The 246,912-nt window shown below is 33.3% G+C and overlaps 3 protein-coding genes across 7 annotated transcripts; 1 reads left to right on the forward strand and 2 right to left on the reverse strand.

Moving 5' to 3' along the window:
- Positions 1-41,493: 41,493 nt before the first annotated feature.
- Positions 41,494-124,310, reverse strand: LOC134693706 (solute carrier family 2, facilitated glucose transporter member 5-like). 3 transcript variants are annotated; one of them, XM_063554604.1, is made up of 12 exons: positions 124,253-124,310; positions 75,093-75,141; positions 68,419-68,526; positions 67,164-67,459; positions 64,422-64,546; positions 63,111-63,251; positions 60,386-60,523; positions 58,565-58,752; positions 51,032-51,262; positions 48,611-48,686; positions 46,862-46,989; positions 41,494-41,740 (listed from the first exon to the last, which is right to left on the reverse strand). In XM_063554604.1, exons 2-12 carry the CDS (start codon positions 75,105-75,107, stop codon positions 41,534-41,536), a joined length of 1,653 nt encoding a protein of 550 aa, XP_063410674.1. In that variant the 5' UTR covers positions 75,108-75,141; positions 124,253-124,310; the 3' UTR covers positions 41,494-41,533. The 3 variants fall into 3 exon arrangements, with proteins under 3 accessions (XP_063410674.1, XP_063410672.1, XP_063410673.1); XM_063554602.1 differs by lacking the exon at positions 124,253-124,310 and adding an exon at positions 79,666-79,870; XM_063554603.1 differs by lacking the exon at positions 124,253-124,310 and adding an exon at positions 78,870-79,020.
- A 2,408-nt stretch (positions 124,311-126,718) lies between these two features.
- LOC134693704 (kyphoscoliosis peptidase-like) lies at positions 126,719-181,303 on the reverse strand. 2 transcript variants are annotated; one of them, XM_063554596.1, is made up of 8 exons: positions 181,084-181,303; positions 167,905-168,105; positions 165,425-165,699; positions 163,360-164,488; positions 162,534-162,702; positions 161,807-162,078; positions 136,957-137,106; positions 126,719-129,877 (listed from the first exon to the last, which is right to left on the reverse strand). In XM_063554596.1, the coding sequence occupies exons 1-8, from the start codon at positions 181,201-181,203 to the stop codon at positions 129,824-129,826; spliced, it is 2,370 nt and encodes a 789-aa protein (XP_063410666.1). In that variant the 5' UTR covers positions 181,204-181,303; the 3' UTR covers positions 126,719-129,823. The 2 variants fall into 2 exon arrangements, with proteins under 2 accessions (XP_063410666.1, XP_063410667.1); XM_063554597.1 differs by lacking the exon at positions 167,905-168,105.
- A 5,168-nt stretch (positions 181,304-186,471) lies between these two features.
- LOC134693684 (alpha-1,3-mannosyl-glycoprotein 2-beta-N-acetylglucosaminyltransferase-like) lies at positions 186,472-204,994 on the forward strand. Of its 2 annotated transcripts, none has more exons than XM_063554580.1 (8): positions 186,472-186,575; positions 187,249-187,387; positions 196,534-196,668; positions 197,751-197,841; positions 198,324-198,428; positions 199,077-199,167; positions 199,944-200,114; positions 200,559-204,994. In XM_063554580.1, the coding sequence occupies exons 1-8, from the start codon at positions 186,537-186,539 to the stop codon at positions 200,670-200,672; spliced, it is 885 nt and encodes a 294-aa protein (XP_063410650.1). In that variant the 5' UTR covers positions 186,472-186,536; the 3' UTR covers positions 200,673-204,994. The 2 variants fall into 2 exon arrangements, with proteins under 2 accessions (XP_063410650.1, XP_063410651.1); XM_063554581.1 differs by having other exon boundaries at positions 186,499-186,545.
- The last annotated feature ends 41,918 nt before the right edge of the window (positions 204,995-246,912 follow it).

Below are 246,912 nucleotides of genomic sequence, written 5' to 3' on the forward strand. Positions count from 1 at the left end.
TACTACACATTTTCCTAATGAAACTTTAAGGCGTATCCGTTATTTCACTGATCTCCAAACTAATTTTAAATGGAATATAAATACTCAATAGCAAACACTGATATTTAATTACTTTTTTAACATTAACAGTATGATATTTTTCATATATGTTTTGAGATACATCGCAATATGTGACCCCCCTCATTTTTACCAAAAAAACCCACTAAATAACGCTTAATAAACAAAATTTAATACATCACCAAAAAGTATGCAGAAGATTTATATTACTAAGAAGTGTGTAAAGTTTGATGCAATAATGATAAATCGTTTTGAGATATGGCGCGACATGTTAAAAAAAACACAGTCCTGTTTTACTTACAAAGTTCTGTAACTCAAAAAGATTAAATTTGATTTTCACTAAAAAGGTTTACAGATCGTTTGACCATTTCAAGAAATAACTTTGTTAAGTTTCATGAAAACTAGATAAGCTGTTCTCAAGTTACGGTGCGACATGTTTACGCTGGACAGAAGGATTATTCGGATAGACAGACGGACCGATTGACTGATAGATTGAGGAACGGACGGATGGAAGGAAGGAAAGACGGACGGATGTATACAGTAATACGTCTTGTCAAAATTGTGACGGGCGTGTACAAACGCATTGAAATGAAAAAAAAAACTCTAATTAAAGGTCAATAAGTTTTATTAGGATATCGGCCAAATCGATTTATTTGTATATCTTCTATTTTTGCTATATGACTTTTATATATATGTTTGAAAATAATAGACAGAAATTGATAAAAAGAACTTCAAATTCGTCATTTAAGGGCAATGCAATAACTCCTTTAAGAACTAATGTGAGAACTTTATAGTAAATGAACAAATGGTAGAGCTCAACATATTGAAAATAATAATCTGGCCCTTTCGAATTGTCTATGTCTACGGCTGTTTTTAATTAATTACATCATGCACTTGCATGCCCCCCCCCCCCCTTTTTTGCTTATTTCTTGGTTGACAAGCGGGGTCACAGTAAACTTTTTAAAACTAGATACCCTAATTATAATTAAAAGAGACATGATTTTAAATAAAATTTGTTAAATGCAGCCTAGTAATTTTAGATTTTAGAACATTTATAAATATGAAAAAATGTTTTGGAAGATAATGAACGACGGTCGACCGGCGCCAAGTGATGAAAAAACAAACTTTTCCTGTTAGGTCAAGTGAGCTTAAAACAATCAAGAATTCCTAACAAAATAACACCGTTCTTGGATTTAAAAAAAAAAGTAACAACTGAAAATTTCAAATTTCACGAACCGGATCGGACATAGCAAACAACTTCACTGACGTTTTTTTTTTCAATAAAAAAAAAGAGACATATATTATTTATATTTAAGTGTACGCACTGACATGTCAAAAATGCTTAAACGGTCGCAATTCAATTTCTGATGAAGGTCTGTTGCCGAAGGAACAATAATATAGAAATGAGGTCAAGGGCAAGGGCAATGGACATATGGCAAATAGGGGGGGGGGGGAATCGTTATATCTGTGTTCCATACTTGTATATGTTACAGTCAAACCTTCTAACGTTTGACATATGCAGCTTTATACAAATAGTTCTAAACGCTATGAATTCGAATCACTTAGTGTCGCTTGTGTAAAAATATCAATGAGAATGTTTATAATAAACATAATCAAACTCACATAATCCGATTTCGCGGGTGTCCCTGATTTCTTATTTCTTACAATATTCTAATTCGGTATACACTTTATAAGATAAGTGGCGAATCTAGATGACGTAAAGATCCCCCCCCCCCCCCCCCCCCGGACCCCACCTTTGATGCATGGTAGTTGTTATCCTTTTCTTCCTATAAACATTCAATTTCCTTGTCGATTATGCATGCATATATACATTTGTATTATCATCAACGGTTTATCCTTAAGAAGATTTATTTTTAACGATCATAGAAAAGATTACATACATAGAATGATTAGATTACTTATAAAGGTGCCTATCCTATTGTATGAGAAAATCACATATAAATTGTGTGTTTCGATTTTTTAAGACCGTAAAGTTTAACTCTAATTTTAAGTTTAAACATATTTTCCGTAATTCATATAGAAAGCGCATATTTGAGAGCTTTAATCTCAATTTTCTTTATAACCTTCATTTCTATCTATTCTGGTGTTAAAAAATTTTGAATGCAAAGTAAAATTTATTTGTGTTCCGTATAAGAGTAGGAATTCTAGTGTTTGCTTATTATTTATTTAAATCTGAGACTAATCATATAAATAATAAGCCGTTGTCCTGTAAAAGAACTTGTTTTCCAACGACCTGGTCACAAAACTTCTTTTTAACACTGAAGTTAAATTATCAATTATAATGCAATGCGATTATGATTTTTTTTTATTTGACCAAACCGGGTTATGCATTGTGAAATATATGACCAAACCGGGTGGTAAACATTGACGAAACCGGCCAGTTCCATTTTGACATGACCCATTTCTTTCGTTCCATACTCAGAAATACAAGTATTGAGATGTTCATAAAAACAAGTTTTGCTATCTCATGTGTCAGTATCTATTTTCCCGTACCTTTCATTCCGTACAATGTGAACAATATAACGAGAAATTAAACAATTTCGAGGCAAGGTTCACTCAATTTGTCATTTTGACATGCATTTTTGCTTATTTCTTCGTTAATATAGAACGGTTGTAGAAAATATTGCATATCACAATAGAAAATAGTTGTATATGTATATATATTCTTCGATATCATAAAAAAAAAAGAATATAAGGAGAAACCTAGGTTTCTTCACTGTGTCTAAACCACACCGGCAAAATTTGCTCGGACTCGATGGTATCTAACATCCGGCACAATGACGGGACACCAATAGACAAAAGAAAGGTAGATGCCACTGCTAGTGGACGTTTCGTCCCCGAGGGTATCACCAACCCAGTAGTCAGCATTTCGGTGTTGACATGAATATCAATTATATGGTCATTTTTATAAATTTTCTGTTTACAAAACTTTGAATTTTTCGAAAAACTAAGGATTTTCTTACCCCAGGAGTAGATTACCTTAGCCGTATTTGGCACAACTTTTTGGAATTTTGGGTCCTCAATGCTCCTAAACTTTGTATTTGTTTTGGCTTTTTAACCATTTTGATCTGAGCGTCACTGATGAGTCTTATGTAGACGAAACGCGCGTCTGGCGTATAAAATTATAATCCTGGTACTTTTGATAACTATTTACACCACTGGGTCGATGCCACTGCTGGTGGACGTTTCGTCCCCGAGGGTATCACCAACCCAGTAGTCAGCATTTCGGTGTTGACATGAATATCAATTATATGGTCATTTTTATAAATTTTCTGTTTACAAAACTTTGAATTTTTCGAAAAACTAAGGATTTTCTTACCCCAGGAGTAGATTACCTTAGCCGTATTTGGCACAACTTTTTGGAATTTTGGGTCCTCAATGCTCCTAACCTTTGTATTTGTTTTGGCTTTTTAACCATTTTGATCTGAGCGTCACTGATGAGTCTTATGTAGACGAAACGCGCGTCTGGCGTATAAAATTATAATCCTGGTACTTTTGATAACTATTTACACCACTGGGTCGATGCCACTGCTGGTGGACGTTTCGTCCCCGAGGGTATCACCAACCCAGTAGTCAGCATTTCGGTGTTGACATGAATATCAATTATATGGTCATTTTTATAAATTTTCTGTTTACAAAACTTTGAATTTTTCGAAAAACTAAGGATTTTCTTACCCCATGAGTAGATTACCTTAGCCGTATTTGGCACAACTTTTTGGAATTTTGGGTCCTCAATGCTCCTAAACTTTGTATTTGTTTTGGCTTTTTAACCATTTTGATCTGAGCGTCACTGATGAGTCTTATGTAGACGAAACGCGCGTCTGGCGTATAAAATTATAATCCTGGTACTTTTGATAACTATTTACACCACTGGGTCGATGCCACTGCTGGTGGACGTTTCGTCCCCGAGGGTATCACCAACCCAGTAGTCAGCATTTCGGTGTTGACATGAATATCAATTATATGGTCATTTTTATAAATTTTCTGTTTACAAAACTTTGAATTTTTCGAAAAACTAAGGATTTTCTTACCCCAGGAGTAGATTACCTTAGCCGTATTTGGCACAGCTTTTTTGAATTTTGGGTCCTCAATGCTCCTAAACTTTGTATTTGTTTTGGCTTTTTAACCATTTTGATCTGAGCGTCACTGATGAGTCTTATCTAGACGAAACGCGCGTCTGGCGTATAAAATTATAATCCTGGTTCTTTTGATAACTATTTCTCCTTATTTTTCATGATATACATATACAACTATTTTCTATTGTGAGATGCAATATTTTCTACAACCGTTCTGTATTAACGGAGAAATAAGTCAAAATGCATGTCAAAATCACGAATTGAGTGAACCTTGCCTCGAAATTGTTTAATTTCTCGTTAAATTGTTCACATTGTACGGAAAGAAAGGTACGGGAAGATAGATATTGACACGGAGATTGCAAATTTAGTTATTATGAGCATCTCAATAATTGTAACTCTGTGTATGGAACGAAAGATATGGGTCATGTCAAATTAAAATAAACCAGCTTCGTCAATGTTGTTACTACACAATCACCCGGTTTCGTCTATATATATCACCCGTTTTTTTTTTGTTTTTTTTTAAACAAATAATTTATGAAAAGCAACTTTGGCACGGATCTGAACATTGTCTTTCGAGAATTTAAATATATATTTATTGTAAAGTAAACTTGTCGTGTTAAAATCTTATTTAAACGGGCACTTTTGGACATACTTAATTATGATAATACATATTTTCCTAATGAAAGGCGTATCCCTTATTTCACTTAACTTCAAACTAATTTTAAATGGAATATAAATACTCAATAGCAAACACTGGTATCTAATTATTTTGTAACATTCTTATATTTTCTTTGTTTATAATAGTAGTAAAGATGAAAAATAAAAGTATGTGTTTTGATTGTGCCATAATTTTAATTTACTATACTATATTATATACACTATGCATTCAATCATTGACGAACAGTCCAAAACCGACTATAGTATATACTGTTCTGCACAAATTAATCATGCATGCAGTCCTGCCAGATTTTCTGGTACTATATATATATACTGTGTTACTTCCGCACTAAAGCGAGTTTTCACACTTAAGCATCCATAACATAGCAGTGAGATTTGTAACTTTCTCCCCGTTTCTGGTAATCACATTTATTTTCCTAGGCATGTTTTTCACATTATTTTTACAGTTCAAATTCATTTTTTTACAGTTCGAATTCAATTGAAACTTCAAGATAACTTTCGAAAACAATATCTGACAGTTTTGTATTTTCAATGTGAATAAAAGTTGGTTTGCAAAACATGACCGTCATTTATATCTAGGTCTTATTTAGAAGAAGTGACGCTAACCACTTATCCCATACACATTGACAATGAGACAACTTTCTTTTAGACACAAAAATGATGTTGAATTAATCAAGTTTAGGTCAGCGAATGCCTTAAACAATGAGAAAAACACACAAACTGCATGAAAGCAAGCTATAACAGGAAAAACAAGAAAACTACCTTCCTATTTTATGTTCAAAACGCATATGGTATAAAGCAACCAAAGACAACCATGGAATTACAAGCGTGTGACTCGGGAATGGACTGAGTCAAAGTGTTGTCGCTGACACAAACAGTACAACAAAAGTACAAATAATAAAAAAAAATGATGAATAAACCTTAACTCGTCCTATGACAGAGCCTGTATAGTAAATTCGCGATTTGTGCCAAAAATTGTATCATAGTTAAAATTATCCCTTAAATATAATAAATATACATGTATTCGCAGTTTATTATGAAGTCCACTATCACTAAACTAGTATACATATTTATTAAGGGGCCAGCTAATGGACGCCATCGGATGCAAGAGTTTCTCGCTTCATTGAAGACCCATTGTGGCCTTCGGCTGTTTTCTGCTCTGTGGTCGGGTTGTTGTCGCTTGGAATTTGTATGAACTTTTCATGTTAATAGACATTTTAAATAATCTGTTGCTTTTTTATTATTTCAGATGACAGAAAACGTTACAGTTGATGCATTAGATGAGTCATTTTATGAACTTATCAATGAAAACTCATCAGCTGTTTCAACCGCAGTCAACAAGACCGATGATCAAAACGTGTTTGTTTGCTGTTTCTGTGGGGAATAATTAAAAACAAAAAGTGGCCACAGACGTTATGAAATAAGTCACTCTGACACTGAGAAAAGGAGACATGAATGCAAGATATGTAACAAAACGTTTGCAGACAACGCCCACTATCTTGGCCACATGAACACGCATATTGGACATAAACCTTTCAAGTGGGAAAAATATAATAAACAGTGCACATACCAAGGTTCATACAAGAGGCACTTATAAGTGTGTAACACTCTTAATGCTAAACGTTTCCAGTGTTCAATGTGCCCTAAGAGATTTGACAGGAAAGATCTACTAACTGACTATGTGACAGGAAAGCACAAGAAAGGTGTAGCCCAATATCATTACCAATTATGCAACAAAGGCTTTCGATACAGATCTAGCAGGTCTAACCATACTAGAAAAAACATCATTGAGGATGAACGATCTGTTATTGTTATTTTTTATGCCTCAGTTATATTTATAGATAACTCTTAGGAAGCTACTAATTTATTTTAAGAATGAAAAAGGGGGATAGGGGGGAAAAAAATTGTCCTGCATTTATTTTCAGTTTAAATCTCTGTCCTGTTTTTTTTATGTTTTCACTTTATTCGGTCCTTTTAAAGTACTAGCTTATTCCCTTTTTACATAACTTGTTACCCTGCCATTTTTAATCTAAACTTTTGGCTTGCCTTTTAAGCAAATTGTACCCCCTAAAATCAAATGGTAGCTCCATTATACTGTTAACCATGTACTTTATTTTTTCTACAAATGTTTTTTCTACATATGTTACTACGAGAAACACTTTTTTTTCTATAATTGTTATTTTTTACATTTCTTACAATATTTTAATTCGGTATACACTTTATAAGATAAGTGGCGAATCTAGATGACGTATAGGTTGCACCCCACCTTTGGTTGCCAAACCTATATTTATTCCTGTATTTAACGATTTTGTAAAGCAAGAAATAATCAAAATATTGTTCGACTCGCAACGCTCGGCGATATGTAAAAGTTGTTCGAAATACGCCCACTTTGAAATAAACTGAATCCGTCTGTCCGTATATATTGTCAAAATATATTGACCAATGTCAGTCTGCGATCATCATAACACAATGGCGACAGTACAGACTCGTTTTTTTTTAATAATGTTAACAAAATAGTTATTATCGAATTTTATCGATGACCTGAGACTATTATACTAATTTGTACATCGCAGTATAGTTACAATTAGGGATAAATAAATTTTATTTTAATGCATGGTAGTTGTAATTCTACATTCATTTTCTATGTCGATTATGCATGCGTATACATTTGTCTTATTATCAACGTTTATCCTTAAGAAGATTTATTTTTAACGATGGTAGAAAAGATTACATACATGGAATGACTAGATTACTTATAAAGGTGTCCATTCTTTTGTGCGAGAAAATCACATATCAATTGTGTGTTTCGATTTTTAAAACCGTAAATTTTGATTTCAAGTTTAAACATGTTCAACATATTTTCCCATAACTCATATAGAAAACGCATATTAAGAGATCTTTAATCTCAATATGCTGTTAAAAAATTTCGGAAGGCAAAGTAAAATTAAAATATTTGTGTTCTATAAGAGTAGGAATTTGCTTATTATTTATTTGAATCTGAGACTCATATAAATAATAAGCCGCTGTCCGGCGAACGAACTTGTCTTCGAACGACCCACAAAACTCCTTTTGAACGCTGAAGTTAAATAATCAATTATAATGTAATGCGATTATGATTTTTTTAATTTGACCAAACCGGGTTGTGCATTTTGAAATCTATGACGAAACCGGGTTGTATACATTGACGAAACCGGCCAGTTCCATTTTGACATGACCCATTTCTTTCGTTCCATACACAGAGTTACAATTATTGAGATGCTCATAATAACTAAATTTGCAATCTCCGTGTCAATATCTATCTTCCCGTACCTCTCTTTCCATACAATGTGAACAATTTAACGAGAAATTAAACAATTTCGAGGCAAGGTTCACTCAATTCGTCATTTTGACATGTATTTTGACTTATTTCTCCGTTAATACAGAACGGTTGTAGAAAATATTGCATCTCACAATAGAAAATAGTTGTATATGTATATATATTCTTCGATATCATAAAAAAAAAAGAAAAAATAAGGAGAAACCTACCTTTCTTTTGTCTATTGGTGTCCCGTCATTGTGCCGGATGTTAGATACCATCGAGTCCGAGCAAATTTCGCCGGTGTGGTTTAGACACAGTGTTCTTCTGTCTATCAATGTTTCGTCATTGTGCCGGATGTTTTTTTTATAAATTTTCTGTTTACAAAACTTTGAATTATTCGAAAAACTAAGAATTTTCTTACCCCAGGAGTAGATTACCTTAGCCGTATTTGGCACAACTTTTTGGAATTTTGGGTCCTCAATGCTCTTCAACTTTGTATTTGTTTGGCTTTTTAACTATTTTGATCTGAGCTTCACTGATGAGTCTTATGTAGACGAAACGCGCGTCTGGCGTATAAAATTATAATCCTGGTACATTTGATAACTATTTACACCACTGGGTCGATGCCACTGCTGGTGGACGTTTCGTCCCCGAGGGTATCACCAGCCCAGTAGTCAACACTTCGGTGTTGACATGAATATCAATTATATGGTCATTTTTATAAATTTTCTGTTTACAAAACTTTGAATTATTCGAAAAACTAAGGATTTTCTTACCCCAGGAGTAGATTACCTTAGCCGTATTTGGCACAACTTTTTGGAATTTTGGGTCCTCAATGCTCTTCAACTTTGTATTTGTTTGGCTTTTTAACTATTTTGATCTGAGCGTCACTGATGAGTCTTATGTAGACGAAACGCGCGTCTGGCGTATAAAATTATAATCCTGGTACATTTGATAACTAATTAGATACCATCGAGTCCGAACAAATTTTGCCGGTGTGGTTTAGACACAGTGAATGTGTATACCTAACTTTGATCAACGGTTCACTGGTATAATCACTTTGTTGTCAATTTTGATTTCTCCTTGGATACGATGAACCACATTAGATGGTAATTCAAGAAAACCAATAAGATATTTAGGGAGTTATAAGTCCGTTTTTCAAATAACACACGCACCACACTGTGTTCACTCAGCATGTTGTATTTTATTTTTATCTGTAGTCTTCTATGATTAAATGTTAATATGCGGTATTTTTTCACGTACGAATTATACAGTGATAAGAATTGCCTATTTTAAAGATCCTAGATATGTTTTGAAATACGTCTAATGCAAGGAAAAGTTTATATGCAACTGGACATATACCTAAAATTGAGAATGGAAATGGGGAATGTGTCAAAGAGACAACAACCCGACCAAATAAAAAAAACAACAGCAGAAGGTCACCAACAGGTCTTCAATGTAGCGAGAAATTCCCTCACCCGGAGGCGTCCTTCAGCTGGCCCCTAAACAAATAGATACTAGTCTATTCAATGTTGTTTTCTTTGGAATCAATATGCTAATCACAATTGCGTTTATATATCGATGACACGTCAACTTCATCTGTATGTTTGCATTTTGAGTTTGTGTTGTACAGTACAAAAGTTATGAGACACAAATCAGACAAATGTTTACTACTACATGGATCAATGGTGAGGTCTGACAGTTTTAACCGTCGGATAATCTGTCTGTTTGGGTTGCTCAGCAAGTACCAAGTAAGAGTAAGAATTTGTGTTATACTCGTTTGATTTTGTTTTGATGAACTCCCCCTTTTTAAATTTACAGTGTAGTTATACTTTTCGTTGTTATCAATGTCAGAAGTTATTTGTAATCTTGTATTACCGTACTTTGTAAGAATTCAGTTAAAAAGATTTCATTCCAAAATACTAAGTTAAAGCTTATTACACCCTAAAAATGTTAAGTGAATATGGATATTTTTGATATCTAAATACACTGTTGCTTTTGTTTTCAATAAAGTAGTGTTCGGGGCTTTATTACTATCGCAAACCTTAAAATAAATAATCCGCTGTAAACTTACCCAAGAGAGATGTATGCAATTCATGTGATAGTGCTAAGCTTGGTTCTCATATAAAGATTTCCACAATGGTTTCTGCTTAATTAGAATCACTCACATTTTCCCTCGATTTTTAATCACCAAATGCAAATTATTGTTGAATATTTAATTACCTTCAGCAATACCGTACCCACTAGCATTTGATATTACCTCACCTTTCCGGAGCATTTGAGATCGACTCAGCGTTTATAAGAGAGGTCAAGGTTCTTTTAAATATGTCTTTTGTATTGTGTACTTGAATGCTATATTCTTTCGATTTTAGAAATACCCGTTTTACCCACTGGACCTTTAAATGCTGTGTTTTGGTTCCTCACACGTTTGAGTTTTAGCGAAACTAATAGATCGATAAATACTATATAAGTATAATGTTACTTCTTCAATATTGCTATCATGGTTTGGCTTCTAATTAGACTATTAAAATAAGGTATTACCCTAAAGAAGCCAGTGCTTCAGGATTTATATAATACAATTAAACATAAACACAACTTTGCGTAAAATGAATATTCAAATGTTTGAATTATTAAATTATTATACAAAATTGATTGCAACTGTCATAGACGAAATCAATTTTGAATGAGTGTTATCACTTGGATATAACGAATCAATAGAATTAATTTTAGTCACAACACGCGTGTCACATATGTATGTGCCATTCGGAGCTTCTGTTGTCATCCATGATTTCACGACGGGTTCGTATTGCTCACTTTTAGATTTCTATGTTGCGTGTTGTTTTATGAGTTCAAATGTCTCTTTAGTATATTTCGCCTCTCTTTTTGGGCCTTATAATGCTTTTAAACTGATCTAATTTAAATCTTTTTAATTTGCAGAAGAAATGAAAACGTAACTAATTTATTTTGTTTTGCCAAACTCTAAAAGACTTACCTGAATATACAGTTGATTTCCACTCAATAGATGTGTTTGAGCTCGATTTTGCCATGGGCTTAGGTAGTTATCAAAGGTACCAGGATTATAATTTAGTACGCTATACGCGCGTTTCGTCTACATAAGACTCATCGGTGACCCTCATATAAAATAAGTTGAGGATCCAAAACTTTAGGTAATCTATGACTGGGATGACTGGAAATCTTAGTTTTTCGAAAATATCAAAGTTTTGTAAACAGGAAATTTATAAAAATGACCACACAATTGATATTCACGTCAACACCGAAGTGCTGACTACTGGGCTCGTGATACCCTCGGAAACAAAACAATCTCTTATAAATCTTCATCTTTTATACTAGTATAAGCTTTGGATTTTACATATTTTGGCCACGAGCATCACTGAAGAGAAATGTATTGTCGAAATGCGCATCTGGTGTAGAAAAATTGGTACCGTTAATGTTATTATAAACGCTGTGTCGGTCTCACAAGCAGTGGCATCAACCCAGTGGTGTATTTAGTTATAAAGTAAGTTTAAAATTAAAGAGCACTGAGGATCCAAAATTTCAAAAAGTTGTGCCAAATACGGCTAGAGTAATATATGCCTGGGATAAGAAAAACCTTAGTTTTTCTAAAATATAAAAGCTTTGTAAACAAGGAATTTATAAAAATGACCACATCATTGATATTCATGTCAACACCAAAGTGATGACTACTGGGCTGGTGATACCCTCGGGGACGAAACAATATTATAAATGCTAGGTCGATCTCACCAGCAGTGGCATCGACCCAATGGTGTAAACAGTTATAAAGCCAAACAAGTACAAAATTGAAGAGCATTGAGGATCCAAAAATTTCAAAAAGTTGTGCCAAATACGGCTAAGGTAATTTATGCATTTGATTAGAGAAACCATAGCTTTATGAAAATAACAAAGTTTTGTAAACAGCAAATTTAAAAAAAAAAGGCCACATAATTAATATTTATGTCAACATCGAAGTGCTGACTACTAGGCAGGTCATACCCTCGGGGACGAAATGTTTATCAGCAGTGGCATCGACCCAGTGGTGTAAATAGTTATCAAAGGTGCCAGGATTATAATTTAGTACGCTAGACGCGCGTTTCGTCTACACAAGACTCTCTAATATATTATAAACTGTGCATTTTATTCAGATATCGCAGATCAAATTTATTCATTGTGTTTTATTTACGTTTTTTGATTAAGTTAAGTCTGCCAATTGATATTTTATCGTTTGTTTATGTAATATATACGTGTTTCTCGTTTCTCGTTTTTTTATAGTTATGTCGTCTTATCTTTTAATTACCAAACGTGACTTATTCCCGATTGTGACTGTTTTGCTGAATGTGAATTCGTATTACTATAAGACGTGTTTCTGTACTTGTTTATCCCAAATTCATGTATTTAGTTTATATGTTTAATGTTATATTTGTAATTCTCATCTTCTCATTTTGTCAAATGTGTTGACGTCTTTTTATTATATTTAGGTGTTACGGATAGAAAAATTAATCACCGCCTTTATTAATTATATTTAATTTTGTACGATTAATTACGTTTGAAGTTGGATTCATAACAAACTGGACATATATAAATATATTACAGTTAATTGCTATTAATAAGTATTGCAATATGCATTTTGTTTTAATGAATTATCAGTATTTAGTTCTAATATAATCTTAAAGCAATCCTAAATCTAGCTCACTTTTAAATTATAGTTTTTCGTAGTTATCAAAAGTACCAGGATTCATGTGTGACGTCATGCTGTTTCTAAATTTCATAAATTCAAATGTAGCATAACGTTTGCCTTTTCGCCATCGTATGTGACGTCATTTTTTTAATTGCGTCGACGCCTGGACTGATTCTGGTGTTTCTATGCTGTATTGAACTTGGCATCATGTATTCGGGTTTAGTTTTCTGTAATAAGTTAATACTTCAGTTTCATTATGAATATATCTTTCACATTCATTTGTTAAAATTTACTGTTTGCAATAGCATGAATCGTTCTATATAATAGTGTTCTTATCCCGGGCATAAAAACAATGCCGTATTTAGCAAAACCTTTTCAACTTTTGATCTTCAGTGCTGTACAACTTTGTATTTTTTTCACTTTCGATCTTGTATATCTGGGCGTTATGTATTCGGGTTTAGTTTTCTGTAATTTAGTTTTCTGTAATTAGTTTTTACTTCAGTTTCATTATGTATATCTCTTTCATATTCATTTGTTAAAATTTACTGTTTGCAATAGCGTGAATTGTTTTATATAATATGAATGTTCTTATCCTGGGCATACAAACAATGCCGTATTTGGCAAAACCTTTTCAACTTTTGATCTTCAGTGCTGTACAATTTTGTATTAAATTTCACTTTCGATCTTTTATATCTGGGCGTCACTGGTGAGTCTCGTGTGGACTAGACGCGTTTTTGGCGTATTGAATTTTAAACCTGATGCTTTTTGTTATCTATTAATCATGCTTTTCTTTGTCTAATATGTTCTGCTTTTTATTTGTATTGTAGTCCTGTACTATTTTGTTTTCATTTCAATGTTATATTTAACTGTGCCATTAAAGTGCGAGGTTTGGCATGCCATAAAACCAGGTTCAACCCACCACTTTTATTCCCCTTTAAAAGTGTTCTGTACCAAGTCAGGAAGATGGCCATTGTTATAATATTGTTCGTTTCTGTGTGTGTGTTGCATATTAACGTTGAGTCGTTTGTGTTTTCTCTTATTTTTGAGATAAGACGTGGCACGGTACTTGTCTATCCCAAATTCATATATTTGGTTTTGATGTTATATTTGTTATTCTCGTGGTGTTTTGTCTGTTGCTTGGTCCGTTTCTGTGTTGTGTCGTTGTTCTCCTCTTATATTTAATGCGTTTCCCTCGGTTTTAGTTTGTTACCCCGATTTTGTTTTTTGTCCATGGATTTATGAGTTTTGAACAGCGCTATACTACTGTTGCCTTTATTTATATAGATAAGACCATTGGTTTTCCCGTTTGAATGGTTTTACACTAGTGATTTTGGGCCCTTTATAGCTTGTTGTTCGGTGTGAGACAAGGCTGCGTGTTGAAGGCCGTACATTGACCTATAATGATTTACTTTTTTTAAATTGATATTTGGATGGAGAGTTGTCTCATTGGCACTCACACCACATCTTCCTATATCTATCATCCGTGACGCTCGTATCAAAATAGTTATAAAGTCAAACAAGTACATAATTGAAGAGCATTGAGGATATAAAATTTCACAAAGTTGTGCCAAATACGGCTAAGGTAATCTATGCCTGGGATCAGAAAAAAACTTAGTTTTTCGAAAATATCAAAGTTTTGTAAACAGCAAATTCATAAAAATTGATACTCATGTCAACACCGAAGTGCTGACTACTGGGCTGGTGATAACTTCGGGGATAAAACGTCCGCCAGCAGTGGCATCGACACAGTGGTGTAAATAGTTATCAAAGGTACCAGGATTATAAATTAATTTAGTACGCCAGACGTATTTTCCGTTTAGAATTTTCCTTGGAATTCAGTATTTTTGCAGATGTTTTAATTGAAATATGCTAGATATCTTTTTGTCAATACACTTTCATCATCATTATTGATTTACATCAGATTCAAATGATGTAATAATCTTGAATGTCATTTGAAAGTCACCCTGACAAATACATCTGCCGCAGATAATAGTTCAATCGATTGGAAAATCTTTTTAGTTCACTGTTACCTTTACGTAATAAAACTAGTACACCCCTACCGAATTGATAAACACCTACAATTTGACATTTTGTTTGCTTGATATATATGATCTAAGGTGTAATATAATAAACTTAAAATAAAATATCAGTTATCATTGAAACTATTTATAAAAAAGATGTGGTATGATTGTCAATGAGACAATTGTCCGCAAGAGACCAAAATGACACAGACATTAACAACTATAGGTCACCATACGGCCTTCAACAATGAGCAAAGCCCATACCGCTTAATCAGCTATAAAAGGCCCCGATAAGACAGTGTAAAATAATTAAAACGAGAAAACTAACGGCCTTATTTATATTAAAAAAATGAACAACTTTCAATTGAATTTTTCGAAATACTAAGGATATTCTACCAAAAGAATTGAATACCTTAACTTGTTCGACAACACCATTGGAATTGTGGATCCTGAATTTGTCTTCAACTTTGTACTTTGGCCTTTTTAACTCTTTTGCTGCGATCGTCACTGCTGAGTCTTTTATAGACTAAACGCCCGTCTGTCACTCAAAACTTTAATCTTAGTATTTATGATGAGTTCATCTATAAGTAATGCTGAGTTTGACGCATAATGATGAAAGTGTATAAAAATTGAATATTTCAGATAGGATTTACAAATAGTCAAACTTTATTTAATACCTATATTTTCACTGAATTAGTACACATTTTTTTGTTTAAGGGCCAGCTGAATACCGACTACGTGTACGGTATTTTTTTCGCCGTGATTAAGACCATTTGGTGGCCTTGGTCTGTTTTCTACTCATGTTCGGGCTGTTTTCACTGATAAATAATAGTACACAAGACACATCAAAGAAAACTAAAGACTAAGCAACACCAAAAACTCTTTGTGATATAAAGAGTGGTCAGCAGATCCTACTTCAAAAGTTGCACCTGTCGTGTTGCTAATATTTTTACAAACTGGTAATTTTTTTTTATTCGGTAGGTTAAGTTTAAACATATTTTATTTGATTGGAACAAATTGGATAAGACACAAGTCAAACAGACTTCTGAAGTCTTCTGCATTTAACATTTTTATATAGTACAAAGTATATGCATGAGCATGCATTTATAGAATGGGATATCTATAAATCCATTATATATTGATCTATGTTAAAAGTCAGAAAAGTGAAGAAAGAAAGGAAAAAGTAAATAATGATACAGAGAAAAAAAATTATATAAAAATAAAAACATTTTTGAGAACAAAAACACAAAAATTTAAAAACCAATTGTATAGATAACAATTGAAAGTCTTTCCACTAAAAACAATGTATTGTAATATGAAAGTTGTTAAATTAAGTTTAATATGTCATTTAAATCGTCAAATGATAGCTTATTGTACGCTGATTCCAAAAATATATGGTTTCTATACAATATTTATTTAGATAAGGGAGATAATTTGTAACTTCCGGTTTGAAAAATGTTTCTTCCGATAATATTTTAATATTTACTTGACACTGATTCCCAAAATGTCTGGTTTTATATACTTTTATATTAATATAGTACAAAAAATAGCTACTTCCGGTTTACACAAGGTCACTTTCGTTTTTTTTTTCAAGGTTAAATGGTTTGATAACTTTTGCCAAAAGTCTCATGGCTTTATCATGTATACATATGAGGTAAAATCAAAGGTCAAAATGTAGATCGTCAAATTAAACTATGACCTTGAGATCAATTTCAAGGTCATAAACCAAGGACATCAAATCAAAAGGCATTGGTCTTAATTATATTTTGTTAATGAGAGTTATATCACCATACGCGTATTTTTAAATACAAGAGGCAGTTTTTATAATTTCAACAATTTCACTAGTACTATTGTAATCACTACATCATTCAATAAATTGTTAGTTTTTTTGGTGTCGAAATCATGTCATTGAGCATCAACTTCTGCTAGCGATTCGGTAGGTCAAATTCGTGAAAAGGAAATGGGATTGTAGTTACGACATAAGGAACATATCCGATGTCATCTGTGAAACGGATATTTTGTAACAGGCAACCAACTCGTGATGGCGTCCGCCAAATTTTCAATCGCATGAGTTCAAATTTTACCATTTGGAAATCTTGGTTTTATAGCCTCTACAAAAGAATAATGATAGGAAACACAAGCCCAGGAAAATCTTTGGAGAAAGGACTTTAAAAGTAGACGAAAATAAGTAAGGGAACTCTCGACCAGGTTGGTATTCATCAACTACAGATACAATTTTTAGTTATTCAAATTCAAAATCTTTATTTTCATAATCACAGGGTCCTTTCGGACATCGCATTTTACATGATCATTTACACTTTCATACCGACTTTCCCACTCCGCTCACTCTGATATTGTTAGTTACTAATGATTTCCTCTTAGTTTTTTTCCATTTAAAGACGAAATCTGCTATATCATACGTACATAAATCCTACATATATAACCTTTACACAAATCATGCACCATCGCTACTGGCGAACGAAAAAACCCATCTAACTCTATATATGAAGCTACAGAATATTCATGAGAAACCTAAACATTATAGACAAGTGAATTGATGCAGCTCGATTATAAACATATATAATATAATAATTCTTTTTACATCTTGCTATTTATATCTTTTATATTGCTTCGCAGGTTGTACTTTACGTCATTGCGTGTTTGTTTATATATCATATGTTTTTTATTAACTCACACGTTACAGACAAAATTGTTCTGGAAGTTATAATTTTTAGAATAAATGTTGTACAGATAACACCAACTAAATTGCACGTCTAAAGGTTAATCACCTTACATGCAATGCATGTGTTCTCATTTCTTTAAAAAAAAAGTTGTAGGTTATATTCTTATATGATTATAATAATTGTTTTCTTTTTTTCTGTATACTATGAACATACATATACTATAAATAAAATGTATTTGCTAGTTACTATTCATTCCAAGTCTACTTTCCTACATACCTGCCAAGTTTTCAAAAATGCCCATTGGTTTTGCATGCAAGATGGCTGCCATACTATTAAAAAACCTTCAAGGGGGTCTTCAAATACAGTCTTATGTTGTTGTTTGGCTTCTTCATACTTTTATATTACTTCCTCAATTTATTGTGAAACTAATTGTTTTGTTAAAATTGAAGACATAATTGCTCTTTACAAATTTCAATGTTGGAGCCTCCATGAGAGAAGTCCCCCACAAATAGTGACAGTTGGCAGGAATGATCCTAGGCATTATAGTCATCATCATAGAGACTCCTTATATAATAAATATCAGTGACAGCTGCGGATAGTAAACTTGGAATTTGTATAAATAAATAGCAAATACATTTTCTTTATAGTATATGTATGATCGTAGGATACAGAAAAAACACGAAGTAATTGTGAAAATCCTGTCCCTAAGAAATTGTGAAAATTGTTTGTGATCAGTCCAAAAGGAAAAACGGTAGTTTTACATTTTCCCAGCATTAGGTTTGCTTTTTGTGTAGGCACTGGCTACGGTTACATGGAAATGTAACAATAATAAAAATATTATTGTTACATTGGAGACTAATTGCCGGAATGCAAAGTTGGGCAAGGAACTGACTAATTACGAATGTAACAATAATTATTGAGGCTACGGTTACATTGCGTTATTGTTACATGAAAAACAGCAATGTACGTTAGATTTATTAAACTTAAATCTTCTACAGTTTTGTTGGTTAATTCTTTCATATGTACAAAATAATACTTGTTATAATGATAAATAATAGATATCATTGTTAAACAAATGATGTTTATAAATAGTTTTACGTATTAATGGTTTTGATGTTCTTAAAGATATACATGTACTACTTCAGATAAGTAGTGCCAAAGGCGAAAAATATATGTATAATATGATGGTTTGTTGTTGAGAACCTCGGGCTGAGAAAAGTGTGCCCTTCTTAGTATTTAACTGCAGAGCTACTTTTATAACTGTCATTATACTTTGAACAATGGACGAAGAGATTCCTATTACCAATTTTGTATTGGGCTTGGGATGCGTTTGAAACGAAACTGAAACAATATCAACACACAAACCTACAACTTCATATATACATCAAAAGCAAAGTTTGCTAACTGTGAACTAAAATACTATGAACATCTGTATACATGTTACGATGATGTATCCATCCTCACATGATCTCGTCCATGGAGGACGTAATTTCGTTTCAAAATCAGATGGAGCACACCCAATCCAAAGGTTTTTTTTTTCCTTTTTAAACCAATATACGAATATTGCTTGGAGTTGTTTCATCAAAAATTTGTCCGACTTGAACATGCTCCAAAAACCACTTCAATGACTGGATATGTAGAAACTGTCATTGTAAATAAAAAAAATCAAGAAATTGTAGGTTATTATAGTATATATTGTATATAAAATAAATCTCTTTAACTTTTATTATCATTAGTACATATTACTAGCCACATCGTACATTGCTGTTTTTCATGTAACAATAACGCCATGTAACCGTAGCCTCAATAGATCTCGATAATTATTGTTACATTCGTAATTAATCGGTTCCTTACCCAACAATTCATTCCGGCAATTAGTCTCCAATGTAACAATAATATTTTTATTATTGTTACATTTCCATGTAACCGTAGCCAGTGCCTTTTATGCCTTTTGTGTACTCAAGGCAGTTGAAGGAAGTCAAATCAGAAGAGCTGTGATTAGATGTAAGGGTACAATATAGTTTTTTAATTTATCTATGAATAACTGCAGTGTGTATATTTACAATATAAGTTTTGAAACCTATTGAAATATTTTCTAGAGAATTATTCGAAATGACTTCCAAAATTTCATAAATTTGGTGCAAAATGACGGTGGGCATGGATAACATAAACCAGCTCCGTTGGAAATTGGTCATGATACTATTTGGCTTCAATTTTTAGAATACAGTAATAAAGTTCTAACACCACACATAACTGTTTTATCCAGGTTTTTATTACAAAAACTGGTAAATTTAGAAAATGTTAGTATTGTCGCCTATGGCAGAATAAATAGTACCGTTTTCCCTATACTCAAGATACCAAGGGAAATCAAAATCAATCAGACTTCAGTCATATTATACTATTTTGAAGCATTTGATAAGAACATTTGATTTTTATCACAAAGAATAGATATTTTTATCTGAGAACAGTACTGTGTTGAGAAAAGTGCTGAGTCATCATAATAAGTCAAATTGATGGGTACTGATATAAAACTTTATTCTAGGGTGCCAATATTAACTATATTGTATAAACTGCACCAAACTATTGTTCTTTTGTATTTGTTTTCACCTTTCGCAAAGATTAATTTAATTCGAAAACCCAGAATTCAAGTCGCGACAAATATTTTTAACTGTAATATTTTCCTTTTTTGCTGTGTAATTCCCTAAATGTTTCAATTGGGTATTTCCCTTGAAGCAATCTATTACAATTGGATATTGTCTGGTTAAGTTAGTACTGTTTATATAGTAAGGCAGTATTTGGTCATACTAGAAGCATTTTCACTGTAAAAATTGTTCATCTAAGAAAAAAAGAGGCCCACTTGAGACTAAATTTAGATAGAATTTATACTCTCCTGTGTAAAGAATTGCTCACATTGTTGGCAATTCATGCAGCAAATATTTCAATAGTGCTTCACTTTGTAGTTTCTATCTTTTATTATATCAGGCACATATAATTTGTCATTTTGTACTGTTTGAAAGGACTTTTGTTGGAATTTAATACTCCCAAGGGACATAATTCAGCTTTTTCATAGATTAATACAAGCAACAAAGGCAACTTTACAGCTAAGTGTTTTGCACATTTAATGTTTTAAGTGTCTAATATCCTTGTTTTTATCATCTCAGGACAGAATAATGGATTTTATAACCAGCTCAGAAATTTTGAACCACAATATGGCATATACTAAAGCATGGACTGGAGAATAGTATGACAAATCTTGAATTTGTGCTTATGTTGTAAATTTTGGATAAAATGTATACAAATTGAATGGAACAGTCATTTTTATCTGTTTAAATGGAAATGTATATTATTCTTTTTAGATAAGATAAGATATAGATGGATACAGGTTGTTTGTTAAGCCTTATCTGAAAGAAGTAGAGAAAAAGGTAAATCAGCATTTAGGGGTGGGGACATACAATTATCCATGTTTCTTTAAGCAATGGGGACATACAAGTATTAGTTATAGTCAAGGTTTCCACAATAACCCAGTATTGCATTGATGGTGTCATAAGAATTCTTTATGGCTTTGTGTCACAGTATACTCAAGATACCAAGGGAAATCAAAATCAATCAGACTTCAGTCATATTATACTATTTTGAAGCATTTGATAAGAACATTTGATTTTTATCACAAAGAATAGATATTTTTATCTGAGAACAGTACTGTGTTGAGAAAAGTGCTGAGTCATCATAATAAGTCAAATTGATGGGTACTGATATAAAACTTTATTCTAGGGTGCCAATATTAACTATATTGTATAAACTGCACCAAACTATTGTTCTTTTGTATTTGTTTTCACCTTTCGCAAAGATTAATTTAATTCGAAAACCCAGAATTCAAGTCGCGACAAATATTTTTAACTGTAATATTTGCCTTTTTTGCTGTGTAATTCCCTAAATGTTTCAATTGGGTATTTCCCTTGAAGCAATCTATTACAATTGGATATTGTCTGGTTAAGTTAGTACTGTTTATATAGTAAGGCAGTATTTGGTCATACTAGAAGCATTTTCACTGTAAAAATTGTTCATCTAAGAAAAAAAGAGGCCCACTTGAGACTAAATTTAGATAGAATTTATACTCTCCTGTGTAAAGAATTGCTCACATTGTTGGCAATTCATGCAGCAAATATTTCAATAGTGCTTCACTTTGTAGTTTCTATCTTTTATTATATCAGGCACATATAATTTGTCATTTTGTACTGTTTGAAAGGACTTTTGTTGGAATTTAATACTCCCAAGGGACATAATTCAGCTTTTTCATAGATAAATACAAGCAACAAAGGCAACTTTACAGCTAAGTATTTTGCACATTTAATGTTTTAAGTGTCTAATATCCTTGTTTTTATCATCTCAAGACAGAATAATGGATTTTATAACCAGCTCAGAAATTTTGAACCACAATATGGCATATACTAAAGCATGGACTGGAGAATAGTATGACAAATCTTGAATTTGTGCTTATGTTGTAAATTTTGGATAAAATGTATACAAATTGAATGGAACAGTCATTTTTATCTGTTTAAATGGAAATGTATATTATTCTTTTTAGATAAGATAAGATATAGATGGATACAGGTTGTTTGTTAAGCCTTATCTGAAAGAAGTAGAGAAAAAGGTAAATCAGCATTTAGGGGTGGGGACATACAATTATCCATGTTTCTTTAAGCAATGGGGACATACAAGTATTAGTTATAGTCAAGGTTTCCACAATAACCCAGTATTGCATTGATGGTGTCATAAGAATTCTTTATGGCTTTGTGTCACAGTATACTCAAGATACCAAGGGAAATCAAAATCAATCAGACTTCAGTCATATTATACTATTTTGAAGCATTTGATAAGAACATTTGATTTTTATCACAAAGAATAGATATTTTTATCTGAGAACAGTACTGTGTTGAGAAAAGTGCTGAGTCATCATAATAAGTCAAATTGATGGGTACTGATATAAAACTTTATTCTAGGGTGCCAATATTAACTATATTGTATAAACTGCACCAAACTATTGTTCTTTTGTATTTGTTTTCACCTTTCGCAAAGATTAATTTAATTCGAAAACCCAGAATTCAAGTCGCAACAAATATTTTTAACTGTAATATTTGCCTTTTTTGCTGTGTAATTCCCTAAATGTTTCAATTGGGTATTTCCCTTGAAGCAATCTATTACAATTGGATATTGTCTGGTTAAGTTAGTACTGTTTATATAGTAAGGCAGTATTTGGTCATACTAGAAGCATTTTCACTGTAAAAATTGTTCATCTAAGAAAAAAAGAGGCCCACTTGAGACTAAATTTAGATAGAATTTATACTCTCCTGTGTAAAGAATTGCTCACATTGTTGGCAATTCATGCAGCAAATATTTCAATAGTGCTTCACTTTGTAGTTTCTATCTTTTATTATATCAGGTACATATAATTTGTCATTTTGTACTGTTTGAAAGGACTTTTGTTGGAATTTAATACTCCCAAGGGACATAATTCAGCTTTTTCATAGATTAATACAAGCAACAAAGGCAACTTTACAGCTAAGTATTTTGCACATTTAATGTTTTAAGTGTCTAATATCCTTGTTTTTATCATCTCAAGATAGAATAATGGATTTTATAACCAGCTCAGAAATTTTGAACCACAATATGGCATATACTAAAGCATGGACTGGAGAATAGTATGACAAATCTTGAATTTGTGCTTATGTTGTAAATTTTGGATAAAATGTATACAAATTGAATGGAACAGTCATTTTTATCTGTTTAAATGGAAATGTATATTATTCTTTTTAGATAAGATAAGATATAGATGGATACAGGTTGTTTGTTAAGCCTTATCTGAAAGAAGTAGAGAAAAAGGTAAATCAGCATTTAGGGGTGGGGACATACAATTATCCATGTTTCTTTAAGCAATGGGGACATACAAGTATTAGTTATAGTCAAGGTTTCCACAATAACCCAGTATTGCATTGATGGTGTCATAAGAATTCTTTATGGCTTTGTGTCACAGTATACTCAAGATACCAAGGGAAATCAAAATCAATCAGACTTCAGTCATATTATACTATTTTGAAGCATTTGATTAGAACATTTGATTTTTATCACAAAGAATAGATATTTTTATCTGAGAACAGTACTGTGTTGAGAAAAGGGCTGAGTCATCATAATAAGTCAAATTAATGGGTACTGATATAAAACTTTATTCTAGGGTGCCAATATTAACTATATTGTATAAACTGCACCAAACTATTGTTCTTTTGTATTTGTTTTCACCTTTCGCAAAGATTAATTTAATTCGAAAACCCAGAATTCAAGTCGCGACAAATATTTTTAACTGTAATATTTGCCTTTTTTGCTGTGTAATTCCCTAAATGTTTCAATTGGGTATTTCCCTTGAAGCAATCTATTACAATTGGATATTGTCTGGTTAAGTTAGTACTGTTTATATAGTAAGGCAGTATTTGGTCATACTAGAAGCATTTTCACTGTAAAAATTGTTCATCTAAGAAAAAAAGAGGCCCACTTGAGACTAAATTTAGATAGAATTTATACTCTCCTGTGTAAAGAATTGCTCACATTGTTGGCAATTCATGCAGCAAATATTTCAATAGTGCTTCACTTTGTAGTTTCTATCTTTTATTATATCAGGTACATATAATTTGTCATTTTGTACTGTTTGAAAGGACTTTTGTTGGAATTTAATACTCCCAAGGGACATAATTCAGCTTTTTCATAGATTAATACAAGCAACAAAGGCAACTTTACAGCTAAGTATTTTGCACATTTAATGTTTTAAGTGTCTAATATCCTTGTTTTTATCATGTCAAGACAGAATAATGGATTTTATAACCAGCTCAGAAATTTTGAACCACAATATGGCATATACTAAAGCATGGACTGGAGAATAGTATGACAAATCTTGAATTTGTGCTTATGTTGTAAATTTTGGATAAAATGTATACAAATTGAATGGAACAGTCATTTTTATCTGTTTAAATGGAAATGTATATTATTCTTTTTAGATAAGATAAGATATAGATGGATACAGGTTGTTTGTTAAGCCTTATCTGAAAGAAGTAGAGAAAAAGGTAAATCAGCATTTAGGGGTGGGGACATACAATTATCCATGTTTCTTTAAGCAATGGGGACATACAAGTATTAGTTATAGTCAAGGTTTCCACAATAACCCAGTATTGCATTGATGGTGTCATAAGAATTCTTTATGGCTTTGTGTCACAGAATACTCAAGATACCAAGGGAAATCAAAATCAATCAGACTTCAGTCATATTATACTATTTTGAAGCATTTGATAAGAACATTTGATTTTTATCACAAAGAATAGATATTTTTATCTGAGAACAGTACTGTGTTGAGAAAAGTGCTGAATCATCATAATAAGTCAAATTGATGGGTACTGATATAAAACTTTATTCTAGGGTGCCAATATTAACTATATTGTATAAACTGCACCAAACTATTGTTCTTTTGTATTTGTTTTCACCTTTCGCAAAGATTAATTTAATTCGAAAACCCAGAATTCAAGTCGCGACAAATATTTTTAACTGTAATATTTGCCTTTTTTGCTGTGTAATTCCCTAAATGTTTCAATTGGGTATTTCCCTTGAAGCAATCTATTACAATTGGATATTGTCTGGTTAAGTTAGTACTGTTTATATAGTAAGGCAGTATTTGGTCATACTAGAAGCATTTTCACTGTAAAAATTGTTCATCTAAGAAAAAAAAGGCCCACTTGAGACTAATTTAGATAGAATTTATACTCTCCTGTGTAAAGAATTGCTCACATTGTTGGCAATTCATGCAGCAAATATTTCAATAGTGCTTCACTTTGTAGTTTCTATCTTTTATTATATCAGGCACATATAATTTGTCATTTTGTACTGTTTGAAAGGACTTTTGTTGGAATTTAATACTCCCAAGGGACATAATTCAGCTTTTTCATAGATTAATACAAGCAACAAAGGCAACTTTACAGCTAAGAATTTTGCACATTTAATGTTTTAAGTGTCTAATATCCTTGTTTTTATCATCTCAAGACAGAATAATGGATTTTATAACCAGCTCAGAAATTTTGAACCACAATATGGCATATACTAAAGCATGGACTGGAGAATAGTATGACAAATCTTGAATTTGTGCTTATGTTGTAAATTTTGGATAAAATGTATACAAATTGAATGGAACAGTCATTTTTATCTGTTTAAATGGAAATGTATATTATTCTTTTTAGATAAGATAAGATATAGATGGATACAGGTTGTTTGTTAAGCCTTATCTGAAAGAAGTAGAGAAAAAGGTAAATCAGCATTTAGGGGTGGGGACATACAATTATCCATGTTTCTTTAAGCAATGGGGACATACAAGTATTAGTTATAGTCAAGGTTTCCACAATAACCCAGTATTGCATTGATGGTGTCATAAGAATTCTTTATGGCTTTGTGTCACAGTATACTCAAGATACCAAGGGAAATCAAAATCAATCAGACTTCAGTCATATTATACTATTTTGAAGCATTTGATAAGAACATTTGATTTTTATCACAAAGAATAGATATTTTTATCTGAGAACAGTACTGTGTTGAGAAAAGTGCTGAATCATCATAATAAGTCAAATTGATGGGTACTGATATAAAACTTTATTCTAGGGTGCCAATATTAACTATATTGTATAAACTGCACCAAACTATTGTTCTTTTGTATTTGTTTTCACCTTTCGCAAAGATTAATTTAATTCGAAAACCCAGAATTCAAGTCGCGACAAATATTTTTAACTGTAATATTTGCCTTTTTTGCTGTGTAATTCCCTAAATGTTTCAATTGGGTATTTCCCTTGAAGCAATCTATTACAATTGGATATTGTCTGGTTAAGTTAGTACTGTTTATATAGTAAGGCAGTATTTGGTCATACTAGAAGCATTTTCACTGTAAAAATTGTTCATCTAAGAAAAAAAAAGGCCCACTTGAGACTAATTTAGATAGAATTTATACTCTCCTGTGTAAAGAATTGCTCACATTGTTGGCAATTCATGCAGCAAATATTTCAATAGTGCTTCACTTTGTAGTTTCTATCTTTTATTATATCAGGCACATATAATTTGTCATTTTGTACTGTTTGAAAGGACTTTTGTTGGAATTTAATACTCCCAAGGGACATAATTCAGCTTTTTCATAGATTAATACAAGCAACAAAGGCAACTTTACAGCTAAGTATTTTGCACATTTAATGTTTTAAGTGTCTAATATCCTTGTTTTTATCATCTCAAGACAGAATAATGGATTTTATAACCAGCTCAGAAATTTTGAACCACAATATGGCATATACTAAAGCATGGACTGGAGAATAGTATGACAAATCTTGAATTTGTGCTTATGTTGTAAATTTTGGATAAAATGTATACAAATTGAATGGAACAGTCATTTTTATCTGTTTAAATGGAAATGTATATTATTCTTTTTAGATAAGATAAGATATAGATGGATACAGGTTGTTTGTTAAGCCTTATCTGAAAGAAGTAGAGAAAAAGGTAAATCAGCATTTAGGGGTGGGGACATACAATTATCCATGTTTCTTTAAGCAATGGGGACATACAAGTATTAGTTATAGTCAAGGTTTCCACAATAACCCAGTATTGCATTGATGGTGTCATAAGAATTCTTTATGGCTTTGTGTCACAGTATACTCAAGATACCAAGGGAAATCAAAATCAATCAGACTTCAGTCATATTATACTATTTTGAAGCATTTGATAAGAACATTTGATTTTTATCACAAAGAATAGATATTTTTATCTGAGAACAGTACTGTGTTGAGAAAAGTGCTGAGTCATCATAATAAGTCAAATTAATGGGTACTGATATAAAACTTTATTCTAGGGTGCCAATATTAACGATATTGTATAAACTGCACCAAACTATTGTTCTTTTGTATTTGTTTTCACCTTTCGCAAAGATTAATTTAATTCGAAAACCCAGAATTCAAATCGCGACAAATATTTTTAACTGTAATATTTGCCTTTTTTGCTGTGTAATTCCCTAAATGTTTCAATTGGGTATTTCCCTTGAAGCAATCTATTACAATTGGATATTGTCTGGTTAAGTTAGTACTGTTTATATAGTAAGGCAGTATTTGGTCATACTAGAAGCATTTTCACTGTAAAAATTGTTCATCTAAGAAAAAAAAGGCCCACTTGAGACTAATTTAAATAGAATTTATACTCTCCTGTGTAAAGAATTGCTCACATTGTTGGCAATTCATGCAGCAAATATTTCAATAGTGCTTCACTTTGTAGTTTCTATCTTTTATTATATCAGGCACATATAATTTGTCATTTTGTACTGTTTGAAAGGACTTTTGTTGGAATTTAATACTCCCAAGGGACATAATTCAGCTTTTTCATAGATTAATACAAGCAACAAAGGCAACTTTACAGCTAAGAATTTTGCACATTTAATGTTTTAAGTGTCTAATATCCTTGTTTTTATCATGTCAAGACAGAATAATGGATTTTATAACCAGCTCAGAAATTTTGAACCACAATATGGCATATACTAAAGCATGGACTGGAGAATAGTATGACAAATCTTGAATTTGTGCTTATGTTGTAAATTTTGGATAAAATGTATACAAATTGAATGGAACAGTCATTTTTATCTGTTTAAATGGAAATGTATATTATTCTTTTTAGATAAGATAAGATATAGATGGATACAGGTTGTTTGTTAAGCCTTATCTGAAAGAAGTAGAGAAAAAGGTAAATCAGCATTTAGGGGTGGGGACATACAATTATCCATGTTTCTTTAAGCAATGGGGACATACAAGTATTAGTTATAGTCAAGGTTTCCACAATAACCCAGTATTGCATTGATGGTGTCATAAGAATTCTTTATGGCTTTGTGTCACAGTATACTCAAGATACCAAGGGAAATCAAAATCAATCAGACTTCAGTCATATTATACTATTTTGAAGCATTTGATAAGAACATTTGATTTTTATCACAAAGAATAGATATTTTTATCTGAGAACAGTACTGTGTTGAGAAAAGTGCTGAGTCATCATAATAAGTCAAATTGATGGGTACTGATATAAAACTTTATTCTAGGGTGCCAATATTAACTATATTGTATAAACTGCACCAAACTATTGTTCTTTTGTATTTGTTTTCACCTTTCGCAAAGATTAATTTAATTCGAAAACCCAGAATTCAAGTCGCGACAAATATTTTTAACTGTAATATTTGCTTTTTTGGTGTGTAATTCCCTAAATGTTTCAATTGGGTATTTCCCTTGAAGCAATCTATTACAATTGGATATTGTCTGGTTAAGTTAGTACTGTTTATATAGTAAGGCAGTATTTGGTCATACTAGAAGCATTTTCACTGTAAACATTGTTCATCTAAGAAAAAAAGAGGCCCACTTGAGACTAAATTTAGATAGAATTTATACTCTCCTGTGTAAAGAATTGCTCACATTGTTGGCAATTCATGCAGCAAATATTTCAATAGTGCTTCACTTTGTAGTTTCTATCTTTTATTATATCAGGCACATATAATTTGTCATTTTGTACTGTTTGAAAGGACTTTTGTTGGAATTTAATACTCCCAAGGGACATAATTCAGCTTTTTCATAGATTAATACAAGCAACAAAGGCAACTTTACAGCTAAGTATTTTGCACATTTAATGTTTTAAGTGTCTAATATCCTTGTTTTTATCATCTCAAGACAGAATAATGGATTTTATAACCAGCTCAGAAATTTTGAACCACAATATGGCATATACTAAAGCATGGACTGGAGAATAGTATGACAAATCTTGAATTTGTGCTTATGTTGTAAATTTTGGATAAAATGTATACAAATTGAATGGAACAGTCATTTTTATCTGTTTAAATGGAAATGTATATTATTCTTTTTAGATAAGATAAGATATAGATGGATACAGGTTGTTTGTTAAGCCTTATCTGAAAGAAGTAGAGAAAAAGGTAAATCAGCATTTAGGGGTGGGGACATACAATTATCCATGTTTCTTTAAGCAATGGGGACATACAAGTATTAGTTATAGTCAAGGTTTCCACAATAACCCAGTATTGCATTGATGGTGTCATAAGAATTCTTTATGGCTTTGTGTCACAGAATACTCAAGATACCAAGGGAAATCAAAATCAATCAGACTTCAGTCATATTATACTATTTTGAAGCATTTGATAAGAACATTTGATTTTTATCACAAAGAATAGATATTTTTATCTGAGAACAGTACTGTGTTGAGAAAAGTGCTGAATCATCATAATAAGTCAAATTGATGGGTACTGATATAAAACTTTATTCTAGGGTGCCAATATTAACTATATTGTATAAACTGCACCAAACTATTGTTCTTTTGTATTTGTTTTCACCTTTCGCAAAGATTAATTTAATTCGAAAACCCAGAATTCAAGTCGCGACAAATATTTTTAACTGTAATATTTGCCTTTTTTGCTGTGTAATTCCCTAAATGTTTCAATTGGGTATTTCCCTTGAAGCAATCTATTACAATTGGATATTGTCTGGTTAAGTTAGTACTGTTTATATAGTAAGGCAGTAGTTGGTCATACTAGAAGCATTTTCACTGTAAAAATTGTTCATCTAAGAAAAAAAAAGGCCCACTTGAGACTAATTTAGATAGAATTTATACTCTCCTGTGTAAAGAATTGCTCACATTGTTGGCAATTCATGCAGCAAATATTTCAATAGTGCTTCACTTTGTAGTTTCTATCTTTTATTATATCAGGCACATATAATTTGTCATTTTGTACTGTTTGAAAGGACTTTTGTTGGAATTTAATACTCCCAAGGGACATAATTCAGCTTTTTCATAGATTAATACAAGCAACAAAGGCAACTTTACAGCTAAGTATTTTGCACATTTAATGTTTTAAGTGTCTAATATCCTTGTTTTTATCATCTCAAGACAGAATAATGGATTTTATAACCAGCTCAGAAATTTTGAACCACAATATGGCATATACTAAAGCATGGACTGGAGAATAGTATGACAAATCTTGAATTTGTGCTTATGTTGTAAATTTTGGATAAAATGTATACAAATTGAATGGAACAGTCATTTTTATCTGTTTAAATGGAAATGTATATTATTCTTTTTAGATAAGATAAGATATAGATGGATACAGGTTGTTTGTTAAGCCTTATCTGAAAGAAGTAGAGAAAAAGGTAAATCAGCATTTAGGGGTGGGGACATACAATTATCCATGTTTCTTTAAGCAATGGGGACATACAAGTATTAGTTATAGTCAAGGTTTCCACAATAACCCAGTATTGCATTGATGGTGTCATAAGAATTCTTTATGGCTTTGTGTCACAGTATACTCAAGATACCAAGGGAAATCAAAATCAATCAGACTTCAGTCATATTATACTATTTTGAAGCATTTGATAAGAACATTTGATTTTTATCACAAAGAATAGATATTTTTATCTGAGAACAGTACTGTGTTGAGAAAAGTGCTGAGTCATCATAATAAGTCAAATTAATGGGTACTGATATAAAACTTTATTCTAGGGTGCCAATATTAACGATATTGTATAAACTGCACCAAACTATTGTTCTTTTGTATTTGTTTTCACCTTTCGCAAAGATTAATTTAATTCGAAAACCCAGAATTCAAATCGCGACAAATATTTTTAACTGTAATATTTGCCTTTTTTGCTGTGTAATTCCCTAAATGTTTCAATTGGGTATTTCCCTTGAAGCAATCTATTACAATTGGATATTGTCTGGTTAAGTTAGTACTGTTTATATAGTAAGGCAGTATTTGGTCATACTAGAAGCATTTTCACTGTAAAAATTGTTCATCTAAGAAAAAAAAGGCCCACTTGAGACTAATTTAAATAGAATTTATACTCTCCTGTGTAAAGAATTGCTCACATTGTTGGCAATTCATGCAGCAAATATTTCAATAGTGCTTCACTTTGTAGTTTCTATCTTTTATTATATCAGGCACATATAATTTGTCATTTTGTACTGTTTGAAAGGACTTTTGTTGGAATTTAATACTCCCAAGGGACATAATTCAGCTTTTTCATAGATTAATACAAGCAACAAAGGCAACTTTACAGCTAAGAATTTTGCACATTTAATGTTTTAAGTGTCTAATATCCTTGTTTTTATCATGTCAAGACAGAATAATGGATTTTATAACCAGCTCAGAAATTTTGAACCACAATATGGCATATACTAAAGCATGGACTGGAGAATAGTATGACAAATCTTGAATTTGTGCTTATGTTGTAAATTTTGGATAAAATGTATACAAATTGAATGGAACAGTCATTTTTATCTGTTTAAATGGAAATGTATATTATTCTTTTTAGATAAGATAAGATATAGATGGATACAGGTTGTTTGTTAAGCCTTATCTGAAAGAAGTAGAGAAAAAGGTAAATCAGCATTTAGGGGTGGGGACATACAATTATCCATGTTTCTTTAAGCAATGGGGACATACAAGTATTAGTTATAGTCAAGGTTTCCACAATAACCCAGTATTGCATTGATGGTGTCATAAGAATTCTTTATGGCTTTGTGTCACAGAATACTCAAGATACCAAGGGAAATCAAAATCAATCAGACTTCAGTCATATTATACTATTTTGAAGCATTTGATAAGAACATTTGATTTTTATCACAAAGAATAGATATTTTTTTCTGAGAACAGTACTGTGTTGAGAAAAGTGCTGAGTCATCATAATAAGTCAAATTAATGGGTACTGATATAAAACTTTATTCTAGGGTGCCAATATTAACGATATTGTATAAACTGCACCAAACTATTGTTCTTTTGTATTTGTTTTCACCTTTCGCAAAGATTAATTTAATTCGAAAACCCAGAATTCAAATCGCGACAAATATTTTTAACTGTAATATTTGCCTTTTTTGCTGTGTAATTCCCTAAATGTTTCAATTGGGTATTTCCCTTGAAGCAATCTATTACAATTGGATATTGTCTGGTTAAGTTAGTACTGTTTATATAGTAAGGCAGTATTTGGTCATACTAGAAGCATTTTCACTGTAAAAATTGTTCATCTAAGAAAAAAAGAGGCCCACTTGAGACTAAATTTAGATAGAATTTATACTCTCCTGTGTAAAGAATTGCTCACATTGTTGGCAATTCATGCAGCAAATATTTCAATAGTGCTTCACTTTGTAGTTTCTATCTTTTATTATATCAGGCACATATAATTTGTCATTTTGTACTGTTTGAAAGGACTTTTGTTGGAATTTAATACTCCCAAGGGACATAATTCAGCTTTTTCATAGATTAATACAAGCAACAAAGGCAACTTTACAGCTAAGTATTTTGCACATTTAATGTTTTAAGTGTCTAATATCCTTGTTTTTATCATCTCAAGACAGAATAATGGATTTTATAACCAGCTCAGAAATTTTGAACCACAATATGGCATATACTGAAGCATGGACTGGAGAATAGTATGACAAATCTTGAATTTGTGCTTATGTTGTAAATTTTGGATAAAATGTATACAAATTGAATGGAATAGTCATTTTTATCTGTTTAAATGGAAATGTATATTATTCTTTTTAGATAAGATAAGATATAGATGGATACAGGTTGTTTGTTAAGCCTTATCTGAAAGAAGTAGAGAAAAAGGTAAATCAGCATTTAGGGGTGGGGACATACAATTATCCATGTTTCTTTAAGCAATGGGGACATACAAGTATTAGTTATAGTCAAGGTTTCCACAATAACCCAGTATTGCATTGATGGTGTCATAAGAATTCTTTATGGCTTTGTGTCACAGTATACTCAAGATACCAAGGGAAATCAAAATCAATCAGACTTCAGTCAAATTATACTATTTTGAAGCATTTGATAAGAACATTTGATTTTTATCACAAAGAATAGATATTTTTTTCTGAGAACAGTACTGTGTTGAGAAAAGTGCTGAGTCATCATAATAAGTCAAATTGATGGGTACTGATATAAAACTTTATTCTAGGGTGCCAATATTAACTATATTGTATAAACTGCACCAAACTATTGTTCTTTTGTATTTGTTTTCACCTTTCGCAAAGATTAATTTAATTCGAAAACCCAGAATTCAAGTCGCGACAAATATTTTTAACTGTAATATTTGCCTTTTTTGCTGTGTAATTCCCTAAATGTTTCAATTGGGTATTTCCCTTGAAGCAATCTATTACAATTGGATATTGTCTGGTTAAGTTAGTACTGTTTATATAGTAAGGCAGTATTTGGTCATACTAGAAGCATTTTCACTGTAAAAATTGTTCATCTAAGAAAAAAAGAGGCCCACTTGAGACTAAATTTAGATAGAATTTATACTCTCCTGTGTAAAGAATTGCTCACATTGTTGGCAATTCATGCAGCAAATATTTCAATAGTGCTTCACTTTGTAGTTTCTATCTTTTATTATATCAGGCACATATAATTTGTCATTTTGTACTGTTTGAAAGGACTTTTGTTGGAATTTAATACTCCCAAGGGACATAATTCAGCTTTTTCATAGATTAATACAAGCAACAAAGGCAACTTTACAGCTAAGTATTTTGCACATTTAATGTTTTAAGTGTCTAATATCCTTGTTTTTATCATCTCAAGACAGAATAATGGATTTTATAACCAGCTCAGAAATTTTGAACCACAATATGGCATATACTAAAGCATGGACTGGAGAATAGTATGACAAATCTTGAATTTGTGCTTATGTTGTAAATTTTGGATAAAATGTATACAAATTGAATGGAACAGTCATTTTTATCTGTTTAAATGGAAATGTATATTATTCTTTTTAGATAAGATAAGATATAGATGGATACAGGTTGTTTGTTAAGCCTTATCTGAAAGAAGTAGAGAAAAAGGTAAATCAGCATTTAGGGGTGGGGACATACAATTATCCATGTTTCTTTAAGCAATGGGGACATACAAGTATTAGTTATAGTCAAGGTTTCCGCAATAACCCAGTATTGCATTGATGGTGTCATAAGAATTCTTTATGGCTTTGTGTCACAGTATACTCAAGATACCAAGGGAAATCAAAATCAATCAGACTTCAGTCATATTATACTATTTTGAAGCATTTGATAAGAACATTTGATTTTTATCACAAAGAATAGATATTTTTTTCTGAGAACAGTACTGTGTTGAGAAAAGTGCTGAGTCATCATAATAAGTCAAATTGATGGGTACTGATATAAAACTTTATTCTAGGGTGCCAATATTAACTATATTGTATAAACTGCACCAAACTATTGTTCTTTTGTATTTGTTTTCACCTTTCGCAAAGATTAATTTAATTCAAAAACCCAGAATTCAAGTCGCGACAAATATTTTTAACTGTAATATTTGCCTTTTTTGCTGTGTAATTCCCTAAATGTTTCAATTGGGTATTTCCCTTGAAGCAATCTATTACAATTGGATATTGTCTGGTTAAGTTAGTACTGTTTATATAGTAAGGCAGTATTTGGTCATACTAGAAGCATTTTCACTGTAAAAATTGTTCATCTAAGAAAAAAAGAGGCCCACTTGAGACTAAATTTAGATAGAATTTATACTCTCCTGTGTAAAGAATTGCTCACATTGTTGGCAATTCATGCAGCAAATATTTCAATAGTGCTTCACTTTGTAGTTTCTATCTTTTATTATATCAGGCACATATAATTTGTCATTTTGTACTGTTTGAAAGGACTTTTGTTGGAATTTAATACTCCCAAGGGACATAATTCAGCTTTTTCATAGATTAATACAAGCAACAAAGGCAACTTTACAGCTAAGTATTTTGCACATTTAATGTTTTAAGTGTCTAATATCCTTGTTTTTATCATCTCAAGACAGAATAATGGATTTTATAACCAGCTCAGAAATTTTGAACCACAATATGGCATATACTAAAGCATGGACTGGAGAATAGTATGACAAATCTTGAATTTGTGCTTATGTTGTAAATTTTGGATAAAATGTATACAAATTGAATGGAACAGTCATTTTTATCTGTTTAAATGGAAATGTATATTATTCTTTTTAGATAAGATAAGATATAGATGGATACAGGTTGTTTGTTAAGCCTTATCTGAAAGAAGTAGAGAAAAAGGTAAATCAGCATTTAGGGGTGGGGACATACAATTATCCATGTTTCTTTAAGCAATGGGGACATACAAGTATTAGTTATAGTCAAGGTTTCCACAATAACCCAGTATTGCATTGATGGTGTCATAAGAATTCTTTATGGCTTTGTGTCACAGTATACTCAAGATACCAAGGGAAATCAAAATCAATCAGACTTCAGTCATATTATACTATTTTGAAGCATTTGATAAGAACATTTGATTTTTATCACAAAGAATAGATATTTTTATCTGAGAACAGTACTGTGTTGAGAAAAGTGCTGAGTCATCATAATAAGTCAAATTGATGGGTACTGATATAAAACTTTATTCTAGGGTGCCAATATTAACTATATTGTATAAACTGCACCAAACTATTGTTCTTTTGTATTTGTTTTCACCTTTCGCAAAGATTAATTTAATTCGAAAACCCAGAATTCAAGTCGCGACAAATATTTTTAACTGTAATATTTGCTTTTTTGGTGTGTAATTCCCTAAATGTTTCAATTGGGTATTTCCCTTGAAGCAATCTATTACAATTGGATATTGTCTGGTTAAGTTAGTACTGTTTATATAGTAAGGCAGTATTTGGTCATACTAGAAGCATTTTCACTGTAAACATTGTTCATCTAAGAAAAAAAGAGGCCCACTTGAGACTAAATTTAGATAGAATTTATACTCTCCTGTGTAAAGAATTGCTCACATTGTTGGCAATTCATGCAGCAAATATTTCAATAGTGCTTCACTTTGTAGTTTCTATCTTTTATTATATCAGGCACATATAATTTGTCATTTTGTACTGTTTGAAAGGACTTTTGTTGGAATTTTATACTCCCAAGGGACATAATTCAGCTTTTTCATAGATTAATACAAGCAACAAAGGCAACTTTACAGCTAAGTATTTTGCACATTTAATGTTTTAAGTGTCTAATATCCTTGTTTTTATCATCTCAAGACAGAATAATGGATTTTATAACCAGCTCAGAAATTTTGAACCACAATTTGGCATATACTAAAGCATGGACTGGAGAATAGTATGACAAATCTTGAATTTGTGCTTATGTTGTAAATTTTGGATAAAATGTATACAAATTGAATGGAACAGTCATTTTTATCTGTTTAAATGGAAATGTATATTATTCTTTTTAGATAAGATAAGATATAGATGGATACAGGTTGTTTGTTAAGCCTTATCTGAAAGAAGTAGAGAAAAAGGTAAATCAGCATTTAGGGGTGGGGACATACAATTATCCATGTTTCTTTAAGCAATGGGGACATACAAGTATTAGTTATAGTCAAGGTTTCCACAACAACCCAGTATTGCATTGATGGTGTCATAAGAATTCTTTATGGCTTTGTGTCACAGTATACTCAAGATACCAAGGGAAATCAAAATCAATCAGACTTCAGTCATATTATACTATTTTGAAGCATTTGATAAGAACATTTGATTTTTATCACAAAGAATAGATATTTTTATCTGAGAACAGTACTGTGTTGAGAAAAGTGCTGAGTCATCATAATAAGTCAAATTGATGGGTACTGATATAAAACTTTATTCTAGGGTGCCAATATTAACTATATTGTATAAACTGCACCAAACTATTGTTCTTTTGTATTTGTTTTCACCTTTCGCAAAGATTAATTTAATTCGAAAACCCAGAATTCAAGTCGCGACAAATATTTTTAACTGTAATATTTGCCTTTTTTGCTGTGTAATTCCCTAAATGTTTCAATTGGGTATTTCCCTTGAAGCAATCTATTACAATTGGATATTGTCTGGTTAAGTTAGTACTGTTTATATAGTAAGGCAGTAGTTGGTCATACTAGAAGCATTTTCACTGTAAAAATTGTTCATCTAAGAAAAAAAGAGGCCCACTTGAGACTAAATTTAGATAGAATTTATACTCTCCTGTGTAAAGAATTGCTCACATTGTTGGCAATTCATGCAGCAAATATTTCAATAGTGCTTCACTTTGTAGTTTCTATCTTTTATTATATCAGGCACATATAATTTGTCATTTTGTACTGTTTGAAAGGACTTTTGTTGGAATTTAATACTCCCAAGGGACATAGTTCAGCTTTTTCATAGATTAATACAAGCAACAAAGGCAACTTTACAGCTAAGTATTTTGCACATTTAATGTTTTAAGTGTCTAATATCCTTGTTTTTATCATCTCAAGACAGAATAATGGATTTTATAACCAGCTCAGAAATTTTGAACCACAATATGGCATATACTAAAGCATGGACTGGAGAATAGTATGACAAATCTTGAATTTGTGCTTATGTTGTAAATTTTGGATAAAATGTATACAAATTGAATGGAACAGTCATTTTTATCTGTTTAAATGGAAATGTATATTATTCTTTTTAGATAAGATAAGATATAGATGGATACAGGTTGTTTGTTAAGCCTTATCTGAAAGAAGTAGAGAAAAAGGTAAATCAGCATTTAGGGGTGGGGACATACAATTATCCATGTTTCTTTAAGCAATGGGGACATACAAGTATTAGTTACAGTCAAGGTTTCCACAATAACCCAGTATTGCATTGATGGTGTCATAAGAATTCTTTATGGCTTTGTGTCACAGTATAGGGAAAGCGGTAGTATTTAATTTTCCCAGCATTAGGTTGGCCTTTTGTGTACCCAAGACAGGTGAAGGAAGTCAAATTAGGAGCGCTGTGACTGGATGTAAGGGTACAATATATTTTTCTATTTATCTATGAGTAACTGCAGTGTGTAAATTTATAATATAAATTTTAAAACCTATTGATATATTTTCTAGAGAATTATTCGAAAAGGCTTCAAAAATTTCATAAATTTGGTGCAAAATGACGGTGGGCATGGATAACATAAACCAGCTCCGTTGGAAATTGGTCATGATACTATTTGGCTTCAATTTTTAGAATACAGTAATAAAGTTCTAACACCACACATAACTGTTTTATCCAGGTTTTTATTACAAAAACTGGTAAATTTAGAAAATGTTAGTATTGTCGCCTATGGCAGAATAAATAGTACCGTTTTCCCTACTACCGTTTTGATTTAAATGCGTGTTTGTTTACATTATCAACAAATGTGCGTAACATTTAGGTCGAGTTGTCGTTCATAGTGTATAGTTTGTTCCAAACCATTAATTGTTTCCGGTACAGGTTGGCAGTTCCGTATCCAAAATAAAGTTGTTGCAACTAGAACAATGTTATCTTCAGTGTGTGAATGTGTATTTTTCCTTTTCTAATTAGTAATTGTTGATAAAAACAAAATGTTTAAAATACATTTGGAAGACAGGATTGTCATGTAAATATTGTTTCCCTTGTTTTATAATAGACATTACGTGTTTCTTTATTTAGCGATTTAAATGCCATTTTTCAGTACATTTGATAAATCGAATAGATATTGCTGTTTTAAATTCATTATTAAAGACACTAATTTATGTTCTAAATTTCAATATTTGCAGCATTGCTTATCATTTATAACCTTTGTTAAAAGACTTAATCATTTTATATAAGTCGTTAGGATGAATATTGTTGAATGAATGCACTCTATAGCCCTCTACAGGACTGTCTTTGATAAAGCTGTATAATTTATTGTTGTTAACATCTAATTGAGATGTTTGTGGACTGACGTTTAGTCCCACCATAGGTAGCTGTGTTAATACAGTCATTCAAAGCTAATTTTAGTCTACATAATTAAAAATGAATTACTGATTGAATTATATACTGTTTTAATTTTTTTAAATTTAGATAGTATAAAAAAGAAGATGTGGTATGATTGCCAATGAGACAACTATCTACAAAAGATCAAAATGACACAGACATTAACAACTATAGATAACCGTACGGCCTTCAACATAGCGCTATTACATTCGTCTTCTTATTTATTAGTTGACAAATTAGACCAATCTTTCATCATGAAGTTGGTCTGCATTCCCTGCATAATTGATCCTTTTACGTATACATACATGTCAGACCCCCGCTCCCTTATTTCTTTAATGGCTTTCAATTATTTGGTGAACAGAGGGAATTGATTCCAAGTTCCCTCCTCAAACTCCTACTTCACTCCATGTTCTGTTCCTCCTATTTTTTTCATCAACATGCATTATCCCTGTTTTTACAACAATTTTCTCATGTATTGATAAAAACACCCTGTCTCATGCCTTCATCCATCAAATTCTTATTTCTAATGCTCTCTTTCCATAGTTCCCATAATTCTGTCTACCCTCTTATCAGTGTCACAATGACTCGCATCCATTAACAACCCATCATTTGGCGACAAATTATATTATACTTCCTGATTTCTTTCCTATATGCAAAAATTAGGAGTCAGATTTGTTTGCTTTAAAATAATGGCCATTTTTCTCACATCTCGTTTTTATTTCCCATGCGTATTTTATTACTATCAACAATATGGCCACATCGCACACAATACAAACTATCTTTTCACAAAACCACAAGATTACATATGAAGCATATACATTTGCAGGGTTTCTTCTAAAGTTTACTTTGCGAGCCCAAAGTGAGGAATTAATTATAAAATATGGTTAAGCAAAATAAATATCAAGAAGATGTTTTAAAAATAGACTATAGTTGATGAGCTTTCCCCTCGTTTTACAAGAATTATCTCTCCTGGGATTTAAACACATTGAGATTGAGATTGAATTGTCTCCCTTTGATAACGGCCAGTACCAAAGCACGATTATTTGTTTGGGAATTTTATATTGAATAACAATAGTTTTATAAAGGAAAAGAATATTACCTTCAATTTCGAGGACTAACAAAGGCTTATTCACCTATTATTCTAATTTTACATTATAAACCATGAAAAGGCTATATAATGGGCGTTTTGTCTTGTTTGGACTGAGAGTCAACCAGCAGAGGTAACGCCCTAAATATGCAAATCCTGGAATGTTTGTCCCTTAAGGTATCATTAGCTCAGTAGCCATGGCTTCGGTACTAACATGTTTTATAATGTTTTCTTTTTTTTTGTGCGCTGATAATTTCAGAAATTATGCAGAAATTGAGGTCCCACCTCTCTATAAAGCTGATCAAATTTTGGAATGTTTTTATGTCGCTTTTGATTATATAATTACTATAGCGGAATTAGGTATTCAAGTAAAATCACAAAAATAATGCACTGCGTGGAAAATTCAAAACGGAAAGGCCCTAATCAAATGGCAAAATCAATAGATAAAACACATCAATCGAATGAACAACAACTGTCATTTAATTCAGTTCTTAATTTCCCTACGCAAGCAGCCTAAGAGATTGAGAAAGTTATTGATCAGTAACATAATGATGGGATTAAAATTGTATAAATAAAGGCAACAGTATACCGATGTTCAAAACTCATAAATCGATAGAAAAAAAACCAAATCCGGATCACAAACCAAAATTAACTAGGGAAACGCATTTAATATAAGAGGAGAATGACGACATAACATTCAAATGTAACACACACAGAAACGAACTATGTATTAGACAAAATACGATGATAACAAATATAACATCAAAACTAAATACATGAATTTGGGATAGAAAGGTACCGGTGACACGTCTTATAATACTGTGAATTCACACTCAAATATAAGAGGAAACAAACGACACAAATAAAACACCACCGTTACGTTAAAATGTAACACACACAGTAACGAACTATAATATAACAATGACCTGGTACAGGAAATTTTTTAAAGAAAATAATGGTGTGTTGAACCTGGGTAGTGGTATGCCAAACCTCCCACTTTAACGGCCATGTAAAATATATCATTAAACCAATATTTAAACAAATCAGTTTGAAAAATTGTATTTATTTCGATTTTCCAGATTATCAGCTTGTCATTGGTTTAAGTTCACTGTTCTCTTCCTTTTCTGGTAAGCCTCCTTTTCGGTTTAGTAGTCTAAATCCATGTGACAGCTCTGCTGCTACGTCATCAAACGTGCGATTTTTTGTTTCGGGAACAACTAATACTATGAAAGTTATTGTTATCATAAGAACAGCACAAAACGGCAAATAAACATATCCCGATAATCCTTTCTGAAAATAGAAACAAAACGTATAAAAAACTTGAAAAGAATAAGTAGGAAGGAGAAATTCCGAATTATACGTTTCGACAAAAGATAAGAACTAAACTCATCATAAATATCAGGATTAAAATTTTATATTTACGCCAGACGCACGTTTCGTTTACACAAGACTCATCATTGACGCGCAAACGAAGATACCTTCTTCTCTAAAAAACTAAATTCAAGTTTACAGAGAAAGTTCAACTACAATATAAATGTTCCAGACCATATGAGTATTTGGACCGTAAGCGTACTTTTTCAAAATGCGGTCGTTTTTTTTTATATAGATTAGACTGAGGGTTTTCCCGTTTGAATGGTTTTACACTAGTAAATTTGGGGCCCTTTATAGCTTGTTGTTGTGCTCCGTGTAGAAGGCCGTACATTGGCCTATAATGGTTTACTTTAAAAAAAATTGTTATTTGAATGGAGAGTTTTCTCATTGGCACTCACACCACATCTTTCTATATCCACATGCAATACTGGAATTTAAGGATTATCAGATGCAGTAAGATACAGTAATAAATTTCAATATTGCACTAGTGCAATAAATCTTCAAAATGCATGACTGCATCAACGACAAAATCTTAGTTCAAACCTATTTTTACATTCAAATATTATATTGCTATACCATAAAAGGGTTATTGAATTAATATTGGGGAGTATTGTCTCTCGTAGAACCTATATTGCACTTGCAAGCTCGTGTAATATAAGATATTACCTATTATTCATGCAATAACCCTATAGTACAACTTAATGATGACATACACGTATAATAAATGGTTAAACTAAATGTGAAGAAATCGGCCTTTTGCTTTGTGACATGGAGGGACTAACCTTTTTATTACTACAATTATTTAATTCAATTCAATTCAAATCTTTATTCCAATAAAACAGTACATATTTATAGTATGTGGCACAATATAACAAAATGAAAACAAGTTAAACTGCGAGCTACTGCTCACTGATGATACCCCCGCCGCAAGTGGATAATGTTAATAGTGTAAAAATATGCAAGTGTTCGGTAAACAGGAAGTTGTCGAGTGATGAATCTGAAAGCGCATCACACGGTATAGCTGACTTATATAAATCCTGAAACCAAATTTCAGAAATCCTTGTATTGTAGTTCCTGAGAAAAATGTGACGAAAATTTTCAACTTGGCTATCATGTGTAAAATCATACAAGTGTTCGGTAAACAGGAAGTCGATGAATGATGAATCTGAAAACGCATCACACGGTATAGCTGACTTATATAAATCCTGAAACCAAATTTCAGAATTCCTTGTATTGTAGTTCCTGAGAAAAATGTGACGAACATTTTCAACTTGGCTATCATGTGTAAAATCATACAAGTGTTCGGTAAACAGGAAGTCGATGAATGATGAATCTGAAAACGCATTACACGGTATGGCTGACATATATAAATGTTGATACTAAATTACAGAAAGGGTGGATGTGTAGTTCCTGAGAAAAATGCGAAGAAAGTTTCATGGGACGGACGGACGGACGGACGGACAGACAGAGGTAAAACAGTATACCCCCCTTTTTTAAAGCGGGGGTATAATAAAAAAATAACAAGAAGATCATTAATATACACAATAAAAGTATATACTTTTAAGAGTCCTCTGTCCTCAGTTCAACAGACTGTTTTAAAAAGGATCCTAGCTTATTTACCTTAATGTGTGAAATTGGGTTGATGATAAGTTATTTTATGTCAATTAAATTTATAAAGTTGATATTCTCATTTAAAACCAAATTAACTTTTCTATTATTATGGTTTCTATTACAATATAAAAAGAAAAGAATTTCCTTTTCAATTTGTTTTTGCATAATCTTTCTTCTCTTGGTATTTTAAGGTATCTTCCCTTTTCTATTAATAAATTATGGTCACTGAATCTAAATTTTGTTAAAATTTTGAGCAAGTTAAATGTTTTTCCTTTGTATTATTTATTTTTATATGTTTATAGATAGTGTGTTTGCTGTTAATCTTTATATCTGATAGTTTATCATTTACTAGTTTTTCATTTAAATGCTACAATTTTAATTTTATTTGTTCTCTTTTATTTTTAGTTATCTTTTGTGAGGAATATGTTTTCAACGTGTCCAAATCCATACCAGTTTCTTCTACTATATGTTTTACATATGAGAACCATCAATAAATTCCTGCCGAGTCTAAGTTTTAAGACAAAATAAGAGATTCTTTTAAGAGAGGATTAATTTCATCAGAATATAATCTAATAAGATACATTATAGATTGAAATTTAATATTTCCCCCGGTAAGTTCCATAGGAAGTATCCCCAGATCCGCTCTTCCACTTAAATGATGAAGTTTTTCTTATACCAAGTTTAAATTTACAAAACTGTAGGTGTAACTTTTCTAAAGGTGTTATATCAATGAAATAAAAAGGGTCAAATCGTTTTTCAGAGTTATTTGCTCTTTTTTTGGCTCTAAATATGTTACATAGGAGTCTAAAAATTTAACTTCTGAATTATATAAAGCTTTAGGTTTAACTTATAAATCAAAGGGGTTATTTGCAACTTAAACTGGTATAGTATTCAATGGAATAGTATTTGACTTCATCGCAAAGAGAACTTTTTTCTAGCTTATGTTGTTAGATCTATAGTACTGTGCGAAAGATTTCAATTATTTTTTATCCACATTCCTAAAAAAAATATACTCATTTGTGTCTGCTATTGGAATATCTTTGTTTGTTGCAAATGAGTTAGCTGTTTTGGAACAGTCTTGCTTTAAATCATAGTTTTAGTTTTATTTACATTTACACTTAATTGCCAATTATCACAAAAAGCACATACATTTTTTAAACTTTTTTGTAATCCCTCTTTAGTTTAAAAAGATCATCTGCAAATAAAAGAGAGTTAATATATTGAAAGAAACTAATGAAACTGGATCTGAATTTCTTTTATCTAACTCTTTGATAACATCATTAATAAAAAGCTTAAATAATATTGGACTCAGTGAATCCCCTTGTTTTACCCCTCTTGAAATATTTATAAAATTGACTTTTATATTTTATTGAAGATTCTGTTTTAATATATTGCTCTTTTATAACACCGAAAAATTGTTTTCCAACACCTGTTTTCACTAATTTATATAAAAGACATATTCACCACACAGAATCAAAAGATTTACGGAAGTCAACTGAACAAATATATAACCTTTTTTTCGTTTTATGAATGAATCAAGGGGATTCATTTGGGTATTTAATAATTAAAGATTTTAATACAAAAATTCAGTCAGAAGTCCGATGGTTTCCTCGAAAACCAAACTGTTTTCACTGAGTTGCCCATCTATAACTTTATTCAATTTGTTATTTAAAATTGCATTAAAAAAATTTGGAAGACAATTAATTAAAGAAATACGTCTGTAATTATTTAGATCATTAAGGTCTCCTGATTTGTGAAGAGCTTTTCATGTATTTGGATATTTACCTGATTTTAAAATAAGATTAAAAGAGTAAGAAATAAATTTCCTATCACTATATTTATATTTGATTATTTCATTTAAAATGCTGTCTGGTCCTGCTGATTTTCCAGTTTTTAATTGGGACTCGGAAATTACTTGTTTAATTTCTGAAAAGGTAATAGGTTGATCAGTTTCTTTTTTTAATTTTCAGTTGTGTTTCCAGGTTACTTAATATAGTTTCAATGTTCTTTTGGAACTTAATTTCTACTGTCTGAGGATTTTTTATATGTTTTATTATATATTCTTCTTCCTGATAAATTTCATGTATTTCTTCTCATCATCTTTTAATATTAATGATTTTAATATTTTCCAATATTCTTTTGGGTCATATCTATTTTACTTATTAATAAGTTATATATCTCTTGTTTATAATCCCTCTTCTTCTTTTTAATTGTTTTTTAGTTGTTTACAAAGTAGAAAATATCTTTGTTCTAATACATTTTGGTTTAATGAATGCAATTTTCTTAAAAGTGATTGGTTTCTTTAAAGAAATAATTTTCGTTCGTTCTGCAATTGAGAACAACAAAACAAATAATGAAATTCATCACAAATATCACCAGAATGACATAAATTAAATTTCATTTCACTACGGTCAATAGTTTGCCATCTACCTTTTGCTATAGGCAAACGCATGGTTACCTACCCTCATTTACATTTTTTTTATTCTATAATGTTTTGATAACTTTCAAATTATAACGTATTCTTGAACGGTCTATAGTTTACATATTTTGTAAATAAAAAAGTAAATGCAAAATAAAGGCAACAGTAGTATACCGCTGTTTAAAACAAAATTGGGGTAACAAACTAAAACTGAGGGAAACACATTAAATATAAGAGGAGAACAACGACACAACATTAAAATATAACACACACAGAAACGGACTAAGCATTAGAAAAAATCCAATGAGAATAACAAATATAACATCAAAACCAAATACATGAATTTGGGATAGAAAAGTACCGTGACACGTCTTATAGTAATGCGCATTCACACTCAAATATAAGAGAAAAAAACGACACAACGCAAACACAACATTAAAATGTTACACACACAGTAACGAACTATGATATAACAAAAGCGTATTAACAAACATAACGAACTTCCAAATGCAAATAAAAAAAGCAGAACTCTGTAATTGTTGACAAAACCAAACAATAGACTACTTGGTACAGACATTTTTCGAAGAACATGGTGGGTTTAACCTTGTTTTACAGCTAGCTACACCTACCACTTAATTGGCAGTTGTTTATAGTTTCTTTATATTGATAAAAAAGAGTAGATAATCTCTTATAATACTAAGAAATGGTTGACTCAATCATACCACGCATTTCCTATGCGTGCATATTTAGTTTAACAAATCATCGCACATTGCACAGTCACTGTGGTACGTGCATGCCAATTAAGATAAGCAGCATGCTCAAACAAATCTAGATTTATATTTTTGGAAATACGTGATCTATATCTGTGTTAATTTAATCTGCACCTTATGGTAGCAACCATAAAACCCTTGAGGGTATAATCATCCTGCTCGTTTTATGAACGGCAATAGACTATACTGCGCGTGAAAAAATGTAAAACAAGAGTGTGCATGTATCTAAAATTCACTTACCTGCATAAAACGAAACACAAGCATCAATATAAAGTTACACACCCAGTTGAAACATAGAGAAACGCTCATAGCAGCAGATCGGGGTTCTTGTCGGAAAATTTCCCCGACAACAAAAAATGGAATAGGACCTGCAACAATGCAATACAAAACCATTATAACATGACAAGTTTTCAAATTAATAAATATATAGATATATACTTTAAAAGGTATTATGACTCGGAAATGACGACAAAAATAGTTTGCTCGTAAGATGGTTTAATATTTTTAAACACATTACAACTGGTAAACGAGAGACCCAGCATTGATTATGTGGAAATAAGATTATTTTCTATATTCCATTAACGGCTTGGAACTTGTTTTCAGTAACAACGATTACCACAATCGATACGTCATGTTGAGGGTTTACGTATGTAATTCAGTGGCTGTGGCTGCTTTTTGGTGCATCTTATATCTGACTATAGGTCATGGGTTTTGTTTACTTCGTTGGTCGAACGGTAACCTAGTTGCTCGAATGCTCTTTATTTCGACTCTGTTAGATAGTTGTGTAATTGAATATTCACATCTTCACATTTTATATTTATTGGAACTAAACCACAGCTCCGTATTTTACACTTATATTTAGGTAAATATTGTCAAATCATGTTTGATCAAGTATGACCAAAGGGAGATAACCGTTTTTGTTTCAGTGATAGTCAAATACCTTATCAGTACATGACGTGGTTTTAAAAAATCCAATCTGTAACATCACTTTTCGAAAATTTACTTATACATAAATAAGACCGTTAGTTTTCTCGTTTGATTTGTTTCACATTGTCACTTCGGGGCCTTTTAAAGCTGACTACACGGTTTGCATTTTGCTCATTGTTGAAGGCCGTACGGTAACCTATAGTTGTTCATTTATGTGTCATTTTGTTGGTCTTTTGTCGAGAGTTGTATCATAGGCAATCATACCACATTTTTTTTTATATTATTAATTTAACAATAAAATGACAAATCATCCTAAATACTCATCTATGTATCTTTTCTATGTAAAGAGCAGACACTTTTCTTGCAAGATTTAAAAAGATGTTTACACTTAATTACTAGGACGAAAACCTTCATATACGTCTCAGAATTTAATGTAAAGGGGACTAATAACAGGAGAAAAGAAAATATATAAAAGGAAAATGTGTTCAAATATCTCCCAACTACTATGGTTATAATTGTACACCGAAACATCACTTTAATTGAATACTAATGCTCATTTGTATTCTTGTCTTTAAGTTTTTTTATGTGCTTTATTTATATGCTTTTTGTGTATCTTTGTTACATATTTGTTTGTTTCTATAGTGATTCAGGTTATAACACAATGTTGACTGCTGTACCTCTATTTTTGACATTTTTACTTATTGTGTCAGTTTGATTTGTTCACACATGGTTGTCAATATATTAATGGAATTTTATGCGACTGTCATATAAGTGGGATGTTTAGCAAGCTATAAAACCAGGTTAAATCCACAATTTTCTACATATGTAATGTCTGTACCAATTCAAGAATATCATAGTTGTTATCCATTCGTATGATGTGTTTGATTAGCTTTTGGTTCTGCTAATTGACTACGGACTTTCCGTTTTAAATATTCCTCAGAGCTCGGTATTTCTGCTATTCTACTATTTACCACGGATATAGATATCTGTTATCGGTATGTAATCAATAGATCTATTCTTAGTTATATCAATTGTGTGATAAAAGAACATATAAATACATACCTAGTCCTAATGCAAATCCCATTACATATGTATGCATAGCTATGATGCCTATGATGGCAAATATATTATGATGCGACTGAAATAAAGAACATAGATATTAAAAAAATGTGCTAATGAGAAAACTCTCCATCCAAGTCACAAGTTTTAAAAGTAAACCATTATATGTCATAGTTTGGTCTTCGACACGGAGCGTTTTCTTACACCGAACAGTTAAGGTAGCTCAATACAAAGATTTTATAACTCCAGCGCCCAAGTTTTAAAATGCTGTAACTTTCTTAATATTGCTTGAAAATTCATTAAAGTGGTAGTTTTGGAAAGACTACTCTTTCAAATTAGTGAATGTTAATATTATGCAACAATTATGTAACCAATTATAATGTTAAGTGTTTTAAATTATTTTTCACCAAATTTCCACTTTCAAAGAAATTAGATTATGCATAGGTATCCCTAGAGGGTTGATTTTTATTATATGTTGTTCCTTTGGTCATTATTTACAAAAGTTTGTCTCAGATTTCAAATAAAGTGTATAGAACAAATTTTACAACTTATCAAACATTATCCTCTTTTATGTGGTTAGGATGTTCATACTAATTTGAGATTTATGAGACGATGGAATAACATAAGGACAATTTGAGACACCCTTTTGAAGACCATGATGTGTTTTGCTTAAATTGTCTGTACAGTTAAAGAGATGATAGCGCTTAATTCATTCAAGTGAACGGACTAAGATTTTGCCACTAATTACATACTAATTGATTACATAATGATTGCATAATAAAATATTGCAACCATTTAAAAGATTAATCTTTAATCTATCTATATATACCTCTTTTATTATTTTCTATGCATTCATAAGAAATTAACAGTATTTTAAAAGTAAGTGATTGGATTTAACAAAAAATTTGTATTGTGCTACCGTAAACGGGAAAACGATCTAATAATATATAAATAACGAAAAACGTGAAACTCTTATGAACGTCACCAACAAACGACAACTACTGAGCATCAGATTCCTGGCTAAAGATAGAAGCAAACAAATGCAGCGGATTTAAACGTTTTAATAGATACAAACCTTCACTTTTACCTGAAACAATAGTGTAACATCACAACATAGAAAGACACATAGGATTAAAAATATGAAGTACAGAGAAGCAGGTCTTCAACTTTACATGAAAGTGCATTTTTATAAAGATGAACTAACTTCAAGTTAACATTTACAGAAATATAAAGTACTTTCCATGCTAGTGTGAATTTTTACAGAGATTAACTAATTTAAAGTTAACATTTACAGAAATATAAAGTCATATGTATAACAGAACGAGTTGTTTCTTAATTATCAGACTGGTTGTGGCCTTAGATGTTGTAGAGGAACTCAATAAGTAACCCATATGATGTGTTTAGTTGAAATACTCTAGCATAAAAGAATTAAACGAGTATGTAGCAATTTAGAACATAAATTGAAGCTGTTATCATTCATGTTATAAGTACTGATGCAATATAATTACATTTTGATAACATCTCGATTTAACAAAGTGAAGACTTAAGAAAAGAGACGAAGCTGAAATTTCAGATCTTACAAGTGGACAAAATAGATTATAATTCCTCACACATCCTGATGCATAGAAATATACAGATAGTCACTTAAAGGATTTATAGTTAAGCATCAGTTTTGATCCATGCAGTGGTATAATGTTACTTGCTGTGTCCTTTACAACCACTGGGTCGATGCCACTGCTGGTAGATATTTATTTCCCCTAGGGTATCAAAAGCCTAGTAGTCAGCACTTTTTGTGCTGACATGAATTGTCATTGATATGGTTATATTTATAAATTAACTTTTTACAATTTTTTTAATTTTTTTAAATACTAAGGCTTTTCTTCCTCAGGAATAGATTACCTTAGCTGTATTTGACAACACTTTTAGGAATTTTGGTTCTCAATGCTCTTCAACTTCGTTCTTTATTTGGCTTTTTAAACTTGTTTGGATTCGAGCGTCAATGATGAGTCTTTTGTAGACGAAACGCGCGTCTGGCGTATATAATAAATTTGGTCCTGGTATCTATGATGAAGAGCACAGCGAATCTGACGAAATAAATTACACATTTTTTTGTTTTGTTTATAATTTTTTATAAGTTTCTAGATATGAAATTTTCAAATATTTCGGAACACTAAGTTTTTGAATCCCAATGCATAAATGAACTGTTTGGTGTACATTGCTTTGAACTTTTGTTGTTGTTTTATTCGACTATTTTTTCGAGTTATGTCTTACTCGTCTTATGTAGATGGAATGTAATACATTCTTTCTTCTTTTGGCCTTTTTTCTATGTTCTTTAATTCTTTTTTACACTTTATTTTGTACTTTTTAACCAATCTATTCTGTAAACCCTAACAAGACCCTCAATTATAGGTAAAAACAACTCACCTCCATATGATCTACGTATTGTAAATTATGGAATATTGTAAGAACTATGAACGACACCAACATGCATGACATAGGATATATCAACAGAGGCCGCCGGCCTAGCCGTTCCATCAACGGTACGGCTGGGATTGTTGTTAGCATGTTTATAAGACTGGTACCACAGACAACCCATTCTACGGTGTGAGGTGGTACACCAGCGTTTTTATACATGAAACTTGAATAAGACATCACCTGAAAAAAGAAGTATACTTCATATAAAATATCATAACATAGTAAAAAAGAATATGTTCATAGTAAATAAATGCCCAATCCGCAATATCGTTTTCTATTTTCAGTGGACCGTGAAATCAGGGGTGAAATCTATAATTTGGCATTAGAATTAAAACGATCATATCATGTGTACTATGTTTCAAGTTGATTGGACTTCATAAAAAAACACTTTGAGCAAAAACTTTCACTTGAAGCGGGAAGAACGGACGAACCAACGAACGCACAATGCCTCTAAGTGGGGGCATAAAACCTGTACAAAATGGTCATCCTTGAAATAATAGAATTTCTACATTAAAAAGAGGTGCTAGCATTTACATTATCGGTACCAATTACTTCATCGGAAAAAGAAGATGGCGACTAAACAAGACATGTATACATTTAATAGAAATGATATATAAAGAAGGTTTGACTGCATCACCACCTCCTTGATACTTTAGGTAATACCAACCATAGTCTCCTACCGTTTAAAAAGTCAATGATAAATGCTTATTTTATCTTTAAGTTGTCATGTTGCAAGTAAAGAAAACAGAAGTATACCGCAGTTCAACAGTTATAAATCGATTAAGGAAGCTGGCTTATCATGTTTTCGAGTTTTTGTCAGATTTTCGGAATCCTCTGGTTTTATTCATCTAAATGCCTTGAAAAATTTGCCCGGTGACCCACATTTTTCTATTTGAAATTCTTTAACATGTATAATGATAAGCCATCTGTAAAAGTCTTATTAAATTTTAATTACTTTTTAACAGTTTTTCAGAACTGTAACTTGTCAATGATAAAGCTATGAAAAGTCAAGAGAGAATATTTTCCCGCCAAAATTTCAATGGCTCATATCTCGAAAACAAGCACGGGGACCGATATTTGTTTGGCTTTTTGGATTCCTTTATTAATTCCTTATCAATATAAACTAGTGTTTTGAAAAGTTAATTACTTTGAAACTGAGAAGCGAGCTCCCTTAAGCTGGGGTCACACATTCACGATTTTTACTACCGTTCTTGATAGGACCATTCCCGATTAAAATTTATTAAAAGTCTGATCAAGATCCTGTGAATCGTGGATGGAAATTCAAACTTAAATTAAAATTTGTAAAAAAAATAATTTGATCACGACAACAATCAGATAGTATTCAGGAAGCACCGATATTCAACCGTTTCTAAGCGAATTAGTCCCGATAATACCGTTCTGAATCCGCTTCTAATCCGATTTGTATTTTTCGCCAGGTAAAAATTCGACCGAGTCTGTCACGACTGCGTCCCGACTCTACCGAATGTTATCCGACTGAGATCAGACAGTGACCGGACAGTGAACCGACGCTGACGGAAGTTATCCGTTCGAAAACTGTCGGCATATTCGGGATGATCAAGTACTGTCGTAACGTAATCCTATCATAGTCCGCTCTATCGCATTGCAAACGGCTTTGTCTGGTCTCAGTCGTATTGTATTCTGTAATTGTCGGGACTCTGACGTGGGTATCATTGACGAATTTCGTATTAATAACGGGACTGTTTCGGAACGGTTTCGGCAAAAAACGGTTCGCAATCGACAAGATCTGGATGCAATCTGGACTCAATCGGCAGAAAAACAACTATGAAAAATTACTCCGGATCATTCCCGTTCCACAGGACACCGTCCAGAATACACAAGACATTGTTCGGAATTCGATCCGATACAGCAGAATCTGTCACGACATAGCCACGATTGTAATCCGACTAGACAAAATCGGCTGAGTTACCCCGAATGTTACGGGACGCACCTAACTGCCGGGATGCTTTGCCGAACTATTCGGACCCTTCCCGATCCGTAGGAATCTGTTACGAACTAAAACGAATGCGTTCAGACAATGATAGGACATTCCAGATAATTGAGGATACTAATCCGACTTTTTCACTTTTCGTGTCGTATTGCTGTCTGATCTCAATCGGGAGCAATAATCGGCAATGTGTGAACCCCGCATTAAGCAAAAATAAATTCCCTTGGTTCATGGTTCTGTAAAATACTGCTTCCGAACGGCAACGATACAGCGTAGTTGGAGTGCAAACGTATAGTCCCGTAAGGCAACGATACTGCGAACATTGGTTGAGAGCAAACATATAGTCCCCAACGGCAACGAGACTGCGAACCTTGATGGAGTGTCAACATGTAGTCTCAAACAGCAACAATACTGCAAACCTTGATGGAGTGTAAACATGTAGTCCAAAACGGCAACGATACTGCGAACCTTGATAGAGAGCAAACATAAAGTCCCCAACGGCAACGATACTGTGAACCTTGATGGAGTGCAAACATTTAGTCCCAAACGGCAACGATACTACGAACTTCGAGTGAGGGCAAGAATATACTACCCAACGGCATCGATACTGCTAGCCTAGATGGAGTGTAAACATATAGTCCCGAACGGAAAAGATACTGCGAACCTTGATAAAGGGTAAATAAATAGTCCCCATCGGCAACGATACTGCGAACCTTGATGGAGTGTAAACATATAGTCCCCAACGGCAACAATACTGCGAACCTTGATGGAGTGTAAACATAAAGTCCCCAACGGCAACAATACTGCGAACCTTGATGGAGTGTAAACATATAGTCCCCAACGGCAACGATACTGCGAACCTTGATGAAGTGAAAACATATAGCCCAAACGGCAACAAATTATACTGCTAACCTTGATGGAGTGTAAACATATAGTCCCTAACAGCAACAATACTGCGAACCTTGATGGAGAGTAAACATACAGTCCCGAAAGGCAAAGATACTGCGAACCTTGATGAAGGGTAAACATATAGTCCCCAATGGCAACGATACTGCGAACCTTGATGGAGTGTAAACATATAGTCCCCAACGGCAATGATACTGCAAACCTTGATGGAATGTAAACATATAGTCCAAAACGGCAACGAAACTGCGAACCTTGATGGAGTGTAAACATGTAGTCCCAAACGGCAACAATTCTGCGAACCTTGATTGAGTGTAAACATGAAGTCCCCAACGGCAACAATACTGCAAACCTTGATGGAGGGCAAACATATAATCCCTTTCGATACTGCGAACCTTGATGGAGTGCAAACATATAGTCCCCTTTTTCTGAACGGCAACGATACTACGAACCTTGATGGAGGGCAAACATATAGTCCCCTTCATCCGAACGGCAACGAATTTGCTAACCTTGATGGAGTGCTAACATATAGTCCCCTTCGATACTTGATAAAAAAAACTTGACAAGTCTAAAGCAACCGGTTTAGATGATGTCGGACCAAATATTTTGAGTATGTGCAGCGATGTCATTGCACCAGTTTTGACACATATTTTTAATCTAAGCATCAAATGTGGCAAATTTTCAAGTATTTTCAAAACTGCAAGAGTATTCCCATTTTTTTAAAAGTGGCGATGCCTGTAATCCTGATAATTACAGACCAATAGCAGTTTTGCCTTGTCTAAAATCATAGAACGACATATAGCTAATAGTTTGTATATATTTTTAAATAGTAATGACCTTCTTAATACTACACAGTCAGGTTTCAGACCTAAATATTCGTGTACTGCTGCACTTTCTAAATTAGTAAATAAATGGTTAGCAAATATAGATAATGGAGAGTTATTTTTTTAGATTTAAAGAAAGCTTTTGATCTGGTTAATCATATAATTTTATTGAAAAAAACTTGAATATTATAATGTTTCAAATTACTAGACTGGTTTAAGTCATACTTGTTTAAACAAAGCCAACAAGGTCAATAACGTCATGTCTAATACTAAATGCATAAAAACTGGTGTACCACAAGGTTCTATCCGGGCCCTTCGTTATTTATTTTATATATCAATGATTTACCACTTAATATAGAACATTCATTTATAGATTTATATGCAGATGATTCTACATAACATTGAAAATGTAATGATGAAATTCAGTTAGCTTCTAACCTTCAAAAGGATATTCATGTAATTGAAAACTGGTTTTCGCAAAATTGTATGAAATTAAATGCAAAAAAGTGAAAATCAATGATTATTGGTTCAAAACAAAGGTTTTGTTCAACTGGAAACAGTTTAGATAACAATATTTCAATTGAAAAAATAGAAAATGTAGATTGTGAAAAACTTCTTGGTTTATATATTGACAAAAACTTAAATTGGAATCAGCAAATAGATAAAATGTCAATTACTATATCAACTAGAATCAATTTACTACAAAAGATATTAAAGAAAATATTTACCTATGCATATACGTATTATCTATTTTAATGCTTATAGTCTGCCATTATTTGATTATTGTTGCAATATATGGGGAAGTTGTTGTGAAAGTGGAATAAATAAACTTAATAAGTTATTAAAGAAATCTGCTAGGGTTATAGTAGAAGCTGACATAACGACATCGTCCAGTTTATTGTTTAATAGTTTACACTGGTTAAATGTGGAAAAACGAATTCAATACCAAAAGGCAATACTTGTATTTAAATCTTTAAAAGAGGGACGAAAGACACCAAAGGGACAGTCAAACTCGTAAATCTAAAACAAACTGACAACGCCATGGCTAAAAATGAAAAAGACAAACAGAAAAACAATAGTACACATGACACAACATAGAAAACTAAAGAATAAACAACACGAACCCCACCAAAAACTAGGGGTGATCTCAGGTGCTCCGGAAGGGTAAGCAGATCCTGCTCCACATGCGGCACCCGTCGTGTTGCTTATGTGATTACAAATCCGGTAAATAGTCTAATTCGGTAGGTCAAATTCATGAAAGGGAAGGGGATTGTAGTTACGACGTAAGGAACATATCCGATATCATTTGTGAAACGGTTATTCCATAACGGTCAACCAACTCGTGATGGCGTCCGTAAAATTTACGAAGGGATGATTTCAACTTCACCATTTGGAACTCTTGGTTTAATAGCTTCTTTGTGAGCAGTAACCCTCTATCAAGAAAATCATGATAGGAAATGCAAGCACGGGAATATCGTATCAATTGGGAGATATATACCCCGTATGCAGGTGCTGCTGGAATGTTGCTACTTAGAAATGGAAAGTTCACAATTGGAAAGCTGAAATCATCTCTTTTGTCGTAAAGTTTTGTCTTCAACCGACCCTCATTGTCAATTTCTAGATGTAAGTCAAGATATGAAGCCGACTTAACTGTATCTGTAGTATCCTTTATCTCCAATTCCATGGGATAGATGCGATCCACATAGTCACCAAATTTTGAATTGTTTAGTGAAAGAACGTCATCTATATAGCGGAAAGTAGAGTTAAAGGATATTGCTAACTTCTTATCTTTCTTCCTAAGAAGTTCCTGAATGAAGTCAGCCTCATAATAATAAAGAAACAAGTCAGCAAGTAGAGGGGCACAGTTTGTTCCCATTGGGATGCCGACAGTCTGTTGAAAAACACGTCCTCCGAACGTAACAAATATGTTGTCAATCAAGAAATCAAGCATCTTGATAATATCGGTTTCAGAGAACTTTTTGTTAGAATCAGAATGGTTCTTTACAAAGTATGATTTATCCCTCCCTAAGACAAGATACTTGTATCTACGTTGGCCATTCTTTTTTATGAAGCAAAGTAATACCAACTCTTTTAATTTGTCTTTTAATTTGGAATGTGGAATACTTGTGTAAAGAGTAGAAAAGTCAAATGTTTTAATACTGTTACAAGATGAAAGAGAGTTAGATTGTATGTACTCTAAAAGATCTTTGGAATTTTTAAGTATCCACATCTGATTCACGCCACCTCTAGAATAGGCAGTTTCACAATAATTTTGAAGCCCGTCTTTGATTGCTGATAAAATGGATGTTAATAATTTAGAAAGGGGTTTCGTGGAGCACTTGGAAGACCCAGCAATATACCGTTGTTTGTAAGGACACTTATGTAGTTTAGGTATCCAATACAGTGATGGAAGATCCAGTTCTTCATCTTTGGTTGAAATACCAAAGGAACAAAGAACAGACCTATGATTATCCAGGATTTCCTCTTTGGTAAGTGTCGTGAGGGTATATGTTGGGTTTCCAAGTGAATTGTCTATACCTAATTCGTTTATCAAGCAATTAATGTAATGACTTTTACAGATAAAAACGATGTTATTTGGGGCTTTGTCTGCGGGGACAACAACATATTCATCATGGAGGTCAGATAGGTGTTTAGCAACATTTTGATCTTTGAAGATTGACGTAGCATGGGCATTGATGGATCCATTCAGTTTCTTAATTCTGATTTGTATTAACGACCTCACTGCCTTAATCCATTCGGATAGAGTGTCTACGTCTTCCTTCTCGCGCTTAGCCCATTGCCTGGCATAATCCTCGACTGAATCCATCAAAATTTTAAAGTTGTGTTTCCAATTAAAGGGTATGGTTCCTAACTATTTACAAGAAAATTTTCATTTTACTGATAATCAAAACTATAACTAACGTTCAGCTGATGAAAAACTATCAAATTTTCCAAAACAAAACAATTTTTTTTTAAAGAAAACATTTACATATTCAGGTTCTCAAATATGGAACAGTTTATCAAATGAAATCAAAATGTAACAAATTTTTCATCAATTGTGCAATATCAATTAATATGCCTTTTCATTATTATTTGAATACAATTGTATATTGTGTATAATATAACTTTATAATACTCTATGTACTTATAAATATGTTATTATTATTTTGATGACTCTCAGTAAGATTAATAGTTTAAATAATGGGATCATCCTCTTGAAATAAAGATTATTTTTTATTTTTTTATACTGCGAATCTTGATGGTGTGTACACACTTTATTTCTGAGTCATATAGTCCCCTTCGTCCCAACGACAACGATACTGCGAACCTTGATGGAGTGCTAACATATAGTCCCCTTCGTCCCAACGACAACGATACTGCGAACTTTGACTGAGTGCAAACATATAGTCCCTGACGGCAACGATACTACGAACCTTGATGGAGTTCAAACATATAGTCCCCTTCTTCCCAACGACAACGCTACTACGAACCTTGATGGAGTGCAAACATATAGTCCCTTCGTCCCAATGACAACGATACTGCGAACCTTGATGGAGTGCAAACATATAGTCCCCTTCGTCCCAACGACAACGATACTACGAACTTTGACTGAGTGCAAACATATAGTCCCTGACGGCAACGATACTACGAACCTTGATGGAGTGCAAACATATAGTCCCTTCGTCCCAACGACAACGATACTGCGAACCTTGATGGAGTGCAAACATATAGTCCCCTTCGAATCAGACTTCGTCGGTAGGGAACAAATAAATAAAATCTGCAACTTACAGCATTGATACCGGAGGCTTGTTGTCCAGCTTGTAGCGCACATGCTATGATGAGAGGCAGCCGTAACTCTGGGGCTACCAGCAGTTGTTTTAAGGTAAATGATTTGACACTTTTTTGTTTGCTTGCTTCTGCTTTCATCTCATCTAGCTCATCTTCCACATCGCTGTACCCTGTCAATCTTTTCATTGCTGTAAAATAATTATTAATATGCATCTAAAATACAGAAATGTATGATCCACTCAATTGATGTATGTATTATTTGAACTTTTTAAGAGAGTCATATAGATTCATTGGTACCAGTGAATTATCCATCAGTAACTATCTAGGAATCTGTTTTATAAACGAAAATCCACATGAGTGCCTTCCATATTCCACAAGGTTGTCAAGTTAATTAACTCCATTTAGAACATTTCAATACAATCAGTGAGCTGATAAAGGTTTTTATCCATAAACTAATCCAATTATCTTCTGAGATCATCGGCAATTACACGTTGTACAATGGGTCCGGAAAAGGTAAAATTGCCATAGAATAAGACAAATTTGTGCATACATTTCTCATCATTTGAAAAAGGATGTCAAAAATTTGTTTTTCTTATATTTGAAGAGAGCAATATGGATTCAAAATTATTTGATGTTTACAATTATTATACGAAAACTAGTATGTCATCCCCATCAAACCATACAATAATTATGGATTTTCTTTTGTTTCCCGATTAAATGCATCTAAGACAGAGAAAGATTTTGGCATACATATGTCGCTATATTTAGGAAACCCAGCCTCGTTTCATAATTCTGTAAACTATTGATATCAATACATCAATACAGGATAAGAAGAGAAAACAAGTTGACAAACCATGGTATTGACCCGGATAAAGGATGCACATAAAAAAACAACAATAATAAAAAAAAAAGTAAATAAAGACAATAGAAGTACTAGTATAGTATATATTTTGTTTATATAGATTAGACCGTTGGTTTTCCCGTTTGAATGGTTTTACACTAGTAATTTTGGGGCCCTTTATAGCTTGTTGTTCGGTGTGAGCCAAGGCTCCGTGTTGAAGGCCGTACTTTAACCTATAATGGTTTAATTTTTAAATTGTTATTTGGATGGAGAGTTGTCTCATTGGCACTCACCCCATATCTTCCTATATCTATATAATGTCTTCAACTGATTTAACTGAAACAAATCCGGGTCACAAACCAAAACTTAGGGGAAACAACGGAACAACAGAAACATTACTGTTACAAAAACAAACACCAATATACAAAGAAACAGACTACTTAATAACAACTGCCAAATTCATGACTCGGTACAGGTCATTTTGAGAAAAAAAATGGTGGGTTGAACCTGTTTTTATTGCTAGTCAATCATCCCACTCACATGGCAATGTTAAACATATTGCTTAAATGGAAAAAAAACACGTGACAGGAATCCGGTACAAATAAATAAACAAAATAATAGTACATTTCAACATATCAACCGCAGAATAATAACGAACAGCAAAAACTAATATACAACAATACGCAAGTACAGCACTATAGAATTAGGAATAGTTATTCGATGGTTTTCTAATCTTTTTGAGGTTACCTGATCAAGGTTATTAACTTGAAAAAACTACAAACATGTGATTGGACATCGGTAACATTTAATGTTTATCTTGCAGTATTCCCTTATTAGCACTCACACATAACAATGACACCAAACAATCGAGAGATGATTAATAAAACCCATTCGGCATGTCTAATGAAACAACTACTAAAACATTCTACTGATAATGTTATAAACCGAAGGAAGAATGAAGGATTAAAGCACATACCTACCTGTTCGTGCCTCCTCTACTTTCCCCTTTGTTATCAACAGATACCTCGGACTCTCAGGACAGAATGGAAGTCCAATTAGACAAACGATAGCAGGAAAAGCATTAAATATAAATACACCAGGCCAGAGTGTATCTGTACCTGCAAAAAAGGAGTCCATGCATATAATGTGATTAAGTAAGTGATAAGTAGATAGTGTGATATGGTTATGTTAGAGTGTTGATTAAACAAATTTAGCTAGAGTCTTGTGTCATTGCAATTGCTAAAGTCTTGTGTCATTGAAATTCGGCTCTTACTTTCCATGGATTATTAGGGCATTTCCGGTAGAGTTTGTACCGCTCAATCTGATTTAATCGCATGAATCTGTAACATTTCTCTGTTCGCTTTTGCTACTGCATACATGTCTTTGTCCAACTCCACCATTTACATGTTTGAGTTTAACTATTACGTTAGATTTAACTCGTAGTTTGCTTTGTGCGATCAACACTTTACTTCAAGCATGAACTACTTTCAAGTTTATTCACCTTTGTGTTGGGTTTTTTTAATTAATAATATGCTAATGCTATTATCAGACTGATAATGGCGTCTTAAAATTAATAAATAAAATTGAAAATAGAAATGGGAAATGTGTCGAAAGGACATCAACCCGACCAAAGCAGAAAACAGCCCAAGGCAACTAATGCGAGAAAAAAACATTTCATGAACTGATTGATATATTAGTTTTAGATGCATCCGTTTTTTATAAGTAGTTATTAGCTATGAACTAGCTGCAAGTAACTATGAGACTCTCCGGTCTGTACTAGATGTCCTTTTGTTGTGGGGATTTATAATTAACCAGCACGGTTCACTTTGTGTTTTTGCTAGATGTATTTCTATTTGCATCTATCTGACGAGAGAAGCCCTTTTCAACTGATTTTTATAGTTTGTTTTATAGTTTTTGTTTTTATAGTATGTAATACTGTTACAGCACTGTCCCAGGTTAGGGAAGATTTTGGCGCTTTCGATCTAGTTTAACCAATACATGTGTTATGAAGTTATGAAGATTTTTTCACCCAAGAAAATTTGTAACGGCGCACGAGGAAATCCAAACATTGGAAAGTGAATATGATACTGAGAAGGAAACATGAAGAATAAGATGATATACTTACAAAAAACTTTACTAACACCTAAGAAGTTGGAGGTTAAGATGATATACTTACCAAATACTTTACTAACACCTAAGATGTTGGAGGTTAAGATGATATACTTACCAAATACTTCACTAACACTTAAGATATCGGAAGTTAAGATGATATACTTACCAAATACTTTACTAATACCTAAGATGTTGGAGGTTAAGATGATATACTTACAAAAAACTTTACTAACACCTAAGATGTTGGAAATTAAGATGATATACTTACAAAAAACTTTACTAACACCTAAGATGTTGGAAGTTAAGATGATATACTTACAAAAAACTTTACTAACACCTAAGATGTTGGAAATTAAGATGATATACTTACAAAAAACTTTACTAACACCTATGATGTTGGAGGTTAAGATGATATACTTACAAAAAACTTTACTAACACCTAAGATGTTGGAAATTAAGATGATATACTTACAAAAAACTTTACTAACACCTAAGATGTTGGAGGTTAAGATGATATACTTACCAAATACTTCACTAACACCTAAGATGTTGGAGGTTAAGATGATATACTTACCAAATACTTCACTAACACCTAAGATGTTGGAAATTAAGATGATATACTTACCAAATACTTTACTAATACCTAAGATGCTGGAAGTTAAGATGATATATTTACTAAATACTTTAGTAACACCTAAGATGTTGGAAATTACGATTATATACTTACCAAATACTTTACTAACACCTAAGATGTTGAAAATCAAGATGATATACTTACCAAATACTTTACTAACACCTAAGATGATGGACGTTAAGATGATATTCTTACCAAATATTTTACTAACACCTAAGATGTTGGAAATTAAGATGATATACTTACCAAATACTTTACTAACACCTAAGATGTTGGAAATTAAGATGATATACTTACCAAATACTTTACTAACACCTAAGAAATTGGAGGTTAAGATGCTATACTTACTAAATACTTTTCTAACACCTAAGATGTTGGAGGTTAAGATGATATACTTACCAAATACTTTACTAACACCTAAGATGTTGGAGGTTAAGATGATATACTTACTAAATACTTTTCTAACACCTAAGATGTTGGAGGTTAAGATGATATACTTACCAAATACTTTACTAACACCTAAGAAATTGGAGGTTAAGATGATATACTTACTAAATACTTTTCTAACACCTAAGATGTTGGAGGTTAAGATGATATACTTACCAAATACTTTACTAACACCTAAGATGTTGAAAATTTAGATGATATACTTACCAACTTCTTTATTAACACCTAAGATGTTGGACGATAAGATGATATACTTACCAAATACTTTACTAACACCTAAGATGTTGGAAGTTAAGATGATGTACTTACCAAATACTTTACTAACACCTAAGATGTTGGAGGTTAAGATGATATACATACCAACAACTTACTAACACCTAATATTTTGGAGGTTAAGATGATATACTTACCAAATAATTGACTAACACCTAAGATGTTGGAAATTAAGATGATATACTTACCAAATACTTTACTAACACCTAAGATATTGGAGGTTAAGATGATATACTTACCAAATACTTTACTAACACCTAAGATGTTGGAAGTTAAGATTCCCACTGTGATGAACAACTGTTGACAGGTACCAACAGCTCCCCGTATTTTCTTCGGTGAAATTTCAGCTAAGTATAATGCATTTAGACTCAAACTCAAACCTGAAAATATCATAAAAAATCCATAAAAAATCATATCAAATTCATAAAAATTCCATAAAAATCATAAAAATTCCATAAAATAAAATCATAAAAAAATATAAAATTCACTTTTACATCTATGAAATTTAAACGACAAACAAATATTGCATTTAAACAAAATAAAAAACACAATTTACAATTTACAAATAGAGACTGTGTACAGTTAGTTTATTGAATGCTCTCTGACATAGTAGAACGATCTTATTTTATTCATTCTTTTTTTTCTTTCTATATAGTCAAATATATGTTTTTATTATACAATCTATCAATTAATTGCTAATACTTTTTTTTGTTATCGGATGATATTTCGACGTCATTTGGCAAATTTCGGAAAATATACCTCACTGGTACGTTTCTTTGTGTAAAACATAACAAAGATTTTGTGTATCCAACAAAAGAAGTATTAGGAATCAGCAAAATATATTATTAAAAAATACAAAACAAATATAACAACAAACGCATGTCTTCAAAGTTTTAAAAATAGTTTTTGTCTGTATGTCTTCTGTTGAAGTATATGATAAAAAGAACATAACATGTAATTTTTCATATCAGACCCCTTATCAGCCCATAGTCAAAATCATGACCTAGGGCTGAAATTAGGGGTCTGATATGAAAAATGCCATGTTATAATCTATATCTATCACATTGCTGAGTGGGTGACAATTTTTTTGAATGTTAGTACCCTCTCGTCCACCCCAATCAAAAATCGATAATTTAAAGGACAATTCATAGAATTGCGATAAGTAATTAAATACAATGCTTAAGTTCTACGTTGTTGTTCAGATTTTATTATTTGACTGTCAAAATAAAACATCTTTTGTTATTTGTTTCTATTTAAATAATAACCGTAACATTGTTATGTACGTGACGTCATAGAAATTACTTTTTTGTTTATATATAAATTTAATATAAAGACCATAATGATAATGATTCAGTATAATAAATATAAACTTCGCCGCTGTTGACAATCTTTTCTCGGGGTAACAATCTGCTCTATCACCCTCTCAGCTTTGTGTTATTTATATAATGAATCAATCATTATCACAAAAAGTAGTATTTTTCATATCAAAAAGACAATATTTTTGGAAAAATTCGGAAAGGCAAAAATTCAGAAAGGAATTTATTGAATACCATTATGAAGTCCTACAAGTGCCCTGTGAACTATGATAACTTCAAATGATTGAGCCGCGATAGGTATTCCACCAATCACTGCAGCTATCATCATGATGAAAGTGATTGCCATCATGCCACCTCGCCTGGAAATATAGAAATATAAAGGTACGTCAAACAAACTCAAACCATATAAATAACATATGCCACTGGACGATGAGCAGCCAACGATCAATTAATCTATTCGATTGGCGTTTATGTTCTGATGTTTTCCTATTACATATTTTATCGCTGTTTGAAGGGTCTGATATTATTCATCTTCAGACGTTCCCTTCAAACTAAGAAGTCATAAATGTCTGACACAACAATGCAAAAGTTCATGTTCAGTTTCAAAGATTCCGAAACTGCAATTAGGTCTATTGATTGCTAAACTTCTTGGAGGGTGTGAATGAGTGTTTACAAAATAGAGAATAATGGACAAAAATGAAAAAGAATAGAGCAAAATGACATCAAAAATAAGGAATACAAAAATCTAGACCTTCTACTAGGACATATTTGAAGTCGTAACTTTTCCGGAAGCTTAATCACAAAACTTGTCTTGATGAGTTGATTGACTAATTTGAATATATTAGCTATTTCAGCAAATTTTAAATAAATACATGATTTGACACTAAATAGATATCAATCGCATGTGAAATTAATTAAAGTTTTTAAATGTCAAAATTCTTTTCAAAAAATCTGCAAGTATCTTTAAATTTCGATGCTATGTTGTATATTTTGCTAAAAGGACATCGTGTCACTTGTTTTAGAAGTCAACAGGAACATATTCTGGTTGCTTATCTTCTTTCTCTATATGCTTTTTTGCATATTTATTTGTTTTTATTATGATTAAGATTATTTCACAATGTAAACAGTTGTATGTTGACATTTTACCTATTATATCTGTTTGCTTTGTTCACACGTCCTTGTCAATATAATAAATTTAAAGCGACTGGCATGTACAAGTAAAAGGTTTAGCTAGCTATAAAACAAGGTTTAATACACCATTTAAAAAAAATGTCTGTACAAAGTCAGAAATATAACAGTTGCTGTCCATGCATTTGATGTATTTGAGCTTTTAAGTTTTCCATTTGATTAGGGACTTTCCGTTTTGAATTTTTTTCCGATCTGAGTATTTTTATGATTTTATTATTTTGAACAAGTGTGCGCTTTAATAAATACGGATGGTTGTTATACAAGTACAAGACGTCGTGCAGTTTATTTCATTGAACTTGAAATATAACAGACCATTCAGAATTATAAATTAAGTAACGCTTATCTGAGAGTGTGATATATCAATTTGTTACCCCTCGAAAAAAACATTGTCGACCTCGGCTTCGCTTCAGTTGAATGTGTAGTTTTTTTTCTCGGGGTATCAATGTGCTCTGTCACCCTCTTAGTTATGTGTTATTTATATATTGTTTCTCAGATGTACTGAGTAGATGTTCATTTAATATACTGAGTAAGAAGACAAATTCAAACAATTTGATTGGACGAAAAGTTGTAAGTATGTGCTAAGTGGTTTTAGCTTTTTCTGGTTTGGTTCTTATCCACTTGCTTTTCTTTTACAAACTGAAATTACAAAAGCTTTTCATTTTCAAATAAATGGGAATTTGTCCGTGGTTCACAGATGATGCCCCCGCTTGCATATGATGTTAAAGAGGAATGTAACTCAAGAATGTTAAAAGTGACGCTACCCACATATGTATCTGATCTGAGTTTTGTGGTAATAAGCATTGTATATTAGTTTCATAACATTTGGTTGCAGAACACTTATGTAAAAGAACGGGAACGTTAAAAAAAAATTTACATGTGAAAAGCTCTAGAACTGTAAAAGTGTAAAATTCAGACTTGAACGGTGTTTTGTGGTATTAATATGCATTGTGTATAAAATTCATAATATTTAGTTGAGGCAAACTAAACTGAGAGGACAGAAACGAAAATTAAGCATTTTTTCCATTTGAAAAGTGCTTAGCTCCATCATAATAAACTTGACGCCACGTATATTCAAAGTTAATCTGTGTTTTGTAGTCATATATAATGTATAAGTTTCATAACAATTTGTTGCGGCAAACGAAAGTCAGAGAAGGAAAACTAATTTTGGGATGTAAGTACAAGGGTAAAACTGTTTGCACCCCCGCTTCGGCGTAATGTTGAAAGTCATATAGTGACATAGTGTTTCTCATCTGAACAACATTGCATCGCAAACGGTTAGTTATATCATTGTCATATAATTCGACTACTTAGTATATCTTTTTTGGATTTAAATCTTAGTCTATAACTTTATAAAATTTGGTACTCTTGATATTTAATAAAAAAAAAAAAAAATACATCATCGGTCTATGATAATTCTAAGTCAACTTTATATTGTTGAAATAATTATTGATCAAAATACCAATTATCAAATAAACATGGTGAAGTAGGGGGCTGTGTCGTTAAACAGTCAAACAAGACTATTTCAACAATTGTTTCACTAGCCTATTAACTCCAAGACTCTGGTATTTCAAATCGTGCGTGGCAGGTGCATTCGACTCCAATATGAACTGGCTAGTATTGTGAGCATTCCTTTGGAAGTTCTGTGGTTTTCTCCGAGCACCCCAGCTTCCTACGACAAAAAAAACTGACCGCCACGAACCAGCCAATAGTTTCGATAGTGGAAGAAAAAAAAACAATCAATAAATAAATTAAAACCAAGCTTCTTATCAAATCAATGAATAACGTTACCTTCCAAGTCTTTCAGCAAGTTTTCCTGACATAAACGACCCGATCATTCCAAATAATACAAAAATTGAAACAGTTATTGACCATAAAAGCTCTACAAAATCGTCTTCTTCAGAATATTTTTTCATTTGTTCTAATAAGCTCATGGACGTATTTGTTGAATTAGATACTGGACCTAGTGCAGTAGTAGAGGCGGTTCCATTTTGTGCAACTACCAGTGATATGTCGCTTCCATCCCAGTCTTTTGGTATTTTGCCAGCCCTTTCCCACAGAACTTTAACGTAGAAAAATCTCATTACCTGTAAAAGTAAAAGTCATATTTAAGAATTGAATGCTTTGTTTTGTAAATTTATTGGGGTGTAAAAGCGTTGACCAAATATTTTCTAAAAATGTACGCACGGTCAACGCTTTGACAACCCTATAAAGTTACAAAAAGAAGCATTCAATACTTATAATTACATTTTTTAGCTAGGATCATGAAAACACAATTTTTATCCCGTTTTATATATTTCACCTGTGCACTTTATTGTGGGACCTCGTGTCATCATGCATGATATTTTTATTGTCTAATGCAATTGTTTACGGAATAACATGTGATGTGTAGTTTGCCAATCAGAATAACGTATTATAATGAAACTTACATCTAATGTAATTATGTATGAATAAAAGAAGGTTTGTGTGGATTCCATGGGTCGAAGCCCTCTTTTCTGTTTCTTTTGTTAAAATGAGAACCAATACAACCTATTCATGTTGATAAGTTACATGTACAAGTTTCGAATTCAGTGTTTTGTTGTCGCTTTTCGTTATTTGCAATGACGTTGTCAGATTTCTTTTCGACTTGTAAGTTTTAATAATATAAATGTCTGTCCCCTTGGTTTTTCTGACCTCTTTTTAACACAGGTTTGATATGCTTTATAAGTAATATGACAGTAAAAAGCCGCTGTTTTTAATCTATGCAACTTAGAAATTTCACTACTTCTTGAATGTCTACTTTTGGTTTATTTGGGCAATTTATTCATGCCAGAAAAGAGTGGCTATATTTTTCTCAATTGTATTTTCAACTACATTGTTGTATATTCAACTACATTGTTGTATATTCAACTACATTGTTGTATATTCAACTACATTGTTGTATATCCAACCAAGTATTAGTCAATCTTGCTTTTTATTTCTTATCTTAACAAACACTGCCACCAGTGGCTTATTCAACAAATTATTTAAAAACAAATAGAAATTGACTTATATAAAGTACACTCACCCCCGCAGGATTGTTGACATCTCCGATGCTGTATCCATAGAGGAAAGAATTTCCAAATACGGCGATAAATATACTAAATAAAAGGGTTCTTGTATATTTCACCTTTCTCTGAAAAGAATAACAAACACAACTAAAATTTCGTGTTTTTTTGTAGTCGTGAGAATAATGGTCTAAAACGATTGTATAATTCACAATTCACAATAACTTTTCTAGACTCTAAGCGACTTATTAAAAAAATACATATTTTATAAAAACACTATAATGTATTGAACTCAAAATTAAAATTGACTCTTTTGTTGTTGTTTTGTTGTGTCACTATCATCTACATTTACATTTGGGTTTGTGAAGGATGTAGTCTTGTCAGGATTAGGATTTTTGTCAGATGTTCGTACATTTACTTCTTTGTTCTTTTGCTAGGATATAGGGTACAATAGCTTGCCCTATATCACCAACTTTTTTTTCATAGAAAATAGCTTATAAAAGGTCATAATTTTTTTAATTTTTTTATATAATTTTTATATCGAAAAACAATTTTATCGGATGAATCTTTTTAAAAGTATAAATACAATACAAATATGTACAAATATTGTATGATAACATAATTGTATTTAGAGATAAAGTAAGAACCGTGTATTGAAATAGTTATGAGGGTCTAGATTGAGTTTACAGAATAGATAATCTACTCGACATTCAGCATTTGAATGCTGAATGGGCACTGATAATGCGATATATGCTTTTTCACCGAAGCAGCGTTAAGTAAACATCAACACTTAATTTCCCCTCCTCTACGGTGGAGACATTTAGATACAGAAAGAATAGAAAAAATGGCCTAAAGATTTCAATATTAAAGATATAAAGGATCCCCCTCCAGAGACTCGCATATCAAACATCTGATCAAACATTTAATTACTAGCAACATTTTAACATAAAAAAACGTAACCTGATCAAATTTAACTTTACAGGAATAACTGTTATTAAATGTCATACTAAGTTTTATCTTTTCCTTTAAATTGCTGAATTGTAAATGTATTGTAACCGGAACCAAAATCTAACCTTCATATTCAAAAAGGTATTTTGTAGATTCTGATACGGGGATGTGATGTTTTAGACGCATTGACAATTAAGACAGTTTTTTGGTGATGGTGATGTGTTTGTAGATCTTTATTTACTGAAATTCTTGCTACTTACAATTTTCTATATCTATAATAAACTTGGCCCTTTCGTTACAGAGGAAAATGTTTTGTAAACATTTACAAAAATTTACCAAATTAATGAAAATTGTTAAAAATTGACAATAAAGTGCAATAACTCCTTAAGGGGTAAACTGACCATTTTGGTCATGTTGACTTATTTGTAGATCTTACTTTGCTAAACATTATTGCTGTTTTCAGCTTATCTCTATCATAATAGTATTCAAGACCCTTTGGGCCAGGTGAGCTTAAAATGAATCTTTCGGTGGCTGGGTGTTACCTTTCCACGGCAGTTTTAATATAGCGTCGTACTATAGTACATGATATATAAGGCATGCAGATGTTATTTTTACAGATCAGCTAAATGAATATATAAATATAAGGACCAAGTGAGCTTTTCTCATCACTTTGCGTGATTTACAAAAATCTTCTCCTGCGAAACTACAAAGCCAAATTTAACCAAACTTGGCCACAGTCATCATTTGGGTATCTTGTTTAGAAAATGTGTGCGGTGACCCAGCCAACCAACCAAGATGGCCGCCATGGCTAAAAATAGAATATAGGGGTAAAATGTAGATTGTGGCCTTTAACTCTGAAACCAATGCATTTAAAGCAAACCTGACAGGGGTTAAATTGTTATCAAACCACTATCTATCTGCCCTGAAATTTTCAGATGAATTGGACAACTGGTTGTTAGGTTGCTGCCCCAAATTTGTAATTTCAAGAGATTTTGCCGTTTTTGGTTATTATCTTGAATACTATTATATAGAGATAAACTATAAACAGCAATAATGTTCAGCAAAATAAGATTTACAAATAAGTCCACATGACCAAAATGGTCAATTTGACCTCTTCAGGAGTTATTGCCCTTTATAGTAATTTTTTAACAATATTCATTAATAAGTGATAATTTTGTATTTTTTTAACACAATAATTTCCTCTGTTACTAATCATGCTAATGGGCAAGGTTCATTATAGATAGAGATAATTGTAAGTAGCAAGAACGTACAGTAAAGTAAGAAGTTCAAACTCATCATCATCAATAAAACACAATTTATGTCAATGAGAAATAAACAGCTGCGCCATGAGCGCTGATACGCCCGACATCTTATGTGGAAGTTATATGCAATAATCATAAATATTTACTGAGAAAGTTTTAAGCAATAACCATATATAGTTTTTGAGACACGGCGGGACACCCCCCACCCTGTTTTTTTTTTTTTTTTACAAAAAACTAATTATCACTAAAATAAAATTTTGAATCAAAACCAAAAAGTATACAGATCTTTAGATTAATATAACAAAGAAGTGTGTGTAAAGTTTTAAGCTATAATCATAAATTATTTTTGAGATACGGCGCAACATGTAAAAAAAACCCTCCCCTGTTTAACAAAATACTCAATAATTCAAAAATAAAATTTTAAATCAATACCAAAAAGTATACAGATCTTTAGATCGATAAAACAAAGAAGTGTGTAAAATTTTAAGCAATAATCATAAATTGTTATGATACGGCACAACATGTAAAAAAAAACCTCCCCCTTTTTTACAAAATACTCAATCACTCAAAAATGAAATTTTGAATCATCATCAAAAAGTATACAGATCTTAAGATTAATATAACAAAGACATGTGTAAAGTTTGTAGCAATAATCATAAATCCATTTTGAGATATGGCGCGACATGTAAAAAAAAAACTCCCCCTTTTTTACAAAATACTCAATAACTCAAAAATTAAATTTTGAATCATCACCAAAAAGTATACAGATATTAAAATTAATATAACTAAGAAGTGTTTAAAGTTTTAAGCCATAATCAAGAATCGTTTTTGAGATACAGTGCGACATGTGAAAATAAACAGCTGCGCCATGAGCGCATGATACGCCCGACGTGTGTGGAAGTTTTATGCAACAATCATAAATAGTTTCTGAGAAAGTTTTTAAGCAATAACCATATATTGTTTTTGAGACACGGCGGGACATGTGAAACCCCCAACCCCGTTTTTTTTACAAGAACTAAATATCACTTAAATAAAATTTTGAAAAACAAAAAGTATACAGATCTTTAGATTAATATAACAAAGAAGTGTTTAAAGTTTTAAGCAATAATCATAAATTATTTTTGAGGTACGGCACGACATGTAAAAAAAACCTCCCCTGTTTAACAAAATACTCAATAACTCCAAAATAAAGTTTTAAAACATCACCAAAAAAGTATACAGATCTTTAAATCAATATAACAAAGAAGTGTGTAAAGTTTTAAGCAATAATCATAAATTGTTTTTGAGATAAGGCACAACATGTAATAAAAACCTTCCCCTTTTTTACAAAATACTCAATAACTCAAAAATGAAATTTTGAATCATCACCAAAAAGTAGACAGATCTTAAGATTAATATAACAAAGACATGTGTAAAGTTTTAAGCAATAATCATAAATTGTTTTTGAGATATGGTGCGACATGTAAAAAAAAAACTCCCCCTTTTTTACAAAATACTCAATAACTCAAAAATAAAATTTTGAATCATCACCAAAAAGTATACAGATATTAAGATTAATATAACTTAGAAGTGTTTAAAGTTTTAAGCCATAATCATAAATTGTTTTTGAGATATGGTGCGACATGTAAAAAACCCTCCCCCTTTTTAAAAAAATACTCAATAACTCAAAAATAAAATTTTGAATCATCACCAAAAAGTATACAGATATTAAGATTAATATAACTAAGAAGTGTTTAAAGTTTTTAGCCATAATCAAGAATCGTTTTTGAGATACGGTGCGACATGTAAAAAAAACACACCCCTGTTTTAGTTACAAAGTGCCGTAACTCAAAAAGTTTTAATTTTATTTTCACCAAAAAGTATACAGATCATTTGACCATCATAAGAAACAATTATATTAAGTTTCATTAAATTTGGATAAGTCGTTCTCAAGTTACGGTGCGACATGTTTACGCGACAAAATTTTGACGGGCGTATAAAAACCAAACCGCATAGTCAGGTATAATAGGCCTCGAACTGACAAATGTAAAACAAATCAAACGAAAAGACAATGCCCTAATTGTTGAACAAAATTGAACGAAAAACAAATATGTAACACAGCAAAAATCGACAACCACGGAATAAGAGGCCCCTCATAAAGAACAGTACGCACGCATGAAAATTTCATACAACAAAATCTCATAATTTTGCACAATTATGTTATCACCATATAAACATGCATTTCAAGTAAATGGACGACCTATTTTACTCGAATGAATGGTTTGATGATAGAAGGCGGAATATAACGATTTGCTTTTTTTTTTTTTTTTTTGCATTGTTTAAAAAAACTGACATGGAAGGGAGTTTCTCGAAAAACTTTAATTATGTTTCCTCCTTAATGGGTGCACCATGATTCACATTAACACACTAGGATGCTCATCCGTAAAACAGTTGACGAGTGTTTTTTCTTCTCTAAATGCTGGACTGTAGTTATATTATATAAAATACATTATATAGTGTATAGACACAATGGTGGACCAATTGATAAGTCTGAACGACCAGTTCCCAATTCTTCAACATTGCTGTAACGCCAACCCATTTCATATTATCGAGGATCTGGCTAGGATTTTAGACTAAAGAATAATCCAGACACGAAATGCACGATAAAGATGGGGAAATAGGAAATGTGTCCATGGGACACAGACAATGCACCTGCTTGCATATAACATTAAGGGACATTACTAAGAACTGTAAAAGTGACACTTATCAAATGTACTTGATCTGAGCTTTGTGGCAATAAGCCTGTAATTCAGTGGTTGTCGTTTGTTTTATGTGTTACATATTTGTTTTTCGTTCTTTTTTTTACATAAATAAGGCCGTTAGTTTTCTCACTTGAATTGTTTTACATTGTCTTATCGGGGCCTTTGACTATATGCGGTATGGGCCTCGCTCATTGTTGAAGGTCGTACGGTGACCTATAATTGTTAATGTTTGTGTCATTTTGGTCTTTTGTGGATAGTTGTCTCATTGGCAATCATACCACATCTTCTTTTTTATATTGTGTAAAAGTTTAATATCATTTGATTGAGTCAAACTTAAGTAAGAGAACGTAAACGATAATTGCGTTTCATTTTCCATTTCTAAAGGGCAATACTAGTAACTCAAGAACTTTAAAAGTGACGCAACAAAAACTCACACTTGATCTGTATTTTGTGGTAATAAGCATTGTGTATAAGTTTCATTACATTTCGTTGTGGCAAAGACAGAAAACGGCAACGGCAACGGCGTAGGCATAACACTATCAATTGTTGTAAATAATTTTAGTTGCCTACTTTTAAAACGACTATTATATTTTAAACATTAATATAACAGGGTGCTAATCAAATTTGTTGACTTATGTTGCCTTTCGTAAGTTAGGTTGCAGTGGATCATACATTACTCATAAGAGGGAACTCAGAAAATCTTTTTCTCGACTAGCATGTTTCTCTATAGCTTAAACGCACTTGTAACGACTAACGTTTAAAACGACATTCATTTAAACCTTTTAACGCAATACAAAATAAAAGATTTGACTCCTGACCTCTGGCTTTTTAGACGTATGAATTATAACTATTGTCTAGATTGCAGACACTTAATTAATTGCACAAGTTAAACAATGGTGTATAAAGGAGACATTCACCTAAACACGAGGACAAAGTAGATGTGATCTACCATTCAGGACGACTACTTTAGGCCTGAGAGGAAATTAGTATACACTAGTGTTATACGATAGCAGACCTATATAATGTGAATATTAATGTTCGAACACATTCAATCATTTAATATTTATTATGATAGTTGAATATATTGTTAAAGTAGAACATGTCTGATTTTAAGTAGCCTAGGGGTTAGATGATTGTAAGAACTTTTGATATTATGGCATGCAGCAAAACTATCGTGGAGAGGAGGGGAATCTTTTCTCGCAAAACAAATAATCTGATTAAAGGAAAGGTTTTTCTTTTTTTTTAACTCAATATTATATTTATTTTTATCCTAATTTCATGTTTTCTCAATCTGAAAGCGACTGTTGATATACGATGCAAATTAAATATGTACACATCAAAGTATGCAATTATATTCAAAAACTATTCAAGTTGTAATATAAAGCAACGTATGTGTTCGTTTTATCCAAACCGGAAATGCTAAATGTAAGTGTAGGACAAAGTCGAAAGTGCTGACATGATGATGATGCTCATCAATGTCGAACTCAATATAAAGTCATGTGCTGAGAAAGGTGTAGTAAATAGAATATTATGTGATGAGTGAATCCTGAAAAAAATACGGAAATTTATTAATTGGACGAACGGACGGATAATGTGAGTGCAATAAAGTCCCACTCTAGGAGTTATGGTTGGTATAATATTTTCCAAAAAAAAACCCACCACCACATATATTATTTATGTTCATCTTCTTGAGCTACTGATCTAAGATTTTACGTTTTCAATAATAAACTATATTAAACATACCTCTGTCACAACCATGGCTGCCTTTGTTTAATGCCCTGAGATCGCTAGCCTATAAAATGTAATAAAAATATTCAGTACATTTGTACGGTGTATTAATATGTTCTAAATAAAAGACAACTAGTTTCTGGTATCATCTTTTAATATACATGTTAAGGAACAGTCTGCAATAATTTTCTAAGATGTATTATTTTCCAAAGATCTCGTGTTTCTTAAAATTAGTTCAAGGTCAAATAAGACTTCTTACAGATATATAACGGTTAAGTTGACGTATTCTTTCGACTCAAGTGTTGCTTGCATCAAATGCACTTGGCTCAGAATTTGTTTCCTGTACAGGTTTATACTAAGGTATATAAGAACTTTTTTTATGACAAGTACCTAAATATAAGAGAATATAGGAGAGTTATTTTCTATGATAAGTGTCTTAATATGAAGGTATATAAGAATTTTTTTCTGAGACAAGTGCCTGTGGCTGTCATTTTAAAGTTGTATTTAAGTGCTATAGTTCACAAAGGCAAACATTATGATAATAAGATGTTGGTTTTGGCTACATAACATGATCGTCAAAAACACATTTTGATAAATTCTAAAAAAAAAATACAAATATAATTAGTTTGGAGGAAAGGGGCTGGGTTAGGCAAATTGGAACCTTTTTCAGAGGAAAATCACAGAATTCAGAAATTGTTATGTAAATAATGTAAAGAAATCCGACTATATACTTATTGATTTCTGCAATTACTTTATTATCATATGTTTCTCAAGTGATTTCATGTGGTATCTTTTTATCAGTGGCATGTAAGTATCGTGAACACACGCGGATTTTGAAAAAGGGGGTTAACAAGACAACATAAGACATTAAGTATATATGTAGTACATCAAGTGGCTTCCCTTTAAACCGGCCTATGGTCTATACTTCATATTGTTCTCGAAGCTTTCTTAGGATTAGGACGTTTCCTAAGTCTATCTTATGACAAGTCTTTGTCCTAATTCGTGTTCTCGAAGCTCTCTTAACTTATGATATATCTCATTTTTCGTCCTAACTTTAGGACACCCAACAAGGTGTCTTAAGAGCATCCTATCTTCATCCTAGTGTAATACAGTTTGGATTTTGCTTTTTGCTCATTATTTTAAGTGAAAATGAACATGAAATGAAACATACAATCGGTTATTAGTTCGTATATAAAGAAATCGTGCATGATTTTAAACTTTGAACTTCGTGTTTCACGATACGATTACACTACAAATGTAATTCTCATTTCAAAACAAATTGTTTTCCATTTTAAATAACAATCCTTTTTGATATAATTACATTGGTAATTATGCATTTAATTTTGTACATGTTATTATAAAATTCGTAAACAATTCTATTAAATTATTTCGTCAATAATAAATGTTTTATCAAAAAATTACTTTAACGATTTGAAATTTCGACTTAGGATATGTTTAGGACGTCCTAACACAAGATTCGTCTGAGATAGCTTCGAGACACAACTTAAGAGTGTCATAAGTTGATCCTAAGTCCATCCTAAAATAGGTCTAAGATGTGTCTTAGGACGAATCTTAGGATACTTTCGAGAACACCACCCCAGATTTGTGACATATTGTTGACAAAAAAAGAATTTGGTTTGATTTCAAATTCAAAAATAGATTTGAAAATAAAATTGAAACAATGTGACTTGTACACTAACAGTATGTGTTCATGAACTGTAAAAGTACATCCAAAGTATATGTCGTGTTTAGTAAATCTCTTAATATGTAAAAAGAGACAAGGATTATAGTTAAAAGTGTATGCATTGTTTATTTTCCATGTTTTCATAGTCTACATTGTATACAAATGTTGAATAATTGAATAAAAATTAAAAAAAGGTTTATATATAAACTGTATATCATGTATAATGAGCCATTCCAGTTAATATCTGCTAAAGGGGGTTGGGTGGTCCTTTCAGAGGGATGTACAATTTATACATCGTAGGGGTGAACATTTGTTTTTTTTCATCTGACACATACACTTATACGCAAAAAACTTCGGAGGGTCTTGCAGCAGTAAATAATTTAAAATAATTGCATCTTAGGGGGTACAAAAATGCCTATGACAGATCTTAGGTGCTTTGGAATGTAGACAGTTACGTATTATGCATTATCTGGTATTGTATTTAAAATTTTAATGGGATACAATCCTTGCAGTAAAACATTCTGATAGGTCATTTTTCCCATGAAAGTCCATCAACCCAATATGAACAGAAACTCTTACATCTGATAGTCTTAATTTTTAGATCTGCATGGATAGGTAGTTTTTTATGATGTTTTTTTTTATACGTATACACAAAATTCTCCCCATCCATCCCACCTGTCAGAAATTAACTGGAATGGCCAAATGTTTTAAGCCATCGCGGCCCATATGGGCGTAAAGTGCTTTTCAATAAGGTATACTAATATACTTTGATGCAAGTGACATCCCTCTTAAGAGAGAAAGAGATAGAGGGATAATTGCACTGGCTTGATGTACTGCGCGGCAACGGGAAGTATTGAAAATTTTGTTTCGCTTCTATTTTACATTGTTTGCAACAACATATGGTAGTAAACGATTGTTTCTCTTGTGGACCGTAATAACAAACATTAAATCGTAACTTTTATTCATAGAGCAGAAACATAAACACCTTTTTTAATTGAAAAAAAAATTCATGCTAATCTCGCTGATATAATTTACAATTATGGATACAAACGCACCCTTTCCTCGAAACTTGGATCTTCCTGAATATGTATAAAATATTCGCCACTGGACATAGATCAAACAAAATATAATCAGTCGAAACTTCGATCCGCGCAACCTATTTTCAGATATATAATTATATTTTTCTTTCTTTCTGACTATATGCATTAAAACGTGTACCAAACAACAGTTAATATTACGAATAACTCCATAGAACACTCTAACAACGTGTCAGTGTGAATACACATTTATACACACAGATGTTTGACCTCATTATGTGTACGAATTGTTTGAATAAGATATTTTTCACTATCTTAGTTTACATGGAGTCTTAGTGTCAGTTGAAGGTACACGTTAATTTACATAATCTGTTTATACTATTGAACTTCAATAAATTACAGATAACTCAGCCGAAATAAGAAAGGATATAAAAATTATGATTTAAGTACACTTCACCGACAAGTTGACTTGAGCAAATTGAGCTAGGAGATTCTAAACATGGAAGACTATTATTTTATAGACAGTTGAGTGTCAAGTGTAAGATGTAGTTTATTTCTCCTTTTACGACTCGGGTGCATTTTTGGTTTCGATGTATAAATTCGCACATAGATCCTGTCTGTCAGGATGGAACTGCGTAGATTTGATGCAACGCTCCTTGCATGTTAAGAACACTTGAGACAATTCTTACCATAAGGGGTCGACGATAGCTTGTTGTAAGGGTTTCAATATATACCCTCATTATTAAAGGACGTTTTACACTCCTACCTAGGAGTTCACTCCCTTATTCGGAAGAAGAACAGCAATCCTACCTATCAACCCCAATATTGCTCCCGCCCCTAATATGCCTGAAAACCCAGATTTAAGATTTATTTTAATAAAATGTTTTATTTGTCTTTGCAATATTTTCCACTGGAAATAAAGTAAGCAATAGTCAAAATAAATAGTTGATAGGAAAAACTACCCTGTGTTAGCCACTCTCGAAAAGGGGGTTAAACTATACCAAAATAATCAGACACAGGGATACGTTATTGTTGCATTTAATACGAAACAAAAGAAAATGAAAAACTCACTGATTTATGTCCTCTACGGTATCAAGCGTTTAACCGATAATAAATGTGACATACACTGGTACATTGTATCCTTTAATATATTCTTTTTAAAGGACATATCTATAGACCATGCTTTTTATTTTTTTTGAATGGAGACACAACGCTGATAATGTGTTCAAATTCCAGTATTGCTATGTTGTTGAATGCATGATAGGTAACACATTTGCTCTTATCTAACCTTGAATCCCCCCAAAAGGTAAAATTAGTCCTTGCCATTCTTTCATCTCACAGATAGAAGTACTGATGGACATTAGATTAAAAAAAAAATCTCTTTCTCACATTCTTTACATTTTCAGTTATTATAATACCTGTCATGTTTTATGAATGATGAGAATAATGAATCCATTTACTTAAACCATTTCTAAACAATAATGTTAAAACGGACATTTAAAATTAGTGCAATTTTATATAGCCATTTTAATGTGGATTTATAAAAAAAACCACATGTACATTAATAACTTGCCTTAAACTTTAAAATGTTTTCTTCCTCACTTAGGGGATGGTATGAACATTTTTTAGAATTTGGGACGTAAATAAAAGATTTTATATGTGTTCTATTAACACAGTTGTCTCATAATAACATACACAACTAGCGTGTCATTGAACTTTTGAAATCTACAACATTTGATAAGAGTAATTCTACACATTATTCTGCATTTTAGAAGAAATGAATTTTAGTCCGTTACAGTTATTTGCAGTAACTCTTGGAGGAATTGTACTTAATAAGAATAAATCACTGTAAAAAATCTGTTCTTACCTTTGAATGGACACGCCCCTTTCACCTGTGTCTAAAGATAACAGTTAACTTATCACATTTCTAAGGATAGCTACAAAATCAGAACTGCTCGTCTTTACTGAAGACTAAAACATATATAGATCTGCACAATGCAACGCAAGCATTTGCCAAATCGGTCGGCTGACTTAGTTTGTTAGTAGAGGAAACCTTGACCTGTGTCCCAAATAACATACTAAAGTACATAAAGGCAGAAGTTTGTGATATAAAAAGTGGCATGTATAATTTTTAAACTTAAAAAAATATTAGAAGTGATATTTAGTAACTTGAGAGAAAACACAAACATGTACGTCTGTATTTATTCTTTAGTAACAATACATTACACACATAAATGATTTAATTGTCGTAGGATCTCCTTTCTATTGTCAATCATATACTGAGTGATAAAAGAAACGCAACCCTTGCATGTATTTTACTGTTTTATATTAAAGTGGATCCCTACAGAATGAGATATAGCAAATATTTTTTTAACCATTAATTTTTTGCTTAAAATTTGCATACGTATTATGTTATGGCCTCTATAAACATTTTAGTTAAAAATAGTATGTCACCAGACTCGTGTCCATGGTAACGGTCACCAAATATACCTGATTTAGAACTGGATTTTTTTTAAGCCTTTGAAAGTATTTTGCAAGGTTAACATTGTCATATTGTTGAAGGCGGTACGGCGACATAAAGTTGTTAATGTCTGTGTCATTTTGGTCATTTTAAAGAGGGGGGTCCCAACACAGAGTAAAGGGGGGTCCAACTATATGCTCCCATTCAAATGCATTGATCGTCCAAAAAAAGGGGGGTTTCAACCCCCGGACCCCCCCCCCCCCCCCCCCCTTTTTGGATCCGCCAATGGAAAGCGTATTACCTGTCAACTCAGTATCCCGTGTTTTGATGTATACACAGCCATATAATATAAAAAAGAAGATGTGGTACGATTGCCAATGAGACAACTATCCACAAAAGACCAAAATGTCACAAACATTAACAACTATAGGTCTTCAACAATGAGCAAAGCCCATACCGCATAGTCAGCTATAAAAGGCCCCGATAAGACAATGTAAAACAATTCAAACGAGAAAACTAACGGCCTTATTTATGTAAAAAAATGAATCATTAATGGTGATCCGATGGATACATCTGTTGTAGAGTTGTCACTGACTCAGACGTACTTGTGACTGTATCTTGCATTAATTTGTAGGATCCTTTACTATAGATAATTGTGCTGATCTGTAACAATTACATCTCCATGCCTTATATATCATGTACTGTAGTACGCCGCTTGATTAAAACTGACGAGGAAAGGTAACACACGGCCACCGAGAGTTTTATTTTTGTGAAGTTCAGGTGGTCGTGGGTCGTGTGATCTAGCGGGACGGCTGCAGTGCAGGCGATTTGGTGTCACGATATCTCAGTAGCATGAGTTCGAATCCCAGCGAGGGAAGAACAAAAAATTTGCGAAAGTAAATTTACAGATCTAACATTGTTGGGTTGATGTTTAGACGAGTTGTACATATATATATATAATGAGGTTACTTCTAAAAATGAGGGTACTTTTTATATGGCCTTCCAAATACCGTTTCGATCCCTAACATCACTGAAGAGACATTTATTGTCGAAATCCGGATCTGGTGTACTAAAAACATATTGACACCGAATGTTTGTGGCATAACATCGTGGCCACAAGTTAAAATTTCTTTTTCTGTTTAGTATTAAATTTATATTAAGACCCATTTTGTTACATCTTGTGATCAATTTTATTTGGCAATCGCCAATGGCAGTCAACAGGGTTAAAGAACATCAGTTGTTCGACCTGTTAGTCAAATGCGTTTTGTTTAAATATACTTTTTCACTTTTTTGGTCTTTTGGAAAATGTTGTTTGTGCTGTTTTTAGACCCTTCTACAACGTAATTTGTTTTACATGCACACGTATAAAAATTGCGGTTTTTATCCAACGGAATCATAGGTTTGAACGTAGTTTTGAATTTAGACGCGTTTATATTTTTTCGTTTGGGCTTGTATCATATTTTCCCTCCGGTTTATATTATCCATTCATCCTATATTGACTCTTAAAATTCAAGAGTTTATCTAAAAATGAGGGTCCTTCTAAAAATGAGGGGCCTTCAAAATACCGTTTCGATTCCTAACATCACTGAAGAGACATTTATTGTCGAAATCCGGATCTGGTGTACTAAAAACATATTGACACCGTCTGTTTGTGGCATAACATCGTGGCCACAAGTTAAAATTTCTTTTTCTGTTTAGTATTAAATTTATACTTAGATCTATTTTGTTACATCTTGTGATCAATTTTATTTGGCAATCGCCAATGGCAGTCAGCAGGGTTTAAGAACATCAGTTGTTCGACCTGTTAGTCAAATGCGTTTTGTTTAAATATACTTTTTCACTTTTTTGGTCTTTTGGAAAATGTTGTTTGTGCTGTTTTTAGACCCTTCTACAACGAAATTTGTTGTACATGCACACGTATAAAAATTGCGGTTTTTATCCAACGGAATCATAGGTTTGAACGTAGTTTTGAATTTAGACTCGTTTATATTTTTTCGTTTGGGCTTGTATCATATTTTCCCTCCGGTTTATATGATCCGTTCATCCTATATTGACTCTTAAAATTCAAGAGTTTATCTAAAAATGAGGGCCCTTCTAAAATGAGGGTACTTTTTATATGGCCTTCCAAATACCGTTTCGATCCCTAACATCACTGAAGAGACATTTATTGTCGAAATCCGGATCTGGTGTACACAAAACATATTGACACCGTCTGTTTGTGGCATAACATCGTGGCCACAAGTTAAAATTTCTTTTTCTGTTTAGTATTAAATTTATACTCAGATCTATTTTGTTACATCTTGTGATCAATTTTATTTGGCAATCGCCAATGGCAGTCAGCAGGGTTAAAAACATCAGTTGTTCGACCTGTTAGTAAAATGCGTTTTGTTTAAATGTACTTTTTCACTTTTTTGGTCTTTTGGAGAACATGTTGTTTGTGCTGTTTTTAGACCCTTCTACAACGAAATTTGTTTTACATGCACACGTATAAAAATTGCGGTTTTTATCCAACGGAATCATAGGTTTGAACGTAGTTTTCAATTTAGACTCGTTTATATATATATACGTGTGCATGTCAAACAAATTTCGTATATATATATATACATCGCAATTTTTTTTCCCTCACCGGGATTCGAACCCATGCTACTGTGATAATATATAAGTACGTCTGAGTATATAAATATAATTATTTTCTGTGACATAACTGTCAACTCAGTATCCCTTGTTTTGATTTATACACAGCCATGTATCAACAGCATTGATGGTGATCCGATGGATACATCTGTTGTAGAGTTGTCACTGACTCAGACGTACTTGTGACTGTATCTTGCGTTAATTTGTAGGATCCTTTACTATAGATAGTTGAGCTGATCTGTAAAAATGGCATCTCCATGCCAGCAGCCTTATATATCATGTACTGTAGTACTAGTACGCCGCTAGATTACACCTGACGAGGAAAGGTAACACACGGCCACCGAAAGCTTTTTTTTTAGTGAAGCCCAGGTGGGCGTGTGGTCTAGCGGGACAGCTGCAGCGCAGGCGAGTTGGTGTCACGATATCTCAGTAGCATGGGTTCGAATACCGGCGAGGGAAGAACAAAAAGATCTAACATTGAACATTAGATATGTGAATTTGCTTTCGCAAATTTATGGTTCTTCCCTCGCCTCGATTTGGTGTCACGATGTCACAGTAGCATGGGTTCGAATCCCGATGAGGGAAGAACAATAAATTTGGGAAAGCAAATTTACAGATCTAACATTGTTGGGTTGATGTTTAGACGAGTTGTATATACATTATGTACACAGCCATGTATCACCATCATTGATGGCTTAGATTTTTTTTAAATTCAGTCCAAAGTTGGGGTCGGACACCCTACCCCACCCTTACGGAAATGTTAATAAAAATTTCTCTACAGCAATACTTTTGCTCATGCACAATAGGTGCACACGGAAGCTTTGGACCTATGGTCTAATTGACCAGAATTCCAAGTTTGAGTATAGCATATAGTTTTGTTTTGAATAGAGAATAAATAATTTCCTTGCCCCCATACATTGTGTACAAAAAAATAAAGCTTTCGGCTAATCAAAAGAAAGTGGTACCCTCTGCTATAGAAAATGAAATTTCGTTGAAACAGATTTGTTTGAGTAAATAAATATTAAAGCACGAGCGCAACTTTCTATTCTTGTAATGCAGAACCATTGTTACTTTATAGGAACTATTTGATGCCGAGAATATGGAAAGCTATTTGGCACAATATCACAAAAAAATACATATGATGACAGAGTCTGACAAGCAATTGTACAAGCATTTCAATAAGTTATATCTATTTTCAATTCGATATACACTCACTCAAAACTGTTGCTATTAAAAGTAAAAGCGTGCAGCATCCTGTTTGGTATATATTGACAGCGATTATTATTGTCTTTAAATTATTGAAAAGGACAAGAAATGTTTAAATTCTTGGAATAGTGACTTCGATTGCTTAATTATGTATTCCAAAATATAATATAGTGTTTATATATTAATAAAAACATTTTGAGTACATTTGATTCTTATACAACTTTTGGGTTTATAGACATATTCGAAAACTGACTGCTAGCGAGTGGCTGCTAGCTCGAGCCTGGTGGTCTCGGAACCAAGCTCAAGCTAGCAGCCACTCGCTAGCAGCCACATCGCTAGTAGCCAGTTTTCAGATATGTCTATAAACCCAAAAGTTGCATAAGAATCAAATGTACTCAAAATGTTTTTATTAATATATAAACACTTTATGGATTTTTTGGCACATTGGACCCTAGCCCATTACCTAACATTTCCATCTAGTGGATAAAAAAGTATTGCCGTAGGGATTTTTTTACACTCTTTTAAAAATTGGGATAAGTCATTTTTTTTCAACTTCAATCAAACTTAGGACCCATGGTGAGGACAAACCATGAGTTGTCCCAAATGGACCATTTGGAACATTGTACCTTAGACCCTTAGCTATCATTTGCACCAAGTGGGTAAAAAAGCATTGCCAAAGGGAATTTTTGACAGACTTTTAAAAAATTAGGGTAGTTATGTTAGAGCCTTTAGACCTAAGGTCGGACCTATGGTGAAGACAAACTATGAGTTGTCCTACTTGGACCTTTTGGCCAATTGAATCCTAGCCCATTACCTACCATTTCCAATTAGTGGCTAAACAAGTTTTGCCGTAGGGAAATTTTGACCGACTTTTGAAAATTTGGGGTAAGCATGTTTGAGCCGTCAGACCCAAGTTCGGATCTATGGAAAAGACAAACTATTTTTTGGGGGTTCTTCATACCAGGACCGACACCGGGAAAGAAACTGTAGATGGTGGATTGCTGCTTTCCATTCACATATCTCCTATAGATAATATCGCTATTTGCCAGGATGCTGATGATGTTGATGTTACTAACAATGTGTAGCCCTATCGAAGGTGTACATTTGCCGCTCTAATCCAAGGACGACGTAGCGGCTATTTGTAATGTTGAAATCTACTTCGTAGTGCCGGGCAAGAGTTAGTGTTGCTCTTAGGGTTTCCCGATAATGCATCGATAATGATATTGGCTTTGTGTTTGTTGAGCCGCAGCTGTCGCTGCTTTTCATCCTTGATGTCTTCAATGCCATAGGAACCTGTGTGAATGTTGGGGATGGAGTATACGCAGTAGGTCTCCAGATTTACCAATGACATCTCATAAACCTTTTCAATTTTAGTGGATTGAAGCGGATATGAATTTGGCCATGGTTCCCGGATACTATGAACGAGAACCCCTGCTGTGGATCAATGTTACTTACGAATTGCTGCAAAATAACATTGTTCGTTTATTTTCAGGCTTCAAACACGACGTTCATCTTCTGTCCGTCATATTCGATGTAAAGAACTCTGTGGGAGATTACAAGTGCAAATGCTTCGGTGTTGGCGGGATCATTGTGTTCGAATTCGGCTGGTATCCGTGGATTCTTTCAGCCGCTCGGACTGATGACTTCCATAGATGACAAACAGCGGCTATAAGCCTGTGAAATCAGTGGTACCGGTGTTGACGCCGCCGTTACTGAGGAGGGTGACCATGTTGTAAAATTTCTTTCTGAAGTCTGCAGCCTCCTTGAACACTCTGGCAACCCTATTTTTGTTGAAACCGGCATTAAGTTGAGAGTGATCGCACACGGCGTTGTCATGAGTCTTATCCACACTTTTGTCGGTTTGGATGGCAACGATGGTATATCTAGGCTTTTAAGTACCACTTGTGGCAGATAGGCGCCAGTTGAATTGTGTGTTTTGGGGAACGGTGATAGAATCACACTACCTCATGCGAATCCGCAGTCGATTTTACTTTTACTTTGTATAGTTTTGTACAGCCGCATCTTGTTTTCGTCTGAAGGGGTGACGTGAAGAACGAACCAAGAGATCTGACTCAGAATATGTTTACCACATCGTTGACAGCGGTGGCTCAGTGCATGGTATCGGCGTCTGAATCACGCACACTAGTGACAATGCATGCTTCATTACGTATGCGATCTTGTCGTAGTCGTCTAAAAAGCCGAAAATGTGTCTCAGGGGTATGGTGAATGAAAAAGCTCCTTTGTTGGCAGGTTTTGGGGATAATTTTACCATGACGTGCTGCACACCCTGTGTTTTCGGTCTCGGCTTCGGTAGATGAATCCTTGCACCACAGCTGGTTGAGACCTTGGGATTTGGAGAAATCGTCGTGATAGATCAAAATTCCCAACATGGCAGTGGCAACGCCTGGATTATTGATATGTTCGATTAGCGCGCCTGAACGAAGAGATACATGATTCCATTGTGAATGAGAGACACTAGATATGCATCAGCATATGCACTACCGTCGTTCTTTTGCAGTCGCCCCTCTACCAAAAGATAACTTTCAGCGGGATGGAGGAATAAATCTTATGTTTCGATATTGATTAGGATTTCACCTGGATTATTCAGGTTGGCACCAGTTTGAGGTTCGTATTCGTGAACCTGTTGAATAACTGGAGACTTTCATCGGAAGTCAATCCTTCGGTGATTGTAAGGATGTCAGACATAATGTATGTATTTTTAGCGTAGACGAAGTCGTAGATGGTTTATACCACTTTACCAAACACATGGTCGACGGTTTTGGAGGCCCCTTTTTCAACACCTTTCAAGGCTACTGTGCCAAACAGTCCTCTACCACCGTAGTCGTACTTTCGGGCGTAACCTTTTTTGATTAGCAACATTTATAGGATGCTACGATGAAGCGCCTTATATTCCTCAATGCTGTTATGTCTACCCTTTTTCATAGAATCAATAATCGACACAATTTCGTTGCGCACACCATTATTTCCTGCTCGGTAAGCTGAATCACACAGTTCCAACCGATTGATTAGCTGCTTGAAGTTGGCAGTAAGAAACACGGCTGGCAGTCCACTGCCAATCTTGTACCTCTGGTGGATGTGGGATACGATTTCCTTCCACTTATAACTCATGGTCGCCTTGGCGGTTTTCAAGAGGGTTGATTTGCCTTGATACATGGCACCGGAACTTTTTAGGATCTCTGCAAAGTCGAACGAAACTGGTTCCTATTTCACCATGAGTTCCCAGAGGCCAAGGGTTCCTTTGTACCTTACACCATCCACGAAAACCATCGTTTTCAGATCGCAATCCAAGGTTGTGGTCGGCGGAAGGAGTCATACTGAGCTGCAAATACTGCTGTGCTCGAGGTCCGATGACGGTGTCTGTAGGTGGTGCAATGGGTACAGGGTCGGCAAACTCGGGCGTTGGATGAGGGAAGGCTGGCACTACTGGAGATAAATCTTCGATTGTTTTGGTGATTTTTTAAACTGATTTCCGCTGAGCCTCAACCACAGGCTTAAACACTTAGGAAAGGTCCAATCCTGTCAAGGCGGTGCTGCATGTTACATGATTGAATGCTCCGTTTAGTTACATGCAACTCCTTTGAGAGTGCACCCCGCTGCTTTCGGACGGGGATTTTGATGAACATCATTTATTTATAGCGTTGGAACATACGCCCCTAGGCGTTGATGTTAACGGCTTCGAACGCACCTAAGCGTTGGTGTGAACGCTTTCGATTGCCTCGAACGCCCCCGTATTGTTGGTGTGAATTCCATGTCGACATTGATCGATCGATTATATGCGATGGTTCAAGCGTGGGTCGAATGCCCATCTTCTGAAGATCCCAGTGTCTGAGACATACGACTTTGCGCGGTTTCAATCGGTGATTGCACTGATGACCGAAAGTAGTATTTGCGGGCATTTGGGTTGTTGTGGGCGTTGGGATCTTCCATTATGTTTATAGCCATTTCAACAGAATTTTATTCATATCGGGACATAAATAATGAAACACAATCTGTAACACAGTCTTTTTACCTTGCCCGGGGCCGACTAAAATTTACATTTGCAGGGCCATTCGTATTTCTTAGGCTGGGGATCAAATTCTAGCTCCAGTTCCTTTTCAATCTCTGACAATGAATACACTAGGAACACTGAATCCTTGTACTTCGAGTGGTTATCTTTGTAACAATTAATTATTGATACTATACCTATAAAACTCATCAAATTGCATCGATATTTACCATTTGCCTTGGTGCTTTTAATATTAATGGTTACAAATCCATAGGTTTTTGACTAGCAATGCTTAAACTGAATGTCAAACTATTCCTTGGAGATATTGTTGCAGTCGGATTTGTTCGAAATTTTTAGCATCCTGCTTGAAGAAGCACAGGACGTTGGCATTCTCCCGGATAGACTGGCGGGGTAGTTTGAAGTAGTTCTGTCACAACTAGAATCAATCAATGTTGTGGCGACTACTCACGTAGTAGTCTTCACACGTGTTTTTTTTGCTAAGCATCAAGTCGTCGCATACAATGAAGTTTGATCGAGTTTCCGGGGCTTAATTCATCGCTCTCTTGCTCTTAAGAAATTGTTTCGATACCCGGGTGTCGTGGTGGTGGTGAGGCGTTAACCACATCGATCAACGAGTGAGGTGACTTGCCTTTGCACTGTTCGAGGTCTAGAATATATTCCTTAGGTAACAATAAACAGTTAAGGAAAAATTCTAAAATTTGCCATTATGAATTTTAACATTCCCTTTTCATTGCTTTCTTGCAATATCAAGCTTACTGTTTGTGTCATATATGGGCATATGTATGTAATCAGAATCTTCCATAGATTTTATTTCCAGTATATAAAATGGTAAAATATAATTTCTTTTTGGTGTATCCATGGCAACAATCTGCATTTATTTGTTATAAAATATTGCAAAAAGGGGGGGGGGGGGGGGGGGGGGGTAGAGATGTCACTTATTTCCCCAAAATTTGGCTAAAAGTAGAATTTCAATCGCTTGAAGTAATACCTTTTCTGAAACTGTGTTCATATATCATTCAGCAAATCCAATGAAAATCATATGTCTTTCGTCTCATTTTTTTTGTAAAATTGCGTCAAAAACTTTGTGTAGAAAAAGAGTGTTTGTAAACAGTACACTAATTTCTGGACCGATGGCCGGTCTAGCTATGAAAATACGGACTGTTAAACAGAAAACAGCCCATAAAACATGTGAAAAATAATTTTGATGCTCTTATAAACCATCTTTGAAGGCTAAATTAGCACTCATCTGTCTAAAAATGAATTTTATTACACAATAACTTTCCTATTTGAAAAATCCACAGGGGCCATTATGCGAAACTAAACTCCTAACTGTGTATTGCTACCTTAATAGTAAATATTTTTTTCAAATTCTCCCTTTTAACTTATTTTCTGAGTTCAGCTAGCTAAAACGAGTAAAATGGCCTTTTATTTTTGAAAATTGGTTGAGTAATGAATATTTTATGAAGGTTAGCAGTTGACACTGAAACGCGACAAAAACTGATTTTAAGGTAACACGATACCGAATGACGTTACTCCACGAGTTATCGTTCCTTACGTTATCGAATAACGTTCAAACATACAAGCCAATGCAGCAGGTTCTGCAATCCCAAAGTGATTAAATAATAAAACTACATGTATGTGACATTTTTAACGGTAACATAATGTCATTTGCCGAGAGTTTTAATGCAATACGTAACGGTTAACTTTTCGACATAGATGATCATAGATTGCTTTATCGTTTTCCGGCAATTCTTCTGCTCATTGTTAATCTTTAAAAATGTATTACTTTACTTTTAATTTATATTCTGGTTCTTTAATATTTAAGCATCTGCACGCTTTATCTATATAATTATGTTCTTATGCAAAATAGACTGAGTTTGATCACTTTTATTTTATTCTTAGTTTATTTATGCCATAAATACTTTTGCATGATGCACGTATCCCAATGAAATTCTGTTTTGAAAATATAAATCTTATCTATAGAAACTTAGGATGATGTGTGAAAAAAAACGGGGAATTGCCCAACTATTAATTCGTGTGAAAATGCTCGGGAAAAATGAAAAAAAAGGAATTTTATCTGGATGAGAATACGGATAGAATACGGCGGAAAAGCACAATACAAGCGACTTTGAAACTCAGACAGAAAATAGTTTGTTAGTATAGAATGTAAAAAGCTCAATCGCATGCATGAAAACAACTATTATGTCGTGTACAAGTTGCGTTTTTGTACAGGTTTTAACATGTACAAAAATATTGTACGTGTTATAACTTGTATAATGCAAAAATACAAGTTATAACAAGTACAAAAGTACCTCATACATGTTATAACCTGTACAAAATATTGCTTAAAAATTTTTCCAACTTGTACAAAATTTAAGATAAATCTTAATGAAGTAAAACAAACATTTAAATTCACCAATGCATAAAGAACAACAATAAATAGGTCATAACGTGTCTCTTTCTGTAGAGGACAATGATCACATAGTTACAGAAATATATGTTTCATCACTTATGTTGGCAAAATGTGTTTTCATGTGATTGAATGTTTTATGTAGTTCACCATGGCTTAAATAAGTGTGACACTTGTATTTCCTCAATGACAATTACATTAGATACTAGTACATGTAACTAAATTCTTCCCAAAATTTTATGAACGATGCCTAATAATTTTGGGTAATACTCCTCCCTCTCGTTTTATAGCAACATTTTTGACCTTCAGCATGTCTTATGTAAATCTATAACTCGATTTTTTTTTATAAACTATAAGATTATTTCATTAGGCGAATGTCATTTTTATGTTTTAAATATATATCCTCTACTTTGAAAGCATGTATTTTTGTCCTTTGGATGTTGTCTGCTCCATAGGCGGGTTGTTATCTTTTAGACACATACCCCATTTCAATTTCCAATTGTATTTGTAGACACATCTTCCCTGGCTATCCTCTTATGTCTTTTAGTGTCAACTAGAATGGAAGTATTTTACTATTGCCTTCAAAGTGGACACTCACATTTATAATTCATCAAAAAAAAAATATGTCTATAGATAGTCATAACGTGATAAGAGAATCATAAGACACGTCCTAAGATATACATGTATCTTATGACAAGTCTTAGGAATGCTTCGTAATACCGACCCCTGGACATTAACTGTATCAAAAAAGGACAAAACACACTAACATGAAGGAATAATAAAATAGTTATGAAATATTATTGATGTCAATAACATCTGTTGCGATAATAGAAACATATCCTTATTTTTCGATTTTGTACAAGTTAAAACCATTTTTAAGCAATATTTTGTACAGGTTATAACATGTATGAGGTACTTTTGTACATGTTATAACTTGTATTTTTGCATCATACAAGTTATAACATGTACAATATTTTTGTACATGTTATAACCTGTACAAAAACGCAACTTGTACACGACATATATACTGCATATTCAAAAATATTTTGTGTCACCAAAATCATAATAGAGCTCGTATGTCATCATATTGTTTCACCCGTGTCCGTTCTACCGCCATTCCCGCACTTGGTGTATATAGGGTTTATACGGCTTATTATTTAGGGCTACAGTCTTTTTGCGTCAGCTTTAAATTATGTACCTGTTGTTACTTCTCATATTAAAGGTGCGCATATTGTCTGGATATCTTTTTTTTTTTGTTCATGACAGATTGGTGGATAAGGCGTTTTGATAAAATATAAAAGGCACACAGAGTCCAAATTACATCTCCTACATGTGGAATTTCAAGCTGGAACTTTTATATTTCGTATTTGCAGTTTGTTTTACGTATAAAGAATGCATATATGATCTTAAGATTTGTTGAACTTTATGAAATTTTGCCTTCAGTTTGCAAGGTTTGTCCGACTTGCTGAGCAACCAACTCATACATTTACAACACTTAACTAATGTATGTAGCAAGTCAAGAAAATGACGGTTCTTTATCATTTTTCTTTATTTATTTCAGCTTTATACGATTTCGTCATTTGATAAGTGACTTTTAAGTTTTGAAATATTTTTTTTTTTGAGTTTTGTTATTTTATTTTTGAGAATGTGCATTTTATCCGGAACATTATTTTCCCTCATTATATTCACAACTAACAAAATGTTAAATCTTTGTTGACTGGTACATCAAATGTGTCCTATATTTTAACAACTATTTCCAAACTTGTATTGTATCGTTCCGAACATGCATGAACTATATGCCACTGAACGTTAAACAACCATCAAAAACTGAGCTATTCTTAACTTATTACTGAATCAAATGTTTAAAGTACTCTATTTCTGCATGGATGAAGCAACGACACCACCATTGTCTTAAATAATGGAGTTTAAAATTCAGTAGTTCAAAGGAATCACACGTGAAATTTTTCATGTTATTTTCACATGAACTTTACAAAAATATGAAGGTATTTTTCATGATTTTAATTAAATTTTAGAATAAAGATATTATTTGAATAATCTTATTCTAAAACTTTACGTGAACTTAACGTGTACTAAATTCCGGTGATTTATGCATGAACTATTATCGTATAAGATTCACGTGGAACCAACCAGTTCAAGCTCGTTTGGTGTAAAAATCAGACGAGATAAATAATGTTAATTCATGTGAGTGAAATTTCCAGGTGCAGGACGAAATAAATTATATCAGCAGAATTAAATATTGCATTACTAGGAAATTAAAAAAAACCCGACAGCGGAAATGAAAATAAAAAATAAACACCATTCAGATCCCGACACAAACTTTTGTTTTCCATATCTCTGAATAATAAAAACTTAACGTTACATTCTGCATTCAACAACGTCACACGTTTTCGGTCCATTTCTAAGAGTATGAATCAACTTTGAAGCCAATTATCTCAAAAACAAGGATGGTGACCTATGAGTTTCTATACGTGTATGGATTCAGTATGCAATTCTGGATATTATGTTAGTTTTTTGTTTTTCTCCGTATATTAGAACATAACCATCCATTGGAAAATATAAAAAGGAAAGCCGAAAAAAGGGCATTTTCCCTATATAACTAGGTAAAATTGTCGCCAAAATTGACGTTTTCCTATGAAAATACCAAGAAAACAAAAATGGTGACCCCCAATTTTTATTACATATTCCGATGTAACTTCATTCAAAGAACTCGTGTGCCAAAAAGTTTGGAAATCGGGAGATTTGCCATTCGGTATCGTGTTAATCTTAAAAACTGTACCTCTTTTGTCAGTTTTTTTAATGTTGAATATCATAATAAGATCTCTGATGATGCAACAGTGTACAAAATTTAGCAATTTTAAGCATACAAATGTTTATCTTTATGCTTATTGCATACCAAAGACTTGATTAAAAAAAATGGTGAAAGGGTATCAATTTCTTACATCTGATTTAACTATACATTTAATATATGCCAAAACGTAACATGAAATCTTGATAAAAACAATAATTTGATATATTCGCAAGAAAAAAAAACCAACACGTTCAATACGTGGGCTACTACATGCAGCCCAATCCATCAGAAGCAAGCGTTAAGCCGATAGAGTACAAATAAAAGCCTAGTGTCAAAATGTGTAATTTTGGTTGCTAAGGACTGTAAACAATAAAATTGACACATATTGTCATTGTTAAACACTTAATTTACTCAGAAGTTGATTTTGAATATAAATATCGATAGATTTGTGGCATAAAAAGTGTTAAATTATACAATTCTGAGCTTGGTAAGTATGCCATAAGGAAGCAATAAACAGTTAGGAAAAAATACTAAAATTTGCCCTTATGATTTTACCATTCCCTTTTCATAGCTTTCTTGCAATATCAAGCTTACTGTTTGTGTCATATATGGGCATATGTATGTAATCAGAATCTTCCATAGATTTTATTTCCAGTATATAAAATAGTAAAATATAATTTCTCTTTTGTGTATCCATGGCAACAATTTTATTACACAATAACTTTCCTATTTGAAAAATCCACAGGGGCCATTATGCGAAACTAAACTCCTAACTGTGTATTGCTACCTTTATAGTAAATATTTTTTTCAAATTCTCCCTTTTAACTTATTTTTTTTAGTTCAGCTAGCTAAAACGAGTAAAATGGCCTTTTATTTTTGAAAATTGGTTGAGTAATGAATATTTTAAGAAGGTTAGCAGTTGACACTGAAACGCGACAAAAACTGATTTTAAGAAAGGTGCCAAGTCAAAGTGTAAAATCTTGTCTCTACCTCAATTTTTAGCCAAATCTTAAAAACTGTACCTCTTTTGTCAGTTTTTTAATGTTGAATATCATAATAAGATCTCTGATGATGCAACATTGTACAAAATTTAGCAATTTTAAGCATAAAAATGTTTATCTTTATGCTTATTGCATACCAAAGACTTGATTAAAAAAAAATTGTGATAGGGTATCAATTTCTTACATCTGATTTAACTATACATTTAATATATGCCAAAACGTAACATGAATTCTTGATAAAAACAGTAATTTGATATATTCGCAAGAAAAAAACCAACACGTTCGATACGTGGGCTACTACATGCAGCCCAATCCATCAGAAGCAAGCATTAAGCCGATAGAGTACAAATAAAAGCCTAGTGTCAAAATGTGTAGTTTTGGTTGCCGAGGACTGTAAACAATAAAATTGACACATATTGTCATTGTTAAACACTTAATTTACTCAGAAATTGATTTTGAATCTAAATATCAATAGATTTGTGGCATAAAAAGTGTTAAATTATACAATTCTGAGCTTGGTAAGTATGCCATAAGGTAGCAATAAACAGTTAGGAAAAAATACTAAAATTTGCCCTTATGATTTTACCATTCCCTATTCATTGCTTTCTTGCAATATCAAGCTTACTGTTTGTGTCATATATGGGCATATGTATGTAATCAGAATCTTCCATAGATTTTATTTCCAGTATATAGAATGGTAAAATATAATTTCTTTTTGGTGTATACATGGCAACAATCTGCATTTATTTGTTATAAAATATTGCAAAAAGGGGGGGAAAGATGTCACATATTTCCCCAAAATTTGGCTAAAAGTAGAATTTCAATCGCTTGAAGTAATACCTTTTCTGAAACTGTTTACATATATCATTCAGCAAATCCAATGAAAATCATATGTCTATCGTCTCATTTTTTTGTAAAATTGCGTCAAAAACTTCGTGTAGAAAAAGAGTGTTTGTAAACAGTACATTAATTTCTGGACCATTGCCGGTCTAGCTATGAAAATACGGACTGTTAAACAGAAAACAGCCCATAAAACATGCAAAAAATAATTTTGATGCTCTTATAAACCATCTTTGAAGGCTAAATTAGCACTCATCTGTCTAAAAATGAATTTTATTACACAATAACTTTCCTATTTGAAAAATCCACAGGGGCCATTATGCGAAACTAAACTCCTAACTGTGTATTGCTACCTTAATAGTAAATATTTTTTTCAAATTCTCCCTTTTATCTTATTTTCTGAGTTCAGCTAGCTAAAACGAGTAAAATGGCCTTTTATTTTTAAAAATTGGTTGTTGAGTAATGAATATTTTATGAAGGTTAGCAGTTGACACTGAAACGCGACAAAAACTGATTTTAAGAAAGGTGCCAAGTCAAAGTATAAAATCTTGTCTCTACCTCAATTTTTAGCCAAATCTTAAAAACTGTACCTCTTTTGTCAGTTTTTTAATGTTGAATATCATAAAAAGATCTCTGATGATGCAACATTGTACAAAATTTAGCAATTTTAAGCATAAAAATGTTTATCTTTATGCTTATTGCATACCAAAGACTTGATTAAAAAAAATGGTGAAAGGGTATCAATTTCTTACATCTGATTTAACTATACATTTAATATATGCCAAAACGTAACATGAAATCTTGATAAAAACAATAATTTGGTATATTCGCAAGAAAAAAACCAACACGTTCAATACGTGGACTACTACATGCAGCCCAATCCATCAGAAGCAAGCGTTAAGCCGATAGAGTACAAATAAAAGCCTAGTGTCAAAATGTGTAATTTTGGTTGCCGAGGACTGTAAACAATTAAATTGACACATATTGTCATTGTTAAACACTTAATTTACTCAGAAGGTGATTTTGAATCTAAATATCAATAGATTTGTGGCATAAAAAGTGTTAAATTATACAATTCTGAGCTTGGTAAGTATGCCATAATAGTAAATATTTTTTTTCAAATTCTCCCTTTTAACTTATTTTCTGAGTTCAGCTAGCTAAAACGAGTAAAATGGCCTTTTATTTTTGAAAATTGGTTGAGTAATGAATATTTTAAGAAGGTTAGCAGTTGACACTGAAACGCGACAAAACTGATTTTAAGAAAGGTGCCAAGTCAAAGTGTAAAATCTTGTCTCTACCTCAATTTTTAGCCAAATCTTAAAAACTGTACCTCTTTTGTCAGTTTTTTAATGTTGAATATCATAATAAGATCTCTGATGATGCAACATTGTACAAAATTTAGCAATTTTAAGCATAAAAATGTTTATCTTTATGCTTATTGCATACCAAAGACTTGATTAAAAAAAATTTGTGATAGGGTATCAATTTCTTACATCTGATTTAACTATACATTTAATATATGCCAAAATGTAACATGAAATCTTGATAAAAACAATAATTTGATATATTCGCAAGAAAAAAAAAAACCAACGCGTTTAATACTTGGGCTACTACATGCAGCCCAATCCATCAGAAGTAAGCGTTAAGCCGATAGAGTACAAATATAAGCCTAGTGTCAAAATGTGTAATTTTGGTTGCTAAGGACTGTAAACAATAAAATTGACACATATTGTCATTGTTAAACACTTAATTTACTCAGAAGTTGATTTTGAATCTAAATATCAATAGATTTGTGGCCTAGAAAGTGTTAAATTATACAATTCTGAGCTTGGTAAGAATGCCATATGGTAGCAATAAACAGTTAGGAAAAAAACTAAAATTTGCCCTTATGATTTTACCATTCCCTATTCATAGCTTTCTTGCAATATCAAGCTTACTGTTTGTGTCATATATGGGCATATGTATGTAATCAGAATCTTCCATAGATTTTATTTCCAGTATATAAAATGGTAAAATATAATTTCTTTTTGGTGTATCCATGGCAACAATCTGCATTTATTTGTTATAAAATATTGCAAAAAGGGGGGGGGGAAAGATGTCACATATTTCCCCAAAATTTGGCTAAAAGTAGAATTTCAATCGCTTGAAGTAATACATTTTCTGAAACTGTGTACATATATCATTCAGCAAATCCAATGAAAATCATATGTCTATCGTCTCATTTTTTTGTAAAATTGCGTCAAAAACGTGTAGAAAAAGAGTGTTTGTAAACAGTACATTAATTTCTGGACCCATGGCCGGTCTAGCTATGGAAATACGGACTGTTAAACAGAAAACAGCCCATAAAACATGTAAAAAATAATTTTGATGCTCTTATAAACCATCTTTGAAGGCTAAATTAGCACTCATCTGTCTAAAAATGAATTTTATTACACAATAACTTTCCTATTTGAAAAATCCACAGGGGCCATTATGCGAAACTAAACTCCTAACTGTGTATTGCTACCTTAATAGTAAATATTTTTTTCAAATTCTCCCTTTTATCTTATTTTCTGAGTTCAGCTAGCTAAAACGAGTAAAATGGCCTTTTATTTTTAAAAATTGGTTGTTGAGTAATGAATATTTTATGAAGGTTAGCAGTTGACACTGAAACGCGACAAAAACTGATTTTAAGAAAGGTGCCAAGTCAAAGTATAAAATCTTGTCTCTACCTCAATTTTTAGCCAAATCTTAAAAACTGTACCTCTTTTGTCAGTTTTTTAATGTTGAATATCATAAAAAGATCTCTGATGATGCAACATTGTACAAAATTTAGCAATTTTAAGCATAAAAATGTTTATCTTTATGCTTATTGCATACCAAAGACTTGATTAAAAAAAATGGTGAAAGGGTATCAATTTCTTACATCTGATTTAACTATACATTTAATATATGCCAAAACGTAACATGAAATCTTGATAAAAACAATAATTTGGTATATTCGCAAGAAAAAAACCAACACGTTCAATACGTGGACTACTACATGCAGCCCAATCCATCAGAAGCAAGCGTTAAGCCGATAGAGTACAAATAAAAGCCTAGTGTCAAAATATGTAATTTTGGTTGCCGAGGACTGTAAACAATTAAATTGACACATATTGTCATTGTTAAACACTTAATTTACTCAGAAGGTGATTTTGAATCTAAATATCAATAGATTTGTGGCATAAAAAGTGTTAAATTATACAATTCTGAGCTTGGTAAGTATGCCATAATAGTAAATATTTTTTTTCAAATTCTCCCTTTTAACTTATTTTCTGAGTTCAGCTAGCTAAAACGAGTAAAATGGCCTTTTATTTTTGAAAATTGGTTGAGTAATGAATATTTTAAGAAGGTTAGCAGTTGACACTGAAACGCGACAAAACTGATTTTAAGAAAGGTGCCAAGTCAAAGTGTAAAATCTTGTCTCTACCTCAATTTTTAGCCAAATCTTAAAAACTGTACCTCTTTTGTCAGTTTTTTAATGTTGAATATCATAATAAGATCTCTGATGATGCAACATTGTACAAAATTTAGCAATTTTAAGCATAAAAATGTTTATCTTTATGCTTATTGCATACCAAAGACTTGATTAAAAAAAATTTGTGATAGGGTATCAATTTCTTACATCTGATTTAACTATACATTTAATATATGCCAAAATGTAACATGAAATCTTGATAAAAACAATAATTTGATATATTCGCAAGAAAAAAAAACCAACGCGTTTAATACTTGGGCTACTACATGCAGCCCAATCCATCAGAAGTAAGCGTTAAGCCGATAGAGTACAAATATAAGCCTAGTGTCAAAATGTGTAATTTTGGTTGCTAAGGACTGTAAACAATAAAATTGACACATATTGTCATTGTTAAACACTTAATTTACTCAGAAGTTGATTTTGAATCTAAATATCAATAGATTTGTGGCCTAGAAAGTGTTAAATTATACAATTCTGAGCTTGGTAAGAATGCCATATGGTAGCAATAAACAGTTAGGAAAAAAACTAAAATTTGCCCTTATGATTTTACCATTCCCTATTCATAGCTTTCTTGCAATATCAAGCTTACTGTTTGTGTCATATATGGGCATATGTATGTAATCAGAATCTTCCATAGATTTTATTTCCAGTATATAAAATGGTAAAATATAATTTCTTTTTGGTGTATCCATGGCAACAATCTGCATTTATTTGTTATAAAATATTGCAAAAAGGGGGGGGGGGGAAAGATGTCACATATTTCCCCAAAATTTGGCTAAAAGTAGAATTTCAATCGCTTGAAGTAATACATTTTCTGAAACTGTGTACATATATCATTCAGCAAATCCAATGAAAATCATATGTCTATCGTCTCATTTTTTTGTAAAATTGCGTCAAAAACGTGTAGAAAAAGAGTGTTTGTAAACAGTACATTAATTTCTGGACCCATGGCCGGTCTAGCTATGGAAATACGGACTGTTAAACAGAAAACAGCCCATAAAACATGTAAAAAATAATTTTGATGCTCTTATAAACCATCTTTGAAGGCTAAATTAGCACTCATCTGTCTAAAAATGAATTTTATTACACAATAACTTTCCTATTTGAAAAATCCACAGGGGCCATTATGCGAAACTAAACTCCTAACTGTGTATTGCTACCTTAATAGTAAATATTTTTTTCAAATTCTCCCTTTTAACTTATTTTCTGAGTTCAGCTAGCTAAAACGAGTAAAATGGCCTTTTATTTTTAAAAATTGGTTGTTGAGTAATGAATATTTTATGAAGGTTAGCAGTTGACACTGAAACGCGACAAAAACTGATTTTAAGAAAGGTGCCAAGTCAAAGTATAAAATCTTGTCTCTACCTCAATTTTTAGCCAAATCTTAAAAACTGTACCTCTTTTGTCAGTTTTTTAATGTTGAATATCATAATAAGATCTCTGATGATGCAACATTGTACAAAATTTAGCAATTTTAAGCATAAAAATGTTTATCTTTATGCTTATTGCATACCAAAGACTTGATTAAAAAAAATGGTGAAAGGGTATCAATTTCTTACATCTGATTTAACTATACATTTAATATATGCCAAAACGTAACATGAAATCTTGATAAAAACAATAATTTGGTATATTCGCAAGAAAAAAACCAACACGTTCAATACGTGGACTACTACATGCAGCCCAATCCATCAGAAGCAAGCGTTAAGCCGATAGAGTACAAATAAAAGCCTAGTGTCAAAATGTGTAATTTTGGTTGCCGAGGACTGTAAACAATTAAATTGACACATATTGTCATTGTTAAACACTTAATTTACTCAGAAGGTGATTTTGAATCTAAATATCAATAGATTTGTGGCATAAAAAGTGTTAAATTATACAATTCTGAGCTTGGTAAGTATGCCATAATAGAAAATATTTTTTTTCAAATTCTCCCTTTTAACTTATTTTCTGAGTTCAGCTAGCTAAAACGAGTAAAATGGCCTTTTATTTTTGAAAATTGGTTGAGTAATGAATATTTTAAGAAGGTTAGCAGTTGACACTGAAACGCGACAAAACTGATTTTAAGAAAGGTGCCAAGTCAAAGTGTAAAATCTTGTCTCTACCTCAATTTTTAGCCAAATCTTAAAAACTGTACCTCTTTTGTCAGTTTTTTAATGTTGAATATCATAATAAGATCTCTGATGATGCAACATTGTACAAAATTTAGCAATTTTAAGCATAACAATGTTTATCTTTATGCTTATTGCATACCAAAGACTTGATTAAAAAAAATTTGTGATAGGGTATCAATTTCTTACATCTGATTTAACTATACATTTAATATATGCCAAAATGTAACATGAAATCTTGATAAAAACAATAATTTGATATATTCGCAAGAAAAAAAAACCAACGCGTTTAATACTTGGGCTACTACATGCAGCCCAATCCATCAGAAGTAAGCGTTAAGCCGATAGAGTACAAATATAAGCCTAGTGTCAAAATGTGTAATTTTGGTTGCTAAGGACTGTAAACAATAAAATTGACACATATTGTCATTGTTAAACACTTAATTTACTCAGAAGTTGATTTTGAATCTAAATATCAATAGATTTGTGGCCTAGAAAGTGTTAAATTATACAATTCTGAGCTTGGTAAGTATGCCATATGGTAGCAATAAACAGTTAGGAAAAAAACTAAAATTTGCCCTTATGATTTTACCATTCCCTTTTCATAGCTTTCTTGCAATATCAAGCTTACTGTTTGTGTCATATATGGGCATATGTATGTAATCAGAATCTTCCATAGATTTTATTTCCAGTATATAAAATGGTAAAATATAATTTCTTTTTGGTGTATCCATGGCAACAATCTGCATTTATTTGTTATAAAATATTGCAAAAAGGGGGGGGGGGGGGGGGGAAGATGTCACATATTTCCCCAAAATTTGGCTAAAAGTAGAATTTCAATCGCTTGAAGTAATACATTTTCTGAAACTGTGTACATATATCATTCAGCAAATCCAATGAAAATCATATGTCTATCGTTTCATTTTTTTGTAAAATTGCGTCAAAAACGTGTAGAAAAAGAGTGTTTGTAAACAGTACATTAATTTCTGGACCCATGGCCGGTCTAGCTATGGAAATACGGACTGTTAAACAGAAAACAGCCCATAAAACATGTAAAAAATAATTTTGATGCTCTTATAAACCATCTTTGAAGGCTAAATTAGCACTCATCTGTCTAAAAATGAATTTTATTACACAATAACTTTCCTATTTGAAAAATCCACAGGGGCCATTATGCGAAACTAAACTCCTAACTGTGTATTGCTACCTTAATAGTAAATATTTTTTTCAAATTCTCCCTTTTAACTTATTTTCTGAGTTCAGCTAGCTAAAACGAGTAAAATGGCCTTTTATTTTTAAAAATTGGTTGTTGAGTAATGAATATTTTATGAAGGTTAGCAGTTGACACTGAAACGCGACAAAAACTGATTTTAAGAAAGGTGCCAGGTCAAAGTGTAAAATCTTGTCTCTACCTCAATTTTTAGCCAAATCTTAAAAACTGTACCTCTTTTGTCAGTTTTTTAATGTTGAATATCATAATAAGATCTCTGATGATGCAACATTGTACAAAATTTAGTAATTTTAAGCATAAAAATGTTTATCTTTATGCTTATTGCATACCAAAGACTTGATTAAAAAAAAATGGTGAAAGGGTATCAATTTCTTACATCTGATTTAACTATACATTTAATATATGCCAAAACGTAACATGACATCTTGATAAAAACAATAATTTGATATACTCGCAAGAAAAAAAACATGCAGCCCAATCCATCAGAAGCAAGCGTTAAGCCGATAGAGTACAAATAAAAGCCTAGTGTCAAAATGTGTAGTTTTGGTTTCCGAGGACTGTAAACAATAAAATTGACACATATTGTCATTGTTAAACACTTAATTTACTCAGAAATCGATTTTGAATCTGAATATCGATAGATTTGTGGCATAAAAAGTGTTAAATTATACAGTTCTGAGCTTGGTAAGTATGCCATAAGGAAGCAATAAACAGTTAGGAAAAAATACTAAAATTTGCCCTTATGATTTTACCATTCCCTTTTCATTGCTTTCTTGCAATATCAAGCTTACTGTTTGTGTCATATATGGGCATATGTATGTAATCAGAATCTTCCATAGATTTTATTTCCAGTATATAAAATGGTAAAATATAATTTCTTTTTGGTGTATCCATGGCAACAATCTGCATTTATTTGTTATAAAATATTGCAAAAAGGGGGGGGGGGGAAAGATGTCACATATTTCCCCAAAATTTGGCTAAAAGTAGAATTTCAATCGCTTGAAGTAATACCTTTTCTGAAACTGTGTACATCATATCATTCAGCAAATCCAATGAAAATCATATGTCTATCGTCTCATTTTTTTGTAAAATTGCGTCAAAAACGTGTAGAAAAAGAGTGTTTGTAAGGCCACACCAATTTAATTTCTTGTTCTACGGATTTTTGGACTCCAAAAATTGGGGCGAGCGAGCGATTTGAAAATTTTAATAAAAAAATATTTAATTTGCAAATTTTTGAGGCGAAGTTTAAAAAGTAAAGGCGAGCGATTATAATTTTTTTTTGTAAACATAAAATAGTGGGTTTTGACTATATTAAAACTTGATTTATCACTTGTACCTGGACATTTCTTTAATTTATGAAGTATTTTTTCCCTGTTCAACAAGAAATAATTGAATAATTAAATCTGGTCTATGTATGTGTGACTGACAATGAGACAATTCTCCATCCAAGTCATAATCAGGTTCAGAACAACCCCTTAATGTTATGAATATCCCTTTTATGAGGGGTCAAAATTAGTTATAATATATTTTTTTTGTAAATACACTTCAAGTACAAAAGGGCTTATATTTTCCCAAAGAACTATAATATTTGGTATTAAATGGTCAAAACATGTGCAAGAATTTTGTAATATTCCTGGACTTTAACCATGTTAACACATTTACTTTAACAGTTTAATATTATTCAAAATAAATGGACCCATCCCTCCTTTAGAAAAGTTGTTTAAAATATAATATATTTCTCCTCTTTTTGAGTAAAAAAATTCTAAGTTGTCAAAGGTTTTGTATAGTAGCACTGTACAAATCCTTAGTATTTCTATTTTCTTTTCTACAACAGTAAACATGGTAAAATGACCCCTTCAAGGCCCTTGTCTGAGGGAGGGTTGGTCCCAACCTGATAATAATAAACATAGGTCAAAGTACGGCCTTTTACACAGAGCTTTGATCAAGACCAACCAGCAAGCTATAAGGGACCACAACTTAGGATTGTACACAATTCGAACAGGAAAACCAACGATCTAAATTATATTTCCAAACGGGAAAATACCAATGAACCACAACAACAAACGATAACTGCTGATCGACAGGTCCATGAATCAACAATGACAGGTGCACAAACCTGCAGCGGGTATGACCGTAACCATACATTATAATTGCAGTTGAAGGCAAATCCTTCAGAAGTTCTTTGTACTTTATTTTAACAACGAACATTTATTTAAAGGGAATATAAGTAAGGGGGAAAGAAACCAACGTTTTGTTCTGTACTGGTATTTCTATTTATATCGGAGCACTCCCGCTTGGAATAAATTGGTTTCATGCTGAAACAAATATTCTCGCAGATATTTACAGTGTTGTGGGGTGCTGATAGGTTTAAAATCGTTATATAAAGGCTAGACTGTGATTTAAAAAAAACATATGTTGAGATCTTTATATAATATTTACAAAAAAACGGTGCAGGAAATGGACATGATTTCCGCTGGTGAAGCGATTTCCCGAAAACGTACAATTGATCGTACTCGAGTCATCCATCGCACAGGAGTATGTTGTTCAACAGCGCTGTCTTACCACAGTCCTACTTCCCAATGATAAACTTTCTGATTGCAGTAGGAGGTAGTGATTGCTCCTGTTGGGGGCGTTGGCACTGTAAGAAATATCTTCGACATTCATTTATTTGAATAAAATAGCGATGAACTTTTGCTTGAAATGTCGTAGGAAGACGGACATAGTAAACCCCAGCAAGGTAATGACCAGGAACGGGCGACGAAGAAAGGTTGGACATTGTAAGGTATGCGGTGCCATGAAGTCTCAGTTTGTTGCTGCAACTTGTGCAGGGTTCATGGACAAACTAATCAACCGATCACCCATGGAAGTTCACCTACCCGGACACAACTTTACCGGGCAAGTGATTAAACTTAGCAAGCGCCTACTCCCTGCAGCACTCATAAAAGCTTGGTAAAAACCCATTTATCGAGTTTACCAGGCTGCATACCACCACGATCTCTATTATGTCCAGCACAAGGATAAAACCGCCCGTTACTCTATCTGTGGCAATTTTATGCTAGCCTCTCTTAACACCATTCCAAAACCTTCCACACACGACAGCATGGACAACAGCATCTTTCGACCAATCATCGATACTAAAACTCGATTTGGTCTGAGTATTTAGAAAATAAAAGTTCGTTGGACCGATGATTTAGCGGAGGAGTTGCACAAACCAGTTCGACGCACGTTTCAAAAACGCGGTGTAGTAGTGTGGTGTGGATGAGACCTGGGCGGCCGACCTTGTTGATATGAGTGTTTTTGCAGGAACAACAAGGAAAATAAATTCAACCGAAGCATTATCGATGACTTCTCCAAAAATGGCTGACTGATACCACTCAAGAAAAAGAAGGAATTGACGGTACGGAATGCCTTCCAAATGGTATTCAAATTGCGTGTGCCAAAGAAACTATGGACAGACAATGGTACTGAGTTTGACAAGGATGTAAAGCAGCTGCTTCAAAAGCATGGTATCGAGCCTAACTCCACCGAGAATGAAGAGATGTCGATTGTCGTCTGACGTTGGAACTGCAACATGTTCAAATACTTTTCAACCAAATCCATGCGCACCTATATCGATGTTCTGGACGATCGTTTTCGCCAGTACAATACCACCAAGCACTTCTCAATCAAGATGACCCCTGTCGCCTCAAGTCACAAGGAGCATGAAAACAAGGTGTATTGGAACCTTTACGGCAGCATACCTCCAATAAAACCACCGCGATTTCGTACTGGCGACAAAAAAAAATGTATATTCGAGAAGGGATACACGCTCCGCTGGACAAAGAAAGTATTCACCATTTCCCTAGTGTTGATCGCACAGCAGCCTGCCTATCGCCTCGAGAATTTTAGCGGTAAGGACATTCAGGTATCTATCTATGAGCCCGAACTTCAAAAGACTGATCAAAACATCTACCGCATCAAAAATGTCTTGCGTAGAAGAACCTTGGGAGGGATGAAAGAGCTTAAAGTCAAGTGGAGGGGTATCCCAAGGAATTCAACTCTTGGGCAAAGCTGCGGATGTGCAATAGACTAGTTCATAAGACTGGAAAAAAGACTGCTGTGTTATCATATAGTTGCACAGGTCCTCCTCATATATGGGATTCGATTCGCGCCGGCTCCTGTCCGTCGAGTGATAAGACTTCACTTTCAATTCGATGGTATTGATTTTCTCTAGAACCGCCATGTTAAGATCCACATAGTTCTTTGCATATACCATCATTTGGTCACTAGTTCATGTGCCGCAAGGTAGACACTTTGCCACTTTTTTCTCGATACCGACAAGGTGTTTTTTCATGTCCTCGAGAGGTATTTCACGATCGCTTCTAGCGCAGCCTCTAGCTCATTATTGTCTTTTATGCCATCTTTCAACTGCCTGGTCACCCACCGTTTGTCACATCATCCTAGCTGTCCTTGGGATATCATAGGCTAGTGATGCGATTGTCGTTAATATCGAAATCTGCACGATCTGCCAGACGGAAATGCGCTATCTTGCATGTGATCCAAATTTATCAATTTATTTAAAGAGCGAAAAGATTGCATTTTCCACGATTTTCCCATTGTCACCATCTTCAACACGAACAGACAAAAGTGACCACACACCACATCCCCTCGCGTCTTCATCAGTTTTGAAAAGGATCTCAGGCTACAAATAGTCTACCATCTCGTCGGGCGTTGGCAATCCATAAGAGTCAAAGTAATACTTTGTCGGTCTGCGCTTTTACCAACACGCCAAGTGCGTTCGTGATCCTTCCAGCTGTCGTGGTTAAGGTTCCACATTTGGTGTGTCACACCTTGGGTAGCAGTGTATCAGGCATGACCGCACCCGACAGTGTTGAGTCATCGTGGTGGTTACAGCCTGCTCGAGTGTTTGAAAGGGTGTTGTAGAGGAGAACTAAATTATGCACCAATATGCCGCTCTTTATTTTTGGTTGACGATTTTGTAGTGGCCACAGGCAAGGGTGCAAATTCCATCGTACATGATATGACGCTTGTCATCGTTGGCTGATAGGACTTTCTTGTGACACTCAAGTGTATATATTTGATGCCTATGACTTTTGATTGTGTATTCATAGTCCAGTAGCTCACTGTGCTTATCAAGGAATCTCTTGTTGTCTTCGAAGGTCATTTTTGACGATGCACTTCTTCAACCCTTTAGCCCTCTTCGCTTCGCGCATGCCAACCTTGGACGCGTATATCTTTGACCGCAATCCAAGACTCAGTCATGGGGACTTTGGCTCATTCATCTTTGAACATTCAAAGAATGTTCCTGCTCAGACCTGCTTCGAATTCGATACCGAGAGTGTGGTCACTTGGATAGTTGGATGTGCCGAAATTCTGCCGCCTGTGTTCGTTAATGCCTTTGTAGACATCTGGAGTTTCGACATTGTAAACGATGCTGTCGGTGTAACAGATGGTTGTCTTGTCACGTAGGTTGGCTTTAAGTACTTGTAAACGTAGTCCGCCATTAAGGTCTTCGATATGTCTAGGTAAATTGGCTTGTCAAATTCTATTTGGTCTGGAAGTTAACCCGGCGATCAAAGTTGGGTTTGGTGACGAGCTTCATCACTTTTTTTCTCGTTGCTAACCATTTTCTATTGTCTTTCCGACATCGCATTGTTCATGAGCTTGAAAAAGAGGTGGCAGCGGTTCTGAGCGCGGTGGTTAGATCAATATAAATCTTCAGGCTCTGGTTAAAACTTATAACTGTGTGGTTTTCTGAAGTTGAGTCTGAGCGCAATGTACTGTTTTAGGCTGACGTAGTGTACTACATAACCTCAGTTTATCTCCGAGGTTTGGCACCAGTTTTTTTACTTTGTTCAGCTGTACAGTTTCCGGGGCCAGCGGGTAGTCATTGTGGTAGTCATGAAGTTCCTTGAGATATTCTAAGTCTAACTCCAATACCAATGCTTGGTCGTCTTCATTGCAAGGGCCTCCAAGGTTGACATTTCTTCGGTGTTAATCCATTCAAAGCCACCGGTCGGTGGAAAGTTGTTCATATCCCATCCATACAGGTTATCGGCATCCGCATACATCAAGTAGTTGTTGGGCTTGTCGGCATAGAATCCTTCGATATAAGGGTTGTTGATTTGTCATACCGCTGCGTCCCACCTCTGATCCATTTTTCAAGCATCAGAATAATGCCAGGGTACGTGAAAAGTTTAGGTTTCACAACTGTTACGGTAGTATGTCGCATCATAGGCAAGTATTGATGCTGTTAGGTACCACGCGGGATCAAGTTCCTAATGCTCCGAGCAAACATCTCTAAAGTTCTTAAACACATCGCACAGAAAGAGAACATCCGTTTTCAGATACAAGTCATGATACTCTCACATGCTGGTGATATCCATCTCTTTTCACACTTGCTATGCGTATTAGTTCATATTCTGCATGGCTTACTCCCTCACCGCTGAGGGTATTGTAGAATGCTTCACTGGGTGGCAACTCGGTCTCCTGGAGTTTTTCAAACCTATCCACATAATTATAAGGGTACACACCTTTTCGCAAGAGTAAACATTCATCAAGAGGGTTCCCGGCTCGTCCACAAGTTTATCATTACCTTCATATATGACTTCCGTGACTCTCTGTGAGCACCCGGCGAGCAAATTGTCATTGTTGACCTCCAGCGATCCAAATTCAATACCATGTCTTGTCAGGGAATAGAACGCTGCCATCAATGATTTTTCTTCTCTCGGTTTCCTCGAGTTGTTTAAATCCATCCATATAATAAACAGGGTACACACTCTGTCGCAAGAGTAAACTTTCGTCCATGGCCGGCACTTCAACTGGTATATCACAGCCTTCGTCCATGTCTGGTGAAGGGGATTTAACATCACTTGACCTCCTTGACTCTCTGTGAACAAACGGCGAGCACCCGGGAAAATCGTTCTGGTGGCACATTGTCCTTGTAAATCACGATACCGCCAATTACAAGTGATTCAACTTCAATGTCCTGTTTTTTTCAAGTAATCAAACGCCATCATAGTGCCTTGTTCTTGAAACTGCAAATTACATAGTTCACCGTACTTCCATCGATGTTGTAGTCGGTGCCCTACATTCCTTTGAATTTTTCGGCTGTTCATAAAGGTCTGGCTGCAATTTAACAATAGAGTCTGTGATATGTCTCATTCTCATGTAAAACTCCTGATACCATTTCGGATCCTTCAGTGAAAGCTTGGCATGCCTCCCATTAATGATGGCCAAAATATGTGCCTTTGCTTCGTCCCAGACATTTCCCGTGCATACGATCTTATCTGCCAGGTATTCTTCGCAATGCAGGCGTCGAGCCCGGCGCAGTTGATACCATTGTCGTGACAGTATCCGGATAGCTATGTAGGTTGGGCACTCCTCGTCTCTTAACCTGCGCAAGGTAGCCCTGTATGAGTGTAAGATGTGCGTTCTTGTCCAGCTTCTTCCCTTTGATAAGCCTGCTTCCCAGCTCAAAATATTCGCGGTGAGACACAATGTATTCTAGCTTACGCCTGTCTATGACCTCGTGCCGTGTGATTTTCCGACCGTTTTCGGACTTCGCGGGTACTAGTATCACCCGGTACAATTCGAGATCCAACGCTCCTCTACCAAATACCTTCTGAGTATTCTTGAAGGCTGCTGATGGACTTGAGTTCACCAAGCTATTCAGGCTCGCACTCATAAAAACGAGATGTACTTTTCCTCCGAATTGAAATGCATGTGAGCTGCCCCGGTGTCGATACCAGGTTCTTAATGAACAGATGACTATCCTACTAAAATGACTAAAAACACAGGTATAAACTTTGGCACTTTGTACTTCAGGTAACACTGGTTATGTGCTGCGCCCCTGTTTTTTCTGGTAAAGTGGCAGTAATCCCTAACCTTGTCCTCACCAAGCGAACAATCAGACAACCAGCGCTGCGTGGTCTCCTGGGTTTCTTGTCCTCTTTCGTCAAGACCATATGCTTCATAAGATAGTTTTAGGTGTAAATGGCCTTGATTTCTTTCTCAAGGCATTCAACAAAGACATGTGCAACATCTTCTCCCGGCTTTTGCATGATATACAGAACCGGTGCTTTGATATATACGCTGTTGTCAAAGCACTTAATGTGGTAGCAGAATCACGAAGGCATGTGCTTTTGGTAGGCTTTCTTATGTGGTTTATCTTTCCTAGTTTCAACCTTCTCGGTTAAACACTAAAGTTCGGTTAAACACTAAAATTCCGCGAACACCACGAAAGGGACTCCTATCGAGTGGGTGTTGTCAAAGGTCTGGTAGGTCCCTTCCATAACAAGCTTGGGCAGCTCGATCTTAACCGCCTTGCGGTTGACGCAACACTCTTTGTGGGTCTCAAGGACTTCTTTAATGTGAACTGGTTCAAGCACCTGTAGCATAGCTGGGTCTCACCATTGTGGTCCGAAGTCTGGCTCGACACTAGCCAATACTTTTTTTTATCAGCAGCAAGTAGATGTCTCTCTCCCACTGTTCGGTAACGTCTGATATGCGCAGCGGGTATACTTCATTGTCGTTAATTTATAATACATTGACTGTCAGGGTTGAATTGACCTTCTTACCAATACCCTTAAGGCTGACCGAAAACTACACCTTTTTTCCAGATTGAGCTCTTCCTGTCACGGTGGTACTGTGTTACCATGTCTGTATGTTTTGGGTCTACCTCGTCATGGCGCAAGGCCGAAAGTATGGCCCACTTAAAACATTCCTCATCGGGGTTTTTTCATATTGTTTACAGCCTTCTTGGCTCCGGCAAGTCAATGTACTGTGACTGTCCCAGCGGCCGGTGTTTGTTGATATTGACTTGAAGTTTTACAATTGCTTTCAATGTTCAGTCACTTTTTTCCGAGGTTCACTGGGCAATCTTTACTCCGATCTTTTCGTCCATCTAATCAAGGGTTTCAGCCAAGATCGTGGCCTCGGTGAAAATCTCGAGTGAAAGTATCCCTTGTTCTCATCATCTGCATTACCTGTTGGATTAATCAGGTACAGTGTAGCACCGTATTGATTTTTGCTCCTTTCAATGTCCAATCTGTTTTAAGTTCCTCCAGTGACATCTGAGAGACGTCAATGAAGGTCTACACATCCATATCAATAATGGGGATCATCTTCCAGGTAGTAAATACCTCTTTCAAGGCTTTCGTTGGCGGGTGCACTATCGGCAGCCTGCTAACACCTTTCAACCCAATTTTTTTTGCCTGGGTATGAATCGTCTTCCTCCTGGGTTTCGGACGACGCTGACATTTAGGATTGGTTTCTTGTTTCAATCAACTCAACCAACTGATCATTTCGCAAACCGGGAGTACCATCAAATGTGGTTCAATTTGGCAATACCTCTCACGGCTTTGACATTTTCAACATCTTTCTCAATGTCCGCTACTGGATCCATGTCTTCATCCCAACAGTAAAAAAGATCAATTTAGGTTACCCCAACAACCACCCCAATCCAATTTTTTAGACACATTTTTTTCGGTCCTAAAAATCATATCTTAACACTGTCAATCCTACCGTCCGTGAAAGTAGTGGTAATCATACCCAGTGCGCCTGGATTTTTTCATACCATAGCTTTCAATTTGCACAGTTCCATTGGACTATACCCCAAATCTTTTAAAAGCTGTCAAAAATTCCCTACGGCAATACTTTTTTTACTCACTAGAAGCAAATGATAGGTAATGATCTAAGGTCCAATGGGCCAAAAGGCCCAGGTGGGACACCTAATGATGTTTTTTCCCCTAGGGACAAAAGTTAGATTAAAAAAAAATGCCGTACCCCAATTTTTAAAAGAGTGAAAAAAATCACTACGACAATCCTTTTATAGCCACTAGGGGGAAATGGTAGGTAATGGACTAGGGTCCAATGGGCCAAAAGGTCCAGGTGGGACAATTCATAGTTTTTTTTCACCATCAGTCTAAAGTTAGATTTTTTTTTAAAATGCCTTACCCAAATTTTTAAAAGAGTAAAAACAATTCCCTACGGCAATACTTTGTTAGACACTAAGTGGAAATGATTGGTAATAGGCTAGGGTAAAATTGGCCAAAAGGTCCAGGTGGGGCAACTCATAGTTTGTCTTCACCATAAGTCCGAACTTAGGTCTTAATGGTCAAACATGCCTACCCCAAATTTTCAAAAGTCTGTCAAAAATTTCCTACGGCAATATGTGTTTACCCACTAGGTGCAAATGATAGGAAACGGTCTAAGGTCCAATGGGCCAAAAGGCTTAGGTGGGACAACTAATGGTTTGTCCTCACCATGAGTCCAAGGTAAGATTTAAAAAAAAAATACCTTACCCAAATTTTTAAAAGAGTAAAAACAATTCCCTACGGCAATACCTAGTTAGCCACTAGGTGGAAATGGTTGGTAGTTGGCTAGGGTATAATTTGCCAAAAGGTCCAGGTTGGGCAACTCATAGTTTGTCTTCACCATAGGTCCGAACTTAGGTCTTAATGGTCAAAGATGCCTACCCCAAATTTTCAAAAGTCTGTCAAAAATTTCCTACGGCTTTACTTTTTTACCCACTAGGTGCAAATGATAGGTAATGGTCTAAGGTCCAATGGGCCAAAAGGCTTAGGTGGGACAACTCATGGTTTGTCCTCACCATGGGTCCAAAGTAAGATTTAAAAAAAAATGCCTTACCCAAATTTTTAAAAGAGTGAAAAAAAATTCCTACGGCAATACTTTTTTAGCCACTAGATGGAAATGGTTGGTTATGGGCTAGGGTCCAATTGGCCAAAGGGCCCAGGTGGGAAAAGTTTACCATAGGTCCAAAGGTAGGTTTCTTTTATAAATTGCTAATTTATATTTTCCGTGCACACCATACATTAAGTACAACAAATAAACCTTTCGTATAATAAATGTAAGCGCGTTCCGCTTGTTCAGAAGTAGAATCTTTTGTCAAAACAAATTTGTCTGACAAAAAAATTGCAAAGCACGAGTGCAATTATCTATTCTTGAACTGCAAAACTATTGATAGTTTTAAGAACTACTTGACAGGATGCCGAAACTATGGAAAGCTATTTCTTACAAAATCACAAAATTAATTTCTTATGGAAAAGTCGACGCCACGTAACAACAATTTTGCCAGCATTTTAATACTTGTATAGCTATTTACTATTCTTCACACACTATTAAAAATTGCGCGCAGCACGCTGTTTGGTATATGAAAAGCGAATTAAGTAATGAACAGGAAATTCCATGTTAATTAAAAAAAAACATTCATCAATTTAAATAGTGGTTTCGGCTGCTCACTAATATATAAAAACAGATTATTTTGTGATTATATGATTGATAAAAACATTTAAAGTACGTTTGAATCTTATGCAACCTTTTTGGTTTATAAACATATCTGAAAACTGGCTGCTAGCAAAGTGGCTGCTAACGATTGGCTGCTAGCTTGAAACAAATTCTTATTACAGAGTAATAATTCTTCAACAAATCTATTTACAAAATACTTTTTCCGATCACCTGACACCCATTGATTACATTGTCAATATTTTTTTATTTTTCTCACAAAAATTTCACTATCAATTTATTCACATAGTATTACTGTTAAACGAAATTAAAATTAAACACATTGTTCTTTTAAAGAGTAAGTCCCTGAATCTGAAATAGTTCTTGTCAAAACTTAACATCTGTGTTATACGGTAAACAAATTAATATAATTGTAAAATGCCATAAAACACAATTTATTAATGCTCATAAAAAATACACAATTGGTCTGCACGTGGTGGTGGTTTAGACTGTACCACCTTCTTTGTGTGTTCATCTAAGTGTTCAAATGGAATCCTCAACGCATTGTGTGCCGGTTCACCTTTAAATTGCACACGGTATTCAGTTTTTCCATTTATTTTACGTTGAGACAAAATTCTCTTAACTTTATAATAAGTGTCTGATTGGGTCGTAAATTCATCGGACGAGTTTGTATCTAAAGTTGAAAGTTGAAAACGAATAGGACGTTTTCGAGTTCGTGTTGAACGTCTGACAACCGGTTGAGTCTGTGGTAACGGTGGGATAGCTTCTGTATGTTCATATGTTAGAATTTTGCCAGAAGATGGTTCTTTAAGATTCACAATGTGAGGTGATTTTATAGCGTTTACGATAAAGGGTCCACTGTATTTTGGTTGAAACTTTCGTCCTGGGCCACTTGGATCTTTAAGCATATATACATGGTCTCCAACAGATAAAAACAACGGATTAGTCTTTTTGTTATATCGACCCGTCATAAGTTCTCCTGATCGTTGTGCATTTGTTCGAATTTCTTCTGTAAGGCAGCAACCAAAGCATTTGTGAATTTCAACCATTCACGCTCGTGCAAATGTAATGCGGAATTGCAATCTATTTCGTCGTTTAATTGTTCATCTTGTGTCTTAACTTTCAAATGGTCAAATTCATGTAAAACATTGTCTTTAGTATCGCAATTATGAGCATTTTCATTCATCACATAAGGACTATCTATGGCTTCCAACGGTTTTAACAGTCATGCTTATAGTGTCTATGTTGTTTAGTTCAAAACGTTGATCTTCAGTAATACATTCAATTTCCACCTTTGCTACGCCCTGAGCATCGGCGGAATGTTTACATTTTTGTTGCAACGTCGGTTTCAAAAGCGCAGTTGTATCTTCACACGGAGAATCGAAACATTCTAATTCAATATGATTCGCTTCATCCTCGGTGTGCTCAATCGGGCTTTATGTAGGCAATGTTAATACTGTACTAATGCACTGTTTTTCGCTAAATTTTGGAGAAATATATTCATCTTCGGAATCGGCTGTATATCTTGCGTCAAGATCGGTTTCTTCTGTTTCAAAGTCGATAAAGTTTAAAGTTTGTGTAATTGTTCTCAACGGGATTCGAAATACTGATTTGTCCAGTCGTTTCCTGAACATACTGGAAAAAGAGGTCATCTTCCGCCGGACTTGAGTTCTCACCGGACACATCACTTCCAATGCATCCTGTACTTGCATTTGCGCGACGTAACGAATTGGTTTGTAACGAATTTCGAAATTGTACTGTTAAAATATTGCTAGCCAACGATCATATATCTCACACACAACGATGAATTTATTGCCTCTTAGGTAACTTGAATAATCAGTAACGCTTGTAACCACTCCTAATAGCTCGAGTTTAGTTGGACCGTATGACCTTTGTCAATGATTTAAAGCTTTCGAACGAAAACGGACTACTTTAACTTTTTCAATGCTTTTATTTTCATCAGGATGTTTTTGGTACAACATATATCCTATCCCGTTTGAAGATGAATCAACGGCAAAATAAAACGGAAAGCTAAATTGAGGAAGGTCTAAGATTTCCGAGTTGAGACGTGTTTTAAGTTCATTTAAAGTCGTTTCTTGTTCTTCGTTCCATTGAAATAAGGCGCCTTTTTGCAATAATTTTGTCAATGATTGAGTTATTTCACTATTGCTCGGTATAAACTTTCGGAACCATCCAAATTAATTTAAAGCTCTGAGGAGTTCTTTTAAATTGCGAGGTGACGGATATGTTTGTAAAGCTTGGACACGATCTGGGGCGGTTTTATTTCTCCTGACGAAATGTAGTGTCCAAGAAATATACATGACTGTTCTGCAAATTGACACTTTTTTGGGTTCAGTTTAAGACCAGCACTCCTAAAGCGATTGAATACATCGGTCAAATTATTAAAATGTTCTTGAAATGTCTCGGAACAAATTAACACATCGTCCAAATAGCAAAGACATGACCTGAAAGTTAGTCCAGACACAACTTTGTCCATTAAAAGTTGAAACGAGTTCGGTGCTGAGCTACGTCCCATAGGTAATCGATTAAATTTGTATGTCCCAAAACATGTATTGAAAGCCGTATATTTCTAACTTGAAGGGTCTATTTTCATTTGGAAAATCCGGAACTCATGTCAATGGATGTTATGAAATTTGGTTTTCTTTGTGAAAAAGATTCTGTTCAGTCTTGTAAATCCGGTATATTATATGAGAAGATTTTACACTGAGAATTTAGATATCTGAAGTCGCAGCAAAAACGAAATTGCGAAAGACTGGAGTCTTTGTCATATGGAGGTCATTACTTTGTTCCATGTACACGCTTAGTTACTAGCACAATCGAACTTGTTATCGGTATGTCTTCATCTTGAAATACAGGAGACATAATTCCTTGCTCAAGCAAATTGTCCAAATGATGCCTTAAAACGTCTTTTTTATCGGGCGACAAACGATAAGGTTTCTGATACTTCGGTTTGGCATCAGGTTTCAACAGTATTTTTATGTTTAACTAAATCCGTGAATCCTAAAGCAGGATCTGACTTTGTCACAAAAATGTCTTTATTGCAGTACAAAGCTTGTGTAAATCGTTACGCTGAATTTTCAAACAGAACAGAAAAATCACAATAAAATCCGTGATTTCACTGTTAAACGTGTTGTTATTGTCAGATTGTACAGTAGAATCAAGCTTACCCGGGTCACTTTTACTATTTACACCATTTGTATCGTTTATCAAATTCACGTTTTGAACGCAATGATCTGTAGTATCGTTAAACGGAAGAAGCAAGTGTTCAGATGTAATTTCGTCAAACATAGCTAATGTTTTTCCTTTATACAAGTCAATACTACAACTGTTTGAATTTAATATTTTAATTGAAATAAGTCTACCTTTTGACACTGAAACGACTTCTTTAGAAATAACCAATCCTCTAGATACAATATATTTACTGGACGTACAAATTCCTTTTTTTCAATAATAAATATTTGACGGAACTTTCCCCCGTATAATTGTCTCTGTATGTAGTAAAATCGTTGTCCTTTTTGTACAATATACATTTGATGCTTCTGGAATAGCGGTCATTTCACTAAAATCAATCACCATCTTTTTCGCAATTAAATAGTTTGTTCCAAAAAAATAGGATGTGATGACATTTTCGAAAAAATAAGTAAAAACCAGGATGATTGGCTCTTGAAATATTCATTTGTACGTAAGCCGTACCAACAACTTCAATCTTTTGACTGTTAGCTAAAACAATAGACTCACGAACATCTGCATTAAAATCTGATTTCTTACTATACGGCAACGAATTATAAAGTTGTTCTGAAAAAACGTTCACTGAACTTCCTGTATCAACCAATGCAGAAACTTTCAAAGAATCAAAACGAACAGTTAAATATAAAAATTTAGAGTCCGAAGAATTAAAGGAATCAGTACCAGAATCATTTTCGGATGACGTATTACATCATTTTCATCAGTATACAATGTCATATTCTCAACACAAAAATCTTTATTTACATTCATACATTAATTTACACCAGATCTAGATATACTCCGAATTCTTAAAGCACTTATGGACGGTCTCCTAGGGGAGCGTGCTGTGTGGCCTTCTGAAATTGACCGCATTCGTTTGCCGAATGTCCCATCTGTCTACATATTTGGCATTGCATGTTTGTGTCATTGTGTTGAACTGTTTGCAAAGCAACGTGTCTATTTTGAGAGCATAACTGGCATATGTTTTGAGGAGGGAGATTTTCCCGTACCGTTCAAATTACAATTTCTTTTGAAATGTCCTGTTGCATTACATTTATAGCAGGGCAAATTTCGGCGTGGTGCGCTTGGATATGTGTTGTGAGAAAACTTATTGTTACACATCGGTCGTTTAACATTGTAGTCTGTTTGTTTTTGTGTTTTCATGTCACTCACAAGATTGGTCAGCTAATTCATTTGAGATCTTAAACTCGAAATTTCGGATTGGCTTGCTGAAATATTTCGTTCGGCGGCAACTGTATTTTCACATTCCCTGTATTTATACGCCTTTTTTAAGCTAGTGTTAATGCTTCTGATGCATCTTTTGGTTTACCTGTGCGGACATAAAATTAATGCAAGTTTGTCAGGCAACCCATCAACAAAATTTGACATGACTTCGTGTTCAGGTTTGGAAAGCAAGTCCGCTTTTTCTACGCGCTGACAATAAAAATCTTCAATCTCTTGTCCGGGGTTTAATTTCAAACTATTGAATAACTGATTTTCAATAATTTCCCAGTTGAATTTAACATATTTAGCGTTAAAAAGTTCTTTAATAGTTTGCCAGTCTAAATCAGAAGTTAGTCCGTTGTTGCATGTTAGCGCGGGGCCCTGAAGATGGAGGTGGAATGCTGCTAGAATTTTGGCATCATCAAACTCATGGAGAGTGGCAAAGGATTCAAATTATTTCATAAATTTTGGGCCATTGTCTATGGGGTATCCGGAAAACTTTTTACAGGAGGCTAATTTGTCCATAATGTTTTTCTTTGGTGGTTTGCTTTTATTAGGTTTATCGGTCAAAGAATAAGGTAAATCATTGAAGGCAGGTATATTTGCGGAATCATGGTTTATCGATGTTGTAAGGTATTTGTTTACAAAAGTGTTGTCTAGAATTGTTATATCTCGATACGAAGGGTTTTTGTACAAGTCTTCCTCACTGTCACTGTTCCTTACTTCATTATCATCCCAATCGTAATACATCGACATTATAATAATCAGTTTAAAGTCTACCAATGATTTTCCATAAGCTATTTACGCAAGAAATATCAATACTTGCACGTGTCCGACCACATGGCCGCCTTCCCACTGGTGTTAATTTCACGGGATCGTGCTTATATAGATGTTGGTTTGTTATAAGTAATGTGTATAAATGTTCTTACTTAAAACCGGGTTCCTCCACCATTTTATGCTTTTCTCTGGCATAAGTAATTAAACTAAAGTATGATAATCATGTTCTATTCTTCAAAAACACATCCACATGCAATGGTTACAATAAATCAAGAGAAAAAATAAGAGAATAAGCTAACATATAATATAATTACGGAATGCAATCCGCATATGAATATTCCAAATACTGGTTAAGGAGGGATAACTCTCATAAAATTATGTTAACTTTTCCAAACGTCTTGGTCATACCAAACTGACATATAACAGTCATTTGACAGTTGTTCCATTCCCTGAAAAGTGCTGTTCGGAGCTTGACTAGAGTTTCCGATGGATATTGACTATTTCTGATACGTCGTCTAAGTTTGTTCCAAAGATGTTCAATTGGTGATAAATCTGGAGACATTGCTGGCCAAGGCAACACACGAATATGGTTATTCTCCAAAAAGGTCATCGAAATGTGTGCCACGTGACAAAGGGCGTTGTCCTGCTGAAAAACGTGGTTAAAACGATGTATTCGGAGAAACTGGAGAACAACTGGAGCCAGTATTTTGTCCCTATACCTCGTTGCATTTAGGTTACAAACGATGAATTTGAGCTCGGTGCGTTCCTGGTAGGTAATTCTGACCCATACCATGATTCCGCCACCACCAAACCGAACTGTTTCCTGCACGCACGAATCAGAAAATCGTTCACTGTGTCTCCGGTAGACCCTGGCTCTGCCGTCGCTAAATTTCAAGTTGAATTTAGATTCATCGGTAAAAAGAACCTGTCTCCATTTTTGCCTATCCCATTGAATCCGTACCCGTGTCCATTGAAGTTGCGCCATCCTGTGACGCTGCGTAAGAATAGATCCATTCAATGGACGACGAGTTCTTAGACCAACTTGACGCAACTTGTTTGAGTAGATATTCTGTTGAAATGTCTTCCGTGAGTTTGTCGTGCAGTTTGTGACGCGTTTATAAATCGATTCCGGAGAGGAATGATGTGGATGTGTCTGTCTTGATGTAACGTCGTTTCACGTGGCCTGTCACTACGGGGGCGATCATTTGTTGTGCCAGTATCTCTAAGACGAGTCTTAAGCCTTGCAATAGTCATTCTAGAGGCATTAAAATGATTTGCAACCTGCACTTGAGTCATTCCTGCTGCAAACATCCAATTTAGCTCGTTCTCTCTCATTTTGGCGTAGCCGGGTCATTGTTTTACGTGTAACTTTTTTAACTTTTAAATGCGACCTTTTGTTAACAATCGTGTTCGACACAATAAATGACAAAAAGGACAACTCGATTCCAACTCTATACATGTAAATTTTTGAAAAAATAGTTATTTGTTTGAAATAAGAAAATGACGTCACGTCATTTCCGATATTTCTATAAATGAGAAGATTTGGATAGATAAACCATTCAGGTTACTAGTTTTAATCATGAAAATATTTGAAATCAATTTATGTGATATTTTCAAATTAAAAACCAATGTAACGTCTCTTATGAGAGACCCATTGAGCAGGACAAAACGGTAAAAACTCGGCTAATCAAACGGACTTTGACTGGAAAAACGGCAGAAACTAACTGTCATTGTGGGAAGGTTTGCAAGAACTTAAAAGGTTTGAAGATACACCAGTCAAGAACTAAGTGCGGATCTGGGAAGCAGCAAAGGGAACGCACAGTTGATGAGACGAGGGAGGACCACAGCCAGGAAGCACACCACAGTGCTGAGGATTCTTACCTAATGATGCTACTCAGAACAATGAGGAGGAGCAATGGAATCAAATCCAGCAGAGAACAGCGACACCTTCAGCAGACAGCAGGAAAGAGAAGATACAATGGCCACCAACAGATGATTGGAGATGGGAGATCTTTGATGAAGACCTAGACAAGATCTTGGATATTAGTTTACACACTTGATTGAATGAGTTAAGATCAATACTGAGGGAAAGAAAAAACAATCTACAAAGAGCAGACAGAATCAGAAAAGCAAGGAGAGAAAGAGGGAAGAAGAGAGCATTTTGTTGCCAACCCCTAAAAGTTTACCAAAGCAACACTGGACGGAACAAAGGCGGGTTCAGTAAAAAGCACGAAAGAGGAAGTGGAAAAACATCTATCAGAGACTCACAGCGACGAAAGGCAGTGGGAACATCTAGGTAACTGCGATAGGATAGAAAATGTACCACAACCAGAAATACCAATGAACACAAAGGAACCAACATGGAAAGAAGTGTCAGATGTAGTGAAGAAAGCCAGGTCTGCATCATCACCAGGAGCAAATGGCATCCCGTACAAGGTATATAAGAAGTGCACAAAAATTTTGAAACACCTGTGGAGGCTACTGAAAGTAGTTTGAAGGAAAGGGAAGATACCATCATGCTGGCAGAAAGCAGAGGGGTGTTTTATTCCAAAAGAAGAAAAATCGGAGGACATCACCCAATTTCGGACAATTTCCCTTCTAAATGTAGACGAAAAGATCTTTTTCTCTATTATGGCTAGAAGGATGACATCATATATGACAGATAACAACCATGTAGACACTGCAGTACAGAAGGGCGGAAGACCAGGATTCTCAGGATGCATTGACCATACGAGCATCATTTCACAACTTATTCAAGAGGCCAAGGTAAACAAGAAAGGTCTAACAGTAGTATGGCTAGATTTGGCCAATGCCTATGGTACTGTTCCTCGCATGCTGATACAACAATCACTAGATCATTACCATATTCCCGACCACTTTAAGAAAGTGATAAGAAGTTATCTCAGTGGGATTGAGCTGCGATTTACAACAAGCACATTTACAACAACATGACAGAAACTTCAAAAAGGAATAGTTACTGGATGTACAATCTCAGTTATCTTGTTTGTCATGGGAATGAATATTGATAATACTAAAATAACGAGATCCAATTTGTCAGCCGTCATCGGGTAAAAACGACAAATCAAAGAATTCAACTTTATATATAGCTAATATAGGACAATGGTATAGATTGAAAATTACACCACTCCAGACCCTTTTGTTTTCCATATAAATAATACTGCCAATAATTATCAAGTTCCGGGTCGAATCCGATACCGATACCAATAGAATATTCATCTGTTACCTATTACCTTATATGTACGTTCCGCATCTGACAGGCGCACCACCAAACGGTCTATTTAGGATTTTGCTATATACACGGGTCATAATCACAGGGTTGACACTACTAAATTCAATCATTGTCAAATTGGTCCCTATTGTAGTATTTTAATCAGTAAGACTTTCTAAGATAGCAATACGAATTTTAAAAATCTGGACTTAAAATAAAACATATAGGTACAGTTTTCAATTTATAAGCGGACATGACGTAAAATAGCAAATAAAAGAATTCAACTTTATTTATAACTAATATAGGACAATGGTTTAAAAAATACTCCATTCCAGGACCTTTTGTTTTCCAAATAATTAATATTACCAATAATTGATAAGTTCCAGGTCGACGGGTTCAAAGCTTACGCATAGTTATATACTTTAATTCAGTCACGGACCCGCGATATCACGGGTGTGTTCTAGTGATTATTAAATTTGGAGAGAGAGAAACTAGAGGCCCGAAAACATCAACTGAGATCAGGCAACCACCAAATAGAGGGTTCATGGACGATTTAACCTTCACTACAGATACCCATGTCCAGGCTAGATGGGTATTAAAGGCTTTGGAAGAGACAGTAACATGGGCAAGGATATCTTTCAAGTCAAAGAAGTCTACAGCTCTAATTATAAGGAAAGGGAAGAGAGCACATCAAGTTGAACTGAAGGTGCAAGGAGAAGTCATTCCATCAAGAATTGACAATCCCATCATGTGCTTAGGAAAATGGTATGATGACTCTTTAAGTGACAAAAACAATATCAAGAGAATTGAACAACATGTTTCAGAGGGAATGAGGAACATCGACAAGACAGGTCTACCAGGGAAATGAAAGGCACAATTATACCAACATGGACTCCTGCCAAGGATATCATGGCAACTTATGCTGTACGAAATTACATTGACAACAGTTGAAAAGCTTGAAAGAACTATCAACAGACATCTAAGGAAATGGTTAAGTGTCCCTCCAAGTTTAACAACTGTAGGACTGTACAGCAGGACCGCAAAGTTGCAGCTACCATTTAAATCTGTAGTGGAAGAATTCAAAGTTGGCAAAAGTCGCCTTGTGATTACACTGAAAGAATCTAGAGATGACAAAGTAAGAACAGCAGGTATCCAAGTAAGAACAGGACGAAAATGGTCAGCATCAAAAGCAGTTTCAGAGACAGAGAGTAGATTGAGGCATAAAGATGTCGTAGGAACAGTGGCAGTAGGACGACAGGGCCTTGGTACATCAAAAAGTTGCTACTGGAAGAATGCTAACACCCCAAAAAGACGAAGTTTGATCCAAAGAGAGCTAAAATCTAGAGAAGAAGAAAACAAACAAGCAAAGAAATTAAAAATAGGGAGCCAAGGCGCTTGGTCGAGATGGGAATTGGAACTACGATCGATCCCTTACATGGTCAGATATATGGCGATATCCGCAATACCAACTGCATTTCCTTCTGAGATCAGTGTATGATGTGTTACCGACACCTTCAAATCTGCACAGGTGGAAACTTTCAGAAACATCATACTTTCCCTTGAGCGGAAACAGAGGAACTCTACAACATGTTCAAAATGATATAAAGATGAATAGCCATGGATTGTATTACAATCTGGACAAAATTTCATTCAAAGAAATATATAATATTTTAATTATATCTAATAAAGAGCTCCCAGTAGGATTCTATGTATGGAAAAATCATTTCACTTTTGATAACGTTACTTATTTTATAAAGAAGAACCTTATTTTTACGTTCCATTTTTTAAAAGATAACAGAATGAAAATGTTTAGATGGAAATTACTGCATAATATTACAGCAATTAATTCTAATTTGCACCGCTGGAAAATATCTGATAATCCAAATTGTGTGATTTGTTCCAAATGTGATAACTATAATCATTTTTTCTTTGAATGTAAATGGGTAAAAAATTATTGGTCAATAATTTATGACATATTTATGTATTTCAGTATAGACCAACATGTCTTTTGTCTTAAAAATCTTGTGCTTGGATATAAAATTAAAGATATGGAATATAATTCACTTAATCATGTCATAACAATGATTTGTTTTGTGATTTATAAATGTTTTTATTTATCAGAAAAGAGAACTAAATTTGTGAACATGTTGTCAGTTCTAAAAAATGAGATTGAAACACAAATGTTATATTATCCAGAAAGTCTATTTTTGATAAAAATTTCAGAGGAAAATGTCCAAACTTTGATTATATCTATTTTTGGGAGAATTAGATCTAATATAAATACTTCAGTCAGTATTTTTAAAAATAACAAAGAATCAATCAATCAATAATTTACAAATCAATCAAGATCAGGGGTCAATAGCTCCTTCTTTGATCTCTTCAATATTTATATTTCATTAATACTTACCAGAAATAATCGATTATTATAAGTTTCGAAATTTACACATTTGATAAGTCACTTGATGACTGCAATAAATTACTCACCACTTTATGAAATTATTCGTCTAGCCATGAGGTCGACCATGCTTGATCATTCTTGATCATTCTACTTTCGGTTAAACTAGTTTTATATAATCAAAACAAATGACGGACAAAAATCCGTCTTTTGGTTTTTTATTATTATAATTTATTTCTTATATGATTGTTTATATATATAAGATCACTGAATAATATGTATGTATTGTGTGCTCGTATGAATACTTTGTAAAATGCAACTAACAAAAGATATAAATATAAAGTACATATTTTGCTAATCAAATCCCCTGGTTTTATTAGCAATTAACAACACAGGGAGGAACCTTAGCGTCATCGTTGTAGCGCTAAGGGACATTGTTCACAACCAGGAATGAAATAAAATATTTAAAGTTGAAAAAAAAACAAAAAAAACCAACATGTTCTTTCAGGGTGCAATATCGCTCTTACATAGGGGAGATATACATGGCGACACAACCAAGTACTCCAGGAACTCGCTGAAGTCATAGAGGAACAGAGGGAAGATGCAAAACACATTAGAGACAAACCTATCAATATCCAGTTTGTGAAGGAGGGTTAAGTATGCCAAAAAAGTAAAAAGAACATATCAGGAATGCTAAATCAGGCGAAGCATTGGCAGTTAGAAGTAGATCTAGGAAAGAAGATGCAATTTCCTGATATTGTACCAACTAACCTAAGACCAGACATGGTCTACAAGCAGTAAAAAGGTAGTAATCGTAGAGTTGACAGTTCAAATGAAAGAAAGAGGGCAAAATATGATGGACTGCTGGCAGAGTGCAGAGATAGAGGATGGCAGACATGGAACTTTCCTGTTGAGGTTGGCTGCAGAGTCAGTGTGGAGAATGTTTTCTGCAGTTGGAGTGACTGGCCAGAATAGAAGAGCAGCAATCAAGAAACAAACTGGGCCAAGCAGCAGAGAAAACATCTTGCTGGATATGGATGAAGAGAGACAGTAGTAGCTGGAAACCCACCACCAATGCGCAGTTACTGATCACCACTGTGGACCTCATCCTGAGAGTGTACCGAGCTAGGGGTCGAAACACATGATAACGGATGGCCTCGGCTGAGGACATTGATGGTGTTTGCAGTAATTCCACCAGTACTGTATGTAAGTAGCCTGGTAAATGTTATTCCAACACTTAAATTTTTCTAATTCTTTTAATTGCGTGGCTATTTAATGACCATTTTTGTTTAAAGCCCGGATTTGCATCCTTCATTCTAAAAGAGGGACGAAAGATACCAAAGGGACAGTCAAACTCATAAATCTAAAACAAACTGACAACGCCATGGCTAAAAATGAAAAGACAAACAGAAAAACTATAGTACAAATGACACAACATAGAAAACTAACGAATAAACCCCACAAACCCCACCAAAAACTGGGAGTGATCTTGGGCGCACCGGAAGGGTAAGCAGATCCTGCTCCAAATGTGATACCCGTCGTGTTGCTTGTGTGATTACAAATCCGGTAAATAGTCTAATTCGGTAGGTCACATTCATGAAAGGGAAGGGGATTGTAGTTACGACGTAAGGAACATATCCGATATCATTTGTGAAACGGTTATTTCATAACGGTCAACCAACTCTAAAGTACGTTTTAATTCCTGCATAGATCACAGTACTTATCAAATGTTTTGTGTTACACGTCAAAGCAATTAACAAAGCAAACAATCCACACACGCACAAAAAGGCATCTAGAGGATACATATATATCTTTCGTCCGGCAACACGTATAAACCACAGTTACCGTAAATTATATAAAAGTACAAAATAAATTGAAAAAAACCCATTATTTTTTTTAAAGACAAAACAGAGAAAAGAACTAATAGGTCGGTGTTATGGATCCTTGACTTTGTTACCTGTTGATCCGGTTGATTATATACTATCACATGCCATTTAACTCAAACATTTTAACTAAAACGGAAAATTTTAAATTCAGGCCAAATACTATGTACTACATACATATTATATGGGTTAGATAATAAATATAAGGATATATTGTTTGAATGAAAATCTTTATACGATGGTACTTTTATTTATAGTTTTAACAAACTTCTCGACACAGACTGAATGCAGTATCTTGATCAGCTTCATGTACTATGGCGATCCTGGTGGTGTTTATCGTACCACTGTGTAAAATAAGACACTGAACAAAACAAAGCTATGGTAATATGAATGAGAAGTTTTGACATTTAGGACAAAGGTTAGACAAGAGTGTGACCAGTTAAAACAACAATATCATCGATATATTCAAGATCACAAAGTATTACACCAAAAACAAAAACAAGAGCAACGCAAAAAACTTAACACAAAGCTATCGGGGATCGCAGATGCATCGGAAGTGTAAGCAGGTTCTACTCCACAAATGCATGTAACAGCCGTCAAGATTGTTGATAAGTCTCGTGCGATGTCATCAGTATTAAAGAACAGGATGGGATTGCAGTAATGTTAATTGCAAATCACTAATTGTTGTGACGGCGTCCGTATTAATTTGAGGATTTATTTCTTTGAAAAAGTTTTTTTTTATAGCGCATTATATAAAACTACAATTACTCTAACCGCTTTACATGTTAAAGCAAAAGTACACAAGTTCGTACATACACGAAATTTCAAAGTTAAAAATATAACAAAATATGTATACAACATCAAATCAACTATAAAAAGTTAAGACTCCAGCAACTTGGTTAAAAGTGACTTAATAGAATTAGTAATGAATAAGTAAAAATTTGAAAACTTGATAATATATTTTCTTAATATATTTGTTATATTAACTAAATATTTCTAAAATTGCTGAATTCTGTATTTAAAAATAAGTTACTAAAATACTCCAGCTTCTAAAAAAATTTAAAATAAAAATGTTGTATGAAAATATATAGAAACACATAAAATCAGACTAAAATTTACAAAATATTAAAAATCAACATTAGTCAATACAACCAATCACAGTTCTAGGTCTTAAATATTAGCGATCAACAAATGCAACTTTGAATAGATGCGTCTTTAGCCCTTTATGAAATAGTTCTAGCGATTGTTCATTTCGAAGTTTTGTTTGAAGGCTATTCCACAGAGTCCCGGCCGCAACATCGAACCTCCGTTCACCATACATTTTGGTTCGTGCGTTTTGTGGCATCTCAATTAAAGAAGCATTTTCAGATCGCAACGATCGTGCTGGTTTGTAAAAATGTTTTAGTTATCTTAGATACGAAGGTGCAAGTCCATGCATGGATTTGAATGCGTAAAGCAACAGTTTGAAATGACATCGGAATTTAAAAGATAGCCTAAAAGATAGCCAAAGGGTCATAAGTGCTGGAGTTATATGTTTTAAACTTCTTTTTGCATGTCACTAGTCTGCCAGCTGTATTCTGCAAACGTTGAATTTTGGATAGACTCGAGGCATTCACACCATACATCAAAGCATTACCGTAATCAAGTCGCGACGTAACAAGAGAGTTTACAAGTTTTGCAAGCGTCCTCCGTTATATATGATCGAATCTGTCCTATGTTACGAATCTGATGGAAACAGGATTTGGTAATTGCATTTGTCTGTTGCTGCATACTGTGAAAAACTAAAAGATTTCGAACACAGGTAGATTCACTTAGTATAATTCCATCAAAATTCAGTAGTAACTTACTAAGACCTTTGACTTTGTGATTTGGAGCAAAAACAATCAATTCGGTCTTGTCCTGATTTAGCCTCAACATATTTGTACACATCCAAGTTTTGATATCTTCCAAACAGGCTTCTTGGCGCTAGGTAATTTCATCCCAATAATCTTACAGTTTGGTGACTTGGTAAATTTGCGTATCATCCGCATAACAGTGGTATGCCATGCTATGCTTCTTACATATTTCACTAACTGGGTACGAAAACATGGAGTGAAGTCTCGGTCCAAGCACGGAACCCTGTGGGACGCCATATTTCAGGAGCATATTGTCGGAGTGAACAGATCCAATGGAGACATATTGCAACCTATTAGTCAAATATGAACGAAGCCATGACAAGGCTGTTCCAGATATACCAAAAGTTCTAGCATCAGAAGATCATTGACTTAATGCGTTTGTAATGTTCTGTAGACGTTCGAATAGAATGTCGTGATCGATCACGTCGAACGCTGCTGAAAGATCCAACATCAGCAATATTACACAAGAGTTGTTGTCGAGTGCGTTTGTAATGTCATGATAAACACGGATCAATGCTGTTCCAGTTGAATGTCCGGTGCGATATGCTGACTGCATATCGTCATGTAAAGAATTCAACATTATATGAGATCAAAATCTCGTGTCAACAACTCTTTCGACAACTTTGGATACAAATGGCCAGTTTCACACTGGGCGGTAATTTTTTAGAACTTTTTTGTCTAGGTTTGCTTTCTAAATTGATAGCCGCTCAACTGCCTGTTCTATCGATTTAGCCAACGAAATGTTCACTATGTTTGTAATAACAGGCGCTAAAGTGTCTATGCACTATTTAAGAAGGTGTGTTGGCAAAGGGTCCAGTTCACAAGGTTTTGATGGCTCTTTCAGAATAATTTTCTTGACTTCTTCGAGTGTTGCAGGAGGTAGGACATGTAAATGCACGCCCTTGAATTTTTGATCAGCTGATAGATAATTTCGACTTCCCGACATTTCGCCGATCGATTCACATAATCCATTTTGAATGGTATCAATGTTTCCAAGAGAAAAAAAAACACAAAACCTATTGCTAAATCCTTTTCATCATGAGACAAGAGGAGAACCACTTCACGCTTGTTCCCCATTAAATCTCCAATTATTTTATGAAACTGTTTCTGATCGTTACTAATCTCTGCAATTTTGTTCGAATAATAGTTTCTTATTATCTTTGATTTAATTGGAGCATGTTTGTCGATCATTGACTTAATTTGAGAATTGTAGCTTTCCACGAGTTTTTCAGAACGCTTGGTTGGTCTCGGGATTTGAAATGTTTCGTAAGTCGTCCTTTAAATCAGACATATCGATGTCACGGTACTTGTGGTATGTAATTGTTTTTCGTTGTTTGGGAGGTTTGGTCACATTTATTTTGGTCAGGAGCGCAAAGTGGTCGCCAGATGGATTTCCCTTATTATCACAAAGATTTGGATTTTGAACTGACGGCGTTTCGAGCAAAATCGGACTATCCTCTCTAGTAATTACCACATCAAGAATATGCCCACAAATATGTGTCACACAACGAACGTGTTGTACTAGTTCATGCTCTATCAATATTTCTAGAAATGTTCTAGCCTCAGAATTACTCGGATTGTCCAGATGGAAGTTCAAAACACCTGTTATCACAATATCATCGTTCCTGACTATAATTTGATCAAGAAATGCCGACCATTCCGCGAAAAAATTTGACGTTTTAATAATGTTAATCTTGGATGGTGGTGGACGGTAAATGACGTAGAGTTGAAAACTTACACCACATTGGATAAGTTCGAAAGTAGTTACATGTATTAATCTATTAACTTTCACAATTAGTAAAATAATATGTAGACATTAAGCTACATATTAGAAATGAAACTTCTTTGCCGTTCAGTCATGGTGTTGCCTTTTTGAATATGATTATCTTTCTAACGCATTCCATTCACTTATCAGCAATGTTACTATCTCGTTAACCTGTAATAAACAAAACATATTATCACACATACTCTAAAATGATTTGATTAGTCCTGCGGTTGTTAATATAAAAAAAAAATGATATGATTGTCAAAGAGACAAATCCCCACAAGAGACCAACTTACACATTAATTAACAACTACAGGTCTTTGTACAGCCTTCATCAACTAGCAGAGCTAAACCGTATAGTGAGCTTAAAAATCCTCGAAACGACAAATATAAAACAATGCATACGAATAACTAGCGGCCTTTTTATGTACAAAAAAAGAACAACAACTTCTAGTAGTCTGGTGTTATTTGTGTATTATTGTCATTTTGTTTATTTCCTTTTGTTACATCTTCTGACATCAGAAAAAAGTAAAATCACAAAAATACTGAACTCAGAGGGAAATCAATACGGAAAGTCCATAATCACATGGCAAATCAAATAACAAAACGCATCAAAAACGAATAGACAAGAACTGTCATATTCCTGACTTGGTACAGGCATTTTCAAATGTAGAAAATGGTGGATTAAACCTGGTAATAACAGTCTCATCAAATTCCGTTATATTTACATGATGCGTTAAATAAACAGTCACAGAGTCGGACTTCTCTTCAACTTAATTTTAATGTGCATATTCTTATTCGTCTTTTTTCACATTTGCTAGAGGTATTGGGAGGGGGGTTGAGGTCTCATAAACATGTTTAACTTCGCCGCATTTTTGCGCCGGTCTTAAGTCAGGAGCCTCTGGCATTTGTTAGTCTTGTATAATTTTAGTTTCTTGTGTATAATTTAAGTTTAGTATGACGTCAATTACCACTAATATATATGTTTGTTTAGGGGCCCGCCAAAGGACGCCTTCGGGTGCGGGAATTTTTCGCTTCATTGAAGACCTTTTGGTGACCTTCTGCTGTTGTCTGTTCTATGGTCAGGTTGTTACATCTCTTTGATACATTCCACATTTCTATTCTCAATTGTATTATGCAGTTCGAATGTCCCTCTGGTACAATGTATGTTTCGCCCATCCTTAACACTATAGAGCAAAAACGTTCTCAATGAAGATAATTGCAAATTTTATACATAGAACTCTTTACATCCAATTTTGAAATTGCTAGAGTAAAAAAAGAATGACTTAAATGATTATTATGCAGTTCGAATGTTTCTTTGGTATATTTTGCCCATCCTTTTTGAAAACCCGGATGTACTGCTAAGGAACGAAGGCCACGAAATTTGAGCTCCCGAAAAATTAGAAATTTACGTTGGATTTGGTAGTGATTCTGAATGAATTAGTTGAGAAGTATTTAATATTATGATTGTTCGTGTAAAGGCATTTCAAATTTATCCAAAAAATTAAGGTAAACGTGAAGAATTTGAAAATTCTATACCAAGCGAGATTTTCAATTCGACGACGCTAACGTTCAAACGTCTAAATTGTTCTAAAGATTGTTTTCAATATGGCGCCTTACAAACGGTACCTCAATATAGATTTAAATATATATATATACTTGCTGTTTAGTTGAATTTGAAAAAATATGCCTGAATACTGTTTTGACACCAAAACTGCTACGGTTCTTGATAGTTTATTACAAGTTGTGCAAGATCTTCAGCATCGATTTGTCAAATTTGAACAGCAAATGGAAAAGATAACTGCAATCCACGGTGAATTTGCTCACCGAAAAAGTTAACTATGTTGAAAAGCATCTCGAATGTGCACTGAATAGAAGCAATGAAATTGAGGGGAGCATTGAAAATATTGATCATGTGATGCACAAAATAGTAGATCGATGCAAAAAGAACATTTTAAACATAACAAGCTTGGTAACTGTAGTAGTACAACATAAAGGTCATAGTGAAAAAATAGATTCTAAATTGCGCAATATGGAAGATGATGCGATAGAGCTCAAGTGGCGCTCAATGAAAACCAACCTCATCTTCACTGGCATCCAATTTCACCCAGAAGAAAACACTGACGATAAACTTAATTATTTTATCAAACAAAAGTTGAAAATTGACAAAAAGAGTAAACTTCGTATGCGTCCATTGATTCGGAAAAACAGGTCACAGAAGAAATCGTCCGATATTAGCAAAATTTGTATCAATTAAGGACAAAGAAATTGTGCTAGAAAACGGATAAATACAAATTAAAAGAGACACAATTCGGAGTTAAAGAACAGTTTCCAAAAGAAATCGAACAACAACGAAAATCTTTATACCCAGTTGCAAAACAGGCAAGAAAAGAAACTAGAAAAGTTCGTATGGTAAGAGACAAATTGTACATTGATGGTGATTTGTACAAACCAAACACTGAAGGAGATGGAAACGAAAATGTACATTAGGTTTTGAGTTTTATACAGCGGAGAAATATAACACAACAATATGAAAGATCAACGAATGAACCTCAATTATCGCAGCTTTAAAGATTTCCACGTGTTCAAACAAGATTTGACTTCCAAACAGTAAAGAACGCTGACGATTCTAGAAGAAGTATCTAACAATTAACAGTGTTTTAAACATGAAACCAAGATATTCTACTTGAAAGAGAGAAGGGAACATTACTTCGTTAAATTATTGCTTTGCTATTAATAATTTTTAAAGACAATCCGGTACATGTATAAATGTTTCTATGAAAACCTTTTTTTTTCACCATCGCTTTAACAGAGGGTTACTTTGTTGTTATTGTTTTTTGTTATACCATTGTATCCACAATTTGGCACAAAGGTTTTTCGGAATAAACTTGAACTTGACTTGACTTAAGGGCACATGATACAGTTTTGATCCTGTATTTACAAGTTCGTGAAAATTTGCATATAGGCTATTTTTTACCTGATAAAATCAAATATGTAATAAAAAATATACCTTCATGTGCTACTTTTTTAGTAAAATGAGGTCGAAATTTTGTATATTTGTTCAAAATTCAGATTTGTGGCCGTAATTTCTTTTTCGAAAGAAAGTTTCGAAAGAAAGACATAACTTTTTTGTTATAAAAGATAAACACAATTTTTTTATTGTTAAATAATCGGTAATTTCTGTATTTTATAAGTATCATAAAAATTATGCATTTTTTTAATCAGAAATAACTCATATTTATCAAATGTTCATGAATTGAGGAAAATACGTAATTTTTTGCTGCATGTTTATCAAAATTTAAAAAAATCCTCTATTTACAGTTTCATCAAATTTGGGTCACATAATCTCCCTGCAAAATGAAACAAATTGCTGTTTTGAAAAATGGGGGTCTATTTTTTAAACTAATTGAACTCGTTTTCAAATTAAATCAGTTTGAATGATAAAATTCAGTCAAAATATGCATCTTTTCCCGATATGACATAGTTTGACGTCGCGAAAATAACATTTTACGTTATCAACGTCATTACCTCCCCTGTAACTACAACTCTTATGCCCTTCCTAAACAACGATAAAACAAAAACGTTCTCAATGAAGACAATTGCAAATTTTATACATAGAATTTTTTACATCCAATTTTAAAATTGCTAGAGTAAAAAAAAGAATGACTTAATATGAACAAATCAAAATATATATCAACATTGATATATGTTGTTTACCAATGTACAGCATAAATGCAACTAAAATTAATACTAGTACTAATACGTTATAAAGTTAAAATACATCAGTATTGTGATTGGTTGAAGTGATATATATGAATAAAGAAAAAACTGCTGATCGATAGCGCGCATATACTCTGTCCTAATTATAGGGTGATGCCTTCCAACAGTTTTGGTTCGTGCATCCTCAGTCTATGGAAGAATCGAATCGAAAAACTTTTCTTATATCACATAGCGATATTGTCAAATATCAATTGTAAATATGCAGACATTCCATGCGGAAAATATTGTTTTCGGCAACGAAAATTTAAGAAAATACTAAATTTAAAACTCATTGTTCAAATATAAACAACAATTGAGTCTAAACATACATTCAGAAGTTAGTTAGAAGCAAACGTTTATGTCTGTGTAAAATTTGAAGTGCTGTGTTTTCTTATATATATATAAATATACAAATGCTATTATTTCTAATATCAATGCGATACTTTTAAAATATCATAGCGGTGTTTTTGTTATATCAATATTAGTACTTATTACTATTAATATTTGACTGCTGTCCCATTATTTTGACAAATTTACCTTTTATGTCTGTGTTGTTCACGCATTGTTGTAAATATGGCAGAATTTGATGAGACTGTTATACACGTGAGAGGTTTTGCGCTATAAAACCAGGTTCAATCTACCATTTTCAAAATTTGAAAATGCCAGTACCGATGGGGTTTAATAAACAATGTCGTAATCAAATAGCTAAGTATCAAAATTATTGTTCACATGTATAACATTAAGCAAATTTTATAATGAAGGCACCAAAATAATATATACCTGATATGCTTGAAACGCACGCATAGAAGACTTTCTTTATTGATAACAATGAAACTAACTTGTGACAAAGATGAGTCATACTGTCCTCGTTCAGATTGATTCGACAAAATCTAACCTGTACTTTTGAATCTCCCTTTTTTATACAAATTAGACCGTTGGTTTTCCTGTTTGAATGGTTTAACACTAGTATTTTTTTGTTCCTATATAGCGTGGTGTTCGCTGTGAGCCAAGGCTCCGTGTGTAAGGCCATACGTTGATCTATAATGGTTTACTTGAAACAAATTATTACTTTGATGTAAAGTTGTCTCATTCGAGCTCATGCATCATCTTTTTATATCTATAAATCTTTAAAATTTCCCCTTATAAATAACTGCTTTCCAGTCCTCCGAAAACGTCATTTGGGTGCTGATTCTTTTGTAAAGTGCAGTATGAACTAGCACACTTCTAAAGCTTTAACGGTAACGACAGTTATGATGGTACAAGAACGATTACGTCAATAAAATTACCAAATAAACACCACTGAACGATCTAAATTTATAATTATAGAAAAGACACGGATAGTTATTTTGCACTTAGAAATGTTCGCGTATTTATATGATCGGTTACTAGTCAAAAACGAAAGTCAAATCTCTGTGGCTACAATACATCGGAATGCTCTCACGGTCATCGCGATGTAAAAGAGCGGGCATGCGGCGAGCTGATTATGTTCATAGAGATGTCAATTTACCAACGGAAAAAGTCCAAAAAGAACTGTTTTCCTTGTCAATTTTTTTCTATGTTAATAATAAACACATTTTCTGTTTGACATATTTTTGATTTTCGTTATATCTGGTGTTGCTCAATTTATAGTCTGAGGCTACTCAGTTGGAATCTTCAAAGTTCGTGACATCAGCATTTGCAGATTTCAATTTGTTTGGAATATGTATTTTACCATTTGAATATTCCTTGTTATTTGGAGCTGTATCGGATTGGATTGTTTGAATGAATGTTCTTTTTCTTTTAAGTAATTTTATTTTTTTGTCTTTTTCGATATTACCCATGTGGATAGGCTATAACAGTGTGACCTCAATGGCGGATCCAGCCGTTTTCAAAAGGGGGGTTCCAAACCCAGAATAAAAAAAGGGGGTCCAACCATATGTCCCGATTCAAATGCATTAATCGGTTCCCCTCTTTCCCTGGATCCACTGGACCTATATTAGAATGTAATAAGTAGGTAGACTATTTACAACCGCATTTCAATTCCGCCATTGCATCATCACTTCAAATAGAATTAATCGGTTAAACCATGTGATCGAAAACAATAGACTGAACAAGTTGTTAACACTTTCAACTATCAATAGGGTCAAGAAACATTTTCGAAATGATAAGTTCATGTCAGCGTTAACTTTGTTACAGATACAATATTTTAGTGATATTGATCCTCAATTATTAAGCCGGTCGTGAACAAAGTTTGTAAATTATGTTTGCGGTTTTCTTGACATGCATTGTGACGTGTCATCGTATTCATTTTATATTAGAAAACTAATGCAGCTTTATTAGAAAAGTATCGCATTCATAATTTTTTTTATATTAGAAAAACATCGCTATGCTATAAGACAAACATCGCATTAATATAATAAAATGTAGCAGTATCTTTGACTTTATAGGTGATTTTGGCTTAGCAAACAATTGAATTCATCTCAATTACATTCCACTGAATTTGCTACATGATATTTATTGAATGTGTACGTCTACATATGATTTATGTTTCATTTATTCAACAATTCAATTTTCTCGTTTAAATACACCTGAATTGTTATAACATAAAATAATTCATGGAAATTATACAGCAGACGTATGTCGGGTTAAATGTCACCCTGTTTTAAGAAAAGAGCCATTACTTTATACCGAGAAATCTGCCTTTCTTCGTACAAATGCTAACATTCGTCTGAAATTTCCCACAATGCAACTTGTTGATATAAGACAATTTCGCTCGTTGATATAAGAAAAGTTTTTATCGATTCGCTTCTTCCATAGACTAATCATTTATTTGTTTTATGTAGACGTTTTGCTTGTCTTGCTTACAAACGATAAAAGCATTGAATCGTTGAAGGGTTATCTAACAACTGGACCGATGTCTTTTCGTGTGTTCGATTAGTCTCCGAGCTGAGAGGTATATCCAACGCCTCAGTCTGTATTGAATTGAAATATAAATCATTTGTTTATTCTCTTATCGTTGATATTTTATTCGTGGATTTGTTTACAATCTTGTAGAAAATTTGCAATTCGTTGAACATTTAAATTCGTGGTTAAAAGGTATCTACGAAATCCACGAATTTATTCGTATCCCGAAAATAAAAGTAAATCCACCGTAGTGAATTGTCCGACAACAAAGGTCATTTATACCTAAAATATATATTGCGAATTTTTGGAGGGATTTAAACAAAAAACACTCTATAACTTCGTTTTTAAGTGGTGTTCCATCTATTTTTATTCAAACGCCAGTGATGATAAACTAAAAGCATTTTGATCGTACACAATTCTCCACATGCGATCAACATAAGCACCAAACTTTGAATGAGATGACAACGGAACGCGATGTAAAAGGATGAAGCTAGCGTCTTTTCGTAACAGATAAATCTTTTTAAGTCGAAATCGCATAAAAATTTCTAAATTAAATCTATGTACAGCATAAATGTTAACCTCTTCCAATATAATTACTTTCGACTTACACAATTGAATATGTCTGATGCAATCTTTATTCGATGGTTAAATGTAAAATCTTCCATCAAATCCATCGTCCATCTAATGTCTTCTGGTAAAAGAATAAATCCATGCTGCTTCAGCTCTTTCGAGAGTTCTTCAAGCAAACACACAGTATCCTGGAATATTTTTTGAAATATGTGCAATGTGTATTTGACAAACTAAAACACAATAATACAGGGATTTGAATTACAAGCATTCTCTCTATGTGTCAACTGAAATTAGTTCTAATGATAAAATTTTCAGAGCTAACGTTTTCTAGTTAATATATCATAGTATATAAGTGCATAAGTTTCCTTTTTTCTGTAACGGAATTGTTCACAAGTAAGCTTTGGGCATATGATAATTTTCTTTTTGTTTTAAATCCTGTCGATATAACATAGGTATGGACCAGAGAACAACACTCGTCAGTGTATCTTTCTGTGGTATAAAATGATTTCCCGTTTGACATATTTTAGGACAGCCAAGGGTTACACCCCACTCCTCTCCTCTACCCTTGGCTAGCAAAGATGATTTTAGGAAGAATATTTGCATAGATTGAAATATAAAACATCACGAGGACCTCATGATGATCTATATTTCAATTAAATTTCTCAGAGGTTGATGCCAACATACAGTTTACTTTAACCACTATCATCTGGTTTATCTATTATACTGTTGTCAGGTCATTAAAGATTGCATATTTTGGCGTTAATATTGATTCACTTATAGGGTCGTTTGCATCGGAACTAAACACATTTATTTAAAAACCAGTTGTTGGCATGACACGGGTTATGTTCTTCTCATATATGTTATGATGGTATGATACTAAACCCCTAACGGGAAGGATTGTGCCTGATATTCTTATGATGAAATCAAAATCTTTCAATCAGTTTATATATATAATTGACGTCTGGAGCTGGCATATCAGTTAACTGCTAGTAATCTGTTGTTATTTATGTATAATTGTCATTTTGTTTATTTTATTTGGTTACATCTTCTGACATCAGACTCGGACTTCTGCGTATTGTTATGCGTTTACTTTTGTCTACATTGGCTACAGGTATAGGGGAGGGTTGAGATCTCATCAACATGTTTAACCCCGCCGCATTTTTGTGCCTGTCCCAAGTCAGGAGCCTCTGGCCTTTGTTAGTCTTGTATTATTTCAATTTTAGTTTCTTGCGTACAAATTGGAAATTAGTATGGCGTTCATTATCACTGAACTAGTATATATTTGTTTCGGGGTCAGCCGAAGGACGGGTGCGGGAATTTCTCGCTACATTGAAGACCTGTTGATGAGATTCTGCTGTTGTTTTTTCTATGACCGGGTTGTTGTCTCTTTGACACATTCCCCATTCCCATTCTCAATTTTATCTTGATTATGTTTGATACATTGTTAGCCAGTATTGATTATTTGCCGCTGTAGGTTGCATTTCTGTAAATATTGACGATGCAATTTTCCATAGGAACTCCTTTTACGGCTAAAACTGTACCACTTTCACTATGAAGTTTTAAAAAAAAATCTTGTCCTAGCATTGAAAGTTCACATGCAACATAATTTTTTTCAAAGATTAAAATATAGGGCTGTGCGGAATATTTTCAACGTTTATATGCCCTGAACTTGTCAGAGATTAAACTAACACTAATTTAACTACCCATGCCTCGTATGAAAGGTTACCACAGATTTTAATGTAAACAATATGCACATGTTTATTTACTGGTAACATTCCCAAGTTATGTCTCTGTGAGATGGAACACATAATGATGGAGAGTATAACTGGGAACCAGTATGTAAACAAAATAAATTTTCTATGAATATTCAAGATGTCCCCAAAAGAGGCGTGTTTTGAGAAACAGCTGTATTTACAAAGTGCAACCTGTAGTATCAAGCGGTTTTTCTTTTAATTAATTTATAATTGTATCCTTTTTCGTATCTTTTGCTGTTATAATGACGAAGATTAAAAAGGGAGAAATAGAGTATTGAATTCCACAATTTAGTTCGAACGTGATAGTATGAAATAAGTAACATCGCCGGCAGGACTTATTAAAAAAGAGAAGCTTTGTTTTCATTTATCTAGGCTTTACATGATTATTTTTTTTCGGGATTTCCGTGTTGCGTTTCTGTCGCATGGGCTAAATTGCAAGATCTTCTTTAATTCATGCCCTATATGACTGTTAAATGTAATTAATGGATATAAGCCGATAACAGTCCATTCTGTAATTTATTTTCATCAAGTATAAAAAATGATTTGTGAATAAACTTTTTTTACATTAAAATATATCCTACATGTCGGCCCCTTTAAACAGTAGCTAAACTAAACTAGAGGCTCTCAAGAGCCTGTGTCGCTCACCTTGGGTCTATGTTCATATCAAACAATGAACACAGATACATTCATGACAAAATTGTGTTTTGGTGATGGTGATGTGTTTGTAGATCTTACTTTATTGAACATTCTAGTTGCTACAATTATCTGTATCTATGATGAACTTGGCGCAGTAATTACAGTGGAAAATATTTTCTAAAAATTTACAAAAATTTACAAAAATTTATGACTATTGGTCTATGTGAATATTAAACAACAAAGGGCACATATGGTAACATGACAAAATTGTGTTTTGGTGATGGTGATGTGTTTGTATTAAACATCATTGCTTCCTACAATTATCTCTATCTATAATGAACTTGGCCTAGTAGTTTCAGTAGAAAATGTTAGTAAAAATTTACAGTTTATAAAAATGGTTAAAAATTGACTATAAAGGGCAATAACTTCTAAAGGGGTCAACTGACCATTTCGGTCATGTTGACTTATTTGTAAATCTTACTTTGCTGAACATTATTGCTGTTTACAGTTTATCTCTATCTATAATAATATTCAAGATAATAACCCAAACAGCAAAATTTCCTTAAAATTACCAATTCCGCGGCAGCAACCCAACAACGGGTTGTCCAATTCATTTGCAAATTTCAGGGCAGATAGATCTTAACCTGATAAACAATTTATCCCATTGTCAGATTTGCTCTAAATGCTTCGGTTTTTGAGTTATAAGCCAAAAACTGCATTGTAACCCTATGTTCTATTTTTAGCCGTGGCGGCCATCTTGGTTGGTTGGCTGGGTCACCGGACACATTTTTTAAACTAGATACCCCAATGATGATTGTGGCCAAGTTTGGTTTAATTTGGCCCAGTAGTTTCAGAGGAGAAGATTTTTGTAAAAATTAACGACGACGGACGACGACGGACGACGGACGACGACGACGGACGACGGACGACGACGACGGACGACGGACGCCAAGTGATGGGAAAAGCTCACTTGACCCTTTGGGCCAGGTGAGATAAAAATAATAGATAAAAAGAGAGTACAGCTGAAAATAAACAAAATGTATTGCTAAATGATGAATAAAACACAGGGTATGCGTTTCATGATTTTTGCGTGCGCAAGAACGGTGACACCCCATTAGTCCGACAACCATTATTCCGGCAGCCAATTACCCCGACAGCACACTATTCAGACAGCACATTACTCCCGACAACCCGCTATTCCGACAGCCCACTATTCCGACAACCCGGGCCATTACACCGACATCCCATTATTCCGACAATGCATATGTCTTGTGTGTATATGGGTATATTTTCTTTAAAAAGACCAACTTTGTTCTCTTGAATATTTGGGGTTGTTCGTTTTGATTCCTAGTATTCTTTCCACGTGGGATATTTGTCTCATTATATTGGAGTTTTGTGTGTCTTGATCTAGATACCGTTCACTAGATCTTCGATTTCCCCCTTTCACGTATCAGAGGAGTGAAGCTTCACCATAATTGATTACATTAATAAAGATATCGTAGTTGGGTTACACTATCCGCCCTCTTTGGACGCAACACTTGCTACCCCTTGTGTCACTCTTCTGAGTTTTATTTAAATTGATTTTGTCGCAGAAATAAGGGACTAAGGTGGCATCAGCCAAAATGAGAAAAACAGAAACAAATACATACCCAGATCCTGACAAATAGGACGAATTTTGTGCTCAGAAAGGATGAGCAATTCCAATTATGAATACGGTATCATGTTCGAGAAAGTAAATCCACGAAATACGGAGACAACTACAAGTCACTTCCAATAGCGATAGATCAGACATAGTCTGAGAGATGACACTCAATATATTTGTAGGGATACTAATTTTATATCCCGAGCTTATTTTAAAATCTAGAAAAATATGCCTCATTTAAAATGGTTGGGGAGGTGCCGGCCTTATGATTTACAACACAACTTATTACGAAAAACAAATATGACGGACATGAACATTTCAGCAACTTCTATTTAAATATTCATGAGGAAAAGTGATATCAGGTCAGTGACTGTATATGACATAGAAACATACAGTCAACGCAATTTGAATGCTTAAATAGAACGAGTGCAGTATAAAAGCCAATAACAACTAGTGAAAATTCTAAGACAATGTGTGACATTCTTGTCACGCTTGTGTCTTTGTCAAATTATCTAAATGTAAAAACTTAGTTCATTGTGTATTTTGTGGCATACTTGACACTTATTTTTCATTTAAAGATTGTTTCAAGGAGAAACATATTTAGATATCATTGTTTTTAAGAAAGGTAGTTCATATGTTAATTTAGAACCCATTACAGTAGGCATTGAAAATGCCAGGTACTAAAAAAACGTTTTGTACAGCTGATAAAATTGAGGATTAGCGTCATTTTTCAATCGAATGCTCCCCTCATAATAATTTGAGGGATGAACTCTTTCAGCATATTAATTTCTAGCACTTGTCAGAACTTTAAAAAGTAAGATAAACATGATTCATTGATCTTCCATGTTAACACAAGAAAACTTCACTATTATGGGGAAAATGATGATGTTATTGTTAGTTCATTTGAATTATGTAGTACAGGTCTTGATACTGACTGTTGTTTGATATCAATGTGTTAGGCAGCAACCATTTGATTTTCTGGGGGGGGGGGGGGGGGGGGGGGGGGTATGGGGTTTTTTTCTGGGCAAACTTTTTTTTTCGCCTTCGGCGACAAACCGAAAACATTTTTTTTCTTTCAACTTTAGAATAACATATAGTGGCAGCTGAGGGTGAAACAAACATTTTTTTTTCTCAGGGTCCAATTATTTTTTTCACCAAAAATTGGAAACAAACTTTTTTTTTTTTCCAAAAAAAAAAACATAGACCCCCCCCCTCCCCCCCCCCCCCCCCCCCCAGAAAATCAAATGGTTGCTGCCTTAGTTCTTTTTTGACTATTTTGTTTTGGCTCCGATTATGACCGAGGTTATGGTGAAATAAAGATAACTAGTATATATTATTATTATGGTGTCTTGAAGTTGACCGAAGCATTATACCTCTGTCTGACCGTCCGTCCATCCGTCAGTTCGTCCGTCCGTCCCGTGAATATTTTCGTTGCATCTTTTTCATAAACAACATTATAAGGATTTCTGAAATTTGGTTTCAGAGTTTATTGAAGTCGGCTTTATCCTGTGATGCAATTTCAGACTCAACAAATTTATGTTTACCGGCGTGGGTATCATCAGTAGCTCGCACCATCACTGGTTGGTCTTGATTCATATGCTCTTTATATACCCTGTTATTTGGAAAATGAAATATTCTTTTCTGTTCTATTCTATATACAGATTTTAAATTGAGTATATAGCAAGTATTCGAACTACCTTAGTCTTATGTAATATATACGGAGTTATTTCTTAAAATATGTATGTGTTGGACTTATGGGTTGTCTTTCGGAGCAATGGGTTTTCGGACTATTGGGTTGTCGGACTAATGGGTTGTCGGACCAATGGGTTGTCGGACTAATGGGATGTCGGACTAATGGGATGTCGGACTAATGGGATGTCGGACTAATGGGATGTCGGACTTATGGGTTGTCTTTCGGAGCAATGGGTTTTCGGACTATTGGGTTGTCGGACTAATGGGTTGTCGGACCAATGGGCTGTCGGACTAATGGGATGTCGGAATAATGGCGTGTAACCCGCAAGGACTAGTCATAGTTTCCTCTCATAGTTTTCGTGATTACATTAACATGCGTTTTGTGTTTCAAAATGGATAAAGTGATGTAAGTATATTATTAATGCAGAAACGAAGAAAGAGATGTCGTTATTAGTGATTGTGTTGTATCAATCTTTGGATTAAAATCAAATGTGTATTCAGAATTCCATTCAGATATATTATTTCAGTGTGGATTACAAGGAGTCAAAGCAGCTAATAATGGCCAGTTTTATTTATATTATATTTCAAAAAGTAGTCCTTTCCTATTGGTTTCTTGTTTCTTCTCAGGCTTAATTTTTACTAGGTGAATGAGGGGAAAAATTGCGTATGAAGACTGGTTCTTGTTGAACCATATTGAGTGCACCACAGTCGATTTTATTTCAAATGCATGATGAATATGAACAAACGAAGAGATAACACTGCAATCAGTTGGGTTTTTTTTTTGTTTTAATTTTCAAAAGACTGTCATTGTGTTATTGTTACCCCAAACGGTAACACCTGAATACCCCCCTTTTTTCTGTTTTTTGTTCTTTCTGCAAGGTCGTGTTGCTCCTTTTTCGTTTATTTGTGTATTGAGTCCCTTGTGTTGTTTTAACGTTATCGAAACGTTACTTTGTTTCAAGTTTTCTTTTGGAAAAAACTTTTATATAAAACGATCACTGCGAACAAAGTGCGAATCGGACACACACATGATTTGTTTGAAAGATAATATGCGGTAATATCTTCCTTTATTCTGCTTCCAATATTCAACGTCTTTCATAAGCGAAATGCTGCATTATATTCTTATTTGAGCAATAACTTAAAATACAACAACCTTGTAAATCGACGCCGAAACCAGAAAATTATAAAAACTATTATAGTCCCCTAATTCATGAAGGAAATTCTAGATTCGCACTTTGTACACATGATAAGGTTTATGTTGTTCATGACCCTTGTATTGTGGCATCTATTTAATTTAAGAAGCATTACTTTTTTTTCTTTTTTTCATTTTAATTGTAGTTGGAAATGGTGTTAAGAGAATAAGAGCAACACCAAAGGTCAATTTTGATTACCTAAAGACGGACAAGGATACGTCTTTTGAAAAAAAAATGCATTAATGCGACAAAAACAAGACTTACAACGAGCAAACTGATTTAATTAATTTAACTGAGTAACGTCCCTTGATTGTAATAGATGTGTTCGACAGTGCTCCCACTATTTTGATGTTTTTATAGTTACTACAAACTTTATTTTCATAATACTGTGCTGGATATCGTTCTTTTGGATATTTCTACACACTGTTCGAAGTTTTTGTGAGTTTTTCCTTGCATTTCAACATTTAAACTATATACAAAAAAATATATATATCGAAAAAACTTAACATTACACAATCGTTACTAAAAACAACTCACGTTAGAGTTTGAAACTTTCAGTAGCATACAGGAGTTTAAATGTTATGTTAAAATTGGACTTTGGACTTTGCATTGCCGTAAGGGTAAAATCTGTAGACTAAAGATACAATGGACCATAATGATATAACGGTAGATCGAACGTATACCGAGTTAACACCTTGCTCATTACAATTAGCTCAGAAGTCTTATTGCATTACCGATGAAAGTGAAATATACAGTTTGGACAGCGACTCTTCAATGATGGCAAAACATTTTCTTGATATTGGTTCTTCTGAACATTTAGTTGATGATTCAGTCATAAATTATGAACAGTTGCCTAATGAAAATGAAACAATTTTCCAACGCATCGAAAATGAATGCAGTAATCTACCAAGAGACTCCTTTATCTCATGTTTATGTAATATTTGCAACAATAACCCCGACTTATTAGAACAATTAAGAATGCAATATTTTATAAAAGCAAAAGGTAGAGCTGACTTTCCTTTTGTTTCTGCAGTCTTAAAAAAGCGTATTCAACCAAAAACAAAAAATGGTGAACCTCTGGTACAAAAGCTTGGACGAGATAGTTTTGTGCTCAGACTTGCCTCAGTCGGAGAGTATTGTGATGAATTGAAAGAATCCTTAAGCAGCAAATCCTCTGGTAGAAATAATTCATACCTAGATGTAAACGTGGTTTCGTCTTCTCCTGTAGAAATACCTGATTTGTGTATGCGAGAAACTATCATTAAAATAGAAAGCTCTATTATAGAAAAGAAATTGACACATGAAAGGGACACACAAAAAACTAGACAAACTTGAAACAGAAAACAGATCGATGAATAGCAGAATTAACAAGAAAAATGAAAGGTTAATTAACATTCAAAATCAGCTCAATTTATCAAAATCTACTATTTCACGATTGAAGGATGAAAATTCCCATCTAGAAAAGACAGTTACCGATATGTCTGAAAAACTATGTCAGAGCTCAAAAATACACGAAACAAACAAAAACGTCATTATGGAACTAACCAATAAAGTGAAGTCCTTGCAATTGGATATTTCCACAGAGAAAGTTCAAGCCGAGAAAAGCAAGTCAAAACTTGAGGCGACAATTAAATTGTGTAATGAAACCAAGTCAAGACTCGACTCTGAATGTATCCGAATTACCAAAATATCTGACTCGAAAGCCTCCGGTGTAATTCATTGCGTACCAAAGTTCAGGTTTTAAGTGAGCAACTTAAAGACACTATAACCAGCATAGAAAAATATGACTCGTCATCATCCTCACTCACCTCATCTATAACTGATATCAAAAAACGTATTGTAACGCCGTAGGGCTATGTTTAGTTCTTGTGTACCTTAAACCGTGTGATAAAACGATTCGTATAATAGTGGGACTTTGACTGTTTATAGTTTTTCCGGTCAAAGTTACAACAATATACAAGAAAGGACTGTACTATCCAGACAAGACTACTAAATACAAGAAGAACCTTTAATATAGCCACAACATTATGTTATCTATAAGGGATCGTTGAGTCTCTGGCTTTTGGTGAACATGAATGAGAAAGTTGGATATACAATATATAATTTATTAATTACGTATACGAAATATTTATAATATATTATGAATAAAAATGTCTTAGTATTGTCAATATATTTCTGGGTAGCTGCCTGATCCTCTTGCACAATGTATTTTTCTACGGAAAAATACTCGGAATCTTTATATAGATATGGAAATAACGGACAGAAATAACGGACAGTCTTCTTTCTTTAACTGACAGTTGCTATGACGTAGTAATAATCTATATTATAACTCTATACAATTTATAAAGTATCTAACTCGATACGTTATTTATTTGTACGATAATAATTTATACTGTTGCCTTAATTCGGACAAGTAACTAAATTCCTTTATATTCAGGAATTTTCTATAGGAAATAAATAAACATATATTTTTTGGGTCCTCAATGCTCTTCAACTTTGTATTTGTTTGGCTTTTAAACTATTTTGATCTGAGCGTCACTGATGAGTCTTATGTAGACGAAACGCGCGTCTGGCGTATAAATTTATAATCCTGGTACTTTTGATAACTATTTACACCACTGGGTCGATGCCACTGCTGGTGGACGTTTCGTCCCCGATGGTATCACCAGCCCAGTAGTCAGCACTTCGGTGTTGACATGAATATCAATTATATGGTCATTTTTATAAATTTTCTGTTACAAAACTTTGAATTTTTCGAAAAAATAAGGATTTTCTTACCCCAGGAGTAGATTACCTTAGCCGTATTTGGCACAACTTTTAGGAATTTTGGGTCATCAATGCTCTTCAACTTTGTATTTGTTTGGCTTTTAAACTATTTTGATCTGAGCGTCACTGATGAGTCTTATGTAGACGAAACGCGCGTCTGGCGTATAAAATTATAATCCTGGTACTTTTGATAAGACAGAAATAACGGACAGTCTTCTTTCTTTAACTGACGGTTGCTATGACGTAGTAATATTCTATAGTATAACTCTATTCAATTTATAAAGTATCTAACTCGATACGTTATTTATTTGTACGATAATAATTTATACTGTTGCCTTAATTCGGACAAGTAACTAAATTCCTTTATATTCAGGAATTTTCTATAGGAAATAAATAAACATATATTTTTCCTTCAATAATACTTTATTTGCTTTTAGCTGAATTTATATTTAAAATTCAACCTTTGTACTTCTGAACCTTAATTGTTATGTACGAACACCTTTCACAATTTATTACGTAACTAAGTGTGAGTAAAAGACACCCTCTTTGTTTATTAAATTAATTTCTCTTTGTAGAAATATTCCGTCTATAGAAACCTTTCCTTGTTTCTCTTTTAGACAAATAATTAAAACTGCTCTTGCCTTCCGACTAGCAGTTCTTTTTATTTTTAGCTTCCGCCTTGAGCCTTGAAGCCAGACTGCTTAACACAGTCCGTGCATGATGTTTTATAATGATTTTTACGTGCAATATCCTCGTGCTTTTCACGAGGTCCCCTATGTTTACCTCAACAACCAATCAGCCAATCAGAAACTGATTTCTACGGGAAACGTCATACTTCCGTTTCCTACCTGAACAGACTTTTGTAATTATCTCTTTATTCCGTATTCACATCATCGGGAAATTTGTATAATTATATTCTAGACATGGAGAGGAATTTAAGCATGTCTCGTTTATTATGATACGAGTTTTCTAAGTGATCAGTCACATGAAACAGACATGAATATTGTGCCGTCTAGATTTCGATTGGAACAACGTCAGTTTGTTATCAACTCTAGACCGTCTATTTGTATATTCAGCTGTTACCTTCTATTAAAATTGTTATGAAGTTATTCCTAGGATTATGTGTGTTCTATGGACTATTCATTTCAGTTGGTAAGACTTGTGTATGCCGAGAACGACGATTATTGTATCCAGATTATCTACCTTGTTCTAGACAGTGTTTGTTTACGTCACATTCCAAAGAATGACAATGACATAGATGTGTATAAAATTACAATACACATCTTTAAACGTTATCACGTTTGTAACAAAACCGATGTTACTATGAATTTCTATAACTACAACAATATTTATGTATAAGAATACATATTCTTTATCAACTATGAGCATTACGACTCTTTGTGTAACGAAAATAAATATAAAAACTGTAAACAGTCTGGCTGCCTGTTTTTCTTTCTAAACGAAATAGTTTTTATAAGACCTCTTCAGGCTCTTGTGCGTACAATATTTTTTTTATATAGATATCCAGCGTATGGTACATGGTTCATGACCGTGACATTACCCCCGTCAACCTTTGGCATTTGGCCCCCAAATGGTCGTACAATAGATATGTTAGTTTACCACAGTTGAGGTTACATGCGACTATCATGGTGAGAGATTCATTGGTATTCTAATTTTTTACGATGGTTTTAGACTCTAGTTTGAAAAAGATAAATACTCAACAATCTTTTGCTTTACAATTTGTTATGTCTTTATATAGCATTAACAATCTACATTCATATATTTATTTTCTCTAATATGATTGTTTGTATATAAGTTTAAAGTTTTCTTTCTATAATTGTTCAATTCTTTGGACTACCTGCTGTCTGAGCTCTTCTAATTGGTAATACCTGGCTTCTAACAATATTTCTTCCAGATATCTTCTATCTTTGGGCAGGATACTTCTGGAAAATTCCATTTTATTTCTTAGATAATTCAAAATCATCTTGAAATGTGTTGGGTCCCTATCCAGGAAAAGCGGACTCTCTGGGAGAGTTTCCTGGCATAGGGCCCAAAACAACGACCCTGGCACGACGGATAGGGTCTCTTTAGAAGTTTCGAATTTCGTCCCGCCTACATTCAAAATGACCCTATTGTCCTGTGATCGCCGGACCCTCTTTATGGCTTCCTTTACCATGTCTGACAAGATCTGGTCTGACGGGCCAGATCTTGTACTAGCTGGAGGGGAAACGCCCCCTGCCTCAGCGTGAATAGATAATACGGAGTCCTCGGACGAGCTGCTACTTGATGAAGAGCTTGACGAGCTGGACTCGGACCTAGCTCTAGCTTTTGCGGGTTGTCCTGAATTAGCATCGGCTCCAGGAGACTGGCTGAGTACTATTCTGGTGTCATTACTGGTCTGATTTGTATGGACCGGACTGACTAACCTTGTTACCACCGACTTCACTGAAGGGACAGGTTCCTCCCGCCTTCTTCTGATTGGGGATCTACTATGTCCTCTGCGCTCAGTATTCCTAATAGGAGAGCGACCCTACTTGCGGGCACAAATGGACGGATCTTTCTTTTTGGTGGAGTCTTTCCCTGTCTGGTTTCTACTGTAATGTTCTGTTGAACGTGTTCTTCCTTGAATTTGTTGTACTCGTCCCTAATCTTCAATCCCGTTTCTCCAGTTTGCTTGTTTATTAAAATCTGGTTTGCATCACCCGCCTCACAAGCTCCATGTTTTGGTGTTCTTTTCTCGAATATCTTCTTGCATACCGTACATTTGAACCCGTACGGGCTATGCAATTCCATTATATGTTTCTCTATCTGCCAACGGAATGCGAAGTCCCTGTCAACACATATCTTACAGACAAGCATTTGTTTTTCTTTTGAGGCGCTCATCTTAACAGTATGGACGTCAAATCAGCACTGACTTGACGTTATGATCACGCTAAGTATGACGTCACATCTCGGTAAATTACCTTGAACTTGCCCTCGTCACGTAGCTGATCATGAGTGATATTGATGAAAGAAGAAACAAGGGTACAAAATAACCCCCAAAAAATACACATTTGCATTTTATTTTTGTCGTCCTTCTGTTTTTGTTATACTTTTAATAAATTACCACCAATAACATTTGATTTTAGGGCTATATGAATATTACTATGAATAGATCATACAACAACTTTGTTAGAAATTTATCTTAAAATTTCTCGACTTACAATGTTTCGGAATTTAACCGATTTCATACTATAAATATATTTCTATAACTACTCCCCATACCACGTATTTAAAAACTATTTGGAAAAATGTGTATCATACGTAAACAAAAAGATAAAGAAATTAAAAACCAATTGTTCAGAGAACAATTGAAGGTCTTTCCACTGAAAATAATGTATTTTAATATGAAAGTTGTAAAATTAAGTTTAAAATGTCATTTCAATCGTCAACTGATAGGTTATTGTACGCTGATTCCAGAAATATATGGTTTCTATACAAACATTTTTAAATAAGGGAGATAATTTGTTACTTCCGGTTTGAAAAATATTACTTCCGATAATATTTGAATATTTAATTGACACTGATTCCAAAAAGATCTGGTTCTATATACTTTTTATATTTAATAAAGTACAAAAAATAGCCACTTCCGGTTTACACGAGGTCACATCCGGTTGTTTTTTTCAAGGTTAAATGGTTTGATACCTTTCGCCAAAAGTCTCATGGCTATATCATATATACATATGAGCTGAAAGCAAAGGTCAAAAACTAGAACGTCAAATTAATCTATGACCTTGAGATCAATTTCAAGGTCATATACCAAGGACCTCAAATCAAAAGACCATAGGTCTTAATTATATTTGGTTAATCAGTTATATCACCATACACGTATTTTTAAAAACAAGAGGGGAGAAAACTCACTTTTACGTTCGACGTACTCTTGCAATCAAAATTTACATGTTACGACATGTCGCAACTAACAATTTAGAATAAATAATTTGTCAATATCTTATACGGTTTCTGGAAATTAGTGGAAATAAGCCAAATTCAAAAATTAGAATATGACCTTGACCTTTGACCTTGACCTAATTTTCATTTTTTTGGACCAAGGACCTCAAATCAAAAGATCCTTGGTCTCTAACACTTATGGTTTACAAGATAGAAACGCATATTACTTATATCAAATGCATAAGGGGAAATAACTCTCATATGGAGCGTTCATATCACTTCGGTCAAAATAGGACAAATCATGCGAAGGATATAACGAGCAATTTTGTAAAATAAATTTGTCATAATATTTTACGGTTGCGAAGGAGTTGCGCTAACAAGGAAAACAGTGTTTGGAGAGATAACTCCTACAAAGAAAAGTATTCGTTTACGCAGGGTAAATTTCAAAAGCGCATAAACTGTTCGATATCATATACCAAATATCTAAGCGACATATTGCGAAACAAATGTTTATCGCAAGAACAAAATTAGGCGGAAGAAAAAAAAAATAATCAGAAGAAAAACAATAGGTCTTACCACAGAAAAGTGGAAAGACCTAAATATATATATAATAACTATGTACAATAGTGAACCACAACATAAATACTATAACTATATTATAACTGCATTTTGCGGTACCAAAAAGACATTTTATTTGTCTTTGATGAATAACATAAATATTGCGTTTATGTTATTTTAAACCATGTTGGCTTCTCCTTTCCGTTATACCTTTTCAAGCGATTATGGTGTATAACTTTTGGCTTGTTCTTTGGCCCTTTTTGAATCCTGTATATTATATCATTCAATCTCTTTGTTATAATAAACGGACCATTCCATGGTCTATATAACTTCGGACAAAAACCTACTTTGCGTCTAGGTTCGTACAACCACACGGCATCACCTACCTCATAAGAAATGTGATTGACATTTCTGTCATGACATTTCTTCATCAAATTACTTGATTTATAAATTCGTCGTCTAGCAAAGCTGTGTATACTCTCTACTTTTTCTTGTAGTCTTTTTGCGTAAGTAGAGTAATTTATGTTTTCATTGTTCTCTTCTTTAGGTCTACCTATTAGTAAGTCCAGGGGCATCGTAACCTCCCTGCCAAACATCATCTTGCATGGTGATACCCCTGTTGTTGCATGTTCTGCGGATCTATATGCCATCATAAGCGGTTGTAAATATTCGTCCCAGTCTTTCTGGTGTGACGATACAAATGCAGATGACTTTTTCAACCCCATCTTGTATTTGTGATAGGACAGATCCCATTCCGTACTGACTAGCGTCAGCGTCAATAAAAAAAAGTCCTTCTTCTTTCGGAAAAGCTAAAACTGGAGAACTGATTAAAGCTTGTTTTAAAGTATCAAAGGACATTTGACATATTTCATCCCATATAAATTTCGTATTTAATTCTGTCAATTTATGTAGTGGTTTAGCTATAGACGCAAACTTAGGTACACATTTCCTATAATACGAACAGAGTCCTATAAAACTTCTAACCTGCTTCACGTTTTTAGGAATAGGCCAGTCTTTTACTGCCTTTATCTTTTCTTCGTCTGTCGCGATTCCATTTTCGCTAACTGTATGTCCTAGAAAAGTTACTTCTTTTCTGAGAAGATGACACTTCTTTGGACTCAATTTTAAGTTTGCTTCTCCCAATCTGTTAAATACTTGGTCAATATGGTCCATGTGTTCATCAAATGTCTTGCTAAAGATAATAATGTCGTCTAAATATAGTAAACATATCTTCCAAGACAACCCTGCCAATACTTTCTCCATTAATCTCTCGAACGTAGCCCCACTATTGCACAATCCAAACGGCATCACTTTAAACTGCCAGAAACCTCCACCCTCTATTGCGAATGCGGTCTTATGTTTATCTTCTTTTGCAACACTCACTTGCCAGTAACCACTTTTTAAATCACAGGTACTCAGCCATCGACAACCACTCAGAGCTGCTAACGAATCGTCTATTCTTGGCAATGGTTGACAATCTTTAATTGTCACGTGGTTAATTTTCCTGAAGTCGCAACAGAAGCGAATACTACCATCCTTCTTGGTAACCATTACTATTGGCGCACACCAAGCACTACTAGATGGTTCAATTATCCCTATCTCAGCCATTTTTCGGATTTCTTCTTCCGCATCAAGCTTCTTTGACAAAGGAATGCGGTATGGCATCAGCTTTATAGGCTTTGCGTCTCCTGTATCTATCGTGTGTTCAACAATGCTGGTATTTCCTATATCCTGTGATGTCTTGGAAAATACATTGTTATGTTTTATCAACAAGTCTCGAAGTTTTACTTGCTGTTCATTTGACAATTCTTTACTACTTTCGTCGTATAAATTCTTTAATAATTCCGGTAGTTGATCAACACCTTCCAATACTTCTTGAGTTCTTGAAGTTCGAACATTTCTACTTGGTATTTCAATCTTGTCTATGACTTCAAAGTTGGCTATAACGGTATTTTCATACAGTTTGTAAGGCTTTTCACTAACATTTATTAACCTGGTATCAGACCATTGTTCAGATTAACAGCTGCCTTCGCTATTAATATCCCAGTCTTTTCTATAAATTTTTTATCAGGTTCCACAATTCCTGACAAGTTCATTGGTATTCCGTCTATTGTTTTCCCAGACACCATCATCTCGGATTCAGGGGGAATAATCACATTGTTATTCAAACTAATTCTACAACACGTATTCTGTGTATCTCCATAATTAGAAAAACATGGTATTCTTTCTTTATATAGCATCATATAACCTTTACCTAACATCAAATCACATTTATTCTTAGTTAGAAAATCCATCCCTAATATACCGTTATGTTTTATTTCTGCTAATAAAAATTCATGTTCGTATGAACATCTTCCAATTTGTATATTTAATTTTACTTTCCCATGAAACGGTGACTTTTCACCTGTTGCAGTTAACATATTCATTTTTACAGGCTCTATTTCAGGTTTACATGAAGGATTCCAATCATCAAACATTTGTTTACTAAGAATTGTAATATTTGCGCCTGTGTCTATTAGCATAGGCACATAATTACTCATAATCTTAGTTGCTACAAAATATCCTTCGTCTTTATCACAACAATTTCTTAAAATCTTTGTTGGGGGAACTGCACTGTTTGTCGATCTTTGTCCCCTAAAGTCGACCTTTGCCAGTTTCCCTGGTTGCTGTTTGGTTTCTGGTCATATCTATTTGAACCATTGGCTTGGCCTCTTGAGGTATATTGATTATTTGTTCCTCCGTTTCTGTTAAAATTGTTCCCTTTGTTAAACTTGGACCATGAACCTTGCGCTCTTGGTTCTACATCATAGCTACTATTGTTTCCATTAAATTCTTGAGATCTTGTCTCTTTTGATTTTAATGTTTCAACTTCATTAGATACTCTGTCTATTTTCTTTATTACCTCGTCTATTTTTTTACTTAAATCGTTTGTCTCTGTCTCTACTCCTATAGCTTTGACATTACAATTTCTAATTCTGTCTGTCATGTGTACAGTGTCTAATCGTACAGCAATATTTTCTGCCTCTGCCACCGTTTTTGGACTGACCTCCCTAAGCCTTATTCTAATTTCCTTAAATGGTATGGCATTTTTAAAATAATCTAATGCCAGTGTCTCTGTGACATCCAAATTAGCACTAGGATAGGCTTTCCTAGTTAGCTTCTTTATTGACTGTGCCAACTCAGGTATACTCTCATTGCGACCTTTTACACGAGTTTGCAACTCGCTTGTAAATACTTCAGCTTTATGAATGGAGCCAAATCGGTTTTTCAATGCATTCACGATTGCATCGAAATCTCTTCGGTCATGTTCATTTAACTCGTTAATAAGTCCTCTTGCGTCTCCCGTAAGATTACCGGCTAGATAAAGCGACTTTGATTTATAACCCCAGTTATTAAGTTCAGAAATTCACTCAAACTGTGTTGAATATTCTTCTAAATCCTCCTTGCCGTCAAAATTCTGTGGTTTCATTTTTGACTTTTCCTGCATTGATTCTCTCCAATAATTGCTATTTACATCGCGTATTTGGTAAGGCGTACTGTGTGCAATATTTCTTTCTTGTCTGTTTTCTACATTAGAATTTGTTTCTACTCTATTTATTGGTTCGGCAACTTGCCTTCTAGACATATCTTGAGAATCGTCAGTCTTCCTTGACATTATTCCTATTAAATTTTGCATCTGATTTGACATTACATCAAAGCCTCTGACAAGTGAATGGTTAAACTCATTCAATTGTCCCTTGAATAATTCTAATAAATCATCTCTCTGTTCCTGTTTGTCTTTTAAATTATATTCTGTATCAACAATATTATGCCGTTCTGTATCTTGTTCCTCTACCATACTTGTGCTAGGACCGAACGTAACTATGTCCGAACTTTCATCCATTCTTAGTTTGACAAAATTCACCACCAGAGTTTAAAGCTTTACTCAAATATATATCCCACCGCTGCCCCCAATGTAACGCCGTAGGGCTATGTTTAGTTCTTGTGTACCTTAAACCGTGTGATAAAACGATTCGTATAATAGTGGGACTTTGACTGTTTATAGTTTTACCGGTCAAAGTTACACCAATATACAAGAAAGGACTGTACTATCCAGACAAGACTACTAAATACAAGAAGAACCTTTAATATAGCCACAACATTATGTTATCTATAAGGGATCGTTGAGTCTCTGGCTTTTGGTGAACATGAATGAGAAAGTTGGATATACAATATATAATTTATTAATTACGTATACGAAATATTTATAATATATTATGAATAAAAATGTCTTAGTATTGTCAATATATTTCTGGGTAGCTGCCTGATCCTCTTGCACAATGTATTTTTCTACGGAAAAATACTCGGAATCTTTATATAGATATGGAAATAACGGACAGAAATAACGGACAGTCTTCTTTCTTTAACTGACGGTTGCTATGACGTAGTAATATTCTATAGTATAACTCTATTCAATTTATAAAGTATCTAACTCGATACGTTATTTATTTGTACGATAATAATTTATACTGTTGCCTTAATTCGGACAAGTAACTAAATTCCTTTATATTCAGGAATTTTCTATAGGAAATAAATAAACATATATTTTTCCTTCAATAATACTTTATTTGCTTTTAGCTGAATTTATATTTAAAATTCAACCTTTGTACTTCTGAACCTTAATTGTTATGTACGAACACCTTTCACAATTTATTACGTAACTAAGTGTGAGTAAAAGACACCCTCTTTGTTTATTAAATTAATTTCTCTTTTAGAAATATTCCGTCTATAGAAACCTTTCCTTCTTTCTCTTTTAGACAAATAATTAAAACTGCTCTTGCCTTCCGACTAGCAGTTCTTTTTATTTTTAGCTTCCGCATTGAGTCTTGAAGCCAGACTGCTTAACACAGTCCGTGCATGATGTTTTATAATGATTTTTACGTGCAATATCCTCGTGCTTTTCACGAGGTCCCCTATGGTTACCTCAACAACCAATCAGCCAATCAGAAACTGATTTCTACGGGAAACGTCATACTTCCGTTTCCTACCTGAACAGACTTTTGTAATTATCTCTTTATTCCGTATTCACATCATCGGGAAATTTGTATAATTATATTCTAGACATGGAGAGGAATTTAAGCATGTCTCGTTTATTATGATACGAGTTTTCTAAGTGATCAGTCACATGAAACAGACATGAATATTGTGCCGTCTAGATTTCGATTGGAACAACGTCAGTTTGTTATCAACTCTAGACCGTCTATTTGTATATTCAGCTGTTACCTTCTATTAAAATTGTTATGAAGTTATTCCTAGGATTATGTGTGTTCTATGGACTATTCATTTCAGTTGGTAAGACTTGTGTATGCCGAGAACGACGATTATTGTATCCAGATTATCTACCTTGTTCTAGACAGTGTTTGTTTACGTCACATTCCAAAGAATGACAATGACATAGATGTGTATAAAATTACAATACACATCTTTAAACGTTATCACGTTTGTAACAAAACCGATGTTACTATGAATTTCTATAACTACAACAATATTTATGTATAAGAATACATATTCTTTATCAACTATGAGCATTACGACTCTTTGTGTAACGAAAATAAATATAAAAACTGTAAACAGTCTGGCTGCCTGTTTTTCTTTCTAAAAGAAATAGTTTTTATAAGACCTCTTCAGGCTCTTGTGCGTACAATATTTTTTTTACATAGATATCCAGCGTATGGTACATGGTTCATGACCGTGACAGTATCAACACAGTTGAACGAAATGCAAAAACGAATGAGACCAACATACAAAAATCATATGCCAAAATTGTATCTGAAATGCAATCTGACGAATTTCTACGCTCGAACATAGGCAAATCAAAAGCACACGAATCAGTCTCAGATGTATTACAAAAATCACCAGAAATAAAGGAACCCGAAGTTGAAGCGTTATTTGTTAAAAGGACAACACTTGCACCAAAGAAACCTGAAAACGAAAACGACTCTACACAAAAGATTGTTGTACACTTTCCAAGATCCGTATGTAATCCCCCAACTTCCGAATTTAAAGGTGTATCAAAAAACAAGAAGAGAATATCCCGATTTTATGTTGGCGGAATCGATGAACGAACTTCATCCGAAAATGCAATGCGTTTATTTTTAGACAGTCGGAACATTAAGGTGACTTTCCTACGTTATTTTGACAAACAGTACAGACGGAGTGCATCTGCTCATCCGAATGTCGCAGCTGAAGATGAAGCTCTGATAAAGAACCCTGAATTCTGGCCAAAGTGCATTTTTGTTAAACCGTGTTTGCCATGGGAGCAATTTGCAGCAGAACATTCAATTTCGGTACCTGACAACAAAAATCATGGATACTAGTTTAAATTTCATGTGTTGGAATTGTAGAGGAATCTTTTCTAGCATTCCGTATCTCTCATAAGTCTTACGTAATAATGATGTTGACATTTGTGCTCTGTCTGAACATTGGCTTCGATCATATCAATTGCATATACTTGACTCAATAGATAGTAACTTTGTGTCTATCTCGAAAGGCGTGGACGAATCAAATATTGAATCCATACGTGTAAATGATAGATCAGGAGTAGCATTCTTAGTCTCGAAAGTCATTTATCCATATACGACGGTGATAGACTGTAACAACTCTAGATTCCTTGGTATTGAAGTTAATATTCCAAATTGTGAAACATTTTTTGCGTTTTGTGCGTACTTACCTGCATCTTCTCACTCAATTGATTTCTTTCGTGAACATGTCGAATATATGTTTGAACTATATACTATATATCAGGAAATTGGGACAGTAGTTTTATTGGGTGACTTTAAGACGAAAATCAATGGACCAAGATACATGTTTTCATCAGACTAAAGAAGTGATTTTTTCCGTTCACTTATGATTGAACATAACCTAGTGTCTGTAAATATGGAGGCGATTTGCACAGGACCCGTTTGTACGTTTCAGTCGCATCATGGAGGTCCGGCTACAGGAATAGATCATATTATAATTAACGTTGACAACATTGAAAACATTCGGAAAGCGAGTGTCTTAGACAACCATACTTTTTGTATCTCTGATCACCATCCAGTACTATGTACATTCGAATTACGTGGAAAGGGAGCTAACTTACAACCTCCAGTGTTTGTAAATCGTCCAAAAGTGGCATGGGACCGTGCGCGAAATAAAGGCACAGTAACAGACTATTCGTATGCAGTATCTCAAAAACTGTGGACTTTAGAGTATCCTAGTGGTCAAATTAACGAAACAACGATTGAAAGTTATTACGTTGAAATTATCAATTCTATATAAACTGCTGAGATTGAAACTTTACCACACATCAATTATAAAGGTTACATGAAACCATACTGGAATAACAACCTGACTCTTTTAAGTAACAACATGAATTCCGCTCGAAAAGAATGGATAAATCAATGTCATTGCCATGACAGCATTTGTAATGCTTTTGTGACATATCAATCTTCAAAAAGACTTTTTCGTGCTGCACTTCGAAAATCATTTGATGAGTTTGAAAGTTCAACTGCACACAGGTTAAAAAAAGGAATCGATATAGATCAAAAACATGCATGGACGATTTTAAACAGACGAAAGAAGAAGTCTTCCGGATGCATGTCGCTTAAGAAAGATGGCATTCTCTACACTGATTCTGACGATATATGCGATATTTGGTATGAACATTTTTGCACTGTTTTTTCGCCTACAAACTACAAAGATAGTAATCGTCAAAATGAAATTTCTGAGAAGGTGAAGGCTATCAGAAATAGTGCTACTAAAGACACTTCAGCCAATTGGATTACTTTTGAATTTTCGGAAGTACATGACATATGTAATAAGCTAAAATGTAACAAAGCATGTGGTCATGATGACATTGCTTACAAACACCTGCGTTTTGGTGGCAAACTGTTAATGAAACACTTATGTTATTTATTCAATCTGATTCTGCAATATGCCTACGTACCAAAAGAATGGCACAAAAGTATGATTATCCTCCTGTATAAAGGTGATAACAAAAGCCGAACTGATACAAATTCATATCGGGGAATTTCGTTAGTACCAAGTATTACAAAAGTATTCGAAAAACTAACCGACATCAAGCTCTCCAGCATACGAACAGATTTTCCAAACGGACAGCAAGTAGCGTATCAAAAGCTCTTAAGCAGTCTCAATGCGTCTTTCAATCTTCAAGAAGTAACTCTTCATCATATTGAAAAGAATGGGACTATTTATATTGTTTTACTAGACAGCACGAAAGCTTTTGATACTGTTCCGCATGATGGACTTCGTTTAAAACTGCACGAGTATGGAGCTTTTGCTTGATAGTACGTACACTAATCTGTATGGTGCCGTGTCTTCAAATGGTAAATTGTCTAAATGGTTTGAACTAAAGCGTGGTATTCGCCAGGGAAGTTCCTTGTCAGCTAAACTGTACTTGATCTTTATAAATGACCTTATAAACGAACTAGACTCTTCAAAAGAAGGTGCATTCTTTTATGATCTTAATGCTAGCTCTCCAATTCAGGCAGACGATATTGCTATTATTGCTACAAACTGCGTTTCGACACAACGGATGGTAACAATATGTGAGAACTATAGTAACATGTGGGTTTTCACGTTTTCACCAGCAAAAAGCAAATTATTACAATTCGGTAAACGCAGAACTTCTACTCCAACATATCTATATCAAGAACCGATCAACTATGCAACTTCTGCTCGACATATTGGTATTCAACTAGATACATCTTTAAAAACAATGGACAGAACCCTTAAAGCTTGTCGCACCTTGAATTCGACAACGACATCAGTTATACGCCTTAGAATACACCCGGCCATTGTAAATCCAATTGTATGCGCAAGGATTATACGTCAGCTCTGCTATCCGAAAGCACTATACGGTTGTGAACTCTGGGGAAAACTTACCTGCACTGAAATACTGATGCTTGAAAGAACTCACCACTATATTTGTAAATGTATACAAGGTTTACCAAGAAGAACAATGTGTGTGTCATTGTTAGGATGGCTTTCAATTGAAAGTTTTATATGTGAACGAAAACTGTTGTTTTTTGGTAGAGCATGTCGCCTTCCATACTCAGCTGTCTCGTTCCGTATTCTTCTCCGTAGACTCATTGATGCTAGATATGATCAATATGACACCAGATCAGGTTTCGCTTGTGACATTATTGAAATACTCACAAAATATGGTTTATCGAAATATCTAGATCAGTTTCTCAATTATGATGGACAATTCCCAAGTTCGGCAATTTGGAAATCGGTAGTCAAGACGTCAATTTACCAGGTTGAGGTAGTAAAGTGGCACCATCGTATGGCAGTGGATCCTGATTTTGTTGTTTTTAAAGACATTCACTCGCTTTGTGTACCGCATGCGGCGTGGAGAGTAGCACTACGTCACCCACTGATGCGCAGACAGGCATATTTTGTAACATCAACGTGCTATACGCGAGAACTTACAAAACAACAGAATACTGTGCGATAAATGTGGTAAACTTTTTGATGATCCATGTACTCATGCAATACTATCATGTGACTATACAGTTGATGCTCGAGATCAATTTTGGAGGAGTGTTATAGACATAAACCCGAATACATTTAGTGTTCACTTAGGAAATATGACTGACAACAAAATGCTTAATTGTATTCTTGCCTGTGACACCGATTTTGATCTACAGAATGAAGAACGTGAACAGTTTAACTTCATGTGTGTGAACTTTATCTACAATTCTTGTAAATTGTTACAGAACCGCAAAAGCTGCTGCTAGAAGTACATAAACTATTTTCAAACTGTAATGAACATATGTAAATAATTGAACTTTTCTTCGTGATCTCGTCTTTATTGACTGTCTCTGTGTAAATCATAGTTCGTGTTGTTTGTATATGATTTATTGTAATTGTCTTTGCTTTGTTTCATACTCTCCAATAGGAGGCAAATAAATTATATATATATACGTCTTTTGAAAAAAAAATGCATTAATGCAACAAAAACAAGACTTACAACGAGCAAACTGATTTAATTAGAGCTAAAACAGACAACCCCAAAACATGAGAAAAATGACTGTGATATAAGTATTGGTAGTGTTAAAAATCAACTTGAAAGTGATGTTTTGCTCAAGAAACCGTTTTGATGAGTAACAAAATTGCTGTATTGCATCCGAAGGTGACTTTAATAAAATATTTTTTTAAATTATCATTTATACTTTGGTTGTACATTTGTACAATGGGGTAATTTAAAGGTTGTTTTTTTATTATTATTATTAATTAGTGAATGAACTATCATTTACCTGTAAGAATCAGTTATGCTACCTTAAGCTGTCCAATATTTTTAAGAAAGAAGAGGGATATTCTTAAAAATATTGGACAGCTAAAGGTAACATAAATGTTTTTAACAGGTACTGAATGATTGTCCAATCACTGAAATAAAGAACAGTTAAAACAATAGAATGACGTCACAACAATGTTTTAAACATGATTAATATATCACTGGGCAAAATTAAATCATTTAAGCAAACTTAAGATTACGGCTACTCATGAACTAAACTCGAGACTAGCAAAACATGTTTTAGTAATAATTAATCATTAAAATATCTAATCAACTGAAAGATAATTAGAACACATTTCAACTATGACTTAGTTAGTAATTAAAACAGTATTAATATTTCTTGGGTTGTGTTTATATGATAAAACACACATGTATACATACCTTGTCCTTCTCTGACTTGCTGAATAACGTAAGGAGCAAATTCAATGTTTGATGAACTGTTTCAGTCTTTTCGACTGGTTCCTTGTTTACTGATTGTGGTCTGCTCACAGTTGTCCATGATTTTGAGCTATCACCATGCTGTAGATAATAGATCAGTCTTTCGAGAAGATTTATAAGTCTATGTAGTCTTGCTTCATACTCCGATTGTCTTACTATGTTCGAATGATGCAGCCGTGGATCGACAGCCACTTTTTGACCTCTGTGTAGTTTTTCTAAATAAATATATACAATTGAATTAGCAGAAGAAGTTAGAGTAAATTCTTTTTAAAACTGGATTGATATGTGTCCTCTTTAATGTCAGTGTTGATTTTTTGTTTTCGGGTTCATTAGCACCACTGACTATAAATAAATAGAATTCTAAATGTTCACAAAAGGCATCAAATCAATTTTGGAATCTTTATTTTGGATAGCATTCATTTTTTTTATTACAGTTACCGTGATAAAAAGTAAAAAACTTAAAAACGGGAAGATAACAAAAATATCTAAATCCAAGGAAAATTCTTATCGGAAAGTCCCTTATCAAATAGCAAGAACAAAGTTATCTTTGGTTGACCGACTGAATGATTATTCTAAAAGCAATAAGACATGTTGCCCTACATTGATATTTAGAATGTGTTTGTGTAGCTTATTTGAAGTACACAAATTTAATTTTAAAAACTTCCATTACTTTGTTTGATGTTGAGAATTGCAGCTTTTCCTCTAGCTCTTTGAACATCTAGGTCGATCTCTGTTATTTTCTTGCTAGCACAGTCCTGAATACGGAATAATATTTCGTTGACGTTCTTGCCTTCTATTGAAGCATTTAACATCTTACGAGCAGCTCTGGTACCACAGTTCTATAATTATATATAAAAAAAAACATAAGCCGCATATATTTACATTAAATCAAAGCATCTATTGAATTCATTGTATCGATATTTCTGGAATCTTGATCTAATTTCTCTTGATTTTGCTTATTACATGCCCGGACAAATACAATGTTCAGCAATTATTGAAAAAAGTCTTATACAACGACCTGGAATCCTTTCGACCATACAATCAAATTCAATAACAACTCACAAACATATCATTATAATTTATAATAATACACCAGCAGCATGTTCATAATTGTGATTCTAAATCTTTAATCGAAACAATCGAATTGTTTTGATAAATGAAAGTCTGTGGTGTGATTTAAATGTTGAGTTCAATGTATTCTTTTTTTATCCTTCTTTAACTCTTTACTTGGCAAGAATTGAAATGTTAATTTTCTTTATTTGGTCGACGGTCTAGAGCAAAATGAAGGAAGTAGTAAAAGCAATATCCGAAGCAAAACTACGAAACAAGAAACAATAGAGAACACACTTCAACAACCATAATGTGGTGTATGCAGTATGGTCCAAAGAAACGTAAATATTCGAAAAAAATGATTTTCATGCTTTTGTGTTACAATTTAACGTAAAAGGCTCATATCATGCTCTGAATGTACAGACATCAGTTAATAGTATATATACCTCGTGCGATTCTTGCAAAGGAAGTTCGTCGTAGATCAACAGGTAGTAACAGGCTGTTTTTGTCTCGGATTCTAAATATCCATTTGTTTCAGTAAAAATCTGCAAAATGTACTGTCCTGGTGATTCTGGTGGAAATACGTCAATCACTACTTCTTTGTATGTTCTCCTTCGTATAAAACAACACTGGGTAAGTTTATTGGTCACTTCGTAATTCTTGGAATGGTTCGATGTTGCTTCAGAAGACAACACATTAGCTTTTATGCAAATCAATTCAGACATTCTATTATCTATCCGAAATTTTATCTGGAAATGTCTGCTCAAATCGATGTGCAGTATTCCAGATCTGTATGATGGATGAGAAAGCCCAGTGAAGTACATGAAAGGACCAGGCCCCAGGCCAATAGCACCAGTGTTAATAGGAAGTGGCACGGGTTCAGGGTGACACACCTTGCAATCGATATCAACTGCGAGTATTTTTAGAAGAGGTTCACCATATTTACCGGCATAAAATACAAGTTTGTAGGTACCAGTATAAGGAAACAGTATATCACATGTCCAGGTTGATTCGTTTCTGACAAGATAAACAAACTTTTGTAAGAAGTGATCATTTTCAATTTTTATATCTAAGTCTGTCTCAACTAATTCTAAAGTATACCAAAGTACCAATTCATATACGGATTCGTATGTTCCCATGAAACCAAGTGTAATTCTACCATCGTCACAGGTCATTCGATGGCTCAAATGAGTAGTAAGTTTTAGACCCGTTCTCCACCAAGGAGGAAAGAACATGTCTTGGTCTAAGAATTGTTCTTTGGTTATTGGTTCAAGAAGTAACTGCCATTTTTCATCATCAGGAAAGCATTCGTGAATAAAATGTTCTGGATTTGACAAAACATAATGATCTAAGAATATTTGCTTTAGAATCTCATTAGTATCTGAATGGACTTCAGTATAAGATTTGAACATGTCTTTTGATATATTCCCTGATAATGTTCGACATATGCGGTATGGATGAACAAGCTGCCACGTGTCTTTCATAAAAACTGCTACCCATGCACATGGAAGTAATGTGCTTCCATCATCACTCCTGCAGACACCACTTATCTTCTCACATTTAATACCAGCAGCCCTGAAAAATGATGTGGACTAAGCAAGGAAGACGAAATGCGTTTCTTTTTTTTTTCATTTACAGCTTGAAATGACGATTATTATTAATTTCATTCGCACAATGATGACGTAATTACACGCCTTACATAACGAATAAAACTTACAAGAGATTTAAGAATAAATGTAAAAAATAATGGAATCTTTTAATCTTTTTTTTACCAATGAAATAGGTAACATTGATTACTATTATAGGGTATGTATTTCAGAAGAGAACCAAAATAACTGAATGACTAAAAGAGAAACCGTAACGATAGATACAAATTGAATATTCGATCAACTCCTATACGTCGAAGATCAGCTCACAAGGCCCACAATAAACCAAACCAAAAGACAAATAACAGTCAACAAAAATACTGGTCATAAGATGCATAAGTATAGTTAATGGTAACCTCTCTTTCACCAGAAAAAAAACAACTTTAAAAAACTAAAAAAGAAACCATATAAAACATATAAATGTGTATGCGAGACCGGTCCTATACTTCAGTATCAGAAACTTTCAGAAATGTTTCTCCGAGTGTCCATAATACAGATGAAATATGTATAAACGCATTAAAGAATTATTTACTTTTTACGTTTGTTCGGTTAAATACCTGTAAATTTTGCCAGCAAAAGTTGAATACACGAAATATGCACTCGATGATCTCTTGTGGATTTGCACATACATTTAGATAAAAAAGGATAAAATCCTTAATGTTTTTTTGATCGGTCAGATCATACAAACATGGTATTAAGGACTTGTACTGTGTTGTTTGAATGTTTTTGTTCGAATTTTATTAGCACCGAATTTCAATTTTGAAATAAAAAAAACCTACTACCGCTGTTTTAATTATCATACACATCTTAAACCATTCATATCAAGTAAAATCTATAAAATAATAAATATATAATTTTAACATACCAGCATAATAAGATAAATATTGTGGTACATGTAGTTTTATGTTGCCGTAACAGTCTAACTAATACATCCGGGGTTCTGCCTTGTCCTTCACCAGATCTGTATGACAGAGGAGAAGATGGAGGCTCTAAATCCTCAACTGTATCATGATCCAATGCATCTGACAACCAAATAATAAAGGATCTGATCAACAGAATGTCACTGTCAGGGTGGTTGGGTATCGGTTCTTTTAGATAATCTCTCAGCTCTCTAAAACTGTTCAGTACTACCCGTGGTACCTGCATTAATATAAAAGGTGTCACTACTTTTCAAAGCTTTCAGTAATTTTATTTTAATCACGTCGCCAATTCTTTTCTGTACCCTTATCAAGCTCACCAACAAACCGAGATATGAGATACTTTTTCAATTCTTTGTATTTTTAAATTGACAAAATTATCTTTGTGGATTGCACAACGTTTTTCTGTATGCATAAAATCATTATTACATTCTACAAGTGCGTGTCCCAATGTATGTACATATATTTCAATGGGTTTTTTTTTTGTCGCAGTGTATCACATTTTTTTTTGCTTATTATTTGTGTACATACACAAGACAGTTAGCTTCCTCGTTTGAAATATTTTAAATTTTCATTTTCTATGCAGCATGGGATTTTCTCATTGTTGAATGCCTTACTATATAGTTTGATCTCTGGTGGATAGTTGTCACAATTTCAGGATATCATACTATTATAGTTTCTTATTATCATATCACGCATAAAGAGCAATGTATGCAAATTTAAATATACTGAATATATAAAAAAAGAAGATGTGGTATAATTGCCAATGAGACAACTATCCACAAAAGACCAAAATGGCACAAACATTAACAACTATAGGTCACCGTACGACCTTCAACAATGAGCAAAGCCCATACCGCATAGTCCGCTATAAAAGGCCCCGATAAGACAATGTAAAACAATTCAAACGAGAAGACCAACGGCCTTATTTATGAAAAAAAAATGAACGGAAAACAAATATATAACACATAAACAAACGACAACAACTGAATTACAGGCTCCTGACTTGGGACAGGCACATACATAAATAATGTGGCGGGGTTAAACATGTAAGCGGGATCCCAACCCTCTCCCTAACCTGGGACATTGATATAACAGTACAACAAAAGAACGAACTATAAAAATCAGTTGAAAAAGGCTTAACTCATCAGATAGACAAAAAATACAAGTGGGCGCGTGGCCGGGTCCTTATACATCCCAACACACAATTAACAGATCTGAGAGTACTCGCAGTTATCTGGCAGCTAGTTCAAAGCCACTAATAACTAATAAAAAGATCATGCCTCTTAGACTAAACAATCAATCCGTACACATCCAAAATACAATGGATTTAGTGTAAAGACGTCATAAACAGCCAGAGAAAAACATGACCTTGTGCAATGCCAAGTTACAGGTGTCGACAGATTGTAGATCCATGAAAATGTATATGTATGTAACATACTAGTACTATTTAGTAAGCTTTTAATCTACTGATAACAAAATCAATGTTTATACCAATAAAAACAATATTCAATGATCTTATTACATTGTTGAATAGGTAACCTTTTAGAATAAGTTTATTTAAAGGAGCAAAAAGTTTACATGGATCATTTTCAGGGCACGGTTAACAAAATTTCCTTAAAAATGAGGATGAATTATATTTCTCATTTCTGAAAGATACAATGGGTGTGTTAATGGTGTACTGTAAATATTCATTCATTTTCACTCACCTATCGAATGACAAAAAAATAGACAATAATAGTGCATTGACTTGACATATCAACGATGTAATGATGAGGCTTAGAAACGGGGAAATGCGAGGCTGTGCCGAGCATTTTCCCCGTTTCGGGCCGAATCCTTATATCGTTGATATGTCAAGTCAATGCACTATTATTGTCTTTATACTGCAATCTAAAAAAACATTTTCAATTGTTGTTTAGTGTGTTAATGTTATTTATTTGATTTAAATATTGAGGAAAATTCCCCTTTAAAAATGCCTCATATCACACAGGCGGAGAAATATACAACACGATGAAACGTACATCATTACCTGTTGAAAACTGCAATCAATGGTGAACGAATTCATTTGTTTACAGACTAAAATATCAACAATAAACATAAAACAAAATGATTTATAGGTTTCAAACATTAAATATTAATAAGGGAAATATGTTTTCCCCAAAATTGTAAAAGAAACAAGTTTGAGTCGTTACAAGCATCGTTGTTTACATTGGAAACAAGAACAGGTTGAAGAGGCCGTATGAATAATTGAAAATAATTTCAGCAATTTCTATTTAAATATTCATGAGGAAAAGTGATATCAGGTCAGTGACTGTATATGACATAGAAATATACAGTCAATGCATTTTGACTGCTCAAATAGAACGAGTGCAGTATAAAACAAAATAATGATGCATGAATTATGTGAACAGTTTATGTTTTATGTTACCTTCGATGCGTTCTCCTCGATAAGGTCTATCAAATCAGTGTTCAGACCATTATGGTTGGCTGCAATGACATACTGTTCGCAGAGAGCATTCCGGTACAAGACTCTTTTAACCACATTTCGCTTTGCTTGTCTTCGTTGAACTTGGTTTGTTGTTATGGGATTTGGTTCAAAGGAAAAATCTTGAGTGGGAAGGATTTTGACCTGGGTTGAATAAAAAAGATGGTGTTAAAAGTTTTTGTACATTTTTATTTTTATTTTCGTTTTATGATTCGTTGATATTCACCAACATAAGAAATAACTTTCCAAGTATGCACATCAAATATATGTGCTGAAATACATTTAAACTAGAAAAAGTGATACCCCTGCACTCCATTCTGAAGTAGAATCTTTTAATGGATCATAACAAAGTGAATTTGTCGGGGTTAAACATGTTTTATGAGATATCAACCTTCCCCTTATACCTCAAGCCAATGTAGAATAAAGCAAACACACAAGCAATACGCACAGTAAAACGAAGTTTGAAAGAAATTTGAATCCGATGTAAGAAACACTTTAAATATAAAAAAAAAGAAGATGTGGTATAACTGCCAATGAGACAACTTTCCACAAGAGATCAGATAGTTATCAAAGGTACCAGGATTATAATTGAGTAATTTAGTAAGCTAGACGCGCGTTTTGTCTACATAAGACTCATCAGTGACGCTCGTATCAAAATATTTATGAAGCCAAACAAGTACAAAAAAGGTTGAAGAGCTTTGAGGAAGTAAAATTCCAAAACGTTGTGACAAATACGGCTAAGGTAATCTATGCCTGGGAGAATGAGACAGACATTAACAACTATAGGCCACAACAAGGCCTTCAACAATGAGCAAAGCCCATACAGCCCATATCCATTAAAGACGGTTCATCAGTATCATTTTGAAAACATTTGTAGTTTTGTTTTTTTGGCCTGCAAAACTAGAGGCTCTCAAGAGCCTGTGTCGCTCACCTTGGTCTTTGTGCATATTAAACAATGGACACAGATAAATGCATAACAAAATTGTGTTTTGATGATGGTGATGTGTTTGTAGATCTTACTTTACTGAACATTCTTGTTGCTACAATTTTCTATATCTCTAATGAACTTGGCCCAGTAATTACAGTGGAAAATATTTTCTAAAAATCTACAAAAAAATATGAAAAATGTAAAAAATTGACTATAAAGGGCAATAACTCCTAAAGGGGTCAACTGACCATTTCGGTCGGGTCGACTTATTTGTAAATCTTACTTTGCTGAACATTATTGCTGTTTACTGTTTATCTCTATCTATAATATTATTCAAGATAATAACCAAAAACAGAAAAAAATTCTTAAAATTACCAATTCAGGGACAGCAACCCAACAACAGGTTGTTCGATTCATCTGAAATTTTCAGGGCAGATAGATCTTGACCTGATAAACTATTTAACCCATTGCCAGATTTGCTCTAAATGCTTTGGTTTATGAATTCTAAGCCAAAAACTGCATTTTACCCAATTGTTCTATTTTTAGCCATGGCGGCCATCTTGGTTGGTTGACAGGATTACCGGACACAATTTTTAAGGTAGATACCCCAATGATGATTGTGGCCAAGTTTGGATTAATTTGGTCCAGTAGTTTCAAAGGAGAAGATTTTTGTAAAAGTTAACGACGGACGACGACGACGACGACGGGACGCCGGACGCCAAGTGATGAGAAAAACTCACTTGGCCCTTTGGGCCAGGTGAGCTAAAAAGGTAATCATTTCGCATTTCGATATTTCCGAAAACAGCGTTAAGGTAAGATATGCAGATGACTGACTCATCAAGTAAGGCGTAGTCTCGATAACCCAGACGCATATATAAATATAGCATGTATTCATGTTCTTGTTTTAAACTGAATGATTTTAAAAATGTAATAAAGATCTAAAAGTCAAAAGTAAGCTTTAATTGGCTGTAATTTATATTCAGATTTCGGGTTTTTTTCGTTGAATAAAGTACTCTATGTAAGTTTTACTTTTTTTCATGTTTTTGTTTTATCTAAGTCTTAATTGACTCGTCATCAACTAATTTTCTAGGCCAGTTGTGTCACCCCTGGTTTCCACATTAACTGGGTACCGCAGACGGAGGCCCCTAAACGTCTGTCTCGTTTTATTGTAAGGCCTAGTTACGGCCCTGTGTAAATTTGATACCACTCGTCATAGGCGGAGCCTCGCCCTTCGGTTTTTTCGTAGGAAAAATGTGATGGATTATATAGGGAAACACTGTAGCATGAGTGAGTGTAGTTCCCCTCCCTAATAACAAGTCCTTCATCCGCCACTGTTCGTGTAAATATGATGTACCAAGCTTTCTGCACGCTTAAAAAGAGTCCCTAGGTTCGACCGCTATACTAAAATACAATATACCCTTATTTTTTAGAGTCGTAATTCCTCCAAACTGTATCCCTAATGAACTTAAAATTAGGACCTCCTTTTTACAATTATCGTTATTTTCTTTGCGTCCTGAACATTACCATTATTTAATACAAGACGAAAAAAGAGCAAACTGTTCTTATATTATTACACACCTGTCCACTTTTTCACTTATCTTCATAGTATAAAATACCACTATTCTCTATGTTTTGTATTGTATCACATCGTCTTAAATATGCATGAAATATTTGTCACTGGACGTAGATAGGCAACCAATCATCATTATATTGTCACCCTCAGTCTCTTTTCTTTATCTTTTATTCGTTTTTCCTTGTTTTATCTCATTATTCTCAGTTCCTTTTTTATATATATATGCACTTACCTTACAAAAAAGCACACATCAAGTTACCGTAACGTCTTTGTAAAGAAATACATCTCATACAAATACTAAGATTGCATATGTAAAAAAACTTCCTTAACAAGTATAACTGGCAGATCAGCGAGATTAAACAATGAGCCAACTCAATTTCCATTTACAAAATTAACTGATCTTAAAACTGCAAACGACAGAATAGTCTGAATGTTTCTTAGCTGTTACACCAATAATTGCCTTTCCTTTTGGAAAGAAAATATTCAGGAACCAATCTTCACACAAAACCACTTTGCCAGTGTAGCCTGTGTCCATGGAGAAATACAGAACTTAACCAGTCAGTCATGAAACCCAATACTCTTTGAATGCATGTTTGAATGATGTACAAGGAAAAGATGGAATGGGATTTATCTCATTCTGCATAGTAACTTGTAAAAAAAGATAATGAGTCTAAAATGTATTCTTCTTCTCAAACTCTTATAATTTGTCATGTATAAGCATGCAATAAAGGACTGCTTCACAAGAACAATAACTAAATAGGCAACAACCCAGAAAAGTTCAAAGGACATGGATATACGCAAATGTGATCACTGCATAACCTTCAATATTAAGAAAACTCCCTACCATATAGTCAACTATATAAGGGCCCGACATGAAAATGAGACCGATTCAACCTGTTTAATTGTTCATATGATTTTTTATTTGTCAATACAAATCTAATATCCCTAACATATCTGACAACAATGCGTTTTTTGATATTTGTTTCATTTGATAAATATGAGTCTGTGGTTTTTTTTTCGCTTTGTGGAGGCTGTCAAAATAATGTATACCTAACATTTTGGTACTGTGATCTATTTATACTGTGTATTTTTTTCGCTTTGTGGAGGCTGTCAAAATAATGTATACCCAACATTTTGGTACTGTGTATTTATACTAATTGATGTTTCAGTAATTATAAAAAAATCTTTCAGTTTGAGTATTGTTTATGTTTATGATACAATGAAAATCCTGAGTATTTTTTTTTTAATTCTTCACATTTTACACATATAATCTGTGTCCATAAATTATCATTGGTTTGTCTACAAAAGAAAGTAAATATCAAAATCATATAAATTTTTAGTCACCAGCATGCTGCATAGCATATATATAAAAACAAATTGTTTAAAAAAAACCATCATAGAAATATATTGTATAAATTATTGTCTTGGTGCAAGCTGAATTCGGCTTCAGGGTGCAAGATAATCTCGCTGCGTTGAAGACGCAACCCATTGGTGGCATTGGGCTGTTTACTGATCTTTGGTCGGGTTGCCCAGTGTCTCTTTGACACATTCCGTTTGAATTCTCTATCCAAACCATGTTAGGATTTTTCTCATTGTTGAAAACCATACAGTTGCTTATAATTGCTCACATTCAATTCATTTGAACTTGGGCGGATAGTTCTAATTGGTATTCATACCACATCTCCTTATTTGTGTAATGTTGAGCTTTTGGCAATTTTATCTTCAAGTTTTGTTTTAGTCTATATGATAAACTCTTAATCATGACGATGTATAGTTTTCGTCATTTATGTCATTGGGTTCACTGGTTGCTGCCTCATTGACACCTCTTTTCATTGATGCTGCATATATTGTTAAATTTTGTTTTGCAGAAAATCGAATGTATAAATCATTTTGACCGATTATTGTACTATGTAAAAAATGGCATCTTCTAGATACACTTTGTTTTACTTTGAATTTGTACATCATAGTGTATCTCTCTCCCCCCCCCCCTTTTTTTTATACACATATCAAGATGCAAATCCCCTTATTTAGAAAGATACAACGAACTTATCTTGGATGAAGGTTATATTTCGGCGTCATGGCAGATTCCATCAAGTATTTATAAAGTGAACGATACTACACATGTACATCAACCCAAGTATTTATAACGCATACGATTGTTCGAGTGGTCCCAGTCAACATAACAATTGACATTTATTGTATAATTATAAATTCTACACGAATGAAAGAATATAACTACTCGGATTATCAGGTTGCATTTCAATTTATGTTACAGTGTGTGTTGTTATAACATCTTACCAAGGTTGTATGTGCTGGTTTTTCTGTTGCCGTCCATGCCCATTCAAGCCATGCTGTATGGTGTTTTCCATGAATTGAATGTCGTCACAAAAATATATAAATAGCATTCAACAACAATCGGTACACTCGGGCGTTGCAATAATATTATCGTAATGTCATTTCTTCCGAAGTCAATAACCGACTTCTTGGTTATTCGTCTTTGACATCATCTTTAAATACAAGCTAAAAAATCCGATACTATTCCGAATGTCATAAATTACCATTTTTATATCACTTGTCTTCCAGACGCTCTACTTTGAAAAATAAAGCGACTGGATGATCGAGACTACCACCACTTTAAAATCAGTCAAAGCACATAAATACATAACAAAGCATGGTATAAAGGTTGGGGATATTTGAACTGCAACACTAAAATGAGGGTATTATATATTTAATTTTGCTTTTATATAGGCCACCGTTAGACCCTAGAAAGAGTTGTTTTATTGTTTCTCAAAGTGTATATATCGTGGCATTATTTCTATACGAGGAAACAACAAGAAATTCACAGTAGCCATAGTTCTATTCTGAATTCACCCTTTGGTACAATAATGGCAGTGTTTACTTTCTTATTTAGTAATTACGATAAAGTTCAATGTTTATATCATTTCAAAATAGCAACAAAGGACATTATTTATGAATTGAATGCTTCTTTTTGTAAATTCATTTAGGTAAAAAAAAACGTTGACTAAAGTACATTTTGTATGAAGTGCGGAATATTTCATTCCAAACATGTGCACAAGGTCAGAATGCTTTTACAATCCTATGCCATTGCTAAAAGAATCATTTAATACTTAAAATTACATTTCGTGGCTAGGATCAATAAAAAATGTTTTAGTTACCTGTGCACTTTATTCTTGGAGCTCGTTTTTTTATGAACGTTACATTTCAAAATGATGAAGGTAAATTTCAGAATGACGCAAGATTGATTTACGCCAATCAAAATAACTTTTTCATAATTGCAATATAAGTATTCTGACTGTGTTGAAGATATCGATGTACGTATTTAAAAAGAGAATAAGTGAGCGAGAGACAGAGAACATAACATTTTTTTTCTTTTTTTTTTCTTTTGATAGTTTCAAATAAAGGCAACAGTAGTATACCGCTGTTCAAAACTCATAAATCCATGGACAAACAAACAAAATTGGGGTAACAAACTTAAACTGAGGGAAACGCATTAAATATAATAGAATCATATTCAAAACAGTGTGGTCCTGGCCATTAATTTACGACCTAAATTTTAAAAATCGTTAATTATAGATACATAAAAGGGCAACATCTTCCCTCAAAAATAGGATGAAAATAAATTAAATTAGATTAGTTTTATTTTAGATATTAAATACCCTTAAATTAATGATTCTCTACACAAAATAGTTAAAAAAGGTGCTTCTTTTTTATTTTTAAAAGAAAGCGACATTTATAACGGCAATAAAGGTTTGACTGACTTATTTCAGTTAACAATACGACGTTAGATAATCCAACTACTGGTACCTCTAATTTCTTCCTTAATGAATTATACACTGTCTCCAACAAATTTCGACTGGATTAAAAAAAAAACGACCTAAACTTGCTTTTCATGCATGAGTGGTGAAAACTAACTAGATTGAACAAGATGTGAACAATTGCAATACAAAGTATGACCTTCTACAAAAATTAAAGAGCAAAAACCTTAATGAATATTAGCTATAAACTGTAAATGATAAAAAATGAATACCTTCGGCCTGATTTTATCTACAACTTTGAATATTTTTATAAATATGACAGAAAGCAACCATCGATAAACACTTGTTTTTGGGCACTCTTGACAGGGCTTAATATATTAATCAAAGAGCTGATAGCTCTGAGGTGGAAGAAGGTGAATAAAAGGTAACTTGAATTACCATAAAACAGCCCCACTTACACAGGCTGCTTTGTTCCGTTATCGTTAAAATGTATTTTTTTCTTCAAACAAGAAAAGGTCATAAGTACATGGATTTCCCATCCGTACAATCATTTTCTATGTTCAGTTGACTATGAAATTTAGGTAAAATCTTTAATTTGGCAGTAAAATTAAGCAGATCATATCAAGAGGAACACATGTGTACTAAGTTTCAAGTTGATTGGATTTCAACTTCATCAAAAACTACCTCGACCATAAACTTTATAATCAGAAGCAGGACGGACGGACAGACTAGAAAACATATTGCCCATAAATGGAGCATAAACATAGTAAGACTTGTTACATACCCGCCAACTTTTGAAAGTTCCCATATGGGTTTTTACTGCACAACAACAATTTTAAAGGTTACAATTTTTAGCGACGTATTTTGCTAGATCTGGATAGTCTAGAAAAAGTGTCATATGTGTATGATGAACTTACATGCCTTTTCCTTAAGTCTGTTTGCATGATTCTAGTTATATATTAAATCGGTAGAAAAAATATACATGAAGCTAGTAGACCAGGGTTTATTTTCCAGATTAAGAATATTAGATGCTTGTTGAAATTTCCAATTTTGAATTATGCACAAAGATGGACCTTTAACAGGTTGGGAACAACACTTCAAATGAGGGTAACCTAACTGGAAGATCATTACAACCCACTGTAAAAAATGAGCACAAAAAAAAGTCATTTATATTCATATTATTTGATGAAACTTTTCCCCAAGAACTATGCATCTATTAAGTACTGAATGGTCAAAACATGCATACATGTGATGGACTGTGAAACTCAGATCAGGAGATTCGGAAATTTTGGTCAGGAGATTAGGACTCAGATCAGGACATAAATTTTGTCGTAAATGTAACCAAATGATGTAGAAATTGTGTTTTTTTCTTCAAATTTCCATCAAATTGTAATGTTTATAGCTCCCTTATTGCCTCTCTATTTGAAAATAAAATAATAAGAAGAATCTGTTTCTTGTTTTGTTTTGTTTTGTTTTTGACAAATGATTGTTCACTGCTTGCAAATGAATCATCTATAATACTAAAATTACGAGGTCCAATTTGTCAGCCGTCATCACGTAAAAACGACGAATCAAAGAATTCAACTTTATATATAACTAATATAGTACAAAGGTGTAGATTAAAAATTACACCACTCCAGGCCCTTTTGTTTTCCACGTAATTAATATTGCCAATAATTAAGAAGTTCCGGGTCGAATCCGATACCGATACCAATAGTATATTCATCTGTTACCTATTACCTTATCTGTACGTTCCGCATTTGACAGGCGCACCACCAAACGATGTATTCAGGATATGCTATATACACGGGTCATAATCACAGGGTTGACACTACTTAATTGTCAAATTGTTACCTATTGTAGTATTTTAATCAGTAAGACTTTATAAGATAACAATACGAATACTAAAAATAAGGCGTATAGGTACAGTTTTCAATTTGTTAGCGGGCATGACGTAAAACAGCGAATCAAAGAATTCAACTTTATTTATAACCAATATAGGACAATGCTGTTGATTAAAAAAAATACTCCATCCCAGGACGTTTTGTTTTCCAAATAATTAATATTACCAATAATTGATCAGTTCCAGTTAGACGGGTCAAACAGAAAGATTTGAAAGCAGAGAAAACTGTGATAACTATCTTATAATCGGCATGACTTTATCAGATGACAATACTAATACAAAAATAAGTCTTGCGCATAGTTAGATACTTAAATTCAGTCACGGACCGCGATATCACGGGTGTGTTCTAGTTATATTTATATATCTTATCTGTATATATTTTTGTTCACCATCTCCTTATCATTTGTAAATGTATAGACAAATAAGAAAGAAATAAGCTCCACATGTATATTTGCAACATCGTAAATTAATTTAAAAAATAACATACACTAACGTTAACACTAGTACTGCATGGCTTTTAAGCATTATGAAAGTCATATTTGAAGAAAGCTTAAAAAGACTTAGAAACAGTGATTTTCCTAGGAATTAATCTAACTACTAGACCTTTTATTAGTCTAGTTTCACATATAGTATGATAACTTCTACTCAATTGTAAACAAATTTAGCATATAAACTTCAATTTAATCCTTGAAAGGAGGTCTAGATTGCTAAAATTCATTTAATCAACATCCTTTTATGATTGATTATTTGATTAAAATATTAATCATTTATAGTCTTTTTACAATTTACATTTTTAAAAGCAAACTAACTGAAAACAGGATAAAACAAAGGGAAGTAACAAAAAAGTATTTCAATATTCCCAATACACATTGTTTTGATAACACAACGGCAGTTAGCCGGAGGTAAACATGATCATCGTTGATTACCAGTATGTTTGACACCCAAGCTGTCAAGTGAAGCCATATAATTATACATCTTCTTTGATGTTCAGGTAAAATTTAACACAGGTTTCAATTACACCCGTACAGTAGTAAGAAATAATCAAATATGGCGTCTGAAAATTTTCATTCATGAAATATTTCATACACGGGAGTTTTTTCTCCTAAACAGGAGGACGGGAGGAGACCCCTGAAAACGGGAGTTTTGTACTCCCGTCGGGAGGTTCACATGTACATGTATGTAGAAGGGTATCTAATTCACATGACAAAGGAAAACCATGAATAAAGACAACACTTTATATATCCTTTTTATTTATATAAAAACAAAATCTTCTTGTCTGCAGGATTGCAAATTCGTAACTTCAAGGGCGAACTTGTAAACAGGGCGAGTTGTCCCGATACCAAATTCACGCATGCGTAATACAAATATCTACAGTTAAAACATCCTGTTACAAGTAAACAAATAACGTTCATGTGGATGAGATGAAATCTAATAATTTACATAAATAAAAGGGTCATATTTACGATAGTGATTGTTTTACAATCATAATTTACAAATTAAATGATTCAGATGCCTAATCATATGTAAAAATCGGTGTCAGGAATCTTAAGTTGTTATGAAATTGTAATACACGAAATGAATGCGGCATACGGAGACTCAATGTCAATGGTGATCAATGGTCAGCCCCTTAAGTCTTCAGAAGACTTGACGCCTTCTTCCACTAAGAAAATGAGGATATGGTATGATTGCCAATAAGACAACTCTCCACAAAAGACCAAATGACACCGAAATTAACAACTATATATAATAAATAGATCACCGTACGGCCTTCAAAAATTATCAAATTCCACAACCATTTAGACAAAAAATTTGTGTTGAAAAAATCTTAAAGTTAAAGATACAGCAAGTGATGCTAAATAGCTATCAATTACAGTTTTCTTTATAGGTTGAACTTTTAAATCTTACGGGAAAATCCCTTCCACTCTTGGAAAATGTGTTTATGGTAAAATTGCCATCTGCAGTAATAAAATCGTTCTTATAAAGCAATATCTGCATTTTTTTAAAATTTATTAACAATTTTAGAATTTCAAAACTATTCACTGTGACCTTCCTCTTCCTCCCTCCCCTCCCCCCCCAAAAAAAAAATATAACAAAATAAAACCGCAATGCTATTGTCATCCCTTTAGTCAGCACTGAAATGTTCACAAAGAAATCTGATTTTAGCTGCTGAAGACACATGATTTTTATGCGCAGAAACAATTGGTAGCCCTCGACTGTTGCCTCCAGAACCGTTTTTCTAATCACCAGCACGTCATCAGGACAATTTCGTTTATTTGTTATGAAACATATCGACTATAAATAAAGCTTTGAATTGAATTTGAATCGTTTGGCGAACTTGCACGACTTTTGCCCAAAACCAATGTTGTTATATTGTTTTCATGGTACTTATGACGTATCAGAGAAAAAATAAGCAACAAAACGGTTATTTCATTGCCGTTCTGAAACAATGCAAGCAAACTAACCAGCACAGAATCAGGACCCACCAGCACCAGACAGGACCGAATCACCAGCACATACCGTTCTCTCGCAAGACAACCTTACCCATTGTGTAACTGATACGAACGAACATTTGTTTCAAAACTCATATATACGCAAAGGTGATAAAGTTGTGTGCCATTAATTATAGTACATACTACATTTTTATTGTCGTTTTAATCTTATTAATCTGATCTGAGTGTTCTCTTCTTTTTTTGTCTCACGAAAATCAAATTGAGTCAATTTCTATCTTATATTTTATAAAGTACATTTTGTTTGTTATTGTTGTTGTCATGCCTTTAGCCAAACTATTTATTTATTTCCAAATTCGTTATTCAAGCATTAATAATAAATTGAATTAAGTTCAAAACATCACTTAACGTTATCGACACCTCTTAGTACATAGTTTTAATACGTTGTATGTTAGTGAAGATTTAAATTAAAACTATAATTGACTGTGTGGGATATATTTTAAATTACTAAACTGACATGGTTAAAAAAAAATCTATTCTACTAATGGAATAAAAGTTGATACCACTTTAAAAAGTTACTGTATATATATCAATTTAAAGTAACTAAATTCATGTACGGATTTTAACCAATATTTAATTTTCAATCCAAGATTAAAAAAAAAATTACACTTATTTTCTTTTTCTTACAGAATTTACCCAATAGGATATCATTTATATCTTTATTTTTCGACCAAGGTTATAATATCTCAGGATTGAGGAGAAAATAGAGATTAAAAAAAAAAAGAAAACTGACATCAAAAGTGCAAAGTTCCCAGTCAGGAGCCTGAAGTGTAGTAGTTGTCGACGGTTCTTGTCTGTTAGTTTTCAATCTAATTAAAATATTGATCTCTGATTACGTTTTACTATACATATGATTCTAATGCAATTTGTATGTAACAATTATTTTCATTGGCTAAAAGTTGCCGTCAAATCCACAGTTGACCAGGCGTTACTAAGGAGGGACAACCATTTTGAAATGATTGAATCAACAAATGTTCGACTACTACTATATAAACGAAAATAAAACAACACCTACCTCGAATTCGCCGTTTTAATGTAATTTTATCCGAATTTGAAGCGTACAGGTAACGTAATATCATCCAGTTTGTAAGTTTTCATTTGTATGACGTCACGTTTACCAATGACGGCTTTGCGCCAAAATCGTTCATGACGTTACGCGGATTTTTTTTTATTTGTCAAATTTAGACATTTTTCAAAGTTTTATCGTATTATTTCTTTTTGTAATGCATTAGAATCGGAATAACAGTACTGTAGTTGAAGAGTTGCCACCGTCAATTTTGATTTGATGGTCGCAAATCTCCGTTTTACTGTCTCCGCTACGCGTCGCCAGTAAAACTGCATTTGCGACCGTCAAATTAAGGAATAACAGTACTGTAGTTGAAGAGTTGCCACCGTCAATTGTAGATTTGACGGTCGCAAATCTCCGTTTTACTGTCTCCGCTACGCGTCGCCAGTAAAACTGCATTTGCGACCGTCAAATTAAGGAATAACAGTACTGTAGTTGAAGAGTTGCCACCGTCAATTGTAGATTTGACGGTCGCAAATGCAGTTTTACTGGCGACGCGTAGCGGAGACAGTAAAACTGAGATTTGCGACCGTCAAATCAAAATTGACGGTGGCAACTCTTCAACTACAGTACTGTTATTCCGATTCTAATGCATTACAAAAAGAAATAATACGATAAAACTTTGAAAAATGTCTAAATTTGACAAATAAAAAAAAATCCGCGTAACGTCATGAACGATTTTGGCGCAAAGCCGTCATTGGTAAACGTGACGTCATACAAATGAAAACTTACAAACTGGATGATATTACGTTACCTGTACGCTTCAAATTCGGATAAAATTACATTAAAACGGCGAATTCGAGGTAGGTGTTGTTTTATTTTCGTTTATATAGTAGTAGTCGAACATTTGTTGATTCAATCATTTCAAAATGGTTGTCCCTCCTTAGTAACGCCTGGTCAACTGTGGATTTGACGGCAACTTTTAGCCAATGAAAATAATTGTTACATACAAATTGCATTAGAATCTACAATTGACGGTGGCAACTCTTCAACTACAGTACTGTTATTCCTTTTATTAAGTAGTAGAACGTAATCAGAGGTCAATTTTCTAATTAAATTGTTTTCTAAATTGAACTGTTTCACGCTTGCATGTTGGGCCTTTTTAAAGTCAACCATAAGGTTTGGGGTTTCTCATTGTTGAAGGCGGTATGTTTGCCTATAATAATTGTTTACATTTACTTTATTTGAACTAAGGTGAATATAAGTCTCATTGGCAATCATATCACATCTCTATATTTCGAGATTACAAATATAAAACGTGTAACAATTAAACGTTTCGTTTTTAGTGAAGACTACATTTAGATTAAATTGAGGAGTGGCGCGTTTTCAATATTCTTCAGTATATGTCAGTTAATTGTATAAAACAAACCTTGTCATTGAGGAAACTTTCCGATTCTAACTCAGCTTCATTGCTTGTTGTCACGGCTTTGTTGAAGTTATTTTCACCGGAAAAAACACGGGATTCCTTCTTGGCTGGATTATTACCCATGGAGGTCTTTTTCTACTTCATAATACTTTCTATTTTAGTCAAAAGATGAAAAAATTACATAAATCACGTCATAATCTTTAAAATGTCAATCATGATGAAAATGTTTTGATTTTACATGTCTTGAAGGTATAGATTATTTAATACGAAGTGATTTAAACAACATTCCCATTATTAGAACAACAAAACGGATGTATTAAATAACATCATATTAACTTAAATACGTAAACGGAGAATACTTTATTTGTGACATTAAACAATAAGTTTTCTGTACCTGTTGAAGAGAAGTTCAATATAAATTAATATACACTAGAACTATATAAATACAAGAATGGCAAACTGGACCATTTTTAACTAATATGATTTTTTGCCAAATATGTCAAGTTTACAATATTAACAGGGTTACTGTTACTTATATATTTACAACACATAACTCATAAAATTGTAATTAAATGGATCGATATTTGTTTGTCAACCATGTTTTTTTTTTAATAAATCCTAATGTACATGTAGGATGTAAACTGAACATTTTATAATTTACGTGATCGAGAGATAACAGGTTATTTACCTTTTCGGTAGAATACTGAAAGTGAATCGGCCAATATAATACTTCTACGGAAGCCGATAAGGGCCATTCAAAAAAAAATATTATGTCGTAATTACGACAAAGCATGTCGTAATTTCGACATAACATGTCGTTATAACGACATCGCTATGTCGTAATTTCGACATGACATGTCGTTAAAACGACATTTGTTATGTCGTAATTTCGACATATCATGTCGTAATAACGACATCATTGTGTCGTTTTTACGACATAGCTATGTCGTAATAACGACATCGCTGTATATAAAAGAATATGTATTATGATTGCCAAGAGACTAAATGACACAAAAATTAACAACTATAGGTCATTATAGTGCCCCCAATCATGAATTAGAAAAGCCCCCGCATAGTCAGCTATAAAAGAGCGAGGGAAAATACCAGAGGAAGAGTCCCCGAAATGTTGTGTGGCAGCCAGTGTTATTAATTAATTTTTAGCTCCCTTGGTAAAACTCCAAATGTCATGTTTTTCATTGCTTAATAATTTACATGAAGCTTATAATAATATTAAATATGTATTTGTTAACTGCATAACTTTTGCTATTTGAATTCATTGGTTAAAGATTTTTATTTATATTGTAAAGTTTAATATTTGCATCGTCGCAAAATCTTTGGTTACCTTCTTTGGATACCTTCAGTGAGAAACTTATATATTTTACTTTTTACTACAACCAAGTCGATGTCAAGTTTCTTCCTAGAAGAAACTTTACTGCTGGTGGATTATTCCCCGAGGGCATCATTAACTTGGTAGCTTTATGCATGATGAATACAAAATATTTTGTGATTTTACTTTTTACTACAACCAAGTCGATGTCAAGTTTCTTCCTAGAAGAAACTTTACTGCTGGTGGATTATTCCCCGAGGGCATCATTAACTTGGTAGCTTTATGCATGATGAATACAAAATATTTTGTGATTTTACTTTTTACTACAACCAAGTCGATGTCAAGTTTCTTCCTAGAAGAAACTTTACTGCTGGTGGATTATTCCCCGAGGGCATCATTAACTTGGTAGCTTTATGCATGATGAATACAAAATATTTTGTGATTTTACTTTTTACTACAACCAAGTCGATGTCAAGTTTCTTCCTAGAAGAAACTTTACTGCTGGTGGATTATTCCCCGAGGGCATCATTAACTTGGTAGCTTTATGCATGATGAATACAAAATATTTTGTGATTTTACTTTTTACTACAACCAAGTCGATGTCAAGTTTCTTCCTAGAAGAAACTTCACTGCTGGTGGATTATTCCCCGAGGGCATCATTAACTTGGTAGCTTTATGCATGATGAATACAAAATATTTTGTGATTTTACTTTTTACTACAACCAAGTCGATGTCAAGTTTCTTCCTAGAAGAAACTTTACTGCTGGTGGATTATTCCCCGAGGGCATCATTAACTTGGTAGCTTTATGCATGATGAATACAAAATATTTTGTGATTTTACTTTTTACTACAACCAAGTCGATGTCAAGTTTCTTCCTAGAAGAAACTTTACTGCTGGTGGATTATTCCCCGAGGGCATCATTAACTTGGTAGCTTTATGCATGATGAATACAAAATATTTTGTGATTTTACTTTTTATAGATACCAACTATTCTGATAAGTTAAAGGCCGTGAATGAACTGTTTTTGTATCGTCGCTAAATCTATAGTTAACTTCTTTAATACGTATTACCTTAAACTAGAATTTATTATAGATTGCATCTAAGTTGACGGCCGTGGAAGAGTAAGAATACAGATAATATAAAAGCTGAACAGCCGGACAAGGTTGATATAAACTTCTGTTTGTTGGCAGAAAAATATGTGGAATTATATGAGGACTGATATTGCAAAACCAAGCATTCTCCTTTTAAATTAGTTTATTCGGTTAGAAATATGTCACAGAAAACAGTTACATAAACAAATGCTATAAATGTATCATGAATTGTAAAATAATTCTTATCAAAAGCAAGCCCAGCATGAAATTATTATTTACTATTGGTAAGGGGCGTATGACATTTGCGCCGATTTTGAAAATTTCCTTCTTTCATTTGCGCCGATTTTTTATTTGCTCCTAATTAGATTTACAGGTAAATTAATACTTGTACATGTACTATACCATTGGTAAAATTTGGTTCTTAATGTTTTTATACGACCGCAAATTTTGAAAAAATTTTCGTCGTATATTGCTATCACGTTGGCGTCGTCGTCGTTGTCGTCGTCGTTGTCGTCGTCGTCGTCCGAATACTTTTAGTTTTCGCACTCTAACTTTAGTAAAAGTGAATAGAAATCTATGAAATTTTAACACAAGGTTAATGACCATAAAAGGAAGGCTGGTATTGATTTTGGGAGTTTTGGTCCCAACATTTTAGGAATTAGGGGCCAAAAAGGGCCCAAATAAGCATTTTCTTGGTTTTCGCACTATAACTTTAGTTTAAGTCAATAGAAATCTATGAAATTTTGACACAAGGTTTATGACCACAAAAGAAAGGTTGGGATTGCTTTTGGGAGTTTTGGTTTCAACAGTTTAGGAATTAGGGGCCAAAAAAGGGCCCAAATAAGCATTATTCTTGGTTTTCGCACAATAACTTTAGTTAAAGTATATAGAAATCAATGAAATTTAAACACAATGTTTATGACCACAAAAGAAAGGTTGGTATTGATTTTGGGAGTTTCGATCCCAACAGTTTAGGAATTAGGGGCCAAAAAGGGACCCAAATAAGCATTTTTCTTGGTTTTCGCACCATAGCGTTAGTATAAGTAAATAGAAATCTATGAAATTTAAACACAAGGTTTATGACTATAAAGGGAAGGTTGGTATTGATTTTGGGAGTTTTGGTCCCAACAGTTAAGGAAAAAGGGGCCCAAAGGGTCCAAAATTAAACTTTGTTTGATTTCATCAAAATTGAATAATTGGGGTTCTTTAATATGCCGAATCTAACTGTGTATGTAGATTCTTAAATTTTGGTCCCGTTTTCAAATTGGTCTACATTAAGGTCCAAAGGGTCCAAAATTCAACTTAGTTTGATTTTAACAAAAATTGAAACCTTGGGGTTCTTTGATATGCTGAATCTAAAAATGTACTTAGATTTTTGATTTTTGGCCCAGTTTTCAAGTTGGCCCAAATCGAGGTCCAAAATTAAACATTGTTTGATTTCATCAAAAATTGAATAATTGGGGTTCTTTGATATGCCAAATCTAACTGTGTATGTAGATTCTTAATTTTTGGTCCAGTTTTAAAATTGGTCTAAATTAAAGTGCAAAGGGTCCAAAATTAAACTAAGTTTGATTTTAACAAAAATTAAATTCTTGGGCCTCTTTGATATGCTGAATCTAAACATGTACTTAGATTTTTGATTATGGGCCCAGTTTTCAAGTTGGTCCAAATCAGGATCTAAAATTATTATATTAAGTATTGTGCAATAGCAAGTCTTTTCAATTGCACAGTATTGTGCAATGGCAAGAAATATCTAATTTTTTTTTAATAAAGAGTTATCTTTCTTTGTCTAGTATAGTAAGCAAGAAATATCTGCAAGAATTTTTTAATTGGAGTTATCTTTCTTTGTCCAGAATCAACTTAAATCTTTGTTATATACAATATACAATGTATATTCACTTTTTACTACCAACTGATAAATTTAAATAATCTTTACCATTCAGTGATAACAAGCAGTTTTTTTTAAATCTTAATATTTTATGATGTATTTAAATGAGTAGTAATTGTTGCAAACTCCATTAGAATATTTTAATTGAAATTAGTTTTGGAATAAGGGAAAGGGGGATGTGATTAAAAAATTGGGTTCAATTTTTCTCATTTGAAATTTCATAAATAAAAAGAAAATTTCTTCAAACATTTTTTTGAGAGGATTAATATTCAACAGCATAGTGAATTGCTCTAAGAGAAAACAAAAATTTTAAGTTCATTTGAATACATTCATTCTGTGTCAGAAACCTATGCTTTGTCAACTATTTAATCACAATCCAAATTTAGAGCGGAATCCAGCTTGAATGTTGTGTCCATACTTGCCCCAACCGTTCAGGGTTCAACCTCTGCGGTCGTATAAAGCTACGCCCTGCGGAGCATCTGGTTCATTTATGTTTAAGATAATTTTGATTCATATTTTTTTGCAACTTCATTGTAACATGATAGACATATTGCACACTGAAACTAGCCGAGGAGACAATTCTTTAATCATCAAGGGCCATACATATCGGAAGATATTAAAGTGTCCTGAAATATAACAACATATCTTACTAATGTACTATAAAACTGTGTAAAGCCAGAGTCACCACGGATTTTATTGTCAAAACACAGATCGAGCATAAATATGTGGCAGATGTCCGAAAGACAGAGGCTAAAGAACTACGGTTACGTTCAGGGAAAATGTCTGGAGATGTATCTTGTAGGCCTTCTTCCACCTCCCCACTGTGAGCAGGGGACAACAGTTATATACATGTTATGATTGACAATTCATAGATTTATACAAGTGGCTAATGGAAGAGGTCTATAATGTTAAATGAAAAATAACATGACTTGGATGGAGAGTTCTCTCATTGGCACTCATATCACATCTTTGTATATCTTTTCACCTGTAATTTACCTGAAAGAAAAAATCGGCGCAAATGCAAAACGCCGTTCGTAAGAGAATTAATATTAGGATTTAAAATGAACACTTTATCATAGCATATCAATACCGGAAATCTGACTTTCATCGATAAAAAATATTTTTTTATGAGAGTTAAAAGATAAAAAAATGACTTATGTACAGTTTATCTTTTTAAAGATTACATGGGTATAATCCTGCCTGCAGTTGTAGTTCATAGTGCATTTGCCCTGTGACTACTATTATCATGATTATAGTATTCTCAGATTTGGCGATATTCAATTCATTCTCTAGATCATTTTTATTTGGACAACAGTTGTTTAATTTGTTGGACACTTAAATTGGTAGATAAAATCATCCATGAAAACCAAAAAAAAAATGATTCCCAACAAATAAAAGTACTTTCACAGTCAATGAGTCATGACAGTAGTTAGTTTATCATGTTCACCAACCTCTCAACACTCAGGTTCAGAGTTCAAACGTTGCTCATGGTAGATGAGTTCCACAATATTCTTCAATGCATTAAAGAAAAAAGGGACCTTTGAAAAATTGGTTCGTTATCTTTACATTCATGTCAATTATTTGCTGTAGTATTTATACAGTTATATAGTCTATATAGCAAAATATTCAGAAAAATAACATGAACAGGAAAAAGGATTATGTATTTTTTAAATTAGTACATCTTAATTATAATTGCAAATGAAGATATTGAAGAATACCACATATACTGCAGATGTTTTTCCGATATAAATGTGAAGAAGATATGATGAAACATGCCACCTTTAGCAGCCAATCAAAGTCTTTACATTTTTTATTTGAACCAATTAAAAGTACTGTCTCATAGAACTTTGTGTCTTTTCAGCATCCAAATCTTACTGATATTAATCTACCTTCACCAAAGAAGAAGTTCAAGGGTTACTACAAAATTGCACGCCATTACAAATGGGCACTCGACCAAATATTCCACAAATTTAATTACACAGCTGTGATCATTGTTGAAGGTAAACAGCGAAATATTGGTCTAAAGAGGTCGCCATGGTGATGGAATAAGTTATCATGTATGGGTAAAGTAAAAGTAGATGTTTGTTTTCATGTTATGACCTTCCAGTTAAGTTTCATCAAACAGATTACATTTATTCAGACAGTTGAAGATTGAAAAAAAAATTGCAAATAGATTTCATCATCAGTTACAAACTAAAAATATATATTATTCTTTAATTTAATTATTCAAGATAAAAGGATTGCAGTCTAACTCCAATATTTTATCATAAAAATTTGAAAACCTAAAATTTGATTTGAAGAGCTCTTTCAAATGAATATTAACAAGATTGTCTTCGAATTCATAGATATTTACTTGTAGGGTGAAATTTAAACTGGAAGCATGAAAATAAGTAACATCTTAATTTTTCCCAAACATAGTAACTATGGTAACTTGTCATTTGTACCTCCATGATTCATTTATATTATCATAGTAGCCATTCTGATTTTGCAATACATATATTTTACTGTAAATTCACAAATTTTTAGCATCAAACATGATGTGAGTCAGTTAAATAACATCATTTGGTGTTATTGAGTGAATTACTATTGCAGTTAGAACACTCAACTTACAAGTTACGAAATACAGCTACAAATTTCTTAATTTTTGCATGGAATATTCTAAAATTATCAGCTTTCATTTTAACAAATTACTGACTTGCCCTGTGTGTATTGTTACACATTAATTTTTGAGTTTACAGTATATGACCAATCTATTCTGACAAATTTGTATGTCCATTGATTGGTGACCTGTCCATCAATTGGTGACCTCTCAATTGAGTAATTATGTATTTATTTCCAGCAACCTGACCTTAGTGATTTAAAACTTGCTTGGCCACAGAAGAAGTTCAAAGGCTACTTCAAAATTGCCCGACATTATAAATGGGCACTCGATCAAATTTTCTTCACTTTTAATTATACGGCAGTTATAATCGTAGAAGGTAAACTAACATTGCTAGAAATTCGTATACTTTTAATCAATTATCTAGAGTTATCTTTCCTTTCACATTATCTTTCTGGCTTTTTTGGCTTGAACTTCAGATTTATTTTTAGCTTGGTTGCATATGAATTTCCCAAACATTTGTAGAGCAAGTGCATAGCTAAAGTCACATGTCTAAGAATAAGCAGGGGGTGGGGGTTCAACACTTATACTGTAAATTCTCCTCAAAATGATTATACTACTAAATTTTTCATGTGATTTGGTGATTTCTTTTTTTTGGTAAATTGTTCACTTATGTAATAGGAAATGTATTACCTAATTCTGTTATTTCTCACAGTTTTATGCCCCACCTCCAATAGAAGAGGGGCATTATGTTTTCTGGTCTGCGTCCATTCATCTGTTCATTCGTTCATCTGTCCCACTTCAGGTTAAAGTTTTTGGTCAAGGTAGTTTTTGATGAAGTTGAAGTCCAACAACTTGAAACTGAGTACAAATGTTCTCGGTGATATGATCTTTCTAATTTTAATGCCACATAAGAGTTTATATCCCAATTTTACAGTCCACTGAACATAAAAAATGAAAGTGCGAGTGGGGCATCCGAGTACTGGGGACACATTCTTGTTCTTTATACTTTTGTGATCCATTATTCTCCATTCTTTATATTTTTCTCATTTTTCCTCGATTCAATATTTTTCATACCATTATTCTCTATTCCTCATGTCTGTCATCATGAATTGTAATTGGTTTATTTTCATAGTGTCATCATTCCTCATGTCTGTCATCATGAATTGTAATTGGTTTATTTTCATAGTGTCATCATTCCTCATGTCTGTCATCATGAATTGTAATTGGTTTATTTTCATAGTGTCATCTTTCCTCATGTCTATCATCATGAATTGTAATTGGTTTATTTTCATAGTGTCATCATTCCTCATGTCTGTCATCATGAATTGTAATTGGTTTATTTTCATAGTGTCATCATTCCTCATGTCTGTCATCATGAATTGTAATTGGTTTATTTTCATAGTGTCATCTTTCCTCATGTCTGTCATCATGAATTGTTATTGGTTTATTTTCATAGTGTCATCATTCCTCATGTCTGTCATCATGAATTGTAATTGGTTTATTTTCATAGTGTCATCATTCCTCATGTCTGTCATCATGAATTGTAATTGGTTTATTTTCATAGTGTCATCATTCCTCATGTCTGTCATCATGAATTGTAATTGGTTTATTTTCATAGTGTCATCATTCCTCATGTCTGTCATCATGAATTGTAATTGGTTTATTTTCATAGTGTCATCTTTCCTCATGTCTATCATCATGAATTGTAATTGGTTTATTTTCATAGTGTCATCATTCCTCATGTCTGTCATCATGAATTGTAATTGGTTTATCTTCATAGTGTCATCATTCCTCATGTCTGTCATCATGAATTGTAATTGGTTTATTTTCATAGTGTCATCATTCCTCATGTCTGTCATCATGAATTGTAATTGGTTTATTTTCATAGTGTCATCATTCCTCATGTCTGTCATCATGAATTGTAATTGGTTTATTTTCATAGTGTCATCTTTCCTCATGTCTATCATCATGAATTGTAATTGGTTTATTTTCATAGTGTCATCTTTCCTCATGTCTATCATCATGAATTGTAATTGGTTTATTTTCATAGTGTCATCATTCCTCATGTCTGTCATCATGAATTGTAATTGTTTTATCTTCATAGTGTCATCATTCCTCATGTCTGTCATCATGAATTGTAATTGGTTTATTTTCATAGTGTCATCATTCCTCATGTCTGTCATCATGAATTGTAATTGGTTTATTTTCATAGTGTCATCATTCCTCATGTCTGTCATCATGAATTGTAATTGGTTTATTTTCATAGTGTCATCATTCCTCATGTCTGTCATCATGAATTGTAATTGGTTTATTTTCATAGTGTCATCTTTCCTCATGTCTATCATCATGAATTGTAATTGGTTTATTTTCATAGTGTCATCATTCCTCATGTCTGTCATCATGAATTGTAATTGGTTTATTTTCATAGTGTCATCATTCCTCATGTCTGTCATCATGAATTGTAATTGGTTTATTTTCATAGTGTCATCTTTCCTCATGTCTGTCATCATGAATTGTTATTGGTTTATTTTCATAGTGTCATCATTCCTCATGTCTGTCATCATGAATTGTAATTGGTTTATTTTCATAGTGTCATCATTCCTCATGTCTGTCATCATGAATTGTAATTGGTTTATTTTCATAGTGTCATCATTCCTCATGTCTGTCATCATGAATTGTAATTGGTTTATTTTCATAGTGTCATCATTCCTCATGTCTGTCATCATGAATTGTAATTGGTTTATTTTCATAGTGTCATCTTTCCTCATGTCTATCATCATGAATTGTAATTGGTTTATTTTCATAGTGTCATCATTCCTCATGTCTGTCATCATGAATTGTAATTGGTTTATCTTCATAGTGTCATCATTCCTCATGTCTGTCATCATGAATTGTAATTGGTTTATTTTCATAGTGTCATCATTCCTCATGTCTGTCATCATGAATTGTAATTGGTTTATTTTCATAGTGTCATCATTCCTCATGTCTGTCATCATGAATTGTAATTGGTTTATTTTCATAGTGTCATCTTTCCTCATGTCTATCATCATGAATTGTAATTGGTTTATTTTCATAGTGTCATCTTTCCTCATGTCTATCATCATGAATTGTAATTGGTTTATTTTCATAGTGTCATCATTCCTCATGTCTGTCATCATGAATTGTAATTGTTTTATCTTCATAGTGTCATCATTCCTCATGTCTGTCATCATGAATTGTAATTGGTTTATTTTCATAGTGTCATCATTCCTCATGTCTGTCATCATGAATTGTAATTGGTTTATTTTCATAGTGTCATCATTCCTCATGTCTGTCATCATGAATTGTAATTGGTTTATTTTCATAGTGTCATCTTTCCTCATGTCTATCATCATGAATTGTAATTGGTTTATTTTCATAGTGTCATCATTCCTCATGTCTGTCATCATGAATTGTAATTGGTTTATCTTCATAGTGTCATCATGAATTGTAATTGGTTTATTTTCATAGTGTCATCATTCCTCATGTCTGTCATCATGAATTGTAATTGGTTTATCTTCATAGTGTCATCATTCCTCATGTCTGTCATCATGAATTGTAATTGGTTTATCTTCATAGTGTCATCTTTCCTCATGTCTGTCATCATGAATTGTAATTGGTTTATTTTCATAGTGTCATCATTCCTCATGTCTGTCATCATGAATTGTTATTGGTTTATCTTCATAGTGTCATCATTCCTCATGTCTGTCATCATGAATTGTAATTGGTTTATTTTCATAGTGTCATCATTCCTCATGTCTGTCATCATGAATTGTTATTGGTTTATCTTCATAGTGTCATCATTCCTCATGTCTGTCATCATGAATTGTAATTGGTTTATCTTCATAGTGTCATCATTCCTCATGTCTGTCATCATGAATTGTAATTGGTTTATCTTCATAGTGTCATCATTCCTCATGTCTGTCATCATGAATTGTAATTGGTTTATCTTCATAGTGTCATCATTCCTCATGTCTGTCATCATGAATTGTAATTGGTTTATTTTCATAGTGTCATCATTCCTCATGTCTGTCATCATGAATTGTTATTGGTTTATCTTCATAGTGTCATCATTCCTCATGTCTGTCATCATGAATTGTAATTGGTTTATCTTCATAGTGTCATCATGAATTGTAATTGGTTTATTTTCATAGTGTCATCATTCCTCATGTCTGTCATCATGAATTGTAATTGTTTTATCTTCATAGTGTCATCATTCCTCATGTCTGTCATCATGAATTGTAATTGGTTTATCTTCATAGTGTCATCATTCCTCATGTCTGTCATCATGAATTGTAATTGGTTTATTTTCATAGTGTCATCATTCCTCATGTCTGTCATCATGAATTGTAATTGGTTTATCTTCATAGTGTCATCATTCCTCATGTCTGTCATCATGAATTGTAATTGGTTTATTTTCATAGTGTCATCATTCCTCATGTCTGTCATCATGAATTGTAATTGGTTTATTTTCATAGTGTCATCATTCCTCATGTCTGTCATCATGAATTGTAATTGGTTTATCTTCATAGTGTCATCTTTCCTCATGTCTGTCATCATGAATTGTAATTGGTTTATTTTCATAGTGTCATCATTCCTCATGTCTGTCATCATGAATTGTAATTGGTTTATTTTCATAGTGTCATCATTCCTCATGTCTGTCATCATGAATTGTAATTGGTTTATCTTCATAGTGTCATCATTCCTCATGTCTGTCATCATGAATTGTAATTGGTTTATTTTCATAGTGTCATCTTTCCTCATGTCTATCATCATGAATTGTAATTGGTTTATCTTCATAGTGTCATCATTCCTCATGTCTGTCATCATGAATTGTAATTGGTTTATTTTCATAGTGTCATCATTCCTCATGTCTGTCATCATGAATTGTAATTGGTTTATTTTCATAGTGTCATCATTGCTCATGTCTGTCATCATGAATTGTAATTGGTTTATCTTCATAGTGTCATCATTCCTCATGTCTGTCATCATGAATTGTAATTGGTTTATTTTCATAGTGTCATCATTCCTCATGTCTGTCATCATGAATTGTAATTGGTTTATCTTCATAGTGTCATCATTCCTCATGTCTGTCATCATGAATTGTTATTGGTTTATCTTCATAGTGTCATCATGAATTGTAATTGGTTTATTTTCATAGTGTCATCATTCCTCATGTCTGTCATCATGAATTGTAATTGGTTTATTTTCATAGTGTCATCATTCCTCATGTCTGTCATCATGAATTGTAATTGGTTTATTTTCATAGTGTCATCATTCCTCATGTCTGTCATCATGAATTGTAATTGGTTTATCTTCATAGTGTCATCTTTCCTCATGTCTGTCATCATGAATTGTAATTGGTTTATTTTCATAGTGTCATCATTCCTCATGTCTGTCATCATGAATTGTAATTGGTTTATTTTCATAGTGTCATCATTCCTCATGTCTGTCATCATGAATTGTAATTGGTTTATCTTCATAGTGTCATCATTCCTCATGTCTGTCATCATGAATTGTAATTGGTTTATTTTCATAGTGTCATCTTTCCTCATGTCTATCATCATGAATTGTAATTGGTTTATCTTCATAGTGTCATCATTCCTCATGTCTGTCATCATGAATTGTAATTGGTTTATTTTCATAGTGTCATCATTCCTCATGTCTGTCATCATGAATTGTAATTGGTTTATTTTCATAGTGTCATCATTCCTCATGTCTGTCATCATGAATTGTAATTGGTTTATCTTCATAGTGTCATCATTCCTCATGTCTGTCATCATGAATTGTAATTGGTTTATTTTCATAGTGTCATCATTCCTCATGTCTGTCATCATGAATTGTAATTGGTTTATTTTCATAGTGTCATCATTCCTCATGTCTGTCATCATGAATTGTAATTGGTTTATTTTCATAGTGTCATCATTCCTCATGTCTGTCATCATGAATTGTAATTGGTTTATTTTCATAGTGTCATCATTCTTCATGTCTGTCATCATGAATTGTAATTGGTTTATTTTCATAGTGTCATCTTTACTTTGGTTGGTTGGTTTGACACAATTTGAAAAGAAGGAGACATTTCCCAACAACACAAAAAACAGGGTCCAGGTCAAATATATTCAAATTCACAGGATGATATGTAATTTTATTAAGAGCTTAGCAGAGTGATATAGACAGTTGGACTACCTCTAAGTTGTTGATAATAGAACTAATTTGTAACTCAGAAACAAATTATATCCAATATAGAGAGAAGGTTGGGTGCCTGCCATTATATTTATCAATGTCACATTTTTTATGTACAATTTATATCAAGAATGGAAACACGGAATGTGTCAAAGAGACTAACCAAATAGTAGAAAACAAGTCATGGCCAACAAAGGGTCTTCAACACAGGCAGAGTGAAAATTCCAAATCTAAAGGCGGGCTTTAGCTGGCACCTAAACAGTAGTATATGGAATAAACAAACCAGCAGTGCACATAATAAAACTCAGTTTATAGAGGTCTGAGTCAGGAGCCAAAATTTAGTGATATTTTTGCCTCTGTACAATATATATCTTTTTTGTTCTCTATTTATTGTTTTGTACAAAGTCAGGCTGTTGGTTTTGTCAATGGAATTTTTATTTCATATTGTTTAATGTGACATTTCATTGCTCATATAGCTTAGCAAACATGAGTTTTAATCATTGTTAAAGGCCTATAGTGTATTGAAGAACTATACCTTTTACATCTATGAATTTTAGTTTATGAGGATAGTCCAGTCTAACTTGCAATCATACTGCATCTTCTGGTCTAGAAGGAAGGAAATTCAAAATTATCATTTTATAACAATAATTTTGTACAAATTGTAAATTGTAATTTGTACAAGCACTTTTTGTACAAATTACAATTTGTTTAAAGTTAAAATACAAATTATAAAAAGGGCCCAAAAAAGTATTTTTCTAGTTTCTGGATAAAAACTTGTATATAAGTATTTCAATTGCTCTGAAATTGGACCACACTGTGTTAAACCACAAGTAGAAAGTTTGGATTCATTTTATTGGTTATGGGGCAGAAGTTTAGGAATTAAGGGCAAAAAAAAAAGGGGCAAAAAAACAAGCATTTTTCTAGTTTCCAGACCATAACTTGTGTGTAATTGTATGGATCTCTCTGAAATTGTACCACAATGTTACGTATAACAAAGGAGAGGTTGGGATTGATTTTTGGGTTAATTGCCCAAAATATTTAGGAATAAGGAGCCAAAAAGAAGCATGTTTTTAGTTTCCAGAATAACTTACAATAACTTGTCTTTGATTGTATGGATCTCTCTGAAATTGTACTTCAAGGTTCCATACTATAAAGGAAATGATGGGATTGAGTTTTAAAGTTTTTGCTCAAAAGGGGGAGGGGGGGGGGGGGGGTCAATAAGTTTGGTTTTTGATTTTTGAAAAGTTCCAAGAAAAATTCTTCAATTGCACAATATTGCATGTATAGTGCAATCCATTTGTTAGATCTCTGACCACATTTATTTTGTGACATAAACCTATATTATGTCAAAAATTTGATCACAATCCAAATTCAGACAGTATCAAGCTTGAATATTGTGACCAAATTTGCCCCGACTGTTCAGGGTTAAACCAATGTGGTTGTATCAGGCTGCACTCAGCAAAGCATTTTATAAGCAAATATTTCTGTAATCCACACCTACTTGTTTCCAGACAATAACATTTGTTCAAGTGTATGGATCTCTTTTAAATTGTACTTCAAGATTCCATACCTGAAAAGAAAGGCTTGGATTTAGTTTGGGGGGTATTCACTCTATAAAAGGGGGGGGGGTGATTTTTTTTCCAATTTTCTTGGGGTTCATATATTTTTTTCAATTTTTTCAAAATTTATAATTTTTATGCCCCATTTATGGCCATTATGTTTTCTGTTCCGTTCGTCTGTTCAGTAGTCCATCCGTCCATTTGTTTGTTAGTCTGTCTGTTCGTCCGTTTGTCTGTCCCGATTCAGGTTAATGTTTTAAGTCAAGAAAGATTTTGATAAGTTAAAGTCCAATCAACTTGAAAGTTAGTAAACTAGTTCCCTATGATATGATCTTTCTGATTTTAATGCCAAATTAGAGATTTTATTCCTTTTCGACCGTCCACTGAACATATAAGATGATAGTGCGGATGGGGCATTCATGTACTTGGGACACATTCTTGTTTGAAAAGTTTCAAGAAGAAATCTTCAATGGCACAGTATTTTGCAATCAATTTTTAATTTTAAGGTCTTTGATCACAATCAAAATATAGACATTATCAAGCTCAAACATTGTGTCCAAACTTCTCCCAACTGTTAAACCTCTGCAGTCTTATCAGGCTGTTCTCGGCGAAACATTTTATTTTGGTCACTAATGATGTCAATAATTTGAATCTACATTTATACAATTTTGCCCTGAAGTGCAATATGAAAGAATATTGCACACTCTCATTAATTTTTCATTGCATTCTGTGAGAAATGTTATGTTGCTATATAAATGATATATCACTACGGTTTATTTTTCAGATGATCTTGAATATTCACCTGATTTCTTCGACTACTTTTCTGCCACCTACCCAATACTAAAGGCAGATCCTACTCTATGGTGTGTGTCAGCCTGGAATGATAATGGTAAAATTGGCATGGTATCTGATGATCCAGGTAAATATACAAAAGTGGCATGGTATCTGATGATCCAGGTAAATATACAAAAGTGGCATGGTATCTGATGATCCAGGTAAATATACAAAAGTGACATGGTATTTACTGCTCATTGGTCAGATTGCTGTCTCTTTGACACATTCCCCATTTCAATTCTCAGTTTTATCTACTAAAGTGGCATAGTATCTGATGATACAGGTAAATAAATTTTATCATACATAATACATGATAATGACCATATCAATGATATTTCATGTCAACACAGGAACGCTGACTGCTGGGCTTATTATTGTACTTGTGGCAGAAACCTTCACCTGCTATTTTTAAAATATCAGAAAATACTGTAAGGTTTTGCTGAGTAGTTTTCTCACGTTTCTTTAACAAAAGATTCATCAGTGATACTCTAAACCCAACAAAATAGACCAAATTAGTTATGGATGTTTTGTGTAATTCAACATAATCTATACATTGAGAACAAGATCCCTTGCATTACAAACAAGGCAAAATTTTGTTGACAGTTGATTTATAATGATGACCATATCAATGATAGAACACAGAATTGCTGACTACTGGACAGGTGATACCCTGATGGGCAGGTGATACCCTGATGGACAGGTGATACCCTGATGGACAGGTGATACCCTGATGGACAGGTGATACCCTGATGGACAGGTGATACCCTGATGGACCGGTGATACCCTGATGGCCAGGTGATACCCTGATGGACAGGTCATACCCTGATGGACAGGTCATACCCTGATGGACAGGTAATACCCTGATGGACAGGTGGATACCCTGATGGACAGGTGATACCCTGATGGACAGGTCATACCCTGATGGACCGGTGATACATTGATGGACAGGTGATACCCTGATGGACAGGTGATACCCTGATGGACAGGTGATACCCTGATGGACAGGTGATATCCTGATGGAGGAAATCTCTACCAACAATGACATAGTGGTTGTAAATAAACTGAGTAGTTATGGATATTAAATTGGAACACACTTGTCCTTCACTATATATTGCCGGCTTAGTACAAACAAAGGGACATAATCTCAAGACTGAAATTTTATTTCAGAATTACTGTACAGATCAGACTTTTTTCCTGGATTGGGATGGATGTTAGAAAAACATGTCTGGCTTGAACTTAGTCCAAAATGGCCAGATTCGTAAGTATTTGTGTATTATAGAGTTTTGGTATCATTGAATGCAATAATATATGGGGCACTGGGGTAACATAAAAGCCGAGTTTACAGATTAAAAACAATATTGATGATCTTTAAGCAGTTTATTCCTATTGAGGTTACCTATCCAATTTATTCATGGCATTTCTTATGCAAACAAATGGGTTAGATATAGGAAGATGTGGTGTGAGTGCCAATGAGACAACTCTCCATCCAAATAACAATTTTAAAAAAAGTAAACCATTATAGGTCAATGTACGGCCTTCAACACAGAGCCTTGGCTCACACCGAAAAACAAGCTATAAAGGGCCCCAAAATTACTAGTGTAAAACCATTCAAACTGGAAAACCAAAGGTCTATATAAGTTTTTATCTATGAATTATGATAGACTAGTATCTTTCTTTTTAAGCATAAAGAATTTGCTGACATCACAATTGATTCCTAGTAAAGATTTGTTTTGATTTCAGATTTTGGGATGACTGGATGAGACATCCAGACCAAAGGAAAAAAAGAGTTTGTATACGACCAGAGATTTGTAGGACAAGCACCTTTGGTAAAAAGGGGGTTAGCAAGTAGGTATTATAAAGGACATGGTTCAATTCTGGTCAAATATTGCCATGAATTTCAAATTGATTGTTAAACATTAAAAAAGGTTATAATTTTTTCATAAATTTATCTCTTTCAAAAGCATAAAAGGCTGCAACCAACGATAAAAAAATGACCCTTAACAGGAATATTATCTGGTTCAAGAGTTGTGACCAAATAAACAATTCTAAGGTTTTTTAAGTTTTTGGTGAAATCAAGACCCAAACTGTGTTCCAATACAAATAATACCTAATTGAATGGTCATGAAAATTGAGAAAGGAAACAAACAAACTGTGTTCCGATACAAATTATACCTTATTGAATGGTCATTAAAATTGAGAAAGGAAACAAACAACCCGACCATACAACAGAAAACAGCTGTAGGGCCACCAATTGTCTTCAACACTTCATTTTTGATCTTTTATATGTCAAAAACTAGTTTTTTTAATTTTTATTGTATATGGTTGTCAGTAACATTCCAGTGATTTGTGGGAGTTGTGTGCTTTACCCTAGGTATATCTAACTTGTAAGGGGAGATAATTTGTTGTTTATAAGAATTATGTCCCTTAATCTACCTCCTCAGTAATATTTTAATCCTTAAATGTTATAACTTTTTGTTTTTTATTTGTTTTCAGGGGATTATTTTTTGACAAACATTTAAAATTTATAAAGCTTAATGAGAAGCCAATAGACTTTACCAAGAAAGATTTAACCTATTTAATACAAGTAAGTATATTAACGATAGGATGTATAATGTGTTACTAACTGATATTGAATATCTCTTTGAATTATAAATTATTATCAGATAGTAAAGAGAATGAAAACAGGGAATCGTTCAAAGAGACACCAACTTGACCAAAGAGCACAACACAGCCTAAGACCAGTGAGAAAATCCCCAACACAGTGGCAACTTCAGCTGCTCTCTAAACAGTAAATGATACTTGTTCAGTGAAATGGACACCCATACTAAATCAACACTAAACATATAAATGACAATTCTAACAAAGGATATTGCTGACGTTGGTTTTGTTGTAAACTCTGGGGTATGGAAATGCTATGCCCAACTCTTCTGACTGAACAAATATATCTATCCCTTCCTTACCCTTGCATGTATGTTAGAGTGGTAAAAATTTCTTGCACAATAAGCAAGTGGCAATTGTTTACTTGCATTTTCTACATGTGATTATGTTATAGGCGCTTTTTGATTGGATGCAGCCAGTTACAACTGAAACCAATGAAAAACATTACCTTGTGTCTTCTTAATTCTTTCTCAATCGGCCAAGGGTAGAGTGGAGGGAAGCAGATTGTAACCCTTGGCTAGTGAAGATGTTAAGATCCCAGTTTCATAGACAATAACTGAAATGCATGGTCTGATAACCTGTTGTGCATGAGATTTGGGTTACTAGAACAAATTTTGGACTTTAAGTACTGTGCTAAGAATCTTTGCCTTGATGTCAGATGTCAAACTTTTTAATTGAATAACAATATTGATATTTTTACAGGAAAATTATGATCCAACATTCCACCAAACAGTTTATGGCACACCGTTAGCTTCTGTGACAGATGTGGTAGCATTGAGGAAGAAGTCACTTCCTGCTTTACGAGTTCAGTACTCAACAAAAGAAGAATTTAAGTCGGCAGCTAAAACATTAAAAATAATGGAAGATTTTAAGGTATGTTATGCAGATATTACAACAGTTCTGAATGTGTATATTTGTTTACAAATTAAATCGTTTATGTTGTTTAATAGTTTTCTGGCTTTACCTTCAATAGGAACACTCAGACTCAAACTTAAACGTTTGATGTGTAAATACATACAAATTTCAAAAAGTGCTAAATGACAAAAAAGACCTATATGCAATGATCAAATTCATAAAAGACAAGGAACAACATTTTTTTTTATTATTATTTTTGGTTATAGCCTAGATATGAATAAGCTGTTCATATAAATATGGTATGAGAGGTTCATATTCAAATATTAATGACAAGATAAAGAAACCAAGAATATCATACCTTCTTTTGGAAACAATTCAGGAGTGTTGCTATTATTAAAATATGAATTAGTTCTTTGAACAAAGTATTGAAAGGGATAATATTTTGTTTTCTCTTTATTTCAGGCTGGCGTACCTAGAGTTGCTTACCACGGTGTTGTTAGCTTTATGCGTTCCGGTCAAAGAATTTATTTAGCCCCTCCGGAAGGGTGGAAAGGTTATGACACATCCTGGACGTGACAACTGCTGAACTTAGTCATTTATGTACAATTGTGTGCGTCTACCATAAACAGTGATTGAAAGAGTTATTTTAGTTACATACACGTAGTTTTGTTTTTGAGCCTGATTGGTAAACCTTCCTATTTTTAGTGGTTAGGAGAACCACCATTTTCAGACCACAGCTGCCATGTCTATTACATGAAGTTCTGTACTCCGTGTGTAGTATCTATTACATGAAGTTCTGTACTCCGTGTGTAGTATCTATTACATGAAGTTCTGTACTCCGTGTGTAGTATCTATTACATGAAGTTCTGTACTCCGTGTGTAGTATCTATTACATGAAGTTCTGTACTCCGTGTGTAGTATCTATTACATGAAGTTCTGTACTCCGTGTGTAGTATCTATTACATGAAGTTCTGTACTCCGTGTGTAGTATCTATTACATGAAGTTCTGTACTCCGTGTGTAGTATCTATTACATGAAGTTCTGTACTCCGTGTGTAGTATCTATTACATGAAGTTCTGTACTCCGTGTGTAGTATCTATTACATGAAGTTCTGTACTCCGTGTGTAGTATCTATTACATGAAGTTCTGTACTCCGTGTGTAGTATCTATTACATGAAGTTCTGTACTCCGTGTGTAGTATCTATTACATGAAGTTCTGTACTCCGTGTGTAGTATCTATTACATGAAGTTCTGTACTCCGTGTGTAGTATCTTTTTCATTGTCTGTTATGTACAATGAACTAGGAATCCATGATTTGAAATAAAGCTATGGTAAAATTTAGGCAGTAAGTGTTACCCTGTTGGGTAGTTGGAGATGGCAAAGTTTGCATCCGTATAAATGTTTATTTATTTTATCAGGTACCAATTTTCATTTCTAATGTTATCTGATTACTATATATATATATATATGCAGCTCACAAGTAAATATATATTTGTCTTATTCACCCTTTTCCATTTTATAATCAGTATAGTTAAGATGTGACATGAATTCATTTATATTCTTGGATGCCTATTATTGTGGATTGAGTCAATGCAGTATTAGTTAAGTAGCTCTACAGACTAGTTAGTATGCTGTTCGTTTTATACCGGTAAATACAGACAAAGACTGAACATATTTACTGCATAAGAATAGTATAAAGTGGTCTAAAATCAGTCCAATGGATGTTACTGAATTTTTACTGAATTACAGAAGAAGGCATAATATTTTTTACATGGTCATTTCAGTTAAGTTAAGTAATGCCACTAAATTTTATTGTTTTATTTGAAGTGAGTTGAACTCTTTACAAGAAGGCATTTTAACTTTGATGATCAGGGTAACCACAAATTTAAATGTACAAATAAGGGTTTTAATTGAAATAGCGTTTGTAAGAGGAATTTGGCAAACAGCAACATCAAACATCATAGAACATAAAAGCATGTGTCTCAATCCACTAACATTAGTATCCAAGAATATAAATAAATTCATGCTATCTTATTATCTGCACTATATTTTTTGCACTTCAGCTAATGATTATTTTTGCAATCCACCAGTCCATTGTAATAATTGGTTTGTAGTTCATTCCCTTTAATTAACACAAACTTTTATATTTAATATTTATGTTTGGAAGTAAAACAGTTGTTATTGTATGAGTGAATTGTTATGTTTGTTTTCTTTATGATTTGTTGTAATAATGATATATCTGTATCGTATAGATTGGATCTTGTTAGTGATAAGTTATTGTATGAAGCTACTTGAGTGATCTGAGCTTTCTGAGTGAGAGTATGAGAATGTATGTAATCATGAGTCATTTCTGTTGCCTTGGGAAGCAGCAATAAACAGATTTTCATTTAGAATGTTTCTTGGCTACCCCCTCAATGATATTGTTGCTGAGAAATACCATCAATAATCTATAATTCCATCACAACTAGAAAGTGGCAATGTTATTTTATTATGTTATCTGTCAATCTGTGATTGAAAATTTTTGTAAAGAAATCCAAGGAATTTTTTATGCTACAATTAATCTTGTATTGTTAAATTATGTACTTGAAATTTTTTAACAATTAGCGGTTGTATCCTTACTATTATGAAAAAAGTGAACAGATAGAAATTACTGTAACTGACATTAACATCAGGTTGCAAGAATGTTTTTGAAATTAGATATTTTTTCTAATAATGATTCACCCCAAAAAAATGTCCTGTTTTATTCATTCATACATAAAAGTCACATGCACCTTTTCATTTCATACATACATTAAACTGTGTCTTGCCACCGAGTTAATGACATAAACAGTACCACCATTTCTGCACCTGTAACACATTGCTATCATTAATGTCTCTTCAGGGCCAAAATATGGTTAAATCCAAAACAAGACCAAAAATATAGTCAAAGTCAGGTAACAAATCAGAGAATCAAAGCTTTGCATTGGGGAAATATAGTCCTTATTTTGTAATAATTTCCAAAATTATGTAACAGCAATTCTTACAACACTAAATCCGTATTTTGATGTAGTTATCTAAGTTCTGGGTTAGAGGTATCATTACTGGTATTAACAGTATAAAGTCTTCTGAGGTAGATACTTGTTAGTACGAATAGAATGTTACTTTAGTTAAAACTCAACAATGACATATGTTTTAATTGTTGATGGAAATCTACACATTGTTTTCCTGATAACTTACCTATAACATTCCCAATTGTATGTACATATGTCTCTCTGTGATCATCATGTGATTGTCATGTGATCGTCATGTGGCAACAAGAAAGTCTCAATGTGATTTTACTGACTAGGTATATCTTATCAGAAATGTAATAAATTTTCAATTAAACAATGTTGTAACTATAAACATCACCATGACATGTATAAGATAATTCTTACACTAGGTGAAAGTTGGTTAGATAATATTAAATACAATTTGTATACTCAACATTTGAAAAAAGAAGCCAAATGTTTTGAAAAGATTGACAAACTGAAGTATGAAGTAGGTTTTATAGAACTTTTTGGTTTTATGGCACTTTTGGGTTTTGTGCTACATTTGAACTTGAAGATCTAGATGAAATCAATTTATATTAATTTTTCAATTGATAAATAAGTAAAGTCCTTTTTTATGATCATGTTGATGTTTAATTAGAGGAAAAGTCCTTCATGCATCATGTGCTTTTCTTTAAATTTAGTTTCGATTATTGTCGATCCATCATATTTACATTTTTAATTTAGTTTTTTTTTAATTTTTATTATTTTTTCGAATTAGCACCATCCTAATAAGACAGATCTTTTGTTACTTGACCTTTTTTATGTTTAAAACAGTTAATAACAAGAGATCTTTGTTCTGTTGAAAAGACAGTATCCAGCATTAAATTTTGAAATAATTTTTATTCATTGCATATTTTACTGATACATGTACATAAACAGTTTTATTCACAGTTCACATAAAAATACAATTTGAGGTAACAGGTTTTTTTTCTGAACAACAGGAAATTTGTAAAACCTTTATGGAATTTCACATAACTTTCACCAAAGTCTTTTCTGAAAATAGCATAAAAAGAAAATAAAGTTTTGAATTTTTATGATTGTTTTGTTCAATGCATTGAGTTTTTTCAGTCAACATAACAATACTGCACTGACAGCTGCAGGACAGAAACTGTAAGAAACCTATGAAATTTATAGTTGACTATAAAGGAAATGTTTTTTTATTGTTGTAAGATTGACAGCTAACACATAAGTTGTCTAAGTGGCAATCACCACATTTGTCTAAGTGGCAATCACCACATTTCTTTATTTGAATTAGGTTCCTCATTCCATGTTGAAATGACAAGCTTTGTAAAACACTTCTAGTAAATCATTCTCTCTAGTTAGTTCATTCTATTAGTTAAGCATTGGCACATTTTTTTTCTTTGAAAAACTTATAAAGAATAAGGATTTTTTTTGATTTTTCAAAAATATCATTTATACTAAAAGTATAAAATTTTGAAAAGAAAAGAATAGTTTGGCAGGCAAGTCTTCTAATGGCACTACATCAATAAAACCATAGGATTCTAAGTCTCACATAAAATGTCAGAAACATAAGCTGCAAACATCCTTAATGTTTATAATTGAACTAAAATAAATTGTATGAATACTGTATTGTAAACTAATGCTGATAAGGAAGCAAATTATGAAAAAAACTCAATTTCTAGAGTTTTTTGTACCTGAAGCTTCTACAGGTATAAAGTTAGATTCAATATCATAGTTGACTCTGAGCTTTAATTGTGTGGGGGAAATGTTTTTATTAAAATGTTTTCAGAATTTAGATGTGTTGTCAGACATGAATGTAAATAATCATTTCAGATAATATATATTTTAATAATAAAAATATTTGTATTAGTTTTTTTTTTAATTTTTATTAATTTTTGCGAATTAGCACCATTCTAATAAGACAGATCTTTACTCATAGTCCTTCCCTCAAATAGACATATTTCAATGATTTAAAACAAAATATCTCTAAAACAAGCTTTTTTAAATGCTTACATTCATATGACTATCATTCTCTTCTCTGAAACTACTGAACCAATTCCCACCAAACTTAAGCCAGTGGCGTAGCTGAGTCATGTTTACGTGTACGCCCGAACCTTGGCGAGGGATATGAGGGGTGCCAGCTCAATGTTAAATCACCTGCTAGTAGTGGGTTCGTCTTCGAAAGGAAAGAAGCTCCCGAAAGCTATCGAGAATGAGATACCGTAATGATTCCTGTCAGTATGAAATCATTGATAGCAACATACTTTTGAATCTAAATGGTTTGTTTGTTTTGGTTAAATTTTGTAATTTTGTTAACTTGTTCATCGTGTTAAACTGGGAGCTAGCCTAATAGTTATCGGTTTTAGAGAAAACGTCCAAACCAATATTACTTTTAAATAAGTTTAAAGGGTGCCGTGAGTAAGCATATAATCGACAAAAGCACCTTTTAATGAACACGAAAAACAAACATTTCTAAGAGGTGCAATATAAAAAATTCTGGAACACTTAGGATTTCTTCCCACAAAAAGAGAATCAATGTATCATTCCTTTAAAGGGATTTAAAAAAAATCTAAGATTTTCTTTTGATATTTTTTTCTTGATCTGGAATATTTCACGACAATCTATGAAGGTTTATAAATTGAGCATGTAAAACAATTAATTGCATAAAGAAGAGTCCGGCTATCTGTCTATCAGAAAAAAATAGAAAAATGAACGAAAACAAATGCTTTCAAAATTTTAGCTTTATACATTAGTCATAGAAAAAGCTTCTTCGGCATGTTCATAAAATTCGATGAAGGTTAGACAAGTAGTTAATGTAATTAAGAAAAAACAAAATATAAGCCCAAACTGCGACCACTTATTAAGTGAACACGTTGCCCTCAGTGAATATCAGTTTTTCAAAAGTCAATAAAACCACACATTTACCTCATCAAAAGACAGTAATTGTATAATATTGTTCTTATCATCTCTGTCAGATGTCAAAGGAGTGAATCATACTTAGTTTAACCATTTGATATTATTTATTTTTTTGTTTTCTAACTCAAATAATTTGGTTTCAGCGTTTGAGGCGAAGACAAATCTGAAAAAAGTGCATTGAATTAATGATTATAACATCTGGTGAAAAAATGTGACAGGTTTATTCAGAACGTTAAAATAATCGATATTTTACTTCCTTGTACAGCTTCTGATTTGATTGGTCAATTTTAAACTTACTTGTTTTCTTTCACAACTTTTTGGTAACATCTTTATCTTTCAAATGAATTATGTTGATGATCATCTCAGAAGAAAACATTTATCACTAAAACGACAAATCAGACAATTATTTTATAAACAGTCCAGTTTTACTTAAGAATTGAATGCTTCTTTTTGTAAATTTATTGGGTGGTAAAAGCGTTGACCGAAGTACATTGTGTATGAAGCGCGGAAGCGCTTCATTCTAAAAATGTACGCACGGTCAACGCTTTTACAACCCTATAAAGTTTCAAAAAGAAGAATTCAATACTTATAATTACATTTTTTTAGCTAAAATCATGAAAACACGATTTTTATCCAGTTTTATTTAATTCACCTGTGCACTTTTTTGTGGGACCTCGTTTCATCATGCATGATAAATGTTATTGTCTGATGCAATTGTTTACGGAATAACATGTTAGCCAATCAGAATAGCGTATTATAATGAAACTTACATCTAATGTAATTATTACCGAATGTCACTGGTTGTCTCCACTAATGCAATTTGGCCGCCACGTTATATGCACAGTAGTATTGAAAGTGGCATTAACTATGAGAGCGTATAAGCACCACACGTTTTTAAAAAATAAATTCTATTGGAATAATAAAATAAAGGTTTTTTTGGAAAGTTTGCTATAGCAATAAACTTTCTTAAGGCATCGGCCTAACCGGAAAAGAGACAGACTAACTTACTTTAGGAAGTGTGTCCTACTTTTGTTTGAAAACTAATAATTATATCAGAAAAAAATAACGCCTGCTATTGTCTGCAATTGGACAAATATAATTTTATTAATTTATTGGAACTAAGAGGTGAATGAATGAACTAACTAGTTATGTTTCTTCTTAAGAAATATGCATGGCATAATGTAAGTTGAATAATGAACATTTTAGTTAATGAAATATCAAGGAAAACTTGTATGATATATGCCTCGAGTTCATTTTCTACTGAAGCACTTTAGCAAGGTGCAACTTTAAAGTCAGTACTCAGTTTTAAAAAGCATAATTACATTTTAAATAAAATAGTCAGCTTTTCTATAACAACTAAGTGCCGGCTTACGCTAGCTTATATACGTCATGATAGAGTCATTATTGGCATAGATTTTCAAAATTTGGCATTTTTACATGAATAAGTATCTAACAGATATGGAAAATGCAGTTTAAAGCATTTCATTGTAGGTGTTTAACATATAGGTGAGTTAACTCATCAGATGGATACAAATATAAATACATCTTACAAAAAACAGAGTGAATGTGGCCGGGTACTTGTATATCCCAACAACAAAAAGACACTATAAGTACTGATCTGAGAGTACTCGCAGTTACTGACAGCTAGTTCAAATAACTAATAAAAAAATCATGCATCATTATTCCAAGTTTTGTATTTAGGTAAAGATTGAAACAAACTGTGTGTAAAAAAGAATGATTTACTACTATTTAATAGTAACGATTGTCCATGAAAAAAGAGTCATCTTGACCTAAATTAATTCTGGTTAAGATACATTAAGATACAAACTCTAACCAACTACAAGTCATAGAAGAATCATATCTTTTAGATCGCACTTCTTTGATAACAATGGACCTTTAAAAAAGATTCAAATTTGTTTTAAGGTCCAGATGATAGTAACAACACATAAAAGAGGAATGCTTTTTGTTACTGAGCACTTCTTTGATTTTATTGAAGGTCCACACAAAATGTTTGTTATAGAAGTACAAAAATAAACTATACTCGTTATTATGTCATTTATAATTATATCAATGGAGAACTACTAGTCAAGTATAGTTTTACTATGAATTCTTCTCGTTGTTGTTAATGGCGTTCTAATTCTTCTCACAAACAAGCTTGTCTATAGTCTGGGGATTTCTGTTATTTTTGCTAACATTTTTTTTCCATATCCCATGTTAGGATCAATGTAAGAGGTTGAAAATATTTTTCGTTAACTGGAAAGTTGCTTCTGACGATGGATCTAAAAAAAATCATCTTGATTGCTTCTGTGGGGATTCTTTCTACTGTATATGGATCACTCACGGAGTAAAAATTGGAAAATTGTCGAAACTAATTTGACTTTTATGTATAGCATAGTCCGAATTATATTCTTAAAAGGATTTAATTTCACAAACTAGTTATTTTGCACTAAATATTGCTGTGCCATGCCATTTTTAAAATAAGATTGAAAAATGAATTGATATACAACAACCTTATCTTAAAAGATTTTTTTTGGGCACTCAATGACCCCACATAACAAGTTTTGGGTGGACCTCAATTTGAATTTGACCTCAAACTGAAGGTCTTGAATTACCGGTCATCTTGGCAATTTATAGTAGGTTGGTATATTTTTATACGACCGCAAAATTTGAAATTTTTTTCGTCGTATATTGCTATCACGTTGGCGTCATCATCTGCGTCGTCGTCCGAATACTTTTAGTTTTTCGCACTCTAACTTTAGTAAAAGTGAATAGAAATCTATGAAATTTTAATACAAGGTTTATGACCACAAAAGAAAGGTTGGTATTGATTTTTGGAGTTTTGGTCCCAACATTTTAGGAATTAGGGACCAAAAAGGGCCAAATAAGCATTTTCTTGGTTTTTGCACTATAACTGTAGTTTAAGTTAATAGAAATCTATGAAATTTTGACACAAGGTTTATGACGACAAAAGAAAGGTTGGGATTGATTTTGGGAGTTTTAGAGTTATTTTTCTTTGTCCAGAATAGTAAGCAAGAAATATCTAATTGCACACTATTGTGCAATAGCAAGAATTTTTTTTAATTGCAGTTATCTTTTTTTGTCCAGAATCAACTTAAATCTTTGTTATATACAATGTACAATGTATATTCACTTTTTACTACCAACTGATAAATTCAAATAATCTTTACCATTCAGTGAAAACAAGCAGTTTTTTTACATCTTAATATTTTATGATGTATTTAAATGAGAAGTTATTGTTGCAAACTCCATTAGAAATTTTAATTGAAATCAGTTTTGGAATAAGGGAAAGGGGGATGTGACGATAAAAGAAAGGTTGGGATTGATTTTTGGAGTTTTAGAGTTATTTTTCTTTGTCCAGAATAGTAAGCAAGAAATATCTAATTGCACACTATTGTGCAATAGCAAGAATTTTTTTTAGTTGCAGTTATCTTTCATTGTCCAGAATCAACTTAAATCTTTGTTATATACAATGTACAATGTATATTCACTTTTTACTACCAACTGATAAATTCAAATAATCTTTACCATTCAGTGAAAACAAGCAGTTTTTTTACATCTTAATATTTTATGATGTATTTAAATGAGAAGTTATTGTTGCAAACTCCATTAGAAATTTTAATTGAGATCAGTTTTGGAATAAGGGAAAGGGGGATGTGATTAAAAAAATTGGGTTCAATTTTCTCATTTGAAATTTCATAAATAAAAAGAAAATTTCTTCAAACATTTTTTTTGAGAGGATTAATTTTCAACAGCATAGTGAATTGCTGTAAGAGAAAACAAAAAATTTAAGTTCATTAGAACACATTCATTCTGTGTCAGAAACCTATGCTGTGTCAACTATTTAATCACAATCCAAATTTAGAGCTGAATCCAGCTTGAATGTTGTGTCCATACTTGCCCCAACCGTTCAGGGTTCAACCTCTGGGGTCGTATAAAGCTACGCCCTGCGGAGCATCTGGTTAAGAATTTGAGAGGAACGTTCAATACACAGTATGTATGCAGGAAACTCTTATCGTTTTTTTAATATGTAAGCTTGAAATTTTTTTTGCACTTGGTGACCTTTGACCTTGGGTGGAAATTGAAGGTGACATGAACTTAAGATTATTGGTGTACGTCCCATGCAAGTCTCTACGAATTCTGGTTCTCGAAATACATTTTTGTCGAGCCTTCGACTTTTGTCGAAAAAGCGAGACTAAGCGATCCTACATTCCGTCGTCGGCGTCGTCGTCTGTGGCGTCCACAAATATTCACTCTGTGGTTAAAGTTTTTGAAATTTTAATAACTTTCTTAAACTATACTGGATTACTTCCAAACGTGGACAGAAGATTGTTTATGATCATAAGATAGTATCCAGAAGTAAATTTTGTAAAAATAAAATTCCATTTTTTCCATATTTTACTTATAGATGGACTTGGTTTTTCTGCAGGGAAACATTATATTCACTCTGTGGTTCAAGTTTTTAAAATTTTAATAACTTTCTTAAACTATCCTGGGTTTGTACCAAACTTAGACAGAAGCTGGTTTATGATCAAAAGATAATATGCATAAGGAAATTTTGTGAAAAAATAAATCCTTTTTTTCCGTATTTTACTTTTAAATGGACTTATGCCAGGAAATAACATGTTCACTCTGTGGTTAGATTTAAAAAAAACAAAATACTTTCTTTTGCTACTTTTAATTTGTACCAAACTTAGACAGAAGCTTGTTTAAGATCATAAGCTAGTATTTAGAAGGAAATTTTGATAATATTTTGTACCTGTGTATATGTATTTTACTTATAAATGGACTAAGTTTTCTTCCAGTTAACATTACATTCAGTCTGCAGTTTTTAAACATTTATTAGTATCATAATCTATCCTGGATTTTTACTAAACTTGGACAGAAGCTACTTAAAATCGAAAGATAGTATCAAGAGGAATATTTTTATTGATTTTTTTCCCTCATTTTGTTGAGCCTGTGAATTTCAGCAAAAGTAGGCGAGACACTGGGTTCCGCGGAACCCTTACAATTTTTGAAGTGTCTATTTTTTTCAAGGGAAATAACTCCTTATAAGGGTTAACAACAAAACGATTTATAAATACGTTTACTTTTCTACATTGGCTAGAGGTATAGGGGGAGGGTTGATATCTCACAAACATGTTTAACCCCGCCGCATGTTTGCGCCTGTCCTAAGTCAGGAGCCTCTGGCCTTTGTTAGTCTTGTATTTTAATTTTAGTTTCTTGTGTACAATTTGGAAATTTGTATGGCGTTCATTATCACTGAACTAGTATATAATTGTTTAGGGGCCAGCTGAAGGACGCCTCCGGGTGCGGGAATTTTTTGCTTCATTGAAGACCTGTTTGTGACCTTCTGCTGTTGTTTTTTTTACGGTCGGGTTGTTGTCTCTTTCACGCATTCCCCATTTCCATTCTCAATGTTATTATTAACATTGCCATCTGTGCTTGTACACGTTGCCGTTTTCAAATCGATTCTAACTCTAATACTTTTTAAGAAAAATGCATTTAGGAAAGAAATTGCTTCAAGGGGATATGACTCTCATAGGGGATGATGAAACCCTATGAGCCCCATATGGTAAATTAATACATCATGATAAGATCTGCCTATCGTCCAATGATATCTTTAAAAACAATGAGGGCACCCATGTTGAAAAAAACCAATAACAGGGAGATAACTTCTAAATGGGATGATAGTTCCTACAAAAGTTAATCTGGTAAAACTTCATGATGAGGTCTATCAATGTATGCTGTTGTTAGCGAGAGACTCCTGTCCGCCGTCAAATATTTAAAACAAGTTGCTTTCTTTAAAAAAAAAGAAAAGCAATACATGAACCTAGGACCGCTGACTGCCGGGTCCCCAAAAGATTGTTGCTGAACTTATGTTTGCTTTTGAATTGAAATAATTGACTGTCAATAGAAGAAGCCAGTTGAAAGTATATATTTCATCTTCTATTTGAATAGTTATTTATTTATAACTTGGGAATGTACATCATTTTTTCCGATTATAACCCTTTGGCAAATCCTAATTTCTTCTAACCAGATGACTTAGGCAAATTGCACAAACCTACTCAGTTTGCTTTGTAATGTGGAATTCTGGATGCATTTATCTTATCTATCATATTTTTATATTTTGTTTCCTACATGAATGCCTTTATATTCTCAACTCGTATTTGAAGCTGTCTTTACTCATGGTAGATGTTGTATACGGTGAAACCTGTGGCATGCAATTGATTGGGATCTCTTATGAAGAGACTTATTTTGGTCTCATAAAACTTCTCAAATTTTAAGGATTTCCTGATTTTACTTAAATCAATTCAAAAATTCTACAGGGAAACTTAGTTTTGCCGAAGAATTTCTTTATTCAGAAATTTATGAATACCTGTAAACACTTTCAAAATAACCAATTTATATAAAAAGGTATATATATATAATATCAATACACACGAACGTCAAGTATTTACATTCATTTATCGATAGAATCTGCTTTTAAATTCTAACAATCCACTATGTGAATATCTTAGTATACAAAATATAAGCAAAGACTTCTATCCATACTAAAACGGTGTAAAATAATCAACATTATGGTTGTAATTAAATTTTGTTGTAATTGTTGTATAGTTATTAGTTGCAAGGATTTAAAATCATGCTGTTTGAATTGAAAACACACAAGTATTTTTTTTCACGACTGTTTAAATAAATATTTACTAAATTTATCTTACTTTCAGTTTTATGGATATATTACAATACAAAAAAAAATAATGATTACTCATAAAACCTAAATACTAAAATGGTATGAAATAATTAACGTAGAAGCATAATGATTAGTTGTTTATAAACATTTTTTTTGTAGGATTCAAGAATTTATTTAGATTTAATTTTTATGTTTCCTTTACAAATGAATATTTAAAAATACCAAAGCAGAGTATCTTGTAATATATAAAATACTTATTTCTTAATTGCAACTCTGAAAATATTCGGATTTTAATCATTGTTAGTTTCTTCAGAAACATAAATACAATATATATTTTGTAAATATATTTCTTTGATTCCGATTGAATTAAATACTTTTGATAAGAATATTATCTTTCTTTTTTTCTATCAAATATCATTATTTTAACCAGATTCTTCTCTCCCGTAAGTCTATGATGAAATACACACTCAGTATCCCGTGGTTAAATCTTCCAACATAATTAATTCACATGTTATCGAGACAATATCATACAATACCACGTTATAATTGACCCAGATACACACAATTTACAGTGGTCGTTTTAAAACAAATATAATTGCGTCGTCAAGGGTCATCAAGGGACCATACATGATACCAAAGACGTAGATAACAACCTGTTAAAACCTGTATAAATGATCGAAACTTTCGAGACGTTCCGAGAATTTTATTCTGACTTCCGGCCGGGAGATATCGAGTGGCCCATAGACACATTCAAAACTCACCAATATATAAGCATGAACCCCTCAGGGGGTTCATGCAGAAAAAACGAGTTTACTTACCTATCAGATCATGTTCAAATAACTTTATATATATTAAGTCCTCTATATAGATAAAGAAATTGGCCTTGAGGAAAAAGGGTGGTACAGGATTAAATCATATAAATGGTCAGAAATCTCTAAACTTAAACTTATTGATGCTATATATACCGAAAATGTAAAGAATGAGATAATAGAGTTTGAAATGGTTATTAATTACGAGGAAAAACAGGTTGGTGATGACGAGGCTTCAGAAAAATTGACAAAATTTTTAGATAATATTGCAAGCCTTTCTTGTAAAGCAACTCCAAAAACTAAGAGGAGGAAGAAGAAAAAGAAATTTAAAGTTTGGTCAGACAATGTTATATGAAACCAAGCGTCAAATAAATAAAATAGGGAACACAATAAGGAATAATCCAAATAATAATAGTTTAAAGCAAACGTTTTTTTAGTTAAAAAAAAAACTTGAAGAAAATGGTTAAACAGAAAAAGTATGGATATAAACCAAAATTTTATAATTGTTTAAGTGAATTTATCAATCAAAATCCAAAGGAATATTGGAAAATTTTAAAATCTCTTAAGGTTAAAACAGAAAAAGATGAAGAAGTTTTAATAAAACGTTTTCAAAATCAAGGTAAACCTTCATCTATAGATAATGCTTTTATGATAGACATTGAAGCACAATTAAAGCTATTAGAAAATAATATAGACTTCAAAGCTTCAATATCTTGTTCAGAAGTAAATCAGGTAATCAGAGGACTAAAACTTCAAAAGTCTGCTGGACCAGATATAATTATAAATGAAATAATCAAAACCTCAAATCAAGTAATAATGAAGTCAATTGTTAAAATATTTAATTTAATTCTAAAAACGGGTATATACCCAAAATCATGGAAGGACTCATATATAATCGCACTTCATAAGAAGGGAGACAAATCTGCTCCCAATAATTACAGAGGTATATCTTAAATCATTAATCTTACTAAAATATTCAATACTGTACTCAATAATATACTAATCACAAGTGTGGATAAACAGCTGAATAACTGTCAATTTGGCTTCAGAGAAAATCACAGAACTGCTGACAATATTTTCATATTAAAATCTTTTAATTGATAAATATATACACAAAAATAACATAAAATCTATGCATGCTTCATTGACTTAAGAAAGGCATTTGACTCTGTATGGAGGACAGCCCTTCTATATAAATTATGCAAAATGGGAGTGGGAAAGTCTTTTTACATGTAGAGTAATAAAACAACAATATTTAAATACAAAATCCTCTTTAAAATATAAAAATCACATTTCTGACTATTTTGACACTAGAGGTGCAAAACAAGGGGACTCATTAAGTCCTAATTTGTTCAACATTTTTATAAATGGTATCACTAAAGGTTTGAAAGATGACAACTCAAGTCCATTTGAGCTTATAAATAGTAAACTAGGCTCCCTCTTGTTTGCTGATGATCTGCTTTTACTATCAGAATCTAAAAAGGGTCTCCAAAATAGTCTTAATAAAGTTTCCACGTTTTGTGAAAACTGGCAGCTTTCTCTAAACATAAATAAAACAAAAAGTATGGTCTTTTCAACAACAAAACAAAAGCCTGAAAAATACATATATGTAAAAAGAAAAAAAATAGAGAATGTTTTGGAATATCCTTACTTGGGTCTGCTGATTAAATCAAATAGTAATCTCTGTCATAGTACAGCTGAATTAACAAAAAAGGCAAAAAAGGTTTTGTTTTCTATTAAAACATATATACTAATTATCTTTGCAGCCTTCCTACAGTGAGACCTATATTGACTTATAATTCTGAAATAACATATTTAAACTCATACATAACGTATTTCAAAGCTAACAAAGACGGCTTTGGTTTCTGGAAAAATTGTGGACCCATTTAATTTTATTGACAAGACTCCAATAGAAAACTTGCATCTTGGTTATTGCAAGTTTACCCTTGGCACTAACAATAGTGTCTCAAATTTTTGTACAAGGAACGAATTTGGAAGACTGCCTATTGAATGTCATATAAAAACCCTAACTATAATTATATTTAGCAAGGCTGTTCACCTCAAATTTGAATCCCTTATTACATGAATCTTTTCAATTTACTAAAACTTTGGATTCTAGTGGCTCATGGTTCACTTTTGCAAAAGATATTCTTTCTGAATCTAACATTGATATAGATAGACTAAAATCCTGTGATCATTTAAAACAATTAAAAAATCATAAAAGCTATATTAAACCCCAAATAAACTCATATTACAACAACCTGTTGATGGCTAAGTTAAAATCTATTGATGGTAAAAGTAAATTAAGCTTTTTATAAAGGACTTGAGCCTAATCTATTGATCAAACCTTACCTCTCTAACCCAAACTTTGAATTTAGAAATCACTTCGAATCAGTGACCATTCATTATTAATTGAAAAGGGAAGGCATTTTAAAATTCCTCGCGAAGAGAGACTTTGCAAAAAATGCAAAGTACTAGATGATGAGAAACATTTCTTAATACATTGTTCTCATAATTCAAATATTAGATTAACATATTTTGATTGCATTAACAGAGAAAGTAATTCATTTGCTAATCTCACGGACAATGACAAAGTTATATATATACTTAACCCATCAACACCAACACAAGTGAATAGACAAGAATCCTTTATAAAAAAAATCAATGGAACTGCATGAGGACAGGGGACCCTTTAATATTTACCGGAATTTGTGTATATATATTGAGTTACTTAGTTATTGTCTTTATTTGTTTTGTTGTAATATATGTCACAAACTGTAAACTTTATATGGCAATACAACTTCAACGGAGTGAATGGAATTGAATTGAATAAATGTTGGTCAGCGATGTTATTCGAAATAGAATTTTACTAACACATTTACGATTTTCAGTGGCGGATCCAGAACTTTTCCTAAGGGCCCCGCTGACTGACCTAAAAATAAAGGAGGGCTCCAGTCATGCTTCATTGATTCCATATATAATCAACCCAATTTTCCCACGAATCCCTGGATCCGCCTATGCTGCTTGTGCTTGGACACGGACTAAAAAGTGTCGGTGTCAAAAATTGGAAGTTTGCCGAGCTTGATTTGAATGATTAGATACGTCGTTATATTTTTTGTAATTAGTTTATGCATAGAAAAAGGGGATAGAAAAAGGGAATAATATACTACATAATTCTTTTAAGTTACTTTTCATGCTCAGTATGCTCCCCCACGAAATTGACCGGTCATTATTTTCTAATTCATGACGGGGGCTTGACAGGGGGTAAGTTTCTCCCTGCTCCCGCCCTTCTTCTCCCTTCTCCAAGCCTCTTTTTCCCTTTAATCGGAAATAGTCCTGTCAAGGACGGCAGTAAAAATCGTGAATGTATGACCCCAGCTTAACTCTGATGCACACCGTTTCTCGATGATTTTTTTAAAAGTATAAATCCAAACTAAAGTAACACAGGCAGGATAATGTGAGAAAATACGGGGAACTTTTGTGACACTATTAGTGCAGTTTCGTAAGAAACCAATTCGTTTTAATGGTTGCAGAAAAACGCTGCTTGCAAAATAGAAAAATAAAATTCTTTTGGAAAATAATACGAATATCAAAGATATATATATACATAGTTCAAGAATTAACAAATAAGAATAATAAAATTGTCCTTGAACTTGGTTATTTTGGCGCACAACTTTCCCTTTATGTTCCAAGTGTAAAATTGAAAATGAAAAAGAGGAATGTGTCCAAGAGACAACGATGCCGACCATAAAACAGACAACAGCAGAAGGTCACCTATATATATATAGGTCTTCAATGCAGCGAGAATTTCCCGCACCCGGAGGCGGCCTTCAGCTGGCCACTGAACAAATATATACTAGTATTAGTTCAGTGATAATGGACGTCATAATAAACTCCATATAACAAAGAAACTTAAATTATACATCATATATACAAGACTATAACCAGTTTTGGAATATTTTTGGACTGAACAGAAAATATGGTTCCGGAATCTTGTAAACAGTTTTAAATGTGCACCCGTTGGGTTGAAATAAAAAAAAATCCGACCACGTTACATATTTTTCTTTCAATTCCTTTTTTTCAAAAACAGGGCAATGCTTTGAAAATTTTAGGGGGTGCACGCCAGTCACGCCCCGCCTAAATCCGCCCCTGTAATGCTTTGTAAAATAGAACAAAATGATCATAAAGTTTAACGCTTATCATATATTTTGGTCACTCAACAAAATGCTGCGAGCATACTGTTTTACTCGTGTCAATTTTTCCGCTCGTCCATCACTTAAGGAGACTCACGGGTATAAGTAGTCCGAGATTACTCTGACGTCCGACGGCTGTTTTGCCAGACAAGCTGGGGCCGTGGGACGTCAGAGCTTGTCCCATATCAAAAAGTGGATATTTGCCCACCCGAAATAGATGCGCTACTTTGTCGCTTCTGGAGCCGACTGGGGGCTTTGGAATTTTATAAATCGGGCATCAGTCTCTTCATTTTTCATTTATCTCTTCATTTATGTAAGTTTCACCTACCTGCCAACCTTTATTTTTCTATATTTTAACAGTTTTCATAGTGACCCCTCCATTTCAGCATTTTCACTTTCACTTTCAAATATGGACGTCAAGTTACGAGAGAGTTCGTGGCCTCGAGACTCAAATATGCAAATATTTATATTTTTTTACCTCCTTTATAGGAGATCGATGATTAACATCTAGAAGCAACCACGTTTTTTCGGTAATCAGCATTTAGTTCCGACCACGAAAACGATCGGAAGCTTTCGGATCTTTAGGCAGGTGCATCGTAAATGAACGAGGTGTTACATTATGGTCAGTTGCCCTGTTTTCTCGTGGTCACGTGATAGTATTTGAAAATGATAGTGAAAATGCTGAAATGGGGGGGTCACTATGAAAACTGTTAAAATATAGAAAAATAAAGGTTGGCAGGTAAGTGAAACTTACATAAATGAAGAGATAAATGAAAAATGAAGAGACTGATGCCCGATTTATAAAATTCCAAGGCCCCCAGTCGGCTCCAGAAGCGTCAAAGTAGCGCATCTATTTTGGGTGGGCAAATATCCACTTTTTGATATGGGACAAACTCTGACGTCCCACGGCCCCAGCTTGTCTGGCAAAACAGCCGTCGGACGTCAGAGTAATCTCGGACTAGGGTATAAGATTTAAAAAAAAAATTAACACTTATTTTTCCGTACAAATTGTTTAAATCACCTTTAGTAGTTCTTACTTTATCATATTATACAAAAATCATTTTGCACTTACATTTAGGGCTTTCCGTTTTTAGATTTCCTCTGAGTTTTTTTTTTTCTTTTTACTTTTTCTTAGCATTTTCTTGAATCTTTTGACTCAGTTAACTCATTTAGATAATTGTTTTCCTGCTAAAATAATTCAAATACATACATATTTGTCTCCTTTTTACCCCCCTTCTCTCCTTTCTCCCATTTCCCGCCCCTCCTCTCCCTTATCCCCTCTCTCCCATGCTCCCAATACCCTGTCCAGGCCCTCATCCATATTTTTTTGCTGCTCGAACGGTTATCATTTTGCTCACTAAACCCCTGTTGGAAACATGTACATATAGTCTTCAAGTCAGTGTCACAGAAATCCAATCCTGGCCTCATACCACAAGCTTTCTTCCCATTGGTTACAATGCATTTTTTTTTGTTAAAGGTCAAATTGCATTTAAAAATTTGCACCGCCTCAAACATGAAATAAATGTAACTGCTAATTAGACCATTGTTATTTGAACACAATATGCTTGTCACAGGACAACCCATAACTGCTTTTTCTTTAGAAAGCCGTATTAAAATGTCAAATGTAGGATTTGAATCTAGAATAAATTAAAGAGGCTAGTGTCTATCCTACTTTCATTTTGGCCAAATCACAATTTTCACGTTCATTCAAGAGGCCCCTCATGGGGGGGGGGGTCCTAGTAATCACATAATCACCATTTTTTTGCCAATATAATCACATAATCATTAAATATTTGCTTATCTTTAGTAATCAAATAATCATAAACTAAAAAAACAGTCCTAGGTAATCAAATAATCATGAAATATTTGGCTTAATCATTAAAAAAACGGCCAAATAATCACATAATCAAAAACCCCATGAGGGCCCTCATTCAACAATTAATTTTACACATATTTTGCTTAAATATTTTAATATATATGCAACTTATGGGACAACTTAAATAGTAAACATTTCAAATAAAACAGTAGTCAGAATACTTGGCAAGAAATACCCCAGGCCACATAATAATTGGGAACTATATAGACCATGATTGCCGCTTCACATCGAATTGACATTGTCCGATAGAGGGCGTAGTAATTATTCGAGTGAACCCTCGATAATATCCAGTCTTTTCTTGCGAGATACTTGAAGGTAATGGTTGTGCCAATGACACGACCCCTCTAATAACATGAATAACGTTGTCTTCATAATAAGAAAGTGAATTCCAATTGATTTCTAAACAAATAACAATGGATGTAGCAGATTTTGACAAAAAAAACCATCACCCATTCGACATCATTCTACACGTGGACGTCCATGATTTTTTTTTCAAATTTCGCTCTAGTCAAATTCGGGGGAGAAGTAAGAGAACCTTATACAGAGAGAACAATTCATCCCTCATCGCAACCAAAGATAATATTCCTTTTTACAATCAGAGGAGTAGCTAATAATCCTCAATCTTAAGGTTCATCATGACAAACGGAAAAATATGGCTGTATTAACATGCCGAAAATTACTCTGAGACTAGTACAGACTTACCTATGAACTTAGAAACGTTTTAATGCCTGGCATCCACTAGACATAATAAAGTTGAATGCATTTTGTGTTTCAGAAAGATATTATCTTTTTGGGGTTTTGATGGGCATTTTTTTTTTCCTTCATGCAAAAGGTGTGAAAATTAACTAAGTTGTGGTACAACTATGAAATACTCCCTCAGTTAAAAAACCGGTTTGTTATTGTATTGTTTTGATTGTCATTAATTAACATGGACAATAGGTATCTTCACAACTATAGGTGAGTTGAAAGAGTTTATCTGAGTCAGATGTGAGTGGACAGTATCAAAGTAATTCAGGTGTTTGTTTATTTTTGCACCTTCTGCAGAAAGGAAAAAAATGCCCATCAAAAACCAAGAAAGATTTTATCTTTCTTAAACACAAAATGCATTTAACTAATTTATATCTAGTGGATGCTAGGTATTAAAACTTTCCAAACAGCACAGGTAATTAAGTCTACACAGGGTGGTTTTTAAGGTGAAAATAAGGCCATATTTGTCCATTTGTTATGATGAACCTTAAGGCCTGTTGGCACAAATTGTCCCAAAAGCGTTTTTTCTGTCTTGTGCGTTTTCCTCAACATATTTTCTTCTCTGTGCTGGTTAATATTGGGATTGTGGCAGTGACAGCAGTATTAAATCTGCCCGTTCTGTCAATGTAATGTGCCACTGTTTGTAGTTTGGCTTTTGTCTCTTCTGTGTTCCTGCCGTCCAGTCTTGTTAGCATGGTACATTTGTAGCTAAATTAAAGTTTCAGAACCCAACCTCTTTGGATATTTGATGTATCAATTACATGTATCTTCTCGTTCGTTTTCATAGCAGAGACACTCCTGAACAAAATGTTGAGGTGTTTCACTGGTGCTCCACAGTTGCAGGACTCTATGGAGTTGGTTTGGGCTACTTGGTTCTTGTAGTAATTGAGTTCAGTATAGCTAGTTCTTAGTTGGGCAAATACACTGAAATGTCTTTTAGTTTGGAAATCATACATAATTGAGTGTTTCGTAGTTGGTATTTTTTCATAACAGTCCCTCGCAGCCTCTCTCTGCCTTAATTTTCCATCTTCTCTGTCATTTAATTCCGGTACTTTTATATGTTGCTTGTTTGACGTCCTGAAGTTTTAGGACTTTATTTTCCTCTGCCGCTGTTTTTGCAAGGATGTCCGCCTCATCATTACCAGCTATGTTGGCATGTCCTCATGTCCATGATATATTTACATTTAGTCCTTTTTGTCTAAGTTGTTCAATGTTTTCTTTTATTTCTCTTATTACGGTGATGTACAAATGTAGCTTCTTGGGGCCCAGTTCAGTGTAAGTAATTCCACGGCGGAAAGTCAGAAAAATTGTGATTTTTTTGTATTGCATTGTAAATATTTTCTGTAAATTTGTAATGCAGTATTCTAGGATGGTGAACTATGAGAATTGCTATGAGTTCTGCCAGAAGGATGGATCCTCTTTGTGCCACAGGTCTATGTAATCTTGCAGCAGGTTTAATGTGTTCAGCATAGGTAATTGCTCCTCAGCTCCACAGGGTCCTGGGTTTTCTAAGCAGGATCCATCTGTAAACGATATTGTTTGTTCTTGTGTGCAGTCTCCCATGAGTTGGTTAATGGTTTCCTGGCAAAGTTCTTGTTGCTCATTTGTCCTCAATTTTGAGTTGCCTAGTTGACTCCAATATGAGTCATTGAGTTTCTCCCAATCTGTAGGTAAACTCTGGTTCTATGAGATTGATGTTAATCTTTGTATGTTTTCCTTTTCTGCTGCTTGGCTTAGTGCTTTGCCCATTGGTGTTGGATACTTGTCAAATGTGTCATGTTCTTCATACCTCACAAGTTGCTGTTAGATGGGTTCCTGTGCAGATTTGGATTTAATCTTTGCTATCTCTTTAATGGCTATTTGTTCTAGCCTCAGGTCTATCATAACTCATGATTCTACTTCTAGTGCTTCTCTGTCCGATGTTGTAGGCATATCCATGCATAGAATAAGTGCTTTTTTCTGTACTCTGCCAAGTTTTTGCAGGTCTGTAAATTGGTTCTGCTATTTGCCATGCTGGACTACAATATTCCATGACCGATCGGACTAGATTGTAGTATAGTTGTAATAGCTTTTTTGACTCAAATCTCCCAGAATACATGTAGTTAAATTCCAGTTTGCTCTCTTCAATTGCATCAATGTGTTTGCTGAAGGTCATTTTCTCGTCCAGATGGTTTAGCTGTTTGCCAGAGTGTTCCCTCATCAGCAAATTGTGTGTAGTCTCCTAGAATGTCTCCCAGTAGGTGGTTGATAAAGATGTTGAATCGTGTGGGAGCCAGAATTGATCCTTGTGGTAGCCCTAAATGTATCTTTGTTTCAAATTCTTCACCTACATATAGTTTTCAAAGATGCATCTTGCCATTCTGTTATTTAAGAAGTCTTAAATCCAGGCCCATGTTTTTTTCTCTACAATGTAATACCCAGATGGTGTAGTTTACTAGTAGTTACTAATAGTCCCTCTCGCCAGATTGAATCATATATGCCTTTTCAATATCAATAAGACATGCAAGTGTGATTTCTCCTTTATTGAATTTTTCTATTGTGTTCTGAATAAATCTGATCATGCAGTTTGATGTTGAGTGTTATTTTCCTGAATCCTTGTTTTTCTTCTATAAGCTTAATTCCTTCAATGAACTCTGTCAGCCTTTCAAGAACAATTCTTTCAGTAATTTTGCATATGACACTGGTTAAACTTATTGGGCGGTATGAACCGTATGATGATGGTGAGTAGTAATTGATTTTTCCTTGTTTCCTTAGGAATTTTATGTTTTTTGTCTTCCATTCCTGTCGTAGCCAGCCATGTTTAAATGTGAGCTTCACCATAGTTCGTATTACTTCTATGAGGTTTTTTCCCGCAAACTTCTTGGAAGTGGCCGTCAGCTCCAGGTGATTTACCTATTTCTAGTAGGCATATTGCTGCCTCAACTTCATCTGTGGTAACCACATAATCCAATTTATGTTCTCTTTTTGTCAATCTTTTCTCTTAAGGTGGTACCTATAACACTACAGGGAGATAAAGATAACTCTGTAAAATCAGCTAAACCTTTTAATTACGTTGTGATGTAAAGGGAATATTAAGCTTCTCAATGATCAAAATTAGTGTTTGTCAAACTGCTTTATAACCAGTGTAATTTTTGTGACAAAACGGTTGGTTCAAAATATTTGATTCTTTTTATATTTTTGTTAAAGGATCAAAGTAAATACTTTGTCAAAATTTTATGAAAAATAAACAAGCCAAATTAATTTTAGTGAAAGTGTTGGGTACCACCTTAAGTTCACATATTCTTTTGTTTTCCTCTCGAGTCTGTTTGTAGAACTCTTTGTCAAATTCATCGGTCTTTAGATGTTTAACCTCAAAAAATGTTTTTTGAAAATTTTACTTTCCCTATAACAAATTCTTTTGTCCCTATAATGTATAATGCACATATTTACATTTACATTTGCTTTTTATTGGTTTTTGCTATTTTCTATTTTGTTTTATTTTTGTGCAACTAAGAGACAGAAAGCAGTGCCTATTCAAAACAGGAGAAAGAGGATAATTTGTTTGCGCTAATTTTTCACCTACATGTATTTTGTTCTTATAGAAAAATATTCTATTTTATTGGCGAGTTGAACACAATTTTTTTCTTTCCATTTTAGCATTACATAAAGTGGCAGCTGAGGGTGAAACAAATTATTTTTTTCTCCACAAACTGGAAACAAACTTTTTTTTCCATACCCCTCCTCCTAGAAAATCAAATGGTTGCTGCCTTACAATCTTTCCATGAGTGATTTTAGATAAATGTGTTTAATGCAAAGACCCTAGCTATAAGTCAATCAATATTAAAACCAAAATATGCAATTTTTAATGACCTTACAACAGTATCGTACTTTAAAAGACTGTTATAAATCAATATAAAATAAATAAAGGAACTAAAAGAGCAAAAAAACCCAAATTTCAGGGGTTCAAATTAACATTTGGTATTTGAAGGTACTGTGACCTGTGACATGCCAAACTGAAAGGTCCACAACTTAAATTCTTTTATTTCTTTTAATTGAAATATTTCATAACTCAGTAAGGCCACACCAATTTAATTTCTTGTACTACATACTTTTTTATGTTTGAAAATTGACTGTCTTTGAATTCAATGGAACCCCAAATGAAAAAAAAATGATTTGGTTGAGTTTCTATTGTTAAGAATGCTTTCACGTCAAAAGTGATATTTTAGTGTAGGCTTTTGAAAATATTACCCATAATGCATTAGATACTGAAACAACGTAGTGACAAATATTGTGTGTTGCTAAGATATTGATATATGACTATTTTTTCAGAAACTTAAAAGATGCCTGAAGATTTGTTAAAACAACCAGATGTAAGTTGTTATTATTAGTATCAAGGTTTAAACAGCTTTAATATAAACAGTAGAATTAAGTTTTATATTAACTAAAGTGTTTGTCTTGTGTCTTCATTGTGTCTTCATGACATTGCCAGATTTCCAAGTTTTTCTTGCTCATTATGACCATAGTAGAAAAGTATATTTTTTTTTGACAAGTGGCTTTTAAGCTCACCTTTCCAAAGGCACTTGACATCCCGCTGTTGTCCTCGTCAGTCAGGTGTAAACTATTTGAAATATTTTCCACTCTGAAACTACTGAACCAATTCCAACATAACTTCAGCTGAATGATCCTTAGGGTATCTAGAAAACACATGGCGGCAATGGCTAAAAAAGAATATAGAGGTAAAATGCAGGTTATATGGCTTACATCTCAAAAATCAAAGCATTTAAAGCAAATGTGACATGGGCTTAAAGTGTTCATTGGGTGAAGTTCTTTCATGCATGAAACTTTTAGTTGAATCTGATAACCTATTGTTCGGTTGCTGACACTAAATTGGTAATTTTTAGGAAATTTTTCAGATTTTGGTTTCTTAAATATTATTAATGATAAATATAAATTGTAAACAGCAAAAATGTTCTACAAAGTGAGATCTACAAATAAGTTTATATGATCAAAATTGTCAATTGACCCTTCAAGGAATTTATTTTTAATTGGCCTTTAAAGATATTTTTCACAATTTGTTCATCCAGTTTGCTTATATTTTTTTTTTTACTTCGAAAAATGTTCTCCTTAAATGAATCTGCTGAATCAATTTCAGCGAAACTTAATTTAAATCTAAATTTTGTATTTTATTTCCTTGTACATTGTATGTCCGGGAAAAAATAGCCACTTTGGCGAAATAAAACTTAAGGGTAAAATGCATTTTTTTGCTTATAAAAAAAATATGACAGATATAAAGAGCATTTATCTGTAATTTTTACCTCAAAACCGATTATATACAAATTTGGGTAGTGTCACTTTAGCTGTTGTTAAGTTATGTTTCATAATAATCTTATATGCAGCATGAGGGGCATCATCTCATTTACTTTTTATGCCCCACCTACGATAGTAAATAGGCATTATGTTTTCTGGTCTGTGTGTCCCTTCGTCTGTCTGTTCGTTCGTCCGTCCGTCTGTCTGTCCCGCTTCAGGTTAAAGTTTTTGGTCAAGGTAGTTTTTGATGAAGTTGAAGTCCAATCAACTTGAAACTTAGTACACATGTTCCTTATGATATCTTTCTAATTTTAAAGCCAAATTAAACTTTTGACCCTAATTTCACGGTCCACTGAACATAGAAAATGAAAGTGCATGTTTCAGGTTTAAATTTTTGGTCAAGGTAGTTTTTGATGAAGTTGAACTCCAATCAACTTGAAACTAATAGAACACATGTTCCCTATGATATTATCTTTCTAATTTGAATGCCTAATTATATTTTTTATCCAATTTCATGGTCCATTGAACATGGAAAATGATAGTGCCTGGCAGAGATGGGTCCGATTACTTTCAATGTAATTGATTAAATTACAATTACTTTGTCATTTGTACGATTAAATTAAATTAATGATTACATCATTTCTGAAAGTATCTGATTAAATTAATGATTACATTGGCAAAGTAATCATGATTACATATGATTACAATGAATTTAAAAACAAAACATTTTGAATGATGTGAAGGAATAAACGTTCAATATAACTATCATAACAATAGCATTTTTGAGAAAGTATTTTATTTGGTTCAATTATAAAATGATAACTTCAAATTAAACTTCATCTATTTAAATAAACACCAAATTTCACTACATATATATACATTACACTTAATCACCTGTAAATAATCTCTGAATTATTTTGAATTAAATTTAATTAAGAAATATCATAAAGAGTTTTTATGTTTGTCTTCTGACCTCTTTCATAATGTATATGTATTCCCAGGTGTAGTTTATGGAAGTTTAAATATGGATGAAATAAAGTTACTAGTTAAAAGTATGTTAAATTTTACTAGAAATGTTTAATCAAATTGTAAACAATATATGTAAGTACTAAACATCATTGCATTTTACATGTCCAGTCCAAAAACATTTTAAAAAATTTTAAACAACATCCAACTTTTAATTTAGTTTGTGCTAATTAGATAAATTTTCATGTCTGATTTAACTTTTATCATATCAAGGATTTGTATAGTTAAACTATACAAATCCTTGATCATATATATTTCCCCTACAGCTATACTCAATTGGTAATTGCAATAAAAACAAAACTTAATTAGTCTCCTACCTGTCAATTCAAAGTTGACAAAACTCACAAAAATTAACAAAAGAACAGTATTACTTGAACAGTTATAAACAAATATTAATATGAAGATCATTATAAAACGATGAATATACATGTATGTACAATATCTTTTACTAAGATAAAAGGTATATTGTATTAGATGTCTCTGCTTAGGCTAATGATGACTTTTCAATACTGCAACAGTTTATTTTTTACTGAAGTAGACATGCTTAACCCTTTAACATTCAAGGATTTTTAACCTTTTCTTCCCGAATAAAGGATATCTGTTTTCAATCAATTGCACATTTCGATAAAAAGCTCACTCAAAGGACAAGTTAGACTCATCTGATAGATAATTGACCAAGGTTTCAGGAAAACTTGATTTAAGGAAAATAATTCTTACGTTTGTCACGTGATATCTCTCAAAAGTCACGTGACATGCTGAATTAAAGTGACAAAAATGTACAATTCAAGTGGAAAAGCGGTTTTACAGACATTTAGTGACAAAAATAGAACATAGTTTTAGTGTTAAATTAATGCATGAAGACTTTCGACAACATTATCGGTGAAAACTTTATACAGAAATGTGCAAAACCTGTCTGATTGGTAGAAATATCAAGACTCGAAACACCGAAAGTGGATTTTTTGAGAATTTTTGTCATAGTCAAATAAATGGCCCAAGTTCATGTTAAAGATGTACTATTCATAACTGCTTACAGAATGAGGCTTTAGGAAAGAATTTTGAGTAAATATTGAACGAAAATCTGGTATTATTGAGTGCCCAGGCTAAGAATGTAACAAAAACAGAGAGAGGGGAGAAAAAGGGGGGGGGGGGGGGGGTAAAATTTTCTTTTGGATGGAATCATGTATTTCAGTTGTCTTAATTGAAATTGAAAGTAAAGTTAAGTTAAGTTACATTTAATATAGGAATTTATTTTTTCATCCTCCGGCAGTGAGGTTTGAACACGCGATCATCCGGGTGTAAGACTGTGCATCTTTCCACTGAGCCACAGAAACCATTGGAAACCTTATGAAATTAAAGCATATAAGTCACCTTCTCTGTAAGACTAGAAATTAATTTTGGGAGAACATAATCCAACTTCGTTTTCTTAAGAAGCTATTTTTTGAATTTTTTTTTTTTTTTTTCAAGCAAATTTGTATGAAAGTTATTCAGAAATGTTCGTTTTTTCGTCTATATGTCACTATTTCTATACCTTAGCGATACGATATCCAACACCCTCATAACCAGACACTGAAGAAACAAAGATTTGTTATTGCTATTCCGACTTGGCTAACAATTTTTAACACATTTTAGGTGTTCTCATCTCTTTTGCTATAAAAACTGACAAAACAAAACATGAAAATTCCTTGTAATTTGAGTTTTGATTCAGTGTTATTTAATACTCTATGAATCAGATTGTTTGTATGTGTATGGGTTTTACTTACAGTTTTGATAGTATTCTTGTAAATGATCACGGCACAGTTATCAAAATTGTCATTTTAAAACAAAAAACAGCAACAATTTGTCTTGTGACATTTTGTGAAAATATTCTATTTTTAAAATTCTTGTCACTATAGGGCAAATTGACATAATGCATTGCATTTTGTTGGTTTCAGACACCAAAAATCAAGTTGGTGGTATACTGATCTTCAATTTGAGCCCACAACCACATATGTACGTCAAAAATTGTCAACAATACAAAACTTCATGCAAACTACTCCGCCACAAATTCAGCTTATCGGTCAGATTGACCGGTAGGAACGTTAAAGGGTTAAAGTAACCAAACCATTTTAGCATGTAAAAAAATTATCAAATATGAATAACAAAAGGTTCATTTAATGACCAAAAACACAATTTTAGATTTTTGTCATGGTAATCAGAATGTACAATGTAATCAAAAAGTAATCATGATTACAGGGTATTTTGAAAAGTAATTGATTAAATCAAATTACATGTAATCAGATTTTTGGCTGATTAATGATTACTCTGATTACTTGAGAAATTGTAATCAATTACAGCTGATTAACGATTACAATTACAATTACCCCAAGTCTGTAGTGCCAGTGGGGCAACCGTGTACTTTGGACACATTCTTGTTTATATATATTATGTGAAACAATATTTTCTTTTTGATATAGGTAGAGGAGGAGGAAGATTTCCAAAGATTCATGCAAAGTATTGGTAATCTAGAGAAAGAGTAGGTTTATAAATAATTTTTTGTTTGATATTATTGTACAATATTGAAAAAATAGGAATAGAGGGAAACTAAAAGGTAAACAAGCAAATTTAAAGGTGTAGGTTCATTAAGGCCCCTTTTTGGCCCCAAAATATAGTTTTACAAAATTGTGAAAATGTTATCTTTTAGCTATTGACTGGAAAGTACAAAAACTAATTGAATCAATTGAAATAGACACTTAAGTGTTTAAAAAGTGTCCAATATCTTTCGTTAAATGAACCTCGGCCCTTACCAGACCTTCTACCTTACAGATTGCCTTTGTTTCACATAAACACACTGGAAAAGCTGTATTTCAAAACTAAATAATGATTTGGTTCCAGAAGAAAACAAAAGCACATTTATATATAAGACCATGCCAAATGAAAATCTTGTTTGGGATTCCCTGCTTGTTGAAAAAAGTCATAAAAAAAACAAACTTGCATCCAATGAGAGTCTAACGCATTCTGAACTTTTATTTTAATTTTTTTAAGTTAATTGTGCATTTGACACAGATCAAGAGCTACATTTTAACAATGTCTTCAAGATTATCAATTATCTGAGCCAACATATTACTGCAGGATAGTCGTTATACATTTAGAGTTCTTATTTACAGTACATGTAATATGTTTTATGGTCCGCTATAATCAACGTAACAACTAACACATAATATTAACGATGCAGGCCACATATGTGACAGTTTATGTTTCAAAATCAATTATATCAAAAGATACATGTATAAAATTTGCATACACTACAATTTAAGGTACCAATTATGAATTTAGATAATCATATACAGCAGTGTTCTCCCTAGAAATTTTGGATAGCATCACATTTTGTGTAAAAAAAAATAACGATTTCTTTTTAATGTCATTTGTTGCGTCGCGCTGATGCTCTATTTCCTTTATATGTTTTAGTTTATAATGTTCAATTCATAACTGAGAATACAATTAAACTATAACAACAAAAACAGTTGTTTCAGTTTATGTTTTCTTTATTCCTTTATAGTTACAGAATTATTTTTTTCCTCTTGTGCCAAATAAAAATAAATATGTGCTTTCAGTTACCCAACAATAAGTTAAATGAATGAATGGTTCATTATAGTGCAACCTGTATATATATATAAAACTAAATATGTAATACACAAAATTAACTATTTTTTTTATATTACATTAAGTAAAGATAAAGTAGCAAAAGTAGCCAAAAAAATGTCAATTTAAAAACTTTTTTTTATCATGTTTATGAAATTCATTGTTTCATGGTACTCAATGAATTAGTCCCTGTTGTTTCTTATCTTTACATCAAAATGAAATGTATTTTGTTATCTAAGTTATCTTACAAATAGTCTATTAATGCGTAGTTTTCTCTATTGGTATATTTTTAGCATCACTTGGCGTCCGTCGTCTGTCGTCGTCGTAAACTATTTCAAGAATCTTCTCCTCTGAAACTACTAGGCCAAATACTTCCAAACTCTAACTGAATGTTCCTTAGGGTATCTAGTTTATAAATTGTATCCGAAGTTTTGATCTATCAACAAACATGGTCGCCATTGCTAAAAATAGAACATAGAGGTCAAATGCAGTTTTTGGCTTATATCTCAAAAACGAAAGCATTTAGAGCAAATCTGGCATGGTGTAAAAATGTTCATTAGGTGAAGATCTATCAGCCCTGAATTTTCAGATGAATCAAACAATCCATTGATGGGTTGCTGCCACTTAATTGGTAATTTTAAGGAAATTATGCAGTTTTTGGTCATTATCTTGAATATTATGATAGATAAATTTAAACTGTAAACAGCAAAAATGATCAGCAAAGTAAGATCTACAAATAAGTTAATATGACCAAAATTGTCAATTGACCCCTTAAGGGGTTAATGTCCTTAAATGACAATTTTTCACAATTTGTTCATCATATTTGCTAACTTTAAAAAATCTTCTCCTCTTAAACTACTCAACCAAATTCAACCAAACTTGAACTGAATGATCAGTAGGGTGTATAAAATAAAGTTTGTGTTTTATTTTCTATTTCGTCAAAAACATGGCCGTCATGGCTAAAAATAGAACACAGGGTAAAATGCAGTTTTTGGCTTATATCTCAAAAACTCCAGCATTTAGAGCGAATAAGACAAGAAGTTAAAGTATTTATTAGGTCAAGGTCTACCTGTCCTGCAATTTTCAGCCGAATCTAGTAACTGGTTTTGCAGGTATAATGCCCCTGAATTGATGATTTTAAAGAAATTTTGCAGTTTTTGGTTATTATCTTGAATATTGTTATAGATACAGATAACTGTTAACAGCAAAAATGTTCAGCAAAGTAAGATCTACAAATAAGTCAAGTAAGATCTACAAATAAGTCAATTTGACCAAATTTGTCAGTTGACCCCTTTGGGAGTTATTGGCCTTTATAGTCAATTTTTAACCATTTTTTGTAAATCTTTATCTTTACAAAAATCTTCTCCTCTGAAACTACTGGGTCAAATTTTACCAAACATAGCCAGAATCATTGTTAGGCTATCTTGTGTAAAAATCGTGTTTTGTGACCTGACAAACCAACGAAGATGGCTGCTATGGCTAAAAATAGAACATAGGGGTAAAATGCAGTTTTTGGCTTATAACTCAAAAACCATAGCATTTAGAGCAAATCTGACAAGGGGTAAATTTGTTTATCTGGTCAAGATCTATCTGCCCTGAAATATTTAGATGAATCTGACAACTCTTTGCTAGGTTGCTGCCCCTAAATTGGTAATTTTAAGGAAATTTTGCTGTTATGGATTATTATCTTGAATATTATTATAGATAGAGATAAACTGTAAACAGCAATAATGTACAGCAATTTAAGACTAAAAAATAAGTCAAAATGACCAAAATGGTCAATTTGTCACGAATAGAAGTTCCTTCATAATGTAAGTTCCAAATGGAAAAAATATTTTGGAATATAACTTCCACAGAAATAAATATTACAGTAGATATTCCTTAAGGAATAAATAGTATAGAATATTTATTCCATCAGGTACAGGTATTATGCCATTGTTTATAATAAAGTTTCCGCTGGAACTTCTGTTAGGTGGAACAAATATATACGTTGACAAATTGACCCCCTAAGAAGTTATTGTCCTTTATGATCAATTTTTAACAATTTTCATAAAATTTTTACTAACATTTTCCACTGAAACTACACGGACAAGTTCATTATAGATGGAGATAATTGTAAGCAGCAAGAATGTTCAGTAAAGTAAGATGTACAAACACATCACAATCACCTGAACACAATTTTGGCATGAACTGTCTGCTTCCTTTGTTTGATTCACATATACCAAGGTGAGCGACACAGGCTCTTTAGAGCCTCTAGTTTCATTTACATCTAATACATCTAAATCAACATTGTCTGTTGTGTAATCCCTTGTCAGTAAGTGCCAAAATTATTTTGGTGTCAACTTCCTTTTACCTCTTTAATGCGAACACCTGTAAAAACCAAACAAAACGCAAAGTCTTGTGGATGTTCAGTTTGGGCAGGTGTCACTGTATATATATTAAAAAAAGATGTAGTATGATTGCCAATGAGACAACTCTCCACAAGAGACCAAAATGACACAAAGATTAACAATTATAGGTAACTGTACAGCCTTCAACAATGAGCAAAGCCCATACTGCATAAATCAGCTATAAAAGGCCCCGAAATGAAAATTTAAAGCAATTCAAACCAGAAAACTAACAGCCTTATCTATAAAAAAGAAATCAATGAAAAGCAAATAATTATGTAACACATAAACAAACGACAACCACCGAGTAAATGGCTCCTGACTTAGGACAAGCACATTCATACATAATGTGGCAGGGTTATAAACATGTAAGTGGGATCCCAACCTCCCTAATCTGGGACAGTGGTATAACAGTACAACATAAGAAGGAACTATAAAAATCAGTTGAAAAAGGCTTTACTCATCAGATGGACAAAAATACAAGCAATTTCTTTATTTCAGTAATATGTTTTAATGTCAATATGAATTACAATGTATGTTGATTTCATATTCAGAATAGAAGAAATAGATAACCAGGATCATTATGAACAAACTATTAAAGAATTAGAAGAAAAACTTAGGAAAGAACAGGTATACTTCTTATTCTATATCCTTACTAGTAAAAGATCATTGTATACTTATGTTGTATTAATAACCTTACTTTTAACTTGAAATTATAACATCCATAATATATCATTGTTTTGTGTTTTGCTGCACATGCTTGTTTTTAGCATTTAGAGTTCATAGTTAGGCTATTGAGGATCAATACTTAGTCACATTCAAAAAGAAGACGATGAATAAAGTCAACAACTTTGTTATGAAAAAGTTTCTTTTTAGCTCACCTTGCCCTTTAAAGTGAGCTTAGGCCACGGTTTTTTTATTTGTTGGTTTACAGATTTTCCCCATGAAAAAGTCTGGTCGGTCGGTCGGGAAAAAAAAGAAAAAAATATCTTTCAAGACAGAAAAAAAATGCAAAATAAATATACATTTCACCTTTCTAACAAAATGTTTTTTATGCTATTTTGTCATCATTTCAAATTTAAGTTCGATGAAATATTCTTGCTCAGCTGTCATAAATAACGCATGACATTGTCTGATGATTTGCCGTAAAAAAGGGGGGTGTTCACAGACAAAGACGAAATTAAATCGTCATTTCACAAACAAGAAAACAAATTTGCGTAGCTCTTAATCAATTCCAGAAAACTTGGTGAGTATCTTCAAAAACAAAAACTGATAAAGAAACAAATGTTAAAAACGTCGTACGAAAATAAGTTTCAACACACGTGTCAAAAATGTAATAGACTCATCCGCGGAAAAAAACGAGAATATCGGGTTATCTGGTGTCCATTCCCATTTTTATCCAAATGGACGATATTTTTTTTTTTATTATCCATGAAACGAGAAAATTCTAAATGACTTGTTGATATTCAGAACTTTAAACTTCCAAGGTGCTTTCCACCTGTCCACATTTGGACAAGTCTATTTCTATGAGATTATGCATCTTACAGACTGATGACATATAAGGGAAACGAACTTATTGTGTTATTGGTTTTAAACACAGATTTCGTTCCGCAAAATTATTTGCGTAAACAACATTTCAAGGTCAGTTATAATTGATTTGTCTATTTTTAGAAACGTAAACTGGAAGTTTTATTTTTTCACAACAGAGAGTGTTATCAATCTTGTTAGTGATTCATGCATTTCATTTCATAAAAAAAGAAGAATTTAATTATTTTTTAGGGATAATGCATTTGTTTGGGTCAGCTGGAATAAAAAAGCATGGAAAGTCAATTTTATTTTTATTCTAGGAGTCAGCAAAATCGGGTCGGCGGATCCGTAAAACAACAAATTAAAAAATCCTGGCCTTATCTCGTTTCTCAGCGTTCTTATCTTATACAAAAATCTTCTCTAAAACTATTATGGGCCAAATATACCAAACTTTGTCACAATCATCATTGGGGTATATAGTTTAAATAAAATAGTTTTTGTCTGGTGACCTGGCAAACCAACCAAGATGGCCACCATGACTAAAAATAGAACAGAAGGGTACAATGTATATTTTGGCTTGAATCTCTGAAACCAAATCATTTAGAGCAATCTGACATGGAGTAAAGTTGTTTATCAGGTCAAGATCGATCTATACTGAAATTTCCAGAAGAATCAGATACTTCAGGCATCCCATTTTGGGGTTGCTGCCCCTGAATTGTTAATTTTATGAAAATTTTGCAGCTTTTGGTTACTATCTTGAATATTATTATATGGCCGTCTTAGACAGGAGGTTACTTTTTATCATATTATGGTATTCCGTCTGTCATCCACAATTACAAAAAAAACGCTTTTAATAAATTTTATGAGACTTTGTTGAATTGTTTATAATCTATTGACATAAGCTCCCTTTCGATTTTTCATAAATATCAGATTTTTAGTTCTTTGTTATGAAGTTTTATCCTTAAAAAAAAAGAGGATTTTTCCCGTTTTTGGACAATAACTAAAAAATGCTTCCATCAATTTGAATGAAACTTTGGTGAATTGATTGTTTATTTCGGGGTCAGACCTATAGATATATTTTTCATAATCAAAACTGTATGACTTTTGTAGGGTTTTACCTGGCCTTTCAAAAAAATCTTGTTTCAGGGTACGGTTTCCTGCTCCGAAAAGAGCTACAGTGGCTGCAAATAAGTTTTCAATTTTCACTGCTAAAAAAACAGACTGTTTACAGTGTTGTCTCCCCTCGAAACATGTATATTTTATATAATTTTTAAAATTATTTCAATCATACAACCTGTTTTAATTGAAAGCTAATTAACTAATTTTTACAATCAAATACAAAAAACATGATACTTTTTCACCAAGTAAGTAAATAAACAGGGGTTTCCCTCCATGGTTATTTTTAGTTGGGGAATAACCCCTAGTTTTTAGTACGAAACTGTTTATAGCACCCTATATAGCAGTTTGACAAACACCAATTTTGATCATTGAGAAGCTTGATATCCCGGTCCTACTAAAAAGCGCCCAGGAGCGCCCGAGAGCGCCCGGGAAAAGAAAAAGCGCCCGGGGAAAAGGAAAATTAGCGCCCGGGGGAATAAAATAATAATATTTTATAACAATATTTTTTTTCCTTAAAAAAAATCATTGCTTGTTTTGTCCTTAATATAAATTGGGATATGTACGATGCTACATCGAAAGTGTTGTTTATATCTTTTTATGATTTAAAACTAAAACTTTGACAGTTTTAATGTCTATATATATGCTTATCAGGAATTTAATGCATAGTTTTGAATTAAACCAAACTCCTGCATTTTACCCCCTTCATTTAACTACTGTACATGTATAGTACTGCTTTATTTGCTGATTTATTATTTGTAACTCTTTTAATTTTGATTAGATAAATATTTATCTGTGAAATTTAAGTTGTTTTTTTACATTTTTGTCGAGCCTTCGACTTTAGTCGAAAAAGCGAGACTAAGCGATCCTACATTCCGTCGTCGGCGGCGGCGTCAACAAATATTCACTCTGTGGTTAAAGTTTTTGAAATTTTAATAACTTTCTTAAACTATACTGGATTTCTACCAAACTTTGACAGAAGCTTGTTTATGATCATAAGATAGTATCCAGAAGTAAATTTTGTAAAAATAAAATTCCTTTTTTTCCATATTTTACTATAAATGGACTTAGTTTTTTCTGCGGGGAAACAAAACATTCACTCTGTGGTTAAAGTTTTTAGAATTTTAATAACTTATTCCAACTATCCTGGGTTTGTACCAAACATGGACAGAAGCTTGATTATGATCATAAGATAGTATCCAGAAGTAAATTTTGTAAAAAAAAGAATCCATTTTTTCCATATTTTACTTTTAAATGGACTTAGTTTTTCTGCCGGGAACCATTACATTCACTCTGTGGTTAAAGTTTTTAAAATTTTAATAACTTTCTTAAACTATCCTGGGTTTGTACCAAACTTGGACAGAAGCTTATTTATGATCATAAGATTGTATCCAGAAGTAAAGTTTGTAAAAAGATTACTCAGTTTTTTCTGTAATTTACTTTTAAATGGACTTAGATTTTCTTACAATCATAAAATAGTAACAAGAGGAATATTTTTATTGATTCTTTTCCTCATTATTGTTGAGCCTGTTTTTTACAGCAAAAATAGGCGAGACACTGGGTTCCGCGGAACCCTTACAAATTTTTCATTTTAATATTGTTTTTGAAAAACATGTCTTTTGAAGTTTCACATTTTATAAATCTTCCGCATAAACTGTGATCTATTATTATCTGTCTTTCGAAATAGTATTCATATATTATTGTAAACTTTGAAAAATTCATACTTGTTTTAATAGTGCTTTATTTTAAATGTCTATTATCTGAATTTGCAAATTAATTGTCTAAAATTTAAAAAAAAAATCAATGTACATAACTTATTTCATCGACACAAAGTTGTGTCTGGCCAATAAAATATCTATACATTTTCCCTGGGCGCTATTTGTTCTTCCCCGGGCACTTTTTCTTTTCCCCGGGCGCTTTTTCTTCACCAGGGCGCTCCCGGGCGCATTTTAGTAGGACCCTGATATCCTTTTTACAACACAACTTAATTAAAACGTTTAGCTGACTTTACAGAGTTATCTCCCTGTAGTGTTAGGTACCACCTTAAGTCACCTTTTAAGTAACTGCAGAAAATGTTATCTTTTTACATTTTCTTGATAAAAAAACACTTCCAGCCATACATACCATTATGAAACTTGCTTTTTCAACATTTTTTTACAGTTTGATGAAGGTATTGAAATTTTTATGCCCCATTCAAAGCTCCAGATAAGAATTATCAAATTGGAGTTTTTACCAAACATTTTTTATTTAGAGTGAAATAGTTTTTCAATTGCATTAATAATTTCAATTCACCCCTCGGGCAAATATCAAATTGGATTGCTCACCACCATTAAGCTCCCTCAAGAATTGTTTTTTTTCATCAACACGATATTTTTGTGTTCACTCATCAACTAAAAGGAAATATATATATATATGTCTAGCGGGACGTCTGCAGTGCAGGCGATTTTGTGTCACAATATCACAGTAGCATGGGTTCGAATCCCGGCGAGGGAAGAACCAAAAATTTGCGAAAGCAAATTTACAGATCTAACATTGTTGGGTTGATGTTTAGACGAGTTATATATATATTTCTCTATTCTATGGAAATTTATCCCTTTCCCAACCCATTGTATAAAAAAAATTTAATCAACGTGTGGTTGCTGCTGATCTCAAAAGATCATTGGATGATTTTAAGGGTCATGACCTTTTTAGCTAACTGGATGAATCAAAATATGCTAACAGGTGTTAATAAAATTGACAACTTCGTGCAATGTGAAAGGCACTCGAAGGGAATTTTCGGTTAACAAAAAAGAAAATGTATTTTTTAATCATTAGAGAAACAGATTCTTACATAGTTACTCGTGGATTATCCGATTTATCAAATCTCAATAGTTAAACTATAAATTTTAAAGTCCTCGCCGAGGCGGCTCGGACTTTAAAATTGATAATTTAACTATCTCGATTGGATAAATCCAATAATCCACTGGTATCAATGTAAGAATCTATATATATATATATATACTCTTAACTAATAATATAAAATGTTTTTGTCTTATTTTATTTGTACCTGGATTTACTTGTCCTTTATTAGTACATTTGGTTTCCGATGCTGACTTCATATAAGTGATTCGTCCTTTTATGTTCCATTTGATTTCATTCTGCAAGTTCTAACCCTCGTTCTTGTTCTTGTTTAGGATTGCAAACAGTCGAACGACCCCATGCTATCATCATAAATCCTCAGCTCTCAAAAAGAAGCTAAAACATGCTTCTTTTTGATAGTTTTACCAGAAATTTACTTTCTTTTAATTCATTGCTAAGTGTAATTAATGTTAAATCCCGAGTAGTACAAAAAGAATTATGACGACATGGCTAATGCAAATTTGATATAGACACATAAGATCAAAGTGTTTTCATCACCACATGAACCTTTAAGCAACGGAAAATTTCAACAGGGATCCTTTCAATGCTCTATTTTTAGAGCAAAATGGTGGGTTGAACCTGGTTTTGTGGCATGCCAAACCTCACACTTTTATGGCCATGTGAAATATAACATCAAAATGACAACACAACACCACAGGACTACAATATGAATAAATTGGAGAACACAATTGACAAAGAATCACCTGAGCAACAGCCAACAAAAGGCAACAAGTTCAAAATTTTGATACACCAGAAGTGCAAGAATGATTCTATTCATCAAACACGTACTAAGCTGTACACTGATATTTTTTTTCATAATTTTAAAACCGGATACTGAAGGAGATTTGAACCGTTTCGTAGTTGACATTAACAAAAATACGGTATCACTCTGGTCCATATGATGTGCTCTTTTTTTTCCATCATTTAAACTGCCGTTATAAAAGCATAAAATCTTTTGTAAGACCCTTATGTTTGTATCTCTTGCAAACATAGTGAGAATGAATGTTGAATAGGGTGTTTATAGGGACATGCTATTTTTGGTTATTTTGAAATGGTGTTAAACAAAAACTAAACCAGAACATTTTACCAGGTTTTGGACGTTTACCTGTGTATGTAGATTCTTAATTTTTGGTCCCGTTTTCAAATTGGTTTTCATTGAGGTCCAAAGGAGCCAAAATTAAATTAAGTTTGATTTTAACCAAAATTGAATTCATGGGCTTCTTTTATATGCTGAATCTGAACATGTATTTATATTTTTAACTGGATTTTTGTGACAAAAATGTCGGTTATTGAATTGGGGATGTAGGGCAGATGGGCGGCAATCAAATGTTGTCTGTGCATTAACTCATGAACCGTTCAACCAATTTGCTCTTCAAATTTAAAATGTTGTTACTGACAACTAAATGAAGGTCAAGTTCAATAATGGCGATTTTGATTTAACCGTTCAGGAGTTATGGTTCTTGAAAGATTGAAAAATGGAGTTTCCAGTCATGTCCCTGCATTTATGCATGAACTGTTCTACCAAAGCTTCCCAAATTTTAATATGTTGTTACTGATGACAAAATGGAGGTCTAGTTCAATAATGACAATTTTGACTTTTACCGTTCAGTAGTTATGGTTCTTGAAAGATTGAAAAATGGAGTTTCCAGTCTTGTCCGTGCATTTACACATGAACTGTTCTACCAAAGCTTTTAAAATTTTTAAATGTTGTTACTGATGACAAAATAGAGGTCAAGTTCAATAATGACGATTTTGACCTTTACTGTTCAGGAGTTATGGTTCTTGAAAGATTGTAAAATGGCTTTTCCATTCACGTTGTTGCATTTACTCATGAACCATTCAATCTAAGCTTTTCAAATTTTAATATGTTGATACTGATGACAAAATGGAGGTCAAATTTGATATTGACAATTTTCACTTTCACCATTCATCAGTAATGGTTCTTGTGATATTGCCAGGACACAAATAAATGTTGATAAATCCGGTTTGCTGTCGTTGTGACAGCCTCTTGTTGATTTTGGGCCCAGTTTTCAAGTTGGTCCAAATCAGGATCCAAAATTATAATATTAAGTATTGTGCAATAGCAAGAAATCTTCGATTGCACAGTATTGTGCAAGAGCAAGTCTTTTCAATTGCACAGTATTGCGCAATAGCAAGAAATATATAATTGCACAATATTGTGAAATAGCAAGATTTTTTTTAATTGGAGTTATCTTTCTTTGTCCAGAATAGTAGTTGAATCAACTTAAATCATTGTTTTATACAATATACTGTGGATTCACTTTTATTCGTGGTATACCAATTTTCGTGGGTCACAGCAAACCACAAATTTAAGAATTCAACGAAGAATAATCCCGATAAATGTGTATGGAGTCTGCTGTTTATTTCAGGTTATGTTATGCAGTTCTAGTAAAGTGTTGACTAGCAATACATATTGTAACATAAAACATGTGACTTTCTCTAAAACGAATCAAATTTGTTAAAATATACAAATCAATAATGTATTCCAATATTTGAGCAAAAATGTGAATAGTGGTAGATTTCTATATTTGAGCAAAATGTGAATACTGTTACATTTCAATATTTGAGCAAAATATGAATACTGTTACATTTCAATATTTAAGCAAAATGTGAATACTGTAACATTTCAATATTTGAGGAAAATGTGAATACTGTTCGTGTCACAATATTTGAGCAAAATGTGAATCCTGATGGATTTCATATTTGAACAAAAATGTGAATTAATTTTGTTTCATATGCAGGATGCCTTAGACAACCATGCCAGAGTTCTGAGGGAGAAAGACAGCATGATTAAAAGACTTCAAACTAGTTTGGCAGAGAAAGAGAGAAATCTTGAGGTAATTGTTTATATGCCATGCCATGAATAGTAAGAAAAAACGATTTGGCTAAATTGATTTAATATTCCCTGTAAGTTTTTTTTTCATATAATCAAATTCACTCATTTAAGTTAACTATTAATTTTAATATTATGTTTACCAAGTATTTCATCATTTATAAACAATCATGTCTGTAATTTATTGTTATTCAATTTATTACAAATCCTGCAAACCATTGAATAAAATATTAACATACACAGTGTAACTTTTTTTTATCTAGACTTCACAGTGGAGTGTCAATTCCAGTAATGAAGAGTTAAATAGATTAAAGAAACAGTTGAAGGAGAAAGATGATTTATTGCAGGTACAGTAGTTATACTCAAATTATTGCCATTATGGTGTAAAGTTGTTAGATCAATTAGATTGGACTATATTTATTTTTTGCAAGAAATTATTTATTTCATTCTATTTCCTCCATTGTACTAGTTATGGCACCCTCAACGGAGTTGGGGTGACATATTGTTATTCTACGTTTCTTTTTGTTCTTTTTATGGCACCCTCAACGGAGTTGGGGTGACATATTGTTATTGTACGTTTTTATGGCACCCTCAACGGAGTTGGGGTGACATATTGTTATTGTACGTTTCTTTTTTTTCTTATTTTTATTCTTCCACACATTTTGTCCACGCTATTTCTCGGAATTGGTCAGACCAATGTTGATGGAACTATACCATAATATGAACCGCCATGTGAAGTTGTGCAAGAGACATTGGAATGGTAAAAAATGGCCGCCGTTACCATGGAAACTGCAAAAATACAAAAAAAAATCAAAATTTTAACTCTTTCGTTATAAGAGGCAACCTCTTGAAAGTTTATGTAAATGTTGGCAGTGGTGCCCTAAGTAACCAACAATACTTGGAATTTTCAAAATAGCTGCTATTGCCATGGAAACAGCAAAAATTTCAAAAATTTCAAAAAAATGAAAATGCTGCAAACTAGACAAAACTTTACAGGAATGGTCTCTGGCATAAGCAGAGTTGACTTTTGAAGTTGGAATTTTCAAAATGGCCGCCGTAACCATGGAAACAGCAAAAATTTCAAAATTTTCAAAATGCTCCAAACTGAATGAAACTTTACCAAAATGATAATTTGCATTTGTAGATGCACTCTTTGACTCTTAAGTTTTCAAAATGGCTGCCACTCACCTGGCAACGTGGGAAGGGTGCCATCCGCTATTGCTTGCAATGGCAAATCTAGTTATGTCACCCGATCGACAATGTCGGGTGACATATTGCTTTTCCTCTGTTTCTTTTTCTGTATTATTATTATTCTTCCACCTATTTTGTCCGGCAGTTTTCTCGGAGCCAATGGAACCAATCGTAATGATAGTTCACTATAATGAGGAACATCAAATTTCGGGTTGCAGTAGGGTCTAAGACCATAAAAAATGGCTGCCGTTACCATGGAAACCGAACAATTGTGAAAAATTCCAGTTTTTGGTTATAATGTATTATTTGGAGTTGCTTTAACTTAGAATCATTATATTTTGATACAATGTAGGTGCCGCACATATACTGGTTTTGGTTGATTTTGGCAATCATTGGAACTATCATGTTGCCATGGAAACTACACCAAAAATTTCCAAAATATCAAAATGCTCCAAATTTAATAAAACTCCACAGTAACGATGAGCAACATTGTTAGATGTGCAATTTGGCATCGGAATTTCAAAAATGTCTGCTGTTACCATGGAAACAAGTCAAAAATGGTAAAAATGCTTCAAAAACCTTAAAGTGGCATTTACTTTCCTAAAATGGTAGGTCAAATCCATTGAAACTTTGATGGTATGTTCCTTCCCATGTACCAATGTGGTATCTGCCATTAGAAATTTGGAATGGTATCTGTTACCATAGAAACCAGCCAAAATGTCAAAAATTTCAAAAATTTCAAAATGCTCCAAAATTGGTGAAACTTAATATATATGTTGACTGTCAAGTCTCCATATGATTTTTGAAGTTGGAATTTCCCAAATGGCCACCGTTGCCATGGAAACTGCAGAAATGTCAAATATTTCCAAAATGCTTCAAACTTAATGAAACTTAACATTATTGTAAACTAGCATGTATAGATGAGACTTTTGACTTCAGAATTTTCAAAATGGCTGCCGCTGCCATGGAAACAAAAGAAATGTGAAAGTTTTGACAATGCTTAAAATGTACTCAAAATTTACAGAAAGATATATCACAATGTCCTGAATGTGTTGATCTGCATTCACTGTTAAATTGTTTTTAAATGGCTGCCACTTAGTGGCAATAGGGGGAAGGGTGACATCCGCTATTGCTTGCAATGGCAATTCTAGTTATGGCACCCTCAACGGAGTTGGGGTGACATATTGTTATTGTACGTTTCTTTTTTTATGTCACCCGATCGACAATGTCGGGTGACATATTGCTTTTCTTATGTTTCTTTGTTATTATGTCACCCGATCGACAATGTCGGGTGACATATTGTTATTCCTCCGTTTCTTTGTTATTATGTCACCCGATCGACAATGTCGGGTGACATATTGCTTTTCTTATGTTTCTTTGTTATTATTATTATTCTTCCACCTTTTTTTGTCCGTCAGCTTTTTTGGAGTAAAATGGAACCAATCTTAATGATAGTTCACCATAGGGTGGAACTAAAAATTTCGGGTTGCAGGTGGGTCTAAGACCATAAAAAATGGCTGCCGTTTCCATGGAAACAGAACAATTGTGAAAAATTCCAGTTTTTGGTTTTTGTGAATAATTTGGAGATGCTTGAACTCAGAATCATCATATTTTAATACAATGGAGGTGCCAGCCATACACTGGTTTTGGATGATTTTGGTAATCATTGGAACCACTATGTTGCCATGGAAACTACTCCAAAAATTTCAAAAATATGAAAATGCTCCAATTTTTTGGAAACTGTAGCATAACGATGAGCAACTTTGGTAGATGTGGAATTTGGCGTTGGAATTTTCAAAATGTCTGCCGTTTCCATGGAAACAATGCAAAAAGGTCAAAATGCTCCAAAAACTTCCAGGTTTGGTAAATAACTTTGGTATGCTTGAACATTAAAGCATAAAATTTTTACACAATATAGTTGTCTACTATATACAGGTTTTGTATGATTTTGACAATCATTGGAACTACTATGTTACCATGGATACAGGATCAAATATTTCAAAAATTTCAAAATTGATGAAACTTAATATGATTGGTGACTGGCAAGTCTGGATGAGACTTTTGGAGTTGGAATTTTCAAAATGGCCACCGTTGCCATGGAAACTGCAAAAATGTCAAATATTTTCAAAATGCTCCAAACTTAATGAAACTTAATATTATTGTTGACTGGCATGTATAGATGAGACTTTTGACTTTGGAATTTTCAAAATGGCTGCTGTTGCCATGGAAACAGAAGAAATGTGAAACTTTTGACATTGCTCAAAATGAACTGAACAGTTACAGAAAGATATATTGTAATGCGTTGATCTGCATTCACTGTTAAATTGTTTTCAAATGGATGCCGCTTAGTGGCAATAGGGGAAGGGTGACATCCGCTATTGCTTGCAATGGCAATTCTAGTTATTATTCTTATTCTTCCAATGATTTTTGTCCGGCAGCTTTTTTGGAGACAATGAAACCTGACTCTTGATTATAGTAAACTATAATGAGGAACAAAAAATTTCGGGTTGCAGTGGGTCTGAAGACCATTAAAAATGGCTGCTGTTACCATGGAAACGGAACAAATGTGAAAAATTCCACTTTTTGGTTTTGGTTAATTATTTGGAGATGATTATACTTAGAATCATTATATTTTGATACATTGTAGGTGCCCACTATATACTTCTTTTGGATGATTTTTGGCACTCATTGGAACTACAATGTTGCCATGGAAACCACATCAAAAATTTCCAAAATATCAAAATGCTCCAAATTTTATGAAACTTCACAGTAATGATGAGCAACATGGGAAGATGTGAAATTTGGCGTTGGAATTTCGAAAATGTCTACCGTTACCATGGAAACAATGCAAAAACGGTAAAAATGCTTCAAAAACCTTAAAAAGAGGCATTTACTCTCTTAAAATGGTAGGTCAAATCCAATGAAACTCTGATGGTATATTCCCTCCCATAAACCAATGTGGTATCTGCCACTAAAATTTTGGAAAAGTCTTTGTTACCATAGTAACCAACCAAAATGTCAAAAATTTCCAAAATTTCAAAATGCTCCAAAATTGATGAAACCTAATATGATTGTTGACTGTCAGGTCTGCATGAGATTTTTGAAGTTGGAATTTCCAAAATGGCTACCGTTGCCATGGAAACTGCAGAAATGTCAAATATTTTCAAAATGCTCCAAACTTAATGAAATTTAGTATTATTGTTAACTGGCATGTACAGATGAGACTTTTGACTTTGGAATTTCCAAAATGGCTGCCGTTGCCATGGAAACAGAAGAAATGTGAAACTTTTGACAATCCTGTAAATGAACTCAAAATTTACAAAAAGATATATCGCAATTCATAGATCTGTATTCACTGTTTTATTATTTTGAAATGGCTACCGCTTAGTGGCAATGGGGGAAGGGTGACATCCGCTATTGCTTGCAATGGCAATTCTAGTTATTATTATTCTTCCACCTTTTTTTGTCCGTCAGCTTTTTTGGAGTAAAATAGAACCAATCTTAATGATAGTTCACCATAGGGAGGAACTAAAAATTTCGGGTTGCAGGTGGGTCCAAGACCATTAAAAATGTCTGCCGTTTCCATGGAAACAGAACAATTGTGAAAAATTCCAGTTTTTGGTTTTTGTGAATAATTTGGAGATGCTTGAACTCAGAATCATCATATTTTAATACAATGTAGGTGCCAGCCATACACTGGTTTTGGATGATTTTGGCAATCATTGGAACCACTATGTTGCCATGGAAACTACTCCAAAAATTTCAAAAATATGAAAATGCTCCAATTTTTTGGAAACTGTAGCACAACGATGAGCAACTTTGGTTGATGTGGAATTTGGCGTTGGAATTTCCAAAATGTCTGCCGTTTCCATGGAAACAATGCAAAAAGGTCAAAATGCTCCAAAAACTTCCAGGTTTGGTAAATAACTTTGGTATGCTTGAACATGAAATCATAAAATTTGTACACAATATAGTTGTCCACTATATACAGGTTTTGTATGATTTTGACAATCATTGGAACTACTATGTTACCATGGATACAGGATCAAATATTTCAAAAATTTCAAAATGCTTCAAAATTGATGAAACTTAATAGGATTGGTGACTGTCAGGTCTGGATGAGACTTTTGAAGTTGGAATTTCCAAAATGGCCACCGTTGCCATGGAAACTGCAAAAATGTCAAAAAATTTCGAAATGCTCCAAACTTAATGATTCTTAATAGTATTGTTAACTAACATGTACAAATGAGACTTTCGACTTTGGAATTTTCAAAATGGCTGCCGTTGCCATGGAAACAGTAGAAATATGAAACTTTTAATAATGCTCTAAATGTACTGAAAATTTACAGAAAGATATATTGCAATTTATAGATCTGCTTAATTTACTGTTAAATTGTTTTGAGATGGCTGCCGCTTAGGGGCAATAAGGGAAGGGTGACATCCGCTATTGCTTGCAATGGCAATTCTAGTTTCTTATTTTTATTCTTCCACACATTTTGTCCACGCTATTTCTCGGAATTGGTCAGACCAATGTTGATGGAACTATACCATAATATGAACCGCCATGTGAAGTTGTGCAAGAGACATTGGAATGGTAAAAAATGGCCGCCGTTACCATGGAAACTGCAAAAATA

This window comes from Mytilus trossulus, chromosome 12 (assembly GCF_036588685.1).
Source record: "Mytilus trossulus isolate FHL-02 chromosome 12, PNRI_Mtr1.1.1.hap1, whole genome shotgun sequence".
NCBI classification, from domain to species: domain Eukaryota; kingdom Metazoa; phylum Mollusca; class Bivalvia; order Mytilida; family Mytilidae; genus Mytilus; species Mytilus trossulus.

Coding starts and splice junctions, on each gene's coding strand:
- LOC134693706 (XM_063554604.1), bottom strand. Junction 64,547..67,163: donor CTTGCTGAAAGACTTGGAAG/GTAACGTTATTC, acceptor CTATATTTCCAG/GCGAGGTGGCATGATGGCAA. Junction 60,524..63,110: donor AGGTGTTAGTAAAGTATTTG/GTAAGTATATCA, acceptor CCTTTTTTGCAG/GTACAGATACACTCTGGCCT.
- LOC134693704 (XM_063554596.1), bottom strand. CDS start 181,203: ATGGGTAATAATCCAGCCAAGAAGGAATCCCGTGTTTTTTCCGGTGAA. Junction 165,700..167,904: donor TCGAGGAGAACGCATCGAAG/GTAACATAAAAC, acceptor ATATTAATGCAG/GTACCACGGGTAGTACTGAA. Junction 137,107..161,806: donor GCAAGTCAGAGAAGGACAAG/GTATGTATACAT, acceptor AAAATATTCCAG/GATACTGTGTGTTTGCTTGA.
- LOC134693684 (XM_063554580.1), top strand. CDS start 186,537: ATGACTTATGTACAGTTTATCTTTTTAAAGATTACATGG. Junction 186,576..187,248: donor TCTTTTTAAAGATTACATGG/GTATAATCCTGC, acceptor GTGTCTTTTCAG/CATCCAAATCTTACTGATAT. Junction 198,429..199,076: donor GGTAAAAAGGGGGTTAGCAA/GTAGGTATTATA, acceptor ATTTGTTTTCAG/GGGATTATTTTTTGACAAAC.